The sequence below is a fragment of the Miniopterus schreibersii genome, assembly GCF_964146895.1.
Source record: "Miniopterus schreibersii genome assembly, chromosome: 9".
Classification (NCBI taxonomy): domain Eukaryota; kingdom Metazoa; phylum Chordata; class Mammalia; order Chiroptera; family Miniopteridae; genus Miniopterus; species Miniopterus schreibersii.
The window spans coordinates 25,376,423-25,664,780 of record NC_138118.1 but is presented as its reverse complement, the minus strand read 5'-3'; the positions used below and the strand labels follow the sequence as shown (position 1 = coordinate 25,664,780).

General features: G+C 38.1%; 1 protein-coding gene across 3 annotated transcripts; it reads right to left on the bottom strand.

The window, feature by feature from the left end:
* Positions 1 to 46,682: 46,682 nt before the first annotated feature.
* On the bottom strand, positions 46,683 to 218,383 carry CTTNBP2 (cortactin binding protein 2). 3 transcript variants are annotated; one of them, XM_081147737.1, is made up of 23 exons: positions 214,689 to 218,381; positions 203,622 to 203,729; positions 145,592 to 145,816; positions 132,476 to 134,132; positions 126,290 to 126,493; positions 124,783 to 124,882; positions 122,319 to 122,469; positions 114,385 to 114,636; positions 105,516 to 105,633; positions 101,116 to 101,391; positions 98,936 to 99,031; positions 97,972 to 98,051; positions 82,991 to 83,077; positions 82,809 to 82,908; positions 72,053 to 72,205; positions 71,725 to 71,912; positions 64,212 to 64,390; positions 61,869 to 62,074; positions 61,320 to 61,505; positions 55,554 to 55,617; positions 53,741 to 53,846; positions 52,791 to 52,892; positions 46,683 to 47,818 (listed from the first exon to the last, which is right to left on the bottom strand). In XM_081147737.1, the coding sequence occupies exons 1-23, from the start codon at positions 214,767 to 214,769 to the stop codon at positions 47,699 to 47,701; spliced, it is 4,839 nt and encodes a 1,612-aa protein (XP_081003863.1). In that variant the 5' UTR covers positions 214,770 to 218,381; the 3' UTR covers positions 46,683 to 47,698. The 3 variants fall into 3 exon arrangements, 2 of the variants coding, with proteins under 2 accessions (XP_081003863.1, XP_081003864.1); XR_013999579.1 differs by lacking the exon at positions 64,212 to 64,390 and having other exon boundaries at positions 214,689 to 218,383; XM_081147738.1 differs by lacking the exons at positions 46,683 to 47,818; positions 52,791 to 52,892; positions 53,741 to 53,846 and adding an exon at positions 54,356 to 54,448 and having other exon boundaries at positions 214,689 to 218,382.
* Between the last annotated feature and the right edge of the window lie 69,975 nt (positions 218,384 to 288,358).

Sequence of the window (288,358 nt, the reverse complement as noted above, 5' to 3'; positions counted from 1 at the left end):
CTGCTACTTGCAGCACTTGATATCATCTGAGAATTTGTTAGAAATGCAGAATCTCAGGCTCTACCCCGGAACTATTGAATCAGTATTGGCATTTTATCATTATCCCCAGGTGATCAGTGGGCACTTTAAAGCTTAAGGATGCTTTCAGATTAGGTAATCTAGGATCTGAATGAATATGGAAAAGAAGGCCTGAAAGCCTGAGACTATCTAACATTGGAGGCCATGAAAAAGTGATGGAGACTGAGGTGGTATGGGGGGAGGAATTCAGAGAGAATGGTGTTCAAATCAAGTTCAGAATGGGTTTCAAGAAGAAACACATGGTAACTTAGTCAAATGTTGTAGGTCAATTAAAATGAGGAAGGAGAACTGGCCACTGGACTTAGCATTACAAATGCCATTGGTGACCTCTATAAGAGCACTTTAGTGGGATTTAAGAAATTAGGAAGAAAGAAATCACAGACAGTGAGTACAGACATTTATGAATTTTACTTGAAGGAGATAAATGGGTAGTAACTGGATGGGAAAGTGAAATAGTTTTTAGTTTATTTTTGAGATGAGAGAAATAATATACTATTGGTGTATTGAATGTGGGGATAATTAAGAAACGGGCTGAGTTAGTGAAGCTGAGGGAGAGTAGAGAGATGTCTCAAATACCTTGAGCAGATGAGAGGGAAGGGATCTACCTAAGGCACAGGAGAAGGGATCACTTTTAGTCAGAAGGATGAACAGTATTCATAGAACAGGAGAGAAAAAGTAGGTTGATAAATGTGGGGGTGGAAAATTATTAAAGTTTTTTTTATTGACTCAGCTTTTATTAATTAAATAGGAAGAACATCATAAATTGAGCATGAGAATGGCAAAGGAAATATTGGGTATTTAAAGAGAAGGAATTATAAATTGTCTTCTGAGACATTTTCCCCCAATTTTTTGAAGTCATGGCATACATTAACAAAGAATATTTGAGTGGCACACTTGGGTAATTAGGAAGGTGTTTGGAGCCCTGGACAAATTTGTTGGGGCAGGAGGCTACTGGCCCAAGGGTTCTGGTTGTCATGATTGCTGCCTAGATGCCTAGATAGATAAAGAAAGTTATATCTTCTAGCATTCTGGGCAAAGAAAATTTAAAAATACAACCATGCATCAGAAAAGGATCTATGTGCATTGGAGTTCATGAATTTGAGGAGAGACTAGTCAGGATGGTTGTGTATATTTTAGCCCTCTTCAGCTACACAGGTATAGTCATATAGGTGAGTATAGTAGGTGGAGAACTGGTTTTAGCGAGTACAAGGGAAGATAGAAGGGATAAGGGGGTTGAAGAGAGATACAAAGAAGTGACTTATAATTATGCACCAGATGATATAAACTAGGTGATGAGAGAAATTAAGACACAGGATGGGTGAGGAATATTGAAAAGGTAGGTGATTTAATGGGCTGTGAATATTGTAGGGTCTCGATGTTTTTGGAGTTGGAAGGACATAATCAGACAATAGAATGCTTGAAATTGAGTCATGATGGGATGCAGGTATTGGTAATGACAAAGCCAGGGTACTGCATAGGACTGGTTAGCTGAGGTAAGGTGGAGGAAAAGAGGTTGGTGAATTCAGAGGTCAGGGTATCAGAGGAATTATTTACATTGATATTAAAATCACCAAGAATTATAGGGTAACAGTGAATCTGAAGATAAAATCTTCAATAAATGAGGGATAGTAATCCAAAAGAATATGCATGACTAGAATAAGGGTTAGTGTAGTCAGATGGCAGAGTATAATGTCAGAACTACAAAGAAGAGTATTTGTGAAGGAGAGAGGTGCAACATGTGGATAGGACAATAAGAGTCAAGGAGAACATCATCCACCTCCAAGTCTCGTGGTACAAGATATGAGGGAAAGAAAGCATACTATCTGAGTTGGCCCCAGGAAGAACAGTTACCTCAGAGGAAGCCATGTTTTCATTAGAATAATGTGGTGAAGAAAACAGCCAAGTGTTTAAAGATGCAAGAGATTCTGCCGTGAGGACCATGATTCCAGACGACATCATGGGAGGATATTAGGGCATTTGTGCTATCCGAGCAATGGGATCAGATTGGAGTAATATGTGGAGTCATAGGGAATAAGAGTTTAGGTGATGGCCTGGCTTAAAGCTCTGGACTTCTTGTTACTATTACTGCTGTTTTAATGGTTATTGGTGAGCCAACAACTCCAGGTAGTTCAGAGCTTTGTGCTTAAGCAACTACATGTTATCTAACATCACTTTTCAGAGAACATTTTTTTTAAAGACAAAATATTTTCTCTATAATCTAGTTGAGAAAACTGTTTGGCCTTCCCTTAATCCTTACTTTAAAAATTTCCTCAAAACTATCAAATTCCAGAAATTAGAAATTAGAGAATCTTGTATAATTACTTGCCTTGAGAAATTCATCCCAGAAAAATGTTTATCCATTGTCTTTAAGACTCTTTCCTTAAAGCCTTTTTTTGGATCTTATTTGATCATTGATCCAAATCAAAAGTAGCCCTCATTTCATCTTATTCTTACATATCAGAGTATAAGCCTTTGCTATAGATGTGAGGTGGGTGTATGTCAGTATATGTGAATATCAGTGTGTGAGAGTGGTGGTGTCCTTAATGTTCTTTAGACCTGATCTTTATGTATCTCATGGTATTTCTATTTCCTGTGACCTGTGTGAGTTTGGTTATGACTCATCTTCACTAATATTCTTTCAAAAAACTGCACTGAAGGACAGGTAGAAAATTCTTGGAGTCTGTCCAAGTTTGAATTGAGATACAATTCCCCACCCTCACAGTCTTTTATTGAGCAACCTTTGTTAGCATTTGTTTTCCAAGTTTCCAGATTACTCATTTCAGAGTTCAACTACCCAGAAGCTACTTACTTCCATACCAACAATAAGAGGCAAATAAGAAGTGTCTGCAATAAAGATAATCAGTATCTAGGATGAGAGCTGGTATGTGGGTGGTACCACCTTTGTTGTGAAACTACAGGGAAGAGAAAGGCCAGCCTTCCAGCAGGCAGTTGAGTAACACCAGTGGGACATCCTACCTCACATTTTGGCAGTTGTATTGGTCAGGCTTTACAAAATCACAAGAAGGAGTTCTATACACATCATATTCAGTGATGAAATTTTATTGATTGTCAGAATATGTCAGAACTTGGGGTAGGATGGGAAATTTCCCCATCAGCTGCATAATTCTTCCTGGTCTCAGGGCTTCAGAGCTGAGACAATCAATATCAATCTTCTTACCTAACAATCAAAGCACAGACAGGTAATGTGTCTTCCCTTTGTTCCCTAACCCAATTTAAGTCAGTGAGTCAGTTTTTGGCTTCTCACTATGGGCCTCCCTGACTAGAAATAGTTCCCAGCAATTCACCTCTTTGATGGTCAGCTTCTCTAGCATCAGGAGTTTTTCACCTGAGCCTTTGGGAATCCATGAACCCCCTAGGAATTATTTGCCCAAATTAGGGTCTGTGCACATGTGCATTTTCTGACCCATGTCTCTGTGTAGAGGAAAATGTTTAACTATCCCCAAAAGGATTTTTAATATTTCTAGCATTGACTCAGACGCAATCAACAGCAGTATGAAAGCAAACAAACAACAAATCTAAGAAGAGCATCCAAACGCTGTTACTTAGTTACAAAGATGAGATGGGTGACATAAACTTATGTTGCTTTTTTTAGTCAGTTATCCTAAGTCAAATCCACTTACTTCTTAATGTAATCATTCACTTTCATAGCCAGGGGTCTGCCTGGTCAGTGAGTTAGAGAAAATGGAAGGGAGATTTGGGTGCTGTTGGCTTTAGAGGAATGTAATATGTGCTCCACATATTCAACCTGATGTCATTAATTCTGCATATGGATTAATCAGCAGCACCTGTCAAAGGTAACTGAAGTCAGGAAACAAAATTTATTTCACCAGTCTTTCAGTTCAGTGACATTGAAGGGTTTAGAGAGTTGATAACATGAATATATCTAAGAGCCTCACAATTTTTTAGGACAAATCTGCTGGGAACAGGAATGATCACTGTTCTATTCAACTCCATTTGTATCAAGGATTATTTCTAATTTTTGTCAACCTTTCTAATGAAATTTAATGTAATTTGTAAGAAATACACTTAATTTTCATCTTTTGAGAAAGCTGAACTCTTTTTTTAAAGGGAATGAAAATTAATTTTACTCAAAAGTGCATTTAGGGCTTTCATTTGTATTTTCTGCACTAGTTTGGGGGGATTTTTTAAATGTTTATCAATATCAGGTCTTTTATTATAATAGTCTGTCCATTAAGGTTAAAAAACCAGTATTTCAAATCATGCTCTATATAAATCTTAAAGTTCCCATATAAGTAAGTAATAGATTCTAGCCCTGGCCAGTGTTGTTCAGTGGTTAGAGCATCATCCTGTGCACTGAAGGGCCATGGGTTCCATTCTCGGCCAAAGGCACATACCTGGGCTGCAGGTTTGATCCCCAGCCCGGTCAGTCAGGGTGTGTGCAAGAGTCAACCAATTGATGTGTCTCTCTCACATTGATATTTCTTTCTTTCTCTCTCTCTCCATCCCCTTCCCTCCCTTCCACTCCCTCTAAAAATCAACGGAAAACATATCCTTGGGTGAGGGTTAACAACAACAACAAAAAGTAATGGATACTGGGACAGGCATATAAAGGATGATGATTACATATTACTTTGCTCTTGGAGTTGGAAGGGGCTGATACAATGCTTAAATTGAAACAAGAAGACCCTGTGAAGAAAGATAAGTCAACACAACCAGCTGGCATTATGTTTATCTTTTCAGTATTAAAAAAAATTGTTTTGGGTTCTGCTTTTGACCTTGCCTTTTATATTGTTTTTCATTTGGTCTTTGGTGGGCTTGGTTCATATCATTTTTAAAATATATATATCTTTATTGATTTCAGAGAGAGAAAAGGAGAGAGAGAGACACATCAATGATGAGAGGGTCACTGATCGGCTGCCTCCTGCTCGCCCCCGACTGGCGATCGAGCCCGCAACCCGGGCATGTGCCCTGACAGGGAATGGAACCCTGACTGCCTGGATCCTAGGTTGATGCTCAACTGCTGAGCCACGCCCCGCCAGGCGGTTCATATCATTTTATTTGCATACACATCCTCTTTGTTTGAAGAACTTTCATTAAATTACCTTGTCAGGTCGACCAAACTTTCTTTTCACAGCTCTTGAAGTCTAGGTTGTAAGACCCATGGCAAACTGAGAGGTCCCAAAGAAATGTGTGCTGAATCTTCTAGAAACATGCTTGCCCTGGATCTTGTGAGAACTTTGCTTCCGGGAAAGCATCAGAGAGAAGGTAGATTGGCCTGCATAGAGTCACTTATAATGGACAGATTTTTATTTGGAGCAGTCATGTAAGGTAGTGTTGCCTCAGGGACTGATCCCAAGCTGAGGGGCCAGCAGAATGTTATTAATAAATGTGAAATATGCAACTCTTTTGCAGGTACTTCTTGGATGATACACATCCCTATGATTTCCATCTGGTGCTGTTGAGTACATCCTTTCAGAGCCTCGGAAGTTGCTTCCTTTCAAACGTTTTGCTATGAAGACAAAAACAATAAAAATAGCAATGCCAAGTACACCTTATTTCAGTGACCAGTTTTATTTCCTCCAATGGACATTTATGGCCAGTGTGACTGTGAATCACTGCATTAGTTAGCATGGCTAACAGAGTGTATGAGACAATCGGCTCTCCCTAGGCAAGCTGTCTGTCTTTGAAGTGCAGTCCCAGGTCGACAGATGGTCACACCTCTTCAGGCTTGCTTTAGCTCAAGAAGAGCTTGGAGAGAATAGAAAATCTACTTTCTTGTGTTTTTAAAACTGTGAAAGGGTCATCTTAGTTAAAATAATACAGTAAACTGATAATTGATATTTTAAACAAAGTGATGTACAAGTTAGAGAAAAATGTAAGAAAATACCAACTTCTAGGTTTGACTTCAAGATTCTCATTCCCCAAATTAGGGATTATTGAGTTCTGCTGCTGTGGCATGGAAACGTAAGAGTTAAACAACCAGGCTCTGCATCAGGGGACTTGTTTAACAGTGTTATGCACGTTGGGAAAATGCTTAATTTTGACCCAGTTTGAAAGTTACACCTTCCTTCCACTAAAAGGAGCAGAGAAGGAAGCTACCTTCCCTAAAATATATAGGCAAAATGCACTAGGTTGAACCATATGAAATTGCTGATATTGACCATTTTTGCCTGACAAAAAGAATAATTTCAAAATATGTAGTAGAATCAACAGTCCATAAAAGGGACTGTGGCCTTTTCCACTTTTTCCTTTCTCCCAAGCTTGAGCAGAAATTTCAAGTAGGGAGTAAAACTTGCTCTGTCCCTAGAACAGACAAGGAAATGTTTTCTCTTCTCCCATCCCTCTGTAGTATCACAGAATATTTTGGAGTGTCCAATGAGACCTCAACAGTATACCTGCTGTCTTCTGGGATCCAGCCTTCTTTACTCAAGTTGTTCTCAACTTTCTCTCCTATGCTTACTGGTGCAGAGGGAGGGTGGAGCAGATGAGAGTGTTTTTCTCTAAATGTATAAAATGTTTTTTCTATAAGGTAGGTTTAGTTATTCTCAATTCTTGTTTTCTGATGTCTCACATTTAAAAAAAAACAAACAAAAAAACTCCCTCAGGTGTTCTTAGTATAACTGCAACTGACTAGGATTATGTTACCCCATGAGTGCAGGCTGAATAAGCATCATTCTTAACATAATGCTGCAGTTTAAACTTGTCTAGGTATGTTTTGTGTTATATTTACATTCATTATGTCTTTCCTAGAGGCTGTCTCATATATTTATATGAGTCACTGCTTCTATGTTCTTAGCTTTATGTAAGTAAAGGTGATAGCAATGTGTTATTGCTCACTGTACCTGCTATTAAACTGAGCACTTATTCCCTGGCATGGGGAAGTAACTTCTAATTTCTTCACGCAAATGTCCAACAGGACTGGGCCAGTTCATGGTTAGTTCCACACCCTGAATGATCTTGTCTTTTATAAAATCTCCAACATTCAAAATGAAGGATTCCAGATTACTATGGAACTCATTTCAACATCATTTTTTTCCCTTCTTTTTAAAAATATATACGTCACCTGTATACAGTATTGTAGTGTGTGTTCACAACCACAAGTCATTTTCTTCCATCACCATTTATCCCTCCTTTACCTTCTTGTACCTCTCTCCACCCTCCTTTCCCTTTGGTAATCATGATACTATTGTCTGTGTGTATGATTTGTGGTTTTTGTGCTTTATCCCTTCACTTTTTTCACTTAGCCTCTCAACTCCCCTCCCTTCTGACAGATGTCAGTCTATTCTTGTAGCTATGAGTCTGTTTCTATTTTGTTTGTTAGTTTATTTTGTCCATTAGTTTATTTTGTTCATTAGATTCCACATATAAGTGAAATTATATAGTATTTGTCTTTCTCTGACTGGCTTATTTCATTTAGCATAATACTCTCCAGGTCCATCCATGCTGTAGCAAAGGGTAAGATTTCCTTCTTTTTTTACGGCTGAATAGTATTCCATTGTGTAAATGTACCACTGCTTTTTTATCCACTCATCTACGGATGGGCACTTGGGCTGTTTCCAAATCTTAGCTATTGTAAATAGCACAGCTATGAACATAGGGGTGCATATATTCTTTTGAATTAGTGTTTTGGGTTTCTTTAGATATATTCTCAGAAGTGGAATCACTGGGTCATAAGGCAGTTCCATTTTTTAAATTTTTTGAGGAAACTCCATACTGTTTTCCACAGCAGCTGCACCCATCTGCATTCTCACCTACAGTGCACAAGGGTTCTTTTTGGTCCACATCCTCACCAACACTTGTTGTTTGTTGACTTATTGATGATAGTCATTCTGACAGGTGTGAGGTGATATCTCATTGTGCTTTTAATTTTCATTTCTCTGATGAATAGAGACTTTGAGCATTTTTTTCTTTGTCTATTGGTCATCTGTATGTCCTCTTTGGAGAAGTGTCTATTCAAGTCCTTTCCCATTTTTTTAATTGGGTTGTTTGTTTTTTTGGTGTTGAGTTTTATAAATTCTTTGTAAATCTTGGATATTAACCCTTTATCAGATATGTCATTAGCAAATATATCATTCTCCCATTTAGTGGATTGTCTTTTCATTTTGTTTTCATGATCTTTTTGATATTGACACCATTGTATCTCTTGATTAATAGTATTATTTTTTAAGAAAAGTGGTGTATTATAAATTTTCTAATGATTCTGTAACAAAGTATTACAAACTGGATGGATTCAAACAACAGAAAGTTATTCTTTCACAATTCTGGAAGTTCTGGAAATTCTAGATGTCCAAAATCAAGGTGTTGGCAAGGCCGTGTTCTCTCTGAAGCTTCTAGAGAAGGATCCTCCTACCTTCTTCCTAGGTTCTGATAGTTGCCAGCAATCTTTGGCTTGTAAATATGTCACTCCAGTTTCTCCCTCTGTGTTTCTGTGTGTTGGAATTTCTCTCTTCTTATAAGCATACCAGTCCCTGTATTAAGGCTCACCTTCATCCTTAACTTAATGTGATTACATCTGCAAAGACCCTACTTCCAAATAAGGTTATATTCACAAGTTCAAGTGGACATGAATTTGGGGGAGACATTATTCAATTCAGTATAGATAGTCTTAAAGATATTCTAAATATTCTAAATCCCTTTAAACAAAAGTAAATATAATTTAAACAAATACCTATATATAAATAAATAATCACCACCATGTCCCAAAAAACTCCATCATTGCCATGTTTATATTTACTTAACAAATATTTATTAAGAGTCTTTCATGTGGCCAAGAACAGTGCTGGGCACTAGGGACATGATAATGAATCAGAGAGACAAGGTCCTTGTTTTCAAGGAGCTTACATTCTAGTTGGGAAAAAGATATACAAATATAATTTTATTTGTGCTCTCAAACAATATTTATTGAGAATTGACCATGAGGTCACTGAGGGTAAAGAAAGGGGAAAAAGAGCAAAGTCTAGGCTCTCACAGAACTTACAGTCAGTTGGTAAAGAGGTAATGCATGAGTATGTGAAAAAGTAAACAAATAAAATAACTTTAGCTAGTGATAAGCTCTATGAAGAAATAAAAGGCAGGGCAAAGTGGCACTGTTTAATGAGGTTATGTATCTTTTGATCTGAGCCCTAAAGGAAGCCTGGCATGAGTCTTGAGAATGTCTAGGTTTGGTGTTCTAGTGGGAAGAAATGCAGGCACAAAGACCCCGAGGGGACCCTGGAGTATATTTAGGAATAGAAGGAGGCCAGTGTGGCCTCTGGTAGTGAACCAGGAAAGAATGGAAAGAAAAGAATTGAGCAGTAGGTTGGAACTGGAACAGAGCCTAGTAAACCACATAAGAGCTAATACTGTAAGTGCTCTGGAAATCAGTCTGAGGGTTTTGAGCAGGAGAATACTTGAACTTACTTAGATTTATAGGGGACCATCCCCCACTATTGTGTAAGCGATGGACAGGAGGGAGCAATGGGTGGGAAAGAAGTTAGGGTTGGGGGAGATTTTGCATACAGAGCCAGAGGGATTAAGATAGTGAAAAGTGCTGTGGGTAAACATGGCATAATGGAGAGGATAAGTATGAAGGAAAGTTGAGTAGCTAATAACCCAGCCAGGTGTCCCTGAGGTGACATTTTAGCTAATACACAAATGATCAGAAATGGCCAGTCTTGTAAAGCTCCTGGGGAAGATATTTTCAAGTAGAGAAAATAGAAATAGGAAGGCCCTAAGTCTGGTATGTTGGAAGTAAGAAAGAAGGACAACTGGTGTAACCACACAGAAACTCCATTTCTTTAACATGACCCTTTCTTATTTTCTTTCTTCCTTAATTATTAAGCCCTTAGCACATCAGATATTGGTCATCATCAAACTGTCTTACAAATCCTCAGGCCTGTTGACCACAGACACAGAGTTTTATTCAAGCTAAAGATAACATCTTTACTTCAGTTGTGTTTCAGCACAAGGCCATGAAAACCAACAACCCTATGGATCAAATCCTCATGAAAACAGACAGAACAATGCTATGGCTGAATCAGGACCTGCTATAGTGATCAACTTCTCCCTACCCATGACCCCAACTTTTTTAGCCAACATGATTTTTTTTTCTGAATTGATTTATTGATTTACAGCTTGGCAATAGCATTTTACTATGTTTTTCTCATTAAAGAATCTTATCATCCCCTTCAAAATACCTCTATTTTGCCTGTTGTGACTTTATTTTATGAGGCCATTCTGATTAGTTTAAACAACTGAATTGCTTTCTTTTTTTAATTTTTATTTTCCAATTACAGTTTACTTTCAATATTATTTTGTATTGGTTTCAGGCGTACAGCATAGTGGCTCATGTACTTCACAAAGTGTTTCCCCTGATATTTCCAGTACCAAACAGGCACCATATAGCTATTGCAGTATTATTGACTATATCCCGTATGTTGTATTTTAGATGCCCATAACCATTTTGTAACTACCAATTTGTACTTAATCCATTCACCTCTTTCACCCAGTCCCTCAACTCCCATCCCCTCTGGCAATCACCAGCCTGCTCTCTGTGTCTATGAGTCTGTTTAAATTTTGTTTATTTTGTTCTTTAGATTCCACATATAAGTAAAATCATGTGGTATTTGTTTTTCTCTGACTCACTCACTTCACTGAACATACATAATACCTTTTATGTTGATCCATGTTGTCAACACGGTAAGATTGCATTTGTTATTGCTGAGTAATATTCCATTGTATATATGTACCACAGCTTTTTATCTACTCATCTAAAAATGGGCACTTGGGTTGCTTTCATATTTTGGCTATTGTAAATAACGCTGCAATGAACATAGAGGTACATATATTCTTTCAAATTAGTGTTTTGGGTTTCTTTGGACAAATCCCCAGAAGTGAAATTGCTGGGTCATAAGAGCCACCATGATTAATGATTTTCCCCCTACATAACCCATCTCCTGGAAGCCACTGGGGAGCCAGGTCTTTGAGTACTTGCTTACCTGTGACTCCGGGATTGGCGTGATTTCCTCAATTTATAAGCCTTTATCTTCCTGGCTGCTGCAAATTCTTGTTCACCTTTGATTGGACTTTGATGCATGCAGGCAAATAGATACTTTTAGTCCAGTAACACTGGAACCTAGAAGATTTCAGCTTAGGAAGCCAAAGATGTACTATAGAAAATAAAGGAAAAGAGGCATGCAGGGCTGTACCAGGTGGACCCCTGTAGGGCTTGTCATAGTTTCCTGTACTTCCTCAGAGTACTAGGAGGAGCGAAGTCTCTGTGGTTGCCTACAAGGAGCACAAAGCTCTACCTGTGCCCCTGGAGTGCCTGTTTGTGGCATGTGGGATCCCTTTGAATTGTAAGGTACAACATTCAGTAATGTAAGATGAGAAAGTGACCACTTCCTGAGATACATTCATTTTGTTCAAAAACAAAATTCAAAGATCTGTGTAAAACAAAAATATTTCATGACCAAAACTCTTCTGACTGAAAGGATTTATTGAGCCTAATGCTAGCCAGAAAAGGGCCAGGTGCTGGGGCATGCATGCAGTCTGAACCACCAGCAAAAATGCCAGATAGAGAAGACAAACATAAACATGCTCATCTTCCTGGAGTTGATGGGATTTTTTTATACCTCAAGGAGGGGGAAGAAAGATATAAATTGTTTTGAAAGAATATGCATTGGCTACAGATAAAAGGGGTGGGAGTGGGTTAACTGGGAATAGTTCTGGGATAGGTGTAGAGTCCAAAAAGAAAGTGTTTGTTCCTTTGGATTGGTTGTGGCTAACAGTTTGAAGAGTTCATGCATAAGCAAGAAGCAGAGGTGCCTCATAGTTGGTGGCACCCGGCTATTCTTTCTAGAAAATCGTGGAAATAGCCACCTGGAAGTTAATTCAAAGTTTAACATAGATTCAGGAATATAAACAATCTTTTGTTGGTTTGCCCTGCAGTTGTTAATTGATTAACCTCTTGCTTCTTTTTCCACACTTTGGCCTGGTGTAATTTAATTTATTTCATCTCAGAATTTTCTCCTTATCATCTCATTGGCTTTAGTAACTCCCAAATTGGGCAGCAAATAGAGACTCTCAGAGGTTGCACAAAATGGACAGTGGGGCAAGGAAGCTATTAACAAAAGAAAAAAAGGATTATTTTAGGCCAGGTCTTGGAGCAGGGGTCTTTATCACGCAGATTGCCTCCTCTTCCTCTGGGTGGGAGGGAGAGGAATGGAGAGGGCTCACCTGACAGATTACCTCATCCATGCTTACCAGAAAATTCCATACTGGTCAATTAATTTCTGGGAGGGGTTAAAATGCAGTTAGTTAGATATTACATCTAAGTTTGGTATCTTGGGCTCTAGCACAAGTAATGCCTTTTAGGGCCTGTGATTTTCTCTTGCATAAATTAGAGAATGTCCCATTATAAAGTGCTACACCTCAAAATTTTAAAAATGCCTATGCCTTTTCACACAGCAGAACTATTTCTAGAAATCTATCCTGCAGAAACAAAATTACCAATACTAAAATATAGAATATAAAGATTTTTGTTTGGCATTGTTTTTATTACCAAAAACCACATTAAAAAACAAAAACAATCTGAATAAAGCTCATCAATAGGAAAATGGATAAATAAAATATGGTACATATATAAAATGGATTTTAAAAGAATATATTGTATTTGCATTTGTTGTCAGTTTAAAGCAGCCAGAACTTCCTCCACCATGATTTTCTTGTCGCCAATGAGTTTGCTCTGGTGAAATGATATTCACAGATGTTATGGATTGTAGGAGAATGACTCCCCCAAATGGCCTGTCAGACTTGGTGGTAATGGAGTAGGCTATGATCCAGGAAGACAACACTGGTTTCTTCCAGGTAATAGCAGAGGAGATTAAGTTGCCCCCTAACCCATTTATACAGATTCTGCGCTGTCTGCCTGGTGGTGTTTGAGATTCTCTGAACCCTATACTCAGAGATGAGTGGAGTAAGGAGAGGAAGCTTTCTCTGAAAGATGTCTCTGTGTCCCATTATTGTGGTCTTGCTGGTGGAAATCGTGTTCTTTCGTGGGATAGCAAGGAAAGCATTCCAGGGACCCACCTGAAAGGTTAAAGTCCATGGTGTGTGGGCAGACTAAATAGCAATTGCAGACAGTGAATAAAGAAAAATTGTATTTATTTAAAGGAAAGGAGTGGGAAATGGGGATATCCATAGGGAAGGGCTACGCAGGACCGAGCCAAGGGGTATTGGATCAATGATGGCAGTACCTAGGAGCTGGAGTCTTGTTCTTATATGCAGCCACTGGTGGGAAGCTTTTGTAATCAGTGGGTTTGGGGAGCTTGGTTGGTGGGGTTGGGTCAACAGGAATAGAGATGTGCTATTAGGTGCTTCTTGGCAGTTTTAGTTCCTGATATGGTTTTTCTGGTGTCTGGCATTTCCTGTCCAACAAGCCTTTCCGGTCTTTGTTCTCCTGTGGGGGGAAGCTTACAAAATGGCCATTAAGAATCAAATTGCCTTGTAAGTCCTAACACCACCTACAGGAGATTGTGCATGGTCAGATTTATTTGTGGCACCAGATGCAAAACAAAAGCAGTGAAAATAGAAGACTGTCCCCCAGGAGTGCCCCCGGGTACCCAATGTCTTATCTCCGTCCATTCCGCCATGGAAAAAGTTCAGCCGTGTCTTCAGTAAGCCCAAAACAATGGGCAAGATCCAAAGATTCTGTGCCATTGGTTCTAAAGCTCAGTCCAGTCCAACCTTTATCACCATCTGGCTAGCTTGTTTTTCTGGCTGTGCCTTGGCTGAGTCCCATTTTTGAAGTCTGCATGGCCACTGGGCCACATGTGATTGCTAGTCCCACATGGATGTTATGGAGCGAATACACAAATGAACGAGGTGAGTGTGTGTTACCTGGCAGGTGAGAGAGTTCTTTGTCAGCCAGAATTATATTATCTTGGGCTTGGGAAAGACCAGGTGCTTTTTCAAAATAACCAATCAATTTCTCAAGCTTTCACAGGCTACTAATGGGTCCACCCCCTAACCAATCCATAGGCTAAACTGACAAATCTCTATAGTCACCATTTGGGGTCCTACTACACTTGTGCTCACCTTCCTTATCATTGTTCTATCCTTTCCCCCAGGGATCTGTGGGGAACTGACCGGTGGTTTCCTGGGGAGTGTGTGAAGCTGTAACTTCCTGATAAAGCAAGCAGGCTTCTCTTCCCTAGTTTATTATGCTTAATAATGTCTGCTTCCCTTTTCTCACTTCCTTTATTAATATCTAGCTACCTACACTAACAGTGGAGCAGCCTTTGCTGAAAGACATGACCTTACTTACATTTGCTCTCTGCCACCCTTCAGCCACCATGTTTTAGCCCGAGGTGCATTGCACTAATAAACCAGAATCCTGGGTCTTAGTTTCCCTTTGACAACAGACTTGTTAAGAAGCTCTGAGTTAATTATTCTGGGTCTAAGCTATTCATCTGTAAGTTGAGGATAAGGATACTATTTTCATATCTGTCTAAAGGCAGACAAGTGAACAGGTAATCCTTCCAATTTTATGTTGTATTATGCCCCATTTTATTTTTCTGCTTTTCTCTTGTCAACTTCTTTCTGGTTCTCCTATCTTTTATATAAAAGGCATTCTAGATATCCCATTATTACCTGAAATTGAGATGTACAGAACTGAGCTCAGTATTGCATGCTAGAAACTATTATTCATTCAGTTTCTAACTGGAAAGAAGAAATAAGAATGACTTGCATGTTTTACGTCTCTATGTTCCTGACAAGTAAGATAAGGAACCAGGATAAGATCTCATAAAGGTAAAAGAAAAGGAATAGGTTCAGGTGTGGACATGTCAACTTTAAGGCAATTGTCTGACATCTATTTCACAGTCTATTTGATCTAAGTATTTACAACCTACCATATAGATATGTATTTTGGATAAACATCATTATAGAGGTTGTTAAAACCATGGGAGTAGATGAGATTCTTCAGGAAGAGTACAGTGAGTAAAAGAACAAGTGCAAAGGTAGATTGTACTTGAACTTTAGAGGTGAACAGATATAGAGGGTCCAGTGAAGGAGCCTGAGAAACTTCTATCAGGAAGAAGAAAGAAGACTGAAAAAGCTTGGTGTCCTGGAGGCCAAGAAAGGAGAAAGGCTATGTGGTGGTGGTGGTGGGAAAGGAGGCATGATCAGTAGTGCCACATACAGCATGGAAATACAGCAATTTAAAGCTTAGCAGCCACCCATTAGTTCTAGCAATTAGAAGGTCACTGGTGATTTTAGGAGTAGTAGTTTCACTATAGAGTGAGTACAGAGCACATTTTAGTTGGTTAAAAAATAAAGGAGGGAAGAAAACGACTGCATGAGAAGACATAAAAAGAGATGCCAGTTGCTACAAAGGGGTCCTTTTTATTTTTTAATGGGAGCTTTTTGAACTTACCTACAGGCTTAAGGGAAAGAACTACAATGAAGGAAGATAAAGTGGATGAAGTAACTTTTTGAATGAGAAAGGTACTGGGGGTCATTGTACAGGTGAAAGAAAACCTTATCTCTTGTGATAAAAGGTATCTTAGTTTGGGTTAAGAAGCAGACACCAAGATGTGATTGACAGATAAGAGATTTATTGGGAACATACTTTTGAAGGATAGCTAGGAAGGGGCAGGAGAAAGTGAGGGGACCCTTCACAACTCAATGGAGCTCGGATACCTGTGAAGAAAGGGGAACAAAAGGAGATTAGGCAGGAAGTATTTAGGCTGTAGCACAGTTCCAAAGAAGTTTTCGCCAGGCCTATGGAGTGCCAAAGTCTCTAGAGTCCCATGTCTCACAGGAATGAGCCTGCTAATATCCCCTCAATGCTCAGTCACTGGCTGGGGGTGGCATGTGGGAAGCCTAGCCTCAAAACAAATGCAGGCATGGACTTCTAGGGGCAGCAGCTGTGGTCATTAGAGATTATGCTTGTTGCATCAAGAAATCTGGACAGCGCATTTTCATTGTAAAACACTGATACACTGTGGTTGTATTTGGATGTCAAGAAATGAGAACCAGAAAATAAGGGATTTCCTTGCTGGTGGCCTCCTTTATCGTGTAAGTAAGAAGCATTATGGTTTAGTGGCTAGAATGAAAGAAGAGAGAACAGAATTGAGAAAGGGAATTTTGTGATGAACATTTGGAAGAGCAGAAACTGAAAGAAGAGAAATTATTTTGTGCCACACCATGGAGAATGGAACTGTAATGGACTGCGTGTGCAGTGGTGCTAAGAAGGCATATATGTGTTTTTCCCCATAAGAATGTAGCAAGAATAGAGAAGTTAGATTTTATGACTTACCCCTCGACTTTTTCAGGTTTAGACTTCTTAAGTTATTAGTAAGTTATCCTTCACTTAATTAAATACAAAAAAATATAGATTTATTGAGTATTTGCTATGTCTAAAGTACAAAGATAGATATAAAGATGGGTTTCTGCCCTCCAGGAAAATGTAACAGTGGACCCCTACCTCCCTCTTTGTTTTCTCCCAGCTCTCTAATCTATCACCAATGGATTTCAGATAACCCCTTACACCTCCTCCTTTGACTGTAATGTATAAAATAAGGTGCAAAACTGCCATTCTCTGGAGCATTTTCTCAGTTTGTTGAGATTTTGCTTCCTGGTAATTGTCAGTTTGGCTAAAATAAACTCATAAAAATTCTCTACAGGTTTAAATGTTTCTTACATTGACATAACTTAATAACAGCAATATTTATGGTGCAAGAGAGACTATGATAATGGGTATAAAAGAGGCACAAATAAAGTCTGTGGAACTTCAGAAGAGGTATAGAGCCCCCTGTGTGAGAGATGGGAGGTGGAGGTGTATACATCAAGAAAGCCTTTGTGGAGGTGGCTTTGGGTTGGGATTTCTGAGGAGAATAATTGTGACAGGTTTATCTTCAATGTCTAATATGTGCCAGGCACCAACCCTTCTCCCCCTTTTATTTATTTATAAATATATCTTTATTGATTTCATAGACAGGAAAGGAGAGGGAGAGAGAGAGTTGAAACATCGATGAGAGAGTCATCATTGATTGGCTGTCTCCTGCAGAACCCTGGCTGGGGATCAAACCCACAACTCAGGCATGTGCCCTAATTGGGAATCGAACAGTGAGCTCCTGGATCCTAGGTCAATGCTCAACAACTGAGCCACACCTGGCTGGGCTCCTCACCCTTTTAAATCTTCCTATTCAGGGCCTTGATCTGGACTGAATGGTGACCACCTCATGCCTAGACTGATGATAAACTGCTCATTTACTCTTTAAATCTACTGTCTCATATGCTCAATTCAAACACAGTTGGGTAAATTATGTTGTTCATATACTCCAGAAGATTTGGATGACCTCTTCCTTATATCCAAACCATAACTGGTGTTACTGCATTTTGCATTTTTTTACACATTTGCATAAGGCCTTATTGCTCTAAAGCATTTTTCTCCGTTACATGGTGATAGTTTTGTAAGCAGGAAACTACACATACTTGGTACATAGTAGTGTTGGTGCAGGGTCTTAGTTACTTGCTTCATTTTCTTACTGGCTAATGAGTGTAAATCAGTCAAGGTCTGGGTTTGGAGTGGGAGGGAAGTAGTCCTGCTGTGTTATCTAATCTACCTTAACCAGTAATCCTGAATGTTGATTCTTGTCTTAGCCTGTTTGGGATGCCATAGCAAAAATACCATATACTGGGTGGTTTCTAAACAATAGAAATTTATTTCTTACACTTCTGAAGGCTAGGAAGTCCAAGATCAAGGCATGAGCAGAATCAGTGTTAGGCGAGGGCCTGTTTCCTGGCTCATACATGGCTGTATTTCACATGTCCTCATGTGGCAGAAGGGGCATGGGATCTCTGGAGTCTCATTTATAAAGGCACTAATCTCATTCAGGAGGGTACTATCCTCTGTCCTAATACCTCCCAAAAGCACCACCTCTGTTAAGCAGGAAAGATAGATACTAAGGCAGGAGAGGGCGGTTAGCACACCCAAATAGTCCTGAGACCTGTCGAGACAAGATTATCAACAGTTAAACCACAATGACAAGAGGGAGCTTGAAACCCTGTATGCTAATCCCAATACTATGGGAGAGGGGAACTTTGAAGCTTGCAAATAAGAAGATATATAACCCTTAAAACCCCAGTAGGCAGGACACTCAGACTCACTGAGCTGCTCCCTTGAGCTTTATGTCAAGTGTGTTCTCAATAAATTTGCTTACTTTGCTTCCACACTGCTGTCTGTCACTCATCTGAAATCTTTCTCCAAGCTGACAAGAGCAAGAAGGGGATAGCTGAGCCCTCTTCTACTTGGCCAGCTCTCTGGTAACACCTCCTAATGACATCAAGTTGGGGATTAGGTTTCAGCACAGGAATTTTGAGGGGACACAAATATTCAGTCTATAGAATTTCTTCACTTGGATCCTAATGCTGGTTTCCAAAGGGTTGAGACTACAACTGTTCATAATATGTGGAATTATTTGAATGTAGTTTTCACTCCTTAATAATAAACCTATAGTGAGTTCCTCTTCTGCCTTTCAAGTAACATGGGATAACAACTATTGGAAGATACAAAAAGTGTAACATCATATAGTCAAGGCCTCCATCTTATAAAGAAAAATTGACTTTCCACTTTTTCAGGGAAATGTACTAATTGTACAGTATGGAGGTAGTTCAAGGCTATTGCTAAATTCTTCAAATGAAGCAAAACACAATCCATCAACTAGCTATAACAAACCTCATTATGTTCATTGTTAATGCTGCACAATAAATTCCAGTCAAGAAAACACATTTAAGATCCTTCACACTTGACTGATTCACTCCAGGTTTCATAATGTCATATAGAGGTATAAGTAAATAGCTGTGAACTAAATTAATGTCCCTGAACTCTTGTCTACCATTATAAGCCCCTCCAAGAGATTCTTCTGATGACATTTACTCATGTAACCAGCCCTGAGATATTTCAAAATTAGTGATTTTGCATCCTTTCTGGAGTAAACTTAGAGGTAAACTCTGAGGATAGAGATTTTATCTCTAGTCTCTGCCTGTTTTGCAGATACCATTGGCCAGTTAAGGTTCAGTGTCTTCAGAAGACAAAACAGCTACTTTTAGAAAACTTTGTTAAGGTCAACAGAACCCAGAGTGGATTTATTTTAATAATCCTTTTGTCTTACTTTGATTTTATTCAGGTTTCTCTGATGATTAGTAATGTTGAGCATCTTTCATATGTCTATTGGCCATCTGTATGTCCTCTTTAGAGAAGTGTCTATTCAAGTCCTTTGCCCATTTTTAAATTGGATTGTTTGGTTTTTTGGTGTTGAGTTTTATAAGTTCTTTATAAATTTTGGATATTAACCCCTTATCAGATGTATCATTGGTGAATACGTTCTTTCATTCAATGGGTTGTCTTTTTATTTTGTTGATAATTTCCTTTGCTGTGCAAAAGCGTTTTAGTTTGAGGTAGTCCTGTTTGTTTTTTTGCTTCCCTTGCCTGAGGAGATATATCAGAAAAAATATTGCTACATGAAATGTCCAAGATTTCACTGCTTATGGTTTCTTCTACAAGTTTTATGATTTTGAGTTTAACATTTAAATCTTTAATCCATTTTGAGTTTATTCTTGTGTATGGTGTAAGATGGTGGTCTAGTTTTATTTTTTTGCATATATCTGTCCAATTTCCCAAACACTATTTATTGAATAGACTATCTTTACCCCATTGTATGTTCTTGCCTTCTTTGTCAAATATTAATTGACCATAAAGTCATGGGTTTATTTCTGGGTTCTCTATTCTGTTCAATTGATCTATATCTCTGTTTTGATGCTACTACCATGCTATTTTTATTACTATGGGCTTGTAGTTTAGTTTGATATCAGGTAACATGATCCCTCCAACTTTGTTCTTTTTTCTCAAGATTTCTGAGGCTATTCAAGGTCTTTTGTGGTTCTATATGAATTTTTGGAATACTTCTTCTAGTTCTGTGAAATATTCCATTAGTATCTTGGTAAGAATTGCATTGAGTCTATGGATAGCTTTGAGTAGTATAGACATTTAATGATGTTAATTCTTCCTACCCACAAACATGGTATATGCCTCCATTTATTTGTATCTTCTTCAATTTCTTTCTTCAGTGTCTTATAATTTTCTGAGCACAGGTCTTTTACCTCCTTGGTTAAATTTATTCCTAGCTATTTTTTATGATGCAATTCTAAATAGGATTGTTTTATCAGTTTCCCTTTCTGATAGTTCATTTTTGGTGTATAAAAATGTAACTTATTTCTGCATATTTGTTTTGTATCCTGCTACTTTACTGAATTCATCTATCAATTTTAGTAGTTTTTTTGGTGGAATCTTTAGGGCTCTCTATATACAGTATCATATCATTTGCCAATAATGACAGTGTTACTTCTTCCTTTCCGATTTGGACACCTTTAATTTCTTCTTGTCTGATTGCTATGGCTAGGACTTCCAGTACTCTGTTGAAGAATGGTGAAAGCAGACATCCTTGTCTTGTTCCTGATCTTAAGAGAAGTATTTTTAGTGTTTCCCCACTGAGTATGATGTTGGCTGTGGGCTTGCCATATATGGCCTTTATTATGATGAGGTATGTTCGCTCTATTCCCACTTTGTTGAGTGTTTTTATCATAGGTTGGTGCAGCCACTGTGGAAAACAGTATGGAGTTTCCTCAAAAAATTAAAAATGGAGCTGCCTATGACCCAGCGATTCCACTTCTGGGAATATAACCAAAGAAATCTGAAACACTAATTAGAATGCATATATGTAGCCTTATGTTCACTGTAGATTTATTTACAATAGCCAAGATTTGGAAGCAGCCCAAGTGCCCATTACTATATGAGTGGATAAAAAAGCAGTGATACATTTACACAATGGAATACTACTTGCCCATAAAAAGAATGAAATCTTACATTTTGTGACAGCATGGATGGACCTGAAGAGTATTATGCTAAGTGAAATAAGCCAGTCAGAGAAAGACAAATACCATATCATTTCACTTATATGTGGAATCTAATGAACAAAATAAACAAACAAATTAGAAACAGACTCGTATACACAGAAAACAGACTGATAGCTGTCGGAGGGGAGGGCAATGGAGGAGCTAGGTGAAAAAGATGAAGGAATTAAGCAAAAAAAACAAACAAACCTCATAGACACAGACAATAGTATGGTGATTACTTGAGGGAAAGGGGGTTGGGGGACATAGAGGATAAAGGGGGTAAATGATTATAGAGACTTGACTTTGGGTGGTGCTTGCCCAGAACAATACACAGGTGATGTATTATAGAACTGTACACTTGATACCTATATCATTGATTAACCAATGTCACCCCAGTACATTCAGTAAAAAATAGTAAAAGCATACACAAAGGAAATGAGTAGGGAAAACAAACCAATAATTTTCCTTTTGTATTAACAGTATTTACTTTTATGATTGTAAAAATATATATCCTTATTGATTTCAGAGAGAGGAAGGAAGAGGGAGAGAGAGATAGAAACATCAGTGATGAGAGTCGTCATTGATCGGCTGCCTCCTGCATGCCCCCAACTGGGGATTGAGCCCACAACCCAGGAATGAGCCCTGACCAGGCATCGATCTGCGATCTCCTGGATCCTAGGTCAATGCTCAACCACTGAGCCACGCCCAGCCAGGCAGCTTTTAAGATTATTAAGATGTATTTTTCCTCCCAAGCAGTAAACTGAGTTTTTGCCACTTAAAAAAAAAAAAAAAGTGGAATGTGTTAGTGCTGGAGGAGAGGCTGGAAACTTAATGTCATAAAGAAAAGAATATAAATGCATAATACCTTATAGAAGCTAATGAAAGGTCTCTGAGAGGTTTGCTCTTCTCAGATGTGGTAGAAACTGTCATGTCTTCTCTAACCCATATGAATACTCTTTGTTCATTCTACATAGGTCTAATTCTAAGCTTTTTCTTTGCACTTTATTTTATTCTTTGAAAGCTGGGAAGGTGAACTGCCCCTCTTTTGATTTAAAATTCTTGCTTTTTTTGCTTGTTAATTGCAAAGTGTCTGGCTGGCTGTTTCTGCACACAGAAGCCATTCAGAGATCCATTACAAAAAGCAATCACACCATTGATCCAATAATCCTCTAGAACCAAGATTTGCAATCCTTATCAAAATCTTTTCCAAACAGTGTTTACAACCATCCTTTTCATTAGGTAAGTTCCAGGTAGATAAAGATGACTAAAAGCTTTCCATGCTGCCTTGGTAAGAAAGCATTTAAGACATGGGTAATTGATTGGTCTATGGTTGTAGGAAGTTCACATTATATTCAACCACCTCTCAAGGTTGCTTATGACTGTTATGTTGCTTGTGAGATTGGCTTGACATCCTACCTTTAGGCTTCCTACTTCTCACCTATAAAGTGTGATAAAAGGATGACTTGATCGTTGTATCAAATGACCAGTTTATAGATCTCTGGAGCACATTGGCTGATCATGTCCAAGTTCAGCCCTGAACATCCTCATAGCACAAGCCATAATAGCTGGATCCTCTTTCTCTCTCCTTCCCTCTGACTCACTCTTAGAGACTTTTGTAATTAATTTACATAAATTACCAATTCTCAGGCCTAGGATTAGGAATCTGTGAAAGGAATTTACTATAACACTAAAAACGTTTAATTTCATGGACATTCACTTGTACTGACCTATTCCAAACTTCCAAACATTCTCCTCAGCAGTTGTAGGAGAACATAGTAGCTGTTTCATGTGTTAGGGACATAGGGCACTTCCCCAGAAGCCTTAATCATCCCAGGTCACCCTTATCTTGTAGGCCTTTGAAACTTGATCCTGGCAGAACTCATCCAGGATCAAATTTTATCTTCTGCCCCAGAGAAAAGAATCTGAGTGAGTGAATGATTTGTTCTCTGATCCAGACCACCTAACCCACTCTGCCCACAGCCAGAAGCAACACATTAGCAAGAAATATGGCATTACAAATGAAGCTAAATTTTTTTTCTATATTATTGATCATCAAAATAAATTCTGAACAATTCTGCTAGAGTCGGGACTGAATTATCTTTCTATTTTTTTCTATAGAAAGTTTTACAATACTTTTACCATATGAAAAAGAAAACAATTTGTGTATGGTCCATGAAAGAGTACAATTCTTAGATCATAACCTTTTGTTGTTATTATTATTGTTTTGGTAACAACTTTACTGAAATATAATTCACGTTGACAGAATGTCATATGATTCTTCCATTTAAAACAATTACAATTTAATGGTTTTTAGTTTAGTCACAGAGTTTTACAACCATTACCATAATCAATTTGAGATATTTTTATCACCTCAAAATGAAAACTCCATACCCTTTAGCTATCAACTCCCTCAAACCCTCCATATCCCTCAACCCTAACCAACCACTAATCTACTTTTTATCTCTACATAGTTACTGGTTTTTAAAAAGAAATTTAGAGTGTTCTATGGAAATATTTTAAAAAATGATTTCTTAATACATTCTCTGGCTGGGATTTTCCTGTTTCAATTACTTGGTGTGGATGAACAGACACTGAGGTCTGTTTTCTGCACTCCAATTGGCCTAAGCACCCAGAACTAAACACACTGTTTACTTCAAAATTAAAGCAGAACAAAGTAGGATTTTCTAAGATTTTATATCATTATATTAAAGCATACCATTGAGAAGGAAAAGATATCAGCATTATGATTAGAGAATGTCTTAGGTTTTCAATAGGCTTTCCTTCCTTTTACAAAACTTGATCATTCATGGGTGGTATCATAGAAAGTTATACTATTCAGGACTACCAATCACAAGAGACAGAAGTCTGATTCATACTGGCTCAAAAGCAAAAAGGGAAATTTATTGGCTCATGTGAGCCCAGGGTTCCTAAGGCAATGCCAAACACTGTTACCAAGTTTCAGTCTTGTTCTCTCTGCTTTTCTTTGTGTTGACTTCATTCTAAGGCAAGCTTGCTCTTTGAGGTGGCAATGTAGCTGCCAGCAGTTCCAGGCTTAATACCTATTGACCCAGTAACCTTGGTATTAGGGAGAATGCCTCTATTGAACCTGGAACACAGTTGTAGAATTGAGTGACTTTGACTCTGTTTGGTCTTGATTGTGTCACATGCTAACTCTTGAAGCTGGGGAGGGAGTCAACTCTGCCTGGTTCACTTGACAGAGAAGGGAAGAAATCATTTCCCAAGGAAATTCAGTTGTGGTTAAGGGGATGGATTGGGAGCAGGTAAAAACAAAGGATCATGATTAAAGAGTATAGCAGCATGAGTCATAAAATCTGGGCTTTAGTCTAATTTGTACTAAGTAGTTTTGTTACGTGAAGCAAATCACTTAATCTCCATAGGCTTAAATTCTCAGTTCTTTAAAATTATAAACTTGCATTAAAAGTCATCAAAGTTCTCTGTTAGGTTAAAATTCTAATTCACTGATGAACTGGCTAGATATTTTGGTATCAAAAAGGCATGACTAAATCTGATTTTCTTTGATAAAATCAATACACTAATTTTCTTGGAATAGCAATACATCCTACAGCAAATGTACCTCTGTCTGGAGTCATGGAGTTGTGCGCTGATAGTGAGTGTTGACTAGAAGAGTGAAAGATTTCTAACTCATTTTTAAACTCTCCGGTCTGTTTAGAGAAGTTTAAACCCTTATTTTTTAGAAGCATGATGGATGTATAGTTGCTTTCAGTACTTTCTACATGTTTATATCTATGCTTGGGTGTTACTTAGAGAATCAATGAATTCTTGGAAGTAGCAGGGATCAATTAGGAAAAATGGGAGAGTATCAGGTTGCTAGCATAATTGAACCTTCCGATATGCTGCTAAAAAGAAGGAGGAGGAGCAGGAGGAGGGGAAGGAGGAGAAGAGAAGCGTTATCATCACCAGATAGGAACTACACAATTGAACTGGAGAAAATAGTGAGCACCCCCAAAAAATTCTTAAAATATTTGATTAGTTCCATGACTAGTAGGCAACATAGGCAGCTGGGCTAGCTCGTGGCATGATTGCAAAGAGCTAGGAAAGACATTGGTGGGGAGGGAAAAATATTTGGGTATGGCACATGAATTTTCTCAACTAGAGATTCTTTGGGTGTTAAAATACTTTTATTTTCACAGGTTTTCAATCAAAGTGCAAATACCTAAGTATCCCACAGATTACTGAGACTTAAATATCAATTAAAAATCAAGAATTTTAAGTGTTTTAGAAGTTTCATTAAAACTTGTGTGCTTCGTCTGTTTATGATATTGGCGATGTATATCATGGCTTTTGACTTTGGTATGGATGAGGTCCTTCTCTGTGGTTTCAAACTGCAAGGACTCTGGGCAGGGGGCAATTTTCACTGTACAATGGAGGCACCATTTACATGGAATTCAAAATAAATGCTGTCCCCTGAAGCATAAATCTGTTGATGTCTCTTTAAAGACACTACACTGGCTAGGCTCTATAATATTCAGGTTGGCTATTTCCAAGAGCAAATGGGGCTTGATTTGAAATTAAAAAGTAGCCATTCAATCTCAGGTCTACTCACATAGTCCTGTATGCTGCCATGAACCTGGGCCTCATCTTCTAAATGTTTAAAGTGCTTATGAAGTACAATCAGTCAAAGAGGCATGAGAAAGAACAAAATAATGATCCATCTTGGCAAAGCAAATGTTTCAGTGAATAAGGAAGATGTGAGCTTAACAGGGTGTAGGCTTACCCTGAAATAAACAAACATATAAATACCACAAGATTTCCATGACTGACTTGACTGCCCAATTGTGAACATTGTACAAAGGATTAGTTGATACAGTAATGCTCTTCAAGTACATTGGGTAAATATTAGGTGTAAAGGTAAAGGTACTTAATGTATAGATATTTATAGGATTAAGTAATGTATAAATTAATATTTAGCACCTGAAAGGAAGAAAAAGGAGATGGTGTTGCAGTCACCCTACGGTGACCCACACTTTCTAATGCTAGTTCTTTTTGTTATTTTGCCCTTCTATGATCAATCTATTCCATGCAATGACTCCAGATGTTCTAAAATTTTAAATAAAAGACATGTAGATACTTATTTTGGTGGTGGTGGTGGTGAGGGTTGGAAGCTCTTACAGCTTTTCTTGAAAGCAACTTGGACTGAACTAGAGTTCTTGATTAGGTTAGGACACCACCATCATATCATCATCATATTTTTATCTTTTTTTTCCCAAACATTTATATATCTATTACAGTACTACTGTGTAGTGGTCCTAGATATTGAAGGTAAAAATAAATTAGTAAGCATGAATGACCTTTGGCTTTAAGTAGCTAATAGAATTCCTTCTGTTTGGTTGATACTAAATATTTGGCACAATATGTTTTCTTTTTCCTTCAAAGTTCCTGGACTTAGCTAAGATTAGCTGGATGAAATGTCTCTTCACCAAAACTCCAATCTTCAGCCTGTGTTTCTTTTTTGTCTTATCTACTTTCTAGCTTTTGGCCTGTTCTCCCCTTGGCTTTGTTGCTCCTCACTCACTTCCTCTTCCAGGACGTTGTCTTTCTCTGCTCTCTACCCAAAAACACCGTGCACTTTAGAGTAGCTGATGACTTCCTTCTAACTGAATGTAGGGATTCTGATTCCATCGTTCAGTGGTCAGCTTAAAGGGGGGAAAAAACTAGTCTGAAACTATTTGAAGTAGTTGATAAACTGTAGAAGGAAAGATTTTTGGAGTTAGAAGGTACTTTTGTTCCAAATCAAAAACCTAGGTCCAAGAAAGGGAAGTGCCATAAGGTTAATGATGCAGATCATTTGAATGATCTGTCAAGGGCGGAACAGGAAATTTTATTACTTCAGTTCCTGTGCTCGATTTACCACAGAACAAAATACCACAATATATCACATTTTAACAAGACAGTTCAGAAACAAGGAAAGAGCGGCAGGAACATCTCGTTTCGCCTCTCAATTCTGCCACACAGGTGCTACATATTATCCTGGTTTCTATTTCATTACAAGGACAACCTTGAAAATTCTAGGGTAAAGGTCTAAACAACAGACAGGTTTGACAAAACTGACTTATGCCTCTTTAACTTTTTAAAATTATTTTACTGAAAATATTATATTTGGATTTCAACACTACTTGAAAAATTTGTCAGGAAGAAAATAGAACATTGATTGTTTAAGCCCCTTGTCTCAGAGGCCCAAAAACCAAATTAATTTAATCAGTCTTTTTTTATTTCCATAAGAGAGGTAAATCAATGGGTGGTCATAATAGAAAGAATTCAGCCTTAAGCCAGTGACTTGAATATCTGTGTGTTGTTTATAGTTTTGAGGGCCAAGCAGATACACCAGTAATTCTGGATTGAAAGGGAAATTGTGAATTTAAAAGAGTTTGTTCATTTCTAAGAAACAAAAAACTATCTGTTAGGATTTTTGTTAGGATTGCTTTAAAATGTAGATTTAGGAAACATTGACTCAATATTAATTCTTCCTAGCCACTAACATACTGTATCTTGACATTTATATAGTTCTTGTTTAATTTGTCAGAAATATTTTGTATTATTCAGTGTATAGGATATATAGTTCTTGTTTAATTTGTCAGAAATATTTTGTATTATTCAGTGTATAGGATTTATACTTGTTTTATTTATTCCTAAATATTTGAAGCTATTGTAACTGGCATAGTTTTTCATTTGTTCACTTGTGGAATATAAAAATACAATTTATTTTTGTATACTGACCATATACCCTGGACCTTATTAAATTTACTTATTAGTTCTAGTAAATATGATGTTGGCTATAGGTTTTTCCTAGATATTGTTTATTGGGTTGAGGTAGGTCCCTTCTATTCATAATTTGCTGAGAGTTTTCATCATGAAGTTGTGTTGAATTTTATCAATAGCTTTTCTAAATCTATTGAGATAATCCTGTGATTTTTCTTCTATATTAAATAAATGCATTGAATTGTATTCTTGATTTTCCCCCAATTTTATTTAGATATAATTGATTTACAACATTACATAAGTTTAAAGTACACAGAACAATGATTTGGTATATCTATATATTGAAAAACAATTACCACAATAAGTTAACAGATTCATCACCTCACATAGTTATAATTTGTATGTGTGAGTGATAAGAACTTTTAAGATATACTCTCTTAGCAACTTTCAAATATATGATACAGCATTGTTAACTGTAGTTACCATGCTATACATTGCATCCCCAGAAATTATCTCAACTGGAAGTGTGTGCCTTTTAAACACCTTCACCCATTTCCGGCAACCACAAATCTGGCCTGTTTCTGAGTTTTGCTTTTTTCCCCCAGATTTTACAAATAAGTGAGATCACTGAGTATTTGTCTTTCCCTGTTTGACTTATTGCATTTAGCATAATACCCTCAAGGTTCATCCATGTTGTTGAAAAATGAAGAATTTCTTTCTTTTTATGACCAAGTAATATTTCATTGTGTTTATATAGATAGATGATATAGATATAAATATATATATAGATATATAGATATAGATAGATATAAATAGATATATCTATCTCTATATATATAGTCACAGATATATAGAGATATAATTATAACATTTTTTAATCCATTCATCCATTGATGAGCACTTAGGTTGTTTCCATGTCTTGGTTATTGTGAATAATACAGCAAATGAACATTGGGGTGCAGATATCTCTTTGAGATAGTGATTTTATTTCCTTCAGATATATATCCAGAAGTGGGATTGTTGTATTTTGAATTTTTAATGAACTTTCACACTGTTTTCCGTAGTGGCTGAACCAGTTTATATTCTCACCAACAGTGCACAAGCAATCCCTTTTCTCCCCATCCTCACTAAAATTTTGTATCTCTTAACTTTTGATGATAGCCTTTCTAACAGGTATAAGGTGATAGCTCTTTGTGGTTTTGATTTGAGTTTCCCTGACAATTAGAGGTATTGAGCATCATTTCATGTGTATGTTGGCCATTTGTATGTATTCTTGGAAAAATGTCTATTTTTAATTTACCAGTGAGTTATATGATTTCCTTGTACAGTTTGGATATTAACCCCTTACAGATATGTGTTTTACAAATATTTTCTCCCATTCAGTAGTTGCCTTTTGATTTTGTTTCATTTTTTCTTTTGCTGTGCAGAAGCTTTTAATTTGATTTAGTACCACTTGTTTATCTTTTACCTTGTTGCTTGTGCTTTAGGTGTCATATCCAGAAAATCACTGCCAAAGCCCATGCCAAAGAACCTTTTTCCTATGCTTTCTTCCAGGAGTTTTATGGTTTGGGGTCTTAAAATTTAAGTCTTTAATTCATTTTGAATTAACTTTTGTGAGTGGTCTAATATATGGGTCTAGTTCAATTCTCTTACCCTTTACATGTGAATATGCAGTTTTCCCACACTATTTATTGATGAGACTGTCTTTTCTCCTTTGCATATTTTTGTCTTTCTTGTCATCAAATATTGGTTGACCATATATGCATAGGTTTTTGTCTGGGCTCTCAACTGTGTTCCATTGCTCTATGTGTCTGTTTTTATGCCAGTACCATGCTTTTTTAACAATGAGGTGTAACCGACATATGTTATATTAGTTTGATTATAGACATAATGTTTTGAAATTTGTATATGTTGTGAAATGTTCACCAAAATAAGTCTAGTTATGTCACCATCCATAGTTACAGAATTATTTTTCTTGTCATGATAGCTCTTAAAATTTACTTTCTTAGCAACTTTCAAATATAGTATTATTAACTATAGTTGCCATGGTGTATATTACATCCACAGGACATTTATTTTATAACTGGAAGTTTGTACTTTTTGATTGCCTTCACCCAATTTGCCCACCTACATTTGCCCTCACCTTTGGCAACCACCAATCCACTCTCTGTATCTGTGGATCTTGTTTTTTGTGTGTTTTTTCTTTTTGTTTTTTTCATTTTCCTTTTTAAAAACATTTTGTTTTTCAATTACAGTTTATATTCAATATTTTGTATTAGTTTCAGATGTACAGCATAGTGGTTAGGCAATCATATACTTTACAAAGTGTTCCCCACAATATTTAAAGTACCCTTCTGGCACTGTAAATAGTTATTACAATATTGACCATATTCTCTATGCTATAATTTATATCCTCAAGACTATCAATTTGAACTTCTTAATCTCTTTACTTTTTGCAACCAGTCTCACAATCCCCCTCCCTTTTGGTAACCATCAGTCTGTTCTCTGTATCTCAGAGTCTGTTTCTATTTTGTTTGTTCATTTATTCTACTCTTTAGTTTCCACATATAAATGAAATCAAATGGTATTTGTCTTTCTCTGACTGACTTATTTCTCGTAGCATAGTACCCTCTAGATCCATCCGTGCTGTCAAAAATGGTAAGAGTTCATTCTTTTTATGGTGGAGTAATATTCCGTTGTATATATGTACCACTTCTTTACCCATTCATCTATTGATGGGCACTTGGGTTGCTTCCACATCTTGGCTATTGTAAATAAAATGCAATGAACACAGAGGTGCAAATATTCTTTTGAATTAGTGTTTTGAGTTTCTTCAGATATATATTCAAAAATGGAATCGCTGGGTAATAACACAGTTCTATTTTTAGTTTTTTAAAGAAACTCCATACTGCTTTCCACAGTGACTACACCAATCTGCATTCCCACCAACAGTGCATGAGGCTTCCATTTTCTACACATCCTCGCCAGCACTTGTTGTTTGTTGATTTATTGATAATAGACATTCTGACAGGTTTGAGGTGATATCTCATTGTGGTTTTAATTTAAATATTTCTGATGATTAGTGGCATTGAGCATCTTTTCATATGTCTATTGCCCATCTGTATGTCCTTTATGGAAAATTATCTATTTAGGTCCTCTGCCCATTCTTTAATTGGATACTTTGTTTATTTGGTGTTGAATTATGTGAGGTCTCTATAAATTTTGAATATTAACCTTTTATGGGATGTATCATTGGCAAATATCTTCTTCCATTCACTAGGTTGTCTTTTAGTTTGTTGGTTTCCTTTACTGTGAAAAAATATTTTATTTTGATGTAGTCCAACTTGTTTATTTTTTTCTTTTGTTTCTCTTGCTTAAGGAGATATATCAGAAAAAATATTGCTAAGACATATGTCAGATAATTTATTACCTCTTTTCTCCTAGGAGCTTCATGGTTTCAACTAATACATTTAAGTCTTTAGTTTATTTTGAGTTTATTCTTGTATATGGTGTAAGAAGGTGGTTTAGTTTCATATTTTTGCATATACCTGCCCAATTTTTCCAACAGTCTTTAGCCCATTGTATGTTCTTGCCTCTTTCGTTATATATTAAATAACCAGATAAGCATGGGTTTATTTCTGGGCTCTCTATTTTGTTCCATTGATCAATGTGTCTGTTTTTATGTCAATACCATTGCTGTTTTGAGTACTATATTTTCACAGTATAGTTTGACATCAGGTAACATGATACCTCTGACTGTTCTTTTTCCAGGTCGCTGTGGCTATCCAGAGTCTTTTGTGGTTCCATTTGAATTTTTACATTATTTCTTCTAGTTCTGTGAAATATGCCATTGTTATTTGGATAGGAACTGCATCAAATCTTTAGATTGCTTTGGGTAGTATAAACATTTTAATGATGTTAATTCTTCCTATCTATGAACACTTTATATGCTTCCATTTATTTGTATCTTCATTTTTCTTTTTAATCAGTGTGTTATAATTTTCTGAGTACTGGTCTTTTACCCCTTGGTTAGATTTATTCCTAGGCATTTTTTTTGATGTAACTGTTAAATGGGATTGTTTTCTTAGTTTTGCTTTCTCATAGTTCATTATTGGTATATAAAAGTAAAACTTATATTTGAATATTCATATTGTATCTTGCTACTTTAATGAATTCATTTATCAGTTCTAGTAGTTTTTTGGTAGAATCTTTAGAGTTCTCTACATACAATAAATATCATGTCATCTGCAAATAATAATAGTTTTACTTCTTCCTTTTCAGTTTGGATGCCTTTTATTTCTTCTTCTTGTCTTATCGCTTTGGCTAGGACTTCCAGTTCTATGTTAAATAAGAGTGGTGAAAGTGGGCATCCTGTCTTGTTCCTGATCTTAAGGGAAACACTTTTAGCTTTTCACAGTTAACTATGATGTTAGTTGTGGGTTTGTCATATATCGCCTTTATTATGTTGAAATATGTTTTCTCTATTCTCACTTTGCTGAGAGTTTTTACCATAAATAGGTGCTGGATTCTGTGAAATGATTTTTCTGCATTTATTGATATGATCATGTGATTTCTATCCTTCATTTTGCTTATGTGGTGTATTGGATACTGTACCAACCTTGCATTCCAGGAATAAATAAATTCTACTTGATTATGGTGTATGATTTTTGTTTTTAATCCTCACCCAAGGAGTGAGGATATTTTTTCCATTGATTTTTAGAGAGAGTGGAAGGGAAAGGGGAGGGAGAGGGAGATAGGGAGAGATAGAGGAGAAAGGCACAGCAACATCTATGTGAGAGAGACACATTGATTGGCTGCCTCCCACATGCACCTCTACTGGGGCTGGGGATCAAACCTGCAACCCAGGAAGTGCCCTTGACTGGGAATTAAACCCATAACCCTCCAGTGGACAGGCCAATCCTCTAACTACTGAGCAACACTGGCCAGGGCTATGATATTTTTAATGTATTGCTGGATTCAGTTTGCTAATATTTTGTAGAGGATTTTTGCATCTATGTTCATCAGGGATCTTGGCCTATATATTTCTTTTGTAGTTTTTTTTTTTATCAGGTTTTGGAATTAGCCCAATGCTGGCATTGTAAAATGAACTTGGGAATGTTTTCTCTTGAAGATTTTGGGATAATTTAAGAAAAATAGGCATTAGTTCTTTTATGAATGTTTGGTAAAATTCACCTGTACAGCCATTTGGTCCAGGACTTTCGTTTGTTGGGAATTTTTTTTTATTACTGCTTCAATGTTGTTGGTTATAAATGGTCTGTTCAGATTTTCTGTTACTTCTCAATTCAGTCCTGAATGGTTGTATGTTTCTAGGAACTTATTAGTTTCTTCCCGATTGTCCCATTTTTTGGCATATTTCCTTATAATCCTTAATATTTCTGTGGTGTCAGGTGTTACTTATCCTTTCATTTCTGATTTTATTTATTTTGGTTCTCACTCTTTTTTCTCTTTATGAGTCTGGTTAAAGGTTTAGCAATCTTATTTATCTTTTCAGAAAACCAGATTTTGGTTTCATTGGTCTTTTGTACAGTTGTTTTTTAGATTCTACTTTGTTTATTTCTGCTCTGATCTTTATTTCCTTCTTTCTACTTACTGTGGCCTTTGTCTGTTGTTCTTTTTCTAGTTCTATTAGGTATAAAGTAAGATTGTTTATTTGATATTTTTCTTGTTTCTTGAGTCTGGCCTGTATTACTATACATTTCTCTTTTAGGCCTGCTTTTGCTGCATCCCATAGATTTTGAGTGGTTGTGTTCTCATTTTCATTTGTCTCAAGGTATCTTTTGATTTTCTTCTTTATTTCATCGTTATCCCATTCATTGTTTAGCAACATATTATTTAGTCTCCATGTGTTTGTATGAGGATTTTTTTGTAATTGATTTCTAGCTTTATACCATTATGGTGGGAAAAGATGCTTGATATCATTTCAGTCTTCTTAAATTTTTTGAAACTTGTTTTGTGGTCTAACATGTGGTCTATCCTGGAAAATATTTTATGTGCACAAGAAAAAAATGTATATTCTGCTGCTTTGGGGTGAAATGCTCTAAAAATACCAATGAAATCTATCCGGTATAGTGTGTCACTTAAGGCCATAGTTTCTTTGTTGATTTTCTGTCTGGAAGGTCTGCTTATTGATGTCAGTGGGGTGTTACTGTTTCCTACTATGACTGTATTACTGTCTTTTATGTCCTTCAATATTTGCTTTATATATTTAGGTGATCCTATGTTGAGTGTATAAATGTTTACAAGGGTTATATTCTCATGGATTGATTCCTTTATCATTATATAATATCCTTCTTTGTCTCCTATTAAAATCTTTGTTTTAAAGTCTATTTTATCTGATATAAGTATTGCTACCCCCAGCTTTTTTTCATTTGTATTTGCAAGAAATATCTTTTTCCATCAATTTACTTTCAGTCTGTGTGTTCTTTTGTTCTGAAGTGGGTCACTTATAGATAGCATATATATGGGTCTTGTTTTCTTATCCATTAAGCTACTTTATGTCTCTTGATTGGAGCACTTAATGCATTTACATTTAAAGTAATTATTGATAGGTACATATTTATTGCCATTTTATTATACATATTTATGTTCCTCTTTTTTTTTTTTCTTTCTTCTTCTTATATAAGTTTTTTTTTTTTTTAACTTTTCTGGTAATACTAGTTTGGTGGTGATGAACTCCTTCAGCTTTTTCTTGTTTGGGAAGCCCTTTATTTCTCCTTCAATTTTTTTATCAAAAATATTTAATGTTGGCATTATTGCAGGTGTTCCTCCCCACCACCCCTTTTCCCACCTCCACGCACCTGCACCTCCATCTCCATTCAATTTTGATAGCCTTGCTTGGTAGAGTAGTCTTGGTTGTAGGTCCTTGCTTTTCATCACTTTGTATATTTTGTGCCAATCCCTTCTGGCCTACAAAGTTTCTGTTGAGAAACCAACTGACAGTCTTATGGTAACTCCTTTCTAGGTAACTAACTGCTTTACCTTTGCTGCTTTTAAGATTCTCTCTTTGTCTTTAACCTTTGGCATTTTAATTATGATGTGTCTTGGTGTGGGCCAATTTGGGTTGCTTTTGTTTGGGACTCTGTATTTTCTGGACCTGTGTGTCTCTTTCCTTCACCAGGTTAATAAAATTTTCAGTCATTATTTTTTCAAATAAGTTCTCAATTCCTTGTTCTCTCTCTTCTTTTTCTGGCACATGTATGAATGCAGTTGTTGTTATGCTTGATGTTGTCCCAAAGGTTCCTTATATTATAAGAATTTTTAAAAATTCTTTGTGTGTGTGTGTGCGCTGTGATTGGGTGTTTACTGCTACCTTGCCTTCCGATTTGCTGATTTGATCTGCTTTATCTAATTTGCTGTTGATTCCTTCCAATGCATTCTTCATTTCAGATATTGTGTTTTTTATTTTTGACTGCTCCTTTTTTATGATTTCTATGTTCTTTTTTATTCTTACTATACCATTGTTTAAGTTCTCACTGAGTTTATCCATTCTTTCTTTAAGTTCATTGCACATCCTTATAACCATTGTTTTGAACTCTGTAACTGATAGATTGTTTGCCTCTATTCAATTTATTTCTCTTTGTGGAGATTTTTCCTGCACTTTTATTTAGAACATGTTTCTTTGTGTCCGCATTTTGACTGCCTCTCTCTATTTGTTTTTGTTTATTAGGTAGATCTGCTATGTTTCCCAGTCTTTAAAGGGTGGCCTTATACAATAGGCATCCTATGGGGCTCAGTGGTGCAGTGTCTGATCACTTGAACTGGGAGCTCTAAGAATGTCTTTTGTGTGGGTTATGTGAACCCTCCTGTTTTAGCTGAGTTTTCATTGCAGTTGGCCTATCCATGGGTAGGGTTGACCCTCAGGCTGGCTGACTATGAGGATTGACCCTGACCACACTCCACAAACTGCTGCAGTATGGGGGCTGATCCCATGAAATGCAATTCTTCCCAGCAAGGTCTGGTGCCTGCCTAAATCTTCCTTTGGGTGTGCCACTTGAAGAGCTAATCAGGTCATGCTCTGGCATAGTCTGAAGCCATCCATTAGCTGTGGTGGTTCTGGTGCCTCTTGGCAGGCACTCTGGTGCAGGTCAACATCAAATGCCTCTGACTAGCCCTGGCAACCTGTTAAAAGCCACAAAGTGATTCACAGTTGGTGGCTGTCTGTGCTGGGTTTAGGTGCTCATGGGAGGAGTCCAGACTACACCAGTGTGGAGCCTGGGGAAGGTCAACAAAAGCCCCAAGACTCCCCAATATCTACCTCTAGTTGCAGCTGCCTGTTAGGCTCCACCACTGAAAGAGCCTCTGGTGGTATGCAAGCTGTGTGAGGTAGGTTCTCAATGAGTCTCCAGGTAAGGGCAAGTGGTGTTCACCAAATTGATACAGATTTAATCTTGGCACCATTGCTTATTCTGAGGCTACTTAGCAAATATCTCAGGGTATACGAAAGCCAGCCACCACCCACTGGGGCCTGTGGACCTCTGCTGTGGGGCTGTGTCTCAGAGAGTCCTCAGGGTGAGGCCCATAGAGTTTATTAAGCTTAAACAGATGAAGATTTGACTGTGTGAGGGAGGGCTTTGCAGGGGAATGATGGCACTGGTTGGGCATGCAGGGGAAAATGGCCCTTGTCCTAAAGCCATTCTACTCAGTCTTTCTCTGTGTATCTTTTACAACCCCTGAGTCTGCCTGGACCTTCTCAAGAGCCTTCCAAGAAAGACTGTAGCAGGCCCAGACTGGCGGCAGCTCTCTAATTTCTGTACAGAACATGAACTTTACAGGGTAGGACCACAGTAGTTAAGAGGTTGGGGCTAGTGCATCTCCTAAGGCTAATGCCATATAGAGGGTTATGCTCAACCCAGGAAAGATGGCATCTGTGGACAGAGTGGGAGAAAGACTCAGCACAGTGGCAGCTGTCCCTCAAGCCCTCTCTCCGAAGGCACACAACCCAATCTCTTTCTATATGACTCATTTTTTTTGCAGGTAACTGTAGAATTTTCCCAACACCATTTATTGAAGAAACTGTCTTTACTCCTTTGTATGCTCTTGCCATCTTTGTCAAATGTTAATTGAGCATAATGGCTTGATTTCTGGGTTCTTTGTTCTGTTCTATTGATCTATATGCCTTTTTTTGGGCCAGTGCCAGCCTGTTTTGATAACAATAGCTTTGTAATATAATCTGATATCCAATATTGTGATCCCTCCAACTTTTTTCCTCTTTTTTAAAATTGTTGCTGCCATTCGCAATTGTTTTTGGTTCCACATAAATTTTTGGATTATTTTTTCTAGATCTGTGAAATATACCATTGGTATTTTAATAGGGATTGCATTAAATCTATAGATTGCTTTGGGTAGTATGGACATTTTAATTATGTTAATTGTTGCAATCCATGAACATGGTATATGCTTCCACTTGTTTGTGTCTTCTTCTATTTCTTTTTTCAATGCCCTATAGTTTTCCAAGTATAGGTCTTTTGCTTTCTTGGTTAAGTTTATTCTTAGGTATCTTATTTTTTTGTTGTTGCAATGGAAAATGGGATTGTTTTTTAGTTTCTCTTTCAGAGAGAGCATTATTGGTGTATAAAAATGCCATATATTTCTGGAGGTTAATATTTGACAAATTCACTTATTAACTCTAGTAGTTTTTTGGTGTATTTTGTAGGGTTTTCTATGTACAATATTATGTCATCTGCAAATAATGCCTGTTATTTTTTCTTTTTGTGTGATCGCTGTGGCTAGGACTTCCAGTCCTCTGTTGAATAAGAGTGGTGAAAGCGGCCATCCTGTCTTTTTTCTGTTCTTCAGGGAAATATTTTTAGTTTTGCCTATCGAGTATGATGTTGGCTTAGGTTTGTGATATGTGCCTTTATTATTTTAGGTATGATCCCTGTATTATCACTTTGCTGAGTGTTTTTTATCAAAAATTGGTGCTAGGTAAAATAAGTTTTGAAGTGTTCTCTCCTTTTCTTGTTTTTGGAATTGTTTGAGAAAGATTGGTATTAATTCTTCTTTGAATGTTTGGTAGAATTCACTAGTGAAGTCATTTGGTCCTAGACTTCTGTTTGTAGGGAGCATTTAAATTACTTTTTCAATCTCTTTACTAGTAATCAGTCTGTTCAGATTTTCTATTTCTTTATGATTCATCCTTCTAAGATTGTATGTTTCTAGGAATTCATTCATTTTTATGGGTTGTTCAATTTGTTGGTGTATAATTGTTTGAAGTATTCTCTTATGAGTCATTTATTTCTGTGATATCAGTTGTAACATCTCCTCTTCCATGTTTGATTTTATTTATTTTAGTAAATTTAGCTAAAATTCAATTTTGTTTATTTTTTTCAGAGAACCAGATCTTGATTTTATTGATCTTTTCTATTGCAGGCTATTTGTAGTCTCTATTTCATTTATTTCTGCTCTGATTTTCTTTTTAAAAAAGATTTTTTAATGGCTTTGAGAGATAGAGGAAGGGAGGAAAAGAGAGAGCAAGACATTGATCTGCTGCCTCCTGCAAGCCCCCTACTTGGGATCAAGCCTACAACCTGGGCATGTGCTCTGACTGGGAATCAACTAGTAACCATTCAGCCTATGGGATGACACCCAACCTACTGAGCCACATTGTCCTGCTAACTTTGGGCTTCATTTGTTTTCCTTTGTCTAATCCCTTGAGGTATAAAGTTATGTTGTTTATTTAAGATTTTTCTTGTTTCTTGAGTTTGGCATTATTTACCATGAACTTCCCTCTTAGTAATGCTTTTGTTGCATTCCATAAGTTTTTGTATGCTATATTTCCATCTTTGTTTAGCTCAAGGTATTTTTTTAAATTTTGTTTTTGAGTTTTATTGTCCAATTGTTTTTTTTTAAATCTCCATATGATTTGTGAATCTGCCAGTTTTTTCCCTGTGTGATTTCTAGTTTTATATTATTGTCATTGGAAAAGATGCTTAATATAATTTTATTCTTCTTAAATTTGTTAAGACTTGTTTTGTGGCCTAACATCTGCTCTCTGTGGAAAATAATTTATGTGCACTTGAGAAGAATGTATATTCTGTTGCTTTTGGATGGAATGTTCTATATATTCATTATGTGCACTGGGCCTAGCATGTCACTTAAAGTTAATGTTTTCTTATGATTCCCTGTCTGGATGATCTATCCATTGATATAAGTAGGGTATAAAGTCCCCTGCTATTATTATATTGATGTCTGTTTCTGCCTTTAGACCTGTTAATATTTGCTTTATATATTCAGGTGCTTCTATGTTTGGTGTGTAAATAGTTATAAATATTCTATTCTCTTGTTAGATTGACCCTTTTATCAATATGTAATGCCCTTCTTTGCCTTTTATTACAATCTTTGTTTTAAAGTACACTTTGTCTGATATAAGTAACTGTACCACAGCTTTCTCTAGGTTTTATTCTTTCACTTTCAGTATGTGTATGTCCTTAAATCTGAAGTAAGTCTGTTGTAGGCAGCATATAGATAGGTCTTATATTTTTTATCCATTCAGTCACTATGTCTTTTGATTGGAGAATTTATCCCATTTACATTAAAAATAATTATATATATATATAATTATACATATATATGTGTGTATATATATATACACACACACACACACACACACATACACACACACTCACATACATACATATCAAATCTTTATCCATTCATCTATTGATAGACAACTAGTTTGTTTTTATATCTTGGCTCTTGTCAATAATACTGCAATTAACACAAGAGTACATGTGTCTTTTTAAATTAGTGCTTCTGTTTTCTCCAACTAAATACCCAGAAGTGGAATTGCTGGGTCATACTGTGTGAGTAGCTCTATTTTGTGTGAGTGTGTGTGGAATCTCCATACTGTTTTCTATAGTGGCTGCCCCAATTTGCAATCCTAAGAGTGCACAAGGGTTCTCTTTTCTCCATATTCTCGCCAACACGTTATTTGTTGACTTTTTAATAATAGCCATTCTGACTAGTGTGAGATGGTATCTCACTGACGTTTTGATTTGCATTTCCCTGATGATTAGAGATATTTAATATGCCTATTGGCCATCCGTATGAATTCTTTGGAGAAATGTCTTTTTATGTCCTCTTCCCAGTTTTTAATCAATTTTATTTATTTTTTTGCTATTGAGTTGTATGAGTTCCTTCTATATTTTGGATGTCAACCCCTTATCAGATATATTATTTGTGAATATACTCTCCCATTTGGTAGGTTGTTTTTTTTGTTTTGTTGATAGTTTCTGAATGGATAAAGAAGATGTGTATAAGCAATGGAATATTACATAGCAATAGGAAAGAATGAAATCTTGTAATTTGCAACAGAATTGATGGACCTAGAGGGTATTATGCTAAATAAAACAAGAAAGACAGAGAAAGATAAATATCATATGATTTCACTTATATGTGCAATAAAACAAGAAAGACAGAGAAAGATAAATATCATATGATTTCACTTATATGTGCAATCTAAATAAAACAAAAGAAACAAACAAAACAACAAAAGTAGACTCATAGAAACAGAGACCAGAAGAGAAAGGGTATGTGGATGGGTAAATATGGTGAAGGGGAATATAGTAAATAATATTGTGATGTTTGAATGGTGACAGGTGATTACTAGAATTAGTGAGGTGATCATATTCTAAGATATAAAATGTTGAATCACTATATAGTTTAACTGAAACTATGATAAGTAATATAATATTGTATACCAACTATAAATATAAAAAATAATTTAAAAAAGTAATTATTGATAAGTATGTGCTTATTGCCATTTAGATTTTTCTGGTTGTTTTGTAATTCATTTGTTCCTGTCTTCTCCTGCTCTTTCTTTGTGGCTTAATGATTTTCTTTAGGGTACGGACAGATTATTTTCTCTTTATCTTTTGTGTGTTTACTATAAGTTTCGGTGATTACCATGAGACACCATAACAATTTATTTTTTTAATAGTCTATTTTAAGTTGATAACAATTTATGTTTGAATGCATTCTGAAGGTCTTTATTTGTACTCTTCCCCTACCCATATTTTATGTTGTTCATGTCACATTAAAAATTTTTTATCTTGTTTATACTCAAATAATTATTTATTTATTTTTACCATTTTCCTTTTAACCTTTATATTAGCTTTATAAATGATTAATCCACTACTCTTACTCTATATTTTATTTTACCAGTGAGATTTGTATTTTCATAGGTTTTCTTGTTACTAATTACTTCCTTTTTTAAAGCTAAAGAAAGTCCTTTTTAACATTTCTTATAAGGCTGGTTTAGTGGTAATAAACCCTTTTATATTTTGTTGATCTGGAAAACTCTCTTCTTCACTTCTGAATTATAAATTTGCTGGGTAGAATACACTGAGTTGGAATTTTTTCCAGGACCTTGACTATATTGCAGCACTCCCTTCTTTTTTTTATTTTTAAATTTTTGTCAGTATTACAGGTATCCTTCATTTCCCCCCTTTTAGCATCCCTTCACCCAATCCCCAACCCACCCCACCCCACCCCAGGCCTTCCCCACACTATTGCCTGTGTCCATGGATTATGCATATATGCATATATGATCTTTGGCTAATCTCTTCTTGTCCCCTCTGCTTACCACTGAGATCTGTTATTCTGTTCCATGCATCTGTGCCTCTGGACCTATTTTGTTCCTCGGTTTATTTTGTTCACTGGATTTCACATATAAGTGAGATAATGTGATACTTGTCTTTCTCTGATTGGCTTATTTAATGGAGCACAATAATTTCTAGGTCCATCCATGCTGTTACAAAGGGTAAGAGGTCCTTCTTTTTTACAGCTGCATAGTATTCCACCATGTAAATGTATGACAGCTTTTTTACCTACTCATCTACTGATTGGTACTTGGGCTGTTCCCATATCTTAGCTATTGTAAATAACACTGTTATGAGCATATGGGTACATATATTATTTCTGATTGGTGTTTTAGTATTCTTAGGCTATATTCCCAGAAGTGGGATCACTGGGTCAAACAGCAGTTCCATTTTTAATTGTTTGAGGAACCTCCATACTTTTTTCCATAGTGGCTACATCAGTCTGCCTTCCCATCAGCAGTATACTTGGATTCTCTTTCTTCACTTCCTTGCCAGCACCTGTTGTTTGTTGATTTATTGATAGTAGGCATTCTGACAGGTGTCAGGTGATACCTCCTTGTAGTTTTAATTGCACCTCTCTGATGATTGTGAAGTTTGAGCATTTTTTCATATGTCTATTTGCCATCTACATGTTCTCTTTGGAGAAATGTCTATTTAGGTCCTTGTGGCATTCCCTTCTTGTCTGCAAAGAGTCTGGTGAAAAATCTGTTGATATTCTTATGGGGGTAGCAGCCACAAAAATCAGGGCACCAGAAAATGGTATAAGCTACTTTTCATAAGATACCAGTGAGCTGGAGCAAGGCAGAGGGACAGCATAGAGGATTATCACCAACCTGTTGCCTGAAAGCCCCTTTGTATGTCCCTCCAGGTATGCCAAACCAGGGTTCCCCTCCGCAGGTCAAAGCTCCTCGACAAGTAAATAGGCTTTTTCCTCAAAAAGATGGGATGTTTCAATCTGCTGTCTGTGTAGTCACCTGGAAATTTTCCTTTGCCAAGAAATGTTTCTCCAATTATTACAGTCCCATAGGACCCAGGAGTGCAAGCCCCCTGGCCTCCATAGCTAGGCATTCAGGGGTGTCCCCTGGGTGGCATTCACAAAAACCAGACCGCTAGACATAAAAACTAGGGCACCAGATGTGTGGGTATAGAAGCTCCACTCTGGGAGATACTGGTGCCCGGAGCCTGGCAGAGGAAGAGCGCAAGGACGTCACCCGCTGGATGGGACGAGGCCTATGGTGAGTACAAAGATGGCGCTCATTATAAAAACAAACAAACAAACAAACAAAAAACAGAGGTAGAAAAAATGAAAATACAAGGAGCCTACCTGCTGGCTTTACCAAGGCACAGGGAGATTACGGAAGGTGGTAGCCCCTAGCTGGAGCATCCTGACGGCACTTATGTGAAAGTGGAAAAAATGGTGCCTGCTGGCTTGAGCAGCAGAGGGAGAGCAGGAACATGGCACTACCAGCCTTCCTTTCCAGAAAGGCTTAGAGCAGGCCCCTGCCCCTCAAACCAACGCTTTAAAATTAGGAAATAAGTGCCTTTTACATAAAGTTTGGGTACTTTTAAAGGGGCTGCTTCTGTGCTGGGTCCTGGAGTGGGTGGTTCTGTGTCAAGAGCTATTTCTCATTTTGTCACAGCTTGTGGGTCTCGTGCTTGGAGCGCCCTTCCTCTCAAAGTCAGGTGTTTTGGCAGCTCATCTCTCAGGTTTCAGTCTTAAAAGTTGGAATGCCAGATGTGGGGTACAACCCTTTGCTCTTCAGAGAGCAGCTCTGGATTTTGTGTTCCCTCCTGATTGTGGGTCACTATGCCAGCAGTGGGGTCATAGTGACCGTGTCTCGGCTTTTCTCACTAGCTAATATGTGACTTTCCTCTTTTTTGCCAGATATGAAGGGGTCACTCTGCCATTTTTCAAGATTTTTAAAAATTTAAGTGTACATGGCATTTATATCAGTTATGTTAGTTTCAGGTGGACAATATAGTGATTTGACATTTTTGATACATTACAATGTGATCAACCGACTAATTCGAGTAATCATCTGTCACCATTAAACTTATTATATTATTGTAATAGTCCAAATATTGATCAGGAATCAAGCATTTTATATGAAGAACTTCCTTTGATATTGCTTAAAGATCTGCTGATGAGAGCAGACTTTTGTTTGTCTAAAAATAATGTTTTCATTTTGTTGTAAAATTTAGTCTGATTTTAAAGACAATATGAAACAATTATTTAATATATCTCAATACTTTTTTATATTAATTTGTTTTTGAAATGATATTTTGAATATAGTGGGTTAAATAGCATGTACTATTATTAAAATTAACTTTATCTTTTAAATATATGGTTATTAGAAAATTTAAAATATATATATATGACTCACATTTTTAAAAAAACATGTTTTTACTGATTTCAGAGAGAGGAAGGGAGAGGGCGATAGAAACATCAATGATGAGTCATTGATGAGCTGCCTTCTGCATGCCTCCTACTGGGGATCAAGCCCTCAACCCAAGCCTGTGCCCCGACTGGGAATCGAACCACAACCTCTTGGTTCACAGGTTGATGCTCAACCACTGAGCCACACCAACTGTGCAAGGCATGGCTCACATTTTTGGCTAGTATTATATTTATTTTGGACAGCACTGATCTGTAAACAGTCTTTGAAAAATATAAATGGCCCAGCCGGGCGTGGCTCAGCGGTTGAGCATTGACCTAGGATCCAGGAGATGGGGGTTTGATTCCCGGTCAGGGCACATGCCCGGGTTGGGGGCTAGGCAGCCAATCAATGACTCTCTCATCATTGATGTTTCTCTCTCTCTCTCTCCCCCTCCTTTCCTCTCTCTGAATCAATAAAGATATGTTTAAATATCTTTATGTTTAAATAAAAATGTTTTCCTCATTTTCTTAAAATATAATCCAAATAACTTTAATGATATGGTTAGCAGATACCCTTTATAAGGTATAAGAATGTATAGAAACAACAATCAGGATTTCTGATTTTTTAAAAAATATATCTTTATTGATTTCAGAGAGAGGAAAGGAGAGGGAGAGAGAGAGATAGAAACACCAATGATGAGTCATTGATCGGCTAGCCCGCAACCCGGGCATGTGCCCTGACATGGAATTGAACCACGATCGCCTGGATCCTAGGTCAATGCTCAACCGCTGAGCCACGCCCGGCTGGGCAAGGATTTCTGATTTTCTGTTGCGCCTTTTTCCCCTGGGCACAAGAAAAATTCTCTAATATTTCCACTGAGGATATTGAAGCCCAGAGATATTAAGTAACATCTTAATACAACTTTACAGTGACTTCTCATTGAGGTATACATTCTTAGCAGAGGTTACCAGAGCCTTAGCTCTGTGGTCAGAATTTGAGCTCATGAATCCTGATATTCAAGTGTCTTGACTATTGAAGACAGAATAGACGTGGTAATTCTGCATATCCCTTCTCAATGTGTTTCCATAGTCCTTTATCTCAAACTAACACTCAACAGACAACAGCTTGGTCAACAATTAAACATACTTATTCATAGTATAAAACAAAACAAAAAACAAAACTAACCTATAAGAGTATCTTTTCACTAACTTACTCCTTTGGCACCTGTGGGATTATTTTTTTGATAAAAATGATTTTGCAAAAGGGGTGTGATAGAATTCAGAAAGCATCATGTAACTTCTGTAATGGGTCATAGTTGTTAACAACTGGTGCCTAAATCATGTGATCGCTGGGGCTAGGCAACTGAATTTAATTACCATTAAGTATTAACTGCTGATGCTTATAATATAGCTGCCAGTACTTATTTGTGAATTGCTTATACCCTGAAAAGATGTTGGAATGCCACAAAGAATTCTGAGATAAATTCGTTACTTATCTTATCAATGAGGGAGGTAACTAGGAACATTTTATTGCTCATAGACAACTTGTAAGGATGTCATGATGTTATTCTACTGCTGAGAAAACTGAATCAGAGATTAAATAATTTCATAGACCACAGAGCTAATAAATGGCAGTGCTTGATTCAGCCTCAAGGCTGTTTTTCACCAAAGACCTTTTCACCCCCAAAATCACCCCTATCCCCACCACTAGGTTCCTTTTTATGGTATTGACTTTCAAAGACTTTTGGCCATCACATCACAAGCCAGTACATGTATGCATACATCTACATGATGGGAACAAAAGCTTCACACAGTTCTTACTTTTATTGACTGTGAAACTGTTGTATGCTGGCACCTTGCATTTTCAAAAACCTTCTAGTTGTGACTAAATTCATGACCCATTAGGTCTCACTAATCTTTTGAAAGCCCCTGATCTAAATGCCTTCTCTAGACATCTTACCATCCCATTATAAAAAGTGCATAGTGAATTTTACTGACAAATCAAAGCCGCATGGATCGGCTAATATAGGCGTTCTGAATAATGTATTCAATTTGGTTTTGTTTTCTCTTCTCTGGTGCTTTGTACACTAATACGATCTTTATATTCAGAAAATATGCTAATATAAAACAATGCCTAATTACTAAGAAATCAAAATGGGTATAATCTAAGCAGATGTATGTAAGAAGGAGGAAACACACATTGGTCTATGATTTTGAGAGCAGTTTTGTTCCCAAGATTAGTGTTTTTTATGTGAAAATACTTGAGAGTATCAAATACCACCAAGGCACCAAGAATTTGAGTCCAGCTCAAAGGAATTATTGTGTTCAAGCCTAAGACTATCTCCTCCAGCCTCTTCTACCCACCGACCCTGTCCCTTGCTTTAGCCACCCCTAACCCCACCCATTCCTTATACTTGTGGTCTGAGCTGTACACCCCCAGGATTCTCCTGGCAGAGGTAAAGCCCAGGCAAAATGCTGACACGTGTTAGAATCGAGTTCTTCCCTGATAGATCTTCCTCAGCTTTACTCCCTATGGCATAATCCTGACTACACATTTTGACTTTTTAAGATACTTGCAGACATTCCTATAGAGTCTAAATGGTATCAATGCATATATGTGTACTTCAATGTAAATCATTCTGAACAAGAAAGGGCTTTCAATGCTCTTAGACAGTAAGTGATTCTTGGCATGCAACCATACCTTTTTTGGGGGTATCTAAGGAAAAAAAAGAAGGTGGTTTGCTCAAAGACCACCTAATTTCTAGAGCTCCATTTAAATGTTTATTTTTATTTTAACCAACTATCTAACACAGGTGGGTCTTTCTGTGGACAGCTAGTGAAATAGCAAAATGAAGGACACATTTCATGAATGTCCCTAAATTGAACACAAATATCTGTTGCAGGGATAAACTACTACACGCTATAGATAGAAGCTACAGCAAAATTATTTTACTAATTCAATATTTTATTTGATGTCAAAGCATCTTAACTTTGATTTGTATAAGTAAGAATAATTTCATTAATTTTAGAAGAAACAGTTCTAGAAAGTATCATTTTTGCTACTAGAATTAAATTGAAGAGGGAGTTAGCTCTTGAATTAATTTATTGAAGTACTTCTGCAATTCTTTTTTATATCTACTTAGGTACAAAACTTTTGTAAGAAAGAATAACATTTTATTGCATTATATAATTTTATATTTTACAGTCATAATGCAAACACATAAGCATAAATATACATGATGCAACCAATCAGTAATGTAACTATTAAAAGATTTAAAACATAAAACTAGAATTTAACAGGCAAAATACTTAATATGGCTTTTAATGTAAAGTAACTGTTTAGAAATAATTACTTATTGCCTCATTTTAGTCATCCCTTATCAAGTGAACATAAAGTTATGATCTCCATTTAAAAGGGTACACTTTATCCAAGTCAACATTGTACACATTTTGTAATATGTAGTATGCAATATCATTCATGGACTTTCTTGAATATATACACATGTACATATATAGATATACAGTACAAGGACAGTTTTGTCTTAATACTCCCTGAACATGTTGATTAAAACTATTACAATAATTCTATTATAAAACTACTTGAAAAGTTGACATAACTTATTGATATTGAAGTTCAATCCTACAGAATTGAAAAAAAGCAACAAAATGTTGATTATAAATACATTCTTTACAAAAAAATGAATAGTGGTCCTGCGCTCATATTTCATATTATAGTGAAAATATTTTATTCATTTAAAGGTATTTACATCTTGTTGTCCTTGGTTTCTGTTTGAAATATAGAAGTTAAGAGTGAGAATACTGTAGGCAGGCCTATTTATTAGGTTTTTCTACTTGTTCATTTTTTGTGTAAGTTCCAAATCTCTTCTTTTGAGTTGTTGTTTATTTCTATTTGCCTTGTATTACTGCTGCTGCTGCTGCTTCTGGTGTTCCCAGAACACTGGGAACACTATGTAACTTTACTTCTAGGAACAGGAAGAAAAGATTTAACTCTTAAAACACCCCACTCAGTCTTTGATTTACTGTTGCTGCATTCTGTAGTTTGATGGCTGCTGAGAGGACTGACCTCCTGTAAGAAAAAAGAAACCAAAAAAATTTGTCACATTTGACAATGTTACCAATTTTTATTACCAGTCTGAACACTTCCTCCTCTTTCTGAGCACCCATGTAGGAGTTTCTCCCTAAACAAAGTTCTCATGAAAAAAGGCAAAAGTCAATGGAGAGGAGAAGCTGAATGATTAACTTCCTATAGACCTAGTGATTTTCATTATGCCCTTTGTGGTGTCACAAAAGTACAAGATACAGGAGTCAGTGAATCAGGTGCCAAAGACTCTGGGATCTCCTCACCAAGAGGAGCTTCATAGAAATTATCAAAGTGGACCAATTATTTGTAGGCAATCAACACTATTGCCTACCTTTTCTGAGTGAGTCACCTAACTTTTCTGCTTTCTACTTTCAGAGCTTTCAACTAAAAATTGGGCTATTACTCAATAATTAACAAACATTTTTTGAACATTTAACTGTAAGGTGAGCACTGTACTAGGTGCTTGGCATACAGCAGAGAACACAAAAGAGAAACATCCTTGCTCTATTGGAGATGACATAGTGACTTAAACTTCTACACAGCCATTCTATGATTAGGTGGCTCCAGATCTTCCAGGCTTGCTCTCATTTTTTCAGTGTTTGTTTCAGAACTCTTATGATCATCTGGCCCATGTCTCATTTTGCCCAAGCAGAAACTGAGAGCTGATAGGTAAGGTTATCTGCCCACAGTAACAGACTGATGAAGCTGGGACAAGGCATCAGGCTCCCAATTTTCTTTCAAGGTGTATCCCCGTATACTGTGTTAAATTCTGCCAACCAGCAAACATGAAGTGAGTTACTAAGTGAGCTGCTCCAAATACCTCTGAAGCAGTTGACATTGATTACTTTTCCTCTTTTTAAATTTAAAAGTAATAACACAATCAAACAGCAATGTAATCTTTAGAAGATTTAACATGAATTTAACAGGCAAATACTTAACAATTGGGACTCAGCTGAGAGTTGGAGTCTCCTGGGTGTCTTTTTAAATCTGTAAAATGTGACCTAGTAGTGGGCCTAGTAAGGCCAATCCCAATTTGTAATTTGGTCTAAATCAGCAGCAAATTAAACACACATAGTATTCAGAAGACATGGCATGTTATAATAAGGATAGCTGTTAGTTGTATACCGAACCCTTGAGGAAGAGAGGTGGGTGTTAATTATGAATAATTTTGCCACATTCTTTGGCCTCCCTCTGGAAATCCGCAGAGGTAGTGCTAGGGCTTAGGCAGAGGGAAGGCAATACAGCGTGTAGTCTCTGCTTGACTGCCTCTTCATCTGCCTCACGAAGGTGGGGGTGGGGGTGGGGTAGGGTAGAGTGTGTGTGGGTGGGGGGTAAGGACTGGGGCGAGGGTGAATCTTTATGGTCTGAGGCAGGAAATGCCCATGTGAAATGAAGTACCAAGAAGCACTCACAACAACTAAAAATGTGGCTTGGGCATTGAAGCTGGGCATGGATATGTGGGTCTGAGTCAGTCCTTGGAGGTGTGAGGATAGAAAAGGCGGAGGTGTGAGGAGAGTATGGAGAACCAGTGGCTTAGTGAGGCTAATGAATCAATTCAAGGCTGAGAGTGTAAGAACAGGACAAGTGACTGACACAGAGCGACGGTCCTACCGCTCTGGCAGCCAAGCACAGTTTTTGAGGTGTTTTCCCCAAAGCTAAGAAGTACCAGAGCTCAGGACTAGGAAAGTTAAGGCTGTTTAATGCTTCCTGGGCTAAAACCCAAGAGTTCTTTGTATTAAACATATAAAGTTACTATCAATGTTGTTGTGCACACTAAGCTCAAAGAAAACCTCCGGTTTGTATAGAAAGGCACTGCTGTAAATAGCCTTAAAGGAATATTGTTAAATCAGAACCATTCATTCATTCTTTCATTCACTCAATAGTGAGCATCTGCTGGAAGCCAAAAGGATGCTATAATCTCTGATTTCTAGATGGGAAAGTAGGGGGCAGGAAATAAAGGAAAAGGCTGTAGGGAAGATGGCACTGGGGATGGCACTTCAAGGACTGGACACATGGGCTGTGGCAGGTGAAGAGGAGAGAAAGGGTTCCGTGGGCAGGAGGAAGAGTAAAGACAGATGTGGGGAGGTGTAAGGTATGGGAATAGGAAACGACATGTAAAAGTAAGTTACACAAAGATACATTTGGGAAGAAAGGAATGGGGTGGAAAATAAGCAGGGCACAGACCAGAGCTATGCTTCAGAGCCATGGGTCTAACTAAGCCCCAGCTGCACATTTAAGAATCACCAGGGAGCTTTTAAAAACCCCGATGTCCAGGTTGCACCTCAGATCAGTTACGTCAGAACACTTAGGGAACGTGGGCTGGGCACTGGCTGGGGGATTAAAAAAATATGCTCAAGTGGATTTCATTATGTATCCAAAGAACTTTTGCTTTAGGGGGATTAATTTGCATTTTCATAAGAAGAAAACATTTGTTAGCATCTGCTTTTTCTATTGATGATTTAAATGCTGTTGTTTTTTTAAAAAATTGAGAAGGGTGGCTAATGTGCCACGCAGTTACTAAACCTCACTATGTTCTCTATTTGTTGGAGAAGTAAGGAGTCAGTGTGGCAGAGGAGCAGGAGGGTGATTTACTCATTCTTGTCTTCCAGTGTATAATGGTGGCCACACAGCAGAAATGATTTCAAGTAAGCCAGAGAGTTCTTACTTCTAAAGGGAGTTGCTTCCTGATAACAGAAGAAACTAGGCATCTAACAGAAACCTCAGCTGAGGATACAAAGGGAGTGAGCCTGCCAAGCTGTCAGAAGGCTGCCGAGTGCAACTCTGCCCTCTGCTGGCAGGTTCTGAGAACACATCTAGCCATTGGTGAAGTCCCTCCAAATGGGGTCAGTGGGCAGCTGCCCTAATGCCCACATCAAATCACATTTAAACAACCACATGGTTCTTTTTTTATGAGTCCAGAGAATATAAAAGGATCCTTTTAAAAAAATATCCCTTTTAAAACAGCTGTCCTGAGCTGCCCAGAACTTATCTCACTTTCAATACTATTTCTTACAGATAGTACCTTATAGTAGCAACCAAATATGGTCATGTGACAGAGAAGTAGGGGTACAAAACTGTGTCTCCATTCGACAATCAAAGAAAGACAGCTGGTGACTACCAGTCCACATTTTTATATAGAGAGTGATATGGCCCTGTGGAGAAACCGTGGCTCCTGGTTCCTCTTCCTAGACCTTCGTGGCTCCTTCCACTGACTGTTCCACAAGTAATCCTAAAGAGTGGGCCTGGAGGCCCAAGAAATGTGCTCTGAGCCACAGCTCAGGCACAGCTCCTGAACAAAATATTTTCTAGCCAGAATTCTCAGTGGCGACCCTAGGTCACCTCCTTGGATCGTCCTCCCTCTCGTGCTCTCCAAATAATGCTTTTGCTGTGCTTCCAAACTATTCCCAATTGAAGAAAAAAAAAAGCAGACATATGATGAAGTGAGCCAGAAAGGTCATGTTTGTCTTTACAGATAATCATGTTATGTAATTTTATGTGGGACTCAGCCTTGCCAATACCCCCCGTTTCTTCCCCCAACATACACAGCTCACAGTTTCACATATAACTCAGCAGGACTGAAACTTAATGAAGCACTGCGAGAACAGGGGCCCAGCAGCTGAGGGCTGCCAGGTGATCAGATAAGGATTAATCATTTAATAGTCTCACCACACTCACTTTACAATCCTGCTCTCTGCACTCCCCCCTCCCCCTCACAGGTCTTTGTAAGCCACCATGGGAGTGGATGAGCACAGGATGTGAACCACAACTGACATGGTTTGGTGAGCAAACCACATAGTACTAAATGCCTCTACAAAATCTGCATCCTTACAAAATAACTACTGGGTAAGTAGTAGTTTTGTTTCTTTTCACCCAGGAGTACCATGCTCTTGGCATTTACTAACCAATTGTATAAGTTATTTAGAGAGGTTAATGATGAAATCTTTTGGAATCCTGGCTCTTCTATTTGACATCCTGACTTGTTTTTAAAGGAAAGTCTCTCAATGAAACATAATGCATGTTAGAGCAAGTTAAGAAACTAAAAATAAGATTTTTTTTTAACATATAAAAGATCTTTTTTAAGAAAATGTTTTTATTGATTTTATGATTTTAGAGAGAGAGGAAGGGAGAGGAAGCGAGAGATGGAAACATCGATGCGAAAGAAACATCAACAGCGATTGGCTGCCTCCTGCACACCCCCAGCTGGGGATCAAGCCTGCAACCCAGGTTTTTGCCCTGACCAGGAATCAAACCTGTGACCTCCTGGTGCATGAGTCAATGCTCAACCACTGAGCCACACCAGTGAGGCTAAAAGATCTTTATGTTAATCACTCATCCCTTTGCTGTAATTAACTCCAAAATTCCAAAATGCAGGAAATCATAAACGTTCTCAAATGAAAAACAATACATTTTAAAATGGAACAGCCCATATAAAATGAAAACAAATGAAGACCTTCTCAAAAGATACCAATAAAATTTTAGGTATCAAACAGAAGGTAACAAAAGGTAATGCTGCCCTGGCAGCGTGGCTCATTTGGCTGAAGCATCCTCACATATACCGAAAGATTTCAGGTTTGATTCCCAGTCAGGGCACACGCACAGATGGTTCGATCCCCAGACTGGGCAAGTGCAAGAGGCAACCGATTGATATTTTACTCTCACATCGATGCTTTTCTCTCTCTCCCTTCCTCTCTCTCTAAAGTCAATAATAAAAAAAGCACATCCTCAGATGAGGGTTAAAAAAAAACCCAGTAATGCTTTTCTGGTCATTCTTTCAAGCTATTTTCCAAACAGTAAGTTTTCTAACTTTGTTTAACTAATGAACATACTTACCTCTACCCTATTTCTCACTTCATAGCTGTGGTTTAAAAATAACTGTGGTTTACACTGAAAGAGATATGTGAAATCAATTCCAAAGCAATCCCTGTTTTTCTGATTTTAGGGGCAAATGAACCCTTACCTTTTGTGACACTGGCATTCTCAGATTATTAACAGTTGGTGAAAATATAGGGTTATTTCCTGGAGTATCAAGCCTTCTTAAATCATTCCTGGAATCTGCAATCTGGAAAATATACTATTAAGTCATGTTTTCAGTTACACTGTAACACACTCAAGGCACAATTTAAAGTCACTGTGGAAAACTGGCAGCAGAAGTTTTATCTTTCTCTTTTTCCCGTCTAGGTGCCGGGGCTCTACAGAACGTACCAAGTCCTGTGCTGTAGACTCAAGTCACGTGGCAGACTTGAAGCGTTCATGTGAATTAACAGCAAGGTTAACTAAGAGTCAATTCTACTTTGGCCTAGAGATTATGACTCATCAAGTGTAATAATTGAGTCTTTCAGTGGAAGCTGCACAAGTTATGCTCCCTCTCAAATAAAACGTATTTATCAAGGAAGTTTGGTCCAATCTGCTGCAGATATCGGCATGCCGAAACAAGCTGAACTTTATGCCATTAATGTTCTCTTTGAGATTTTGGGTCATCGATACCCATACCAGGATCTCAGTTTTTACAGCATAAAGACTGACTATAGACATTACACAGGCCAGTTAAGTTGTTGCTGTTGCTCTGTCTATACCATGAGTCTGCTATGATGCCAAAGTGAGGGATATGAAAAGAAAAGAGCCTGAGGGCACACAGAGGCTAATATAATTAACATGTAGTTTTAACTTCAGGTTTTTCAGAGGAGTTTAGAAAAGCAAACTGTGCTTAAATAGAGATTCCTATTGTATAAATAGTATTTTGGAAGAAAGGGCTTTTCTAATCAAGGTGAGGCTGTTCTGGTCTGGAGCATTAACCATGCCGTTCCATAAGGAACTTCTTTCAGGGAATGAGCATTCTGCCGTGGCTCTAAGAAGGCTCTCCACTGTTGGATGGAGTCATTTTATGTCCTCCGTATTTGTACTGCTTACCTTGCTTATATCAGACTCAGATGTGCTGGAGCACATACTCTGAAGTTCCTTGACAAGGTCTGCTTCATCATCCCAATCCAGACAGTCTCTTTGGTCCAAGTAAGACCTAACACAAAGTTCAGAAAAGAGTTTTTAAAGTGAGAACCACAATCCAATTCCTGATATGGAAATCTAGACACTGTACCTATTTTAAGGTTTGGTGTGTGGTAGAAAAATTGCTTTAAAAATCCTTTAAATGTCATGTAATGCAACAGCCCACTTACAAAGGATTTTGATAACTCCTACTCAAGATTCTCCTCAACAGGATCAAATTTTATTCAGAAAGAAGTCTTACAACATTCCAGTCTCCTTACTCTTCCCTTTCCTTCTCTGTCTCCAATGTAGATGAAGCTAAGACACTAAACACTGGTGCAGGAGGCAGTGTGATATAAAGGAACAAATGTGAATTTCAAACTCGGCTTCACCACTTACTAGCAATACGGCCATGGGTCAGATTTCTTTTTTTTTTTTTTGCCTCCTTAACACCTCAGTTTCTGTAATGGATCCCTTACACCTGCATTATGGTTACTGGGAAAATTATGCACATAACAGACCTAGCAGGGGCCTGGCAGAAAGCAGCACATGATGCAGTTCTGTTTATCTCCCTTCACCCTTCACTCTCCTTGCTTCTGTGATTCTGTGAACCAGGGGCAGGGTCCTAAGTGTTACCTGCCAAGTGATAGTGATACCACTGTAATTAACTGGTTATTAATTAACAGAAAAGAACAAAGAGAAGGCCAAATTTTATAGGCATGTCATTTGTGCAGCTGTGCCAGGAAGCTGCAGTTTAACACATGCGCAGTCAAGTCTGGGTGACATAGGGAAGGTACTTTCCTGTCAGTCACACCTGGGAACAGGTCATTGGCGGGAGTAGGCAAGGTCCCTGCAAGCCCCAGAAAACTTAAGATATTTAATCTCCTCAACAAAGGAGTTTGCCCTCTTGCTCTTGATTTGTGTGCTCTTACCTGCTTGCAGGACTCTCGCACTCCTGCTTTCACCCATATAACTTACGGCTATGTGGATCCCACAAAATGGACTAATGGACTGCAACTAGCCTAATGCTAAACTGGACCCAGCTCCACCATGGAACAGGAACTTTGGATGCTGGCTTTGCTTTTAGCCCTGCTGAATCCCCAGCTGGATGTTTTCCAGGACTGGATTAAGGGAAATGGGGCTCTGGAAACCTAAGGATGTAATTCCATGCAAATAAAGATCACTCATCCTTCCCTGCGAGTCTCAGAAAATTCTTTTTCTCCAGATGATGTAAGGAACCCATTCCCACTAGCAATGGAGAAAGCCCATCCACGCATTTCTCTGATAACAATAGGGCACACCATTTACTGGGCAACAATGGGGAGCTATTTGCAAACTGCGCATTTCTAGTCTATGGTTAACCAAATCATTTTTTATCTTAAAATTTGTAAGCTGAAATAATCAACAATTCCCTAAAAGCAACATAAAAAAATAAATATTATCACTTGAAACATTTAATACCTGAAAGCAAATGGCATACTCTGTTTCTGTAAATCTAGCATTAGAAAAAAAAATCAGTCACCTAAAGTCTGTTTAAAATGCAAAAATACAGGATTTTACCATATCTTTATGTCAAATACATTAATAATGATCAATATTGATAAAAAGTGAAGGTAATAACATTTCTAACCTTTTCAACAAATTGCTTTTTAAAAAATTATATTAATAGTATTACTAGTTGCACAACTAATAATGAGAGTGTGTACTGTTTGCTCCGAGTTCATTTGAAAGGGGAACTTACTTTTGTTTTGACAGAGAAGCATTTTTGTTACAATTCAGCTGTGATACAGTCGTATTTTTGATACCTAAAAGGAAAAATGTAATCATTTCAATAAAATGAATCATTGTCCCTATGCACCTTGAACTCTGTATTTAAAAGAAACAGACTATGGGATCTGCTGAACTTTTATATTGTTTTTGAACTGAATCCATCTCTTGAGGGGTTTTCCTCGGGGCAGTGGCTCCAGATGTAGCTTCCTGCAGTCACTGGGGAAAGATCCCACGAATTAAGTCCAACTACCACCACCTGAGGCTCAATTCAGGATCCTGAATTTTCCTTTTATCAATGGTCCCTCTTCTCACTAGTCAAGCCTCTCTGTCTCTACCTTTGCCTTCCAGCACTGACCAAGTGCAGTTTCTGATGTGTGGGCCTCCATAATATATCACAGTGTGTGTGGCATTAGTAGTGTACTTGTAGAAATTTAACCTTTAATTGCTGTGCATTATACAGAAGAGAAATATGAACAGTGTACAAAAAGATACAAAATAGAAAATATCAGAGTGCATTACTTGCAGTAAATATATTGATGGTATCAGTTATATATACACACAATGCACAGGTTTGGGTGTACTGGTCATGATGTAAAACATATTTCTTACTGTGGGTTGTGGTAAAAAAGTTTGAGAAAATACTGTTATAAACCATTTCAGATTCCAAAAAAAGTCTGTTTTTATAATATACTAAATTTTATAAGCTCGATAGTTGCTTCTGATTGAATTCTGAAACTGTATGAATACTGCTAGTACATGTTATTTCTAAAGAATAATTTTGAAAAGTAAATTGAATTTAATATATCCTCATTAAAAGCTGGTAATCAGAGATTATCTCTGTATTAGTTTCTTTACCCATACTTTTGTCCTTGTCAGAAAGCACTGATTAGTGCCTTTCTTTAATTACCAAAAGTGCCCAGGTGTGGGCCCTGCAATAGAGAAGCCTATGACCTGACATCATGCTTTTCTGTTTAAGGTCAGGAAAAAAAGGCTGTGTCTCTACTAAACTTTATGACCTTCCATGGTGATCTGCATGGAATGCAGAGTGGTTCCTATTTTGATATTTTTTTAACAATGGTGTAAAAAAAGAACACTCCAAATTAATTCCAACATTGTTATAATCTTATATCAAATGCAATTATTGGGAAAAAATTTTGTTATAAAAACTACAACATCCAGAAAAATATCTCAATATTTGGTTCATTTGTCTATGATGTGTGGTTAAAATTCATGGCCCATGAATTTTACTTTGTAAAATTAGTTGGTTTTTAAAAAAAAACCTTTATCATTGAGAATGTTACAGATGTCCATCCTCTCCCCTCCGCTGTCCCCCTCCACCCAGATCCCGCCCTGCCCCAGGCCTTCTCCACCCTATTGTTTGTGTACATGGGTAATGCATATATGCATATAAATTCTTTGATTAATCTCGTCCTGTCCCCTCTCCTCCTTTCCTTCTGAGATTCATCAGTCTGTTCCATGCCTCTGGTTCTATTTATTCATCAGTTTATTTTGTTCATTAGATTCCTTGTTCATTTATTTTGATTTTTAGATTCAATTCTTGATAGGTATGTATTTATTGCCATTTTATTGTTCATGTATTTGATTTTTTTTTCTTCTTCTTAAAGAAGACCCTTTAACATTTCATGTAATACTGGTTTGGTGGGTGATGAACTCCTTTAGCTTTATCTTGTCTGTGAAGCTCTTCATCTGACCTTCAGTTCTAAAGGATAGCTTTCCTGAGGAGAGTAATCTTAGTTGTATGTTCTTGCTTTTCATCACTTTGAATATTTCTTACCGCTCCCTTCTGGCCTGCAGAGTTTGTGTTGAGAAATCAGCTGACAGTCGTATGGGTGCTCCCTTGTAGGTAACTAATTGCTTTTCTCTTGCTGCTTTTAAGATTCTCTCTTTGTCTTTAACCTTTGGCATTTTAATTATGATGTGTCTTGCTGTGGGCCTCTTTGGGTTCCTCTTGTTTGGGACTTTCTGTGCTTCCTGGACTTGAAAGTCTATTTCTTTCACCAGGTAGGAGAAGTTTTCTGTCATTACTTTTTCAAGGAGGTTTTCAATTTCTTGCTCCCTCTTCTCCTTCTGGAAGCCCCATGATGAGAATAATTTGAAGTTGTCCCAGAAGCTCTTTACATTATTTTCATATTTTTGGATTCTTTTTACTTTATGCTGTTATGATTGGGTGCTTTTTGCTTCCTCATATTCCAAATCAGTAATTTGATTCTCAACGTCCTCTACTCTATAGGTGATTCCATGTAAATTATTCTTCATTTCATTTCTGGTGGGTCCTTTTTTATGTTACTGATGTTCTAAGTTTCTTGAAATTCATACTAAGTTCCTTAAAGTTCACAGTAAGTTTCTTGAGAATCCTTATAATCACTGTTTTGAACTCTGCATCTGGTAGTTTGCTTGCTTCCATTTCATCTAGTTCTTTTTCTGGAGACTTCTTCTGTTTTTTCATGGGAGACGTTTCGTCATCTCCTCATTTTGGCTGCTTCCCTATGTTTGTTTCTCTGTATTAGGTAGAGCTCCCTATACCTCCTGGAATTGGTAGAGTGGCTTTGTGTAGCAAGTGTCCTGTAGAGCTTAGTGCTCAGCCTCCCCTATCACCTGAGCTGGGCACTCTAGGTGCTCCCCTGTGTGAGCTATGTGCACTGTCCTGTTGTGGTTGAGTCTTGACTGCTGTTGGCATCATTGGGAGGAACTGACCCTCAGCCCAATTGGCTGTGAGGAACAGCTGTGACTACAGTGGAAGAGCTACTGTGTAAGAGATGCGCCTATGGAGCAGGACTTACTTTAGTAGGGCTTTGGTGATGAGTCTGCCCCTTGAGTGTGTTACTTGTGATGTGGTAGGGGTGTAATCTGGTGTGGTCTGAAGCTGACCACTGGGTGCACTGGCTCTGGGGCCTCCGAGGAGGTGCTAAGTCAGCTACTGCCTCTGCCTTGCATGGGCCACCCAGTATGAGCTACAGAGCAATCTGTAGATGGCTGCTATTTGTGCTGGGCTTGGAGGTGCCCAGGAGAGGCCAAGCTGTGAACCAAGGCAGACTGCTGCTAGTGCTGGGCCTGGGACACTCTTATTGAGAGGTATGGGGCACGCTGAGGCCAGCTGCTGCTTGTTTGAGAGATTTTAGAAAAGTCTGAAGCCTGATCCAGAACAGGCCATTCATATGGAAAAGTCACTACAAACAGCTTGGCTGCAAATTGGGTGGGGTGGGATCTCAGGGAAGCACCAGGGCAGGGCAAATAGTGTGGGCCAGGTTGACGAAAACTCAGTTATGGCACCTGCCTGTAGGCTTTGTGGTGGGGGAGGTCTCAGCAAAGGAATAACCACCTCTGTCAGCACTTTTGTCTAGGAGGAAGTTGTCTCCCAGTTCTTGCCCTGTTACCAGTCAATTTAGTTCCCCCTGTATGTCCCTGGATCCTTTCAAGCTGCTGTTCTAGTGCTGGAGCTCAGAGGAGCGAGTCCAAGTAAGTCCATGCACAGGCCCTTTAAGAGGAACTGCCTGGGACTCCAGCAGCTTCTGTGTCACTCAGCCACAATCCCCACTGGGATTATGGGGACTTCTCTTCCTGGCACTGGAACCCTGGGCTGGTGTGGGGCTGGGACTCTTTGCTCCTCACAGGGGACCTTTGTAGCCAAGATATCCTTCCTGATTAAAAAAAAAGCCACACATGGGTGTTGGACTAGCCTGTTCTGTGCCTCTGACCCTCCTACCACTCTTAGCGTGGCTGCTTCTCTAATTCTCCAGTTGTAGGACTTCATTCAGCCATATTTCAGGTGGTTCTGAATGATGGTTTTTCTGTAGTTTAGTTGTAATTTTGATGTGACTGTGGGAGGAGGTACCACATTTACCTATGCTGCCATCTTGACCTTCAGTAAAGTCAGTTTTTAGATTTTATAAATCTTTATGTTGAAATCCATGTAAACAATACATACAATTTTATAAATCTTACAAATAAGGTTTCATGTTTCAAAGAATATCATAATATATCAAATAGTTTAAAACTATAATCATTGAAAATATAAATAAATTAAAAATCATTTATAATTCAATTTTGAGTTAGACTTATTTCCATAATATTAGTTTAAATTTATATTCATTTTATTGATCTTGTTTGTCAACAAGTATATATAGTGACAATGATTATTGTTCAGGTAAAATTATTAGCTCAAGAAAGAAGCTGGTCCTAAACCCTATAGAAATTGTAATAAACTTGGAAATGATAATAAAGAACCTGGATGGGTGTTCACTTATCTGGGTGTTTATGGATTATTACATGTGTCACAGGAATAGAGTGGCTGGGACTGAAGAAAACAATACTGGACTACCAAGAAATAAAAATATGGGTAACAGAACTCTGTCTCCAGGAGAGGGGATTTTGAGCAGATAGCTAAGGGTTTTTGAACTTTTGTTGTTATCTGTAAATGAAGATAATAATCCTCATCTTAGAAGTCTTTTGCATACTATAATGGGATAAACAAGTAAAAGGTATAATCCTTGCTATAGGAAGTCATCTGGGGAAACTCTGTGCTATATTGGGGGACTGGAATGTAATGACGTTATTCCCTGACTCAAACATTCTTTGGGAAGTAACAGTAAGATCTTGGGATCAGAATATATCCTATTATAAATACATTTAAAAAAATGTAAGTAAAGCTCTCATTTTATTCAGTGACTTTCTATTCAATCATTAAAAAAAAGTAGTCACAATTTACTAACACACACTTGGGGTAATTACAAAACTCCAGTATGTATTAATATGGTTAAAAATCATATTAATTTTTTATTAAAAATCAACAAAATATAAGCTAAACTATAAAAATATATTAATGAACAAAACATTTTATGTTTTAAATTTTAGGAATAATAGTCTTCTATTAGCAATGCCACTGTTGTACAGTTCGCATATAGTGACACAAAACAGAATAGTTGGAGGTGGCTCCTCAAGACCTAATATTGATTACATATATCAAAAATCCACCATGCATATGAGGTTGGAACATCTTTTCATTTTTATTCAAATATAGATTTCCTTTAGGGAAGACATTTATAATTTGTATAATTATTGATTATCTTATCATCGAAACCAGAAGAAAGAGGTCTAACACCAGAGATCAATGTGCTATGTCTTGTTAGAATGAAAACTTAAGTATTTTCCTATAAATGACATCCCATTATATATATTCTGTTTAATGATTCATTAGAATGTAAACTCAATGAAGGCAAGGATTATTGCTGTTTTTAGTGGTCTATTCCCATCGCCTAGAATAGAACCTGGCAAATGGTACATATTATATATGAAAAAGAAATACGTAAAACAATTCACTAATAAAGGTCTCGACTGGCATCAAATATCTCTGTACACATACTTTTAAAAATTTAAGGTTGGCTTAAGGATGGCACATGAAAGGAGAGAAATATGCCAAAGTGCAATTTTTGTATTACAAAAATTTAATTGTGGACACCACAAATATCAAATTACTTTTAACACAATAAAGACAAATTTAATATCAGAATTCTAGTATGAAAAATTATTTTCAGGTAGGGGTTCCCCAAATATTTTTGGAAATGCACCTACTACATACTTTTATTCCATGAAAATGTGCTTTGAGATACTCAAATTTTGTTGAATGCATAGTGGAACAAAAGAGTAAAAACACATTTACATTCAGAAATCAGATCCCAAGCATCCTGGTACCACTAGACAGTGTGCCTGCCCCTCCTACCTTTCTCACTCAGGACCGGCTTGTTCCAGGTGGGTGATGAGAAATGGCCAGACTTGTTGTGAGGACTGGTGCTCACCTTTCTCCAGGTACCACTCTCTCCTTTCTTCTTGCTACAACTATTGTAACTTGAAACTATGAATAAAGGGAAACTCCCTCCTTTGAAATCAGCTATATGCTGGTCTAGCTCTGAAACAAAACAAATCACATTTTGCCAAAAGGAAGGCAGTGTTAATGCAGTTCCATAGAGTCAAGCAAAATACACATTTCTAATTCTCAAAGAAAGAGACTCTTCAAAATCATGGGCCTGCTTAATACCCAAGCAGGAATTCTGTGAACCAGCAAACTACTTAGAGGTCTAAAATTTAAACATGAGCTAGTAATTACAAGACAGAAAGACAGTTCTGGAGCAATAATGTGAAATGTTTATTAATGCTGAGATAATTTCTCTCTTCACAAATAGAAAAAACAGAGCTCCCTAATAACAAATTTAAACAAGTTCAAACAAGTAAGAGTGTGAATTTCCTCTCCTCCCAGCACGAACCCACATACCTGCTCTCTGGAGGGGACAACCATGCAGAACAGCTTTATTGAGCAAGATGCTGAGAGCAGCTTTAACCACAGCCTGCTGTCCTTGGCTAGGGTGCTTTTTGGCAGTTGTTTGCACAAGGCCAGGTTGTCTTTTTACAGTGGCTCTTGACAATATTGCTTCTTGAACTCTGGGTGCAATAACAGCATTCCACAGCTTACACATCCACCTTGCAACAAAGGGACGGACCCGTAGTTAGGATCGGGCATATCAGGAATTATACACAAAGGACAGTTTGAAGGTCATAGAAAAAAACATGTGTTTCTAAAGATATGCTACATTTCCCAGGTAGTTCTGGAACAAGTGTAATTATCTAACCCAAAGTAGTTTGACTTTGCCTATAAATACAATGCATTTCAAATGAAAATGACTGTTTACATGTCCCTCTCCTTTTACTTTATAAGATCCTGGAAAGTGGGAATCAATGCTAAGGGAATGTTGGATGAATGCATGAATAAAATACATGGAAAGAGATCTGACTTTGGGTGGTAAACACACAAAGCAATATACATATGATGTATTATAGAATTGTACACTTTAAAGCTATACAATTTTATTAATCAATCTCACCCCAATAAATTTAATAAGAAATTTTTTTACAAAAGAAAAAATACATGGAAGGAAAGGTAAATTTACAGACAGAAGTCTGAGAAAAACACTGCCTGAAAGTCTGTGTTTAAATGCTAAAACTTATTTGCCTTATTTCCTTAATAAGACACACATATATTTTAATATTTCTGGAATTGGGATCCATCTAATAATCACTGGCAAATTATATCTGCCTGCCCCAAGGCAAGGGCTCAGTGTCTGCACTCGGGTGGGCTTAGTCCTGCAGAGCAGGGATGGGTCAACCAGCCTCAGGTAGACCTTTGCATTAACGACTGTAGCAGTGGAACTTTAGCTCAAGTTTGGAGTGCCTAATACCAATTAAAATTCCTTCAAAAAAGATTACATTTTGTTGTAGTCTTAGAAAAACATTAATTGATTAAGGTTATAGAGACAAAGCCACATGTCCCAGAATAGAAAAGTTTTCAAAGCCTTTTAAGACCATCAAAACTTACCAAGTATCAAGCATATATCTACTGTAACCTTCTCTGTTACTGTCTAGTGATATGTAATTCAAGAAAAAAACAAACACCCAACAATAGAGAATATAGAAAAAAAATCTGGTATTCTACCACATGAGTCAAACTTACAGTTACTTCTAAAAGCGCTAAAGGGATAAAGACAATAAGCTTTGTTAAAAAAAAAAAAAAAAAGCAGTTCCTTAATATGGCTATTGGGAGACATTTCTCCATGACATATCTGCATATTGTATGCCAGCTTTTGTTCTGGACTATCTTTTCAAGGATGTTAGTAGAGTACACAGCCTTGGAAGACAGAGCCAGTGTCTCCTTCTAGAGCAGAGGGCATATTTGTGTCCTGACCAGGATAATAAAAGTAATGTCTCTTTTCCAGGGCAAAGGGTGGGCAGATCTGACAGCACCCTCTTTAGAAGCCTGGGGATTCCCAAGCTTGGAGTTCTGCAGCTGTGATTGATGCAAAGCCAGTATCCACTTGGGTCATTGTGCATTACACAGGGGTACTTGGGGAGCTAGGGGAACCAATGAAATGTGAAGCCCAGGCTGGGACTGTGTTACTAGTGATGGAGTCCTTGGCCTCTGACCCAGAACCCTGAACCTGTGGCAGACTAACTTGTTAGCTTGAAAATAGGGTACAAATCTCAGAGCTTTTACAGTTCTTGATAGTGACTGTGCTCCTGATAGGAAAGGCCAAAAGTGGCTCCTAAGAATCTTGAGACTCTGGATGTGAAAGGCTTAAATTTAATTGTAATATTGATGAAAAGGAGCATAATTATATGAATAAATGTATTTCTGCCTTTTTTTAAAATATTTTTTTAAATTGATTTCGGAGAGAGGAAGGGAGAGGGAGATAGAGATAGAAACATTAGTGATGAAAGAGAATCATTGATCAGCCTGCACACCCCCCTACTGGGGATTGAGCCCACAACTCAGACATGTGCCCTGACCAGGAACTGAACCGTGACCTAGTTCATAGGTTGACACTCAACCAATGAGCCACACTGGCCAGGCTAAAGAGTGTTTTATAAAAGAGGGAAATTGCTACCTAGCTCTCAGTAAAAATAGTTTCCTTAGGAGTTAGCCAAAAGACAAGTCATGGTTGTACCTGAGACTCCATGTTGACAACAGGAAGTGGCACAAGGTAGAACCATCAGCATTTTTACTCTCAAACAAATTGGCCACGGCTCTGTGTTAAAAAGGCAAATAAGGTAAAATGACACTTACTTCACTGTCACTTGGGCATGTCCTGGGATGACAGGACAAGACAGGAAATACTTTGGTCCAAGAAATGCTTCAGGTGTGCCCAAGAGGGCCAGGCAGGAGTTGAGCTGGCGCCAGACGGCCAGGGCCCAGTAGACTATTTTGCACACAGGATCACAGGGAGAGGGCACCTGACCTCTGAACTAGAGAGACAGGGAGGGGGCACATAAGGGCTTGATTTAGAACAGTGCTTCTTTTCCTTTTGTTTTTAATAGTCCAAACTTAAAAATATAAATATTTAAAACTACAAAACAAAAATATAGCTGAGTATGATTTTATCTTTACTTGGGGTGGTTGAAGGAAGGATAGTTAATAACACACTATTATGTGTTTTAGCATGAGAAACAGACCTATAGTTTATTATATGAAACAAAAAGGTTCAGACACAATGGAGCAATAAGTAGGCTAAGGAGAAACCTTGGATGAATTCTTAAACATCAATTCTGGAACAAATCATTACTCAGATGTATCTAAAGGACTTCACAGGGCCTTGCAAATAGTACGTCTTCATAAAAAGATTTTGAATTAATGCAATAAAAAATTACATTAAATATTTGAATATTTGGGGCGATAAGATCCACGTGGTACATATGAATCTGTGGCATGTTCATCTTGTATTAATTTAATTTCCCCAGCTAAAATGCTAACTTTCTCAAAATGTACAGAGCTTGGCTGATATAAAGAAATTTGTTCTCAAATTTTAAAATGTGTAAATTTTAAATACTGTGTAACACACATAGTCTGGTAAGAGAAATTCTACCTACTCAGGTCCTTTACCCATTTTTAAGTGGGTTATTTGACTTGGTGCTGAGGTGTGTGAGTTCTTCATATATTTTGGAAATTAAACTCTTATCAGATGAATCACTGGTGAATATGTTTTTCCATACAGTAGGTTCCCTTTTCATTTTGTTGATAGATTATTTTGCTGTGCAAAAGCTTTTTAGTTTGATATAATCCCATTTGTTAATTTTTTCCTTTGTTTCCCTTGCCCTAGGTGACGTATCAGTAAAAATACTATTACATGAGATGTCTGAAATTTTACTGCCTATGTTTTCTTGCAGGATTTTTATGGTTTCGTGACTTACATCTGTCTTTTATCCATTTTGAGTTTATTTTTGTGTATGGTATAAGTTGGTGGTCTGGTTTCATTTTTTTGCATGTATCTGTCCAATTTTCCCAACACCATTTACTGAAGAGACTATCTTTACTCCATTGTATGCTCTTACCATCTTTGTCAAATATTAATTGGCCACATATGATTTCTGGGGGTCTCTGTTCTGTTCCATAGGTCTATATGCCTGTTTCTGTGACAGGACCAGGCTGTTTTCATTACAATGGCTTTAGAGTATAGGTTGATATCTGGTATTGTGATCCCTCCAACTTTGTTCTTTTTTCTCAGTATTGCTGCAGATATTTGGGATCTTTTTTGGTTCCATATAAATTTTTGGAATATCTGATGCAGATCTGTGAAATATGCCATTAGTATTTGAATAGGAATTGCACTGAATCTCCAGGTTGTTCTGGGTATTATGGACATTTTAATGATGTTTATTCTTCCGATCCATAAACACAGTATATGCTTCCAGTTTTTTATATCTTTCTTTTTTCAATGTCCTATAGTTTTCTGCGTACAGGTCTTTTACCTTCTTAGTTAAGTTTATTCCCAGGTATCTTGCAGTGGTAAATGGGATTATTTTTTAGTTTCTCTTTTTGAGGGCTCATTATTGGTATATAAAAATGCCATCGATTTCCAGGTTTTTTTATCCTGAGGTATCACCTCATACCTGCTAGAATGCCTACTATCAATAGATCAACACACAAGTGCTGGGGAGGATGTGGGGAAAGGGGAACCCTAGTGTACTGTTGGTGGGAATGTAGACTGATACAGCCACTGTGGAGAACAGTCTGGAGTTTCCTTAAAAAATTAAAAATGGATTTGCCATTTGGCCCAGTGATCCCACTTCTGGGAATATATCCTAAGAATCCCAAAGCACCAATCAGAAAGAATATATGAAACCCTATGTATATAGCAGTGTTATTTATAATAGCTAAGACCTGGAAATAGGCCAAGTGCCCATCAGTAGATGAGTTGGATAAAAAAGCAGTGGTATATTTACACAATAGAATATTATGCAGCTGTAAAAAAGGAAGATCTCTTACCCTTTGAGACAGCATGGATGGACCTGGAAAGTATTATGCTAAGTGAATTAAGCAAGTTAGAGAAAGACAAATATCCCATGATCTCACTTATAAGTGGAAGACCAAAATAAAGTGATGAGCAAAATAGGGCCTGAGGTATGGAAGCAGGGAACAGAATAACAGACGTCAGTGGCAGGGGGGGAAGTGTTGGAGGGGAGGGGACAGGAAGAGATTAGTCAAGGAACATATATGCATACATGTATAACTCATGGACACAGACAACAGCATGATGAATACCTGGGGTAGGGCAGGGGTTGGATGGGAGAATCTGTAATAATGTTAACAATAAAAAATAAATGCAAAATAAATAAAGACTTTAAGGGAAAAAACCTGGGCCCTGGCTGGTGTGGCTCAGTTGTTTGTGCATTGCCCCTTGCACTCAAAGGTTGCCTGTTCAATTCCTGTTCAGGGCACATGCATGGGTTGTGGCCTAGATCCCCGGTAGGAGGTATGCAGGAGGCAGCTGATAGATGTTTTGCTCTCACATTGATGTTTCTCTCTCTCTCCTTTCCTCTCTCTAAAAATCAATAAAAATATATATTTTTTAAAGCAAAAAGTCTGTTATCTTGTGATTATTTATGTGATTTTTTTGGGGGGAAAGAAATTTAAATATTAATAATGATGAGTTAAGAGAAGTATCAGTAATTTGAAAAGCTAAAGGCTTTTCATGGTCTTTACCTGACCTTCTTTCCTACTGGTTGAAGTCATATAAGGGCTGTGCTTTGGTCAAAAGCATATATTTATGACCAGCCAACTGACTCTAACATAGCTTGGGGTAGAATATTTCTCTGGTTAAATTAGGAATTTCAGATACCAATTCAAATCACTAGTAGCAAGCACTGTTCACTGAATTACCACAGCCATTCCCACCACACACTTTTCCCACCACCCACCTCCCCTGACCCTCCCTCCACCACAATGCATGCTTATTCATATCCTCTATCTAAAACAATAGACACAATTTTGTTCAGAAAAAGATGCTTTCCTCCCTGAGAAGACTAACAAAGCTTTTTATCCTCCACATACTCTGCTTTCTGTCTTTGAACATGTTTATGTATGTGCCTGAAGTCCTGCAGGCAGACATCCTGCACTCTTGAAGGGAGGTCAAGAGCACCCTCCAGACCTGGCACCTGACATTGTGAGGTGCTGAACTGACTCCAGCAAAACCTACCTTATGACATTTGGTTACGGTGAGAGGGAAAAGCCTATTTTTTAAAGCAGCCAGCAGTGAAGTGTTGTGTTATTTACAGCTTAAAATACTGTGCTGATCCAAGTAGTCCCATTGTGCAGGATTAAATGAAAAGATAATGCTAAATCAAACTTTTATTTAAAATCCACCTTGACACTCAGCTACTGACCAAAATGAAGAATATTAAACTAAATGGTAATATATTAGATTTGGTTAGCCTTAAGTTAATTTTGTTTTTTGGGAAAATATAGAATATTTATTTTAATATTCTGAAAAAAAATCACTAAACATTATTACTTTTGAAAATGTGTCAAAAGAGGCCTCTGGTCAAGATGGCAGAGAAGGTAAATGCTGTGCTCACTTCCTCCTATGACCATATCAAAATTACAACTAAATCACAGAACAACCATGCTTCAGAATACTTGAAGACTAGCTAAACAGAAGTTCTATAACTAAGGATATACAGAAGAAGCCACACTGACACTAGTAGAAGGGATGGAGACAGAGAATGAGTTGGTCCCACACCTACATTTGGTGGCAGCAAAAAGTCAGGAGGGATATGTCAACTGCAGGATCCCCCCCAAGGAATAAGGAATTCTAGCCTCACACCAGGCTCCTCAGTCCTGGGTTCTAGTGCGAGGAAGAAAAGTCCTCATAACTTCTGGCTGTGAAAACTAGCAGGGATTGTGGCTGAGACAAAGGGCTCATGGAGTCATAGGTGTTTCCCTTAAAGATCCCGCACTCGAACTTACTTGCTGACGGATTCACTCATTTTGAGATCCGTGCTGGGGTAGAATCTCAAAAGGAGCCAGGGACATATGAGGGGGAACTGAAGTGTCTGGCTTTAGCACAAGGGCTGGAGAGGAAGCTTTTTCCCAGTCAGAAGTGCCGGCAGAGACCATTGTTCCTTTGTGAAGCCCTCCACCTGCATGTGAAGGTGGATGCCATACCTGAGTCTCCATCAGCATGGCTAACACTCTTTGCCTTCCTTGGTGATTCCTTGAGACCACACCCCATCCCACCCAACTTCTGGGCCCACCCAAGCTGTTTCTGGTGACTTTTCCATATAAACAGCCTGTCTTGGCTCATGCTTTGGTCTTTCCTAAAATCACTCAAAGCTTCACAAGCTCCAAACAAGTAGCATCTGGCCTCACATGCCCATACTGCTTACTAAGCAACCCCAAGCCCAGCACTAGTGGTAGCTGGCCTTAGTTCATAGTTTAGCCTCTTCCAGGCACCTCCAAACCCAGAACAAGTGGCAACCGTCTTCAGAGCACCTCGTAGCTCATACCAAGTGGCCCTGGGGAAGGGCACAGGCGGCAGCTAGACATGTACTGTACCAGGGCCACTCTCAAGAAGTTCCAGAACTAATATACCCAGTGGCCAGCTTTGGACCATATCAAAGCACCACCCAACCACCTCCACAAATGATACACCCCAAGGGCAGACTTGGTAGGCACCAGAGCCCTGCTAAAGCAAATCCTGCTCTGTAGGGTCAACCCCTGCACAACAGGTTCCTCCACTGTAGTCATAGCCAGTCCTCACTACCAATCAGCCTGAGGGTCAATCCCTCTCAATTATGGGAATACAGCAATAAAGGCTCAACTACAATAGGAGGACACACACAACCCACACTAGGGACACACCTGGAACACCCAGCTCAAGTGACTAGGGTGACAGCATCACTGGGCCCCATAGGACACCTTATATATAAGGCCACTCTATCAAGACCAAGAGACAGAGAAGCTCTATCTAACTTATAGAAACAAACACAGGGAGGCAGCCAAAATGAGGAGACAAAGAAACATGTCCCAAATGAAAGAACAGAACAAAACTCCAGAAAAAGAACTGAACAAAATGGAGACAAGCAATCTACCAGATAGAGTTCAAAACACTGATTATAAGAATGCTCAGTGATTCAGTGAGAACTTCAGTAAAGAGACAGGAAACAAAAAATGTACATAGAAAACATGAAGAACATAATAATTCAACTGAGAATACATTAGAGGGAATCAACAGCAGATTAGATGAAGCAGAGGATCAAATCAGCAATTTGGAAGATAAAGTAGCAGAAAACACCCAATTAGAACAGCAAAAAGAAAAAAAGAATCTAAAAAAAAGAGGATAGTTTAAGAGGCTCTGGGAAAACATCAAGCTTTCCAACATTCACATCACAGGGTTACTAGAAGGAGAAGAGAGAGAGCAAGGGACTGAAAACCTATCTGAAGAAATACTGAGGGAAAACTTCCCTAACCTGGTAAAGGAAATACAAGCCCAGAAAGCCCACAGTCCCAAAGATCATGAACCCAAAGAGGCCCACACCAAGAGATATTGTAATTAAAATGTCAAAGGTTGAAGACAGAGAGAATCTTAAAAGCAGCAAGAGAAAAGCAATTGGTTACCTACAAGGGAGCTCTCATGAAAGTGTCAGCTGATTTCTCAACAGATACATTTCAGGCCAAAAGGGAATGGTATGAAATATTCAGAGTGATGAAAAGCAAGCACAGATTACTCTACCCAGCAAAGCTATCATTTAGAATTAAGAACAGATAAAGGGCTTCCCAGACAAGAAAAAGCTAAACAAGCTCATTACCACCAAACCAGTATTATAAGAAATATTAAAGGGACTCTTTAAGAAAAAAAAGATAAAAAATATGAATAATAAAATGGCAACTTATCTATCAAAAGTTACTTTAAATGTAAATGGACTAAATGCTCCAATCAAAAGACATATGGCAGCTGAATGGATAACAAAACAATACCCTTATGGGATTAAGCAAAGAAAAAAAAAGGAAGACTCATGGACACAAACAACAGTATGGTGACTGCCAGAGGGCAGGGGGTGGGGTGAAGGTGGGGTAAATGGTGATGGAAGATTCGACTTGGGATGGTAAACACACAATACAGTGTACAGGTGATATGTTGTCTAACTGTATACCTAAAACATATAATTTCTGTAACCAATGTCACCCCCAATAAATTCAATTTAAAAAAGAAAACAATACCCTTACATATGTTGCCTACAAGAGACTCACTTCAGATTGAAAAGACACACAGACTGGAGGTAAAGGGACAGAAAAAGATATTTCATGAAAATTGTAACCACCAACCAAAAAAGCTGCAATAGCAATACTTATACCAGACAAAACAGACTTTAAAACAAGGGCTATAATAAGAGGTAAAGAAGGACCCAGCAATTCCACTATTTAACCAAAGAAACCAAAAATGATAATTTGAAAAGACTTATGCATCCGTATGTTCACTGCAGCATTATTTACAATAGCCAAGAGATGGAAGCAACCTAGGTGTCCATCAGTGAATTTATTGGTGTCTTCACTTTGTAAGTTTTATAATGTCTAATTACTATGCTGTACACCTGAAACTAATATATTGTATGTCAACTGTAATTGAGATATAAAAAAATTATTTTAAAAAAAATGTGTCAAAAGATAGAAAATTCTTTTGACTTTTTAATATAACTGTGGCCAGTTTAACAGTCATAAATTAAAAGTACCTTGAACCCTAGCAGGTTTGGCTCAGTGGTTAGAGCACTGGCCCACAGACTGAAGGGTGTTGGGTTTGATTCCAGTCAAGGGCACGTATCTTGGTTGCAGGCTCGATCCCCAGCCCTGGTCAGGACGCTGCGGGAGGCAACCAATCAACATCTCTCTCACAAGGATGTTTCTCTCTCTCTCTCTACCCCTCCCTCCCTCTTTCCCTCCCTTCCACTCTCTCTGGAAAGCAATGGAAAAAATAAAAGAGTAGCTTGAGTGGATGGATAATGTTCTGAAGGGCCCCATTACTCTTAAGGATTTTCCTTAAGAAGAGTAATTTTCCAATCTAGTCTTCTACAGCATTTAGAACTTTGTGAGACTCCTTGAGAGGAGTTAATAATGGTAAAACCTATTTGCTTTTTTAAAAAACTTAATATAGTCCAGAAACTTTATGGGGTTTATATGCATTATCTTATTTAACCCTTGAATATCCAAATATTGCACTTGCCTGAGGCAAGTAAATGGTAGAACTCAGCCCAGGTCCCTGACAACAAAGCCCCTCTCCCAAAAATAGGCTATAGCTATGGGTTGTTACCTTATGCATGACTTTCTTTCTTAAAAACCTCTGCAGCAGGCCCTGCATGGGCTCACCATCCCACCGCAGCTGCACCCAGCGGAAATGCTGCTGCACCAGCAAATCTGAGCCCTGGAGGCAGGCCTTGGCAATGGTGCCCATCAGAAAGCAGTTCTCATGAAAGTAGTAATATTCCGACATTCTGTTTCCTAAAACAAGCCATATTATGGGACACATGCAAATTACAATAAGTCAAAGAAAGAACATGAAGTATAGCGTGTATACTTGAGTAGAATGATCTCACAGGAGCTTGCTTCTCAGCATGATCTCATCATGTCACAATCGTTACCTTTTTGAAAAGTACAGGGGCTTTCAGTGCTGCGATTTTCCAGAGGTGCCAAGAAGTCTCCCAATAACTCAGACAATGAAGATTTTTCCAAATTCTCTAAGATGATGATGATTTTCTTGTTACCAGGAGATTGTTTCACTGGGATCAAATAAGCTGTGGTCAGAAATGAAATTCAGTGATTCGAACTTTTAAAAAAATCTATGTGGATTGACAAAAATGACCAAGTCTGAAGATATAAAATGTTAGCAAAGGTGTGACATAATGAGAATGCTCTTAAATTGCTGACAGAGTATAAGGACTCTGGCAGACAGCTTGGCACTATTTAGTACAGTTGAAGATACACACACACACAACCATCCAATACTAGTTCCACAACAGATCCCACATAGAATTAAATTGACCATCCACCACCAACAGAATGGATACATAAATAAGAATATGTCATGCAATAGATGTTAAAGTGAGCAAATAACCACAGCAACAACACAAAGGATTATCAACAATAAATTAAGACACAAATTACAAGAGGATACATACAATATGATTTCATCATGTAAAGTTCAAACATGGGCAACACTACATATATAATTTAAAGATTAATACATACATAGCAAAACTATAAAGAAAAGCAAAGAAATGATGATCAAAAAAGACAGATTAATGGTTACCTATACAAGGAAGGGCTTGTGAACATGGACAGGGGCCTGTGGGCACATTCTGGAAGCTATGAATATTCTATTTCTTGGCCTGCTCAGTGGTTACATGATTATTTTATATTCAATTACTCATCGATCTGTAAATATGTAAGTAGTGTGTATTTTATAAATGTATATTTCATAATACAAAAGGTCTAAAGTCCTCATGTGACCTTTAAATTGCACATATATAATATTCATAAAATTATGGAGACAGGACCTCAGAGAGATAAGCAAATACCTCCTTTCACTTTACAGGTTTCAGAGAGGTTACTGTGATGTGACTAAGGTTTCAGAACAGTGGTAACAAAGGACTAAAATCTAGGACTTCGAGTTTTATTTTAGTGGTCCTCTCACTAAAGATGGGGAGACTGAATTGCTTATCTATCCTAAATAAAAGAGGGAAAGTAAATGGAATATTATTATATATAGGGAACAAACAAGTCAGTGGACAAAACATACTAGAAACAGTGCCTCACACCTACTAAGCATTCAAATTTTAATAATATTGTAGTTAAAATGCATATAGGATTTTACTTCCTATACACCAATGAATAAAAAAAAATCATTTTTTAATTGTTTAGAAGATTCTAAGAGCCCCAGTCTTAGCCAATTTAACCTTGAGAAAAAGATTTAAAATATTTGAGTAATTTTCTCAAATTACTCAAATTTTCAAATACTCCTGATAGTATATTATACTCCATTCCTCTTTGTTACTATAAACACAATGCATTTTCACTTTCAAAAGAACTTCTTGAACATTGTAAATGAATCTCTTCTGAGACTGAAGCAGCTTTTCTGTATGCTATGAAGCTTTAAAAATTAGACTAGAAACAGTAATAGCCACCTCTCAATTTATTGTATTTGTGGGGGCCATTACGCTAGTGTCTGGTTGTGCTGGATCCCCTTCAATAAAGTTACTCAGTAAAAAGTGTTAAAATACTATGCATCTCAGTGTTCAAATGTTCTCTCAAGAATACATTTGATTATGGAAGTATGATAAATCTATTTATTTAAAAAATGATGATATACTAACAAATGAGTAATAAAAATAGTCCAGGTTGAATGGTTTATGTATCTGCTTTCCTGTAACTAAGGATTAAAGGGTTTTCCTTGATCGGTGTTAAGTGTCTGGCTAGTTCCAGTGGCCCTAAAGCTTCTGCACCCAGCCAGAATCTATTTGCAGGAACATGTAACTGCATTTCAACAAATGTTTATCCAAGGCTCCCCTCGCTGTATGTTGTGTTAAGTGCTAAGTCTTATCAGAGGTGAATAATTCTAACTGGGAATGGGGCATTTTAAACTAAACTATTATGAGGAATGACATCTTAATAGGTAGATGGGTTAGGAGAAGGCTTTCTAGGTGTAAGAAATGTCACAGGCAGAGAATGGAGGCTGGGTGTTTTTCAGTCCTGGAAGTCAGGACAGCTGCAAGAGTGGCATGACAGTGATCTCAAAGCCGACACCTCCCTCCAGGCAGGACTGGCTGGGCGTGTGGTGTGGCACCACATTGGTAGAATGGGATCAAGCAGCAGCACAGTAGGCTGTGTCCTACCCAGGGCTAGAGCTGCGCGGTACAGTCACCTGGGATCCATTCCCCAGGTGCTCTGATTTAATTGGCTTGTGTTAGGCCTGGGTGCAGCCAGGGGTGAGACCTGCTGCTATGATCACAACCCAACCACAAATAAACAGTGGAAGACTCAGAATGCCATGTTGGAAGGGAGAAACTACTGGCCCTGGGAATCACAGGAACTTTTTTTTTTATATATATATATATCTTTATTGATTTCAGAGAGAGGAAGAGAGAGACAGAAACATCAATGATGAGAGAGTCATTGATTAAGCCCACAACCCAGGCATGTGCCCTGACCGGGAATTGAACCCTGATCGCCAGGATCCCACAACCCAGGCATGTGCCCTGACCGGGAATCGAACCCTGATCGCCTGGATCCTAGGTCGATGTTCAACCTCTGAGCCACGCCCGGCCAGGCCACAGGAACTCTTTAAGGAGGGAGATAACAGGATTTGACTCCTGCTTTAAGATCTCGTTTTGATGTGAAGAACCGACTGGAGAAGAAAGAAACAGGAGAATACACCTACAGGCTTTTATTGTGGCAACAGGCACCTCATCCAGAGCCAAGGCAGAGCATGAAAAGGAGTCTTGAGAGAGGTCAGTAAGGCTCAGTGGTAGCAGTCTTGAGAGAGGGGCAGTGACAACTGGAGTTCTCACCAGAGAAGTGGTTGTGCAGTGAATGGAGGCAGAGAGCACATGAGCAAGTGTGCTCATGTTGGGGTTGGGGGTACTAGTTTATGTTTCGGGCTTGATGTGCTTGATGAGTACAGAGCTCCTCTGAGATGTCCAGCAGGTGGTGGGACGTGAGAATGGGAGCTGCGAGTGAGGATTCAGGCTGCAAATGAAATACATGAGTTTATAGGAAAGAGACAGCAAACTCATTTTCCAGGGTCCACAAGCAAGAACTAAGTTGCACATGACTTAATCCCATGTTTAATAGACAACTTGTGCCCTAGAGAGGGCTGCTGTTCACAACCCCAGTTGGGTTGGATTTTGCCCTCATCTTTGTTTACCTTGATCTCCCATGGGGTACCAACAAGGGTCAAATAGACTGGGTCTCGCCAGTGAAAAGCTTTGTCTTCAACATTGCCAGCCTCATTTCTTCTGTTTTTCAGTAACACCTATTTCTCCATTTGACCATTTTAGTTCAACATCCTCAAGTTAGTCCAAAGGCAAATTTTATTTTAGTTGAGAAATAGCATGTGTCTAATTCAAGTTATCTAGCATAGTTTCAGGTATACTATTTTAACCAACCACAGAAGCAGGAAGTCATTACATTTTCCAGTTTGAAGGGTTAAGCAGCCTCTGATCAGGGTTTATGGAGACAAAAGGAGGTCACCCACCCTGTGCTGGAGATGGAGAGGCCTTCTAGCCTGGGATTTGGAATCCCTTAGCCTTATGCTACTTCAAAGCCCTATTTCTGAAACTTATCTACTCTTTTTTGACTTTTTTTTCTCCCAACTTTATAGGCCATGTCAGCCCTGCTCCTCTCCTACAGGTTGATAATCTTAAAAAGACACACGCTTGGCTAGCTCAGGGCTATACTGCAGAATTGCATTAAAAGTTCTAAAGAGTCAGTATTAGAGCAACACTCATTGATTTAAAAATATTTAACATATCATTTACAGTTAAATTCAAACTCCTTTGTCTCTAAAGTGATCCCAAGTCTACAATCTTCTCCTTGGGAAGAGAAAGCTGCTGTCTTTTACACTGTCTACTTAAAGAAAGACTCTGCAGGGATGAGACTCTGCAAGTCCAGGTGAGGAGCAAGGGGCAATCCTTGGAAGACCCTCCGGCATGTAATGCAGGATTCAAGGAGGTAAACTCAGTCACGTAGATGCCAATGAGCATACTCACCTCCTGCTCTTACAGTCATTTCATCTTCATTACTTTTATTTTTATTTATTTATTTATTTATTTTAAATATATCTTTATTGATTTTAGAGAAAGGAAGGGAGAGGGAGAGAGAGAGATAGAAACATCAATGATGAGAGAGTCATTGATCGGCTGCAGCCCACAATCCGGGCATGTGCCCTGACCGGGAATAGAACCCTGATCGCCTGGATCCTAGGTAGACGCTCAACCACTGAGCCATGCCCGGCCAGGCCCATCTTCATTACTTTTAAAAAGGAGAGTTCGCTCAGGAATTCAAAATATTATTTTAAAATACTAATCTAGAGTTTACTTTTTTTTCTTACTAATTACTGTCATATGTAACTTGAAAAAATATCTCTCTTGCTAACCTAACTCTGCATCTTACACTGAGGCAAATTTTGACCCAATTCTAGTACCTGTTCACAGACTCCTTACCATACAACAGAGGTATGTGGCATGACCGTCTCTCACGAAAGGCAATATGAGAAGGAAGATGTTATTTTAAAATAGACACAGAATAACTCTTGCTAGTATAAGTGCTATGTCATTCTTTCTGAAGTATTCTTTTGTTCTACCTTCTTTTCTTCACTGGTACCATTTTTAATCTCTATATAAACTTTAAATTCTTAAAACTTAATTAAATTACATTTGCTGCTTTTTTTTTTAATATATCTTTATTGATTTCAGAGAGAGGAAGGGAGAGGGAGAGAGAGAGATAGAAGCACCAAAGATGAGAGAGTCATTGATCGAGCCCACAACCCGGGCATGTGCCCTGACCGGGAATCGAACCCTGATCGCCTGGATCCTAGGTCGATGCTCAACCGCTGAGCCACTCCTGGCAGGGCACTACTCTTCCTTCTTATATATTTTTTTGCTTACCCACTTTATTTATTCATTCTGTCCACTGGCTTTCTTTTACAGATTCACAGAGAGGAATAAAGAAGGTAATATATGCGCCGTGCACAGTGGAAGATAAAATTCAGCATTCTAACCTTAGCCCAATCCAAGAAGTTTAAATCTCTTTCATTAGAGAAAATAAGGTAAAAATCCAGGAGTAAGCATAGAATACCTTATGAATCAGTATATGCCTCACTTGTGGTAATGTAATTTGATCAATTTAATTTCTTGTTTAAAAAAACAAGAGAGTAATCGATAGATAATTCCTGTCCCCTCACTATTCTAAAAGCTTGAGCTGAAGAGCCTAGGAATACCTTTTTTTCTCTCTACTCTTTGTTCTTTTCCATCCCTTCTTGACCAAAAGAACATCCCTGACCGGGAATCGAACCCTGATCGATTATTTAAATTACATTTGCTACTTTTTTGCTTTGTGCTTTCTACACTATAAAAGAAATGACACCACATCTGGTTCACAAGGTGCCCTGGCATTCTGCAGAAGCATTTGGTGTCCCCATCTACAGTACTTCAAGTGCATGGTTCCCATGATCCCTTGGTCAACAGAAAATGATGGTGAGGGTGGAGGGAGTTTTAGGAGATGAGAACGGACAGCAGCAAGACAAGGTCAGACAAAAGGACAGACCGTAATGTTCTTGACATCACATTCAGTGCACTTCAGTTTTTATTCTGGAACCACTGGCGTACAATAGAAGGAAACTGTTATGAGCGGTTCTGTAGTCCAGACTGAGCCCCGAGAAGCCCATGGAAAAAGTGATCCAGAGCAAACAAGAAAGGTTAGTGATGAAGCCTCCTTAGTTTCTTGAGCAAGAAATGGGAGTTGGTAGAGGGAATGTAGAGCAGGAGGTAGAAATGAGATAGGAAGCAGATTCAACAGAACTCAGGACTGACTAAATGTGGAAAATAAGGCAAACTGATGAATCGATGATAATGTGTAGGTTGCCAACTTGGGCAACTGCATTCAAGGTCTTAGCAGATGAACTTTGTGCCTTAGTATTATTATTAAAAAGAGAAGGAAGATATTTGATGCTTATAAATTACTGATCTTTTACTTATTTATAATAATTACTTATTATCTCCAAATACAGAACAAAAACACTTTCATATTTGGAGATGACACACCATTTCCTACATAAGAAAGAAGTTAGAGTGGAGAATTTTTGGGCATCAGTCCACTGTTCAAAAACTTCATTTTTCATGTATTGTACAGCATGGTGACTACAGTTAATGTGGTACTGAATATCTGAAAGTTGCTAAGAAAGTAGATCTTAAAAGTTCTCATCACAAGAAAAAAGTTTTTTTAACTATGTATGGTGATGCATGTTAACTAGACTTATTGTTGCCATCATTTTGCAATATATACAAATATTGAATCATTCTGTTGTATACCTGAAATTATGTTATATATCAATTACATCTCAATTAAAAAATAAAATAAATTTTAAAAAATATTTCATTTTTCAAACACTATCTTTATGCCCTATCATCAACTACTCCCTGATCAGCTCCTGTACTCTCTAATCTTACTTCTTTTTGCCTCCACTCTAAGCAAGTTCTAATTGCTGACACCTGAATAAGACTAGAGTTTCCTTGTTCTTTGCCCATGCTATTTCCTGTATTAGGAGATTCACCCATTTATTCAACATACAATCATTGGCAATCTGACTAGCCTTCAAGGAGCTCACAATACAACATGTGTTTAGGCCAAGGCAAAAGCCCAAATAACACCTACACTGCCTTGACCTATAGTTAGGTGGAGCATAGAGGTATAAACAAAGTCTACTGCTTTTCATAAAAGGGACTTGTCATATCCGGATGGATCCGAGAAGTTTTCATTTGAGATGTCCTTAGAGCATTTTAACAGGGACTTTTCCTGTCATTTCCAGAAGGGCAGAGACCATATCTACTTTAATCAGTACCGCATGTATACTACTTTGCATAGTACCTGCCATGTGGTAGCCATAGTGTGCGCTACGGGGTGGTTGTATGTTCACTCTAAAATTCTAGATGAAAACTGCAGCTTGAACAAAGACATGAGAGTGGAAAAACAAAGAACATGTAAGGAATAAACACCATATTTTGCTGGAGCATAGACATCTATTAAAAAGAGTCAGATATTCCAGACTTACGAATGGGCAACAGGTACATGAAAACTCAACATTACTAATCTTCAGAAACAGGCAAATCAAATCACAATGAGATACTGCCTCACGCCTGTCAGCATAGCAGGCTATTATCAAAAAGACAAGAGATAAGTGTTGGCAAGGATGTGGACCAAAGGGAACCCTTGTGCACTGTTGGCAGGAATTCATGTAGCTACTATGGGAAACAGTGTGGAGTGTCTTCAAAAAATTCAAAATAGAACTACCGTATGATCCAGCAATTTTACTTCTGGGTATATAATCAAAAGAAATGAAATCAGGAACTTGAAGAGATATCTGCACCCCCATGTTCACTGCAGCATCATTTACAATAACTAAGACATGAAAACAACCTAATTATTCAACAGAAAATGTCTCACATACACACATGCACGCACACACACACAGAGGAATATTATTTAGCCATAAGAAAGAAGAAAATCCAGTCATTTGCGATGACATGGATGGACCTGGAGGGCATTATGCAAAGTGAGGTAAGTCAGACAGAGAAAGACAAATACTACATGATATCACACATGTGGAATCTAAAAAAGTCAAACTCATAGAAACAGAGAGTAGAATGGTGGTTGGCAGCACCTGGGGGGATGGGGGAAATGAAGAGATGTTGGTCAAAGGGTATAAACTTTCTTATTTATTTATTTTAAATTTTATTTATTTTTTTTTCCCTTTTTTATCCCCATTGATCCCCTCCACCCCACAAACTTTCAATTATAAAATGAATAAGTTTGGAAGATATAATGTATAGCATGGTGACTATGGTTAACAATACATTATTATATACTTGAAAGTTGCTCAAAGAGTAAAACTTATATGTTCTCACCACAAAAAGAAATGGTAATTGTGTGATGTGATAGCAGTATTAGCAAATGCTATGGTAGTAATCATTTTGCAATGTATAAGTGTATCAAATCAATACATTGTACATCATAACCATATACAATGTTATATTCAGATAAAAAATAAATAAGGGTCAAATAAGCAAATCGGGTGGATCAGTGTTCTAGGATGCAAGGTCTTGAATGGCATCAACCTAATTCAGTGGGCAATGGAGAGATATGGGGGCCAGGAACCACAGAGAGCTTTTAATCTTATGGCCTCTGAGGGGTGTTCAGGGAGGAGAAGCAGCAGGCGGAGTAGCCATTTCCAGAAAAGCAGATGAGATATAGGAAAGGGGGGCAGAAAGTAAGATGATGCCAATGGGGATGTGCAAAAATGCACACTGAGGCCAACCTGGAAGGACATAACCATGGCCCGGTTATGGGACAGGGAGGAGGGGTCCACGAATAAAAGGACCTTGGGATTCTCTGTGGTCCTCATGCTGCTTTAAAAATTGAAATAGTTGAAAACACTGAAAGAAAGAAAACCCTAAATTTTTACATGAATACCTAGATTTCTGGCTTCTTTCTAAAAATTACAAGACCTCGGGACATTAAATCTACACTTCTGCCAGCAACAAGCTGCTAGAGCCTTCAGGTAGATGGAGATGTGCCTCCTCTTCTCCCCAGCCCCACCAGCCTGGTTCACTCCTTAATGTGGCTTGTTGGCACTTGTGTTAGGTTTTTTGTTTTTTTAAAAAATATATCTTTATGGATTTCAGAGAGAGGAAAGGAGAGGGGGAGAGAGAGATAGAAACATCAATGATGAGAAAGTCATTGATTGGCTGCCTCCCGCACGCCCCCAACTGGGGATCGAGCCTGGAACCCGGGCATGTGCCCTGACCAGGAATTGAACCCTGATCACCTGGATCCTAGGTCAATGCTCAACCACTGAGCCACGCCCGGCTGGGCTGTTAGGTTTTTGAGCCTGGAAATAAGACCTGAGTTTCAACTGTGAGAGACCAAAAGATTTGTGCCACTAACCAAATTTGGAAATCAGGAAGAGGAGCTCTTTTTAAGAAGATGCTCCCCAGAGATTTAGAAATGCTGAGCTGTCCATCTACCTCAGGTCACCTCACGACCTAATTCACTGTGTCCTCAGCTCTCGAAGCTTAAGCAGAATTCAGTCTGTAGATGCTATCTTTCTAATAGGGAGAGAACAAAATATTTCAGCTTCTTACTTTTAGATGAGACAAGATGAAAATGTAGGGGGCTTTTGTTATATATGAAGGGGGAAACAGAAATTTTGGCACAGGTTGAGTTTTTAAGGAACAGTGGCTAGCAGTGATTAAGGTAAGATTCAGGAGTCAGATGCTTGGGTTTGAGTCCTGCTCCTCCTCTGTGTTCTAGCTATGAGATCTTTGGTCAAAGTGTCTCAAGTGCCTCATGGTTATAAATCAGGATGTTTAGAATAGGGCTTACCAGAGCAAGGGCTTAATAAATGTCAGCTTTTATTAGTAACATCTTCAGAGAAAACAGCTTTCTGTAGCTTTCACTAGTTTCTGACCAAAGGCTAGGCTAGGTATTACAGCAACATTCAAATTCTAGTGGGATTTTCCTGTACCCAAAATGTGCTTCTAGGTTTGGGAATCCTCAGTCAGTTCCCAAACCTGCATCTTAATGTTATTTCTTGGCTTAGGAACTGTTGGCTATTTCCCTCTTCCTAAACCTGGTCAACAGTTGTCCTAGCCACAAGATATCGCCCTTGATCATGGCTCCAAAGATGAGAAGCACCCCTCCTCCAAACGGAAGATCTGAATTTGATTTTCAAACCACCCTTCATAGACCTTGCAACTGCTTCCCTCCTTCACCTGCTCTCCAGGGCTCTCTGTAGCTCTAATCCCATGGAGACTGAAGTCTGGTTCATTTCAACTTTGTATCATAGTTACTAGTCATGATATGCTATGCTGGGCTATGCTAATTCCACCTGTAGTGAAGTTTAGAGCCTTAAGCCCTGAAACCTAAGATACAAATTCATGAAAATGTTACATCAATAAACACATTTAATCCTGGTTCTGCTACTGTGAGGTTGTGGCAAGTTATTGAACTTCTTGGTGCCTGTTTCCCCACCATTGAAATGAAGATAATTATACCCACTTGCACAGTGCTGTCACAGAGACTAAATGTATGCAATGTGTTTAGCAAAGTGCTGGTCAATAGCATACTAAGGGTGACGTGGAGAAAGTAGTTCACCCCTGGTGCAGGTTCACTCCTGGTGCAGCAGTAAAGGATGCTTTGGTTGTAAATAATTTGTGAATAATAAAAATTACCATAACTGATATGGTTTTCATTATCTCTGTGCAATTCTAAACAGCATCAGTGATGCTATACTCAGTCCCAGTAGGGGGGAATGCTCCCACACCTCCTCCCTTGGTATACCTGTGTGCCAGTAGTACAGTATGCTCACAAAAGATGAGTTATAAACAAAAGATTTTTAAAAAAAAGAAAATACAGGATGTACAATAAATGCAATGATATATATATGCACAAAAATAATTTTTGCAAGTGTTCATCTGTGTTCCCAATTTTCATCCCATAGCTGTTGAATAATGGAAAAGTTGACTTAAATTTATCCCCAAGCAACAAAGTTTATTTCCTTTTAATGGCATCATTGAAGAGCATGCCTTTTGGTTATCAGAATTCAGTTTGCTGAAATGGTCTTACCGCTATTGATGAACAGGTCTACTAGATGTTCCTTAGAGAAACCAGCATCTACTTCGGCTGTCACTATTTCACAAGAGAATCCTGCAGCCATTTGTCTGTGCTGCGATAAGGGAACAGACCGGTTAGTTCCTCACACATTCGAGTTTTCAAAGAAAAGGAAAGGGTAGGCAAGTAATTGATACCTTCATGCAGAGTGCAAGCTGATGTGCTATGTAGTCTTGCAAGCTTCCTTCTGGGCCATGGAAAATGACAGTATGATATTGCTCGACCTATTAATAAACCAAGAATAGAACTTAGATAAAAATTCTAAGTTCAGAAAAGAAAAAAAGTGGTACACAAGTGTGAAATTCCCTTTCTGATTGTCCTCAGCCTTTCAAACGATTAAAAATAATTTTCTATTAATTAGCTTTATTTGTTCAGCACGTCATCTTTTTCACTTTAATGTGAAACACTGGCAAATATTATGCTTATACACTTATACAGTATTTTATATAGTGTTTATATATTTAAAGCAAGAGATGGCATCTTATGAAAAAGCATATTCCTTGTTCTATTTTCTACAGCTACAGTTCAGTATGTTAGCTGGGTACAGGGTTCCTAGCATATTTTGTCCCTCACAGGTATTCTATAATTTTTAGATAATCTTTTGAGTTTTCCTAACGCTTATTTTACTTTTCAGTGATTAAAATAGCAATGAATTGCATTATGAGAATTTTGGAAAATACAAAGAAACATGAAGAAGCACAATAGAAATCACTAAAGCAACCACTGCCAATACTCATTTGCTTCTAGCTTTCTTCTTTGCACAGTTGACGTGTATATTTATATGCTTTTAAATAATCCATTAATCTTTTCAAAACCACTGTATATCAGAGTATCTTTGACTTTTTAATGTAAAAGATACCTTGATAAATATAAATTCTTTGATCAACTATCTATATTATTCCATTCTGGAATATGGTGTTTCAAAATTTAGGAAGAGACTGATCACTTTTACTTTGTAAAAAAGACAATCTACCTGGATGCCTACAGGATTAAAAAAATCTTTATCCTTATGTATAAGGATATGTCATCTGCAAACATGTAGAGATATAGCAAATACTGGGATGGAAAGCCAGTGATCTTCTAGGCAAAGGCAGTGATGTTTGGAGCAAGATGTGGAGAGGAGGTCATTCTCCCACCACCATCATCCCAGGGATGAGCTCCCAACTGCCAGCCCAGATGCTTGGGAGAAACTTTATTCTTGGAAAGGTCTTGCAGAAAAGGACCTGGGCAGGTGAAGTGCCAACCACACTGGTACAGTTGGAGGTAGCTCATGTAGGAAGACTGAGCCACTCACACTTACAGAAATGTTAAACATGAAAGGTTCTGTTTTCTTTTTATAATTTGGAATGGAACAATGTAAGGATACACATGTACATGTATCTTTGTGCTGTTGTTGCTCTGTCGTGCTCTGATAAAGTTGTCCCTTTGAGATCATAGAAGGCCACATCTTTGAGGGTGTCTGGGGTGGATTTTGGTGAAGACAGTGAATGTGCCCCTAGCTCATCAGAAATGCAGATTCTGGAATATGAAGGGAAGGTTTGAGGAAAAGCCCTTAGTATGGAAGGAAGAGGGAACTCCTTCCTACCTAGGACCTTTAAGCCTTGAGCTTTGGCCTCCAAGGAGATGAAGACATGCTTAAAGGAACTCCTGGCAAGTGGAGAAAAACGAGGCTTGACTACCGGGTGTCAGACCATGAGCTAAATAGGGAAGTGGTCCTTTAAGGGGCTCCTTATGTTGGACTTCGGACTGGGTTTTGGGTTTGAATACTACCCCACTATTACTAAGCCTTCAATAGAAAAGGGAATGGTTGAATTCGCATTGGGACTAGGGCAACAACAGGGAGAGTAGTGTGTCTAAAAGAAACAAGACAGGGGCTGGAGCTGCCCAAGAAATGTCAGCATCCTAAAGCCTCAGGATGAAGTCAATGAAGTGGCTGGTCTGGGCTGTTTTCTGTGGTAGGAGGTCTGTGAGCCAGGTAATGGTAGACTTGTTGGCAAGGACCAAGACCTGAACAAGGACTCCTGCATAGACATGGAAGAGAGAATATCCCACAAGTTCAGCTGAGGTTCTGCTTCTAGGGAGTGAGGCTATGAAGCCATCAGACTGCAGAAGTAAAATATTATTAATTATTAAAGAATAACTTGTTCTCATTTGTACCTTGAGGATGCCTAGGGGATATATAAATTGTACCTGTAATGAAAAAATGTAACCCAGATTTGTTTAGTTGTGGCGTCTTTCTCCCAATCTTAAATGGAATGGGGTAAATCCTTTAGATATGCATAGTCAGACCTTTTTTGGCTTAGGAAATTTTTCTTCCATTATGTTTTTGGCAATTTCTCCTCTTTTAGTTCTCTTATTTCTAAGGAACACCTATCATCCTATTGTTAGAGTAGGCAGCAAGTTAGATATTAAGAAGGAAAGAGGGAGCGAATGGAACAAAACATCTGGCTAAGCAGATAAATAGCCTTGCAGTCATCCGGGGAGTAACTGACGCAGTTCCACTGGCTCAACAGGCCTGGGAAAAACCGCAGACATCCTGAAATGGGGGAGAAAGGGGCAAAGGGAAATTCCTATTATTAGCGCATGTGCAGACCTGTACACAAGTCACCTTGAGGTGAACGCTCCTCAATTATACCCTGATTATAATAAATTAGCTGTTTTGACCCCCCACTTAGTGGGCAAACCTAGAGAATTGTGGGTAGGAGCCAAAGTGGTAGAACACTGCCCAAAGGAAATCAGAGGATAGGATTGGATAGTTTAAAAAAAGCCCTCTGCTTTCAGGGATTAGATAGTTCAAAATAAACCCACTCTTTTCACAGCCCAAGAGAATAAAGGGAGCACGACCCTGAGGGCTCAGGGCAGTTGCTCTTGGAGCCTGCCTGCTCTCTCTCCCCCTCTGAGAGTGTACTTTCACTTTAATAAATCTTGCCACTGCTGCTTGAACTCCTCCTGTGTGTGTTCCTGAACTGTTTCTTGCGACACCTCAAAAAACCTTCTTTGTCCCTGGCACTATCGTGAATACTCACGTTCCCTTTCTGTGCTGTGAGGATATCTGTCCCTTTACCATCGTCGCCGGCTGTCCTCTTTCACATTCTGGGAGAGCACCGGTTAGTTTTTCATAACATTTACTATTCACTATCTCGCTTCTGCTCTTTATTGTCTAAAGTACAGTTTTAATAGCACTATTGTATTTTTAATTGTTCTTACAGTTCCTTACCTCGTGCACATCCTTTCCAATACTTTTCCTTTTAATCTTGGCCTGGACTCTACCATGGCTTTACTACCCTGCTTTCAGAGTCTATCTCCTTGCATTCTCTAAGAGAATGAACATAATTTTCCACACTTTTTTTTCCTATTTTTTCTAGTAATTTTTAAGGTGTGTTTTTCTTCTGAGTTTTCAAGACAATATCTATTCTGTTCTGCAGTATTCTTCCTAAGTATAATGTTAATTTGTTATTAGTATTTATGTACTTGTGAAACCACAGGAATAATTTTGCATTAAAACAGGATGTATGGACTAACACTGGCTTTATTCACTGACCACTAATTTTTTTGGCTGAATTCCTACCTTAGGTCATTGAGTGGGTTGTGGGCCGGTGTCTCTAGTTTCTAGTTAAACTCCAAGATCCAGCAATGGCTGCAGTGAGCTGAACTCCCGCTGTCCACCAAGGCAGAAAAAAATGCAAGAGATAAACTGCAGCCCCAGGGAGCAGAATGCTCCTGCATCCATCCCACTAAAAATGCTTATATAATATGCTGCCCAGATGTAGCACAGTCTGCCCAAGGCACCAACTCCTTGCCCAGGTATTTCCAGGGGCTTTCATCTTTGAATGAATGTGGAAGTCCTGTATTGGCAGGGGGTGGAGGAGAATATCACAGTGCTGCAAAAATCAAAGAGTACGCAATAAAGGATATATGCTCAATTTTCTAACCAGCGTAAATCTTGCTTTATTTTTTTAATATTAGTAAGATGATAGTAGTGTAGTAGGCAGTTAGACAGGCATGAGCAGAGCAAGGACAACAGGCCAGGTATCCAAGGGTGCCCAGCAATGGACAAATGTAGGGTGGGCCCTCACCCCCAGGGTGACTTTTCCTCCACTAGCATAAAGCTGCCATGCGGTTCAGATCCCTGACCTTTCATATCACTGATCTTGCAGTTTGGACCCTCCCCTGACCTTTCCTCCCCTGGCCTCTTGCTAGTCATGTGGTAAACCTGGCACCTACCAACCAGTAGAGACCATGACCCTGAAAGGACACACTTAGGAAGCTGATGAATATTCTGTTGTCCTCCCCTGAGACCTCCAAGTAAAAGCCCTTGAGACAAAGGACTCAGCGCTTACTCTTTGTCTCTCTTGAGCACCCCGAGAACCTTTCCCCAGGATGCTCTCTGCCTCTCCCTCTTCCTCCCCCTCCCCCTCCATCTTTCTTGCATTTGTCTTGGCTCTGAATTCTTTCTTAGCCAGAACTTGAGTACCGAGGTTGCTGAAGGGAGACCCGATGCTGGTAACATTCTGGTGCCGCTTCACCACTAACATTAGAAGGGTATTAAAAAGTGTTTTCCAACCTAATTTCCAGTTGGCCTCAAATAAGTAGGCCTAATACTCTCTTGCCCCTATAAATGCAGTAAAAAGTTTTTCTAGATTCTTTCCAAAGGGAGACCTCACTTCTATTTTTCTGAAGTTTTGTCACTTTTCAAAAGTACTTTAGCGGGAAACAGCATGTTAGGTACTGCTAGCCAGGCCCAATTTTAAACCATAAGTACTGAGCTTTCCAAATTAATCTCATACTGCCATGACATACTGGGTAGAAATTCTCTCACGAGGAATGAATTATTTCCCATCAGTGAAACCAAATACAAAATTTCAAGATTTATTGAATATGCAACCCCCAAGATTTGTAAGTAGTATTGCTATTTAAATCTTATGTTATTTCTGAAAACAAGGGTGCTCTCTATTCATTACAGCTATCCTGTCAAACCACCTGCACTTTCTTAAGATTGATTTTGGAATCATATAACAGCAAAGGACCCAGCTTCACAGATAAGCAGTCTTCAATTTCAACACCTCATCTGTTTTCAGACTGTAGGAGTCTTACAAATATAGGCAGAAAACATTCAATTTAAAATTTTGGCCATCTACTAGCAGTAAGCACTTTGTGTTCACACAGACTAATATCCTTTCTGGAAAAAGGTAAATTAAAAATAAGTGAACTAAATAAGTAAATAAAGGGAAAAACAAATGTATATACTTCCAGGTCATTAGTACATTCTAATGAATGCATCCATTAGTAGGTTTGTCCTCATTTCAGATATTATCAGTTTTTTATTTATGTTATTTTATTCTATCTTGTCAGGTGATGTAATTGTGTTGTTTACCATTTAAATTCTAAACCAAAAAAATTAATTGCTGGGAGCTTGTGGCTCTACTGAGACTGGTGAAAACATTCAAAGCTATGCCAAGAAAACATATTTATCTATTCCAGCATTACCATTCACATTTCTCTAAATAGAAAGATCTAAGGTATAATAAATGTAAATGCTACATGCTTCCAGCAGAGGGCTCTAAATAGGTAGATGGACAGACAGGCAAGCAGACAGATTTTTTTGCGGGGGGAGCTAAATATTTAAATTGTGTTGAAAGAAGATCTGTTCTTTGAAAAATAAAATCAAAGTTAACTTCTAAAGGGTTATGGACAAAAAGGAGCCACATACTAAACCTGAAAAGCTCAGGGCAGGCCTGCAGGCCTTGCAAACTCAAGAGACTAAAAGTAACCACAAAGGATGGTCTGAAATTAAAATTTTCTAAACATAAGCAATTTATGGTTGGTAGTCATGCACTAAGACAGTATTTTTCCCTAACAAAGGTGAATTTTCACCTTAACTAAGCCTCCTGTCGGTTGTCTTTTGCATCTGAGGTAACATTCCTGATTAACACATGCTTTTTGCAAAACAAAGTAATTTCCCTTTCCTCTCATTGCTATTGATATCTTATTAACTGTTCAATTGAGGCAGGAACCGCCACCATTTTAGGAAGATTCCCCATTTCAGGTATCAGATTACCCGCCTGAATGTATAAGTAACCTTATCTGACCTCTGTAACCCCACCCACTATTTTCATGCCAAAAGCAGGCCGGACCTATGACCCTATAAAGCTGACCCAAGCCCTTTGTTCAGGGCCCAGAATTTGGAGATGCCTCCTCTGGGACCACATGCGTTAAATAAAGGTCTCCTTTCTCCTCCTCCGGTGTACGGCCTGAGTCTTTTTCGTTACACAATGTTAACTATCCTGTACCCACCTATGTAAAAGAAGTATGTGTTTATCATTTTACCTTTTATCCTATCCCACAGGTCCACCTCCCTGCTCACCCCCCCATGTTTTGCTTTCTCCCACCTCCCTAATCTATCACCAATGGATTTCATGTAACCCACTTTCCTCTTCTCCTTTGATAGTAATCCATAAAGCAGGGTGCAAAACTGCCATTCTCTGGAGCATTATCTCAATCCTTTAAGATTCTGGTTCCCGGCAATTGTTGTCAGTTTGGCTCAGATAAATTCACCAAAATTCTTCACAGGTTTGAATGTTTCTTCCGTTATCAAGGTGAATTGTAGTTGTCAGAATTATCACCTAAGTGCATGCTTACAGTGTGACATTTTGGCTCATTAGTAAAGGGGACACCAGCTTTATCAGCACAATTGGTACCAATCCCTTTTATTCTGGTGTCTTCACAGCCTATTCAGGAAGCTCTTATCACATGTCAATTAGTGCTCTGTGAGGCAAATGAATTCTGGATTAAATGGGAACAACGACCTCAACAAAGGCCCATTCATACTTTTATTTTTTCCCTCCAGTGTTTTTCTGCAGAAAGGAATTTACAAGAGCTGTAGTCTCCACTATGGTCAATGTGGCACCTGTAATGTGGTTTCAGACTTGTAGCATTACTTTAAAGCAATAAAGTTAATCTTTTATTTCAAGTTTTGTCAGAGTTTGAGGAAAAGCTTCTACTGTCTTGAGAACAATTTTAGGTCAGGTTGTAGTGAGCCGTTGAACTCAGAAAAGGATGAAAAACAAAAGATCATTCCCAAGCCAGTAAAACTGGGATGGCTATAGCTTAAAGTGTCATGCTTTACAGCTATTGTTATTGATACCATTGTAATAATCTGGTTATTATTTAAGAGAAAAGGAGTAAGGAGAAGACTAGATAATATAGGCATGCCATTTATACAGCTTTGCTGACTTAACACTCTCCAAGTCTCTCCAGGTCAATAGGGGAAGGGACTGGACAACAGACACATGCCCAGTAAGGTCTGAGTGACATGGGAAGGTGCCTACCTGTCTGTCAGTCACACCTGGGAGCCAGAATAGACATGGCCACTGCAAGGGTGCAAAACTTGAATATTTAAACTCCTAGACAAAGAAGCATGCACTCTTGGATCTTGGTTTTTACCCTCTAGCTCTCTTGGGACTTCTGATGTAGGGGACACACTCCCTTGCATTTACCCATGTGGCTCACAGCCATGTGGGGCCCACACAAGGAACTGATGGACTTTAACTAGCCTGAATGCTGAACTATACCTGGCTGCAACATGGAACGGAAGCTCTGGACACTGACCATCGTTTTGGCTCTGCTGGACCCCCAGGTGCCCCTCTCTCAGGACTGGGTTAAGGAACATTGGACACTAGAACCTGAAGAATGTAATTCCATGCAAATAAAGCCTTTTACCACATCTGTCTCTTCCATGGGGGCTTCTGAAAATGCTTATTTCTGTAGTACCCCAAGAAACTCACTCCTACTCATGTCTGGGAAATCTGGCCCACTAATTCCTCCAGCAACATTACCATTGTAATTAGCTAGTTATTGATAATAGGAAAGGAGCAAAAGGGAAGCCCGACATTAGAAGCATAGCCACCTGGGCAGGAATCTGCAATTTCACATTCCCCAGGGAACCACCAGTCCATTCCCTGCAAATCACTGGGGAAAGGGGAAGATGGGCACAGTGGGTTGGGGTGATGTAGGGAAGGTACCTGTCAGTCTAGCCTGGAACAAAACTTATTGGCCAGGGAGGGTGAAGCCATGGCAAGTGTACAAAATCTTAGAAAGTTAAAATCCTGAGACAAAGGAATTTTCTTGCTCTTGGCTTTCTTGTTCTCTGATTTTGCTTCTGCCTGTGGTTCCTAGAAACTGCATGGTAGACCCCATAAACAATGGACTGATGAACTGCAGCTGGAAACACAAATTAATCTAGCCTGATGCCGGACTAGACTATGCAAACATGAACAAAAACTCTGGGCAACAGTTTTAATCCAGGCTCTGCTAAAAGCAAAAGGGGACTTTTTCCTTGGAGGGATGGAAGGAAATAAGACCTTGAAAACTCAGGGGTCTAATCCCATGCAAATGAGTATCATTTATTCTCCTGTGTCAATTCAAAATATTCCTTTTTCCTCCAGCAATATTACCATTGTAATTAGCTAGTTATTAATAATAGGAAAGGAGCCTACATCCCCGGCAACAGATGGGGACACAGAGAGCTCCCCACTGATAATACTAGGACTTTCATTCTGACCTCTTCTGACACTCAATTTTAAAGAAATAATTCATATATGATTTTAGAGCCACAGATAATAGTTATATCAATTTATTCATATAAAATCCCCCAAGCAATATTGGCACATTCAGCATCGGGAATACACAAAACTGAAGTCCTTCTTGTTAGAGTGGGTTTCAATCATTTCCTGAGGTCCCTCTTTATAGGTATATGAGAATAAAATTCAAGAGAAATTACAGTTCACACACGAGACACACATATTTTCTATTTTTAAAAATTATCTCATTGAAACTGTAAAAGCCAAGCTCAGACTTGATTACTAAATTCAAATAAAGCTAGGCCTTCATTTATTAATATAGGAGTAATAATTTGGGTATTTATTATAGCTATTTAAAAGATAAAACTATAGATATCTTGAACATAACCCTCCCTTATCTTCCAGGCTCTAGCACTTATGAACTCTTCCTGCTCCAGACCTCCTCTGGGGTGACACTAGCGCAAGCGGCCAGAATCTTCTTCCACTACAACTAAGGGAACACAAGGATCCATCAGTGTTGGAGCCACCTCTTCCTCATATGAGGGAACCAGCCTCATCCGTCCATCAGAACCTCACCCAGCCTTGCTCCTCCATGCCCTGAAAGAGATCAGGCTGGACCTGGTCATTTGCTAAACAGATTGATGCAGCTATGGTGAGCTGTCTGATACATAACCATCTTTTATGACATTTTTATGGAAACGCAGCAAATTTATCTTGGGATATGTGAAGAATAAGTATAATCTCCTAGAGTAAGGATTGGAGAGGACAGCCAATAGGTCAAAGAATCTCATGAATTATGTCCTGAGGGATTCAGAGTCCTACATTTTAAAATAGGCTTAGATTAGGGTGATCTAGTCAAGTATTTTTCTAATATAAAAATCACTTATAGTCACTGAATTATTAAAATAGAAAAATTAAGAATAAACACCAAAAAAACAAACAATCCAGTTAAAAAAATGGGCAAAGGTATGAATAGACACTTCTCCAAAGAGGACATACAGATGGCCAATAGACATATGAAAAGATGCTCAATGTCACTAATCATCATTGAAATGCAGATTAAAACCACAATGAGATATCACCTCACACCTCTCAAGAATGTCTATCATCAATAAATCAACAAACAACAAATGTTGGCAAGAATGTGGAGAAAAGGGAACCCTCCTGCACTGTTGGTAGGAATGCAGATTGGTGCAGCTACTGTGGAAAGTAATATGGAATTACCACAAAAAATTAAAAATGGAACTGCCTTAGGATCCAGCGATTTCACTGCTGGGAATTTATCCAAAGAAATCCGAAACACTAATTCGAAAGAATATATGCACCCCTATGTTCACCGTAGCATTATTTATAACAGCCAAGATTCGGAAACAGCTGAAGTGCCCATCAGTACATGAGTGGATAAAAAAGCTTTGGTACATTTACACAATGGCATACTACTGGGCCAGAAAAAGGAAGATAATTTTACTCTTTGCAAGAGCATGGACGGACCTGGAGAACATTATGCTAAGTGAAATAAGCCAGTCAGAGAAGGACAAGTACCATATGATTTCACTCATATGTGGAATTTATTAACAAACTGAACTACCAATCAAAACAGAGACAGACTCACAGGTAGAGAGCAGGCAGACAGCTGGGGGTGGGGGGATTGAGGGGAAAAAAACAAGAACTCATGGACATGGATAACAGTGTGTTGATTGCGGGGGGAAGGAGGAGAGTAGTGGGGGCTGGTGGAAGAGGGAATAAAGGGGATAAATGGTGATGGAAAAAACAAAATAAAATAAAATTAAGAATATGCTAATAAAAATTGCAAATTTGCTAAGAGAAAAGTTTGAGTTAATGCAAAAAGTTCAACTATTATAAATTTTTAGTGATTGAAAACTCAAATAAGTTAAATATTTCCTTATTAACTCAATGATAGAGATTTAAAATGTATTTGTATTTATTTAACTATTTAATTAAAGTATTTAAAAACAGCATCATCATTTATTTCAAAAGCCTGATTTAAAGTCTTCACTCCATTTGGTTTTCTGCATAAGAGCTTTAATAGATGCATTTTATATAACACATTTACACATATAGTGAAAACTGGTTACTGCAATTCTTTCTTAGACAACTCTTTCTTAGCCTAGATTCAACTCCTTAGGTTCCACCACTTAATTGCTAAGGATCTTAGGCAAGTTATTTTGAGTCTTAATTTATTCACAGGTAAATGGGAGTAACTGGTATAAGTACCTACCTAATAGAATAATCAAATGAGATCATCTATATACTTAGAACAGAACTTGGCATATAATAAATACTCATTAAAAGTCAGATATTAGTAGGTTTGCATTTTTACTGCAGAGATTTTCAACAATTCAAAGAAACATCAGTGTGTCTACAATTACTGTGGCACTAAATGGATATGTCACTCTGTGGCTCAAATTCTATCAGTGGCTTCCTATTACACCTGGACTAAAATTCAAAGTCCTTGCCATGGTCCTACATGATCTAGCTTCTGGTCCTCTCTCAGACCTCATTGCCAGTCTAGGTATTTTTGTACCTGCTATTCCCTCTGCTTAAACACCCTCCATAAGGCCTTCACTTCATTTGATCTTCTGTTTACATGTCACCACAGAAAGGTTTTTCCTGTTAACTCCATTAAAAGCGCTTTCTGCCATCTTTCTCACTGGCTCTTTATCTCCTTACCTGCTTTATTTTCCTTTATAGTTGTAATTATGGCTGGTCTCACATTATATGTATTTATTCATTTGTTTTTTATACATCTTACCCACTAGAATGTAAGCCCCAAACATTTAGGGAATGCATCTTATTTATACACAGCTATATCCTAAATTCCTAAAACTGCCTGCATTTCGGAAGCTCTCAATAAATAGTTGACAAACAACTGAATTAAATAACTAAACAAGATACAAAAATGTATAACTCATGGTCTATCTCCTTAAGGGGTTCATAATATTATGTGGAAGAAGAAACATTGACAACTATTATATTATTGCCTCACTCACTTTAAATTTTGAAGTGATTGCTAAAATGAGTGATAGTTTTTATCTTCATCCAAGAATTGTTAGATTAAAAAAGCCCTCATTAAATTGAGAATAGAGCTAAGAACAGTGTTTGTTTAGCCTCTGGTTTGTTGGTTATTGGTAGTCAAACTATGTCTTACGCATCAGGAGGTACGTGCATAATTGTAACTGGGATGTGACTAGCAGATATTTAATTTGACAGGTCTACTCAGGCAAGGCTAATATGCAGTTGTAATTCAGTTGCATTGCCTTTATATTCATTTTATCATCTAAACAGGTGAATAAGAAGCTCTGAGCCATAACCTTGTCTGGTAGAGATGCTGAGGGGAGGGGAGAGAAGGAAATGGTTGTAGGAACTGACTCCAGTGAGAGCCTGAGGCTCACATTCCTGAAAAACAGTTGGTGACCCAACTTCAACCTTCACTTAAACAAAGGAATGAGATAAATCTCCTTCCCATTTCTATAAAATCCACAGGCTTACTTTGATGCATTAGAGAAAGGACAACAACTAGCAAAGAAAAAAAAGTGAAAGTGTCAGATTGAGAAGACACCATCTCTCCTAAATTGTAAGGGCTTTAAATGTTTCTGTGCTACTGTAGCTGCTTTTACAAAGGTCAATCCCAACTTTGAGCCTAACTAGATCAATGGAATGGTTTTCAATAGTTCTTTTCATTGAGACTTCTGGCTAGTCTTGATGGTCAAACAACAGGACCTATACCTGCTAATTATGTCAAAATTCTTGGTAAAAAAAGAGGTAGAAAAACACTGGAATCCATTAAAATTTCCAAGCAGCAACAATCTTTGACCAACACAACACTAATTAAAGGAGCCACAGCTGCTGATTCTTTGGATGAACAGGAAGCTGCCTTTGAATCAATTTTTGTTGAAACTAGTAAGGTTCCAGTTGCATCTGATTCCATTGGGAAAAGTGGAGATAAGTAAGATCTTTGATATCTTTCATGTTTTTTGCAGTTGAACTATAGAGTATTTTTAAAAAAATACTTTTTACAAAGATATTATTCTACAAGCCAATGAATACATTTATTAATTGCTATTCCAGGTGTTTTGCTGCCAGAAACTGTTAAATTTGTACACGCGTATGTTGGTCCAGTGACTTGGTTAGATTTTATAAGTTATTGGACCACAAAGATGTTTCACCTAGATTTTAAGATTATGAAAACTGGTATCATTTTCATCTTACTTAAAACCCTATATTTATTGAAGGAGTAAGAGTGATAAACTACAAAATATACTATTTGCTACAGTAGGGATTATTAATGCTTTTTAAAGTTCTACATTAATTATCTAGGAATCCTCAGAAATTGAGTGTTAACATGAAAATAGAAAAAAAGGCTAATTTTTTTACAACTTTAATTATATTGAATAATAAAAAATTTCTGATCTGTATTACAAAAAAAAACCCCTCAACTTCTTTTCATCAGGAGAAACGATACCAATTCATAGTTAATGAAAACAATTTTTATAAAGAGTCATAGTCAAACCCATTCACTTTTTTAAAAAGCTTTCCAAATTAAGGCAGTAAACAAAATGAATGATTGTTTAATGTTTTACACCATCAATATATATTAGTTTTAGATAGATCTCACACAGACAGACACACACCTCTATCAGAGAATGCATAATCCTGGCTTCACCACTCAATAGTTATATGACCTTGTAGCTATTTTACCTCTTTCTGCTTCAGTTTCTTACTCTATACAATGGGTGATGTTGTTATATAGATAGGTAGGCAGGCAAGAGCAGAGCAAGAAGATGGGATGGGTACAGAAACTCACCAGGGCAGAAAGCCCCAGATGCCTAGCAAGTGGCAAAACTGGGAAAACATGAACTTCACCCCCAGGGTAACCTATTCTCCCCCAGCATATTGCTGATCATGCAGTTTGGTCCTCCCGACTTTTTATATAGGTAGTGATGCGGTTTACACACCCTGACCTTATCCTTCCTAAAAATAACATCTAGGCCTCAGTTGTATTTCAGCTCCAGGCACATCAAAACAACAAAACCAGGTAAGTGACACCTTGGCTGCCTCAGGATCAGCTACACTGACTAATGGACCCCTTGCCCTGGCACCGACCAATCAGTGGAGACCACAACCGTGAAAGAGCACCACTGGAAAGTTGATGAATATTCTATTGAGACATTCCCCTGAGACTCCCCTTAAGATTCCCACCTGCAAGAAAGAGATAAATACTCTACACTCAGGACAAAGGACCCAGTGCTCTCCCAGGGGAGCACACCAGCACCATCTCCATCCCCCTTTTTCCCTCCCAGGGAACCCCCCATAAGACTTGTAATCAGGGTTTAGGCTTTTACCCTGAACCTGTCTCCAAGGCCCTTTCTCTCTCTGACCTCTCAGTGAGCCAAAGCAGCCCAGCCTGGGCTCTCCTGTTGCTTCTTCTATGCACCTTCCTTGTTTCACTGTCCTAAGTATATTTTTGCTGCGGCCAATAAATTCCTACTTATTTTGCTATACTTTGTCTCTTGATTGAAATCTTTCCTTCAAGAAGACAAAAATGGAGGTCGTGATGTCTCCCCAGTAACAATATTATTTACCTGGGAGGGGTGTTTTCAGGAATAAATAAATAATACATATTGCCTGGCATGTAATAAGTACTATTGGACAAATGCAAAGCATTACATTTATCCATTTTGTATTGAGAATTTGCTACTTTCTCCTGATAATTATACTCCCTACTTCTGCCTTTTAGTACTAGAACTGCCTAATAGCAGCACTGTCCAGCAAAAAACCATACTTGTCAGTCCCACCCGGAAATGTGTCTAAGTTCTTGTTAGTGGGATGTGGGCAGGAGTGATATGTGCAAACTGCCTGAAAGGAAGAGGCTTCCCCTCCAGGCTCTGCTCCCTCATGCTAGAGCCTGGGGATGCAGTGGTGACTCTCTCTGATGAGCAAACAGGAGCAACACCCCAGGGAACAGGGCAGCACTGAGAGAGAAGGTGTTGCAGAGGTCACCCAGCACTTTCATCCTCTCTGGGTCTCTCACCTGCTAGGACTTCTATATTTGAGAAAAATAAACTTCTGCACTGTGAAAGCTATAATTTTTTGGTTTCTGTTGAAGTGGCCAAATCAATGCACTACCTGATGCTGAGATATGTACTCATTTTTCAATTATAAAAGTTTATAGAACGGCATCCTGATATTTACAGCCATTCTCTTCCATATTGATTAGATATCTGATATCAAGAACTTGTTAGGGACAGATCATCTCCTCTTGCTCAAATTATAATATGCACAACTCACAGGTGGTCTCTGGGTCCAGGCAATGAATACCTAGATGGCAATGACAGAAATCCAGAAAGAAGTTACCAGCAGCCTCCTAGGGCGGGGGGCTGTTGGGAAAGGTAATGGGGTTAGAGCACAGGGAATAGGGTGGGCCGGGGGTCATACTCTTCTAAACATAAAAATGGGCCACCCAATACTCCAGTGTCAAGGATGGGAGCATGAGACTCCACTCAGCAGCATCCACCTACCAGCCTTAGGTAGTTCTGCAGCACCTGAAGAGGGATCATAGATGTGTAAGTCACACTACTGAGGCAGCCTTCCTGAGGACCTGTAAGAAAGAAACATAGAAGGAACACTGGCTCTGATCGCTTGATTCAATATTTTACTGTTTATAAGCAAATGTTATCAGAGCTTAGTTCCAATCCTCAGAAAGTTCTAGGCTTGCCCAGCATTAATGCACAGTTCTGGGGTCTCCCTTTAGGTCTATTCCCTAATTCCTTACCGCCCCCCAACCCCCTTGGGAGTTCTGCTTTTCTCTCAATACACTGCTTGAGCCTAAAGAAATTTTCTTGGAGGGTCTCACACTTTTTTTTTAACTTCAATAAGTATACTTAAAACAATAAAATTAAACTTTATTCATTGAAATTGCATTTTTAAAGACTCCATTCCCAAGTCTGGGAAATACATGATGATATGTGTAGCCTTCAATCTCTCTGAGCTCCAATTTTCTTGTATATAAAAATGAGGATAAACAAGAACATGTATCCCATTGGGTTGTTATAAGACTTAAATGAATTCATACTTTTAATGTGCTGTAAAGAACAGGGCTTAGCACATAACAGGTACTCACTAAACATTAGCTTGTACCATTAAAATAATCATATTAATCATGCACTGCACTTGAAAGTAACAAGTTTCTTTTAACTTTCTGTCACTCTCTTATCAGCACACCAGTTTGGTGCCTGGTTTATTCCTAATGAGATGCAATAGAAATCATAGGAATCAACAATCAAGACATCACCACAGGTGTCAACACATGGTTTTTGATTTTTCCTCTCCTTGTTCCAACAAACACTAATTAGTTAGTAGTGGGAGTCATATGTGCATGGCTAGAGAATGAAGGACAAAAACATGTGGGTTTACAAACTGGTCCTTTGAACAATCATAAAGCAAATGCTCTGTCAACATTATCTCAGTTTAGAATATCTTTACCTGACAAAAGCACAGTGACTTCCTCTGCTTTATTCTTCCTCATAAAGTCCCACGGGGGCTGGGTAAAGCTCTGACCTACTGACCATGGCACATTTCCTAGTTCAAAAAAGTGAAAATGTCAGTAGAAGATTAAAAGTAATTTTTCTTATAAGGGTCGATGGATGATCTCCTCTGTGAGAACCCTAACAAATCCAAAGCTTAAACTATCAAAGGCACGTGGAGAATTTGTGAAGCATCACAGGGAGTTAATTTTTGTTGAAAGTCAACAGGAAGACCTTCAAATTACAGCCTTCTCCAAAGCTGTCCTGAGGAGGGACCGAGAGAAACCTGCAGGGTGGAAATACAACTAAAGATTTCTAGGGTTAAGTTTTCAAGAGCAAAGCTGGTCATAACCGTTTGTGGTTCTTCCAGTGCCTGCTTCATAATGGCCAAATATTCTGAACCAGATCCCTGCCTCCCTTTCCAGCAAATTTTTAGATTCCAGGAAACAACATATAACCTCAGGTGCTCAGGCTAAGACAAGCCTTCTCAGAGTCTGGGCCCTCTGCTCCCACTTCATAGGTGCCTTCTCTAGAAAGGGATTAGTAATAAGAACTTGTTTTCATCTCTTCCCTTCCACAGACCAATTCCTAAATACCTATTCTCAGCATGTCCCAACATACATGCTTATACCACCTGTAACTTTCTGTTATCTGTTGGCCTTGGTCCTTCTTACCTAGCTGAGGTTGTCAACACAGTAAAGTCACTTATATACATATATTAATAACAATTATGCAGTTACCAATTATAAGTGGCTACAGCCAAGCACTAAACTAAGCCCAGTACCCACAAAACTCAATGATTTTAGATCTGGAATTCTACTGGAGTACCCCACCCTCAGTGATGAGCATGAGCACTGAAACCCCATTGCTCATAGACAAATCTATCTGATGGTAGTGAATATCGATTTGCCTTTTCTAATTTCCAGATTAACTGGATGAGGGCTGAAGTAGAGGTCCAGAGGTCCATTTCCTTCAAAGCATGGCTGTGCTGACCATTTATCAGACCCCTAAGGCTAACCCACATGCTGAATAACACTCTATTGTATGGGCAAAATGTGATGCTGAGAATCATTTCTGACTTATTTTCTTAATGTGATTAAATAATTATGGTAATTTTAATGATCACACCAAGGAGCCATAAAATTAAGTTGTGAATAATTTGCTTTAAAATCTAGCAGTAATATATATTTTGAAAGTGAATTAGCATTTATGAGTGAACAGATTAAAAGTCTTTTTACTATAATAAGTCTACACATCATAATAGCATGGTGAAAAGTATCCTTCCCTCAACCTGGACCATGCTTTTGCAACATGGTGCTGTTGAAAGTATACAGGCTTTCCTATCAGACTGGGGTTTGAGTCCTGCTGCTTTGCTCATTAGCTGTGACTTCAGGCAGGTCATCCTGTAACTTGTCTAGCTATCTGTAAAATGAGCCTGTTGTAGGGACCTGCTGAGGTGCTGATATGAAGCACTCAGCACAATTCTGGCATAGTGGCAGCAGGTTCCCACAGATGTTAGTTCTCCTGGTTTAAGAGGAAAGAAACTAACCAGGGATAACTAACATTTACAGAGCACTTACTATACTCGAGAAAGCAAATCTTATCTTTATAAGGCTAAGAGAGGCTGTTTCATGGAGGCTATCAAAGAGAAATAACCAGTTATCACCCCAATTCATCCCAAGTGAGAGCTTTGAATATATCTTCATTAAAATGCTTCTATCAACTCTAGACTTCATTGAGACTCCTGTCCTTGGAGGTAAAGTGTTAATGGATTACAGTATCCCTGGAATACCCCAAGTACAAATTTGGAGCTGTGCTCATAACTTGTGCATTAGCAAACAGGTGCAATGTGGTTAGTTTCTTACATTTATCTAGAATAGCAAGTGCAATCACAAAACCTCATCAAGGGCTTTTGTGTTCTTTACTCTCTGAGTATTATCTGAAGCATACAAGCATTTTTATACTGACAGGCAACATTATGTACTTGCTACATTGTGAATTCTCAAGTTTCAGCACCAGCAGCTGCCACAAGTGAGCTTTGAATGTGTTTAATCAGTAACTAATGCTTGTGTTATGAAGCCCATAAACATAAATAAACCTGGAAATTTAACTTTCTCTTCATTGTAGAACTGTTGATACCTAGCATGATGGACTGCACGCTGCTTGCACTGAGGCCAATGCTTGAGTTAGTGGTGTTATTAAACGTCACATCTTCCAGACTCCGCCATTCATCAGAAGAGATGGCCTTGAAATGATTTGTCAGAGCTTGATTCACTGCTTTTGAAAAATCATCCCATGATGTCTGTTTGCGGATATTTAAAGCACATATTGTGGTTTCACTTTCAAAGTCATCGGAACCATAGTTGCCTGGTTGAATTTCACCCACTGAAATCTTTAAGGGTATTTTAAAAGCATCTGTTGGAAGAACAAGAAAATTAGAAGTTAAAAAAATCCTGATAGAAAAACAACAAAACTATTATATAAAATAAGCAAATATGAACATTTTATAAACAGATCAAAGGGCAGCTTCAGTACTTCTTTAAATAACATTAATTCAATACCAGAGTAAACTCTGGTCTTTCATCTGTATCTTCACGCTTTCTTTGGAACCAGGTTGCTTGAATGGTTTATCTTTCCTTGTATCTTTGGCCTTTTCTATTTCATTGATTTTTTTCCCTTCAGCAAGATTCTCAAATTCTTTAAGAATTCTGAGAAAATGAGGGCCCTCTTTGGACTCTGAATTCTCTGCATTGCCCCTTTTCCTCACCTTCATTAATAGTGGCATGAATGAGGCAGGTTTATAGAAACTTAATGTATATAAAAGAAACTATAGCATGAATCTAGAGGGGCTTAGCAGAGCTGTTGAGGACAGGACACTATAGATATCACTCATTCATAGGGTTGCCAAGAATCAGAGCTAACTCAATGGCTTGTAAGATACACACAGTTCTATAGGTCAGTGTGCTTAGGGTAGTGGCTTTAGTCATACAACCTTGGTCTTAGCCTCAAGGTCGGCCTTCTATTAGCTGTGAGTACTTGGTAAATTGCCTTGATCTCTCTATATCCCAATTTCTTCTAAAAAATGGAAGGAATGTATAAGCAAGGTATTATGAAGAGTAAATGAACTCATTTGGAATGAATTTCACACACAGTTACATGGTAAGTACTAGTAAGAATTTGATAAATGGCAAACAGTGCTTCTAAAATGATCTTTCTAATCTCTCTGTGATACCAAATGACTGAGACCCCACCTAGGTGGGCAGCACCCCCATGCACTTCTATTCTTACAAACTGAATTACATGCTTACCAAGAGTCACATGTGATTATTCTCAAATCCTCTATGTCTGTTAACAAATGTGTTTAAGTCCTCAAACACTTGAAATCATAGATGAAGCATTAAAGGTGTGGTTTATTCAAATAAGAATGGTATGTGGAACTTTAATCTGTAGAAACATACTAAAATGAAGACTTCCACCTAAAAATCAGTGAACAAAATTACTTTATGTGCTTTAAGTTAAAATAAAATGTTTTAAAATGTGTATTTTTATGATCCCCTTTTTAAGCTGGTTTCTTCCATTAACTGGCCAACTACTGGATTATTTTGTTTCCAGGTTGTCAATTCTCAGTCTTCATCTTACTTATCACCAGCATCTGACACAACTGATGTCTCTGTGCTCTCTGATGTATACTCTTACTGGATTTCCTCATGTCATACCTCACTGGTCACTCTTTTTTTTTTTTAATGTATATTTATTGATTTCAGAGAGAGGAAGAGAGAGGAAGAGAGAGAGTTAGAAACATCAATGATGAGAGAGTCATTGATCGGCTGCCTCTTGCATGCCCCCCACCAGTGACCAAGCCAGCAACCTGCCCTGACGGGGAATCAAACTGAGATCTCCTGGATCATAGGTCGATGCTTAACCACTGAGCCATGCTGGCTGGGCCTTGCTGGTCACTCTTTCATGTTGTTCTTTTGTTGCTCCCTTCACTTTTTCCAGGTTTCTTAATTATAAGACTATTGCAAGGCTCATTTCTCTTATTTTTTCTATCTGTGTTGACTTCCTTAGTGATCTCATCCAGTCCCATGACTTTAAATACCTTCTAAAGAATGCTGACTCTCAGATTCATATATCCAGCTCACACTCATCTTTGGAATTCTTGCTGACTTGACATCTCCACATAGTTCTAACAGACATCTCAGATTCCTACACCCCAAACTGAACTTCTGGTCTTCACTAGCAAAATCTGCTTCACCGGCAGCCTTCCTTCCCCTTGACAAGTAACAACAACTTCATCCTGCCAGTTAGTTGCTCAGGCTGAAAACCTGAAGTTATCCACAAATCCCTTCTCTCACACTTTAAAAAAAATTATTTTTCAATTGCAGTTTACATTTAATATCATTTTGTATTAGTTTCAGGTGTACAGCATTCCTCTCTCTCACACTTCAATTTCAACCCAGGAGAAAGTTCTCTTGGCTCTATCTTCAGCTGTATTCAGAGCCAAACCACTTTTCACTACCTCATCAGCTACAATCCTAGATTAAGTCATCATTATTGACTATTACCTAGAATACTACATCAATGACATAAGAGGTCCCCTGATTCTACCTGTGACTTCTTATAGTCTGTTCTCAACAAAGCAGTCAATGAGACTATTAAAATGTACTCAGATCTGTCATTCCTACACTCAAACACTGACATTGCTCCCCCTTAAGTCCCTACAATGCTACAAATTTCAACAAGATCAGGACCCTAGCTCACCACATCCGGAAAATTCCCTGGCCTGTTTCCTTCTTCTCTCTCCTTGCTCATTCTAAACCAGTCACCCTGGCAGTTCCTCAGACATGCAGGTATGACCCTGCCTTAGGGCTTCTGTCCTCCTGATGTTCTGCCTGAGAAGTTCTCACCTGAGATATCTACATAACTGCCTTCCTCACCTCCTTCGAGTGTTTGCTTAGATGCCTTATCAATGAGGCTACCCTGTCTGTCATTTTAAAAACTAAAACTTCGATTAGCATAACATTCTCCAGGTCCATCCATACTGTCCCAAAGGGTACCAGATCCTTCTTCTTTACAGCTGCATAGTATTCTGTGGTGTAAATGTCCCATAACTTTTTTATCCATTCATCTACTGATGAGCACTTGGGCTGTTTCCAGATCTTAGATGTTGTAAATTGTGCTGTTATGAACATAGGGGTACATGTATTCTTTCTGATTAGTGTTTCGGGATTCTTAGGATATATTCCTAGAAGTGGGATCTCTGGGTCAAAAGGCAGCTCCATTTTTTAATTTTTTGAGGAACCTCCATACTGTCTTCCATAGTGGTTGCACCAGTCTGCATTCCCACAAGCAGTGTACTAGGGTTCCCCTTTCTCCACACCCTTGCCAGCACATGTCATTTGTTGATTTGTTGATGGAAGCCATTCTGACAGGTGTGAAGTGTTGCCTCACTAGGGTTTTAATTATTTATGCTAAGCAAAATAAGCCAGGCAGAGAAAGACAAACATCACATGATCTCACTTATATGTGGAATCTGAAGAACTTAATAAACTGATGGACAAAAATGACTCAATGACATGGAAGCAGGGATCAGACTGACAAATCTCAGAGGGATGGGGGGGCGGGTAGGTGGAGAGGGAGAGATTAACCAAATTTATATGCATATATGCATAACCCAAGGACACAGACAATGGTGTGGTGAGGGACTGGGGAGGGGGGTGGAGCGGGGTGGAATGGGTCAAAGGGGAGAAAAAGAGACATCTGTAATATTTTGAACAATAAAAAATAAAAATAAATAAATAAAAACTGAAACTTCAAAACCCATTTTAAAAACTCCCACTCCCAACCTCCCAACCCCTTTAGTCTTTTCCATAGGGCATGTTACCATCTTACAAACCCTAGAATGAATTATTTCTTATGTTTATTCTTCATTTTTTGTTGCTTAACATTAAAATATAAACTAAAGTGGAATTACTAATACAGCTGGCTGACTGAATGGACTGGGTGTTAATCTAAACATAAGAGGTCATACATGCTATTTTGTATGTATGAACCCAGAAGTGAACCTTTCATAAAATGTGCTAGAGCATATATTCTTTGAGCTGGAAGGAACCAAAAAGATCACCAATTAGCTTCATAGGCAGGTAGGCAAACAGATGTGGAGAGACAACCGACTTGCTTAGGCTCATCAACCAGCTAATATCAAAGTATCCTGCCATGATTTCTCATACCCTGTTAGACACATGTCTATAAAGACAACCTAAGTCAGAAGAAAAGAGTAATACCCTAAGTCAGAAAAATGATAAATACAAGGAAGATCCTGCATTATTTGAACAGCAGCTAATTCTGTAAAAAGCCATTCTACACGGAAAAATAATTACCACAGTTGTAATCAATAAAGTGTTTTTGTAACAGCTAGGATTCAAAGAAAGAAAGCTAAGCAGAGAATGAGAGAAATGAATTGTATTAATATTTTTTTCCATTTTCCCAGAGGCCTCATGTGGATGAGGGATGAAAAGTGAGGCTGTGAAGGCACTCACTCAGATTCTCCAGCAGATGCTTGCAGTCATCCGTGGCGACATCGTGTGCAGTCCGATCGCACTTATCTCTCCTTTCTGGCTCAAGCCCGCCATGCCTACACAGAATTTCTAGGCAGTTCTGTAAAAACAAAAGCTCTATTACCTTAAGTTCAAATTAAGAAACTTGAGCTAAAACCCCAAGGGAAAAATCAGTTGCCCACAGCAAACAAATCAGGAATTCTACTTTGGTTTGAAATCTTATTCCAATTCCAGCAACCCAAACTAAACAATATCTCAAAATGAAAAGCAAATAATGCTTCATTTAAGTGTATATCAGGAAAGAAATTAACTTTGGCAGACAGTGTCCCTCTATGTTAATTTGGCAACATAAAGCAAAATGACTTTTGCTACAACTGGGCTGTCTTCTGGACTATGAAATGCTTTCCTGGTCATGTAAGTGCAGGACTCCAATTTTAACAATTCTACCCCAGAGTCCTCATAAGCACATTTATATTTGAGATCTTAGAGTGTCTGGGTTTTTTGGGTTTTTTTTAATTTAAATATATAAAGAACATGTTGATTGAATTTTTTAGATAAACAGTCCCAATAGATACTGAAGTTATGTTCCCTCTCTTTTTCAGCTTTTCTTCTTCTGTGCTGCTGAAGGAAATCTTCACTCAAAAAAAATCAGTATCCTACAAACTGACAAGTCTTATTTTCCAAAAATTTTCAAACCAAAGTAGAAATAAATGAAAACATCTTCTAATCAATAATTGGCTGGCAGGATGTTACATTAGGATATTTACCAAGGAACTCTACTAGCTTAACTTTTACCACTTTATTTTTTCTTTTCTTATTTCCCATAAGAATAAGCACAAAATTGAACAGACCAGTATCTATGGAAAGGAACTAACAACCAAAACAAGCATCATCCTTCTCATCACTTCCTTAAACACACACACACACACACGCACACATGCATGCACATACACATGGCTTTGCTATAAAACTACCCCTTTTCTGTTTGGCAAAACACACTTTTTTCTTTCCATGTGAATATTTTACTGAAGCATAATATTCACATAGAAAGTACACACGTAAGTATGCAGCTTGAAGAATGATCACTAAGTGCAATACTGTGTAAGGAGCACTTTGTAAGCTTCCATCTCAATCTCTGGCCCCTCTCCCCTTCCCCCACCGCCCTGCACCCCCCAGGTATCTACTATTCTGATTTCTAGTATTAGAGATTGGCTAGCCTGTTAATGAACTTTATATAAATGGAATCATACTGCAGGCACACTTTTATATTGGCTTGTTTCAGTCAAGATAATGTCTATAAAATTGATCCATGTGTTGGGAGTAGTAATAGTTTATCTTTTTGTTTTAAAAGATAAACTATTTTACTTTTTAAAATTACTGTGAGGTATTCTATGATATCAATATGTCACAATTTAATTACCTAATATGTTATTGATGGACATTTAGGTCCTACTATGAACATTCTAGTATAAGGCCTTCGGCAGACATGTGCACACATTTCTGTTGAGCATATGAATTAGAGCTAGACTGCTTGGTCACAGGCTGTGCATATGTCCTATGTTAGTATATACTGCAAAGCACTTTCAGAAGTGGCTACACCAATTTCCACTCCCACCAGGAGAACATACGAGTTCCAACTGTTTCATATTGCCCCCAAAATATACTCTAAATGCAACCAGAGTTCACAAGGAAGTACAGGAAATCCCTAAAACCAAGGTGTAAGTTGAAACCACCAATTAAGTGAAATGTGAACAGGAAACTAGTGCTTGTTTAAAATCAAAGCTGATACAGAGACTTCTTTTGGACGCTGTGGGGATGGGAGACTAGGCCTTGGGACACACAAAATGGAGAAGCTGAACCAGAGGACCCCTAGGTAAAGAAAATCTGCCTGCCTGCAAAGGGAATCAGTTAGGACATCTGATTCTCACTGCCCCTGCTCAGGCTGGAGACATTTCCTCTATAGTTGTAATCAAAGTCTGGCTTAGTTGTAATCAAAGTCTGGCTTTTGTGGGTCTGGGGGTTCAAATTTAAGAAATTGTTAAGTCAAGAAATTAAATGAAAACGAAGTCAAATATATAAATAAAAATTCTTATAAAACTCTTTTATTAATTTGCACAAAACCAGTGAGTGCATAAGATAGTTAATGAGGAATTCAGAAATGTTGATTTAGAGATTGACTCTAAAACAAGTATTAAATAGAGTGCAGTCTGATCACTAAACTTTGTGAATTCCCAGGTGATAAAAGAGATAAATAATACATTTATTATGCAAGTTAGTACCTGCAGAAAAAGCAGGTAAGAGCCAAAATAGACCTGGATTATAATCCTGCCAATATAAGTTATTTTATCTACATCTTTGATAAATCACCTAACATTTTTTGCTTCAGTTTTCTTAGCTGTGTTTCAAATATCTATCTTTCATAGACTTGTTATGTGACTTACACGAAAAGATGCATAAAAAGTTCTTATATTCTCAACACTTACTAAACTCTCAATATTTATTAGCTGCTGTTATTATAATCAACATAATCATTACCAATTAGAAAAGAGCCTGAACATCTAGCACATGAACAAATGTCACTGATCTCAATCTCTAACTCTAGGTGATATTACTTTAGATTACAAACAGAAATGATAAACAATGCAACCCAAATCTACAAGATTCTTTTATTTCTGATCCACAAAGACTGTTATATATAATTTGTATTACACTCAGGTAGATCAGTGGACAATATATATAAGCAGCGACTTTCTCTTTAATGAAGCACAAAATGTCAGAAAGATAGCAGGAGATCGAATATCCAAACACTGCTGCAGGTGTGAATTCTACAGCACCATGCTGGGCTCAGTGGGGAAGACAACGATGAACACTTTACCCAACTGAAGCGTAACAACAACAGCTACAGCAACTACCTTCCAAGTATTTGGTGCTCATCCTCCACACAACTGGATGAAAGAGGTACTAAGCACCTCTGTGCCAGGTGCTGTTAGAGGCAAGGGTTGAGATGATGAATAAGGTAACAGTTCTGTTTCTCGGGGGGAACGCAGAGTGCAGCGAAGAGTCAGGCAAGGGGAAAATGTGCACAGGAAAGGGGGCTGCTGAAATGATGAGCAAAGTTTTACTGTGTGGACTGGGGAGAGGAGGGAGAGGTGAAGGAAGGAATCTAAGCTCTCTCTCTGACGAGGTGGCATTGTGTGAAGGATAAATGCTGGGATGCCAGTCACTGCTTCCCGAAATGGATTCCCAGGGGCCTAAATGGGGAAGGGTATTCTATAAAAGAGAGCCAGAGATCTACACGAGTTCAAGCCAAAGTCCAATTAGTTACCATACAGATACATCTGCAATAACAGAGGCTTAAAAAAGCAGTGACTTAGGCTTCAGCTTTCACTTCCACTTACATCCCCTTCACCAGGACTTAGGAAGGTGCCCACAGTTACCTGCAGTGGAGGCTGGAGAATGTAGGTCCTTATTTTGTGTGATCAGGGTCCCCTCTGAAAACTGAAGGATCCATTATTATAGAGGAAAGGTAGAAGAGATGTTCAGGGTCAATGAACCACCTCTACCATGGTCCTTTAAGGAGAGATGAGAAACAAGGTACCGGTGCCAGGGCGACTAAGTAGAAACCCCTAGTCCAAAGAGCTAGAGATAAAATCAGAGTCAAAGCAGAGAGCTGAGAGTGTGAGATTGAACAGAGGGAGCAAAGTGAAAGCAGTTTGCAGATGGAAGTAAGGTCCAGTGCAGGTGCTGGGAACAACCTTGGATGTGGGTGTACCCAGTTTTGCAGGGCAGGGGAGATGAAGGCTGTTAAAATGGGAAATAAAGGCATAAGCAAAATGGTAGCTTTAGGGGTGAGTGGTCAAAAATGAAGATGGCTGGAGTCAGCTGTGAAGGACTGAGTGCTGAGGAGTTTGGATGTTTCTCTACAGGCATGAGGATATGTTCAGGTAACCAAGTGCCACGATTGGCTCAGCTCTGAAAACCAGCTGGCGCATTTGGAAGATATATCGGGACTGAAGACAGTGATAGGAAGGAGAGCTAAAAAGAGTTAAAAAGAATCCACTAATTAAATAAACACTTAGTACTTTTAAAAAATATATGTTTTTATTGATTTTAGAGAGAGAGGAAGGGAGATGGAGAGATAAAAACATCCATCCACTGCCTACTGGATGCCACCTACTGGGGATCAAGCCTGCAATCCGGGCATGTGGCCTGACCACAAGCCTGGGAATCAAACCAGCAACCTCTTGATGCATGGCACGACGCTCAATCCATTGAGCCACACTGGCTGCGCAAATATTTAGTACTTTAGGGTCAGAGACTCTGCTGGGCACAGCATATACAAAGATGGAAAAGTGATTTTGGGGAAGAGGTAGAAAAGGAGAGAGGCATGCAAACAATTACAGGTTTGAAGTTCAAGCTCTCTAAGGGAAATGTCAAGAGGTGCCCTGAGAATATCTAACTCCTGGAAGCCAAGACTTAAGCTGAGATGTTTTCCAGGCAGGGAAGGGTCAGGACAGGAGAGGAGGCCATTTGAGGTAATGGAAACAGCAGATGCAAAGGCAGGGAGAGAAGAGAAAGCACAGGATGCCTGCACTGAAGCCAGTAGTGCATGGTTAGATTACAGAATGCATTAGGAAAGGGGACAGGAAGTGTGCCTGAGGAGGAAGACTGAGGCCAGATTAGGAAGGGGCCTGTCTGTCATGATAAAGGTCTGGCATTTATCCTGGAAGCGACAGAGCCTTGTGAAGACATTAAGCAGGTAAGTGACATGACCATGTCACTTGGATCAAGCCTGCAATCCGGGTCCCTCTCTTGGCAGTGTAAAAGAGCAGGAGTGACTGGATGAAGAGGCCCCGACCCCCCTAGGCGCTGCACAAGTCCACAGAGCAGATAATGAGGGAGCTCCAAGGACAGTGCTCACAGGACAAGGGAGAGGCAACACATTCAAAATTCATCTATAAAGAATAAACAATTGAAATCATTCAGTTAGAAAGATAGGGGAAGTAAACATAAATGGCAGGTGATTTTTTTTAAATTTTATTCAGAGGAAGAACAAAAGATGCAGCAGACTTGCTAAGGATTATGAATATGAGAGCCCAAGGATTCACCCACTTGGAGCTGTTTGGTAGAAGCAAAAACAAATTTGGTCACTAACAAGTTTACCATATAATTTTCTAAACTGGGACACTTAAGAGTAAAAAGGAGGCACTGTTAATACTAACATTGGGATGACAGGCATAAACAAGGACTGTACTGGCCAGACTGGGACATTCCCTGTAACTGTGGCCATCTTGGATAGAACCGTCCCGGATGGGTTCAGGAAACAGTAAGCTGGGCCAGAGGTAAGATTTTGGAATCTCTAATAGATTATATTCTGGGGGTCAATAAGTTCATTTAAGGGAGAAAATACAGAGTGAGGAGAAAAGGGTCAAAATCCAGATCAATGAAAGGTGTTCGTGGAAAACACTGGAAAGTCCATGTCCTGGGTTTATCCTCGGTGATTAGTTCAGCTCTGGAGTAGTCACAGGCTAGCTTTAGTGTGAGGTATTTCTATTACCAAACACAAAACAGTGATTTGCATAAATTGCTTAAACACTAGGAAAAAAACCAAGGACAAAAATGGCAAAAGTACTGATTTGGGAATCTTATCTTCCATGAATTGACCTTGGGTAATTAATTAGTCATGCTATTTTCCAAGACTTAATTTTTCACCTGTAAGACAAGGTGGTTAGACTGGATGAGCTATGTCTCTTTGAACTTTGAAATCCCACAATTCTTTATTGAAAAACAGGGAAAATTAAGGTCATCATCTTGGGTTACAGTACCTTATGTAGCCTGGACACATATATACCACTGCAAAGAGAAAAAATATTTGTTTTTTTTTTAGCTCTACGTATGGTCAGTGCAGAACCTTTTTATTCACATGATTACTTCAGAATAGTTTTTTAAATTTTTTCAGAAAGGGTCTTTACAACTTAGTTGTAAATGGATCACCCCTCTGGAGCAATATCTCAGCCAGAATATAAACTTTGTATTAAGCAAGTAATACAAAAATATTTTCCAATGCCTTTCTTTGACTAGGAAGGAAGGCAGGATGATATAGTGTAAAGAGTAATTAAATCAGGCAATCTGAGCTTCATTCCCAACTTCTATCTATTAATTCCTACAGGGTTTAAATATCCTTATAATCATAAAAATCATAAAATGAATAAGTTAGACTGGAAGAGTAAGTATCCACTCCAGGGTTAAAATAAATCTATTATTTCAATCTATTATTTTACTTAGAGGTGTGTGAATATTGTTAGTCATATTCACTTTTAAAAATCTTTCTTTTCTTATTCACAATTCATCTTATGTTTCTTAAAGTAAGTGAATATAGGGTGAGACATATTCTAAGTGAGAAAGAGGTCACAGTTCCCTTTACTCAACAATGACAGAGCACCCACATTTGCCAGGGGCCTGGGTACATGGATGGTATCATCCTTGATTATCAATATCCTAGGAATCCCAAAACACCAATCAGAAAGAATATATGTACCCCTATGTTCATAGCAGCATAATTTACAATAGCTAAGATCTGGAAACAGCCCAAGTGCCCATCAGTAGATGAATGGATAAAAAAAGCTGTGGGACATTTACTCCATGGAATATTATGCAGCTATAAAAAAAAAAGAAGGATCTCTTACCCTCTGGGACAGCATGGATGGACCTGGAGAATATTCTTTTAACTGAAATAAGCCAGTTAGAAAAAGACAAATACCACATGATTCTCACTTATATGTGGAATCTAAGGAACAAAATAAATTGATGAGCAAGATAGGACCACAGACATGGAAGCATGAAAAACACTGACAGATCTCAGAGCGAAGGCGGGAAGAAGTGTGGGAAGAGGTTAACCAAAGAACTTATATACATATATGCACAGCCATGGACACAGACAATACACAGGGGAATAACTGGGGAAAGGTGGGAGATGGGTGGAGAGGGGCAAAGGGGGAAAATGGGGGACATCTGTAATACTCTCAACAATAAATTTTTTAAAAAGCATCAGGACTAATAAGGAGTCATAATTAAGGAGCTGAGCTGCAACACAAGCACCTTACACTGCAGTGTGACTCACATCGGGGAGTAGATTCCTCTCTCTGCCTAGCAAAGGTTCATTAGCTGAATACCCTAGATCAGTCATGCTCAGGTTTTATTTCGCGCTTTTTGCCTTCAGGTTGAGCACATGTACACCCACTCCTATCAGTAACATATTGCATTATACACAAAGATTTTCTTTAAGGAGTGAAGACAGGTTGCAAACTATCCTTTCCATGCTCCTTTCTGGCATCAAATAAGATTCATAAGAGGAAGTTACCCAACCAGGAGTTCCAAGCACACATTTTTAGCTATTCTCAGATGTCTCCATCTGGGTGGGCATACCATAGCACTTAAATTCAGCATGTCGAAACCCACATTCTATCTTCTTGATCACAATGACACCTCTTTTCTCTTTCTGGGAACATCACTGTTATCCTTCTATTCAGCTTCCTCATTTCCCATATCTAATCTGTCTTCCATTCTTGATATTTTTAGCCTGTAATATCTCTTATTATTTCTACCACTCTCCTCATCTTTAATCTAGTCTCTCTCCCTGACACCCACTTTTTCATAATCCCCGATCTTCTAAATGTTATTGCTAAATTAATCAATTTAAACTAGAAAGCTGATTATTTTGCTCCTTTGTGCAAAACCTTTCAATTGCTTTACCCTGACTAGGAAATAAAGCCTAAACTACTTAATATGTCACTGAAGGTCCATGATATCCTATGAGACTCCCAGTCCAGTCTTATTTCTTCTCACTACTCTTCATTAGCTCAACTGGAGCTGTTACCACCTGCCCTTTCCATTTTCTGTTCCTATTGCTCCCTCCATCTGAAATACTCTTTTCCCCAATAATGATGGCAAATCTAACCCACTCTGCAAGGCTCCAAATAATTTCTATCTCCTCTAGAATGAGTCATTTCTGAATCCAACATCCCTGCAACTCTGCTCTCTGAAATATGTGCATTCTCTCCCTTTTTTCCACAAAAATAAAAATGTGCATTATATTGTTCTAACCATGTCTATTATACTGCTTTTTAAGAACATTTATTTTCAATTATAGTTGACATTCTATTACCTTCCTTTAATTTTTGTACTTCTCTTATCCTACAGTTGTCCTGTACCCCATTGGACCAGGAGTTACCTAATGGTATAAATGATCCCTGGAAATGAGAGCATACACAGTACCCTGCACTCAGGAGCATTCTAATAGCTTATTGCTGCTAGAGCATATTATTTCCAAAGTGGCTTAAATAGAAAAAAGAAGCATAAATAGATGGCCCACGATATTGTTATTTCTTGAATAATCAGAATCTTTTTCAACTCTAACTGATGAGTGAAATTCAGAGCTTCCTCTATTAGTAGGCAAGCACAGATAGAGTGTAAGGAGGCTGTTCACATTACAGGGTATGTATTTGAGACCTGGCTCTCCCTCTAACTAGTATCATGGCCTTGGTACTGAATCAAACAACCCAGCAGACTAAATCAATACCAACCATTTTTTCCTAATTTTATATGAGATAAAACATTACTCCCACATTTCTTGTTAACAAATCCCAAACATGTTTTCTATGAAAAGTCTCATATACTCTTGACCAGAAATATCTGCTGGACAGAAAAAATCAGTTCATCTAGGTAGCTAATCATCTCCTGCAATGGTATCATCCAGTCTTCTATTATTCAACTGTCATACACTCAGTCAACAGACAACTTTGCCACTCATCAAATTCAAATGAGTAACGAGGTCAGCTGCTACCTGACACACCTTAAAACCCTTTGAAGCAGCAATATGGGCAGCAGTCCAGCCTTCTCTGTTGGCGTGGTTAATGAGGTCTACAGAAACAACAGGTTTGCCTGTGCCTTCAGGACTCTCTCCTCGATCCAAGTCAAAGATTTCCAACTTGGTCTCCTCCTCATGCAAGGAATTTCCACAAGTTGGTGCTCTATGGTACATAAGAAGCTTGAGATTTTCCACATTACCAGTGTCTACAGCTGCATGAATTGGTGTCCAGCCATCCTGAAAATAAAGTGACCAGAGGAAACGGTTGATTACAACATTAATATTAAGAACAGAGTTACTTAAAGTTCACTTCTAAATGTTCCTGGGCATGGAGCACTGAGTTGGGAAAAGCAGGAGTTCCAATCCTGAATATCACTGATGAGTTGAGTCAAGTTCTCTGACTTGTCAGTGTATTTCCCATCACTATGACTCATGTTTGCTATTTTGAAAGAATTTACAATGGGGGGGGGGGGAGGGACATCTGTAATAGTTTCAACAATAAAGAAAAATTAAAGAAAAAAAAGAATTTACACTTAATAGTTAATCATTTGGAGTGAGTAGGTACTGCCCAGGCCAGTAATTATTATGTATGGAAAACCGAAATCTCAGTTTAATACTACAAAAGAGAATGAACTTTAGCATAAAAAGATTTTTTGAAATGTATATCTAACTACAATGTTATTAGTAATGTTCTAAATGAATACTATTATAAGCCAATTTACCTATAGGGCAGATCCCTAATTCTAGTGATCGTAAAATTTTATGTCAATGATTCTAGAAGATTCTAGATAACAGGGAAAAGGTAGACACATAGAAAAAACTAGAAAACCCAAATTACTTCATGGGTGCCCATGGGCGTTTTTTGGGTGTTCTGTGATTGTAGTGGGTCACTGATACATTCGAACTTAGAAAATGTTCCAATTTAAATAATTGGGCCTATTCTCTAGAATGTTACTTTGAAGTCTCAATCATCCATTTAGTTGGTTGCTAGAGTAGGCTCAACTCTTTTCTAGGGCAACAGTTCTCAGGTGTGGTCCCAAGACCAGCAGCATAGCATCATCCGGAAACCTGTTAGAAATGCAAATTTTTTTTGTATTGGAAAAATCTTTACTGAGTAAGTCTTAAAGGCTAGGAAATGTACTGCAGTTTCTCATAAATATCTTTTCTCCTAATCCTTCTTTTTTTAAAAAAATTATCTTTATTGTTGAAAGTATTACAAATATCCCCTTCTCCCCCCACTGACACCCTCTACCCTACATCTCCCCACGGGCCTTCACCACATTACTGTTTGTGTCCATGGGTTATGCATATATGCATATAAATTCTTAGGTTATTCTCTTCTTATCCCACCTCACCCCTTTCTTCCCTCTGGGATTCGTCAGTCTGTTCCATGCTTCTATGTCTCTGGATCTATTTTATTCACTGGTTTATTTTGTTCATTAGATCCCACATATCTAAGATCATGTGATACTTGTGATACTTGTCTTTCTCTGACTGGCTTATTTCACTTAGCATAATACTCTCTCTAGGTCCCACCATGCTGTCTCAAAGGGTAAGGAATCCTTCTTTTGTACAGGCGCACAGTATTCCATGGTGTAAAAGATGCTTGATATGATTTCAATGTTCTTGAACTTGTAGAGACTCTAAATGACACACTGGGTCAGATGGATTTAATTGACATTTGCAGAACATTTCACCCCAAAGCTGCAGAATATACATTCTCCTCAAGTGCACACGGGACATTCTCAAAGATAGACCACATGTTAGAACACAAAACAAGAAACGCAAAATTTTGAGCAACACTCAAAACCTACAAAATCAGAAACTCTTGGGGGGGGGGGGCAGCAATCTTCAACAAGCCCTCCAAGTGATCCCAATGCACTACAGTTTGACAAGCACCATTCTAGGGAAAATCTTGGTCCCCTTGTAGAGTCTTACATTTTTTGCATAGAGATAGGTCTGCCTTCTACTCAGGTATTTGTCTTCATTAGATTTTTAAGACTTTCATTAAAAAAAAAATTGAACTTTATTTTGGTGATCTATGTTTTAGCTTTATTTTATTTTCCTACCTTTATTTTCTCTTTGGCATTTTTTAATGTGGTATTTCATATTGCTAAACTAAATATTTTTCAGTGAGCTTCAGCACTTTAAAAAAAATAGGGTAGCTCATGTCAGTCCACAGATTAAAGGGTTCCGGGTTGGGAGGCGTGCAGGAGGGAGACAATCGATGTGTCTCTCTTGCATCAATGTTTCTCTCTCTCTCTCTTCTCTCTCTCTCTCTGAAAAGCAATGGCAAAAATATCCTTGGTGAGGATCAAAAACAAAAAAAAAAGGGTGAAAGACAGGGAGAAAACTACACAATAAATGGTAACAATCCACATTTTGACTGAGTAGTCTGATCATTTGTTAATGCTGTCCCTTGCTAATGTAGCTTTTTCTCTGGTTCTGTACCATGTACCAATGAAGTCAACTTGGCTGAGACAAGACCATGGCTGGGCAGTAACTGAAATACCGTAATAGTCCTCTTGTGGTAGGCAGTTAGAGAGACATGAGCAGAGCAAGGATGATGGGCTAGTTCCAGGAGGTCACCATGGCAGAATGTCTTGCACACCTAGCAATGGGAAAAACTGGTAGAGCAGGCATTGGAGATAAGTATTGTTAATCAGGACCTTGCCCCTAAGGCATCCTCTCCTCTAGAATGTCTCCAGTCATGCTGGTCAGATTCTCCCTCTGACCTTCTACCCCCTGCCATGTGGCTAGTTATGTGGTAGACTCCCACACTTAAAGGAGAACAAGGGGGCTGGAGGAAACTTCCATACAAGGACAGAAGACAACCAGACAGGCCCTGATAGGTTAGCTCAAAGAAGAAAGCATTAATCTCACCCCAGTCAGAGGGGTTAAAAAAAGCCCTAGCCTACACCCTAGGGCAGCTATTTGAGACGCCTGCTTAAAATTTCTCCGGGGTACTTTTTCTTTGTGTACTTAATAAATCTTAACTTGCGAGTTTGAGTCTTGGCTCTGATTTCTTTTCCTAGCCAGAACTCAAGTACTGAGGTCTACTTTCACCCTTTACACTTAAATGGGCTCTAGTGGACTCCAGCCAGGTAAAGCATTTCTTTTTTTTTTTTAACGCTTTATTAAATTGATTAGGGTAACAATGGTTAATCTGAGCATATACTTTCAGGTTTTCGTGAATTTGTTACAAGATCTGTACATTGCTCTGTGTGCCCATGACCCAAAGTCATATCTTCTCCTGTCACCATATATTAAAGTGCTCTTTACTTCCCACCTCCCACCCATTTCTCCGTGGCAACCACCACACTGCTGTTTGTGTCCACAAGTTTGTTTTATATCCCACATATGAGTGAAATCATATGGTTTTTAGCTTTTTCTGACTTATTTCACTTAGCATAATATTCTCAAGGTTGTATCAAAACGCAGTATTTCATCCTTTCTTATGGCTGAGTAACATTCCGTGGTATCTATGTACCACAGCTTCTTCATCCAGTCCTCTATAGAAGGACACTTTGGTTATTTCCATGTCTTGGCCACCATCAGTAGTGCTGCAGTGAACATAGGGGTGCATATATCTTTGTGAATACATGTTTTTGAGTTTTTCAGGAATATACCCAAAAGAGAGATTGCTGAGTCCTATGGTAGCTCTATTCTTAATTTTTTGAGGAATTGCCAGACTGTTTTCCATAGTGGTTATACCAGTCTACATTCCCACCAGCAGTGAAGGAGAGTTCCCTTTTCTCCACAACCTCTCCAACACTTGTTATTGCTTATCTTGTTGGTAACAGCCACTCTAACAGGTGTGAAGTGGTATCTCATTGTAGTTTTGATTTGTATTTCCCTATTAGCTAGTGAGGTTGAACATCTTTTCATATATCTATTGGCTGTGCCTGTGCCTTCTTGGGAGAGGTGTCTGTTCAAGTCCTCTGCCCACTTTTTGATTGGGTTGTTTGGTGTTGAGGTTTTATGAGTTCTTTATATGTTTTGGAAATTAAATCTTTGTCAAAGCTACTGTTTGCAAATATCCTCTCCCATGTGGTTGGCTGATTGTTTGTTTTGTTGTCAGTTTCTTTTGCTGTGCAGAAGATTTTTAGTTTGACATAGTCCCATTCATTTATTTTTACCTTTACTTCCCTTGCCTTTGGGGTCAAGTTCATAAAATGTTCTCTATGACCAAGGTCCATAAGTTTGGTACCTATGTTTTCTTCTATGTAACATTGTTTTGGGTCTCATATTTAGGTATTTGATCCATTTTGAGTTAATTTTTTGTAGATGGGAACAAACTATAATCCAGTCTCATTCTTCTGCATGTGACTTTCCAGTTTTCCAAGCACCATTTATTGAAGAGGCTATCTTTACTCCATTGTGTGTTTCTGGCTCCTCTGTTGAAAATTATCTGCCCATATACATGTGGTTTTATTTCTGGGCTCTCTATTCTATTCCATTGATCTGTGTGTCTGTTTCTGTGTCAATATGATGTTGTTTTGATTATCATAGCTCTGTAGTATAATTTGAAGTCAGGTAGTGTGATACCTCCAGCTTCATTCTTTTTTCCCAGGATTGCTTTGGCTATTTGGGTTTTTTTGTGGTTCCATACAAATCTGAAGATTTCTCATTCTATTTCTTTAAAAAATAACATTGGGATTTTGATGAGGATTGCATTAAATCTGTATATTGCTTTGGGTAATATGGCCATTTTAACTGTTGATTTTTCCAATCCATGAACACAGGATATTTTTCCATTTTGTTGTGTCTTTTTCCATCTCTTTAAATAACAATTTGTAATTTTCAGTATATAGATCTTTCATGTTCTCTGTTAAGTTTATTCCTAGGTATTTTCTTCTTTTGGTTGCAATTGCAGAAGGAATTGTTTTTTACTTTTTTTTTCCTGAAGTTTTGTTGTCAGTTTACAGGAAGGCAATGGATTTTTGTATCCTGAAACTTTACTGTATTTGTTTATTGTTTCTAATAGTTTTTTGGTGGAGTCTGTAGGGCTTTTTATATACAGAATCATCTCATTCACAAAAACTGACAGTTTTACTTCTTACTTTCCTATTTGGATGCCTTTTACTTCTTTCTCTTGCCATACTGCTCTGGCCAGGACTTCCAGAACTATGTTGAATAGGAGTGGTAAGAGTGGACATCCTTGTCTTGTTCCTGATCTTAGAGGAAAAGCTTTCGTTTTTTCACCATTGAGTATGATACTGGCTGAGGGTTTATCATATATGGCCTTTATTGTGTTAAGGTACATTCCTTCTATTCCTATTTTATTGAGTGTTTTAATCATAAATGGATGTTGTGTCTTATCAAATGCTTTCTCTGCATCTATTTATAAGAGCATATGATTTTTATCCTTTCTTTGTTAATGTGGTGATTATGTATGTTGAACAATCCTTGTGGCCCTGGAACGAACCCCACTTGATCGTGATGTATTACTTTTTTGATGTACTGCTGTATTAGATTTGCTAATATTTTGTTTAGGATTTTTGCATCTGTATTAATCAGAGATACTGGTCAGTAGTTTCCTTTTTTGTGTTATCTTTGCCAGGTTTTGGTATCAGGGTTATGTTGGCCTCATAAAATGTGTTAGGAAGTATTACCTCTTCTTCAAATATATGGAAGAGTTTGAGAAGCATAGGTTTTAAATCTTCTTTGACCATTTAGTAGAATTCACTGGTAAAGCCATCTGCTAATGGACTTTTATTTTTTTTGGAAGTTTTTGATACTTATTTCAATTTCCTCACTGCTGATCAGTCTACTTAGATTTTTTAATTCTTCATGATTTAGTCTAGGAAGGTTTATATATTTCTAGGAACTTATCCATTTCTTCTAGGTTACTGAATTTGGTGGCATACAGTCTTTCATAGTATTCTAGTATGATCCTCTGTATATCGGTGATGTCTACGGTGACTTCTCCTCTCTCATTTCTGATTTTGTTTGCATGGGTCTTTTCCCTTTTGTTCTTAGTGAGTGTAGCCAGGGTTTTGCCAATTTTACTAATCATTTCAAAGAACCAGCTCTTTGTTTTATTAATTTTTGTATAGTCTTTTTGTTCTCTATTCCATTCAATTCTGCTATAATTTTTCTGATTTCCTTCTTCTGATTTTGGGTTGCTTTTGTTCTTCTTTTTCTAGTTCTTTAAGATGTGATGTTAGGTTGTTTACTTGGGATTTCTCATACTTCTTGAGATAGGTCTGTAATGATATAAACTTTCCTCTTATTACTGCTTTTGCTGCATCCCAGAAGTTTTTATATATTGCATTGTCATTCTCATTTGCCTCTATATATCTTTTGATCGCATCTTTTATTTCTTCTTTGACCCAGTCATTTCTTAGTAGTATATTGTTTAATCTCCAGCTATTTGTGGGTTCCTTTACTTCCTTTTTGCAGTTGATTTCAAATTTCAAGGCATTGTGGTCAGAGAATATGCCTGGTACAATTTCATTATTCTTGCATTTGTTGATACTACTTCTGTGATCCAACATATGATCTATCCTTGAGAATGTTCCATGTGCACTGAGAAGACTGTATAATATGATGTTATGGGATGAAAGGCTCTATAAATGTCAATTATGTCCATTGGGCCCAACATTTCATTTAAGGCCAGTATTTCTTTACTGATTTTGTTTGGTTGATCTGTCTAGAGCTGTCAATGGAGTATTAAGGTCCCCAACTATGATTGTGTTTTGATCTGTTTCTCCCTTTAGTTCTGTGAGTAGTTGTTTTATATATTTCGGTGATCCCTGGTTGGGTGCATAAATATTAAAAAGTGTTATGTTTTCTTGATGTAGTGTCCCCGTTATTATTACAAAGTGTCCATCTTTGTCTCTTGTTATGTTTGTTGTTTTGAAAGCTATTTTGTTAGATATAAGTATGGCTACACCTGCCTTTTTACTGACAGGACTCCTTGCATTTGTTCTGCCCCCTCCCCCTTATAATTTATTCTTATTCCTGCAGCCAGAGTGATTCTTATAAAAATGAGTTAGTTCATGCCCTGACTGGGTGGCTCAGTTGGTTGGAAGGTCATCCCATACACGAAAAGGTTGTGGGTTTGATTCCCAATGGGGTGCATACAGAAAGCAACCGATCCATGTTTCTCTTTCATAACAATGTTTCTCTCTCTCTCTTTCTCTCAAAAAAATCAATAAAAATATATCCTCAGGTGAGGATTTTTTTAAAAAAAATGAGTTAGGTCATATCCATGTTCTGTTCAAAACCATCCAATCTCACCCAAAGTCCTCATCACAGCCAACACCTCACTGAGGTGCACTGAGGGTGCCACCACTCTCCCATCTGAGGGCTCTACACTTACTGTTCCTCAGACCTGGCACATGACTCTCTTTGTTTCTTCTCTTTGTTTACTTCCTTTAGGTTTTGGCTCAATTGTCACATTTTCACTGAATACTTTTCTGATCAATTCTTATGAAGTAACCCCTGTCCCAGGTACTGCCATCTCCTAAACATCCAACTACTATCTATTCACTTACTTGTTTATTGTTGCACCCCATCCCCCAATAATGGAATATAAGATTGATGAGGGCAGGGACTATTTGGTTGCTGATGTCTCTCTAGTCTCTAGGACAGCTGGTACTCAGGAAATACTTGTTGAAGGAATAAAGACATACACTTTCATTATCTCCCTTAATTCTGAAAAAAATCAGGACACAGGTATTCATTTTCCTGTTTTAAAGATGAATAAACTGAGGTTCAGAGGTAAAGGTCTGGTTAGGTTAACAGACAAGGTTTTGAGAGACTCGGAGAATATACACTGTCCTTATCCAATATCCTAAAAGTAAAACAAAACAAAGCAACCTCTATTTTAACAATTTTTCTATCTATAGAATTTGTAGACACACAGCAAACTATAGAACCACCCCCCTCCTGCAAAAAAAACTGGTACTCACTCTGGTTTTTACACTTCGGTCAGTTCCAGATTCCAACAAGAGTTTAATACATTCTTTATTTCCATTTTTACAGGCCAGGTATAGAGGCGTCTGTCCTCCATCAGCAGCATGATTAATGTTAGCATCATATGCAATTAATAATTCTACACACCTAAACACAAGATTATGATTAATTATACAGAAACTGGGTTTGATTTCTGAAGTGTCACTTGACAAAGATATTAAATACAGATAATAATGGTAAAGTAATTCTGCATCTTTATATACATAATATATAAATATATACCATAAATTATTGTGGGTCTTATTGTATGGGTACGGTTTTTTTAGCAAGGCTGGAAGATGTATTTTAATAACAAACTTAATTACTCCCTTGAAAATCTGAAACAGCAATCCTGGTCAAGTGCTGACACTTGGTTTATGATGCTTCTTTATAACCAACTTGTAAAAGTGAAGTCCTTAGAATAGTTTAACTTATTGGAATTAATGATTTAACTGTGCTTGCCATATATATTATCTGTGGTTCAAAATAGTTTGAACCTTTAAAAAGTCAGGCTGCTGAGTCATTCTGAGATTTTTCACTTGAGAAAATACTTATAAATAGCATAGACAGCAGGGCACCATGTGCCTCCACTATAAAAAGCAGGGAGACTGTGAGAAAAGGGTTGCCTGGGGAAAAAAACCAGCAGAGGCTGTCCTGTTTCCTGAAGGGATGCTAATTTGCAATGAAAAAGACACAGCTAAGCAGAAACTCATTGCCCTGAAAAATCAAAATGGAAAGAAATGAGGTAAATTCAAGACATAGTGGCACTTACTAACAAGCTCAACACTGAAAGCTTGAGTTAATAAAATTAGATGAAAATAAACTTAGAAAAAGAGCAATAAATCATAGTCAAATTAAGAAGTAATTCACATTATCTTTATTTGTTTTACTTCAGTTGCATGTTTTTTCTTTTAAAAATTTTTATTTTTTAAATTGAGTTTATTGGGGGTGACATTGAATCTGTAATACTTTCAACAATAAAGATAAAATTTTAAAAAAACATACAGGTTTCCGTGTACAACTCAATAAAACATCATCTTTATAAGGCATCGTTCGCTCATCACCCAAAGTGAAGTCTCTTCCCACCCCCATTTGTCCCATTTTGCCCACTTCCACCCCCCCCACCTTTCCTCTGGTTATCACTATACTATTGTCTGTGTCTCTGTGTTATATATGTACATTTTTTCTGCTTAATCCCTTCACCTTCTTTCATCCAGAACCCAATCTCCTTCCCCTCTGACCACTATCAGTCTCTTCCATATATCTTGGCTTTCTTTGACAACATTTGGTTTATATATATTTGAAAAATAAGTTACGTATTGATATGTGTGTGTATCTTGTACACATTGAATTTAACCTCCAGCATTCTTCCTTTATGTAAAGCTATCCATGCCTCCATTCCCATGGCTGTTATACTATCCAAGCAACTGGCCTTACATATTACCTGGTGACAGAAAAGGTAAAAGTACAGCCCAGAAGTCCTTTTGGAGGACTCAAGACTTGAAAAAAGTAACAGCAAAATCTATGGTCTTCAATAATAACTCAGTGTGATGACATGCAGAAAAAAATGAATAATGTATACTTTAAGGATGCATTTTGAATTTTGAAAAGTTTCCATTTATAATTAATAACATTAGTGTGAACATTAAAACCCTTATTTCAAGAATTCTGAAATTTGTTCAAGAACATTTCTATCAGGATAGTTATGTAAAAAGTTGAAAATAGCTTGCACCCTCTGCAACCTGTCATTTCAGCACAGAGAAAACAACTTAGCTACATTCTATTTCAGTAAAATGAGTTGATTTTTACAAATCATTACTATGGTCAACTTAGTAGCCTTAGTAGGCTATTGATGGAATCATTGCTAAAGTTGTGTATATTTTAATTGATAGGCTCTTTTGGTTTTTGTGCTCTAATTACTTTCAGTATATAGTTTCTGATTCATTTTTTTTAAAATGATAAAACAAGGTAAATAACTAAGATTTAATAATGAATAAATTGCTACTAGAAAGTTAAGATTATTACCAATAATATAGTTCTATGTTTTACTTTTAATGCCATCGTAAGTAAAAAAGCTTCTTTGTGTTGGGGTTGTGGAAAGCAGGAAAGAACAAGGTCTAACAGTTCATTATATTGTTGATATACTATCAAGAGATTATCTTCTTCAGAATCTAGTTCATTCCTGTGAGGTCTGGACACCACATATTTCTCCTTCACTCCCCTCATGTACAACTCTTTACCAATTATTAAGAAGAGCAAAGTTAGGATCCTACTTTGTGTTTAACTCCTCAAAAATACTTAGTAAATTTATTTGCCAATATATTTTAAGCACTAGTTTACACTTTCAGCCAGAACTAAGATATGTGTGCAAATTATAAAGAGCCTCATGTGATAATAAGAAAAATTAAGAGCATCTCTTACTTGAAATGTCCCTGAGCAGCTGCAGCACACAAGGGTGTGAAGCCATTTTTATCAGCAGCATTGACTTGGGCTTCTGCATTCAGCAGCAATCTCACACAATCTATGGATTTTAATAGAAAGCCACTTTAATTCCCCATTTAGAGTTTTGGTGAGCCAAATTCTATACAAGCTGTAGACAGATACTAAATCCAAAGGACCTTTCCCATGCACAGTTCATCTGACAATTCTGTTATGGCAAATGTGAGACTCCATAGACTATTTATAGGAAAAGCTGCCTCTCTTCCTAAAAATTGTAATACCCCAGAATCACCAACTAAAGTGTGATTTTTATTTTCTTTTGGTGCTTTGAGAAGAGTTGCTGATATGTGAGAGAATTGTCTGTCATGTGCCAGAAAACACTTTGCCAGGTTTTTCTACCAGACTATCCCAGAAAATGTTATTGGATGGAGAACCAAATCCATCTACCAACTTGAAACACCATTCTTTACATTTAGTTAAATTCTCATTTTATGTTTTATTTAATCTTTAAAATGCTTTTGCAAAGTGGTCATACTACATTTAACTCCATGAATGAGGGTAAACGTGAACCCATAGAAAGTCACCTGACTCAGGCATAAACAGCACATAGACGTCATGTTCCTCTTGTAATTTACTAGATTTCTTTATATTAAAAAATTTCCCATAGTGCTTTGAAGTAAAAAAGAATTCCAAAGTACTTTTAAAATAATGAGCTACCTTCTTAGCTCACTAGACTCTTTCATTTAATCCACCTGAACACAGTAAAGTTCTGAAGACTTCCAAGGAAGCCACATTATCTGAGTTATTTTACAATCATATTGCTTCCATAGGCAATGCTATTTGACTTTGCATTTGCAGTCAAATCATCTTTTTCTTCACTACTTTATGTTTTAGTATACTTGACTATAGGATTTATATGTTAAGGAACAAAAATAATTCCTAGGTTTCATCAACATGTAGTTTACAGTCATACAACTTCTTAGTTTTTAAAAAAATCCAAATAACTATAAATTGTTTCAACTTCAAAACAATTACAGACCCATGACCTTTCCTAACTACTAAAACTTTCCCTCTCTGTAGCATGTGCAAAAGTTCAGAAACTCTGATTTTCACACACATCAGATATTCCTAACAGACAAATTAGGGTTATTTTGTTCTGACCAAAGTGATCACAGATGGAGGACTTTATTCTAAAATGTGCTAAACATTTACTAGACCTAAAATATATCTACATACACAACACATTTCATTGTATATAAAACAAAGATTACATTTGCTACCTGTCACCAAATTTTATATTATAGAACTGTACAATTTGGATTTTTTTAAATGTTTACAAAATCTTTAAATCATGTTTAAAAAATTATCCACTACTACTTATAAGGGAAAATTGAAACCAAAGTGAACCTTTTGCTCATGACAGTGGTTACAAGGGCTTTTGACTCTCTATCCTTTTGCAAGTGGGTAGTAAAATTATCACCATCTTTACCTGTATGTCCATTCTTAGCAGCAGAATACAAGGCAGAATGGCCATCTTCACAGGAGTAATTAATGTCCAGTCCTTCTTCATTAAGCAGCAATGATAATAAAGTGACATTTCCCTGGGCAGCAGCTTGCTGAAGAAGGGTGGGCCTGCCAGCCAGGAGGGCAGGACCACCACTCATTAGCAAAGGGGTTAGGGAGGGTGAGCAGCCTGTGGGTTAAAGTGATTCTAGTTAGAGAGCAGAAGCAAGGACAAGTGACAGACATTACCTATTCCTTTCTGAATTACACACACACAGACATATGAACATGTATTACTGGAGGATTATGTGGTTTCTAACATCAATCTGTTCATATTTACTTAGCACAAATCTGTACTGTTATTTCAATTTTGTATCTGCTAACTAAATGAACATACGTGGTGACAAGTTACTTTTAGGCATCAGTCTCGCACAGATAAGGGTTAAGTTGGGGATTGGTTTTAGGAAAGTAAGATGGCTGTCTCATGTTAAAAGTTCAAATTCATCTTCAAGGTTTCGAAACAACTTGAAATTTAAAATTATGTACAGATTTTATCAATTTCAATATTAATCTAAAAACGTTAACTGATATCTTTAAGTATAAGATAGACATAATTGTAAGAAATAGAGATTTTCCTTTTTTGGCAATGTTTCCAAGGTACTTAATTTTACATAAACCATTGAGATGGACCAGATACTGTCAAGGAATCTAATTATACTCCTTGAATTCCCTTATTTGAGAATAAAAATAATGAGGGACCAACTACTGCTCAGTATATCAATAGCTGACAGAAGCACTACATATATAATTGGATCTAAAAAATACCAGCAAAAATAATCAACACAATTTTGAAGACTATATCATCTGGCCATCTTTATAACATGTTCCAGAAATTTTTAATCAGCCAACAAAACGTGACACTGTACATATAGATTTAACAAGAAGTTATCATAGTTAGATATTTTTCATCAGTATTTAGCAGCTTTAGAAGAAAATCTGTTAAGTGTGTGAAGTCGGCTGCATATAGCATGGAAAATTTTCTGAATTCTTCCTTGATCAAAGAGCTGTAAAAACAGTAAAGTAAAAATTTATTTAATGTAATATATAGGTATTTCATGTATTTTAGGCTTAAATACAATTAACTTTCAAAACATATATTTTGTTTTCTTCCTTATGGAGCCTCAAAACCTCTAAGCAGTGTTGGTGTGAGTATAAAGGCAGAGGTACATGTCGTACTCCTCAGGGTACAGTTTCTACATACATCTGGTAACACTCCATGTAGTAATATATAATAGATAAATCTTTTCTATTCTCTGTAATTTAGTATCAGGATAACATTTTAGGTATATGGGTATTACATTACTATGTATGTAATATTCAATTCTTATAATTGAATCTTAAGTTATTTTAATGAATATTAAGAGTACATCTCAAAGGATTTCTCACTATTTTGAAAATTCTTTGTAATAAACAAGCAGTTTATACAAATAAAACTAGAACTGCTTATTAAAAGCTGGGTATTACACCTTCATAATTATTTGGATCCATAAATAAACTATTAGACTACCGTGACATACAGAATTCATATGGTCATAAAATTAAATATTTATCTAAACTCTGTGATATTTTCCCATTGATATTCATTAGCTCTTCTTACAAAAGTAGTATTTTTACTTCATACTTACAAGAAGGCTCCTCTCTGGTACATTTTACCTTTTGTATTTTCTTAAAAACAAACAAAAAACAAGCCCACAAAAATTAAATCAGTACTTATCAGAAATGAATGACAAACAGAAAAACTATAAACACCAAGGTATGAAACCTTGACTGCAAAGCAAACACAAATGCAATGTGAAGGCATTGTACTGCGGTCGTCTGTGGAATAGGAGGGAATGTGGCTCACTCTTTCTCCCTCCCTCTGCCCTCCTTTCTTTCCCTCCCTTTCTCTCTCTCCCTCCCTCGTCCCTCCCTGCTTCTTTCTATTTCCCTCTATCTCATCCAAGGATTCTTGGTTATTGATATCCCTTTAACAATATCAACAGATATATATTAAATGGTTTGCTATTCTTTTGGGATTTGTTTTCATTTTTTCCATACAATTCTAGGCTTTGGGGAACAATTTAAATATAACTATATTTAAACTGCTTTATATGGAAATATTCAACTATGGATATAATTTCCTGGGAAACCCTATTTTTAATGAAAAGCTATCTAAAAAATAAAATATTTTTATTCAAAAATTATCTCAACCTTTAAACTATTGAAGAGTCTTATAGTTCTCTGTTATACAGAACTGCAGAAAAATATATATTAATTTTCTTATTTTCTTAGAGGTTTACAGTACATTTAAAAAATGATTTACAAAGAAAAATGCTCTATAAATACCAGGTATTATTAAAGTTTAAATAAATCTTTTATCCTCACTATCATTTCCAATCTTCTCTAGCACAAACTTAAGTTATTGTAATAAATCCTCCTATAAATATGGGAAAAATAAAACTTTACTATGAGAATTTATGACTCATTTGAAATTCCCAACAATGATAAAAATGATACTTACTTGGCTTTTTAAAGTAATGGTTAAGTAATGATAGAACCAATCTCAGGTCATACAGTTACTTTAATGATGTTAGAAAAAGGTCATTCAGCTTTGCAGTGTCATGTGCAAACAGTAATAAAAGTGAGCATCTGAAAGAACATGCAGTGATGAAGGGAACAGACAGAACATGCCATGGCAGAAGGAAGAGTTGAGACCAGCTTCTGGCATCAGCTTCAGTGTGGAGAAGGTTAATGTCATAGCTCAGATCAATCTCATTTTCTGATTTAGCCTTTAAGCCAATAATGCATGGAGAATAATTTTTAAAATGTATGCTTAAATAAGGGAAAAAAGTCTGAACCAAATTAAATAAAATGTATCAAATTAAAAAAAAAAATTCAGAAAAAATTTCCAAGGGTAGGGAAACTCAGCTGCCTGGGGTGATTTCTGGTTTAGGCTTGTATTCATCTAACAATTAAAATGTGTTCATTTTACAAGTTAGGAGGAGCAAGAAAATCTAATTTATTTAGAATTTAAAATGTTATTTAAAAATTTAACATTTGGCCACAAAAACTGTTAATAGAGTTAGAGTAATTTACAACACAATTCACTGAAATGGTATCTTTTGTCATTGTAATTTTCTCAGTGCTTTATTAGTCATAATTCTTTATCACAGATATAAGCTGACATAGTAACACAGGATTTTAGAGTTTGAAAGATCATGGGATCTAGTGGTTCTCTACGGAGAAAGTAGTAGTGAACTGTTGTTTGAAAATTCAACAGGCAAGTTTAATAAATCTCTGGTTTGTTACTATTATCACTTTTTGGTTCAATGCTTTCATTTTTAGGTGGGAAAACTAATGGCCGAGAGAAAATTTGTTCTTTAGGGTAATACCTAGAAAGGGGCAGAAATGGACTAACCCTGCCTTCTTACACTCAGCATAGTGCTCTTTTCATCACTGAAACTGGAAGAGATATATACCATTTTTTGGCAGATGTGCTCTGTCCCTATGCTCTGCTCTTACCAACCACAAAAGCATTAGTGGCTGCAGAGAAAATGTATACCCTCCAATGAACTTAAGATCTGGAGAGGAACAAACTCACCCAGCAGAGATGGGTTAAGAGCAGGATGGAGGGAGCTCTGGTGCTTCCTAGTTGCAATGAGAAGGGTGGCAAAAATAGGGGCAATCTAAGTGGAAAACAGAGTCAAAATTCTAAAACACATTTAGAAAGTTTAGGATGACCTACACCCATGGTGGAGTCATACGCCCCCATTACATAATAATATTTCCATTCCCTGAATACACTACCTGATCAGTAAACATTTGCTGAAGGACTAACAGCCTTCACTACCTCCATTTCGACTAATAAACCGTATCTTCTAATCAAATTAAATAGAAAGCTGTTATCCCACCAAAGTTAATCCTGTAGTTCTGAAAATATTTTGGGCAAATTACAAAATCAGAGAACAGAAAATAAGGAACCCAGTTTCATGTATTTTCAGTGGCTGCTATTTCTTTGGTTCTCCTATTTTTTCTCTATCTCTCTAGACACAAGCCAAAGGCATTTTTCAGGTGGTTCCTTTATCCAAAATTCCACTGTATGCTAAGAAGGTCATTCTGGTGAATATAGAGGGGTGGGCAAAACCAGGTTTACAGTTGTTTGTATGGAAATACAATAATTAATAAATGATAATACAAAAATAAACTCTGTTTTATGTACTCACAACTATAAACCTACTTTTGCCCACCCCTGTATACTGGACTAGGAATTCTCTGTCTTTAAATGTCAACTTAAAATCCTCCATCATGGATCCTGGTTTTAAAGCTTTTCTACTGAAACTAAGGCCATTTGCAGCTGAACCCTGCAGCACGGAAATGACCAAAGCAACTACCAGCAAAGCATCAAGGTACAAAGTAAAGATATCTTTGTATTTTTTAAAAAACTGACAAAATTTATATATCCCAGGAACTGTTTTCTGTTTTACAGTTTGTGCATTTATGTCAATAACACTCCACTGTCTGAACATTTTTGGAACTTCTGTTTTGTAACTGCCTTACAACCATACAGCACATTCTCTGATTCTCCTGAATGGTAGCAAAAATTCCTCCTTTGAGGGTGGGTTTAACTTTTGAGAAACAGCCAACGTCATTTTAGGCTAGGAAAAGGCTATCCAGCTCAGTAATACCATTTTGAATAAAAAAAATATGTATGGAATGTTGAATGCCTGTAAAGACATCCCAAAGTAATACTGAAGTTAATTCTATAGCAAATTTTTAAAAAATGCTTTTAGCAATGGTATCACTGAAGCAGTAATAGTGTCTCTATTTTTCCATCACTCATGCTACTCTAAGCTCACTACTATGCTCCTCGCACATGTTATATTAAATCTTCCTAATAGCCACCCTCCCCACATTAGTAGCTTAAGTTCCAATGAGAAAAGTTGCTCAGTTCAAGAAGACTCACCCAAAACACACAACTGTAAATGGCAAAGCTCAGATTCCAACACAAATCAGACTTACATCAAAGTCCCTGCTGTTTCCAGTTTTACTCCTGAAAATATGAAGACAGCCTCTGAAGGAACTTAATTTCAAGGAGAGAGATTATACTTGGATAGATAAGTCCTGGTGTACTGTTCTCATTACCTGTTTTACTTATTCCCTAAATTTAAAATTTTTTTAAAACACTGCTCAAATCTTCCTTTAACTCTTGAAGTTCCCTCTCATTAGAACAAATAGTCTCTGCTAACCACTAAGATCTTGAGGTAGGCGAGACCTCTCCAAAGTTGCAACCCAACTATGACAACATAACTGTATCTTAGATACTCATTTACTTGTAAGAAGCTAATCCAGTTATGTCAATGAAAAACAATGCTTCCTCTAGTACTGTAAAACAAAAGGGGAAAATCCAGATCTTTATTTACTTCTTTGTTCAAGAGTCCCAGATTCTGTGACTTCATAAAGCACATCTGCAATGGACACCTATTCTAATAAAGGTGACATGCTAACCATCTGTGCTCAAGTGTTGACAGAAGACAGATCTAAATAAGAGTAAATGACTTTTGAAATAAACTACTCTTAAAACAGAGATTGATAAATATACACACTCAATTTTTGAGGTTAAAAAAGTTAACACCAAATTGATATTAAAACTTAGAACATATCAATTGCTAAACAAATATCATCAATTTGATAATCCACGTTGGACTGTAGTGTTAATAACTACTAGAAAAGATTGCTTTTATGTCATCTCAGAAGTGGTAGAACTGAACACATACTGCCTGGTGATAACCCTAATATTAAAGTCTGTGAGATAAATACTTAATAAGAAAGAATAGTCTTTCTTCCCATGAATATACTTTCATCTCTCTAAATTAGTGGTCTCCTTGTACTCCAAACCACTACTTTCAGGTTACTAAAAAAGAAAGCAAGAAAGCACTTAGCATAACAAAACTGCAATTCATAGAGCAAGATAAATCACCATACCCTGGAGCCTTTAAAAAAAAAAGAGGAAAGAAATATATATTAATAAGTATCAAATTAAAAAAAAACGTTTCAAGGCAACGTGAAAGAAATTAAGGCAAGTGAGAGGACAGGCCACATTCTTAAAAAGCGTATAATATTACAATCCCTTTACCTGATGCTGTTACCAGGAGGCTGTCTGAGGCACCTGTTCTACAGGATGAGGCACTAACAGGGTTTATGGAAGAGCAAAAGGCAATGGTGGTGGGAATGACAAGGAAACGCTCTGAACATGCAGGCTGGTTCAGTCCAGGGGTTTCAGCAGGCCAGGCACCCACCTGAGACGTGGCCAGGGCTGAAACAGCACAGCCTGTCGGTGCCACAGTTAAATCTATGGATGGTTTTGGTGGCAGCTGAGGAGAGGACGATTTAGGGAGATTCTCCTCATTTGTGACCCTGTTCCCTTGGGGTAAACTGGAAGGAGGTGAAGCCACAGTTTTGTTATCCACTTTGGCCCCAGCACTGGAGGCCCTGCTGCTATCCATAATAACCTTGAGTTGGGGGTGGGGTGGAGAAGGAGCTTGGGAGAGCCCTGGCTTTTTTGGAGGGATAGGAGGAGGGTTTCCTCTGTCAACTCGTGCTACACTGGGAGTCTTTAAGCTGGTCCGACCAACAGGAGGGTAGGTGCCAACATCCCCCACTGGGGGCGCTCCAGGCCTTGGGGGTGCTCCTGCTTGAGGGCCTGTGAATCTTGACAGTGCTTGGGTAACAGTATTACGAGCCAGTTGTTTGGCCACTAGGTTTTCACGACTTGTAGGAGAGACATCTCTTGATGGAGGACTTTGGGTAGTATTCCCATTTTGGTCGGGGTCATTAGCATTGCCCTGGAATCTAAATCTAGCTGCTTGGATTCGTGGGTTTGGACTTGGATGCAGAGATGCATTGGCACATGGTGAGTGTAAACTGTGCACAGGTGGAGCTTGCGAGTAGATCTGGGGGGCTGTGCCTGGTGTTTGCACAGTGGGAGGGGCAGCGTTATTGGGAAGTGGGGTTGTGCTACTTGTTAAATCTGGTGTTAAGCCAGTGCTGGGTCCATTTTCCTCAATTCTGCTTGCACTTGGAGGTGAGACAGTGGGCAGAGAGGAGCCAATCAAGTCACCATGGGAAGCCTGCCTATCAATACCTGGTCTCACCAAGGTATCATTAGTGCATACATTCCCTTTTGCATTTGCAGACACTAGGGGGCTCCCTGTGGAAGGCTTTACAGGCACAGTCAAAGGCAACTTCTTCATGTAGTCAGCGCCTTCTATCACTAGGTCTGTCTGGCAAGCAACGGATCTTGTCATAGGTCCTTCTGTTCCCACAGATAGAGAGACCAAATGCCTATCTTTTGCTTTCCGGGGAAGAGAGAGGCTTGGTTTGCTGTCATTTCCCCTTTTCAGTTGCTCAATCATTTTCTTCATCTTGTCTATCTCCTCTTTGAGGTCAGTGGTGTGTGCTTCTTCTCGATGCAGCTTGGCACGAAGCTGTTCCCGTTCGGTGTCAAACTCAGAGAGCTGTTTTTCCATCTGAGCTTCCATTTCTGTGCTTCTTTGTTTCTCAGCGGAGAGCTCCTCTTCTAATGTACTGGTCTTTTTCTTTTCCTCATCCAGTTTGGCCATTACCTCTTCTAGCTTTTGGGCCTCTTCTATGACTTTACCGGAGAGCTGTTTGCACTCCTTGACCAGCATCAGGACCACATGCTTGTTCTTGCCACGCTCTTCCTCCAGGCGGGAGGCCAGCTTCTTGTGCTCTTGCTCAAGGGCTTGTAGCTGAAGCTTTTCCATCTCCAGCTGAAAGAAATTCACAGGACAGCTCTATTAATACGCAGAGAATTTTTCTACCCAAAGAAAAGTTTCTTATGAGATTTTTATTAATTCCGTTACAATTACATGATGCCAGTTAGTTACAATATCACATTTCCAAAGTGCAATAATATGAAAGTAATTATTTTAGACTCATTAAAATGAGGAATTAGATTAAATAATTTTATGAAAACATCTAAGTTACACCAATAAGAAAATTATCTTAAATCTACTAAAGTTAACTATAGAAAAGGAGAATAGCAATCTCATGCTTCAAATCACAGCACATAGTTCAGTAAATTCTAGTTTTGTAAAAACAGAGCTCTCTAAGGGAACCGATTTTTTTAAGGTTTAATGCTTTAAAATTACTAATGAATGTTTGAGGTACGGTATAATGAAAAGTGTCTGTAAACATCATACTTCAGTTAAATACTAAGCTCCTATATTTGCTAATTGTATTACTTAGCATTTTTTTAACTTCAAAGTTCTTGTGATGGGTTGCTGTAGAAATCATATAAAATTACAGATGAAAGTTCTTTGAAAATTATAAAGAATTATAGAAATCTATTATTACAATTATAATTAGTGTCAGTGAGCCCAAAAGACTGACTTCATCTCTTACTTTAGTCTCACTTACTCACTTAGCTCCCACTATATTGGCTTCCTTTGAGTTTCTTGAACACTCTTGAATGTGGTTTTGCCTCAGGGTCTTTGACCTTGCTGTTCTCTCTGCCTAGAATGCCACCTTCACGTAGGGCTCCTGCTAGTGCAGTGACCAAAAGGAGAGAATGGCTCACTGCCCAGTGAGGAGTCTGGCATATTATTTACTTCGGATGTTTCCTGCTTTGAAGAAGTTGTTGAATAGCACTGCAATGGGTCCTATAAATAGGTGATCAGAAATATAGAAAATTCTCCAAGAATAATTAGAGACCATTGTTTATTCACATACACTCTATTCTACTATATAAAATTTGGGGGGGTACTTTATAACTACATTAGGTAAGATTTGGAGAACAATAGTTCAGTCATATACTATATTTATAGGCATATTTTATTCATCACAGAAAACTTAACTTATTTATAGTTAAACCTCATTTAACTTTTCTAAATGCATCAAATAAGTTGCTATCGAAGGCATACACAAAATTAGACCAAGAAAACTTAAAATATATTTTATATTAGCACCCCCCCATTCTTATAGCAATGTAGGAAAAAAAAGAAACTAAGATGTTTCTTGAAAAGCAGTTTTCGGCTTATTTTTAAAAATACCTTTATTGTTGAAAGTATTACAATGAGCCCGCCCCCCTCCAAGCTGATGCCCTCCGCCAAACTCCCACCCCCTCCCTAGACCGCCTCCGCACTATTGTTTGTCCATGAGCTATGCACATATGCATATAAATTCTTTGGTTAATCTCTTCCCCTCCTCCCCTCTGAAATACATAAGTCTGTTGCATGTTTCAATGTCTCTGGATCTGTTTTGTTCACTAGATTCCACATATAACTGAGATCATATGATATGTCTATCTTCAGCTTGTTTTTAAAATATGAATTTCATAATTTGCCTCTGAAGGTAGAAAAATGATGTCTTGCAGAACTCTAAGGGCTACCTTCATTTTACAGAACAACTAACAACAGGCCAAATTAGTGATTTCTCTGATGTCATCCAGTTAATCAGTGTAAGAATCAGGACACTCACTCAGGGTTCCACTTGTCTCAAGCTTTTCTCACATCAAACATCTTGCCCATGGCATTTCTTCACTATGGGTCATCACACTTTATTTCTGAAATGATAACTTTCATCTTACATTTCACAATCAAATTGAAGACAGATTTCCAACAGGAGATCAACAGCTTATCTCAGATATTTATATAGAAAACTATACTACTATAAATCTCCCATAATTCATTTGTATCTTTGTCCTTCCATCACTCATGCCTTATAAATCCTATCTCAGACTAACATGAAACTTTTTATTTATTTTAGATAAGAGGTATTTTATTTTTAATTTTTTAAAATTTATCTTTATTGTTGAAAGTATTACAGATGTCTCCTTGCCCCCCATTGTTCCCCTCCACCCTGCATCCGCCCCACCGGCAGGCCTTCCCCAGACTATTGTCTGTGTCCACAGGTTGTGCATTTATGCATATAAGTTCTTTGATAATCTCTCTCCACCCCCCCACCCCCACCTTCCCTCTAAGATTTCTCAGTCTGTTCCATGCTTCTATGTTTCTGTATCTACTTTGTTCATCAATTTATTTTGTTCATTATATTACACATATGAGTGACATCATGTGATATGTCTTTCTCTGACGGCTTATTTCACTTAGCATAATACTCTCCAGTTGCATCCATGCTGTCCCAAAGTATAAGTGAGCCTTCTTTCTACAGCTGCACAGTATTCCATGGTGTAAATGTACCACAGCTTTTTTACCCACTCATCTACTGATGGGCACTTGGGTTGTTTCCAGATCTTAGCTATTGTAAATTGTGCTGCTATGAACATAGGGGTGCATAAGCTTTTTCTGATCGGTGTTTTGGGTTCCTTAGGATATATTCCTAGAAGTGGGATCACTGGGTCAAATGGCAATTCCATATTTAAATTTTTGAGGAAACTTCATACTGTTTTCCATAGTGGCTGCAGCAGTCTGCATTCCTACCAACAGTGCACTAGGGTTCCCCTTTCTCCACATCCTTGCCAGCCCTTGTCATTTGTTGTTTGTTGATGGTAGCCAGTCTGACAGGTGTGAGGTGATATCTCAGCGTGGTTTTAATTTGCATCTCTCTGATGATTAGTGACTTTGAGCATTTTTTCATGTCTCTTGGCCATCTGTATGTCCTCTTTGGAGAAGTGTCTATTTAGGTCCTTTGCCCATTTTTTAATTGGATTGTTTGTCTCCTTTTTGTTAAGCTGTATGAGTTGCTTATATATTTTCAATATTAACCCTTTATCTGATGTGTCAATGGCAAATATGTTCTCCCATGCAGTGGGCTTCCCTTTAGTTTTGTTGATGGTTTCTTTTGCTGTGCAGAAGCTTTTTATTTGATGTAGTGCCATTTGTTTATACTCTCCTTAGTTTCTCTTGCCCTAGGAGATGTATCGGCAAGCATATTTTTACGAAAGATGTCTGAGATTTTGCTGCCTGTAATGGAAGTCTTTTTGAATCTCATCATAGATAGCAGAACACAGAGGAAACTGCATAACTGAGGTACCTACAAAGACATGTTTCCAAATTATGTGAGCTCTGAGCCCCAATCATCAATCACTTTGTTTTTGTTTAGCTTCCTCTACAGTTTACTTCATGGGATATTTAAACTTCTGCTATTCTCCCTAAAATTTTACACAATGACCATTCAACTGACTCTCAGTCTATCCTAATAGATTCTTATAACAAGAAAATTCAGATTAACTCAATTCTTCTACATCCTATTCTTCTACATCAATTCTTCTACATCCTATTTCCTGCATTAAGCTTTTTTATAGCCATATAAATCCATATGTTCTTCCCTTCACTTTAAGGGAGAAAGGTTCCCATCTGTTGAAGGTCAGACATTCCTCAGCAATTAACTTAATTCTCTCCTGTGACCTCTGAGACTTGCTGCATTACTTATCACACTGCTCTTTATGAGTATTAAACAACCCTCCTCTCTACTAGCTCCTACCAATCAGTATATAAACATACTCCCATACTTCAAAATAATTTTTTACATTAAAAAAATTTCTTCATCACCCTAGCCAGTTTGGCTCAGTGGTTAGAGAGTGGGACCATGGACTGAAGGGTGGCGGGTTCAATTCCGGTCAAGGGCACGTACCTCAGTTGCAGACTCAATCCACATGCAGGAGGCAACTAATCGATGTATCTCTCGCACACTGATATTTCTCTCTCTCTGTGTCTCTCCCCGTCCCTTTCACTCCCTCTAAAAAAATCAATAGAAAAACAAACAAACAAAAAATTTCTTGATCATTCTGGCCTGGACACAAAGTTTCTGTGCTTCAAAATGTAAGAGATATAGTATTAAATTCTGATCCCAAACTTCTTAGTTGTGTGACTTTGGTAAGTTTCTCCCTCTAAACATCAGTTTTGTTTGTTTCCTTTCTCTGCACAACAAAGGAATGATGATGATTACTCTGTAACAGGGGTGGGGAACCTATTTTCTGCTAAGGGACATTTGGATATTTATAACATCATTCGAGGGCCATACAAAATTATCAACTTAAAAATTAGCTATGAAAAAAGCTCCTAGATTTATTGAATGTCGAGTCCTCCCTGTGGTTGCCTTCGCAGGGTCAGACCAAATGATTTCATAGGCAGTATATGGCCCGCAGGCCAAACTGTTTCCACCCCTGCTCTATAAAAAATAAATGAAGCAGCACATGTAAAGCATGCACCATTGTGCCTAGAACTAAAAAATTTTCAATTTATAACATAATAACAATTTGTGCTATTTAAAAATGTGTCACTTGGCACAATGTTTTTCCTTTGAAGACATATTTACAGGCAAACTAGGATCTAGAGAATTGCCCATATTAAACATTAGATGTATGTTTTAAAGTTAGATAGCAGTTGTAATTCAACAATTACAAAGTACATCAGAGAAAGTTCCGCTACCAGAAATAGAGAAATAACTTTATTACACTATCTCTCCTATAAATAATAATTATGAATCTTTGAAAAAAATATAAAAACTAACTATTTGAAGGCTCTGGAGAGCAATAAAAGTAGTAGAAATAAGAGAGGAGTATATTCTCCCATTAGAAAGGAGCCGACAGCATTGCATGAGACTTGCCTGCCCTTGAGTAGTTTTTCAATTGAGGGCAGTTCTCTGTCCTGACAGTACTGGCAGCAGGAGCTCAAGCACAGAGTACCCCTTATATTGGCCTAAGAACACAAAGGATGAAACTGAGGGTGCCACAATTAACCCACCAGCATCTTTGAACCTTGAATTACACATTCATCAGGGAGACTCCACAGTAAATAACAGAGGTGGCTACTGAATGGCTTACAGTACTCAGCAAATATTTTAGCTATTGACAACTGCAAGGAGACAGAGTATGGAGTATGAATCTAACCAGGTTAACCGCTTGCTAGAAAAAATACATTCCTCAGAAGATAACAGAATCTAGGGTCTCTGTACCATGTCACCCATAATGTCTACCATACAATAAAAAATTACTAGATAGGCAAATGCATGTTGAAATGTAACAATGAATCACACCCAAAAGACTCAGGAATGAGCTAAAAACAATTACTCATTTACAAAATGTCCTAAATATGTTTTCTAAAAATGTATTTTAAATGGTTCTCTACCATGCTGTCCTTGAATGAAAGTCTGGGAAGCAATTTAAAATTAAATTATATACCATTTTGTAATGAAGTAGAGAGCACTGAATACAAGTGGCAGAACAGTACAATTAGCTATAATAGGAAGAAAAGGCATATGAAAGAAATTTAACAAAACAACATTATTCTTTTCTGGCTCAACTATCATTTTTTTGGTTGTTAGCACTTGAAACACCTTCCTGTTAGGAGAATTCTCCACCTTATGATTCTCCCCTACAGAAGTGAAATATGTCCAATATGTAAGAGCTTTCCTGGTCTTCCTTGTAGCTGAGGAGAGGGTGTGGGGCCTAAGCTTGACCAGTAAAATGTACCTGTTCTTAGCCTTCAAATGGGAAGTGAGGGATACAAAGAAGCAAGGCCAGGGGAGGCATCACTCAAGACCCAGAGCAGTGATGGCAGTGGTGCTGTCTGGAGTCAGCAAGTTGCAGTATCCAGCTCTCATAAGCAAAAGCATCACCCACTTCAGACTAGATCTATAGTAAGCATTTGTTGGTGATGCTGACTGGTAAGAGGTGGTCCCCTAGCTGTCCCAGCCATGCTCTATCATGCTGTGAAACAACCAAAGTAAATACCTTTCTCTTAACTCAATAAGTACTGGCTTCATTTGCTCACAACTAAAAATCCTGCTTGATACAGCTATTGCTATGCAACTGACCTCATTATGCTGAGTTGCCACCTAGAAGAAGCTATACCCAATACACAGAGCTACTTTTAGTTTTTTCACTGGTGAAAAAAAAAATTGCTCCCTTCTGAATTTCTAGTTATTATCTTGGCTTCTCACTTTTAAAGGCTCTGCTCAAATTAAAAGTTCTCTCTTATTTCAGAGTTAGAAATTATATTTTCTAAGTATGAATAAAATGATTAAAAATAAATTAGGATAGAACTCTATTAACAGATAATGTACAAGATAAGTAATAAGAAAAACAAGTATCGTTCTACCCTACCTAGTATACTGGCTCTAAATGCAGAGTAGACTACCAGAGGCAACGTTCCCCATAATGACTACTCATTAGCTTATTCAAAGTGGATTTAAGGGCTCAGTCCATAATCCAAATTTATTCTTGCCCAACTTTTCCTGGCACACAAATTACCAGTTAACCCTCCTATCAGCAGTCTCAGCAGGAACCAAGGTACAAATGAGCAAGGCCTCTTCTCTTGCCTGGGGAGGACAACCACAGCAGTGTTTAGGCCAAATGTCTTAGAATTACCCAAGAACTGTGCCTGATGTCTTGTAATAAATGCTTGAATTGTAGATAATGGGGCCTTTGCTTTCCCTGACTTTTGCTCTGACAGTAATTCAAAGAACTGGACTTATTGAAAATAATGGATTTTTTTGTCTTACTGATTTTAGAGTTCTAAAGCTGCAATTTATTTTACATGAAAGGGTACTGAAGATGTCTGGTTAAAATACTTTCAGGCGCTGGCTAGGAAGCTCAGTTGGTTAGAGTATCATCCCAATAAGATGACTTTGGCGTTTTCTGGTCTTATCACTTGATATAATATTTTCTTTGTAAAATTCAGGATGAGTACAAACCGTAACTCTTTTTATATGCTACAATCTACCAGAACAGAGTATCCTTTAGGGACACAGGATAGCACTGCCTATCAGAGTGACCCTTCATTGAGATTACACAGCCAATAAATTTGGCCATAAAGGACTACTGTACCCCATTATATGTGAGAGAAGGATCACTGGCTCATTTCATATTAGCCTATCAGGACCCACAGGACAGAAACAATTTCTTTTCACTCCCAGCCAGGTTGGAAATGACTCAGTCATTCAGAAACAAGCAGGATGTAAGCTGATTTAAAAAAAAAAAAAAAAAAATCAGCTAGATAATAAAATCTTTGATTCCACTCAAAATGAGTTTCTTCTTCTTTTTCTACAAGAGAAATGATAGATAAAATATAAAAATGAAGTAAAATTTAGAAAAGCATGTACTTTTGTATATTAAGTGAAAACTACAATGAAAACAAAATTGTCTTGATTTCTGATAACACAGCATAAAACCCAGCAGAAATATTTTATTATGAAATAGCTCATTTGACATATTAAGAACATAACTGAGCCCAGCCGGGTGTGGCTCAGCAGTTGAGCATCGACCTAGGATCCAGCGATAGGGGTTCGATTCCCGGTCAGGGTACATGCCCGGGTTGCAGGCTAGGCAGCCGATCAATGACTCTCTCATCACTGATGTTTCTATCTCTCTCTCTCCTTCTCCTTTCCTCTCTCTAAAATCAATAAAGATATATTTAAAAAAAAAAAAAAGAAAAAGAACATAACTGAAATGTGTCTAATCCAAGAAATACAGATGAGCTTCAGTGACGTCAGCTGAAATGCACTGGCTTTTGCGTATGTGGTTTGTGGGGAATTCTGACAATCTCTAGAGGCATCAGTGGTTGTCTTCTGGGCTTTGTAGAGAGTTTTCAACATCCAAAGTAAAACTGTTTGATTCCACCTCAGATCCATGGAAAGCCTTCAATTCTTTCTTCTTTACTATTTTATCCAATTCTTTAGTTTTCTACCATGTGATATCCTGATGGAAATGTCTGCTTTCAGTCAACACCCATAACAGAATACTGACATACATATGTTAATGAGAAGGTATAACTACAGGGAAAGGACTTATATATCAAATGACATTACCATAAATATTTACAGTATAGTGCATTCAGGTTAATTATCAAGCAGGTGTTACATGGAAGCTAAAACAAGCTCTTTGAAAAGGACAAATATAAACATTTTAATTCATGTTTTAATGATGCTTGGAAGAACATATTGCTCTTAATTCTAATTATACTAGCCATCATTACCTTCTATGATTTCCTCTCTTTTCTAAAGATAATTAGTAGCATTGGCTGCATATTGGTAGGACAAAAATATTTTTTTAATGTGATGCAAATATAAGGTTTTCTCATTGTTGTTTTATGTTTTTACTGATTTCAGAGAGAGGAAGGGAGAGGGAGATCAAGAGACAGAAACATCAATGATGAGAGAGAATCACTGATCAGCTGCCTCCCGCAAGCCCCCCACGGGGGATCTACCCTGCATTCCCGTCCTGAACAGGAATAAAACCGCGACCCCTGGTTAATAGTTCAATGCTCAACCACTGAGCCAGGCCACTGGGCAGAAGGACAAAATTTAAACTTCTATTTCCTCATGGCTGATGATAGTAAGTTTTTATCACTCAGGACTCTGAAGCATCTACTCATGCCCAATAAATAAGTGTCTGGGGGAGAGGAAACAAGATGGCAGTGTAGCTAACAGCTGTACCCGCCGCCTCCCACAACCACACCAAAATTACAAATAAAATACAAATCAACCATCACTCAGAACTACCTGAAATCTCACTGAACAGAAGCCCTATGAGAAGAGGATTGAAGGAGCAAAGAGACAGGGAGTAGGGGTGGAGACACGGGTGGATTTGGGGTGAATCTCAGAGATGCAGGTGCGGGCCCACACCCAGTATGGTGGTTTAAACCCAGGAGGGATATCTCCGTGGTAGAGGTTTCCCGGAGGAGTGAGGGGTCCGAGCACCACATCAGGCCCCCAGCCCAGGGCTCCAGGGCCGGGAAGAGAAGTCCCCACAACTTCAGGCTGTGAAAACCAGAGGGGACTGTCTCTGAGTGAGCAAAGGCTGTGGGAGCCCCAGCAGCTCCTCTTAAAGGGCCCATGCACAGACTCACTCAGACGGGCTCCCTCTGAGCTCCAGCGCCTGGCAGCAGCTTGAAAGGAACCTGGGACACTTGGGGAGGAATTAACCTGCCTAAAATTGGGGCAAGAGGTGGAGGGGCAACTTTCTCCCAGACAGAAGAGCTGGAAGAGGCCATTGCTCCTTTTGGCGAGTCCTCCCCACGCCAGAGCAGGAAAGCAGGCACCATATTTGAATCACCAGCAACTGACACATACTTTTCACCCTGCTTTGGTGATTCCTGGAGGCCCCGCCCCTCCCTACATGCCAGCTCATCCAAGCCATTTCAGTGGCTTTTCTTTGCAAGTGGCTTCTCAAGACTTATGCTTAGAACTTTCCTAAAAATCTCTCAAACAAGCTGCAGTGTACCCCATACAGCTTGATAAGGGGGGCCAGGCCTGGCACTAGTGGCAACCTGCACTGGTTCATAGCTTGGCGTCTCCTGGACAACGCCAAGCCCAGCACAAGTAGCAGCCAACTATGGTTTGCTGTGTAGCTCATGCTGGGTGGCCCTGGGCAAGGCACTGGCTGAAGCTGACTTCGCACCTCCCGGGAGGCCCCAAAGACAGTGAACCTGGTGGTCAGACTCAACCACGCTCAATTACAACCCTATCACATCCACAAGTTACACACTCAAGGGGTGCACTTGGTGAACACCAAAGGTCCACTGAAGTAAATCCTGCTCCATAGGAGTGTCACCAGCACAGTAGCTCTTTGGCTATAGTTGCAGCTGGTCCTCACAGCCTGGGGGTCAATTACTCCCAGTGATGCCAACAGCAACCAGGGCTCAACTACAACAGGTCAGAGCACTCAGCCCACACAGGGGAGCACCTAGAAGGTCCAGCTCAGGTGACTGGAGAGGCTGAGCCACTGGACCCTACAGCACACCTACTACACAAAGCCACTCTACAAATCCAGAAGACACAGCAGCTCTACCTAATACATATAAAGAAACACCTGGAAGCAGCCAAAATGTGGAGGCAAAGAAACATGTCACAAAGGAAAGAACAGAAGAAATCTCTAGAAAAGGAACTAAATGAAATAGAACCAAGCAAACTAACTGATACAGAGTTCAGAATTTTGGTTATAAGGATGCTCAAGCATATTAGGAAGAGTATTATGAAAACCACTGATACCATTAATGACATAATAAAGTATCAATTTGAAATGAAGGCTACACAAACTGAAATGAAGAATAACTTACAGGGAATCAACAATAGAGTAGAGGATGCTGAGAATCAAATTAACAATTTGGAACATGAGGAAACAAAAAACACCCAACCAGAAGAGCAAAAAGAAAAAAGAATCCAGAAATATGAAGATAGTATAAGGATCATTTGGGACAACTTCAAGTGGCCCAACATTTGTATTACTGGGATGCCAGAAGGAGAAGAAAGAGAGCAAGAAAGTGAAAGCCTAGTTGAAAAAATAATTACAGAAAACTTCCCCTTCCTGGGAAAAGAAAAAGACTTACAAGTCCAGGAAGCACAGAGGGGCCCAAACAAGAGGAACCCAAAGACACATCATAATTAAAATGCCAAAGGTTAAAGACAAAGAGAGAATCTTAAAAGCAGCAAGAGAAAAGCAATTAGTTACCTACAAGGGAGCACCCATACGACTGTCAGCTGATTTCTCACCATAAACTTTGCAGGCCAGAATAAAGTGGCAAGAAATATTCAAAGTGATGAAAAACATGGAACTACAACCAAGATTACTCTACCCAGCAAAGCTATCATTTAAAACTGAAGGTCAGATAAAGAGCTTCACAGATAAGAGAAAGCTAAAGGAGTTCATCACCACCAAACCAGCACTACAGGAAATGTTGAAGGGTCTTTAAGAAGAAGCTAATGAACAAAAGAATCTGATGAACTAAATAGATCCAGAGACATTGACACACGTAAGAGACAATCATATTTCAGAGGAAAGAGGGAAGGGGGGGTGGAGGGTGGGAAGAGATTAACCAAAGAAGTTATATGCATATATGTATAACCCATGTACACAGTCAATAATGGGGTGAAGTCCTGGGGAGGGGGTAGGAATGAGGTGGAGGGGATCGACTGTGGGGGGAAATGGAACACCTGTAATACTTTCAACAATAAAGATAAATTAAAAAATAAAAAGTATGTGTTGTTCGGGGAGGCGAGGAGTGGGGAGGAAGTTGGTTTAAATGAAACACATGTGAGTGAGCAGGAGCCTGGAGGTCCGCAGCGTACAAAGCTATCAGACACCAGACGCGAGTTAATTTTGAGTGACAGTTGAAAAAACCACCAGAATCTGTCAGAATTTTGCATTTCTAAGTATTTATCCCAACTCTTCTTGAAAACAGAATATTTAAGAACAAAGGATATCCTCAGAGATATTCTCTGCTTCCTACACTGTATTACAGGAAAAATGAATGTTTGGAAGTCTCAATACCTTCTTTTGTCTGCTCTCCGCAGCAGCCAGCTGTGCAGACATCCTTTCTTGCATTTTTCTGCAGTGGGCCATGACTGCTTCAAGGATGGAGAGGGGGTTGGTACAAACTGGCTTCTTTTCTTTATCGCTAGCACCCGCTTCATAGTCTCTCTGCAGTGCCAAGAATGGGTCATTTAAATTAAATCTTCCATACCGTTCCTGGATAAATACCTCCTTCCTTCGAGCCTAGAACAAATCAGAGGAATTTATTGAAGAAAGAAAGATAGGACATTTATAAGAATGTTTTGTGATTACTTTTCCACATGATATTCACAACTGTTTTGAGTAATGGTTTACAGATGATGTCAGGAGTGAGCAAGACACGAGGGGAATTTGTCCCCAATCCTGACAGCCTAGCATGCCACTGCATCTATAGTACTTTTAAATTTTCTTGCCTTAAGAATATTGTCTTTTAAATTACAAATGATACACATATATTTTTCCCATGATGACCACTCCTCCAAGGAAATGAATTTTTGATGTAGTCTTTTCTAATTTAAAGTAAAATCAGAAAGATCAACAATTAAAATAAGTTTTAGCAGAAGTTCAAAACTAAAATTATCTCTGTATATATATATTATATTTCACATAATACTTATCAAGTCACATAATATAAATCTCCTACAAGTTTTGTATAGCCAGAAAGAATGTATAAGGATATTTGCTAAAGAAGAAACTACTTCATAACACAACATTCACATTTTCAACATTCACAAAATTTACAACATTCACATTTTGTGAAGTTTGAACAATTACAAAAGACCTCCAGAAAATTTAAGAAGATGTAAATATCTTTCCCTACCAAGTACCTCAGCTGGTTAGAGCAGCGTCCCGATAAGCCAAGGTTGCAGGTTTGATCTCCAGTCAGGGCACATACAAGAAGCAACCAATGAATGCATAAATAGTGGAACAGCAAATCACTTTTTCTGTCTGTCTGTCTTGCCCTCTCTTTCTTTCTCTCCCTTCCTCTCTTTCTTTAAAAACAATTTTTAAAAGTATGTATATTTTTTAAAAGATGTAAATATCTCATCATTGAAGGGCATTAAAATATAGTTCATAGAATCCCAGGAAAGAATGCAACCTCATTTTACTCTAAATGTCAGTCCATCAGTGTCAGAGTTAATTGCACATCCACATGGCACTAAATGCAATTTTAGATAATTAGCTTACAACAGTCTTTGCATAAAATGGAAAATAGCAGTAGAAATATATTGAAGACTATCAACATTTTCCTAACTCAGGTCATTTAGGAGAGCCCCTAGAAAAAATTATTCTGTCACTGCTAGTGGAAAAATAAAAATTACTTTATTATAAATCAAGCTTAATTGTCTAAAATGTGAAGCATGTTTTCTAAAGATACATTACATACACTTCCTCACTTTAAAAGCAACCACACTAAAACTAAACTTTTCCATTTTCAGACTACTGTCAGCAAGCCAACAACTAGACAAACACAAGTGCAAATGACATTTTTTTTCCTATTACCAAATTAGATCAATTTGGAGATGTAATTTATAAGAAGTCCAATTTCACTACTAAATTTAAGCTAGCTTTCAAAGCATCATTTGAAACTTAAAAGTTAACATTGTTTATGAATCAAAAAGCATTTGATATTTCTAGATTCACTTTGTCTCTTGATTTTTATTCAATGTAGTAATTCATCCCCCACCCCTGGATAAAAACTTGAAAAAGCCCCATGGTTTTTCTAATTACCTTCTCTAATACAAGCCTATAGTCACTTTAAGACATAAAACAGTCTCCATTTGGCTATTAGAATATCCAGCTTCAGTGGTATAATAGCTTCCCTTCCCTAGCCAGCTAAGATCTGCTGCAAGTTTAACATGCACCACTTAGGAAGGGGGTGTTTATGAAAACATCTTTCTTTTTATCCAAATCTTCTCCCCTTTTCTAAGCTGTTTTAGTCCTCTCTGGGTTGGAAGGGACTGGAGGTAGATGGTAAAGATGTGAGTTAAGAGGTGCAGGAACATTCTACCTGACTGGTTCACTAGCCTTACCAACTGCTGTGGTGAATATTTAAAACCACTAGTTTCCCACAGAGTGCTTGGTGACTTTAGAGGACCAACGTTTCTTCTCTCACTGCTGAGGCCCCTTCATCCATAGTTTCCTCAATGCATGTCATAAATTTAGGACAGAATACATAATCTGTGGGGTCCAGTAAAAATAAAACATAAAGCTGTTTGTTTAAAAAATTAAGAATTTCAAGATGGTGCCAGCACACGATTTAACCAAGCATGGGTCTCTTCTAAGTGCATGGCCCTTTGCCATGATATAAGTTGCGCACCATGAAGCTAGCCTTCCATATACTCCTTATGTAGTGTATCTAGAAAGCAGTTTTTATGGGCTGAGGTTCCATGTTCTCACAACTTCTCTATTAAACAGGGCCTGAATCAATCTCATTCTGACACTTTGATGTCTATGGCCCAATGTAGTCTATAGGAAACACTCATGAATCTTCATCTAAACAAAATCTGGCAGTTCAAGATGACCACTGAAATGACCATTCTGTCATTTCCACAGGATTCCTGCTTTTCATATCCGCCTCCATTCAGCCCACCAAGGCCTTCAGGAGAAACTTGTTAAGTCATTAATTTTTGTCCTTGAAGCCCCTTTCTCTCAACTTGAAATGAAGTGAGAAGCAACTGGATGGGGCAAATACAGCACAATTCTCTCCAGAGAAAAGCTCTTTGATAAAAACCTTTCTCTTTAATCTCCAACAACTAGGTTCTTTTATACCCTCAATATGGGCAAGGAATTTAAAAATCAAAACTGGATTTAAAAATTTCTTCTGAAAATTTTGTACCTTCATCCTCACTTTAGTATCAAATATTTATCATTATGGGCCCCCTGCTAAAACTTACATTTTAACAGCCAGTTATAATTACCTGATGTCTACTCACACATCCAATGTATTTTATGATGTATAATACTTGTATCACACTCAAGCCATTTCTTAACCACACAGGTTATTCTTAAATCAGAGTGAACTTTTGATAAATAGGTTAAAATTAATTTTTATATAATGTAAGAGGTAAATACATGTATCATAGACCTATTTCCAGTTTAAATATATTTTATGATCAGAAAATATTTAATATTTTTTTATAGTGGGAAATAGTTTTGTGTGTGTGTGTTTTATTGTGTTTGGTTTTGTTTTAAAATTACTACTTTAACTGATAGTCCCACTGTGACACTGTCAAATGTGGGGGGAAATTTTTCTGCTGAAAATGTTGTATAATTGTGTCCAGGATCATGAACACAAAACTGCCAATGATTTTCTTTGCAAATATAGATTGACATTTTACTTTTATGACAAAATGCAAGATACACACATTCAGCTCTTTTAAGGGTAGAAGTAGTGACTCCATATTTGCTGCCATTCAGTTCAAATTATTTTCTAAGTTTCTTGTGATTTTGTTTTTGACATATGAACTACAGCAAAATTTTTTCAACAATTTCCAGATATTTAGAGTTTTCATAAATAGCTTATTATTTATTTCTCATTTAATTCTGCTGAGGTCACTGAATACATTATACAAATACAAAGTCAATTAATTAAGATGACTGATAGTGTTAGTCATATTTTCTGCTTTTACTGTCTTTTTCTCTATCAACTACTAGTTGACAGAGATATTAAAATTTATGATTATGAAATTGTTTCTCCCTTCAATTCTGTCAATTTTTGTTTTATATATTTTGAGGTTCTGTTACTACTCACATAAACAATTATAATTATGTCTTTGTGATGAATTATCCCTTTTATTTCTGTAATACCAGGTCTGTTTTTGAATCTTCCATTCTGTTTCCATTATCTTTCTATTCATAATTCACTAGAAAAATACTTTAATTTGTATTATTAAATGCTACCAACCAGTAGGACAAGCCTCCTTCACAATATCAGTTTCTAAAAATTTCTTTGCTATGTTACCAGTTCATTCTTTTAGATAAAATTTCAAATTATGTTATCAACTTCTAAAAAAATGCAATTATAATTATTATTGGAATTATGTATAAATTAGACATACATTGGAAGGAAGAAGGCATTTTCATAAAATTGAGTCCTACCATTGGGAAATAAACTTTTTTACTTATTAAAATTTGCTTTTATATCTCATAAAATTTTGATATTTTCAAATCTATTAGCATAAATTTAAGAATAAAGGGATCCTTTTTCCATATCCTTGGCAATATACCCCACTTTCCTAATTACCTGTGTACAGTACATATTTTATCTTGATTAAAATTGGTAAACCAGTAGTTCTCAACCCTGCCTGCTCATCAGAATCATCTATATAGCTGCACACACTCAGCTTTGTCCAAACACTCAATCAGTAAGTCTATCAAGAGTCTCCTAAGTACTTAGATGCCCCAGCCAAAGTTAAGAACTAACAGCCAATTTCTTGCTCCTCTTTGCATTTTTATACCATTTATTGTTATGTTGATTTCTAACTAGGTAAATCTTTAGGTCATTTATTTTTCAAGCAGGTTTTGGATGGGAATATTTTATATCTTTGTCCATCTGAGGATGATTTTTGTTTCCTTCTTACATGAACACCACCCTGTATCCTTCAACAGGGACACTATTTAATCACCTTCATTCAGCATTCTATATAGAACACAGGAGCAAGCAAGTCTGAGGCCAAGCAGAATTTTTTCCCTTTCAGGTAAGCCTTCTGCTTTTCTGCCTGATTAAATCAATTCCTTTTCTACCCTTAAAATTAATAAATAACATTTAAGGTTATTCCTAGTGTTTGGCTGGTATTGTCCTAGATTCTGCGAAATTTTGTTTGCAGCATCCACCATTCCATTTGTTCTAGTCTCTTTCAAAAACATAAATTTATCTCCCAGTGGATCTCCATTCTCTATTTCCACATACATATATCTTGTTTTCTACTTTATCACTTTATTCCCTTCCTCTAGGTTCTGGGAGATCTTAATTTTGTTATGGATTCAATTTTTTAATAGTGTTGATTTTTCACTGTTACTTTAATATATGCTTCGATTTTTCTTGTTCATTTTAAGTTCTTATAATAACTCTATTAAGTAGGTAGGCTCATATTATAGATAAGAAAACTTAAGCTCTGAGAGGGCAAGGGGCTTGTCCAAGGTTGCAGTGCTAGAAGTGGTGGATCTAAGACTCACTCCAGCACTCTGCCTCCAAGCTCTATGCTCCATTCTCTGCTTTCTTTTCCTCAGCTTTGCAGTCTACTCTCCACAGTACTGCTTACCCAGTACTCAGTCACTTCAAAGTCTATGTTTCCTTAAATTCTAAGACACAAAGCAGATGTATCTAAAAATTACTTTTTAAAATTTACTTTTCTCATAATTTTGTCAGATGTAAGTTGTTCCCTGTAAGTGTTATGTTATCTTTGTCTATGCTGCAAAGGCCTATTTCAGGCCTTTTTTTTAAAAAAAAATTATGTTTACTCCATCTTTGGACCAGTAGGGGTCAACCCATATCTGGTATTCATCCACTCTATCCATAAAGTAGATAGAGTCTCCTCGAATATCTTTACTTTTCAGCTGGTTATCATTAATTTTCTTCTCTAATATGGAGATTCAGTGGGCAGACTGATACAAATTTATATCACTGTGTTCCTTTCAGCTGAGAGTAAGAGGAAGCTAGAGGCACAGCCCCTGCAAAGGATTTGAATATAGACTCTGCCACTTCCAAGTTATGTAAATTTAGGCTGATTGCTTTATTTCTCGGGTCTTTACCAGTTTCATGAAGATAATAGCTTCCTAACCCAAGGTTTTGTTGTTCTTGTTGTTGTTTTGAAGGATTAATGAAATAATGCAGGTAAGGCATTTAGCTGTACCTGGGCAATAATGAGCATGTAATAAATGATAGCTATCATTTCAATAATGATGACACTCTTTCTAGCTTGTTTTTGCCTATTTTTATATCCTTTAGATTATTATCTCACAGAAATGAGAAGTTGGGGATCAGACACCAGTGCCAAAGTCCCCATGTTATTTAGAGCTCTCAGGGGAAGTTTATAAAGTGTGTAGTGTGCTGGATGATTGCTTTCATGTATGCACCCACACCTGTACTACTATTCTGTCTCTTCCATTGCACTGCATACCTTAAGGGAAAAGCCTGTGCTTCTAAGATCCATTATTCTAGAGCCCCCTCAGTGTATGTGGAAGGACAAGCACTGAGGGTGCACTCATGAAAAGTTACACGTTAAAAGAGTCAGCATGCCCACTGTTAGACAGGTATGAGCAGAGCAAGGACTGTGGGCTGGGTACAGAGACTCAAAGGGCAGAAAGCACCAGATGCCTAGCAAGGGGCAAAACTGGGAAAACAAGAACCATGTCCCTAGGTTAACCTATCCTCCCCCAGCATACTGCTGGTCACGCAATTTAGACCCCTTGAGCATTTCCTCCCTAAAGATAACATCTAGGTCTCAGTTGTATTTCAGCTCCAAGCACAGAAAAGCAGCGAAACCAGACAAGTGGCACTGTGGCTGCCTCAGGAACAGCTACATTGACAAATGACCCCCTGCCCTGGAGCCAACCAATCAGTGGACTCTGAAAGAACACAACTGGAAAGCTGATGAATATTCTATTAAGACCCTCCCGAGACCTCCCCTTTTTCCACCTGAAAGAAAGAAATATGCTCAGGCCAAAGGACCCAGTTCTTGCTCCCCACCAGAGGAGCACACCAGTGCCATCTCCCTCCCCTTTCTTCCCTCCAAGGGGAACCCCACAAGATTGCAGCTCCTCCCCCGGGCTTACCCCTGAACCTGGCTCCAGGGCCCCCTTCTCTCTCTGACTTCTCAATGAGGCTCTCCTGTTGCTTCTTCTATGCACCTTCTTTGTTTCATTGTCCTAAGTATACTTTTGCTGCCATCATGGACCCAATACCCTTTGACTTGGTGTTGAGCAGCCCTTCCCTTTGGATATCCCCACCCCTCATCCCTTTTCCTTAAATAAATTCAATTTTTCCTTATTCACTGCCTGAGATGGCTATTTAGCCTGCCCATGCACCACCAACCTTAACCTTTCACCCAAGGATGGAATGAAGTCATCATCATCCAAAAGCTACAGTAACACATGCAAATACGACACTCTGTTCTCAGAGAAAATATAAATAATTCCTTTGAGATATTTTTTTAAAGGATTACAGAGCAAAAAGCAACGACTCAGAACAAAATACTAGAGAATCCTATTTCAATACCACCCTTTAATACATAAAATGAGTTCTAATGTAAATCAAATGATGTGTTCTGGTGTACCACATTTAGGGAAAGGAGGTACTGTTATGCCATTAACTTTAGAAGCTTTGCCATTACTAATGGATATGATTTGGAGCTTTCAGGGTGAATTTAGATATCACATGTAAATATTCTATTTGTGGCCCTTAAATAACAAATATACTTCATTTGCTGAAGTTCTAAGTCATATTCGTCATGCTAAGTTTTTTAAGCTTCTAGATACCGAGTAAATTGATAGAATTTGCCAACAAAATAATCCCATCAAAAACATATCAAATTTTGTGACATTATAGTGAACCAGCAAAATAACAGTTCCTGGTAAAGAGATGATTTAGAACATGTATAAGAAAATATGTTTCCAATGATTAAAAAGAAAATAGGATTTGACTTGATCACTGATTTTTAAAATAAGTGTTTGAAATACAGGCTTTTGTTGAGTGGTCACATATTGTCTAGAGAAGCAATTACCACTTTTGGGGACTGAATAGTCCTATACCAAGCACATTGGCAGGGATTCTGCAGGTACCCGCTTCACATGTGCTGGACCAAATTTGTGTTCTAATAATCCCCAGATAGGTTTTTCCCTCCACCTGCATGTTATTCACAACATCACGGCTGCAAAGAAGTATTCTTATTTGGCTTTAATCATCTAGGACTTTTAACTCACAACAAGAAAAAACAGCATTAAGCATCTTTCCTAAAAATGAACATATAAGCAGTTACCCAAACAACCAAACAAACCTCAAAGAATGCAAGGTAGCTTCCTTGAAATGTTTTAATATTTCAAGAATAATATAGTTAGACGATGTGATAATGTCAGAAATATCTGCTTATTTGCGACTCGAGAAAAGAAATGTGTTAACAGTGTCAACATAATTATTCCCACGCAATTTTTAAAAAGTGAAAAACAAAGAATTAAAGGCAGTGTCTTGTCTAATGGGGATAATATAACAGATAGTTTCTGTGGGCAGAGGTTGTGATTAAAATTTTTAAATATGCTCCCTTTTATAGCTGCAGGAAACAACAGTTCTCTTGATTAAAAATAAAAGTTCCCAGGACACAAAGAGAATGATGGAGACAGTTTTGCTCTGGTGCTATGCCCTCCCCCAACTCCCTAAGAAGCCCCCCTTGGTCACTGAGGAGTTAACACTAATCACAAAAATGCTGAGCATCTAGAAAACATAAACAGAAGGATCTTAACATTCTCACCTTTCACCAACTGAAATGACTTACAATCAAGAAAAAAGCAATGTCAATGGTTTGAAAGCAGTCTTTATTCAAACCCTGCCAGTAATTTTTACCACCATTAAATGTTCCCCAGTTCTTGAATGTATACCTGCTGTTACTCCCCACAGCAAACCAGAAAATGGCTGCAGCCGCTAGGAAAGATTTACTACACAGATCACAGGGCATCCCTGGGACAAAGCAGAATCCCTGGAGGCCAACTTCATCATATGACTGCAATAAAGATGTGTGCCCCTGGGACAGGTTGCAGATGTGCAAACTGTTGGTTGGACACTCCTCTTAAGTCAGAGGCACAGGGACCTAATAGGCAAAAGGTGAGCGGAAGAGCTGATCTTTTTCAAGGGACAGACAGATCTGCAAGACAAGTGGCATATGAAGGAACAGGGTAAGAATCAATTTCAGATCATGCAATTTTACCTTCCTTTAAGGGCAGCTGTAAAAATGCTCTATAAACCACCAACTGTGGTACATAGGTTAGTTGGTATTATTAATATAAAACTGGTCATTTATCACAGGCCAGTTTGTGTTGGTTCATATCAGTAAAATGCTCAACTATTTGTGTTTCTGCCAGACTCTTTTTACATCTCATCATTTATTCAAGCAAGGTCTACGCATGGGCCATTTTTCTTCAGCAATCAGCTGCCTTGTCTTCTTTATTCTGCTGGGCATTTGTGAGAATGGGAAGGGAGTACTTAACTAATCTGTAATAGAGAATTACAGAATACTGTAAACATGTGTTATACATTATGAAATGGTGAAATGTGCTGTATCCTCCAAAGGAGTTTAGGCCAAGATGAATGGGAATCATATCCTGAGTCTCCATCATGAGTCATGACTTATGATTGGCTGTGATCAATTTCTGAAGACTAAACCTGAACTATAAAGTCTATTCTTGTAAGAATCCAATTTCTATTATCCAAGCTATGCCACCCACTTTCTCACTGAAAGACTCCACGGCCTCAGACCAGATAACACCACTCTTCTGTGTAGGTGGCACATGACAGTGCTCACTGGAATTTGCTGCAGGAAGGAGACTGGAACCCTGCCATTCCCACCCCCTCAGTTCTGGAGCAGCCACTGCTGTCATCTGTTTTTGCCCTCTAACATCCTTAGTCTCCTGCTAACATTCCTGGAGAACACAAGGACAGTGAAATAACAATATTAGGATGGGACTAAGGTCATCACCCTTTGCCAAAACCATGTGAGCTCTCAAAACTCTGATCAGTTATAGGGAAGTGTTACATAAAACTAAAGCCTGTGGTCACAGTCCCTCAGCCAGGGTAGACAATGCTACCATTCATATTTCCTTTTCATCCGAATGCCTTTGCTTTGCATACAAGATCAGATGATGCTATGAAATGTCCGAGAGGACATACATCCCTAGGAGCAACAGGCCTAGGAATAGGGTATCCAGAAGCACTTGTCACACATTCCTGAGTGACTCCCCCTATGAGGCTAGCCAACAGGAAAGGACTCAAGTATAATTTTACAGCCTCTGTGCTATAGTAAATGCCCCAAATGGGAATCACATCCAAAGCCCAGGTCACAGCCCCACATTCATGCCAATTGACCTAACTGCACATCAGAATTTCTAAAAGAGGATCTGTCAAAGTACATATGAAGCATAATGAGAGTTGTTTGAGCTGACTCGGTACAGCCATGCATTTAGAAGATCCCTCTAAAATATCGTGCTTGGAAGTGAATTCACAGACTGTTTTGCCTGTATAGTCTATTTTTAAATATTGGGGCCAGGCACATGGATGTTTGCAGCTGTGTTTGAGAAGTAAAGGATAACATAACATGTACTTTCTTGAAATTAAGTCTGGCATCCACAGAAACAATTCCTACTCCATTACATAAGTAACAGTATCAACAGAAGAGTCCAAAAAAGTAGCAAAAAAATCAATTTATTTGAAAAATCATAATAGCCCATTTCCAAAATAATTCTTTCTTTTTCAATTTAAAAAATATATTTTATTTTTTTCCATCACCATTTATCACTCTATGCCCTCTTCCACCTCCACCTACCCAACTCCCCACTGTAATCACCACACCGTTGTCCATTACTTTTCTCTTTTTTTTTTTCTCTTTTGCTCAATTCCTCCAATACTATCCCCAACACCCCACCACTACCACCAACCACCATAGCTGTCTGCCTGCTTTCTATTTATGAGTCTGTCTCTATTTTGCTTGGTGGTTCAGTTTGTTCATTAAATTCCACAAATGAATGAAATCATATGGTACTTATCTTTCTCTGAATGGCTTACTTCACTTAGCATAATGTTCTCCAGGTCCATCTAAGCTGTTGCTAAGGGTAAAATTTTCTTCCTTTTTACAGCTAAGTAGTATTCCATTGTATAAATGACCACAACTTTTTTATCCACTCATCTACTGATGGACACTTGGGCTGCTCCCAAACCTTGGCTATTATAAATAATGCTGCAATGAACATAGGGGTACATATATTTTTTTGAATTATTAGAATTATTAGTGTTTCAGGTTTCTTTGTATAAATTGCCAGAAGTGGAATTGCTTGGTGATGAGTTTTTGAACATCAAAAGAAACCATCAACAAAATGAAAAGGCAATCCACTGAATGGGAGAACATGTTCACCAATGACACGTCTGGTAAGAGTTTAATATCCAAATTTATAAAGAACTTAAAAAATTCAACACCAAAGCACAAACAATCCAATTTAAAAATTGGCAAAAGACCTAAAGAGACACTTCTCCAAACAGGACATACAGATGACCAATAGACATGAAGAGATGTTCAACATCACTAATCATCAGAGATGCAAATTAAAACCACAGTGAGATATTATCTCCCACCTGTCAGAATGGCTGTCACCAATAAATTAACAAACAAGTGTTGGCAAAAATGTGGAGAAAAGGGAACCCTTGTGCACTGTTGGTGGAAAAGCAGATTGATGCAGTCACTGTGGAAAGCAGTATGGAGTTACCTCTAAAGATTAAAAATGGAACTGCCAAAATAATTCTTTCTGAAGCTAATTTAGTATTAGTAACAGTCTTAATTTTATTATTTCCCAATGTTAAAATGCCCCTAAAAAAAGATTTTTTTAAACACACACAACACATATGAGGTATACAAAGAGGCAATCAAATTCTCTTTAAGTCATAAAGGATAACAATAAAATAAATCACTCCTAAAAGACCTGTGTTAGTGTTTTTGCTATGATACCATTAAGCCACAAAGTCACACTAGGAGGCCCCCATCAAGGGTTCCAATGGGTATCTTCTAAGGTCAAGAAATTCATCAGCACCTTGATATACTAAGAATCTACACTAGGATTAATAAGCCCATTAGCCCATGTCTGAGTGAAAGGATCAGAGAGACATCAGAACACACTATGCATGGTATCCCTATTTCTTTTCTCTCACTCTTCAAGTGTGAAGAACTAGGAAATAAAAATTGAAACTGAGACTAAAAAATTAGAAATCCAAACCTACAGCCACTGGGAGGAACATTGTCCCCAATGCTGAAACATTATTTGGAGGGAAAAGAGCTCCAGGAAGGCATGAAAACCACTAAACATCTATGGTTTTGCAACAGCATTGGATTATTTTTCCTTCATTACAAAGAACTCATTGGTAGAATGAATACCACTCTTCCGTGAATACATGGCCCTGGAGACTGCCTGCTTCCCAGGAAATGAACACATTTCAGTCTGAATTAATTGAAAAAGTAATGATTGTTTTTGTTTCACAAGGTCATAACTGGAATTTATATTTGAACTTTCCTTTGGGGATGAATAGTCTAGATTACCAAATGGTCAAAGAAAAAGGCTAATGGTGTTTCCACATGTAAGCTTTTTTTCTCCCCCCAAAGTAATGAAAGTTTAAGTTAAGGTAAGGTATGATTCTAACTATGGATAAAACATTTACTATATTATTGTATTTTCATTTTAAATTCTAACACTTGGGGAAAAGGAAAACAAAAAGAGCTTATCAAAGAGTTTAGTTATCTGGGGGGGGGCCTGAATCACGTGGATAGGGAAAAGGATCAGAGCTCACAATTTTTTTTTTTTTAATTTTACTTTTGTTTAAAATATTACAGATGTCCCTTTTTCTCCCCAATGACCCATTCCACCCCGTCCCATCCCTCTCCCCAGTCCCTCTCCCCACCATTGTCTGTGTCCTTAGGTTGTTCATATATGCATATAAATTCTTTAGTTACTCTCTCCACCTCCACCCACCCACCCTCCTCCAGCCCTCTGACATTCGTCAGTCTCATCTATGCTTCCATGTCATTGAATCTATTCTGTTCATCAGTTTATTAAGTTCTTTAGATTCCATGTATAAGCGAGATCATGTGATGTTTGTCTTTCGCTGCCTGGCTTATTTCACTTAGCATAATTTTCTCTAGGTCCATCCATACTGTCCCAAAGGGTACAAGATTCTTCTTTACAGCTGCGTAGTATTCCATGGTGTAAATGTCCCACAGTTTTTTTTATTCACTCATCTACTGATGGGCACTTGGGCTGTTTCCAGATCTTAGCTATTGTAAACTATGCTGCTATGAACACAATTTCTTAATGTCCTTGGCTCCGACAGCCTTCACGAGAACTCTCCTCAACATCCTCATGTCCTCAGACTCCATCGTGTCTACGCAAAGATCTCAGAAAAGGTGCCTTCCTTTTCCCCCAGGGCATCTCCCCTTCAAACACTTGTTCTCTCCATCCAGTGTAGAGCTCACGTTCCTCCAGATGCTGTTTCTTCAAACCATTACTTCTCAATACCGTATGTTTGGGTCCATCAAGAATCTTTCATCTGTGCTTTCTTAGGAGGCTGAGCAGTGTTAAAGTACACAAGAGTATATTTTAAAGCCAATACACATTTGAAGTCTACAAACTCATCTGTGCTCAAGGAACCAAGACTTCTATAGATCTAGTGAATCATATTGGCTAGAAGGAGTCCTATACTTCCACAGGTACCTGGTTACATAGTAGACATTCCAAAACTTCTCTATGCTCCCCCTAACCCATCCTTGTCCTCCTTATGACATTCAACCTTGCTTTCCTCCTCCTGCTGGTAATCATTTGTTTTTTCAGTACTCTCAAAATTCTGTTCCTCCCCTTTTTATCTTTCTCAAAGGAAACTGTTTCTTTGCTCCTAAGGTTAATTAATTCTATCTATGCTTTCTCTTCCATCCCTACCTCCTTTTATCTTTAAACTGCTACAAATAGTACTCTGAGACCAAAACTACTTCTTCCAGACCCTTAAATTCAACTGCCTGCTAAATAATTTACCTTGGGTGTTTCAACAAGCCCAGAAAACTCAAAAAGTACCAAACAGAACTCTTCATGTTCTCCACCACACACCTTTCACCTCACATATCCCCTGCCTTGGCTGTGGCAACACCACCCTACAGTTCACCTGAAACCTGAGTGTCAATAGAGATACCACTTTCTCCCTTCTCATACCCACATCTAATCAGTCTAGGTTTCACATTTCTACAACCTAAATATTGCTCATATATATCCCCTCCTCTGTATTCCAGCCATCAGCGTCTCACTCTAGCCTTTTGTCATCTTTCCCACTAACACTTGCAAGAATCTCCTTTGTGGTCTCCACATCTCCAGACCTGACACCAGTCCAATCAATCTTCCTCTTTGTTGATAAGAAGGATTACCCTGAAATTCAGGTCTAAGGTATTACCGCATTGCTCAGTCTGTCAAGAGCTCTTTATTACTTCCAATGCTATTGCAAATTCATCAGTTGTTCAGTGGCTCTAATGCCTTTCTGGGGCCCTTCTCCTTCTAAATAATGTATCAGCTATGAAGACAACATTCCTCCCAGTGGCTGTAGGTTTGGATTTCTAATTTTTTACTCTCACTTCCAATTCTTATTTCCTAGTTCTTCACACTTGAAGAGTGAGAGAAAAGAAATAGGGATACCATGAGTAGTGTGTTCTGATGTCTCTCTGATCCTTTCGCTCAGACATGGGCTTATTAGTCCTAGGGTAGACTCTTAGTATATCAAGGTGCTGATGAATTTCCTGACCTCAGAAAATACCCATGGAGCTCATGATGTTGACCACATAGTGTGATTTTGTGTCTCAATAGTATAATAGCAAAAACATCCTCCCAAGGCTAGCTGATGATTAGAGATGGCAAATGACTCTCTGGGGAATGTGACTTTTATATGCAAACCAACTAATCTAGATCCCATGCCCCCATTTATCAAGCTCTCACACATTAAGCCACTATCCCCGGCCTTAATCACCCCAGGGCAAGACCAGGGGCAGTCCCTATATCCTGGAGCCTTCTAAAATTATTCAACCTAGCCAAACTAAGCCTACTTACCTTGACTACCAATTCCCTCACAAGGAAACCACAATAAAGGCTTTGCCTATTTTTTCTCTCACTCCTTCTAGCTCCTGACTGGCCCTGGTGCTTCCCCATGTGGCCCTGTGTGGCAATGCTGTGCTTCTAGGGATCTGAGTATAAAAACCTCTTCCTTCATAACAGTCATTTTCATGTTTTTGTGTCTTACCATATCTGATTAAAAGAAATCCTGCGTACATTTTAAAACATGCTTAAACTACAAAACTATTCACAAGGCCCTGAGTTCACCATGCCGTTGCATACCTCTATGCATAGCTGGTAAATTGTATTCTTCCTATGAGACTCAATCTCTAGTTTGTTTTTCTCTGTAAAGCTTCTTCTGACCACCCCAGTGCTGATCCTCTCCTCTTTCTGCCACCACTGTATTTTGCATACACCTTTGGCTGAACATTTGCTTTTCCACCACAACACAGTTATATGCTTGAAAGTCTATCTCTCCTCTCTTCCAAAACAAGCTAGGCTGTGAACTACAAGAAAGATACTAGGGCACACTTATGTTTATTATGAGCACTGAGCCTAGTACACAATAAAAACTCAATGAATTCTTCATAAATTAAATGTACATAAATAGTGTTAGTATTAAATAGTGCTAATGACTAGCTTTGTTGCTTTGAAATAGTTTTCCAATTAAGAATTTCTGCTAGTGCCCGGCCAGTTGAGCATTGACCTAGGATCAAGGAGATCGCTGTTCAATTTCCCATCAGGGCACAAGCCGGAGTTGCGGGTTTGATCCCCAGTTGGGGTCATGCAGGAGGCAGCCAATCAATGACGACTCTCTCATCATTGATATTTCTATCTCTCTCCCTCTCCCTTCCTCTCTCTTAAATCAATAAAGATATATTTATTTTTTTAAAAAAAAGCTCAACTCAGTAGACTATTTAAAAAAAATTTTTCAGCTGGAAGGAAAAGTTGATCAGTAATAACCTTACTCAGCTTACTTTCAATCATTTAAACTATTGAAAAAATATATATAGGTAAATAGATAGATAGGGTAACATTCTTCATGGTAGCTCAACCAGTCAAATGTAGTGACTTCTGAATCTGTTTTTATACATATACTTGGCTAAGGGTATGAGATATAACCTTAAAATCCACAATACAATACCTTCAAAAATCAGAGAAGATAATCTGATTCTTACCTAACTGGGGACTTAAGTTAATTTCCTTTTGATTTCCCTGTTTAAGATTTTCTTTTGTAATTCACTCCATTTAGGAAATGATATAAAGCACACATCTAAACAAACTGATCTCTCTTTTCTCCCTCATAAAAGGCAATTTAAAATTTCATTTAACTGTTAAGTTGTTAGACTTCAAGGTAAGTACATAGTTTGGGGAAAATAATATATACCTATGTCAATTTATTACAGAACTATAATAAAATTAACACTAAAAAATGAACAAACATTACTTTTTAAAGTGTTGACCATAATTTATCCATCTTAACATTTGGAAAAATCTTATTTAGCCTATTGCTTTAAAAAAGTAATGAGCTTTTATAATTTGTTCTATTTTGTTTTGAACACAGGAAAAGGAGTACACAGACTAATTCTTTGGTCCACATGGAAGGTGGTAGGTTGGGTTTACTTATATTCTCAAAACAAAAGAATTCTGGTCCTTCAAAAGCTACACAGGCCAAAAGGTGCAGGTTTTACTTGTTTATTTAGAGGTGACTCAAAGTTATGCAACAGCGTTCCAATTTTCCTCCTCTCTTTAGATAATTGCTAGCATCAATAAAAGGAAAACAGCTTACGATGCTCAAGTCCTTTGGTAGAGCTCTGAACCCAACTAGGCCAGCTGCCACGTGTGAATGGATGTTCTGACTGCCAATCTTCCCACAGGAGACTGTTAAAGTTGCCTTTGAAAAGTGTTTTCAGGAGCAATCCTCTCTCTGAGCCCCAAAGAGAGCATAATGAGTTATCAGTGTGTCTTGTCCACATGAAAAACAAGTACACTAACACACATGGCTCATCTCACTTAAAGCTAGAGGGTCTGGTTGAGCATCTGGAAAGAGATTGGAGATTCTAGAGATGCAAAACCACATAATTCATTCCAGAATGAAGATCCTGGTTCTAAACTACCAGGATTTGAATTTTCGCTCTAAAATTTCCTAGCTCTGTGACCTTTGCCAAGTTGCTAACCACTCTAAGCCTCAGTTTCTCATGTGTAAAATGGAGATAATAATACCTAAGTCATAGGATAGTTGTAAGGCTGAAAGAGATAATTAATGTACACTGCACAGCATGTTGCTGTTGCCTGACACAGGGACACGTCTTCAGTTCTGTCCCTCTCAGTAAGAGAAGATAACTTATATACTTATAAACTACTCAGGCTAAGTTTGGGCTGGAGAGCAGGCTATAGGAGGCATTATCAAGACTGATGTTCCTACTTCCTCCTGTTACTTCAAGTTTTAAATATAAGCAATGTTCTTGGATTAGCAAACTAAGACCTGCTGCTAAATTTTTTCAAAGCCTATTTTTAGAGAGCAGTTTTAGAGTCACACTAAAATTGAGAGGAAGGTACAGAGATTTCCCATACACTTCCTGCTTCTACACCTGCACAGCTTCCCCCATTATCAACCACCACCACCAGAGTGGTACATTTGTTACAAGTGATGAACCTACATTGGCACATCATAATCACCCAAACTCCACAGTTTACCTTAGGGTTCGCTCTTGGTCTTGTACATTATATGGGTTCAGACAAATGTATGATATATATCCGTTTTATAGCATCATACAGAATAGAACTGCTGCCTAAAAATACTCTTTACAGCATCTGTTTATCCCCCTCTCCCTCTCCACTCCTGTCATGGTCCACTGATCTTTTTGACTGTGTCTGTTTTGCCTATATGAGAATGTCATAGTTGGAATCATGCAGTAGGAAGCCTTTTCAGTTCGGCTTCTTTTACTTACCAACATGCATTTAAGGTTCTTCCATGTCTTTTCATGGCTTGACACCTCATTTCTTTTTAGAACTGATTAATATTCCATTGTCCGGATGTACCACTGTATGTTTATCCAGTCACCTACTGAATGACATGTTGATATTGTCCAAGTTTGGGGAATTATGAAAAAAAAAAAAGCTGCTATAAACATCTGTATACATATTTTTGTGTGGACATAAGTTTTCAACTCCTCTGGGTAAATACCAAGGAGCATGATGGCTGGATTATAGGGTAAGAGTATGGTTAGTTTTGTAAGGGACCTCCAAACTGTCTTCCAAAGTGGCTGTACCATTTTGCATTCTATCAGTAATGAACAAGATTTCCTGTATTCTACATCCTAACCAGCATTTGGTATTGCTAGTGTTTGGATTTTGGCATTCTCATAGGTGTGTAGTGCTGCAAAATATTTTATCATTTTGATATTGTCATAAGTAGCTAGTTATTATTAATAACAGGAAGAGAGCAAAGAGGAGGCCAGACATTATAAGCATGATTATTTGGGCAGCTTCACCAGGAAGCAGCAGCTTCACCAGGAAGCTACAGCTTCACACTCCCCAGGGAACTACTGGTCCATTCCCTGCAGACCACGGTGAGAAGAGGTCAAACAAAGGGGGAGATGGTACATGCACAGTAAAGTCAGGGTGATGTAGTGAAAATGCTTGCCTGTCCGTTTAGCCTGGGAACAATGGATTGGCTAGGGCGTGGACCTTATCAGAAATGCATGAAATCTTGAAAGGTTAAAATCCCCAAAGAGTTCTCTTGCTCTTTCGCTCTTATTCATGCTTGCTCTCTCTTGCTCCGTGACCCACACTAGCATGTGCATTCACCTGTTCTATCTCCATAGTCATGTGGCCTTAAGCGGCTGCATGGCCCATGGTCCTGTGGACCCACACATAATGGACTGCAGCTGGGAATACAAGCTAAGCTAGCCAGATGCTAGATTGCACTATACTTTTATACAGAACAGAAATTCAAGGCAGTGGCCTTAATTCTGGCCCTGCTGAAGACACAGTTGGACTTCTTCTATGGCAATACAAAGATGGGACCTTGGAGGGGAACTCCCTTAATTTTACATCATCAATAAAGCTTTCCATGAAACCCCATCCTCCCATGGGGGCCTCAGGAAATTAGTTTCCTCATGGCACCCCAAGAACTCCACTTGCATCAATAACAGTTCTATGTTTTCTTTCCCCTTATATGTTTCTCTTTAAGAGTGGTATTTTATGAATACTGACTGAGAAGATTAATAAATGTAATAAACGTAAGTATAGAAGATACTGTTAGAAAAGAGAAGGGTCTCAAGGTCTGGGCCATTTTTACTAAATGCTATTCATGCTAAACATTAAAATGTGGCACAGTATTTTGCAAACCAGCTGTAAACAGGATGAGCTTGACAGGAACCCAACCCAGTAAGTGTAGCCAACTGAAATCAACATGCAATTGACTAATAGAGTATATTAAATGTATATAAGCAATGGCTAAGCCCCCTTTCAGGGAAACAGAGCTTTGGATATGAATCCAGTCTCCTTTACTTGCTGCAATAAAATAAAACTATGTTGCAACAACCACTTCTCATTTTTTAAAAGAGCACTCCAGGTGGTGAACCCCTTGAGTTCAGTAACAATACCCTAATGCTCCAATTCTACAAACGTTGTACATTTCAGAGAAACCAAGGCCTGTCTTGGTGAGACTGAGTTCTGACTGACATTGCTTGAGTCCTTGGGTTTAGCCACATACCTAAAAGCTCGACTTATTCCTGTGATTTTTCAGTTAAATGAGCCAATACATTCCTTGAGAGGTATTTGGTCTCTGTCATTTGCAACCAAAAATTTCTCAATAATAGTGGCACTTAATTCCACATATTTATAACAACAATACCACCAATAACAACAAATGTTCACTTGTTAACATCCACCAGCCTAAGACACTTTAACTGCTTTCTCACCTCCATTTACCCTCAATGACAGCATCCTTTTCAGATTCTTTCTGATTTCCACTTCTCCTCTCTTGGTACACCATGGCTACTTTCTTTGCACAATCTCTCCCAGTTAAGGAAATACAAACTACTTATATTAAAGAATGGACAAGTGGCCCCAGAAAGTTGGCACCCACATGAAGCTGTAGCTCACAAGATCACAAGATCCTTCAGCATCTGACCTTTGTCAGCCTTCTCAGCCTTACTTCCTACTACCCTATTCCTCCCGCTAGTCCATTTGTTCTCAGCCAACCCACAAACACCATAACAGGAACAAATCATTGTTTAAAATGAAAAATGTGGGGTACTGCTTATGTGGCAAGATAACTAAAATATCAGCCTAAGGGATATAATCTCCTGAGGGGAGAGATATAGGCTTCACATAGAGGTAAGTACCATGTAACAAGATGCTCAGTAGCCTCACTAGTTAATTATTTCTACAAACCTTCCCAGGCATCAAAGCCCATCCTTGGTGTTAGCAACCACCAGGGTAAAACAGAAAAAAACCTAGACTCTGAGCCCAAAGATCAGAGTTCTGCAACTACGGCCAATGCAGTGTTGACCTGCTGAGTGGCAGTTTCCCACTATAAAAATGGGGCACATACAAAATGCAGGGCACAAAACATCAGCATATTCTCTAATGCACATATTATTAAACAGTTTCACACAGTATATGATACCTTGTTAGGGGGCATAACTTAGAAAAACTTTCTTCTCTTGAGACACTAATCATTATACAAGAAGAAAAAGAAAAAAAATTTAAATTCATTAACAAATACTAACTCTGCAATATTACAGCCCCAATCTTTGCAAACGACCCTAGCTATTAAACAAATTTATAGATCTGAAATTCAGTCTTTTTTTGACAAATGATCAGCTATTTAACAAGTGACGCAACTTGGGAGACTTGGTGCAGAAATTCTCCAAAATCTACTCTTTCATTTATAGGGTCCAATTCTTTTTTTTTTTTTTAATCCTCACTGGAGGATGTTTTTTCCATTGCTTTTCGAAGAGAGTGTGTGTGTGGGGGAGAGAGAGAGAAACATCAATGTGAGAGAGACACATCAATTGGTTGCCTCCTGCATGTGCCCTAACAGGGCGGAGCCTGCAAATGAGGTATACCCCCTTGGTAGGAATCAAACTCAGGACCCTTCAGCCCACGGGTGGATGCTCTAACCACTGAGCCAAACTGGCCTGGGCTACAGTCTTACATATCACCTTTGACTGTGCCTTTACAAAAACGGTAATGAAAACAGTGACATATAAAAAACTGAAAGAAACCTGCATGAAAATAAAGATTTTAGGACTTACTATAGTTTCTCTAGGCTTGTTCCTATAAGTCTTATTTTAAAATTCTCACCCACGGGCATGTCCAGAGAGAGAGAGAGAGAGAGAGAGGGAGAGGGGGGGAGGGAGGGGGGGGAGAGAGAGAGACATTGATGTCACAGAGAAACATCCATCAGTTGTCTTCCTCACATGCCTGGACTGGGGATCAAACCCACAACTCAGGCATGTGCCCAGACTAGCAATCGAACCAGCCACCTTTAGGTGCATAGGACAATGCTCAACCAACTGAGCCACTCCAGCCAGGTGATAAATCTTTTTAATAATAAACATTATATAGCATCTGGGAACCACTGCACCATTTTATTATTTAGAATTTTTTCATTTCTTTAAAGTGTTTTCCACATTTTCTTTAATAATGTATATGGATTTTCCAAATGGGACTTAAAAAAATATCCTCCAAAATGCAATTTCCACAAGTTCATAGTCATTTCCCAGAGAATTATATTAAAATTCACTTTAAGGCCTCTCTACTCTATTTAAAGTAAGAACTGACCTATTTTTTTCTTAGCACAAAATCTTATCACAATTATTAACATTTTTCCACATTTTGTTCCCATCACCCTATCTGACACATCACAAAGGCCAGAAAACTATTAGCTATTACTATTAGAGTTTGCATATGCAGTCTCATTAAATCCTAACAACCAAATTAAGATAGCTATACCCCATTTGTCCAAGTGGTAAACTGAGATTTAAGAAACGGGAATAATTTTTCTAAAAGTCACAGAGCTAATACAGGCAAAGTCTGGACTTATTTACAAAGCCCTGATTAGTATCATAGAACTGCCTTAAAAATGCTTCTAGTAGTTGATGAAATACTTCAGTATGACTAAAGGGATCATAATAAATGAAAAACTCCAACAGACTTATAATGGGACAAATCATTGTATTTATTACACTAAATTATTAATTTTAATAGTATCCAAGCACTGGACTCTTACAAATGTGTTCTTTTGTTCATTGAATTTAAGGGTTGACATTAACAATGCCATACAGGTTTCAAGTATATCACTGAGAACATCATTTGCACACTGCATCATGTACCCATCACCCAAAGCAAAGTCTCTTTCCATCCCTATCTAGCCCCTCTTTGCTAAACTCCACCTACCCCTTCCCCTCTTTCCCTCTGACTCTCATCACACTGTGGCCTGTGTGTCTATGTGCTATAAATATATGGTTTGGGTTTTTTTGCTTAATCCTTTCAACTTCTTTCATCTAGCCCCACACCACTTCCCTCTGATAGCTGTCACTCTGTTCCATGTATCCATGCCTCTGTTTCTATTTTGTTCAACAGTTTAATTTGTTCATTAGATTCAACATATAAGTGAGATCATATGGTATTTGTCTTTCTTTGACTGGCTTATTTCGCTTAGCATAATAATCTCCAGGTCCATCCATGCTGCCACAAAAGGTAAGATTTCCTTCCTTTTTATGGCCAAGTAGTATTCCATTGTGTAAATGTACCACTGCTTTTTTATCCATTCATCTACTGATGGGTACTTGGGCTGGTTCCAGATCTTGGCTATTGTAAGTAACACTGGCAATGAACATAGGGGTGCATATATTCATTCTGATTAGTGTTTTAGGTTTCTTTGGATATATTCCCAGAATTGAGATTGTTGGGTCAAAAGGCTGTCCCATTTTTAATTTTTTGAGAACTTCATACTGCTTTCCACAGTGGCTGCATCAATCTGCATTTCTATCAACAGTGCACAAGAATTCCCTTTTCTCCACATCTTGGCCAACACTTGTTATTTGTTGATTTATTAATGGTAGTCATTCTGACAGGTGTGAGGTGATACCTCATGGTGGTTTTAATTTGCATCTCTAATTATTAGTGACACTGAGCATCTTTTCATGTCTACTGGCCATCTGTATGTCCACTTTGGAAAAGAGTCTATTCAGTTCCTTTGCCTAGCTTTTGATTGGATTGTTTCTGTTTTTGGTGTTGAGTTTTATAAGGTTTATATAAATTTTGGATATTAACCCCCTATCAGATGCATCAGTGAATATGTTCTCCCATTCACTGGGTTGTCTTTTCATTCTGTTGTTTCCTTTGCTATCCAGTAACTTCTTAGTTTGATGCAGTCCCATTTTTTATTGTTTCTTTTGTTTCCCTTGCCTGAGGAGATACATCAGCAAAAAAATATTACTACAATAAATGTCCAAGATATTACTGCCTCAAGTTTTCTCTAGGATTTTTATGGTTTCAGGTCTAACATTTAAGTCTTTAATCCACTTTGAGGTATTCTTGTGTATTGTATATGAAGGTGGCCTAGTTTCATTTTTTTGCACATATCTGTCCAACATTTCCAACACCATTTACTGAATAGACTATCTGTACCCTATTGTATGTTTTTGGTCAAGTATTAATTGACCAAAAAGGTGAGGGTTTATTTCTATTTTCTCTATTCTCTTCCACTGATCTATATGTCTGTTTTTATGCCAGTACAATGCTGTTTTGATTACAATGGGTTAGTTGATAGATTGATATCAGGTAGCTTGATTCCTCCAACTTAGTTCTTCTCAAGATTCCTGTGCCTATTCAGGGTCTTTTGTGGTTCCATACAAATTTTTGCAATATTTGTTTTAGTACTGTGAAATATGCCATTGGTATCTTGATAGGAATTGCATTGAATTTATAGATTGCTTTGGGTAGTATGGATATTTCAATGATGTTAATTCTCCCTATCCATGAAAAAGGTATATGCTTCTACTTATTTATATCTTCTTCAATTTCTTTTTTCCTTCTTCAGTGTCTTATAATTTTCCAAGTGCAGGACTTTTATATCCTTGGTTAAATTTATTCGAGGCATTTTATTCTTTTTGAGGCAGTTGTGAGTTGGATTATTTTCTTAGTTTCCATTTCTGATAGTTCATTATTGGAGTATAAAAATGCAATTGATTTCTGGATATTTATTTTGTATCCTTCTACTTTACTGAGTTAATTTATGAGTTCTAGCAGTTTTTAGTGGAATCTTTAAGGTTTTCTATATAAAGTACCATGCCATCTGCAAATAATGACAGTTTTACTTTATCCTTTCCCAATATAGATGCCTTTTATTTCTTCTTCTTTGTGTCTGATAGCTGTGGCTAGGACTTCCAGTATTATGTTGAATAAGAACGGTGAAAGTGAACATCTCTGTCTTGTTCCTGATCATGAAATATTCAAAGTAATGAAGAGCAATAATATAAAACCAGCAAGGCTATAATTTTAAATTGAAGGAAAAACAGAGTTTTCCAGACAAGAAAAATCTAAAGGCATTTGTTACCACCAACCCAGTATTAGAAGAAATGTTAAGGGCTGAAGAAGAAGGAAGAAGAAAAAACAAAGAAACATAGTCAAAAAAATAAAATGGCAATAAATACATACCTACCAACAATTACTTTAAATGTAAATGGCTTATATGCTAACACATGTTGTCTACAAGAGGCCTGCTCAAAAGAAAAGGTACACAGACTAAAAGTAAAGGGATGGAAAAAGATATTTGTGCAAATGAAAATAAAAAGAAAAGCTGGTGTAGCAATACTTATATGTGACAAAATAAACTCCCTTTGTTGACTGTTTCTTTAGCTGTGCAAAAGCTTTTCAGGTTGATGTAGTTCCCATGTGTTATTATTTCCTTTGTATCCCTTGCCCAAGGTGATATACCAGAAAAATATTGCTACGAGAAATGTCTGCAATTTTACTGCCTATGTTTTCTTCTAGGAGTTTTACAGTTTAGTTTATTCCTGTGTATGGTGTAAGCTGGTGGTCTAGTTTCATTTTTTTATATGTATCTGTCCAATTTCCCCCACACCATTTACTGAAGAAATGGTCTTTACGCAATTGTATGTTCTTGTCTCCCTTGTCAAATATTAATTGACCATAAAGGCATAGGTTTATTTCTGTGCTCTCGATTCTGTTCTTATGCCAACACTATGCTGTTTTGATCAGTATGGCCTTGTAGTATAGTTTGATATCAGGTAGTATAATACCTCCAACTTTTCTTTCTCAAGATTGCTGAGGCTACTTGGCATCTTTTGTGGTTCCATATAAATTTCTGGAATCTCTGAAATCTAGATCTGTGAGGTATGCCATTGGTATTTTAACAGGAATTGAGTTGAATCTTGAGTAAGGCCTTTTACCTCCTTGGTGTAATATATTCCTAGGTACCTTATTTTTCTTTTTGTTGCAATAGCAAATGGGATTGATTGCTTAACTTCTCTTTCTGATAGTTCATCATTGATGTATAAACATGCCATCGATTTCTGAATATTAATTTTGTATCCTGCTACTTTGCTGAATTCATTTACTAGATCTGACAGTTCTTCAGTGGTCTTAAGCATTTTCTACAGAGAATAACATGTTATCTGCAAATAATGAGTTTTACTTCCACCTATCCAATTCAGATGCCTGTTATTTCCTTTTCTTGTCTGATTGCTGTGGCCAGAATGTCCAGTACTATATTGAATAAGATTGGTCAAATGTGAACAGCCTGTCTTGTTCCTGATCTTAAGGGTAACACTTTTAGTTTCTGTCTATTGAGTATGATGTTGGCAGTAAGTTTGCCATATATGGTCTTTATTTTGTTGAGGTATGATTCGTATATTCCCACTTTGCTGTGAGCTTTTATCACAAATGGGTGCTGGATTTTGTCAAGTGCTTTTTCTGCATCTATGGATATGATCATGTGATTTTTATCCCTCATTTCATTTATGTCCTGTATCACATTTATTAATTTGCAAATATTACACCAACCTTGCATCCCTGGAATAAAGCCCACTTGATGATGGTGAACAATCTTTTTAATGTATTGCTGCATCTGGTTTGCTAATCTTTTGTTGAGGATTTTAGCATCTATGTTCATCAGGGATATTGACCTATAATTTTCTTTCTTTGTAGTGTCTTTATCTGGTTTTGGAATTAGGATAATGCTGTCCTCGTAAAATAAGCTTGGAGTCTTCCTGCCTCTTGAATTTTATGGAATAGTTTGAGAAGGATAGGTGTTAGGTCTTTGAATGTTTGGTAAAATTTGTCTGTTAAGCCTTCTGATCCAGGACTTTTGTTTGCTGGGAGCTTTTAGATTACTGCTTCCATTTCATTAGTTGTGATTGGTCTATTAAGACTTTCTGATTCTTCCTGATTCAGTTTTGGAAGATTGCATGTTTCTAGGAATTTAACCATTTCTTCGAGATTGTCCAATTTTTTGGCATCTAGCTGTTCATAATATTTTCTTATAATCCTTTGTATTTCTGTGGTGTCAGTTATTTCTTCTTTGTCATTTTTTATTTTATTTATTTGGGTCCTCTCTCTTCCTATGTCATTTATTTCTACCCTAATCTTTATTATTTCCTTCCATTTAGCTCTGAATTTTGTTGTTCTTTATCTAATTCTTTTAGGTGTAGGGTTAGATTGTTTGAGATTTTTCTTGCTTCTTGAGGTAGGCCTCTAATGCTACAAACTTACCTCTCAGGACTGCTTTCACTGTGTCCCATAGGTTTTGGGTTGTTGTGTATTCCTTTCTATTTGTCTCCAGGTAACTTTTGATTTCTTCCTCAATCTTGTTGTTAAGCCATTCATTTTTATTTTTATTTTTTAATATATCTTTATTGATTTCAGAGAGAAAAAAGGAGAGGGAGAGATAGAAACATCAGTGATGAGAGAGTCATTGATTGGCTGCCTCCTGCATGCCCCCATCTGGGGATCTAGCCCGCAACCCGGGCATGTGCCCTGACCAGGAATCGAACCCTGATCACCTGGATCCTAGGTCAATGCTCAACCGCTAAGCCACACCTGGCCGGGCAAGCCATTCATTTTTAAATGTCATGTTATTTAGCCTCCATGTGTTTGAATATTTTTCAGGGTTGTTTTTTTTTTATTGTCACTGATTTTCTAGTTTCATACCATTGTGGTCAGGGAGGATCCTTGATATAATTTCAATCATCTTGAATTTATTAAGACTTATTTTGTGTTCTAACATGTGGTCTATCCTTAAGAATGCTCCATGTGCACTTGAGAAGAATGTATATTCTGCTGCTCTGGGATGAAATGTTCTGTAAATATCAATTAAACCTTTCCAATTCAGTGTGTCATTTAAAATTGCTGTTGCCTTGTTCATTTTTTCTCTGGGAGATCTATCCATTGATATCAGTGGTGTGTTAAAATACCCTACTATGACTGTACTGCTGATGATCTCTCCTTTAATGTCCACCAAAATTTTCTTTATGTATTTGGGTGTTCCTATATTGGGTGGATATATGTTTACCAGGGTTATACCTCTTGTTACATCGACCCCTTATAGTATTATGCAGTGACCTTTATTGTCTCTTGTTATGGCTTTCATTTTGAAGTCTATTTTATGTCAGATATGAGTATTGCTACCCCAGCCTTTTAAAATTTCCATTTGCATGGAAATTTTTTCCCATCCCTTCACTCTCATCCTTGTGAGTCTTTTGTTCTGAGGTGTGTCTCTTATACACAGCATATATTTTGATCATGCTTTCTTATCCACTCAGCAACCCCTATGCCTTTTGATTGAAGCATTTAATCCGTTTACATATAAGGTTATTATTGCCATTTTATTCTTCATACCTATGTTCCCCTATTTCTTTTTTTTTTTCTTCTTCTTAAAGCAGGTCCTTTTAACATTTCTTGCAATACTGACTTAGTGGTAATGACCTCCTTTAGCTTCTTTTTTTGCCAGGAAAGCTCTTTATTTCGCCTTATAGTCTTGTTGGATAGAGTAGTCTTGGTAGCAGTTCTTGCTTTTCATCCTTTGAATATTTCATGTCAATATCTTCTGGCCAGCCTGAGGTGATTCTGTTGAGAAATCAGCTGACAGCCTTATGAGAGCTCCCTTGTAGGTAACTGTCTCTCTCTTGCTGATTTTAATATTCTGTCTTTGTCTTTAACCTTTGCCATTTTAATCATGATGTGTTTTGGTGTGGCTCCCTTTGGGTTCATCTTGATTGGGACTCTCTGCTTCCTGAAATTGTATGGCATCTTCCTTCTCCAGGTTAGAGAAGTTTCTGCCATTATTTCTTCAAACAGGTTCTCGATCCCTTCCTCACTCTATTCTCCTTCTGGTATGCCTATAATGCAGATGTTGTTAAGCTCTATTTTGCCCCAGAGGTCCCTTAGACTGTTCTCATTTTTTTTAAATTCTCTTTTCTTTCTGATGCTCTGCTTGGATACTTACTATTATCTTGTCCTCTAAGTTGCTGATTCGATCCTCTGCTTCATTTAACCTGCTTTCGATTCCTTCTAGTGCATTTTTCAGATATTGTAAATATTTCTAATTCATTCATTTTTATGCTTTCTATGTCCATTTATTTATCTATTCATTTACTTTTATTGTTGAGAGTGCTTACTACCTCTTTACGTTCTCACTGAGACTATCTATTCCCTCAATGTTTGGGGGTTTCTTTTAATATATCTTTATTGATTTCAGAGAGAGGAAGGGAGAAGGAGAGAGATAGAAATATCAATGATGAGAAAATCATTGATTGGGTGCCTCTTGCATGCCCCCAACTGGGGATCAAGCCTGCAACCCGAACATGTGCCCTAACCAGGAATCAACCAGTCTCCTGCATCATAGGTTGATGCTCAACAGCTGAGCCACACCCGGCTGGAGTCTTCTTGAGAGTCCTTATAACCACTGTTTTAAACTCTGCTTCCATTTCAATTCTTTTCCTAAGGATTTCTCATTCTTTCATTTGGGGCATATTTGTCTCCCCGTTGTTTTTCTGCCTTTCTGTGCTTGTCTCTGTGTATCAGGTAGATTTGTTATGACTCCCAAACTTGTAATGATAGCTTTATGATGTAGGTGAATTGTTGGGCTCAGTAGTGTAATCTTCCAGATCACCTGAGCTTGGTACTTCAGGAATGTTTCTTGTGGATTATGTGTGTCATCCTGTTGGAGTTGAGTTCTGAATGCTGTTGATCCTTTCATGAGTGGAGTTAACCCCTCAGGCTGGCTGACTAAAAGGATAAATCTTGACCACCCTGGATGAGTCACTGTGCAGGGATACCCCCAAAGGTGGAATTGTTCCCCGCAGGGTCTGTTTCGTGCCAAGATCCCTCTTTGGGTTGTGCCACTTGTGTGGCTAGTTGGGTAAATTCTGGTGTGGTCTGCAGCCCACCACTGTGTTGGTTCTGAGTCCACTTACGCAAGGTTCTGGTACAGTTCAATACCAGATGTTGTGTATAGCCAGCCTTGGGCTACTGGTAAGGAGTTACTAGGCTATTCACTGTTTGTGGCTACATCTACTGGGCCTGGATGTGTGTGGGAGGGCAGAGCTGTGTACAAGGGCAGAGCTGTGTACAAGTGTCAGCTTCCAAAGTTTACAGCTGGGGGCAGATCTATAAAAGGTGTGAGGCTCCCTGAGGTCCACCTCTACCTGTCAGCTCCTCTGCCTGGGGTTGCCTGGTCTTCCTCCAGAGTCTTTCAAAGGAATACTATGGCTACCACCCATAGACCCTTTCACAGAGCATGAGTTCAGTAGCGTCAGGTGACTGAGGTCAGGAGGACTGGGCTAGTGGGTCTACTACTTAAGGGCTTTGAGATCATGCACTAAATGAGGGTAAAGTGGCCCCTACTCCAGAGCTTTAACACTCAGTTTCTGTCAGAGTCCCCAACTCTAGTTCCCTTAGGAGGAACACACAGTAGGTTCAGGTTGGATGCAGCCAGCTGTCCCTTCTGCAGGTGTAAGCTCAGGGGATCAGGAGGACAGATCAAAAGAGTCTCTGTTGGGGGTGCAGCCAGGAGAGTCCACAGGAGTGGGGCAAGCACTTTGCATCCACCCTGCTCCACAGCCAGCCACACAACTCAGCTTGCCTGTTGGATACAAGTGCCTCCAAAGGAGACACTCTCTGGAAGTTCCAGCTCCCAGTAATACTCCCTTTCCCCCATGAAGCTGATCTCAGCAGGGTGGGATTTGCAGAGGAGTCTGCTGGAGGGCAGATCCAGGCAGTCTCCCATTAGGAGAGGGGTACTCGCAACTCTTCCTGGGCAAGAGTCTCCAAGGGAGATGAGCTCCAAAGGTCCCTGTCCCAAGCAGCTCTCCACTCCTCCCATGGGACTGAGCTCAGAAGGGCAGCTCCCCAGCTGTCAAAAAGGTAGGTCAAATGAGTCTTCCATTAGGAGAATAGACTGAGCTGAGCTTGCAGGGGAGATAACAGTGGTCCCCCTGTGATGTAACCACACAACCTAGCACTTGCCCATCTGATTCTCTGACAAAAGCCTCCTAGGGAAGTACACTCTTTAGGTCACTGCTCTGCACGGAGCTTGGATTGTGGGATGACTGAACTCAGCAGGGTGGGGCCACAGAGAATGGAAGGGCAGGCTTAGTGTTACAACAGGTGGGAAGGGGGCAGCCCCAGCTGTGCACTCAAGGTGGGGAAAAATGGTCCCTTTTCCAAAGTACAGAGTTCACTGACTTTCTGAGCCTCCACTAAAAGCCTCTCCCGAAAAAGAGCACCCCAAAGGTCCCTTCTGGGTACAGTAAGCAGACCTATTTGCAAGATTTGAGCATGACAGGGTGGTGTTGCCAGAAGTTGGAGGAATGGGCAGTACACTGCCTAGGCTTGTGCTGTAATAAGAGAGGTGCTTGACCCTGACCCTGGAAAGATGGCAACTAGGTCTCTAGCAGACTTCCTTCTCTCCCAGGCGGACTGAATCCCCACTGATTTTCACCACCAGATGCTGTCTGGGCTTTTCTTCCCCATCTTTGTTGCTCAGGGTTGGGGATCCCTGCATGGGGTTGAGCCCCCATGCTCCAGCCTCTCAGTCATTGCATGTGGGTGCAGCAGTCAGCCCTTTCCATGTTTTTACCCTTCCTACCAGTTTCTATGTGGCTTCTTCTCTAAATCCTTGTTTACTAATACTTCAGTTCAGCTGGCCTTCAGTTGGTTATTCAGTTGATTGCTGAATATAATTTAGCTGTAAATCCAGTCTGGCACCTGGAAGAGGTGAGTGTAGCTTCCACCTACTCTGCAGCCATCTTCACTAAGGTTTGTGTTCTTATGAGCATTTTGGCAACATGGTTAATTTAAGACAAATGCTACTTCTATTTAAAGAAGAAACAAGGTCAAACCTCTGACTTCAGGAGCGGCATGGTAGAGTGGCAAAACCTGGAGTCGTGTCCCAGTTCTGCTCCTTGCTCCAGTTCTGGCCAACTGAAAGACTCTGACCTGCAGTCCTGGATCCCTACCCACAGCTTTATCATCTACAGCACAATTACCTCAGGGTCCCATGGAATAACACATTTTACATCTATCAAATTCTCCAAAAGTGGTTTTTAAAACAGGCTTTATCTATTAAATTTTTTTATAACCATCAACTACTCTGTATAATAATAAAGAAATTACCAAATATTCAAATCTGATTAACCTAAACGTCTAAAGTTATGACTCAAACTATTTTCCTGACTGATTCACTAATTTATGTGGGGTGTAGAAAGTAATAAAAAAACACAATTGCATATTTATATTTGTAAACGTGTATACACACAATACACACACACACACACACACACACACACACATAAACAGCTGCTCAAACATTCCATAAATATTTAGGGTATACTTTATTTTATTTTATTTTTATTTTTTAAACTTAATTTAATTAATCTCTCCCCACCCACACACCCCTCTCTGCCTTCCCTCTGAGATACCTCAGTTTGTTCGAAGTTTCTATGTCTCTGGATCCACTTTGCTCATCAGTTTATTTTGTTTATTATATTCCACATGTAAGTGAGATCATTTGGTACTTGTCCTTCTCTGAATGGCTCATTTCACTTAGCATAATACTCTTTAGTTACCTCCATGCTGTGCCAAAGGCCAAAAGGTCCTTCCTCTTCACAGCCACATAGTACTCCATGGTGTAAATGTGCCACAGCTTTTTTATCCACTCATCTACTGATGGGCACTTGGGCTGGGTATACTTTAAATAACTAAATATCACAGCTTTATCAAACCCATTGGCTTTTAAAATGTTTCTAGTCCCAGAAATAAACTAGAAGGGGGAAAAACAATCTTTTGAGCAAAGCAGGACACTCAACAACAACTAGCCCCTCTGTCAGACTCAGCGGGGCATATTTCCAATTCTTGTCAGCATCCCCAGCATCAAATTGAAGTCAGGCACATCACAGGATCAAAAAACTCCACACACAAATGAATGCATTTTCCCTGTCCCTCTCAACATCCTCCTCACACATGTAAAATATTATCGCACAGGTGTATCATTTATAAGCACATGCCAGGGATGCTGTGCAGTCATTTTATAGAGTTAGTTTTTGGCAGCTGCAAGGAGTATAGTTCCATCTCTTTGGAAAGGAGTCTGGGCTTCTCCTACAGGTAATTATTTCTAGTATCACTGGGAAAAGCTATGTTTTCTAGCAGAAATTTAAATTGTGAGGGCAAACCCCACATAGTCAAGAGACTATTTAGCATGGGCTCCAGAGGAGGATAGAGTTGAACATGAGTAAAGTATATTTCAAAAGCCAAATTACCTGATTAGTGGTTCTCCAACTTTTTGGTCTCATTATCCTTTATAATCTAAAAAACTATTAAAGACCCAAAGAGCTCTTATCTATGTAGTAAGTTATAGCTATTGCTATTTATCTTACTAGAATTGAAATAGAAATTTAAATCTACTCATTATTTTAAAACTATAATAAATCTATTGCATGTTAACATAAACATGTTTTTATCACTATATTTTCCAAACCAAACAAAATTAAGTGACAAGAATGGCACTGTTTTATATTTCTGCAAACTTCTTTAACGTCTGGCTTAACAGAAAACAGATGCTTACATCTGCTTCTTCATTTGATGTGCTGTAAAGTCATACATCATGTAGACTCTGGAAAACTCAAATGAATACTCATGACAGAAAGGGAGTGAAAAAAGAAAATAATGCCTACTATTAAGAATACTGTTTTGATCTCCTGACTACTTAGAAGGCTCTTGGTGATTGTGAGGATGCCGGACACCTCAAGAGCTACTGGTCTAGACTCTACCACTGTCTTTATTTTCCTTTTAACCTTACCCTTTCTTAAGTCTTCTGGAACTGTTCAGGCATGTATCAGTTCTGCTACAAAGGATGAAGAGTCCTCTGTACACACTTGTGCTAGAAAGTTAGTGAGAGAACAGCACCCCCCCCAAACATCAAATGTCAATGTGGTGGTAGCCTCAGGACCCTAAAAGAACCTGCCCCATACCTCTCCCAGAATAAAGTCTCAAATACAAAGCTATGGCCTTTTGGTGGAAACCCTCCTTCCTACCAGAAGTCACATGCATAATAATGCTTAAAAAAGGGGTAGGCCTTGATGAATACATAATTATATGCCACATGCAGAAAGCTAGAGACACTAATTAGTGTGGTCAGATAAAAGATCACTTTCCCCCCCTCTGATGGTTGAAAAATAATGGGGGTACTAAGAGAGTATAGAAAGTCAAAGCATAAAAAAACAGATCAGGAACCACTACAAGTGTTGCTGTTGGAAAACAGGCTCTTCCACAGGATCTAGAGAAAAGCACTTCACAGGCACAGGCACAGGAGATTGCGGCATGGGAAGGTTTATTTGTGATGCAAAAGCAAAGGAGTGTTCCTCCTGGCTTCCTAATGTCCCATCTCTGTCTGCCCTGCCATGGAGAATCAGGATAAATAGAGTCGATGTCCAGAGATCTTGTGCCATATTAAAGCTTAGTCCAGCCCAGCCTTTGGAGAGCTTAGCTTGTGTTCCTGGCTGCAATCTGTTGCTTTGCTGCTACACCCAAGCTCCTGCCCAGAGCCTGCATGTGAAGTCCGTGTAGCCATCAGCCACACAGCTGCCAGGACCACATGGCTACTAATAAAATAATATGTGGAAGGGGCAAGCCCAAGTCACCAACGAGAGAGAGAGAGAGAGAGAGAGAGAGAATGAATGAGAATCTTTGTTTCCCTTGGGTTTTAACCAGGAGCTTTTTCAAAATAACCAATCAACTTCTCAAGCTTTCATGGGCTTGCATTGGGTCCACCCCCTAGCCAATGATCTTTTCCCCAGGTTAGACTGACAGGCCGCTATGGTCAAGCACCTCTCTCTGTGCCATTAGACTTCTATTGTGCATGTCCTATCTTCTCCTGCTTCCCCAGGCAATCCAGCCCCTGAGGGGAGAAGGAAGGAGTGTTAATCCTTGAGGGGGACAAGGCTGGGATCCCCTGGAGTGTATATGAAGCTGTAGCTTCGTGGTGAACAGGTTCATGCTCCCCAGTTGACCATGCTTAACAATGTCTGACTTCCCTTGCTCTCTTCCTATTAATAACTAGCTAACTATGGTAAAAGAAGTAGTTGCCATTAGAATCTACAACCAGGAGAGCAAATGTCAGGAATGCTACTAGTGGAGAAACAACAAAATAAACAACAGTTGCCCTGTACTGGGAGAGAGCACAGGGAAAAGGGGACACTTGGCTGGACCTCAGTTTCTCAAGAGCTCAAGGCTTCACGGCACCACAGCAACCACTAAATAATCTCCGTAAACCGTAGAGTGGAGAAAAATAAGTCACAATAAAGTACAGAAAAGTACTTCAGGTTCCCTAGAATGCAGACCTAAGTAAAACAACAGAACAAAGCAGTACGTAAAAACTGTCTGCTCCAATGACTCTATTATCATCTATGGAAAAAATCATTAGAGATAGAAAAAAATGCAACCACCTCAAATCAGAAAATGGACATTTTTGTATAATATGAAAAAGGTGAAAGCATAATATAGTATGTCAATGTTTATGCAATATTCATTAATCTAAACTCCTTTATATAAAGATACATCTGTATTTAACAGAAGAAATCTAAATCCATTCAACCTAAGACAATATACTCAAAAAATATTTATCAAACCAAGTGCAATAAAGCAGTGAACAAAACAAAACCCCTGCCCTCATGGAGCTTATATTCTAGTGGGAAAGTGAAAACAAGCATGTAAATATTGTGGAGGAAAAAGGGGCCACATACTAAACCTAATAAGCTCAGGAGAGGACAGCATGGAAGCCCTACAAACTCAAGAAATCTAAAGTAACCACATAGGATGGTCTGAAATGAAAACTCTAACTAAAAGAAAATCATGGCAGGTATGTCCTAAGTCAGTATCTTCCTTGACAATGGCCAATCTTTACCTTAACTAAGTCTGTCTATTGCCTTTTTGCATCTACAATAACAAAGCTTTGGAATGTCAGGGTAATTTCATTTTTCCAGAACCCTCAGGGCATAATCTCCCACCACAGCAGGAGACCACAGGGCCTCTCATTCTTATTATTATCATGTCAACTGTTAATGGTTACTTATCTAATACCCACCTATGTAAAAGTATATGCCTGTTCCTTTTAAATTTTATCCAATACCAGAGATTTCCCCACTTTGCTGTCTCTCACCTCCCTAATATATCACCAATGGATTCATGTACCCCGTTTCGCCTCCTTTGATTCTAATGTATAAAATAAGGTGAAAAACTGTCATTCTCTGGAGCATTTTCTTAGTCCATTGAGATCTTGCCTCCCAGCAACTGTCGTCAATTTGGCTCAAATAAAGTCATGAAAATTCCTTCAGGTTTGGACGTTACTTACACAGACAATATGTTAAACATGAAAATATATACAGCACAGCAAATAAGTGTAATGGAGCTAAATAAAGCAAGAAAGGAGGATGAGGGCTGCATACGGTGTGAACAGGGGCAGCGATTTAAAACGGGATGGTCAGGGAAAGCCTCACTAGGATGACATTTTAGCAAAGACCTACAAAGGTGAGGGAAGAAGCCAAAGGTCCATTCAGAGGGGCTTTCCAGGCAGAGAAAACAAATGCAAAATCCCCTACGCTGGAAAAGGCAAGGGGCCAGCAGGACTGGAGAGGAGCAAGAAGGGACTTCAGGGGATACCAGGGACAGAATGAATGGAGGCAAGAGAAGCGGTCATACAGCCTGGGGGCCACTGAAAGGCCTTTGCCTTTTACTCAGAGAAAGGGCCACGAAAAGGTTGTAAAATGAAGGATGAGATGATCTAACTCTTGCATAAATAGGAGCACTCTGGCTGCTCTGAAGAATATAGACTATAGTGGGGTAACTGCAAAAATGGGACTAGTTAGGAGGCAAGAGGGTTTCCATAGGAAGAATAATTGCCCCCAAAGAAATCCATGTCTTAATCTCTGCAACCTGTGAATACATTATTTTACTTGGCAAAAGAGACTTTGTAGATGTGATTAAGTTAAGGACCTTGAGATGCAAAGATTATCTCAGATTATGTAGGTAAACTGAATATAACTGCATGGGTCCTTTTAAAAGAAAAACAGGTGTCAGAAGAGATGTGACTAACAGAAGGAGAGAAAAGAGAGGTAGGGGGAAGGGAAGAAGGGTAATAATTCACGAATGGCTTTGAAGATGAAGAAACAATAAGCAAAGAAATGAAGGCAGCCTCTAAAAGCTAGAAAAGCCCCTTCAGAAGCAACAGAGTCCTGACAATCCATTTTAGGCTTCTGGCCTCCAGAACCGAAGAGGAATAAATTTGTATTGTTTTTAAGACTCTAAATTTGTGATAACTTGTTATAGCAGTGCTACAGACTGAATGTTTGTGTTCCTCTAAAATTCATATGTTGAAATCTAATTCCAAATGTGATGATGGCATTAGGAGGCGGGGCCTTTGGGAGGTAATTAGATCATGAAGGTGGAGACTTCATAAATGTGATTAGTGCTCTTTAAAAGAGACCCCAGAGGTTTCCTTGCCCCTTCCACCATGTGAGGACATGAACCAGAAAGTGGGCTCTCACCAGATAGTGAGTCTTGATCTAATCTTGGACTTCCCAGCCTCCAGAACAATAATAAATAAATGTCTGTTGTTAAAGTCACTCAGGCTATGGCATTTTTGTATAGCAGCCGAAGTGTACTAAGACAGAGAGCAACAAGAAACTAATACAGAGAAATGACAGTGGAGGTGGTGTGGACTCAGACTGTGCATTTTTCTTACAGTCAGAGCCACCAAGATTTAGAGGGATTGTGGGCGGAGCGCAGGAGAAGAAGCAAAACCAAGGTTTACTCCAAAGTGTTTTGTTTTGTTTTTTCCCCTTCACAACTATCAAAAATGGATGGACTTTTGGTTGGGATAGTGTTAGAAAAAGCCTGATTAGAGTTGGTCCAAGGGAGAATGGAAGTAAAGGAATGGCATTAGCTAGTGGTCAACTACTTCAAAGAGTTTTGCTATAACAGGGCAAAAGGAAATTTGTAGCAACAGAGAGAGCCAAGAGCCAATTTGAAGAAAAATTTAATGACACAAAAGGTGTGGATAATTGCTAAAGAGGTGTCCCCACAATGTGAGAGGGCACAGAACCAGGTGCACAATGGCCACGTAATTAGGTCATGAAGCTGAACGTGAGCCAGAAACGAGAAGAGTGTGCCACAGTGAGAGGAGGAAAGGTCCGTATGTGAGTACAGATGCCAGTCAGTCAGTTGGCTGATGTGATGTTGAGGGTGTAGTGAAGTCCCTTCTGATTGCTTCTGTGACCTCAGTGAAACTGAAAACAGCTAAGAGTGAAGCAAATGAAGGAAGATCTCAAAAGAGAAAAAGAAAATGGTGAAAAATCTAGAGGGAACAGGTGAACTAAGCACTAGAAATGTGACACAACTGTCAACCAGCACAAAGGACCAACAAGAGGATATGGTCATGAATTTAAAGTGAGACCAGTCGGCAAGGTTGGATGGTTTTTCTTTAGACTGTACAGTCTTATGGGCGTGGGCATGATGTAGGCAGAGAGTCGAATATAATGAGCATGGGGTACTGTCAAGTGAACAAAGACAAACTGAGAGCACCAAGGAAATCAGGGGTACCTGCAAAGGAGAACTGCAGCAATAGCTACGTGATCTAAGATGGGTAAGGAGATTTCCAGTGAAACAATTGAGGTTTCATTAAATAAATGATATGCAGTGATAAAAAATCATAATGTTGAAGAATATCAAATGACATATTCACAATATATTGGAAAAAAAACGGGCTGCACAAATTACCATACAGAGCATGATCCCACTTTCAGAGAGATATATTATGTATATTCATTAAGGCAGAGAAAAATGGTTACTTCTGAATGGTAGGAAATCTCATTTTTTTGTGCCCTTTTAAGATATTCTACAAAGAACATTTACTACTTTAATAATTAGGAAAATATTATGCATGCTATTTTAAATAGCATAGCTGTTAATATTCCTTATAAATTATGCCGTTTAAATCTGTACCCATGTAGCCCTGGGTGGTGTAGCTCAGTTGGTTGGACACTGTCCTGTGCACTGAAAGGTTGCTGCTTCAATTCCCGGTCAGGGAACTTGCCAGGATTGTGGACTCGATCCCCAGTAGAGGGAGTGCAGGAAGCATCTGATCAATGTTTCGCTCTTACACTGATGGATGTCTCTCTCTCTCTCTCTCTCTCCCTCTCCCTGCCTCTCTCTCCAAAAATCAATTTAAAAATCTTAAAAACAAAACAAACCTGTACCCACTCAAATTACAGGTTTAATCTATATGAATAGCTTATCCTAAAATCATTAACAGGTGCTACCAATGGGCATTAAGATGACAGAGAATTTGCGCTGCCCAGTGTTGTTTAGTAGAGTGTTGGCCGCAAACCAAATGGCCGGGAGTTTGATTCCAGTCAAGGGCACATACCTGGGTTGGAGTTCATTCCCTGCTTTGGTAGGGCTGGGCATAGGAGGCAACCAATCAATGTGTCTCACATCAATGTTTCTCTCTCTCTGTCTCTCCCTTCACCTCCCTCCTTCCTTTCCACTCTCTCTAAAAATCAATGGAAATAATATTCTTGGGTGAAGATTAACAACAATAAAAAGATGACAGAATTTTACAAGCAAATGCATTTGACTGGACTATGCATCTCCGTGGAAGGCTTTCCAAGCTGAAACATTTCTAATAGATACAGTTCAGCCAGTATGCATCATGATGGTGTAATGGATGTCATCTGTCCTAGTTAGTCAGGCATCCTTTTTGATTCACTGGTATCTGTGTAGTTTCTGCTGTGAAATATTTTGAACATGATTCCTGCCCATAGCTAGCAGAAAAACAGCAGGTGAGAGAATACAGAGGAATAATTAGGTTTTAGTTCTTCAACCATATGAAATATATCATAGTCAAGAACCATATGAAATATATCATAGTCAAGAAATCTATAATTTATGAACACTAGAAAGAGAAAGAGGAACAGAAAATATTTAAAATTCTTGATAAAAAATGGAGAACTGTGTTGATTAACCTGGTTACAGCTATATTATGGTGGTAAGATTATGAGTAAATTTTTAAGTCAGTAATTTAACAATCAAACAATGTGTTTCCATTACAAAAAGTATTATAACTTTCTGGTACATGAAGGATTAAAACTTGGTTATTAGTAAGAAAAACAGAGCCATGGATAAAGAAACATGGCTCCTGCAGATAAAGTACAAAATTTAAAAAAAAAAGTGAGCTGTGACTTTAAAATATGCCACAATGCTATCTATACAGTTAACACAAAAATTAATGAAAAGAAATTTAAAGAGCCTGGAGAGGAAATTGTTCCATTTTACAAAGCTGATATAAACTTTTAATTCTCACACATAATTATCTTTACTAATAAAAATGTTAAAACGCTGCTCCATTATTATTGTTATAATATTCACTCCTTTGTTAAATGTATCAAGATTTAAATGTTAGCCTCTTGAACAGTGACTTTTTTAAAACAGATACATATATAATTCAATAATGTCTCATAACTAAAAATACTCTCATTTTAAAGAAGCTTAAATGGCATGAGATAAAGCAAAAATAGCAGTGAATGTTTACCAAAAAGTTATACTTGGTTAGTTATGATTTAAAAACAAACTCTTTACTTAGAGACACACAGAAAGTAGCAACAAAGCCCTATCAAAATCAATATACACTTCACTGGCAGGAAGTGAATAACATTTTGGATTATACAGTTACCAAGGTGCCTGTAACATTTTAAACCATTTAGTGTGTGCCAGTAAAAAAAAAAAAAAAAAAGAGTGGCACTATCTTGTTTTCAAAACATGAAAAGTAGAATAAAGGAAGTTGAAAAGTCCAAAACCAAGCATGGAAAACTGGTAAGCTTTCAAACTGATGAACTTCCAAATTGAACTAAGTTGATTAGAGAACATATTTAACAAAATTATTACAGTGCTGTAGAAAAACACTGGTTAATGTCAACTAACAGTACTTCAATTATAAAGTATATTCATAAACTCGTAACATAAAAATACTTGTGCTATAGGCAGTCATCATACATTTTCAGAAAAAGTGTTATAAACCAAATTATTTGACATCAACTCTCATTTTCTTTTGAAAACACTGATAAAACTTTCCATGCTTTTGTTCAATGTTCAAATTTTTATAGCGACTGCTTTGTCTAACCACTTTTGAATATAAGTGAAATACTGTTCAGTCTGAAAAACATATACATAAAGTGATTAAACAAGGAACATTAGCAAATGATATGAGATTATACTGGCAAATGGTTTGAAGGTGACACGGCCCATTTATTTATTTAGAGGATCTACCTGAATGCCTAGTTCTCAGCAGGGTATCAGAAAGCTGTGCATTTAAATCCCCTACTGAGTTGCCCACCCCTCACCACCCCTCCCCTTCGCTTCTACCTCAGCTACTTCAGCTAAGCATCTGCTTTTCACTTATACCCACAGATGGTGTGCAAACACACCCATTTACACCCAGATAGCCCATTTTATGTGGACACTGTTGAAAACAAGGCTGGGCTACATTACCTCCCACCTCTGATATGAAGAGGCACGAGAGAAATTTTAGATCTCTACCAGGAGTCTGCCTCCCCTGAGGAAGTAATTGCCATGGCTCTTTCCCCTGGATTACACAGGAGAGTGGTTAAGAAGATGCATTTGGAGTCAAAAAAGGCTGGGTCCCAGTTTTGGGTCCACCCTTGTCAGCTGTGACACAGAACACATTACTTAACCATGAGCCCTAAAGTGAGAAATGAGAGAGAGATAGTATCACCTTCAAGGGAGACCAGTGAGGATTAAACAAGACGATCCACTGGGTGCTCAGCAGCACTCCTCGCAGGCGGGGCGCAGCAAACAGCAGCAGCAGTTTTCTAGAGTTTTAAACACGTTATCCCCAAATTCTCTGACACTCCTTGCAGGGGATCAGGCCCTGTACTGCTTTATAGATGGAATATAATGGAAAGACTTTGTGACCCAGACTTTTAAGGAACTGGCAGATTCTATTTCCTCAGTCTTAGGATGCTCACTGATGGATCCCAGTAATTTTTTGACAAGGAAGTCCAAGCAGTCCATGGAGAAGACCCCAAGACCCCGGCCCACAGTCCCCGCTGACCACCTAGGGAACAGCCAGCGAGGGAGCCAGTCATTAGGAAGTCGATCCTCCCACACCCTCACCACTCCCACGGTCACACTCGGTGCAGATCATGAGCTGGCCCCACCATGCCCAGCCTAAATTGCAGATTTGTGGGCAAAATGAATGACTTTAAAATCATTATGTCTTCGGGTGGCCTGTGGCACAGCTATTAATAGGTGACAAGCAGGAATGTGCCATTATCTCTGCATCCTTTCTTCTCTCTAGCAGAGAGGATCAGAGGTTAGGATCTTAAAGACTGTTCATAATAAGATTCAAACATTTCCAGAGGGAAAATCCTCCCAGGGGATTTCTTTCTGTGAGTAAACACAGAATTCCCTAGGAAATAATTCATTTTAACCCAAGAAAAACACAATTTTACTCCTCCTCTTACCTAATCCCCACCAGAGTTGTGGTGGAACCCTAAGTAATTGAGGCTTCAAGCTTTTACAAAATCTCTATAAAGTCAGTGGTATAAATAGCAGTTCTGCTTTGTAATAATCTCAGAGAACCCAATGAATGCTACATAGAGGAGACTAACATCCACTTTGAAAAGTGAGGAATCAGGAGGCTGCCATCTGCATCGCAAAGCAGCTGATACACACACACAAGTAACTACAGGGTTGTTGCACAAAATCTAGGGACGCATGGGAAATAGAGACCAAAACAGAGGAACATGGTCATTTTCCTTTTATTAAATGTATTTAAAATGTTAATATTTTGCTAAGTTACTAGCATTCTTCCTCACATATTTTTACACAGCCCTCCACAGTGGGTCTTAGAAACCTATCAGTTATGGTACTTAATGAGCACCATTGATCTTTTAATTACGGTACATGTCCTAATGCCCGGTACTTCTCTGCTGCCCTTATCACAAATGGGACTTGCTAATCACGGTTAGTCTCCTTCCGCAGACAGTAAATCCCATGACTATGATGGGGGAAGGGCACAAAACAAGAACAGGACCACAGTTGTTTAATGATTATTCACCTAACTAGAGATAAGAGGTTTTCTTACAGACCCTGGGGAAATGGAGGATATGCTGCAAGGAGAAAAACAGGGCTGTAAAAAGATAAGAGATGCCTCCACGCCTGGATGGGTCCAATTACTCAGAAAAGAAAATACATTTTGAGGACAAACCAAGTACAGGACTCACTTTGATTTCGTTGCTGTGCCTGGACGCTGACACCATCTGGGAGTTTGCCCAAGAATGCTGACCATTCACTGGTCCCAGAAATGGGCAGAGCTGTTTTTAACACCATAGAAAACTACTTTGTTATCGGACTTCAAGATCCTGGAAGGAGACACACAGACCAGGAATCCTGCAGCCCTTATCCTGCCTCCCTTTCCCCTTGCATCTAGCCTTTCTTCCGCATCCATATATAATCAGCAAGCTAGTAGGGGAGGTTAGAGCAGAATTTTCAGGATGGCCAGCTGCTCTCCCCATACTGCCAGCATTATTGGAATAAATGCTCATATATGATTCAACCTTGTCTCTGCTTAATTTGGCTCAAGTAGTGACAGGTGGCCCAGAGACCCGTTTTGTATCCAGTTTCAACTACAGGAAATGTCTAGTTTAAGGGCCCAGCACCTGGCATGACAGAATACACTCAATAAATATTTTTGTTGGGTAAATCACTAGCACTAAAAAGGCTATTGAAAGAACTGAAGTTTATGAAACCTGGATTAAGTATGAATTCACATGGAGCAGAAACACAGCATCCTTAAAAAAAAATGTTTATACCCCAACACTGAAATTGCTTTAGGAATAACTGGTTGCTGTCACAAGTTAGAAAATAATGCACTCTTGTGCTGGAGGAGCTATTTTTATTCACAATCTCCTCTCCATCTATTCAAGTCCGTTTAATACTCCCCAACAGGATGCCACCTACATTTAGAATTATCACCCACAATTCAGAGTTTTATAGAACCCATACATTAATAAATGTCAATTGTAATTGCTTCCCCAGATCCATTCTCTTCTTTTTTCTGTCAATCTACTTCCAAAACTGGTTAACATAATATTCCTTAAACACTGTTTTTATCATATACTTTCCCACCTGAGAGCCTACAGTGAATCTCAACTGTCAACTGTTTGAAATTTAAATTCTTAAGAGTTTGATATATTAACAATTCCCATTAAGTGTTTCTAAAGCTCTTCGATTAATTCTCCTACCATCCCTCCAAGCCAAACTCATATCTTCTTCCCACCCCCCAAATGGGCACAAAAATGCATAGAAGCTCTGGTATAGCCAAGCAGAGTGATGGAAGTATCTTCTCAATTATACCAGTGAAGGCTCACTAATTTGTCAAGACATTCCAGAAGGCAGCCCCATGTACTTCTCAGAGTGTCTATGAAAGGTTTACCTCCAATCATTTATGGAAAGATACTCAAAAGAAAATCATTATCAACTCTAAGTTAACTTCTAGGGATTACTTAGGGGTTTATCTAAGACTATTAGATTCTGTCGATTAGTCTTTGTAAAGGAAACCTGAACTTTCTAACAAGACGAATGACATATCTGCATCTTACTACACTAATTATTAGGAATATTAAATTATTATTGGTAGTGAATCTACCATTAGCCTAACTATATAACCTGCCCTCCTAAATTTTCTGCAACTTCTAGTGATTGGAAGAATCAAAGGGTTATATTATAACTCAAGAAAATCATTACAGCAGCCTTTCATGGACACCAAACTAAATTCCTATTTGATGACTCAATTTACCACCTGCCATTTTTTAGATGCAAGTGAAAACAGAAAAACAAGTTGATCAAATGCCAAAAAAAAAACCACAAAAATCAAAATAGGAAATATCACTATCAGAGATAGATCTAATAATGACTGAAATGTGGGAAGAGTATCAGGATAGAAAAAAGCAGCTCCTTAACTACTGCATCCCTGTCCATTTCAAAAACCTCCTTCATTTCCGTAAACTTGGGTCCTGCAGCTTTCACACATGCTCCAACATGTTTGCACCCGGAAGACAGAATATCCTAATTACAAAAAAGTAAAAACTTTTCAGTACTTTGTGTGATAATTAGTGAGAAGAAAACATTAAAAGATCAATGACGATCTTCTTTTCCACATTATCACAATAATTTTTCAATAAGATTTTAGAAGCCTTTCAGGATTTACTTCTGTTTATAATTACCTGCAGTCAATGGGAGGGAACAGCAAATGAATTATTAAACACAGAAGACTAAGAAACAATTGCTGTGTTGCTTCAATTTCTGTGCATCTTTTGATATTTACAACTGATTACAGGTGTGTGGGAAATGTTCTGGGAATAAACAGCATTTAAAGTAAAATAGAGAATCTATGAATGACAACCTCCAGCTCAGGGAAAGTGCTTAATTTCATTACTATTACCTTTGAAGCAGAGGCATGGTAAGAGCCCAGGTTAGGAGTCAGAGAGAAAATGGCTTATTATTCTGAGCCTGTTTCTCCATTCCTAAAGTGAGGTACTATCACCGATCTCAAGGGATTTCACTAAGATTCCAAGAGAGAATGCGTATAAAGTGCTTGGCACATAATAAAAACCCAGCCATGTTAAGTCCCATGCCATCTCCATGTCCTGCTCCAACATCAGCCTACTGGAAAGAACAGAAAAAGGACTTCTGAGCACATGAGCAAAATGGAATCACAGCTTTTCTTGATTTTGGTTTGTCTACTGCCTAACCCATAATCACGGGGCAGAGGAAGGAAGTTGAAGGAAAAAAAATGTTTTAATTTGAAAGGATTGAATCACCTCCCTCTTCCTCACTTTTATATGGCTATGAACAGAGATTGTTGTTAACAGAATTATTCATGCAAAATTTAAAATGATGCCACTGAAAATCAAAGATTGAACAGAATAAACAATATGTTGCCTAAGTATGGAGATGCAGGGAATGGACTGGCATGCTGAGGATAAATGTTTATAGTAATTCGTGAGTATAATTTTTTTTTTTAATCTTTACCCAAGGACATTTTTTCCATTGATTTTTAGAAAGAGTGGAAGGTAGGGAGGTAGTGGGAAAGAGAGAGACAGAGAGTGAAATATCAATGTGAGAGAGACACATCGATTGTTTGCCTCCTACATGCACCCCGGCCAGGGCTGGGGATCGAACCTGCAACCAAGGTATGTGCCCTTGACCAGGAATGGAACCCTCGACCTTTTGGTCTGTGGGTCAATGCTCTAACCACTGAAACAAACTGGCCAGGGCCATAGGTCTAACTTTTTTTTATTATTTAAATATATCTTTATTGATTTCGGAGAGAGAGAGATAGAAACATCAATGATGAGAGAGTCATTGATCAAGCCCACAACCTGGGCATGTGCCCTGACCGGGAATCAAACCGCGATCTCCTGGATCCTAGGTTGATGCTCAACCACTTAGCCCCGCCCCACCGGGCAAGGTCTAATTTTATCATGCCATTCCTACACACATAAAGTCACTTTTAAAAATAACTAATACCACCCGGCCAGGTATGGCTCAGCGGTTGAGCGTCAACCTAGGATCCAGGCGATCAGGGTTCGATTCCTGGTCAGGGCACATGCCCAGGTTGTGGGCTTGATCAATGACTCTCTCATCATTGATGTTTCTCTCTCTCTCCCTCTCCTTTCCTCTCTCTGAAATCAATAAAGATATATTTAAAAAACAAACAAAAAAAAACTAATACCTATTATATTCCCAATACACTTCAGAAATTTCCAAAATTCCTAAGCCCTCCTTGGGAGGGACAGGTAGTTTTGCTTTGGAGAATGTTATCTGGATACCTGACAAGTCACTTCTCTCTCTCCAAGGCACTCACACAACTAACCATTCAGAACCCAAAGTGGCGACTTGAGCCCACAAAAATAATGCTGACCCTGGCTCTTTCCAGCCTACAGTCTTATCATTCAAAATGTCCATTTGATTTCAAGTTATTGCTTATTTTCCCACTTGCCGTAGGCTTGCTGTGAGGATAAATTAATAAAGGAACTTAGTCTTAGCTTCCATCTGGCACCCTCTGACTTGAGGAGTATGATTTCTACCCTGGGGAAAAAGAGGTAATGCTCAATTCATGAGACAGGAAGCAGGCAATCAAGATCTGTCTCTATAATTTTCAAAGTGTGAGAAAGTGAAAGTTCAAGGGGAAATCTTTCTAAGACAGACTGGGATTCAACTACAAATATTTTTTCAAACACCTAGTTGTACCAGATCCTGGGCTAGGTACTGTGTAGCACATTATCTCGTTTGATCCTCACAATTCTAACAAAACTATGGCTGTGTATTAAGCCCAGAGAGAAGAAATAATAAAGCATCTACAGAATCTCATTTATCTAGGGATTTAAAGGTCACCTGAAAGGCAGAATGGCTGTAATGCCAGACATCAACAAATGGATGGGTAATTTCCCCCTAACTTGTGGAGTCTCAGCTTCTATTGAACATAATAATTATTACCTGAATATACAAAACCATGTTTGAAGTACTTTATGGATAAGTTCAGAGCTTAACATCTGCAGTGTCTTAACCATTAAAACCTAATGCCCATAGGAGCTGCAATTCCACTTTGATACAAGGTTCCTAGCATAGCACCTGACACCAACAGAGGACTGTCCACTGTCTATTTTCCACAGAAGAATTTCATGAGAAGAGTTCAGAACTGTTGAAGAGATTGTCAGCTCTAGCATTTTTTAATTTTGTAGGGGGTAATTATATGAATATACCCCTGCAATTGTCCACTTAAAATAGGCCAACATGCCTGTATTTGAGTATACCAAAGTCAGACACTATTGAAATATATTTTACATTCTTGTCAGGTCATTTTTAGCATGATGTGAAGCAATGTTCTGCTACTTTACCCAACCATATGTGAAAAAACTTTTAAAAATTTGATTTTATAGCAGATAAGCCTTCAGTAATCTTAAGATCTGAAAGAAGAGGGCTTTTAACAATAAAACTTATTTAACTTAAAAATCTAAACTAAAATGAGGTGAACTGGACTGGAAAAATAAAACTAAGATAGAATTTTGCCTTTTTAATAAAGTTCAAGGGGAGAACTTAACCTTATCTATCTTATTTTAGGTGCACAACACCTTAACTAAAAACCATAGTCAGCTCATCTTAACAGTCTGAAGAAAAACACTGTTCATAGCTACATGACAAAAGTGATGAAGAAGCACATTTTCCATGCCCTCTGAATAATAATCATAAGCATTTGAGATCTCACATTTCTTAAACCACTATGATATTCTGCCTTCACTCTGGCTCTCCTGCAAATTTTGTCTACCTAGTAGTTAGGGCTATCTTTGTAATTTTTCCCTTGAAAATGGTGGTAACTTTTAAATATTTACACTTAATAAATTGAAACTCTTTTTTTAATATGTCTTTATTGATTTCAGAGAGAGGAAGGGAGAGAGAGAGAAACATCAATGATGAGAGAGTCATAGATTGGCTGCCTCCTGTACGCCCCCTACTTGGGATTGAGCCCACAATCTGGGCATGTGCCCTGAGCAGGAATCGAACTGCAATCTCCTGGATTATAGGTCGATGCTCAACCACTGAGTAACACCGTACGGGCAATAAATTAAAACTTTTAGTGCAAAAAATACAATACAATATAACTGTGCTATGAGAGTGACCTTTTAGAAAGCGCATGTCAAATCACTGGCATTCTCGAGCTGAAACACGTCAGTGGCTACCCACCTGATACAGGATAAAATCCAACCTTACTAAGGCTTTTACTCTCCAGCACAGTCTGGTCTCAGCCTAGCTGTGCACCTGATCTTGTGCTGTTCTCTCTCTAACTCTGACTTCTCACAGTTCCTATACATTGCCAAACTCCTTCCTCTCTCAGGGTCTTTGCATGTGTACTCCCTTTGCCTGAACACTCTTTCCAACTGGGTTCACAATATCCCTCCTTCAAGTCTCAGGGGTGTCAATTCCTCAGAGAAGCATTTCTTAACCCAGTCTAGAGTACCACCGCCCTTAATCCCTCTCATAGCATTCTTTCCTTCTCTTCCATAAACGTAATTTGTACTTAGATGGTTTATTCGTTTAATGTCAGTCTCTCCCACTAAGATTCTAAGATACATGAGAAAGAAAGAAATGCCCTATGTTCACCATCCTTGAAGTCCAGGACATGCCTAAAGACAATACACATCAGCTGAATAAATGAATGCATGGATCCTCACCCTGTTCAAATACCATTTGAAATATGGGATATAGCTTTTCCTTTATTTCATTTGTGCAACAATTATTTACATTTTGACTCAGAAAATTAGAAAGGAAGAATATGAATGCTCTTAATTTTTCTTTCCAAAACAACAACCAAAGACAAAAAAGGTAGACTTTTGAGAGTACTGATTCAGATCCTTCTTTCCTCTTATAATCAAGACACACAATCAGCAATGTGGCAAAGGAAATTCTGACAAGGTGGTTAAAATGTTATCAGAATGTCTCAAAGGAACACCCTGTTTTTGAGATCAGAAAGAGCTAATTCTAAAAAGGAACAGTTAATTAAACTGACAGCCCCTCCAATTATGGTAATCTTCAAAGGTTACAAAAATACATTCCTGGTTTCATCCCATTTGTAACCCTGAATCTATCGTGCACCCAGGTGGATCAAATGGACATCACTGAGCTGGGAAAGCCTCATCTTTAGTTTGTTCTCACAGGTATCATGATGATTAATAAAAATCAGCACAAAAATGTTGCTCAAGTGACTTCAGTTGCTTATTAAATGGTAGTGATAAACACTTTGCTCTCATGGCATCATCAATTTCATTTCTTAATATATGAAAAAGAATTATTTTGTCTGATGTTCTATTTTTTTTCCTTCACTAATAGTAAATGTTCATCAGAAAAAAGAAAATTTCTTAGAAGAATCAAAATTGATACTTCCTGTGTTTTCCCTACTGGACAACACTATTTAAAAATCATCAGCTATTTATATTTTATGAAAACAAATTTGCTTGCAGGAACAAGACCATGTCTGGTTAACTCTCCTCTTCCTCTCTCTAGTCATGGAACAAAGGGGTATCAGGCAGGGATAGAAACAATTTATGTTTTCATGAATTCAGCTCTGCTCAAAAAATTCACTCATTAATTAAACTGAACAACACAAAAAGAGTCTGTTTTGGCACTGGCCGGTGTCCTCAGTGGTTGGAGCGTCAGCCCCAGCACAGGTTGCAGGTTTGATCCTACGGCCCCGGTTGGGGCATGTGCAGGAGGCAACCAACTGCGTCTCTCTCACATCGATGTTTCTCTCTTTTTCTCTCTATGTTTCTTTTTCTTTCTCTCCCTCCCTCTCTCCCCCCCTCCCCATCCCTCCCTTGTCCCCCTCTAAAAAGCATCCGGTGAGGATAAAAAAATAATAAATAATAAAGGGTATGTTTTGGTCAATCAATTGCCTGCAATCATAGGAGAATTTTGAAATGTGTTTTACTTAGCTGATACCAGAGTATTATTTTTTATCATTATTTAGCAGGCACGTCATATGAGGAATACTCTCACAGTACTCTATAGTATACCAGACACTGCTTTCAAAACTAGAGTGGAAACATTATTGTATTTAATGCTTTTATTTTAGTTAAAGAAATTTCCTTTGTTTTATGTAAAAAGCCCAGCAATACACCATAAAGGTTTTTTAATTTGAAAAATAAAGTGTTTAAGTTCTGCTTAAAAAACTAATGCAATTTAAATATGCGGAATGTTTTGAAAAAGTTCAAGAAATTTGTTAAAATGGACATTTTCAGATTAATTTAACTTTGAGGAAAAATATTTCACAAAAAATTATTGTGTCATAATAATATGTATTTGAATAAAATTCTTACACTTATGTTAGCAAATATAGCTTTAAAAGTGGTATTTTCTTGACCACTATTAGCTTACATCAGTGTTTCCCAAGTGGGGGCTATTGTGTTCCCCATGGAGACACCTTTTTGGCTGTCACAAATTGGGAGGTGCTATTGGCATGTAGTGAGTAGGTAGTGGCCAGGGCTGCTGCTAAGTATCCTACAATGAAGCTCCTCTCCCCACAACAACAACAAAAAATATCCGGTCCCAAATGTCAATAGTCCAAACTTGCTTTAAAACGGCACTGTTAAAAACATTTTTTTAAAAAACATGAGCTTTGAACCCAATGAACAGATAAGATTTTCAAAAAGGAAAATAAATTTAGGCAAAATCTGAACATACTGAGTTATAGTCTGAGAAAAGTAAATATAAAGTCGAGAAATACAATCTTCTATATGGACACACTTATGGCACAATAATAAACTCCACATAGACTCACTTCAAACTTTTTTGCATGCCTGATACATAGTAGGTACTCATCAAACATTTGAGGGAAGGAGGCAGGGAAGGATCTATCTTCTTATACCGTATCTGGAACATTTTACCAGAGAACCTGAAACCAAGGTAATGGACTGCACTAGATTGTTAGAGGTCTTCCAAAGTCCTCCCTTCCTCCACAGTACTAGCATGTACCCAGCCAGCCAGAGCCAACTGAGAATACTGTTAATTCTCAATTATCCCGTCTAAAAGAAAAAAACAATACAAGAAATCTAGAGCAAACTGTGCAAACAATTCATTGTTTTGATTATATAATATTTCCATAAACTCATGATAATAATAGCAGGCCGGACTGTGTAAAATGTAGGGTAAACCACAATTGACTCAAAATTTTATGATTATAGCATTTTCATATCCTTGCTCTTTTCTCTCTTGACTAAGATGCTAATAAAATAAAAAAATACTAGTAGAAGAGAGAAAAAGAAGTGAAGGCCAGAAGGTTCCACAAACTAAACAATTAGCATTGAATAAATGATTTCTGGATAAACTGTATATTCAAATTTTGAATATTCTATTAAATTTAATTCAGAATGCTTTGTCTATCTTGGATTACAGAAAATGGAGCTGCTTCTCCAAAGTACTTTCCTCTAGACCCCATATATATTATTCAAAGACTTATTCCTACTTTTTGTCAATGAGGGGAATCATAGAGAAACATAGTATTTCTTATGCAATCAAATTAAAATACATTTAAGTTAAGCAGCTTTATGCAATTCACATGTCCATCAATATTGTCCTTTTTAAAATATAATTCCCCCCATAAAAATTAATGTCTTGACTATTACATCTGTTATAAAGCCATAGACTTGTTTTATTGGAAATTTTTTTTATTGATTTTATAGAGAGAAAGTGGGGCAGAGAAAGAAACATCGATCAGTTGTTTACCACACCCACCCCAACCAGGAGTAAGCCCAAAACCTGGGTGTGTGCCTTGAGAGGGAATCGAACCTGCCACTTTTTGGTATATGTGACAATGCTCCAACCAACTAAGCCACATGGGCCAGAGCTTATTGGGAAATATTTTTATAAAAATTATAAAAGTACCAAGATATATATTGCAATTTTATAACACTCTCCTCCAAAAATCACATTTATGGATTATATTAAAAATTATATGGCGATTAATTCAATGATCTATACAATTTTTTATGATAATTTGAAAATCAAAAGCATCAAGATAACACGATTTAAAAAGTAAAATAGCTTGGTATGAAATATCTTTTAAAAGTTTCTAAAATTCTAGCCCTGGGAAGGTGGCTCAGTTAGTTGGAGTGTTGTCCCATACACCAAAACATTGCATGTTTGATTCCTAGTCCGGGCACATATCTAGGTTTCGGGTTCAATCCCCGGTTGGGGTGGGAATGTGAGGAAACTGCTCAATATTTCCCTCACATCAATATTTCTGTTTCTCTCTCTCTCCCCCCCTTTCCCTTTCTCCCTCTCCCCTCCTCCCTTCCCTCCCTTCTCCCCTCCCCCTCTCTCTAAAAATGAATGGAAAAAACATCCTCAGGTGAGGATTAACAAAAAAAAAAGTACAGGGTACAAATTAGGTATCTTTATATTAAAAAACAACAACCCACAATTTATATATTAAGTTCAAAAACATTTATTATATTTAGAAAAATATTACTTTTGCCTTCTTTTAAGAAAATAGAACATACTGAATAGCAGCACACTTATTACTGATAGAGCAGATTTTGACTTAATTTAGGAATAAGTTTAGCTCAGAATATGAAATAAAAATAAGTTTCCCATTCTCTCTCCTGCCCAATTTCTTTCTGGAGCATTGATGAGACACTAACTAATATTGTACTATTAGGCAACTTAATCATACATCTGGACCCAAATATTTCATTAGTTTCATCAGCTCCAGTGAATGCCCAACAGGAATAATAGTCAATCAGTAAATCACCACAGTGAGACTATGATAGCTATGACTGGTATATAAAAATGACATTATTACCTACTCCTAACAATACAATCATCTAAATAAATAAATCACAATTCTCAATTTCAAAAATGACAATAAGCCTTCAGAATCTCCAACCACACCCAGTTTGTGCATGCCACATTTTGACCTGAGTTAAGTCATAATCTTTGGAGGCTTTTTTGTTTGTTTGATTTCAATCTATAAACAAAGGAGACTGGTATTACCCACCGGTACTTCACAGGGGCAATACATAGGCGGTATTTTTGAAACAGGTGAGAGCATTTAGTTTTCACAGTGATTGGCACTAGGGGGCAGAGCTAGGGGTCTGCCACACATCCAGGAACAGTCCTTTGTCCCCAACAACTTTCAAATGTCCTGTTCATTCCTTTCATTTGAACTTTCAGTATGAGTGTCTGAGCCTAGGGAATAACTCCTTTCACATACTTCAGTTTTAACAAACACTGAATTTTCCAGGGATTCAACTCTTGTGATAATAATACGCACTTCTGTTGGAACTTTACCAAGAATCATCACCATTTCAGAAAAATCACCTTACCTACCACAAATCCACTCACTTTATCTGAGTCAACAATATGGCATGCCTGAATCAGGATTGTTTAACAAAAACTGAATTCATGGAAATGCTATTAATAGGTGCAAATAGCCATCTACTCTATCATGTCTTCCAGTAGACAGCAGAGTCATGCCTGAGTACTTATATACTGAAATGCACAATGTTTTGTTATAAATTTCTTTCCTGTTACTTCTTATCACAATTAGGGCAATATGTTGGTTATTTTTAACATAACATACTTACACATGCAATTATCCATAAATTTCATTGCAGGATAGCAAGAGTAATATAAAGTATTTTATGAAAAGGAAACACTAGATCTAATAGGGATGCAAAACATTGACCTAGAATGCCATGTAAGGCTCCTTGCATCTCCAACATTCCTTGATTCCGTGAAAAACTTTCAGTTTGGCATGCTCTGATCATTAGTAACCCTTTACCTCTACTTTTACATTTGAAAGTATTGCAATTAAGTTAAAAAGAGAAATACATGTGGTTGCTAAGGTGATACATAAAAACACAGACTCCACTAAACTCTTAAACATTTGTGTGAGCAGTGGGAAATGCCATAGCAATGATGCCTTTTACAGGTTAATAGAGAAGAACAGAAAAATTCCTAAGGTAGCCCTGGCCAGTGTGGCTTAGTTGGTTGAGCTCTGTCTTGTGCACCGAAAGGTTGCCAGTTTGATCAATGTGATCAGTGTTTCTTTCTCACATCAATGTTTCTCTCTCTCTCCCTCCCTCTCCCTTCCGCTCTCTAAAAGCAATTTTTAAAAAACCACATATTTAAAAAGAAAAGAAAAAAATACCTAAGGCTGAGGAAACAAGATGGCGGCGTAGGTAGCAGCTGCACCCGCCGCCTCCCACAACCACATCAAAATTACAACTAAAATACAGAACAATCATCACTCAGAACCTCCTGAAATCTAGCTGAACAGAAGTCCTACAACCAGGGACCTGAAGAAGCATCGAGACCAGTAGGAGACGCAGAGACACGGATGGATCGGGGCTGAATCACAGAGACGTGGACGCGGGCCCACACCCAGTGCCACGGGATTAAACCCAGGAGGGACATCTTGGCAGTGGAGGTTTCCCAGGGTAGTGAGGGGTCCCAGCCCAATATTAGGCCCCCAGCCCAAGGCTCCAGGGCCGGGAAGAGAAGTCTCCACAACTTCAGGCTGTGAAAACCAGCGGGGACTGTCTCTGAGGGTCACGAAGGGTGCGGGAGCCCCAGCAGCTCCTCTTAAAGGGCCCATGCACAGACTCACTCAGACGCGCTCCCTCTGAGCTCCAGCACCAGGCTGCAGCTTAAAAGCAACCTGGGACATGTGAGGAGGAACTAACCTGCCTGAGGTTGGAGAGAGAGGTGGAGGGGCAGCTTTCTCCCACACAGAAGAGCTGGCAGAGACCTTTGTTCCTTTAGTGAGCCTCCCCATCCCCCCAAGCCGGCAGGCAGGTGCTATTTTTGAATCTTCAGCACCTGACTCACACTTTTCACCCTGCCTCGGTAATTCCCAGAGGCTCCACCCCTCCCTACCTGCAAGCTCATCCAAGCCATTTCAGTGGCTTTTCTGTGGCCTCTCGAGTCTTATGCTTAGGACTTTCCTAAAATCTCTCAAACAAGGAGCAGCGTGCTCCATACATCTTGATAAGTGGCCCTAGGCCTAGCACTAGTGGCAACCTGCATTGGCTCATAGCTTGGCCTCTCCTGGACAATGCCAAGCCCAGCACAAGTAGCAGCCAACTACGGTTTGCTGTGTAGCTCATGCTGGGTGGCCCTGGGCAAGGCACTGGCAGAGGCTGACTTAGCACCTCCCGGGAGGCCCCAGAGACAGTGCATCTGGTGGTCAGACTCAACCACGCTCAATTACAACCCAACCACATCCACGACTGACACACTCAAGGGGCGCACTTGGTGAACACCAAAGGTCCACTGAAGTAAATCCTGCTCCACAGGAGTGTCTCCAGCACAGTAGCTCTTTGGCTGTAGTTGCAACTGGTCCTCACAGCCAATTGGCCTGGTGGTCAATTACTCCCAGTGATGCCAACAGCAACCAAGGCTCAACTACAACAGGTCAGAGCACACAGCCCGCACACGGGAGCACCTAGAAGGTCCAGCTCAGGTGACTGGAGAGGCTGAGCCACTGGACCCTACAGCACACCTACTACACAAAGCCACTCTACCAATTCCAGAAGACATAGCAGCTCTACCTAGTACACAGAAACAAACACCTGAAAGCAGCCAAAATGTGGAGGCAAAGAAACATGTCACAAAGGAAAGAACAGAAGGAATCTCTGGAAAAGGAACTAAGTGAAATAGAACCAAGCAAACTAACAGATACAGAGTTCAGAATTTTGGTTATAAGGATGCTCAAGCATATTAGGAAGAGTATTATGAAAACAACTGATACCATCAATGACATAATAAAGAACCAATTTGAAATGAAGGCTACACAAACTGAAATGAAGGATAACTTACAGGGAATCAACAGTAGAGTAGAGGATGCTGAGAATCAAATCAGCAATTTGGAACATGAGGAAACAAAAAACACCCAACCAGAAGAGCAAAAAGAATCCAGAAATATGAAGATAGTATAAGGAGCCTCTGGGACAATTTCAAGAGGCCCAACATTCATACTATTGGGATACCGGAAGGAGAAGAAAGAGACCAAGAAAGTGAAAACCTATTTGAAAAAATAATTACAGAAAAATTCCCCTTCCTGGGGAAAGAAATAGACTTACAAGTTCAGGAAGCACAGCGGGTCCAAAACAAGAGAAACCAAAAGAGGCCCAAAGCAAGACACATCATAATTAAAATGCCAAAGGTTAAAGACAAAGAGAGAATCTTAAAAGCAGCAAGAGAAAAGCAGTTAGTTACCTATAAGGGAGCTCCCATACGACTGTCAGCTGATTTCTCAACAGAAACTTTGCAGGCCAGAAGAGAGTGGCAAGAAATATTCAAAGTGATGAAAAACAAGGAACTACAACCAAGATTGCTCTACCCAGCAAAGCCATTATTTAGAACTAAAAGTCAGATAAAGAGCTTCACAGATAAGAAAAAGCTAAAGGACTTCATCACCACCAGACGAGGAAATGTTGAAGGGTCTTTTAGAAGAAGCTAATGAACAAAAGAATCTGATGAACTAAACGGGTCCAGAGACATTGATGCATGTAACAGACAATCATATTTCAGAGGAAAGAGGGAAGGGAGGTGGAGAGTGAGAAGAGATTAACCAAAGAAGTTATATGCATATATGCATAACCCAAGGACACAGTCAATAATGGGATGAAGACCTGAGGAGGGGGTGGGAGCAAGGTGGAGGGGGTCAATTGGAGGGAGAAAATGGGACACCTGTAATAGTTTCAACAATAAAGGTAAATAAATAAATAAAATACCTAAGGTTGAACTGGAGCCTTCACATTGGTTTGGTCTCAAGAGATTATACAATTGGCCCCACAGGTGATGGTGCCCTGTTCTCTCCTTGGACTGAGGGGGTCACACATTTTAGTGATACACTGTCTTAGCATTTCTCCCACAAAGTTCAATCAAGAAAGTACAAATTGGCAAGCAATGCAAATGCTCCATATGTGGAGTAGGATGAAAACTTCTCATAACCAATTACAGAAGTCTGCTTAGCAAAGCTTGTCATTCAAAAATCAACACCTTCAACTGAAGTACCAGCTTGCAGATGATATAACTATTCTCCCATTTTTCTGAGCAATCATTCTCTGTCATCAGACTGAGGAATAATCAATATCCTTACTGTATTAATTTTCAGTTTGTGAAAATGTACTGAAGTCATAATTTCAGGAACTATATCACCCCATCCCCACACAACTGGATTCTCAGCACATCCACCCTCTCCATTATGTGTGACTACCCACCATTATTACCTCTTCCTCCCACCATATTAATACCCATTGGAGGCAACAATTTTTTTATATTCCACAGATTTTTACATGTTAAAATTAATTCCTTAACACAAAGTTTGAGGAAATACTCCCTGGTGAAAAAAGATATCCATACTTCATGTATAATAAATGTATCTGTCATGGCAAAATGTCCCAGAGCCAAGAAATAGCTGATTACATACAAAGTACTAAGTACAACATTACTTAATAAAAGACAACAAACTGTATTGAGGTATTTAAGTAATATATTAGAAGATAATGCTTCACAAGTTATTAAAAAATTTCAAAATTACTATAAGATCAGATGAAAAATAAAACTATTTGAAGATATATAAACTTTTAGTTTTTAACTCTTCTGAGTTTCTGAAAATAAGAAATAATTTATAGAGGAAGGAAAAAACTCTATTATCAGCAATATCCTTTATAAATGATTCTCTTAATTTTTCTTTACTGACCTCATAATACATGTAGGATACCAAATTACCAATTTTCTGAAAACGTATGTCTCTAACCAAATAAACACATGAAACATAAAAGGACTGGGGAACCAAAAGCACTTAATTCTCAAGTTTCCCATAACTTTAGTTTGTGGGTTTACAAAGATTATGGGTTAATGTCTGGGGTGAGGGGCATATTTTAACACAATGAAACATTTCAAATCTACATGACTGAAAAATTAAGAAAAAGAAGCTTCACCAATGGCCCTCTGAAAAAAGAAAATTACATGGCAATGAGACTCAGCTCTGGAAATTTCTTACCCGTAGGGCCTCAATGACGAGGTCTCTGGCCTCAAGCTCCCCTTCCATCACGCTGAGGAGCATACGAAGTTCTGATTTACTGAGGGTGTCCACATCAAACTCTTTTTTCTGTAACACAAATTTTTAAAAAGCAATTAAAAAAATTACTTCTAGGAACAACACATGTCCATGTATGCAACCCCTTTAGAAGGAACATGCTCTTTACTTTGCTACCCCTGCACCCCCCACACACAGACATACAGACATACACATGGGGCAGGTATGCAATAGATCATCTTTATCCCAGTGGCTCAGTAAATTCAAGAAGCACTGGGGCCCTGTTTGGCAGCAGACAATCTATGTCCTGACCTTCCAAAAGGAGAGGTAAAAACCATAACACCAACATCATAAACCTCTCCATTAGGGAGACCTATTTTCCCAGCCTGCCTGCACATCTAGATTCAGAATGTCTTCAAATTGCAGCACAAATTGAAAATCCCTGGAGTTTGTATCAAAACAGGCCCAGAGTATGTTGGGGAGACATTGCAAGGGTAGCCAAGAAAGTACAAAATATATTCCTAGAAGGGCCCTAATGTAAAGGCTCCTGGAAAGTTACCATAAATTCCAGAACATTCAATAATAACAGGTCTTGTTTATAGAACACTGCAGTGGAGGCCACCAGCTGGCAGCCTACAGCCAAATCTGGCCCACAGATGTGTGTTAGCTGGGCCACAAAGTGTTTTATTTTTTTATTCAGCCAACGTTAAAAAATCCTGAAGGCTTTGGCTGGTGTGACTCAGTGGTTAGAGCACCAAAGGGTCAGGGGTTCAATTTCTGGTCAAGGGCATGCACCTGGGTTGCAGGTTTGATCTCTGGCCCCAGTTGGGGGGCATGCCAGAGGCAACCAATCAATATGTGTCTCCACATCGATGTTTCTCTCTCTGTCTCTCCCCCCCCCCCCCTTCCACTTTCTCTAAAAATCAATGGAGGAAATATCCTTGGGTGAGGATTAACAAACAAAAAAAATCCTGAAGATGTTACCAAAAAATCTAGATCTCTGGCTTCTCTTCAAATTTTAGATGACTGGGTCACCCCAGATTCACATTCCCACAGGGTAATAATCTGCGGAGCCAAGTAGCAGCAGCCCCTTTAGAAGGAACATGCCCTTTACTTTGAGACACACACACACACACACACACACACACACACACACACACACACATGCAGCAGGCAATATGCACTTTTGTGAGACTTGACCCACCACCCACATTTCGTTACCTAGGCCTACAGTCAGGTGAGTCTGGAATCCCTGCTATATGGTTATCAAATGCTTTCTGATACAATACCTCTGTATCTTCTTGCCATTCCAGGCTGAGGCTGGAATAAATGAGCCTTCCAGAGACCCAGCTACACCACGAGACACTAGCACCAGGACCCTGTGCATCATAATCCTCACCCATCACTCTTCCAGCTCTGCTGTCCTCTCTGCATTCCTTCTCTGATGACTGCATCAAATGTCACTGCTTTAAATCCCATTGATCTATCACTGATTCCCAATTCTTTTGTCTCCAACTCTGCCCGTTATCCTCACAGCAAGTTTTATGAGCTGGTCCTCAGACAGTCATGTTCCAGATGAAACAGAGAGGAAAGTTCACAGCTCCGGCTGGGTGAGTTTTCCACAGCCTAAGCTCCCTCCATAACACATGTTCTGCTCAGCCCTTCTGTGGACAGACTCATTTGATAATCCCAGTCACCATCAGAGGGAAGGAACACATGTTCATCCCCAAATGTCTCAGGATACTCAATCTCAGAAGCCATACTTCAGGACATTCCAGAATATCTCCACATGTGCATGGTTTCCAAAGCATTCTCAAAGAACCAAATCTAATCGGTAAGATATCCTGTCTGTGTGTCAGTTAAGAAAACCACAATTCAGAGAAGTTGGATAATGTGCTGAGATCATGCAACCAGGAAATGGCAGAACTACAACTAAGTGCTTGACTTGTCTATACACTTTACCAGCACAGTGCAAACATTCTAGAGATGAAAAATACTGCCATTCTATCAATCAGCTAATAAGAATCACCTTAGCACCTATGTGCCTGACCCTTACACTATCCCTTTGACACAGAAGTATACATGAAAAACCCATATATGATTCAAGGGGCTTTCAAACAAGCATGACCAGAAACTAGTCACTTCTCAATTTCAAAGGAATCTTCTGGAAGGTTATAATAGTTTAAGGGGAAAGAGACCAGAAGTAGCTGGTTCTTCAAAGGAAGATTTTAGGATTTTCCTCTTAAAATGGTTTCCTTTTGCATGCATTAGACAGAGCAGTTGTTTGGAAAGGCTGGGGCTAAGGATAAAAAAAAAAAAAGAAAAGAAAAAGCTGTAGAAAGCCTAAAGCATGGGTAGTTCTGGGAGGCTTTGAAGATTAACTTAGAGATTTCCTTGTGAATAGTAACATTCAATACAGTAGGACTCAAATTTGGCTTCCGCTATATAGTGGTGTCGCATAGGTCTTACAAGCCAATAGTTCTCAAATTCAGAAACAGGGAAAAATCACCTGGAGACGTTGTTAACAGACTGCTTGTGCTCCACCCCTGGAGTTTCTGGCTGTTATGTCTGAGGTGGGAACCTGAATTTGCCTTTCTAACAAGCTCCTGTTGCTGCTGCTGCTGGTCCAAGGACTATGCTTGGAGAACCATTCAGCAACTAATCCTAGTCTCTGTTTTCTTATCTTTATAATAGAAAACCTAACATCTACCCTGTAAAGTTCCTGTGAGGATTAAACAAAAACATAAGTAAGTGCTAAATAAAGGTGGGGTGATTGTTATTAATAAAGGCAGGTGCTTTATGTAGGGAGGAGAAACTCCTATTCTGTCAAAACAGAGTAAAAGAAAGCATATGAATACATATTTCAGGTCGCAAGAATCTGAGTATTTTACAAATAAATTGAAAGCATTTGGGGCCTGGCTGGAGTCGCTCAGCAGTTGAGCATCAACCTATGATCCAGGAGATCACAGTTCAATTCTCGGTTGGGGCACATGCCCAGCGGGGGGGATGCAGGAGGCAGCCGATCAATGACTCTCTCATCATTGATGTTTCTTTCTCTTTTTCCCTCTCCCTTTCTCTCTCTGAAATCAATAAAGATATATCTTTAAAAATAATCAACATTGTGATATTTTTTGAAAAATAATGCCCAAAAGCAAAAATCCCAATATAAAACATTATTATTGTTTCATAAGAAGTGGAATTTATCTGATCTGACACACATACGGCACAAAACTACTTAGATATAGAAAAAGTAATTAAGTTTTCTTGGTTTATGAGCAAAATAATTGTTCTAAATCTTATAATATTTTTAAACCACCTTATTGAGGTATGAATGACATACAAAATACTTCACAGGTTTAATGTATACAACTTGATGAGTTTGGAGATAAGGACACAGCCATGACACCATCACCATAATATATGCCATAAACAAATTCATCACCTCTGAAAGTTTCTTCCCATCCTCTTTTTTGATAAATTTTATATTAAAAAAACTAACTTGATAACCTAATTTGCAAAAGCAAGATACAAGACGAGATAGATCCAAATGCCAGATCCTAAAAAATTAGGATCTGCATCAGGGCACCCATGAAAACATGATACCTCTCCCTCTTTAAAAACGACAGGTATGTTCAAAGACTAAGCTTTATTATTACTGCACTTGCTTGTCCTGATTAACAAAGGATATTCCAGATTACACATTTCAGTGATGGCACAGCACTAAAAACCAAAACAAACAAACAAACAAAAAACCCTGCTAGATTTCAACTCTGCAGGCCACTCCTCTGCCTATCATGTTTGATGTTTGCCAAGAAAAGCACTTCTTAACACTGAATTCTAAAAATCTGGCATGGGAAGCTTAAATTAATTGACAGTCTAGTCATCATATAGAGAGAAAGCCTTCTTTGGGACATAAACAAATTATATATAAAAGTAGAGACACAATACTAAACCCTTACTGTTCGACACAGCAGTTTTCAACAGCTCTGAATTACTTCAGGTGGGTGTGGGAGGACATTCTTCTCTAGTTTCTCACATAGGGAGAGAGAAAGAAAAGACAAAATAGAACCTGGCTGAATTGTCATCATAAAGTGTCAGAACTGAACAGAGACCAATATCAAGTTTCCTCCATGACTACTCCCCACTCCGCTGCCAAATTTAAAAATGTTGGGTTTATGTATGCAATTCGATAGTCACAGCCAAATAGGGCCAGAAGACCTTTACCCATATTCCTTAAGAATTAATGGAGTCAGCGCATTGATGGTTGCCAAAAAGCCTTTAGAAAATATTATGAGCTGCAGTTGCAGAAGTGTTCCTCAGGTCTTTGCCCAAACATATCAGTTATGGTGAAAATCTAGTAACCAAACACAAAGCCAGACACGTCTTCTGGCTCTTTCCAGAAATACCAAGAGCACCTCCTCCAGTTTCAAATCTAGTGAGTTGTGCCTACTTCTCATCAATGAATGTACCACATGGGAGGGAGATGGACCCTGAGAGGCAGATGGACCTGAAAAATGTTACTTTCTCTTTGGATCTCAGGTCTGTTAGCACTAAAATGAGAATGTACTAAGTGATCTCTAAATCTCCTCCAGCCCCTAAATGTCCTGACTTCACATACCAGCAGGGTAACTGGATTACTGGACTGAGGAAATTTAGGTCATTCCCTCAAACCTTTCAAAAATATCTGAAGAAAACTGATTTTGCCTCTTTGCTCAGGAGTTACAGAAATGTATTTCCTTCCCAGTTTAATAGTGCATATTAATAAGTAATAATGCATTTAGAACTTTCTGTGTACCCAAAATTTATGCTTTGGGGATGAATAAGAAAGGCTGTAAAGGAGGGAAAAGCAAGAAAACTCATCCTGAGATTTGAAAACTGCATCATAAACATTAAAAAATTAAATCCAACTTTCCAGGTATAGAGAACATTTACAATATTAATAAAACATGAATTTAGACAATTATAAAGATTTTCATGAAGTACATGTATTCACAGTCTAAAACTATTTCAAATCTCTGAAGCTACATCTTGCTTTGAGATTATTCCTCCTGATTTCTCTCTACACAGAGGAAAGTGTGCTCCTGACCGGGTTTGCATATTCCTGATTTCATTCTTCCTAACTCTTCTCCTTTCCCCTCTAATTCATCTTCAGGATGTAGGTCAAATCCCACTTTCATATGTCTTTCCAGACTCCAGGAATCTCTCATTCTCTCAATTCAGACTTAGAGTCTGTTCCATTACTTCATTTGGCAATTAACCATGTCCTGCCTTGTGTATTTTATTACATTAAACTTATCTGTATTAACTTTCTATTTTCTCACCTCTTCTAGACATGTCAGGACAACAAGAGTATTATATCCTTACATGATTTTACTTAACATGTATGCCCCTCTCTTTTGGTATAAAATGCCTACTATTTCACTCAGTGTAAAAATACAAAGCATGTAAATGATAGAAGCAACTAAATAACTGATAATTCAATAATTTCCATTCATTGCTTCAAAAACCATTCAGAATTATATAAACAGGGCAACTTGGTGTTGCCTTTAAAGCAACATACTGAAAACTTGGGGTCAGCTCTCTGTGATCATAAGCCTCAAATAAACCATACTACCTGAGGTCTTTGGTACAAGAGAAGTAACTTAGTATATTGGAAGGAGGTAAAACTAACAAGTAAATAGAATTATCAGGAAGAAAACCTGGCAAGGGATTAACTAATTTTAAGTACTACAAGAAAACTGGAGTGAAAAGCAGAAAGGTGGCTTGGAAAGGGATGACAGCCTCTGATTATTAAGGACAACTACCACCCTTTTTCTTTCAGAACTCCATCTCCATTTTCTGTTTGGACTAAAAGGAACATAGCTCAGATAAAACAAATGTCTATTTCCATCCTAACTCAGTTTCTCAATGTTATATCAGTCCTATATGAGATATGGATCATCTCCACATGCAAGCTGGCATCCAGATCCAATAATAGTCCCTTAAGAAGCTTATAATGCACTGAAGAAGATAATCTAGATTATCTGCAGGTGGCAAATGTCAGCATGCTGACTTTCAAATGAAGAGGCTGAGACATGGATGGCTAAAGGATATTCTTACAGTTTATAAAGCCCTTCTTTGGAAGACCTCAGGCCTTTGGAATCATCTTATTGCCTTTTCAATGAAATATAAAAAGGTCAAAACCAAACGATTTACAAAAAAGTATCCACTCCACAGAGCAAAGTCACCTTGACTACACTGCACTTACAATAACAACCTTTTAATCATCCTCAACCTGTTTGGTTATTTTTATTCCCAGACAGCATTTTTCCCTTAAAATCAGGATTTCTACATGGATGGCATCAATACATCTCATTTTTTATAAGTTATTTATAACTAAACTAAACATTTAAAAATCCTTTGCTATCAATGTCATAATCACCATCTCTCTTGTAAGAGGTCTCCATTTCATTACATAATTGCCAAAGATGAAAGACAAGTTTCTTTTTCCATGTTATATAAGTCTTACAAAGGAACTCCAATAGAGAATACAATTAAGTACATTCAAATAAAGTCTTCTAAAGCAATACTCAGATGTGCTTAGTGCTTAGGTGGCAAAGTATGTGAGGGTGAAAGGGAGAGACACTGCTCCATCCTTCCCAGGTACATTCAAAGTGGAATTCTAGTCCCATATTTCTGGGCATTTGCAATTGCTCAATTTTTTCTTTTATTCCCTTTTCCTGTTTCCAAATTCCCTGTATTTCTGTCTTGACACCTTGTGGGCGATCGGGCCTTGATTCTATTACAATAAGAATTCAGGATGGGAAGATTGCAGTTACCATCCCACCACCACATTCCCAGCCTCAATCAGTATTTGAAAAGAAAAAATATATAAATGGAAAACTAATAGTGCTGGATATTAAGTTAATTTTTTTCTAAAATCTCTAAAGTATATTAAAATGTTATTGACAAAAGCAGCCCCGAAAGGGACCACATACAAATGAAAATCAAAAAAGAATCAGGGTCATCCTTCTGAAACAAGAAAAGATCTGTGATACCTATAATGTTAATTATTACAAATCACAGGCCAATAGTTTCATTACAATCTGGTAACACATAAAGTAAATTGTCCAATTAGCCAATCAACAATAACTGTTATGACACAGATTCTCTGTGCATGTTCATTTTCTTCATTCAATAAATACACCTACCATGTTCCTGACACTGTGCTAAGTAACCTTTGCTTTCTTTTAAAAACAAAACCCACACAGCTCTTCTTGAAGAAGGAAGCTGTTCCCTCCCAGCCAGACTTGCTCTCCATATGATAAACAGCAGATATTTGTAAATGGCTAAGTACAGAGTCTGTGAAACATCTTCTCACCTCACAAAGTTACCTGAAATACAAGAGAATAGAATCAACTGCAATCTAGGTTAGGCATGAATTCAAGCACAGAGAGGATAAATTAAATGCTTTTCTCTAAACAAAACTGCTCCTGTGAGAAATACAATAATAATGAAACAAACAACAATAATAAAGTCTAAACAACAGGTGCAAACAGAAATGTACAACCTATTATGTAAGAATAAAAAACATGCAGTGAAAAGCATCACACTGAAAGCAGTTCTAGTCTAATCTTGGGGGAGTATTTTAGTCTACTTCCTCAACTTCTAGGTTCTTTTTCTAAAACACATAATTGAATCTGAAATTAAAACGTACATGATCACCTTTCAAAGCCCCTCACATGTGGCCCGAGTTTACCTTTCAAGGAATCCTAAAAGAAATCCCAACCAAACTTGCACACAGCTTCCTGTGGTCTCCCTGTCCAAGTCCTCCTTACATCTCAAGGCCCAGCTCAAATGCCATCCTGCTGTGGAACGTTTCCAGATCCTTCAACAAGTAATTCTCTCCATAATTCTTCCTCCCCAAACTCCTAATGCAAATTATTTGTGCCTCTCATGACACCATCATCTCTGATTTGATTCCTTGGTTTATGTCAGTTTCTATCACTGGAATGTGCTGCTTTAGGACAGCAATGTTACTCATGATGCCTCCATCTCAGTAAATGTTCAGTAATATGTATTAAAACTAGATTTTCTACTAAAAATTATGCTGTGAAATTTTCAAAATTCTATAGCTACCATATTACTACAATTGAGTTTGCTTAAAGAAAGCTTAGCCAAATTGGCTAAGGTTCTTTTCATTGCACTTACATTCAGTACTGTGTCTGGAAACAAAAATTTGAAGGTGCTGCCTGTGTATTTGTTTAACATCACTGTTGTACATTTTTAACAAAATCATTGCTGAAATTTTTTTCTTGTCACTATCACCATGACAACATTTATATCTACTTTTTGCATAGTAGCTGCTCCAGAAAAGCCCAGAATGAATGACAGCTAAGAATGTTGTTCAGCTTCCTAAACATAGCCCTAAAGAGAACCCCCTTTTTCTTTCACTCTTAAATTCTCTGGTGACAATAAAATGCAAAAGATTTCTGTTTTCCATACTGCCTTACCCATTAGGAGTTATTTTCAGAGGACAGCCTATAAAAGTCATCACATTTGGCTAAGGCACTGAAAATAACCCAGGTCTCTCGGCATGGTTCACAGCAAAAAAAAAAACAATTATCATGATCCTACTGAATAATGTAGCTGTTACACAGCTTTATACTTGGGATGCTTTCAGGATTTAAACAGCTAAGAACAAGAATCACAAACTAAATTTGAAGCACTCCACTGAAAATCATATTAAGCTGAAAACCTGTCTCTAAGCAACAATCTAAATAGTCAAAACTTAGTGAAAACACTTATTTTCAAAAATAGCCTACTGCTTTGGAGTCTCCATTGGCTTATTACTGTCAAATGCACATATAAAAACCCATTGTATGTAAATTGAAATAAACTTGAAGTGAAATAAATCTCTAAAATGCGAAAAAATATTATTCATTAAAAACAAAACAAAAAAAGTAAGTCCTCAGTTGCCACAAACCCAAAATTCATAAAAAATGTCTTTGATCTTTAATCATTAGATAAGGAACAGTTATAATGACAAATACCATTCCTCAACCTAGATTTTTTTTAAGAATCAGTCTATGGGACAAGTGGCTGACATGGGAGGACCATACCTTGTTAAGTGAAAAATAAAATGCCCAGTTTATGGCATAGAAGGCATCATCAAAATTTTACTGTAAAGTCAAAAGTTATTAAAAATAAACGACTATTAGATTAAGAATCCTACTGCATCTCTTCAGAAACCTAAAGAATTCTATGGGAAAAACAAAGGGCTTTGACTTTCACAGATTCCCCATGGCTATTCCCATTAACCAGGGTGAAATTACCAAATCCCCACCTATACACAGTCTGAAAATCAGACTCCTGGAAATTTTCAGCATCAGAAAGGGAACACTGACCTTGTTAACACAAAAATCTGCCTGCCTTCCAAGGTTCTGTTTACAATATAACCAAATAAAACCACAAGATCGGCTACAGACCATAAGTCAGATGTTTTTGTTTGGTTTAATTGTCAAGTGATTAATATACTGAGGGTAGTAAAAAGAAGCCTGTTCTAAGTCTATTAAACAAATTCAACCTTCCTGGAAAACAAGAAACACATACACACTTCTTTTTCCTCCTACTCCCTCCCCTTACCATCCCTTGGGGATGAAGGTACCCAATCATTTCAGCTTCCCAGAGGGGCTTGTATTAATAGCAAGCTCCCTTATTGTACTTCACAGGAGGGCCTGACTCACTGCTTCATAAGTAGGCAGATTTCATTTGAAACCTTAAGAAAGTTCGCATTTTTCAAACAAAAAAATGAAATATCAATTTTCCTTAAAGTTTCAAATCAAAACTTGCCAGGTTCACAAATGGAAACCAGCCGCCCTCCTCCTTTTTTCCTTCTCTCCCTCCCTCTGTTTCTGTTTTCCTTCCCAGGATCAGCTCCTCTCACGTCCAAGTAGCTTCCTCCACACCTCTCCTCTCCCGCTCCAAAAAGCCTTACCTCCAAGCTAGGAGGCAGGGAGGCAAAGCAGCCCTTTCAGTACACAACTGCCCCTGCCCTCTGCTGCCTGTGGACCGACTATGCTCAGGTCACCAGAAGAACTGAGGACGTCCACGCTCCTCTCCATCCCACCCGGAATCTGGCGGGTGGGATCGCGCCATGGGTGGGAGGCGCTCCCAGAGCCGCCTTTCTTTGCAGATGCCTGCGGCGGCGCCTGCGAAGCTCCTTCCCAAATCCCGCGAACGTTGTTTTCCTGGGGAATGTGGGTCCAGCCCTCCCTCAAAGTAGGGCTGGAAACCCCCCCTGAGCCTGTGCACGCGGACATTCCGGGGGTGAAAGTGGGGACCAGCGATGAATGGAAGCTCATTCGGTTTCTAGATCCCAAAGGAAAACACTGCTGGTACCAGGTGCTGAACCTCCAGCTCCCCCCGCGCCTTCCCGGGCAGAACGAGGACCCTCCCCCCACCGCCGCCGCCAGCGACGGGGCGGCGTACGGCGAGGACCCAGGCGCTGGCGCGCGGCCGCAGCGCTGCCCAGACCTGGCCACCGGGCCTCTACCCAGGGGCCTCACCCGCGAACACACACACAATGGGCATCCCCACACCTCCTCATGATGACCCGCCTCCCCTCGCTGCTTTCCGGGGTTCGCTGAGAGGTGCCAAACGCCCTCGAGACACGCGCCCCCGGCCACACGAGAGGTGAGCGGAGAACAATGGTGGGGTCAAGTTTGCCAGGAAACACGCCAACTCTCATCCCTGGCCAAAGCCGACCCAGCGGCCCGAGTGGGCGAAGGGGTCGCAAGACGCACGTAGCAAGTCCCGAGAGCCCGGCGGACCTGGCTGCTTCCCGCGAGGCTGGGAAGGCGCTGGAGGGACCCCCAGCGCGGGCAGCCGCCTCGCCCCGCCGGATCCGGCTGCCAGCCATGAGGACACCCCAAGGCAGGGGCACCCCGGGGAGCCCGGGCTTAAGGAGAGCCGCGGGTAGCAAGCCGGCTCCAACCGGGACCCTGACCCGCGTCTACACTCTCCCGGCGCCCACCCCGGGACCTTGGTTACCGTCGCCTCCGCCGTGGCCCCCGCCGCATCCTCCGGGGCGCGTAAGAAGTCGGACTCGCAGCTCGCGCCGTCTGTCGCCATCTTCCAGCTTTCGTGGATCCAAGTGCAAGCTCGGAGCCGCGGCTCCAGGTTCAGCCCGCTCGGCGCGGGCGGCGCTTAACCCGCTGCGGTCCCGGGGCGCCGGCTCTCGCAGCCCGGCCGCCGCGGGTGCCGCGCTCTCTCCGCCCCTCGCCGCCGCCCCCGCCGCCTTAACCCGCTGAGCACCAGAGCGCCGCCCGCGCCGCCGGCTCCCGCGCCGCCGTCGGGCTGCTGGCAGTCAGCCGGCTGGTTCTTGAAGGTACAAGGAACGGGCTCGCGCCCGAGGCCCCGCTATGGCCCTGCGCGCAGAGGCGGAATCACAGCCCCCGGGCGCGGTGGAGGAAAGAAAGCCAAGAGGCGATTCGCCCGGCGCCGTCCGCACCGAGACCCAGGTACCCGGACAGGCCGGTGAAGCGTCAGGCCCCGATCCGAATTCCCTGTAAGACAAGGAAACCTCTTCATTTCAGCCCCTCTAGCCCACCGCTAAGAACCACATAAGGCGCGCTCTTCTTTTCAAAGTTTTTGTTTATTTTTTTCAAGACTGCCCAGGGAGTTATTTACCTTCTTAGTATATCTATCTAGCTTTGTTTTATTGTACTGCTGCCTCTTATTCTCCAAAAACCGTCAATTCCCAAATCAAAATGTGCCCTGCTACACTTTATTTCGTTGCACCTGGCCCCTCGGCCCATGCCTTTCTATACAATCTCTTTTTCAAGAAACATGAAGCAGGGCCCCCTTTGGCTTCAAGTCTGAGGTGTTTTATGAAGGGCTAACCAAGAAATGCTGAATGCCATTGCTTATAAATGAAGGATCTCTACTTTTAAGACACACCCAAAATAAAAACAAAAACTTTTCTAAAAATTGGTTTTATGAGAATTATAGGTCTTGAAAGACATTTCATGAGATTAATGAGTTAGGCCCAAATTCTCAATTTTTCCCCCTCACATCTGATTCAGTTCCTACCCTTTCCTGCCAATTCCCAGGATATGAAAATCTATCATCTTATCGAGACCATATGGTACAGGCCTTCCCAATCACCAGATCGCAAAAATGTGTTGAAAGCACAAAATCAAATGGAGACATTCAAGCTGTGTCTCAAAGAAGTAAAATCAAACTACAACCAACTCCTGGACTTGAAATTCTGGATGATGAATGCCTGGAATGTTTGTTCCAAGGGTTACAGATCAAAGCTCAGTTTTGAAAATGGCAGACTCCTATTGAAAGGTTTGGTCACTTTTATTTCTTCACTTCCCAAATTGGATCTAAATATGACACAAACCAGGGCAGACAAGATATTTCCTGCAAAGGCTCTGAAAGGTTTGATCAATAAATTGTAAAATGTTCCCTCCCAGAAGAGGTCTACATCAGAAAGGAAGTTTCACCTGGAGCCCTGGAGTTAAGGGACACAGGTTTAGAAATCACCTCAGGGGTATCCTCTAAGCAGAGGTGCTCAGTGAGAAATTTTCTTTGACTTTATAACTACTTCCTCTCTTACAGTTTTCATCCCTGTTCATTATACCATTTTGTTTTATCCAACACTTTCTCTGAAATTGCTCAATATTGGAATAACTAGATTCCTTATTAGATGAAAGAAAAGCACTTAGGTGTTGAACTGACAGTAAAAATTTAAAGTTGGAGCCAAAAGCATTCCTTGTTCTTTTCAAAAGGTATATTCACACATCACAAGGCAATGAATTTTTTTGATACTGATACTTGATACTGGTTTGATTGCTACCCAAGAAGTTAACTGACTGACTTCTGGGGGAAAAAAGAATAATAAATTTCACTTGGAGGTTAAGAACTAAGAATATAATATGACAATATTTTGGGGAAGCAAATCCCAATTATACATGCAGCTCAATTTTTAAAAAATCGTTATCAGGAAGAAATAGCTTCTATTAGTCCAAATAAAACTAAAGCAGAATCACAACACAAAGGAATCAATCAGTCCCTGAGTGGTTGGTTTCTTCCCCCTCATCTCTTTTTAAAATTTTATTTATGTATTTATTTATTGTAAAATGGAAAATAAAACAGGTGGGGGGAAATGACAGGATGGCACATTTTTTAACTGCCAAAATCTAGGACCTTGGAAGGAAGATGAAGTGTTTTGTCTCTACCTTAAACCTGCCACTGCCCATTGGCCAGAATTGAAGGAATGTCCCACCCTACTGCAAGAAGTAGCACACTAGGAGTTAACTCTAAAGGGAGGACACTTGCTGCTAGTTTAAATTCTCTCCTGAGTATTAGCCTCTGTTGAGGCTGAGATTGCAAATTAACTCTTTCTGAAAGACTTTCTTTGCACGAAGACAGGGCTCTATTAGAGTCAAACCAAATAGATCTGGAAGGGTAGTGACTTGATGGTTCTAGAAATTGAATCTTTTAAAGTTTCATTAAACAGCTTAAAAAAAATGAAAAGGCATCCCAGGACTAGAGTGAAAATTTCTGAAAGGCACGGGAAAAGAAGAGGAAATGAAAGTATAGCAGAAAGAAAAGAAATCCCTGTAACAAAAATGAAAAATGCCTTTTAATCAGTAAATTACTTTCAGCATTAAAATGGAAGGAGAGATGCCGAATATATTGCAAGCAGAGAAAACTAGTTACATGTTTTTCACCTTTAAGCATATTGAAGTAGATGACCTGACAAATTTATACAAATTATTTTCTGACCTCTGGAATGGAAGTGTTTGTGCTCAGCCATACCACACTCTTCAAAATTCTCTTTTAAGGCCAATGAAATAGGTTGCTGCAGCTAGGAATGCAGACTGGGCAACAGCATGCCCTCAAATCCATTAAACTCCAAACCAGAGAGTTAGGCATAATGATTCAATGAGATGCTTCCTCCTATATGAAAAGATAAAGGAACATAAACATATCCTAAAACAGTTTACCTTATGGAATAAGAGAATTCTTTATTTCAGTCAAATAACATTTACATTAACTCCAAAGAACAAACCAATATGTTATCATGTCTTAGTATTGCCAAATGACAAAATTATGGAGTAGCAAATCATTTCTGACTGTATCCACAAGGCTGTAGTTATTTAAATGTTCCAGACTGCACTTATCCCTGTCTATACCACTGTGACCAATTTAAGAAGCCCCACATCTTAACATTGGGAACTCTAACAAAGATCACAGATGAGCTTGAGTGCTCTGTATCTATCACATGTTTTTGGAACCAAGACAGAAATGAGCTTTCATATGACCTAACTACATTCCCTCATGGTCAACTTGTCGTTATCTATATGTGCTTAGCTCTTTGTGAATTTTACTCAGTAAATTTAATCCTAATTTAGTTAGCCACTCTTGTCAACAACCTATAGTTTGGAAGGCCTCCTCCACCAATTGTAGTTGGTTTGTACCAAGAGAATGCAAGCTAATTTTACCTGAGCTGAAGCAAAACATAATTAGGAAATTAAATCTGCTAGGTAGGAAGCAAGCCAAAGCTTAACATAATATATCTTTATAATAACCCCCAGCCCCTTTTAATACCACCTCTAGCTGGGAACTGCATTTGGTCACTCAATGCTAAAGTGATGTCCAAATATAAGATTTTATGGAAGAGTTAAAATACAGTAATAACATTATTATCCAATCTAGTCACTCTAAGAACAGAAACTGGGACTAATGCAGAACAATAAAGCAGTGCTGGTTCTGCTCTATTAAATGTTTTTAAAACCATTACTTGTTGGCTTGGACTCTTATCTGCAGAAGTCATTTACAAAAGTACGTTTTAGTGCAGAAGGATGTTTTAGTGAAAAACCATTATGGAAAACCAATTTTAATAAAGGAATCTGGCCCACTGCTGCCCCTCATCCACCTGAATTGGAAAGGGATCTAAATATTTCTGTGTATTCAGCCTCTTTAGCAACCCCAGGAGCCTGCTGTATGTAGTTACTAGGCAACCACTAATGCAGGGGTGTTTATGCCATTAGGCATTAATTATAGAAAGCTTTATTTTTCTTAGAAAGTTTTAAAACTATATAAATAGGTTGTGAGATCAGAACCTTTTCTCCTCTGATTAAGAGTATAGAGGTAGCTATAAAACCAAAGCTGAGATTTTCTTTTCACCATGGGTATGTATTGTTCGGTTCCAAAGGAAATGTATTTGAAGCATTGATAAGGAAACTAAAGATTATGCCTTTCAATTTTAATAAATATGCAGATGACATTTATGATTGAGTCAGTGATTTACTTATGATACAAAAGCAGGAAAAAAAACCATAAATGTATAGCTCTCCCATAAAAAATTATGAAATAAACCAAAACATCAACATTTCCCAGACAATCATAGTCATTAACCATATACCAAGTTAATGCAGTTTTAAATATCTTTGGAATTTTTGAGACATAAATTCCACCTTACATTGCCCAAAAACTCATTTGATGACCATAGTATTTTGTCCACCAAGACATATTTTGATTGATTCAAATCAGTTGGGTTCATTTAAAATTACCTGGATTATTAATCTCTTCCCGCCCTCCCCCCTTCCCTCTGAGATACATCTGTCTGTTGCATGTTTCAATGTCTCTGGATCTGTTTTGTTCATCAGTTTATTGTGTTCATTAGATTCCGCATATAAGTGAGATCATGTGATACTTATGGGACATCTGTAATACTTTCAACAATGAAGATTAAACCTATTTTTTAAAAATCACCTGGAAATGTGATGTCTTTATTTGAAAAGAAATAATATAAATATACATAGCAGAAGTTATTCAGTTAATCAACAAATAAAAACAAAATTTAATTCACATTGATTAAAAAACAATGTCATGGCTGGACTTGAAGTCTTAATTATATTTGTGATTCAAGAATTGAAAGGGGAAAAATCATTTGTGGTGTTATTTTCATTCTAGGGAAGATGGAGTCATTTTTAAAGAATAATAAAGATAACTTTGACAAATCAACATTAAGGTTTAATGGAATGGAATGTTTTATTCTGGCAATTACAGAAACATTTAACCACTGGAGTAGTTTTATGCTAACAATACAATATATTTTCCTTATGGAAAAACAGAAATAGCCACATACTAGCCATTACTGTCAGTCAGCATCCCTTTATCATTACATTATCACTTAATGCTCATAATTTATCACTTTAGTATTAACAAATTCTTTGTTAAGAATCAATTCAGTTGAGGTGTATTTTACCACTACTTTTTCTTCTCTTCAGTATCTGCAAAGGACATCACTTCGTCAGCTTTCAGTCTTCACCTCCTGGCCATTGTACATTCAAAAGGCATAATGCAATCTGGATCACAAGACACCTTTGCTTGACATTTTCTGCTTGAATAGCCCTCCACCTCTACCCAATGTGGCCATATATACCCATTGGAATGGTAGTGGGAATCCCGTTTTCAGAATTTAAAATCTGAGGTGGTTTCAGGAGAAGAGATGAGCTGAATCTGCTCAAGACACCCTGAGCCTGAGCAATGGGTAAAGGCACCCCGTTTACAAATACCACATTGTATAGTTCTGTTTCCTGTAAGAAGTCAGTTTTAGAGATATAGAAATAAAACAGAATCATAGATTCATGTGTAAATGATAAAGCAACAACTCTTCTAAAAAGAAAATGTTTTCACTAACCTGTAAATCAGGGCATAAGTTCTCACTTACAATGCAATCTAACATACCCATCTTTTTCTTGTATGGTTAGTGTTTTGTGTTTTGTTTGTGAAATCTTTTCTCAGCTCCTTACTTTCTTAGATGCTGTTTTCTGTTGGTTTTCTTGAAGTCACATCCTGCACATGTTTGGCTTAGAATTCAGCCTAAAATTTGAGAGGAAATTGTATACAGAGTTTTTGGACTCTTTCATTTTTTATTTTTTATTTTTTTTAATTTTTTTTTTATATCTTTATTGATTTTAGAGAGAGGAAAGGAGAGGGAGAGAGAGAGAGACAGAAACATCAATGATGAGAGAGTCACTGATCAAGCCCACAACCGGGCATGTGCCCTGACCCGGAATCGAACCCTGATCGCCTGGATCCCAGGTCAATGCTCAACCATTGAGCTACGCCTGGCCGGGCTGTACTCTTTCTTTTAAATTTCTTCCTCTATGACACTTTGTCCTTCATTTCCCAGGCACTTTGGTAACCCTGACATCCTGACCTCTATCTCCTCAGCTCAGTAAATTCATCTGTATTCCCCAACTGTCCCCTACCCCCATCCTAGCTCTTCTCTCCAGAATCATAGCTACTCAAGTCCTGCCTTCATGGCTTGCCAATGCCTTCTAACAGTTGTTTTTTATATATTGTTTCACTTTTTTTTTTCTTTCAGTAGGAGGATTGGCCTCATATGACTAGAACTACAGTTGAAAAACCACATGTATTTACTTTTAGATAGAATGTGTATAACTAACAAAACTTCCTAATGTTCCCTTGTCTAATTTGATTGTATCCAGGGTACTTAATTTTTCAGAGTGGGGGTGGGGGTAAACTCACCTAGACTCTCCAGTTACCACTGGCAAACAAAATCCAGTCACTACTGATCTGCTAGCTCATCTATAGTCAGACATGAAAAACCATATTGGCAATAAAAGATGTCATTGCAGCAGTAGAATATAATGCCATGATGGACAAACTATTACCAGTCTTAAAAATGTAGTAATATTCCTCTTATTTCTAGGCAGTAGCATGCCTGTATAGTTTTCAGAAATTGAGAGAATAGTTAGAGATTGAAAAGCGGGGGAGAGGAAACAGTGTGAAGGTGGCCTTGGTTTTCCCTCAGTGAAGAAACTGATGATTAAATGGATGACTTTCAAAGAACAAAGGTATCTCAATTGTGAAGATTCTGGCACATTTTGGAAAACTTTGGCAGATTTTCTGGACTTAAAGGTCAATTGAAGTTTGGTAGGTCTATAAGAACATTATCTCCAACCAAATTGGCAGTCAATAAATATTTAATCAACTTAATTCAATGGAACCGATCAGTGTATAGTAGGAAAAATAGATGAATAAATGAATGAAGTAAACATTATTACTTACTTTTTTATGTCATTGGCCCCTTTGGCGTTATAGCGAGACTTATGGATTCCTTCTCAGAAAAGAAATTTAAATGCATAAAACAAAACATAGGATCATAAAAACAATTATATTCAAATTCAATGATGAAAATTCTGCATATAAAAAATTTCTAATGTGGCAATTAGGTGTGCTTTTTTATTATCACAATAAGTAACATGATATAATGGTGGGCTGCCTAATTAATGTAATTTTGAACTTCACATGACTGTAAATGATATTTTGAGATCTCTACAACAATTACATTGAGATTTAAAAATACTGTGATTTATATTGTGACAAAGTCACATGTGCTGCCAGGTCTATTGTAATCTGTTGCCTAAATTCATTACTGAAGTAAAATCTAACTGTTGAAGGTTAATGAACCTGGAAATATAATTTATGCATTTTTTTATTGTTGTGGAGTTCCTATGAAGTTCTATCCATGAATCCCATTGCTTAAAAACCTTATACTATAGATATTAGGGAGAGTTCATACTTGTTAAAATGAAGATTTTAGATATTTACTGATATATAAATTATGTATGTTATATATAATGTATATTTATATAAAAAGTATATATATATGTATATAAATATATTTTATTTTTAGTGGGAAGATTAAAATTTAGATGTGATAGGCAAAGTATTGTATGCAGAGGAGAGAAGTTCTTGAGTGCCATCCCTCCACCCCAAACAAAACAACTCACGTCCCTTAAGGTAGAGTAATAGCTAAGGACAGGGTTACAGGATTAAGATCCTATTTCTAGCTGTGTGACCTTGGGCAAGTGCTTTTCTCAGTTAACACTTAAGTGGTCATCATAATGGCTCTTGTCTCTACAGGATTGTTGAGAGGATTAAATCAATAAATTCATTTAAAGCACTTACAACAGTGTCTGTCCCCTTGTAAAGTTTCAAGTCATCACTATTTTCATGTTCTGCACTCACCTATTAAAAATGAACAGTTGCCCTAATAGACATTGAATTTCAAAAATAATTTATTGAATTTAAAATAATTCTATAATTGCACAACAGTCCTAACAAGGCTATTTGTATTAATTTCTTATTTTAAACCAAATATTCCAAGATTTTAGAGTAAGTAGCAAAAACTCTCTATAAGTCCTTGCAAAAGTCATAATAGAGAAGTACGGGATAGGTCGTAGAAATCAGTTTCAGTCTAATTGATTGTTGCTACATTTAGGGGATGTGTCTTTTTATCAAGTGAGAAAATAAATAAATGTTAATTAAATAATACATAGTATTTGTTCTAAAATATAGAACAAAATATAGGTTTTATGTAGAGCTAGGATCAAAAATTCTGATCTAGTTTAGGCCATTAGATTCAAATATAGCTAGCATAATTCAAGCCAACAGGTAAATCATGTAAGCAGACATGTTTTGTTTGACTTATATGATGTTTTTCTTAAAAAAAAAAAAAATACTAAATTGTCAACACTTGAAAAATGAAGGATTTCACATAGAATTTTAACTTTCCAACCTCTCAAAAATTCAGAGGATGATATACCACTGGGCTCATACTGAATCCTTTTGAGACTGAGCCACGCCCTCTCCAGCTGGCTAGAATTTACATCTGACCTGTTTTATTTTACTTTACTTTAGTGTTTCCCATTATACATTACTTGTTTGTCTATCATAGGGTTTCCATTTATAATCTCTAATGCAAAACATTGTAGTTTATGTGATTACTAAGATTTAATACACCTTATTCATTTCAATATGAAAAGGTAGAAGAAACTTGGACTTAAAAACATGTTTAAGTGCTGTTAAACATGCGAGTATCTTGCCACTTAAAATCAAAATGCATGCCAACAATTTGTAAATCCTCTGAAAAAGGTCAATATATGCTTCTGTTATGGACTGAATTATGTCCCCCTCAAAAGTCATGTATTGAAATCCTAACCCCCAATACCTCAGAATGTGATTGTATTTGGAGACAGAAACATTACAGAGGTAATTATGGTACACTGAGGTCTTTAAGGTGGGCCTTAATCTGGTATGACTGGTGTCCTTATTAAAAGAGATTAGGACACAGATACACAGAGAGAAAACCACCTGTGAGAGGAGAATATAACCATATACAGAGTAGAGAGGCCTCAGGAGAAATCAACCTGCCAACACCTTGATTTTGGACTTCTAGACTCCAAAACTATGAGAAAATATTATTTTCTGTTGTTTGAGCCACCCAGTCTGTGGTACTTTGTTATGGCAGGCTGAGCAAACTAATACAGCATCTGTTCTGAATGAACTCATTTCTCCCTGCTCTCCCATAAGAGACTTTTATATCAACCAACTAGGTTAAGAAGTTATGGATAGATATAAGGAAGTATGGGGTGCCTTGGTGCTTCTCAGTGCAAGTGTTCTGTCCTACAGGCTTGTAATGTGCAATCTCAAAGTTTGGCACAAGCAATTTGTCCTTAATAATAGGCATACTGAAGTTTGCTCATTTCTATATCATCTCATTCACTTGATTTTGAATATGCTTTAATGAGTCTGAGAAAAACAGGATTTACAGCCAGCCCACCATGAATTGCATAAAGCTTGTCACATGTCTTATTTATACCTGCAGTGTACCCCACATACATTTTCTATCAATGTGCCAGGATTCAGAACCACCCACATTGCATAACTCCACTTGTCTGGTGGTCTATGTAGATGGCAACCCATCCATAATCCTCAGAGGACTGTGAAGGCTGAATAACATTGGAAAACACGGGTTGTAGTTTAAAGTGTAGGGATTTGATGTTAGAAGACCTCTTTGACCTGAACCAAGTGACTGATCTTCAGTGGATATCTCTTCATCTCTCTCTATAAAATGGGAATGATGACTTCAATACTTACTTCACAGGGTTGTTGTGAGAATTAAATAAGATTTACATGCAGAAGTGACTCAAATACTGAAAACAGCTACACAAGGAGTATTAATTACCTTGAGTTACCTTCCAGCCCTCAGATTCAAGGGTTCCTTCAGCTGGATGTCTATAGCCTCATCATTAAGAAACAGCACCAGCCCTTGGTTAGGTCAGACCGTGGTGGAACTTTGGTCCTAAATAAAAACACATTCTGAGTTCTTCATTAAGAAAATACTCTGGCGTTAAAGCCAAATTTCCTCTTTCAGAATACATCAAGATACCATGGTGACAATTGCTATAGAAATGCTAGATTTAGAAAGAAAATGAGGTGATTTCAATTGTTTCCTCCTATCCACATTCAACAGCATAAACCAAAGCAATGTTAGCCAGATGACTGAAAGTGATGACCTGCCCCAAATATCTTGACCACTCTCTGCTCTGGAACCTAAAACTCCCACTTCTCAAGATCATTCAGAGGTTGTGCATATAATTTAGTCCCAGCTTAATGTTACCTGGAACACAGGTAAACCGGGATAACATTAACAGAGCTGATTCTTTAAAAATGTGTAATTATCCACTTGAATCTAAATCACAGGTTATTAAATCAAGTGATTACAAGGTAGTAGGATATCTGAATAATGGTGTCCAAGTATGTAGGACAATAGAGAATGATAGGGTCTTGAGCCGTCAGGAAAGCACAGTCCAAACAAAGTTGAATAATTCCTTGAATTGAGTCAAGAGATGAAATCCAGTGGTATGAGAGCTTCTAATTTTCAAGAGAAGGAAGAAATAAAATGTTTATGTGAAATTTCCCATTTTTAAAAGCAATCTGCAAGTAAAATCTGACCAAGGCTGCCAGTGTTCTGATCGATGGACACTTTGGATCCACTCATCTCCCACTGGCGTTAAAGCACAGGAGAAGGCAGCATGCTAAAAATGTGGGTTCCAAGGCGTCCCCAGATACCCCTAGTGAGGAAGCCCCTTTTGCAGCCTAAGCAGTGGGGTATTTTAATAAACAGCCCAGCAGATGCAGCTGGAGATCACCAAGGAACCATCTTTTGGGACACACCTGCTGAAGATCGCAAGACACTGAAACGCTCATATTTATCTTTGTGTCCCCTGGGTTCAGCATTACCAAGCATAGGAAGTTTTAGGGGTGAATAAATTCTTCCATATCCTAGGGCTGTACCCTAACCCTAAAAGAGGTTTACTAAAAGTCATATTAACTCATTTTCATCTAATTGTCTTCAAGGAGCTATAACAAAGTCCCCAAAATACAAGATACTGAGCAAGTACAATGAAAATGAATTTGAATTGGGGCAGGAGAGAAGAGCAAAGAAAATTCTGGAACAGGCCATTGTCTGGGGAGGACAGGCCTGGATGAGTGGCCTTTAGTGTGGCCCCACAGCATTTAAAGGCTTCAGGCACTGAGAAATGTTTAGCGGCATCAAAATAAACTTAACTGTTTTCCCACAGTAGCAGCTTGACACAGTGGAAAATAATTAGGCCCTGAAGCTGTAGTAATTACCATTTATCTTCAGATATTTTTCTTGGTCAAACTTATGATAGTTAATAAAATAGATCTGTAAATTAAGGACAGACAGTATTAGAAATCTCACTCAAAACACAATAAATATTGATATTTTACCTCAAACTACAGATTTTTTTATCTTAATTTCCCTTGACACTTATTTATATATTCCTCTAACTTTAGAGTGAATCACAAATTTTCAATTATTAAAAGTATCTAAGCAGCAATATTTCTTGTTTCTCAGGCAAGGGGTGGTGAATTTTTAATTAGTGTTGATTTTGGAACAGCATTGTGAAGAATATTTTAAAGGATTAGATTTTTCCAAATTATTTTGAGTGCTAGCATAGTAAAGTAAGAAAAGGATATCATAAAAACAATATGCAGTTATATCAGCATTTTCCTTTTAATATAAGAATCCCCTGTTTCCACCTTTTTTCTATAAAAAATACCTGGAGTCTCCCTGCTCTCCTCTCTGACTCAAGGATCTGGCTGCCTTGACTCTTTCAGAGGCTAGACCTCATATCTCTTTTCAAATAGCTCTGTCTTTTCTGTTAGTTACTTGGAATCAATCCTATTTTGCCTTGTGACATTATTTGATTATCCTACTATAAATATTTGCAAGTTTTTTCTATAAAGTACCAGGTAGTAAATATTGAGGCTTGTGGGCCATATAATCTTTGTCACGGTGACTTAACTCTGCCGTATGCAATGTGAGAACAGGTATAGGTATTGGGCCAGATTTGTCTCCAAGCCATATTTTGCTTGCCCCTGTTCTAATAGAAAACTATGCATGTTTTGCTTTATTTACAATTAGATCTGTGTTCCCAAATAGATTGTAAATTTCTTGTAGATAGGAAAAGTATATGTTCTGTTTTGCAGTACCTATAAGACTCGGGCCTACAAAGTTTTGATCATTATATGGGTTTGATGAATGCTTGTTCGTTGACTATTGGCTAATTGTTTGATTTTGTGTGTGTTGGTGGGGGGAAGGTGGGGGGGTTTCTCAGAAAATGACAGAACCTTTGAATGGAAGAGACATTGGCTATCATTCATAATCTAACTTTATAGATGAAACTAAGACCCAGATAGGCTTGTGATTTTGGCCATACAAGAGGTCACCTTTTATGCTTCAAACATAAGTGCAGTTCTGGTGATCACAACTTTATCAGCCTTGTTTTAACATCCAAATGAAATAATGTGAGCTCTCATCCCACACCACCTGGGTATGTCTAGTGCCCTCCTTTTTATTTCTAAGGATTTCCTAGAGGTATTTTTAGTCCCCTGATGTTAGTCCCTTCCCTGCTGCTCAAAATCCTTACCTTTGACCTACTTGCCCCCAGATTTCCCAATCATGTCATGGTTTTCTTTTTTCCGCACAGCAGAGGATCTATTCTTATCTTAACTTTTTCCACCATAAAAGACTTCTCCACATTTTAAACCCAATGCACCTTTTAATAAATATAAAACTCCAATTCCCTACTGATTCAGAAACACATCTTCCCAAACCTGCTGAAAGTCGCCAACATTTGTGTATTTCCAGCAGCCAAGAAGATGGTTAAATTTTGCTACCAGGACTTTGAATCCTAAAAATAGTTGTTTTTCAAAGCACAAAATTGCCGTGTTATGCTAAATATGCTTTGTCTTACTACACACACCTCAAGAGATTCTAATTCCCACCTCAAAACCCAGATATTCATGCCTCCCTGGTGAGAATCATTGTGCCTAAAAGAACTGAATATAGCTCTAACTCTGGTAGAAAACCTAGGGTACAGAGTAACAAGGCTCAGATTTAGAGAACAGATAGATATGGTAACATTCTGTCACTTCTGGAGTCATACACAAAGCAGAGAGCCAATTTCACATAGTTCACTAGAGGGAAGTAAGGCAGTGGCCCCCCCTACTAAAAAAAGATTTTATGCTTAAAAGTGACCTCAGAGTATGTGCATAATCAAAGACTTAAGATATCCAGAAAATAGAAATACGGTGCTCTCATCTAAAGAAATAGTACTAGAATGCAGATTAGTGATAACAATAATGGTGTGAGACTCCCAATTGGATTAATGGAGTTGAGGGGTAAAACAAAAAGGTGGCCCAGAACAAAGGGTATTCTCTTAACTATGCCTGGCTAAGGATGATCATTAAATCCATATAGGAAATGAACTGGAATAAATATTAGTGCCCTACCACATATCATTTGTTGTCGTCAAGTAACATGACATCTGAATAGAAACCTCATTCTACAGTATAATTCTCAGCTAATCCTTCTGATGATTCAAGGCATTATATTTAAACTGGGAAACAAAAGTGGGTAATAACCTTTGACTTTTTACAGGGTTTAGAGTATGTCTTCATGTGCTATTCTATGTTATGTTGGATATTTAGCCTAAATTTTAAACCATAACCAAATCACTATAAATTAGGGTTTTTTTATGGCCTTTTATACAATAGAATAAAAATGTGGCAGAGGCAATTCTACGTGTTTGCTAATGCAGTTCGATTTCACAGGAAGATGACATTTCTCAGCTTTCCAGTACTTGGCTTGGAGTCAACTGACTAGTTCTGGCAATCTGGTTGTAAACAGAAGTGATACATATAACTTCCAGGCCAAAGCATAGAGAATGGCTGTGATCTCTTTTCCCTTGCTCTGGGATCTAAAAGTCAACAATTCCACATGGCACAGCTACAAGGTGTATCCTTGAGTCACCAGCTGGATGACACAGGCCTCAGAAGTCTCCTGGGTGTGAGAGACAATGCTAATTGTGTGACACCACTGAGATGTGGGCCATAATTATTACCACAGTGTCATCTACTCTATCCTGACAAATAAGGAAATTTAAAAAAAGAAAATAATTATTTTGATGTTTAAATTACTTGGGAAAATTATAAAAATGAAATTAAATTAAAAGTTTGAATTAGAAAATAATGGAAAAGAAATATAATTTTGTGGAATTCTATGCTATTCATTACCTGGAGATAATGAACTATGTTAATGAGAACAATCAGTACCTTAGATTGCATAAAAAATTATACAAACAATAAATTTTTAAAAGTTGGATACAGATTTGCCTAATCTAAGATGTAAGAACTTTTGGTCTAAAAAGTTACTGATCCTAGATAAAATTTATTTTATTCATCGGTAAGACCCTAAAATTTACAGAAAATACATAAAACTATTTACTGCATTGTAAAAAGTAGAGTTGATTTTCATGTACATTTATATTATGCAAATTAAACTATATAGCCTCCACCCTAATTTATTCATGGCCCTTCTCCACTTTAAAGGAGGCCAGTTCCCAATGTTCTAGGTCAGGTGTTGTCAAACTATGACTTGCAGCCTAAATAAACCTTTACTGCATCACAGCCACAATTGCTGATTTATATACTATCTATGACTGCTTTTTCTCTTCGATAGCTCAATTGAGTAGTTGCAGTGGAGGCTGTACGGTCTGCAAAGCCTAAAATCTTTACTCTCTGGGCCCATTTTAGAAAAAGTTTGCTGAACACTACACTAGGGAAAGGAAGACCACAGAAAAAAATGTAAAAACAAACACAAAAAGTGTTGTCCTTTGACTCTTAAGGGATTTTCCATGGTGTTTTTAGGTATATGCATTTTTCATTTTAACACACTGACTTTAGAACTTATACGACACTGTGATGGGCTGACTGTGTCCTCTCCCTTCCCCCAAATTCATAGTTGAGACCCTTATCCCAATGTGATGGTATTTGGAGATGAGGCCTTTGGAAGGTAATTAGGTCATGAGGGTGGAGCCCTCATGCATAGTATTAGTGCTCTTATGAGAAGAGGCCACAAAGCCTGCTAGCTCCTTTTCTGGTGTGTGAGAACACAGAGAGAAGACAGCCATCTATAAGTCAGAAAGAGGGCACTCACCGAGCACCTGACATGCCAGTTCCCTGATCTCAAGCTTCCAGCTTCTAGAACTGAGAGACATAAATTTCTGTTGTTTATAAGTCACCCAGTCTTTGGTACTTTGTTCTAGCCACCTAAACTGACTAAGCCACATGCATAGGATGTAAAAACCACAACTTGTCTGGTTATCTCAAATTCTGAATGAGAGGAGTAAAACATAGTTTAAATTTACAATATATGGGGTTCGTTTTCAATATATGGCTGTGTTACTTTTAATTCTTTTTCCAAATTATCTTGTACATTATTGTCAGAATAATCTATTTATTGGTAAGATTTCCAAGAAGTGACTCTCCTATATTCTCTCTTCCCTTTAATAATATTCAATGGCTTCCTAGTGCCCATGGTATCAAATAGACTCTTCTGCATTCCATAGCCTACCCCGCCCCTTCAAGACAATCCTGTTTTCTATTACTCCATAACATTCTTTTTGTGTCATTCAGATAATTTTTTTTACTCCTCTCATATGCTATATCAGGGAGAATAGCATTTGCTTATAAGTGATATCGACTATATGACTTAAGCAAAGAAGGATTAATTGTTTCCTCCCTTACAGTAAGAAATTGGGAGGTGAGTGTCTATTGGTGTTGACAGCGATTCAACAATTCAGGGCTTGTATCTCTTGAATTCTGTAGGCTTTTCCCTCATGGTCACAAGATGGCTACTGCAGAAGCAGCCATCATATTCATATTTAAGGCAGAAAGAAAAGAAAAAAGGGAAAGGTTAATGTAAATCATAGCTGTTCCTCTTATCAAGAAAGCAAAATCTTTGCCAGGAACTCCAAGCAGAATTTTATTCATGACTTATCATCCAGAACTAAGTCTCATGGTTGCATGGCCACCCCTAGCTGTAAAGGCTGGGACAGTATTTAGCTTTTCTGGATCCTAAGTAGAAGCAGACAAAGCCAAAGGGGCTAGAAAAGGGTGTTGGGGAAGCAATCCAACAGCTGCCATATACACATTAAGCTCATTTCTGCCTCCCTGTTCTTTCGCTGTGTAAAATGTTCCCTCCATCTCAGCTTCTTCCAAACCTTACTCCGTTTTTACAATCTCCAGCTTTACATTTCATCTCCTTCGTTAGGCATACTCTGAAACTTCCAACCACCAAGATCTTTTCTTTTACTGAACACGTTTATCACACACAAAACACATAAAAAATTTCAGTTTTTAAAAAAACAAATTATGCTTTACATATATCACATATGTTCCGTATTATCCTCCTAGTAGGATACTTAAGTTCTTGATAGCAAGACTGTCTTCAGTATCCTCTCTACACTGTCTTCTACAAGAGACAATCTCTTTTAGGTAAGAGTAGATAATCTACAAAAGATACATTCTTTTTATTTAACTATTAAGTGATTATGTTTCAAAGACCTCATAGAGTTTATTAGATTGTTTTTTAAAACTATTCATGAATTATGACTTTACAATAATGAGACTGAGCCCTTAAGTCAAATAAAAGTATAACTTTAAAGTTATATCTTTTACATATTGATACCTTTAGCACTGTTAATAAGATAAAGATACTAACTTTAAAATGGAATGTATTTTTACATAATAAAAATTATTTGGGGTTATTTGGAGGCAGATTCCTTTGCTTGTTGGGCTGTGAATAAGAACTCTAATTCACAGATATTGCCTGGGAGGTCACCTTACTGGTACTTTCTAAAAAGAGATTAGCCAGACATTTAAGCAGGAGTTCTTAAGTAACTCAAGAGGTTGGAACACTTTTTTAAAACTTTTTCACGTTCCTTAAGTGACTTTTTAAAAGCTCTGGTCTTTTTCTTAGCACCTAATTCCTCACAAGTTAAACCTCACTTTTTCTCCCACTCTTTTTAGGGCTTTGTGTTTTCCTTTCTGAACTATTTGTAGGTTTGCTACTTCATGTGAAATACATGCCTTTTCCTCACAGTGGAATAATTATTTCTCCAAACAAACTGCCAAATTATCTGGAAATTGTTTTAATTCTTGGCTGGAGATTTAAATGACTGCATATAATTTATAATAACTCATGTGATTGCAAATATGGGGACACTTTTGAAACGAAAGTAAAGTAAGTACCACTGGAAGGAATTCCCAGCTGATTTAAAGTGAATCTAAGTACAGGCATACCTCATTTTGTTGTGCTTCGCTTTATTGCACTTCACATATGTTGTGTTTTTTACAAATTGAAGGCAACACCCTCCACCAGCAACAAGACTGTGATTCTCTTTATTGTGGAGGTCTGGAACTGAACCTGCAGTTTAGTCCAGGAATGCCAGTAGTGGGTTCCAATTTCATCTTAGAACATGCTGGCCCAACAACACAAACATGCTCTAAAAGGGACACTGAGAATCTGAAGTAGGAGAAGCTATAGGGCAATAAAGGTACAGATGATTTGACATTAAAAGAATGGGGCAGGCCCTAGAAGAGATGAGAGAATGTGATCTTCACAGAGCTCCGCACTGGGCCTGCTTCTCAAGGAGTAGGCTTTTACATTGAGAAATAAACCATGTACCTTTTGATGTTATGCCACATCAATCACATGTCTTTATATACTGATTAACTGCCTCTCTCAGCAAGAAGGATGAGCCAGCAAGCTTTCTCAGTACAAAAGAAACCAGTTTTGCAGCTCTTGGATTACCTTTCTATTTCCAGATAAACTATTTTTCAGGATAATGAAAACAAAGAAATAGCAAGTTTTAAATGACTGAATGGCACAAATAAACAGTGATTATCTTCTGGCTAAATTTGCGCTGGAAACAGTAAGATCATTACCTAGTAATCTAGAATGGCTGCTAAAAACCCAAAGGTGACCAAGGATACAAGAATGAGCAAAGTGAGAGCATTCATAAGCATGCATTTGGCAGCAGCCTGAACTGGGGATTTTTTAGAGTAATGCTTCTATAACCATAGTGTATCTACAAATCACCAGGGGTGCTTATGAAAATATAGATATTGATTCAATACATCTGGATTGAAACTCTGCATTTAACAATCTCCCAGTTGCTGTGGCTGCCACTGGTCTATAGACCACACTAGAAAGTAACATGGTACTAGAGGACTCTTAGCATTAACTCATCAGTCTCAACCCATGCTCCAAAGCAATGATGTAAACTTCATTTTCCTTAAATATGTGGGGGTCTCTGTATGTTTACAGCCTCCCTGTTCTAAGCCCCTCTCTTGTCGGACTAGACAAGATTAGTAGTAGCCTTTTCAACAGTGGTCTGTCACTACATGTAGGTTGATAGCTGGTGGACTGCAGGTCTAACTGTATTATTTTCAAACATCATAGGGTTTGCTTTATTAAAACCTTATATAAATTCAAACATGAAATAAGACAAGTATAGAGAGGGGGAGAAGACTGTTCAATACATAAAATAATTCACCTAAGCACATGAGTTTTCTGACTTCTTTGGCATATGTAAACATATTTTAGGCACAAATATAAGAATAAATTTACATTAAAGAATGTATTTGTGGTATTTAGCAAGTAACTTACTCACTTCTGCCATGGGATCAATGCCCAAATAGGGAGAAGTAATGATACCTTACTTCTGTATATTTACTTACGGGGCACTTCCATTTGCATTATCTCTTTAATCCTTATAATAACATTTTGATGTAGGTGTTATTATTATTTTACAGGTAAAGAAACAGAAACTGAAAGGCTCTGAGCCTAATTTCCCAGCAAAAAGGTGACAAACCTCAGACTTAAAACCAGGTTCCTGGGTCTTCTTCTCTTTCTAGCATTCTATATACTCTGCAATGCTTTTCAAACTTGGTTGCGTACTGAGATCCCTGGAAGAGCTAAAAAAATGCTGATGTTGGGGCCCACATTCAGACATTCAGAGGTAACTGGTCTAGGGAGTGGCCTGAGTATCTGAATTTTTAAAGCTTCCAAGTAGGCTTTCAGTGCTTCTCAACCACAACACTATTTAAATTTGGGGACAGACAATTCTTTGTTGAGCAGGGCTGTCCTGTGCATTATAGGATGTTCAGTGGCATCCCTGGCCTCTACCCTCCAGTTGTGACAGCCAAATGTCTCCAAACATTGCCAGATATTCCATGGTGGACAAGATGACCCAGTTACAAAGCACTGCTTAATGTACAAAGTATGCATGAATGACTGATAGATAAATAGCTACATTATCAGCAGCAACTATCAGTTTATTTGTTCATTTCCCTTATTATTTATTTATTTATTTATTTATTTATTTATTTTCTTATTTATATTATTACAGATGTCCCTTATTTCTCCTCCCCTTTGCCCCTTCCATCCAGCCCACACGCCACCCCACCCCAGGCATTCACCACACTATAGACTGTGTCCATGGGCTATGCATATATGCATAAAAATACTTACTTTAATCTCTTCCCGTTCCCCTCACCCCCTCCCTTCTGAAATCTGTCAGTCTGTTCTATGCATTCATGCCTCTGGACCTATTTTGCTTGTCAGTTTATTTTGTTCATTAGATTCCACATATAAGTGAGATCATGTGATATTTGTCTTTCTCTGAATAGCTTATTTTGCTTAGCATAATAATCTCCAGATTCATTCCTGCTGTTGCAAAGGCTAAGAGATCCTTCTTTTTTACAGCTGCATAGTATTCCATTGCATAAATGTAACAGTGCTTTTTTATCTACTCATCCACTAATGGGTACTTGGGCTATTTCCAGATCTTAGCTATTGTAAACAATTGTGCTATAAATATAGGGGAGCATATATTCTTTCTGAGTGGTGTTTTGGGATTATTGGGATATATTCCCAGAAGTGGGATCCCTCGGTCAAATGGCAGTTGAATTTTTTGGAGGAAAGTCCATATTGCTTTCCAAAGTGGCTGCACCAGTCTGTATTCCCACCAGGAGTGAACTAGGGTTTCCTTTTCTACACATGCTCACCAGCACTTGTGGTTTTTTGATTTATTAATGGTAGCCATTCTGGCAGGTGTGAGGTGACACCTCATTGTAGTTTTAATTTGCATCTCTATGACGATTAGTGACATTAAGCATTTTTTCATGTGTCTATTCACCACCTGTATGTGCTCTTTGAAAAAGTATCTATTCAGGTCCTTTGCCCATTTTTTTAAAATTTTATTTTTGTTTAAAATATTACAGATGTCCCTTTTTCTCCCCAATGACCCATTCCACCCCGTCCCTTCCTCCTCCCCAGTCCCTCTCCCCACCATTGTGCCTGTCCTTGGGTTGTGCATATATGCATATAAATTCTTTGGTTACTCTCTCCCCCTCCACCCACCCGCCCTCCTCCATCCCTCTGACAATCATCAGACTCATCTATGTTTCCATATCATTGAGTCTATTCTGTTCATCATTTTATTAAGTTCTTTAGATTCCATGTATAAGCGAGATCATGTAATATTTGTCTTTCGCTGCCTGGCTTATTTCACTTAGCATAATATTCTCCAGGTCCATCCATACTGTCCCAAAGGGTACAAGATTCTTCTTCTTTACAGCTGCGTAGTATTCCATGGTGTAAATGTCCCACAGCTTTTTCATTCACTCATCTACTGATGGGCACTTGGTCTGTTTCCAGATCTTAGCTATTGTAAACTGTGCTGCTATGAACATCGGGGTACATATATTCTTTCTGATGAATGTTTCAGGATCCTTAGGATACATTCCTAGGAGTGGAATCACTGGGTCAAACGGCAGCTCCATTTCAAATTTTTTGAGGAACCTCCATACTGTTTTCCACAGTGGTTGCACCAGTCTGCATTCCCACCAGCAATGTACTAGGGTTCCCCTTTCTCCACACCCTCCCCAGCACATGTTGTTTGTTGATATGTTGGTGGCAGCCATTCTGGCAGGTGTGAAGTGATACCTCATTGTGGTTTTAATTTGCATCTCTCTGATGATTAGCGATATTGAGCATTTTCTCATGTGTCTCTTGGCCATCCATATGTCCTCTTTGGAGAAGTGTCTATTTAAAGTCCTTTGCCCATTTCTTAATTGGGTTGCCTGTCTTCCTCTTGCTGAGTGCTATGAGTTCTTTGTACACTTTGGAAATTAGCCCCTTATCAGATACATCCTTGGCAAATATGTTTTCCCAGACCGTGGGTCTCCTTTGTATTTTGAGGCTGTTTTCTATTGCTGTGCAGAAGCTTTTCAGTTTGATGTAGTCCCATATGTTTATTTTTTCCTTTGTTTCTCTTGCCCTAGGAGATGTATCAGTGAAAAGTCCACTACGTGGGATGTCTGTGACATTACTGCCTATGTTTTCTTCCAGGATTTTTATGGTTTTGTGACTTACATTTAAGTCTTTTATCCATTTTGAGTTTATTTTTGTGTATGGTGAAAGTTGGTGGTCTAGTTTCATTCTTTTGCATGTATCTGTCCAATTTTCCCAGCACCACTTATTGAAGAGACTGTCCTTACTCCATTGGGTACTCTTGCCTCCTTTGTCAAATATTAACTGACCATAATGGTGTGGGTCTATTTCTGGGGTCTCTGTTCTGTTCCATTGATCTATATGCCTGTTGTTGTACCAATACCAGGCCGTTTTGATTACAGTGGTTTTGTAATATAGTTTGAAGTCTGGTAATGTGATCCCTCCCACTCTGTTCCTTTTTCTCAAGATGGCTGCAGCTATTCGGGGTCCTTTTTGGTTCCATATAAATTTTTGAAATGTTTGTTCTAGGTCTGTGAAATATGCTGTTGGTATTTTAATAGGAATTGCATTAAATTTATAAATTGCTTTGGGTAGTATAGACATTTTAATGATATTAATTCTTCCAATCCATGAGCATGGTATCTTCTTCCACTTGTTCAAATCTGCCTCTATTTCTTTTTTCAGTGTCACATACTTTTCCTAGTACAGGTCTTTTACATTCTTGGTTAAGTTTATTCCTAGGTATCTTATTTTTTTAGTTGCAATGGTAAATGGTATTGCTTTTTTAGTTTCTCTCTCTGAAAGTTCATTGTTGGTGTATAAGAATGCCATTGATTTCCAGATGTTGATTTTGTACCCAGCTACCTTGCCAAATTCGTTTATCAAATCTAATAGTACTTTGATGGAGTCTTTAGGCTTTTCTATGTACAATATCATGTAATCTGCAAATAATGACAGTTTTACTTCCTCCTTTCCAATTTGGATACCTTTTATGTTTTCTTTCTGTCTGATGGCTATGGCGAGGACTTCCAGTACTATGTTGAATAAGAGTGGTGAAAGTGGACATCCCTGTCTTGTTCTGGTTTTTAATGGAAATGGTTTTAGTTTTTGCCCACTGAGTATGATGGTGGCTGTAGGTCTGTCGTATTTGGCCTTTATTATATTGAGGTATGACCCCTCTATTCCCACTTTGCTGAGAGTTTTTATCAGAAATGGGTGCTGGATTTTGTCGAATGCTTTTTCTGCGTCTATTCATATGATCATATGATTTTTGTCCTTCATTTTGTTTATGTGATGTATCACATTTATTCATTTGCGGATGTTGTACCAGCCTTGCATCCCTGGAATAAATCCCACTTGTTCACGATGCATGATCTTTTTAATGTATTGCTGTATCTGGTTTGCTAGTGTTTTAGCGAGGATTTTAGTATCTATGTTCATCAGGGATATTGGCCTGTAATTTTCCTTCTTTGTGGTATCTTTATCTGGTTTTGGGATTAGGATGATGCTGGCCTCATAAAAAGAATTTGGGAGTTTTCCCTCCTCTTGAGTTTTCTGGAATAGTTTGAATAGAATTGGTGTTAATTCTTCTTTGAATGGTTGGTAAAAGTCACCTGTAAATCCATCTGGTCCAGGACTTTTGTTTGCTGGGAGTTTTTTGATTACTGCTTCAATTTCATTAGTTGTTATCGGCCTATTCAGGTTTTCTGTCTCTTCTTGATTCAGCTTTGGAAGGTTGTATGCTTCTAGGAATTTGTCCATTTCCCCCATGTTGTCCAATTTGTTCGCATGTAGTTGCTCATAATATTTTCTTACAATCCTTTGTATTTCTGTTGGGTCAGTTGTTATATCTCCTCTTTCATTTCTGATTTTATTTATTTGGATCCTCTCTGTTTCTTAGTGAGTCTGGCTAAAGATGCATCAATCTTATTTACCTTTTCAAAGAACCAGCTCTTGGTTTCATTGATTTTTGGTATTGTTTTTTTAGTCTCTATGTCATTAATCTCTGCTCTGATTTTTATTATTTCCTTCCTTCTACTTCCTCAGGGCTTTTCTTGCTGTTCCTGTTCTAGTTCTTTTAGTTGTTGTGTTAGATGGTTCATTAGATCTTTTTCTTGTTTCTTGAGATAGCCCTGTAATGCTATGAATTTTCCTCTCAGGACTGCTTTCGTTGGGTCCCATAGGTTTTGGGTCGTTGTCTGTCCATTTTCGTTGTTTTCCATGAAGTGTTTTATTTCTTCCTTGATCTGCTTGGTAACCCATTCATTGTTTAATAACATGCTATTTAGCCTTCATGTGTTTTAATATTTTTGAGTTTTTTTTACAGTGGTTGATTTCTAGTTTCATGGCATTGTGATCCGAGAAGATGCTTGATATGATTTCAATCTTCTTATATTTGTAGAGACTTGCCTTGTGCCCTAACATGTGGTCTATTTTTGAGAATGTTCCATGTGCACTTGAGAAGAATGTGCATTCTGCTGCTTTGGGATGAAATGTTCTGTAAATGTCAATTAAATCCATTAGGCCTAGTGATTCACTTAAGGTCTGCTTTTCCCTGTTGATTTTTTGTCTTGATGATCTGTCCAATGCTGTAAGTGGGGTGTTAAAGTCCCCTAGTATGATTATGTTGCTGTCAATCTCCCCTTTAAAGTCCCCCAAGAAATTTTTTATATATTTAAGTGCTCCTGTATTGGATGCATAAATGTTTATAAGGGTTATTTCCTCCTGTTGGATTGATCCCTTTAGTAATATTTAGTGACCATCTTTGTCTCTTGTTATGGTCTTTATGTTGAAGTCTGTTTTGTCAGAAATAAGAATTGCTACTCCAGCTTTTCTTTCCTTTCCATTTGCATGGAATATTTTATTCCATATCTTCACTTTTAGCCTGTGTGAGTCTTTTGCTCTCAGATGGGTCTCTTATTGAAAGCATACATTTGGGTCCTGTTTTCTTATCCATTCAGCTACACTTTGTCTTTTGATTGGATCAGTTATTCCGTTGACATTTAAGGTTACTATTGATATCAACATATTTAATGCCATTTTTCCCCTTTATGCTGATGTACCTTTCTCTCATTATTCTTTCTTTTTCTTAAAGCAGTCCTTTTAGCATTTCTTGCAATACTGGTTTAGTGGTACTGAACTCCTTTAGCCTTTTTTGGTCTGGGAAGCTTTTTATTTCACCTTCAATTTTAAATGATAGCCTTGCTGGATAAAGCAATCTTGGTTGCATGTTCTTGCTTTTCATTACTTGGAGAACTTCATGCCACTCCCTTCTGGCCTGAAGAGTCTCTGTTGAGAAATCAGCTGTCAGCTTTATGGGGGCTCTCTTGTAGGTCACTGCTTGTCTCTCTCTTGCAGCCCTTAATATTTTCTCTTTGTCCTTGCCATTTGCCATTTTAATTATGATGTGTCTTAGAGTGGGTCTCTTTGGGTCCCTCTTGTTTGGAACCCTCTGTGCTTCCTGAACTTGTGTGGCTTTCTCCTTTGCCAGCCTAGGGAAGTTTTCTATCATTATTTCCTCCACCAAGTTCTCTATCCCTTGCTCTCTTTCCTCCCCCTCTGGCACTTCTCTAATGCAAATGTTGTTTCGCTTCATGTTGTCCCAAAGCTCCCTTAGGCTGTCCTCATGCTTTTTAAGTGTTTTTTCTTTTTGCTGCTCTGATTGTGTGATTTTTTTCTACCTTGTCTTCTAAGTCACTTATTCTATCCTCTGCTTCATTGAGCCTGCTTTTAATTCCTTCCATTGCATTCTTGATATCAGATACAACATTCTTTATCTTTGTCTGAGTTTTATTTATGGTATGTATCTCTTTTTTTATATTTTCCCTAAGGTCCTTGATCTTATCATCTAGAGTCTTCTTAATTTCCGTGAACATTTTCATCATCCATACTCTGAACTCCATTTCTGATAACTTGCTTAACTCCATCTCATCAAAGTCTTTTTCTGGAGATGTTTCATTTTCTTTAATTTGGGGGTCGTTTCTTTGTCTCCCCATTTTGGTAGGTCTTAGTGTTGTATCTATATATTAAATATATTTGCTGATCCCCAGGCTTGTGGGATGGGATTTTGTCTTGTGGGTCCAGTGGAGCCCAGAGGTGTGTTATCCTTATACCTCTGAGCTCTTTGCTCTAGGCTTGTCCCTCTTGTGGGCGCCCCTTTTGAGGTTTCTTTATGTTCTCTTGTTGTGGTTGGGTCTAGATAGTTGTTGATCAGTCCTTGGGAGGACCCTTCTCTCAGTGTGGCTAACTGTTTCTCAGCCCCAACCTTGTCGTGTAAGCTGTTGTACAGGTGCTGGCAAGGCAGGCCAATATACAACTAAAATTCCTGGAAACAAGAGGTATTTTACAAAATATCTTGACAGTAACAATCAAAACAACCCACGTGAAAATAGAACTGGGAGAGTGAAGGGAGAACACACACACATGCACATGCACACACACACGCACACAAAGATGCTTAAAAAAAAGAAAGAAAAGTAACGCTTAGAGAGAGAGAGATGTATATTGTTGTTAATACTGGTGAAAATTTAGAAACTAATAATAAACTAAAATGTATAAAATAGAGAAGCTACTGGGAGATAACAGAAGCAAAGAAAAGATTCTGAAAGAAGGGCCAGCAAAAAATTAAGGGAGAGAATAGGAATAGGATAATAGTTGAAAATGAGATAACAAAAATACAATAAAGAGAATAAGAGAAACTAACAATCTGACAGGAAGACAGAAGGGAGCATAATGAAAGAATAAAAGAAAAGTAGAAAAAGAAAAAGAAGTAAAATGTTATGCCAATGGATTGAGCGGAGCAAGAGAGATATAACCCAGGCAGGGAGGGAGTCTGGTAAGAGATTTGGGGGAAACTATAAGGAAAGCAGTAAACTTGCTTATAATGATAAAGTCCCAGTTGTTGAGCAGGGATATCAAGAAAGTCTTGATATTAGAAGCAAGGATAAAACAAAATAAAGCAAATATCCAAAACAAAACTAAAAACAAGCAAAGCAAGACAAAATTCTTTTATAAAAAGAAGAAACAGAAAAAAAAATTTAGTTAAAAAAATGTTTAAAAAATTATTATATACTCTAAAAAAGAAGAAAAAACAAATTTTCTCCCCTTTCTCTTCTTCCTAAGGAAAAAAGAGAAAAAATAAACAAGCCCACAAACAAAAAACAAACAAAAAAACCCCAAAACCAAAAAAACCCAAAACCAAACAAAACAAAAACACAGCAGAAAAAAACATAGTCAATCAGGTGAGTTTTTTCTGGGCAACTTATGTTGTCTGAGGGTCACTGTTTTGTGTGCTGATTTCAGTTCTGGGAGGTGCTTGTGTATCAGCCAATGTGAGGAGCCATCTAGGTTTGGCTCTGGTGTCCTTAGGTAGATGGTTGATCTGAGGCTCTTTGTGGACCACCTCCTCTTGTCGGCTATTTTGCAACCTTGTAGTTGCCTGGTACTACTCCAGAGTCTTCTGTAGAGTCTTTAGGGTGCAGGGTGGCTAGTCTAGCTCAGGGTATCACTCCCCTTAGCGGTGTTGCTATCAGGAGCTCACTCTGCGGGAGTTTTTCTCTGCTCCACAGCCAGCTCCTCATTCCCTACCCTGTCCTCTGATTCTAGTTTCCCCGGCTTTAGCCTGCTGTAGTTTCAGATTGATTTCAGCCTGTTGGCTTTTCTGCATGGCCGTTTCAGCTGCCTAGGCTCAGTGGGTTCGATTAAGAACACATTCTGGTGAGCCCTTTGCCTGCCCAGCCCCCTGCAGGGATTTTCAGCAATTTCCTCTAGTTCTCAAACAAAAGTCCTTGTGAGCTGCTCTCCCTTCCCCCTCAGGACTGTGCCCTGTGGGTGTGTCTGGGTCTTCAGTGAGTGGGCCGGGCCCTTTCCTCTTGGGGGGGGGATGCACCCGGCTGCAGGAGAGGCTGCCAGGCTCCACCCCTCCCTGCTCAGCTCTGGTTGGCTGGTCGCACCAGGCCCGCCCCTCAGACCATCTACTGTGCAGACCCCAATCCCAGCCTCAACTGGTCTGTCCACGCTGTGCCCACCGGAAAGGTGAAAACCAGTTCCGCAATCAAACTTGCAAACGCACAAAGCAACACATAGGCAGAGTCCGTCCTGCAAGGTCTCGTCGCCCTCGCTCCGAAGCACCGGACTTCGTGCTGTGTCTCAGTGCTCCCGACTTGCACTCCATCCACTCAGGTGTGTTTCTCTGGTATTTTCAAGCTGGTTATGTAGGAATTTAGGAGTAAATCAAGTCCATGGCTGGGAGCAGGGGCGCTCTACTGCTTCTCACAGTGCCGCCATTTTCAGGCCCTGAATTGTACAGTGCCTGAAATCGGGGCGAGAGGTGGAGGGGCGGCTTCCTCCCAGGCAGAAGAGCTGGTGGAGGCCATTGTTCCTTTAGCGAGTCCGCCCCACACACAGCCAGCTTTGCCCATTTTTTAATTGGATTGTTTATCTACTTTTTTTTAAAGTTCTATGAGTTCTTTATATATTTTGAAAATTAACCCCTTATCAGATGTATCATTGGCAAATATGGTCTCCCATACAGTGGGCTCCCTTTTCATTTTGTGGATGGTTCCTTTAACTGTGCAGAAGGTTTTTAATTTGAAGCAGTCCCATTTGTTTATTTTTTTCTTTGTTTCTCTTGCCCTGGAAATGTATTGGTGAAAATTCTGCTATACAAGATGTCTGAGGTTTTACTGCCTATATTTTCTTCTAGCGGACTTATGGTTTTGCAACTTACATTTAACTATTATATCCATTTTGGATTTATTCTTGTGTACGGTGTAAGTTGATGGCCTAGTTTCATTTTTTTGCATGTACCTGTCCAATCTTCCCAACACCATTTATTGAAGAGACTAGGCTCTCTTTACTCCATTGTATGCTCCTGCCTCCCATGTCAAATATTAACTGAATGTAATGACTTGGATCAGTTTCTGTATTCGCTGTTTTGTTATATTGGTCTATATGCCTGTTCCTAGGCCAGTAACAGGCCGTTTTGATTGCAATGGTTTTGTAGTATAGTTTGATAGCTGGTATTGCGATCCCTCCAACTTTGTTCTTCTTTCTCAAGATTGCTGTGGCTATTCTGGGTCTTTTTTGGTTCTGTATGAATTTTTGAAATATTTGTTCTAGATCTGTGAAATATGCCATTGATATTTTAATAGGGATTGTGTTGAATCTATAGATGGCTTTGGGTACTATGGGCATCTTAATGATGTTAATTTTTTCAATCCATGTACATGGTATATTCTTCCACTTGTTTATAGCTTCCTCTAGTTCTCTTTTCAATATCCTATACTTTTTTGAGTAAAGGTATTTTACCTCCTTTGTTAGGTTTATTACTAGGTATCTTTTTTGTTGTTGCAATCATAAATGGGATTGTTTTTCTAGTTTCTCTTTCTTAGAGATCACTATTGATGTAAAAAAATGACATCTATTTCTGGAGGTTAATTTTGTATCCTGCTACTTTGCCGAATCCATTTATTAAATAGGGTAGTTTTTTTGGTGGAGTTTTTAGGGATTTCTGTGTAAAATATCATATCATCTGTGAATAATGACAGTTTTTCTCCCTTCTTTCCAACTTGGATATGTTTTATTTTTTCTTCTTGTCTGATCTCTGTGGCTAGGACTTCCATTACTGTGTTGAATAAAAGTGGTGAAAATGGACACTCCTGTCTTGTTCCTGTTCTTAGGGGAAATGGTTTAAGTTTTTGCTCATTGAGCATGATGTTGGCTGTAGGTTTGTCATATATAGCCTTCATTATGTTGAGGTATGACCCTTCTATTTCCACTTTGATGAGAGTTTTTATCAAAAATTTGTGCTGGAGCTCTGGCCTGTGTCATCATTCTGTGCACCAAAAGGTCATCAGTTTGATTCCCGGTCAAGGCACAAACCAGGTTTCGGGCATAACCAAGGCACAACCTGGTTGGGGTGTGTAAGAGAGTGAACCAAGCAATGTTTCTTTCTCACATTGATGTTTCTCCTTCACATCTATGCCTCTCTCTATCTCCCTCTCCCTCTCCCTTCCTTTCTCTCTAAAATTTAATAAAAATATTTTTTAAAATGGGTGCTGTATTTGTCTAATGCTTTATCTGCATCTGTTTATATGATTATGTGATTTTTATTCCTCATTATGTTTATGTGATGTTCCACATTTATTTATTTGTGCATATTGTACCAGTCTTGCATCCCCAAAGTAAATCCTGCTCAATCATGGTACTGTATATGATCTTTTTAATGTATTGCTGGATTTGAATTGGCAATATTTTGTTGAGGAGTTTAGCATGTATATTCATCAGAGATATTGGCCTGTAATTTTATTTGCAGTGTCTTTATCTGGTTTTGGAATTAGGATAATGCTGACCTCATAATAAGAGGTGGGTGTCTTCCTTCCTGTTGAATTTTTTGGGATAGTTTGAAAAGGATAGGTATTAGTTCTTTGAATGTTTGGTAAAACTTGCCTGTGGAGGCATTTGGTCCAGGATTTTTGTTTACATGGAGTTTTTTTAATTACTCCTTCAATTTCATTAGTTTGTATCAGTCTATTCAGGTTTTCTGATTCTTCCTGATTGAGTTTTGGAAGACTATATGTTTCTAGGAATTTGTCCATTTAACCCAGGTTGTCAAATTTGTTGGCTTAGTTTTTCATAGCATTTTTTACAATCCTTTGGATTTCTCTGATGTCAGTTGTTACTTCACCTCTTTTATGTCTGATTTTATTTATTTAGTTCCTCTCTCTTGTTTCTTGATGAATCTGGCTAAAGGTTCATCAATCTTGTTTGTCTTTTCAAAGAACAAGCTCTTGGTTTTATTAATTTTTTGTGTCATTTTTTAAAGTCTCTATGTCATTTATTTTTGCTCTGATATTTATTATTTCCTTCCTCCTACTTTTCTGGGCTTTTCTTGTTTTTCTCTTTCTAGTTCTTTTAATTGTAGTGTTATATCGATTATTTGAGATTTTTCCTGTTTGTTGAGGTAGACCTAAAATGCTATTAATCTCCCTCTCAGTACTGCTTTCACTGAGTCACATAGATTATTGGTGAAAGTTTTTTATTTCTTCCTTGATCTCATTGGTAACCCATTCATTGCTGAATAACGTGCTATTTAGCCTCCATGTGTTTGAATGTTTTCGAGTGTTTTTATTTTAGTCGATTTCTAGTTTCATGCCGTTGTGACCTGGTATAGTTTCAATCTTCTTGAACTTGTAAGTACTTATTTTGTGTCCTAACATGTGGTCTATCTTTGAGGATGTTCCATGTGCACTTGAGGAGAATGCATATTCTACAGCTTTGGAATGAAATGTTCTATAAATATCAATTAAATCTATCTGCTCTACTGTGTCATTTAAGGTCACTGTTTCCTTGTTGATTTTTTGTCTGGAAGACCTATCCAGTAATATCAGTCAGGTGTTACAGTCCCTACTATGACTGTATTGCTGTCAATTTCTCCCTTAAAGTTCTCCAAGTTTTTTTAAAAATATACTTTGGTGCTCCTATATTTGGTGCATATTTATTTACCAGGGTGATATTCTCGGATTGGATCGATCCCTTTAGTATTATAAAGTTACTTTATTTGTTTCTTGTTATGGCCTTCATTTTGAAGTCTATTTTGTCAGATATGAGTATTACTACCCCAGGTATTTTTTTTTAATTTCCATTTATATGGAACACTTTTTCCAATTTCCATTTACATGGAACATTATCCCCCCATCCCTTCTATTTCATTCCATGTGAGTGTTTTGTTCTGAGGTGGATTTCATGTAGACAGCATATATTTGGGTCAAGTTCTCTTATCCATTCAGCTACCCTATGTCTTTTGATTGGTGTATTTAATTTATTTACATTTAAGTTGATTATTGATGGTTACTCATTTATTGCCATTTTTATTCTTTATGCCTATGTTCCTGTTTCTCTCTTTGTCTCTCCCTCTCAATTTCTTCTTCTTATAATCATTCCTTTAGCATTTCTTGCAATGCTCGTTTGGTAATTAACTCCTTTTGCCTTTTTTTTTTGGTCTGCAAGACTCTTTATTTCACCTTCAATTTTGAATGATAGCCTCACTGGATAGAACAGTTTGGTTTCAGATCCTTGCTTTTCATTCCTTTGAATACTTCATTCCATGCCCTTCTGCCTTGTAGTGCTTTTGTTGAGGAATCAACTGACAGCCTTATGGGAGCTCCTTTGTGGGTAACTGACTGCCTCTTGCTACCCTAAAGTTTCTCTCTTTGTCTTTAACGTTTTCCATTTTAATTGTTATGTGTCTTGGTTTGAGACTGTTTGGGTTCCACTTGTTTGGGACTCTCTGTGCTTCCTGAAATTATTTGACTTTTTCCTTCACCTGGTTAGGGAATTTTTCTGTCATTATTTCTTCCAGTTGGTTCTCTATCTCTCACTCACTTTCTTCTCCCTCTGGTATCCCTATGATTCAGATGCTGTTCTGTTTCATATTATTCCAAAAGTCCCTTAAATTACCCTCAGGATTTTTAAGTATTTTTTCTTTTTACTGTTCTAAGTGAGTGATTTTTTTTTTTCTACCTTGTCTTCTAATTTGCTGATTTGATTCTCTACTTCTTTTAATATACTTTAATTTCTTCCAGGATATTCTTTATTTCAGCTATGTCATTCTTCATTTCTGACTGGTTGTTTTTCATGGTTTCTGTATCTCCTTTCATGCTGTTGAGAGATCTAAAAACCATTACTTTATATTCAGTTTCTGATAAATTGCTTGCCTCCATTTCATTTAATTCTTTTTCTGGAGATTTCTCCTGTTTTTCATTTGGGTCTTGTTTCTTTGTTTCCCAGTTTTTGCTTTTTCTTTGTGTTTGTTTCTGTCTCAGTCTTGGTGGGTTATTTATCTGTTTATTTGTTGTTTTCTTTCCTCTATTAGATTGTAAATTCCATCAGGTTACAGATTTTGCTAGTCTCATTCACTGTAGAATCCCAAACACCTAAAAAATGTTCGTCATACATAATAGCTGTAGATTAAAGAACTGTTGAATACTGAATAGGTTTGTGTTGATCTAGAATCCTGGTTTTGTCCTGTGTAGATTCAACATGTTTGTCATTAGTTGTCAAAGTCGATCTCTTTATGTGGACTATAACATTCATTATGGCAGGGATAGTGTCTATTTTGTTCTCTATTAACCTCCTGGGCCCAGCATATAGTAGAAGCTTAATAACTATATATTAAATTAATAGATCAATGAATGATAAGAGAAACAAAATAGAAGGCCAGCACTATGGCTTTAATCTCATGAGCCCCATTTCTCCAACAGCACACTCACCACCAGCATAGATGTGGTTCAGCAAATTCCAGGAATGAGCAGCCCTGATTATTAGAACAGTCAGTTCATCCTGTGACAGTAGTAAGACTGGAACAAATGAAATGGCTAATAAGCAATAATCCTGCAACGTTCAGGTAATAAGAAAAAAGTCAAAGAAGAAAATTTCATATATCAGTGAAAGGGAAGCTATTTAGAAATAGTTGGTCAGTATAGTTGGTAAAATGAAGGACCATGCAACCAAGAAAGGTTGGTGACCATGAAGAAGGTAGAGGTATGGGAGTCAAGTGTGATGGTTCATAGCGATCCCTGAAAGCTCAGTGGAAGCCATGGATCAGGTCCTATCTCCTGAGTTCATGTTTACTATCAGTAGTAGGCTTTCTATTCTAGGAAGTCACTTACAACCTAAAAATAGATTACATATTAAAAGTGGGCTATCTATTGATATCACCTTCAAATAAAACCTGCTTCATGTTCAGTATACAGTTGTGTTCTGGAATTCTTGGCTCTTGAAAAGGAGGCCCTGGTTTTTGCAGGGCAATCATTGTTGATGCTCTCAAACATGCCTTACAAAATCTTTTTCTACTATGCCACACATAGAACACAATGTTATTTGAATGGCACACTTGGATAAATAGACAAGGCTACTCCACCTGCCAGAGAGACAAGAAGAGCAGTATGTCAGGCACACCTGGAACTCCTTTGAGAGGTAGCAATTAGCCTGCAGCTCACTGTTTAACAGTTCTTCACTGGCAATTTCTAAATTTCTAAAATTTAGAAATTTCTAAAAACCATGGAGAGATTATTTCATGCTAGGTTCTTTATTCATCAAAAAAATGTTTATGTTCCAGGAACTTCTCAAATTAAGGGACAAAAGAATGAATAAAGCAAAGACTGCTCTTTCATTAAGGTCACATTCTAGTAAGGTGAGACAGAAAACAGAAAAATAAACCTTTGTCAAGTGGTGACCAAGTGCTATGAAAGTAAAGCCAACAGGGAAAACAGACTAGAAAATACTGGGTGTAGGCGCAGAGATGTGAAAATTTTTATGTATGGAATGAGAGAATGTCTATGTTTTCTATTGCTACTCTAACAAGAAACCACAAATTTGGGGTTGTAAAATACCACAAGTTTATTATCTTTCAATTGTGGAGGTCAGAAGTCTTAAATGAGTCAGCAGGCTATGTTCTTTCTAGATGCTCTAGGGGAGAATCCATTCCCTTGCATTTTTTTCAGCTTCTAGAGGATGCCTGCATTCTTTGGCTCATGGTCCAATCCTCCATATTCAAAGCCAGGAGTGTAACATCTCCAAGTTTCCCTCCTCTTGCTTTCACTGTTTCTTCTTTTAAAGCACCAGTGATTATATTGGGCCAAGCTAGATAGTCCAGGGTAATCTTGCCAACACAACATTCTTAACTTAATCACAGCTGCAAAGTCAATTTTTCCATGTAAGGTAATATACTCACAGGTTTCAAGGAATAGGACATCAACATCTTTGGTAGTGGTGGTAGGGGGCATTATTCTACCTACCACAGTAGGATTCTCTGATAAGATGACATTCGAGCAATGTGCCTTGAGAGAGGTGCAGTAGAGCCATGTAGACATCAGAAGATGAGGGTTTTCAGGCACTGGGAGCAGCAAATGCAAAGACCCTTTGGGGAGTGGACTTGGCATGATTAAGGACTAGTAAGAAGCTGAGGGGAAAGAGAGACTGAAATGAGAGAGGGGAATTAGCCTGAGAGAACATATTAGAAGGGTAGCAGTAGAATAAGTTAGATATGCAAGGCTTAGTGGGCTATGTCATGACCACATGGATAACCTCATTCAATCTTCACTACAACCAGATAAAGTAGCACTATTTTTTATTTTTATTTTTAAGGTTAAGAAACCAAGGCTTAGAAAAGTTAAGTACACAGCTTCCAAGTGTTTCATTTTTTTTCCTGGACTGCCTGATTCCAGAGCTTTCACTTATGACCCCTCTACCATGCTGCCTCATCACCTTGTGAAATTTGAGGAGCTTGCAACTGGAGCTGACAATCCTGGTTTAGAGGAGTGAGAAGATTCACCAATTTGGAGAAAATATCCATGTCTTCTGAGTCACTACTTCAACTGTGACTTAGAAGCCTTATCAGGGGGATGGAAAACACAGGAACAAGGCCCAAATAGCTGGCCTCCTACCAATTCCCCATGTGACAACAAAATTATTGACTGAGGTTACTGGTATGTAATTAAAATTTAACCAGGTAACCTTTTTGTCTTCAGGTTTTCTATCTGTAAAATGATAATGCAGAACTGCATCTGTACCTTGCTACTAGAAAATAAAAGAGATTCAGACTAATATGAACTTTTAAAACAGAAAAATGGGGCTTTGTGCCATCAGAAGACACTGCATTAACAAAAGATTGTCTAAAGCTTTTCTTCTCCTAGTAAGTTATTCTAGTGCATGAATACTCTCTCTCTCTGATATTTGATTGACAACTTTTTTTTTTTTTTTTGAAAAGCACTGATTACCAGAAGTGCCTTTATTTTACATTGCATATATTAGTTCTTTTCCTCTAACTCAAAGTTTTGCCATACTCTCTGGTAAAAGATGAAGGATCTTGAGGTGATTTTTCAGGTTGTGTCTTTGAGGGGCTCATGGAAAGGATAAAAGGCTTCTGGAAGTTTTTCAGTCACAGAAAAGTGTTTCTCCCTCCTCTGCCGCATTCTGTGCCCAGTGAGTACAGTGTATTTAGAAGAGAGAGTCCGGCCCGGTGTGGTTGTCATTGTTGCTAGAACAGTCCAGTCATGTGGATGATTAATAAAATTATATGTTTATAAAAAATTAGGCACTTTGAAAGCAGAGCTATGTGTTCCTTTTCAAACGCCTTCTTGGTTGTTTAGAATAAAATTATTAAGCATGTCATTTGATTCTTTAATTTCTTCTATTCATAGCTTCCACTCACGACTTTGAAATTTCTTTATGGCATCTACTTACAGCAGTCCAATTGCAAAAATTAAATGATATACATTAAAACAAAGTGGACCCCCATGGCTGTTTGTGCTTTTGTCATCCTGTCAGGAGTCAGGGATCCTAGAGGGACCTGCATTATTCACGTAGCCCTGAGCTTGCAGAAACAACACATGATCCAGAGTGTTAGGAATCATAAAGCATCTCCCTTGATGTGATTCATATTGCAGCTCCCTGCTCCATCACACGGTGCTTCCCACAGGCTCCTGCCACCTGCACTTTCCCCATGTTCCATTACCTCTGGTAGCTCTGGAGAAGGAGTTCCAAGTCACTGTATTGTGTTCCACCTCCCACATCTTTCTCCCCCCACCTCATTCTGCCCCAGGTGAGCATTTTCTGAACTAAAAATATGCTAACAAAAAACAACAGATATGAACAATCTGGGCAAGTACAGGTGAAGTCTGAGATGTGTCCCAAAGTGAAAATTTTGCCTCATATTCTGTGGTGAACTTGTACAACGGGGCAGGAAAGCACCACAACGGGGGACCTAGAGAAAAATGGCCTTTTGTGCAAATGAAAATACAAGGTAGGGCAAAAGTAGGTTTACTGTTGTTTGTGTGGAAAATAATGCAATAATTATTAAATAATAATACAAGAATAAACTGTGTTTTGCTTACTCGCAACTGTAAACTTACTTTTGCCCCACCCTGTATATTCAGGTGTGGACTTTCCACATTTAAAGATATTCAATGATGCAATTATTATAAATATAGTGTCTCTATTTTTAGACACAGTAGGTCCCTAAAGTGAGCAGGACATGCTCCTGTGACTTCAGGGACTTATCTGACCCATGCCAAGTCTCATCTAGTTATCTGACTTCAGCATTCAATGCAACCAGCTCTGCTGGGAGGGAGAAAGGACTGGGAACAGAATTGGGAAGAAATATATTTGAGCTTAGTTTTTTCCACTTACTAATTCTGTAAACTTGGGCAGCTTGCATACCTTTTTGAACCTCAGTGTCCACATAAGAAAAATGGGCATAATGTTTCCCTTACTGAGTTGTTGTGAGGCACAAATGAGATCATGCATGGGGGTTACCTTGTAGGCTGTGAAATGCTACAAAAATGTAATTTATAAATGTCATTAATAGGAAAACTAAAATTGATTCATTGGCCTTGTATTCATTCAATTTCTTTGTTCTGTTTAAATATGGTAGTAACTTTTTTTCAAAAGAGGTATAAATATCTAGTCAATAACTGATATTAGAAACCAACTTATTGTTAACATTATTTTCAACTGACTGGCAATAATGTAATAAGGCAGAATTACATTAGGTATAATGAAAAAAATGAGCCTATTTGAAGTAGTTGTGAAATATGTAATGTTTTAGAATTATGGGGCTATTCAGGACAGCTGACCAAGGAGGAAGGCTGGTTGAAGCTGAGCTGGGGTCTTCCTGTCATAATCAGAGTTAGGCATTTCTAGTTAGGCAACCCTTCATACAAAAGGGTTGGTTTCCTCACATGGAAGCCAATTTCTCTTAGATCATGACAACTGTTTAGTTTTCCACTAGTGATGATTTACATACAGCACAAAATATGGCACACAGCATGAGTAATATGCTAACTCAAAATGTCTGATGTCCATGATACTTGCAGGCATGCATGCTATAAAGTCAATTTCAATATTTTTAGGCATTGTCACTCTGTGAACATGGCCTTCCTCTGGTCTTTATTCTTTCTCTCATTCACATCTTTTCTTTTTTCAGCTTGCTGTTCTTTCCACTTTCCCTTTAAAAAAAATCCAGCTCTTTGTCTTTTTAAGACCATTGAATGTGACCATTGCATCAGATAGATGGCTACAGTCAGTGTATCAGATCAAACCAATATTTTTTGGTTGAACGCCTTGCTCTTGAAATGCTGATGTCCAATAAGAGAGATTCTCTAATGATGAACCTGGAATATACTATTATGTGCTTTAGAGGGAGAGGTACACACATCAGGCATGTTTGGGAAAAGAGCAAACATCTGTGTTAAGAAAACATGAGGCAAATGTAGTTAGTTATTCTTTCAATACACTCTGAGTTGCATAAGAAAGGACAGCAAGACTGTTTGGCATACTAGAAATACACACAGGTAATCTAGCAAACAAGACGTGCTGGCATTGTAAATTGGTTGAGTGACTTTTGAGGAGAATTAAAATGCTACACATAGCTCTAATTGAATATTTTTCATTTTGTCTTAGTCTGATAAATCTTTGAGAAGACAGAAGCATATATGTGTAATCTACACCTTTATCCTTAATATTATTGTGACTTTCTGAGTTTTCCCATTAATCACAGCGATTTCCTCCACATGCTCAAGTTGTCAGAGTATGAGTAGGCAAAATGTCTTAATGATATGATTTATTGCAGCAGCACATAATGGTCAGAAGTAGATAGCAAAGACTTTATGTTTTTATGCTTTTTTGACCAAGATTTCAGAAAAATAGATGTGAATGATTCAAACTAGTTTTCTTAGGACCAGGAAACCTCAGTTGCCATTGTAGTTGTTTCTGCATTTCTAGTTCCTGAATAGCACATGCTATCTGCCCTCCAAAAATACAGAACTGATGTATAAATTTGATTCTTTTATTGCTTGGGACTCAGAGTTAACATCAAAGAATTTTTTATATTCTCATCATATCCTTAAATTCAATTTAAAAAAATGGAATTATTTCAGCCTTAAAAAGAAATATAGTAGAATCTTTGCTTTAGTTGATATTTTACTTTTATGCTCCTGCCATGGAGTAGATTACCAAGTGGTTTGCAATTTGAGAATCCTTAATCTTTTCTGAATTTCTCATAAATAACATACATATAAAGGGATTTTAATAGAAACTATTTATTCACCTTGATTTAAAATAAAAGCAGATTCCATTATTTATGGTGGATTGTTTTTGAAATGACTAATGGAAGTCATCAAGTAATGTAAACAAACGTTAAGAGAAATATTAAGTGCATAAAGAATATTTTTTAAATGCATATCATCCTTTAATATGAAAATCTATGCTTTTGTTGGGTTGGTCATATATCATATATTGAGCAAATAAATGGAATGTTATTTAAAATTTTAGATATACTTTCTTGGTGTAGATTGTTTATATCCTATAAGGTAGGAACTATGTCTTAGGCATTTGTATTTACTTAGTACCAGACAAAACACCTGGCTCAGTTAGTTTCTAATAACTGATGAATAAGCTCTGCTTGATCTCTTATCCTTGCAATTTCTGCTATAGCCTCTGTCCTCCCTCCCTCTATCTCCAGAAGTCCCAGGCTTGTTCCTTTCTGTTGATGTCCTTGTCTTCTTTTAGCATCTGCTACAGCCCATTCAGTGCTCATGCAAACTTGTCTGAGGGTCTTGTAACTCCCAAGCCCTGGCACAGGGGAACTGCTGGCCATGGCTCTGCACCATCAGCATCTCTGCTCCAGGACTGAGACCAGTGCTGAGCTACTTGGGGCAGTAAGAACAGCAGCAGCATATCTGAGAAACCAGGTTCCCGAGAACATTTTAGTGCTGTGGGCTTATACAGCTGTTCATTAAAGACCTTGCCTCCAGTGTTAGCTGAGCAGCTCCACACATTGAGCAACACACTTCATCAAAGGCAACCCATTACTCAAAGCAGGTTCTTCAAGCATTGACAAGGTTATGATGGATCTTATGTTACATAAAAGGTGTTTATGAGCTCCACAAAAAACACATTTGCTTCCTTCTCAACTCAAAGAGACTCTACCATTCATATGCTTCTCATGTTTGGCAAATCCACTCTTCACATAAAAATTAACTTTAAAATACTACTTATATGAGGTGAAAATTCCAGTTAAAAAATGAGAATATACTCAATATAATTAATATCAGGTAGAATCACCCATCATTTTTTCCATGAAATTGTTTATTTTAAAACTGAATTCATCTATTTAAAAAAAAAGTTAAATAAAATGCATGGGATTTGAGCTAATAAATACTATTTACTTTTCCCAAACCTTCTTTCCACCTCTCCCTGTTCACATTGGCCTTTTCTCTCCCATCCAAAACAACCTTTTCACATTCTTTGTCCTCTTAGATCTTCTCTTCACAGTCAAGCTTCTTGCTCTCGTCTCCATCCTGCAACCATTCCCCACATCCCACATTCTGACTATCTCCCATTAAACCTTTTTTCTGGAAAGCCATTAGTGGTCTCCCAGTTGCCATCATTCAGAAAATTTTTTTAATATCATTGTTGTTTTCTGAAGCACTTTAGGATTCCATTTTAGTTCCTCTTCTCTCCTTATGCTATATTTCCCTCGCTTGCCTTAATTCATATCCACAACATCTGTATTAGCCAGGGTTCTGCACAGGAACAGAACCAATAGAATATTATGAGGAGATTTATTATAGGACTTGGCTCATATGGTTATGCAAGTCTAGAAGCTCCATCTGCCCGATGCAAGCTGTAGTGCCAAGAGAGACAGTGGTGTAATTCAGTCTGAGTCTGAAAGCCCCAGAACCAGGAGTGCCATTGTCCAAGGGGAGGAGAAGATGGGTGTCTCAGCTCAGTCAGAGAGAGCAAGGTCACCCTTTTTCCACCTTTTTATTTTTTTTCAGGCCCCCAACTGATGAGATTGTGCTCACTTGCATTGGTGAAAATGATCTTCTTTACTCTAGTCAACCAATTCAAATGCTAATCTCTTACAGAAACACCCTCACGAGCACACCCAGAAATAATGTTTTACCAGCTATCTGGCATCCCTTAGTCCAGTCAAGCTGGCACAAAATTAACAATCACAATATAAAATATAACCTAAAGGTCCATGACTCCCAGACTTATAGCTTTGATTCAGACCTCTTTCCCGAGCCCCAGACTTTATTTCTCTTTGCCATTTAGGCATCTCTGCTTAGATATTCTACAGTGATGATGTCCTGAATAGAATTCACCATCTTCTATAATGACCTTACAACCCATCCCCATGAATCTTTTCCTGAATTTCTTATATGGGTAAATAACAGTTTCTTAACCTACCTGCCCAAACCAAAGATGAGGGGATAATTTCAGATGACTAATTCTCCTTTAAAGTCCACATCTTGTCAATACCTGTGTCCCATTGATCCCACCCCCTAAATAATTCTCATTTTGGCCCCCCATCTCTATTACCATGGTCAACCTTAGAGTTCATGACCTTGACATCACTTGCCCATTTATTGGAATAGACTACCTGTGTGAAAATCTAATCCCTGCCTCTACAGTTAAAATTCTGCAGTGGCTTCTGGTTGCCTTCAGATAAAATCTGGAGTGTTTTGCTTTACAAAGTCTTCCATGATCAGGACTCTTTCCAACCTCCACTCCTACTTGCCTTATACCTTCAGCCCCTTTCCCCCACTTAATACTTTACATCCTGGGAATATCAAGCCACTTCTATTTTCCCCAAACACTCCATTGTCTACACACTGCTATATTTGGGGCATGCTATTTTGCCTGGCATGCTTTCCACATTTATTTGCTCATTTTTCCAGACACAGTTAGGCACTACCTTTATGTGAAGCTCACCTTTTCTTTCCTGTACATGCATGCTTCCAATGTACTTAGGCCTTATTTCATCATAATCTGAAGGATCATATTTTTGACCTGTCTCTCTATTAGATTGTAACCTTCTGGGAGGCTAAGTTATGGGTTTCCATCTATGTATTTGTGTCACATACACATAGTGTCTAACACATAGTAGGAATCTAATAAACACAGGGATGGGCAAAAGTAGGTTAATAATAATAAATAATTAATAAATAAATAATAATACAAGAACAAACTGTTTTGTGTACTCACAACGGTAAACCTACTTTTGCCCACCTCATCTTTGTTAAAGCAATGAATAACCGAGTGAATAAATGAGGGAAATTACTAAAACAGCTAAAAGCTTCAAAGCTATGTGCTTTTTATCTTGATTTTGTGCAGACACATCATTAATTAAATTCTGGGTGCATGACAAGCCTTATAGAGCACAATTATATTTCTATCTAAGATGATGATAAAAATATTTGCATCAAAATGAGACAATATTCAGTTTCAGAGAAACACTATCTCTTAATACTCTAAATAAACTCCATTACTGGTTGGGATATAAATGAAAATGAATCCACTGCAGTAATGGATTTTCAGACCAATTTTCCAAACAAGAGCTCATTTCTTGCTGAAAGTAAATATGCTCCCTAAGCTTAGGAAATCAGCTATTGCTTATGTGTACACATGCACTGAGGATGAGCTTTGAAATGAGCCCTGTGTATGAGCAAGACATCTGCAGGTTCCACAAATTCCATTTGCTCAAATTAACAAGCAAACCCTTAAGTTTCTAAATAATTTGAATTATGAAGGCACCTCATATTTGAGACATTTGCTTTTGTCTATAAATAGAGAACTATTCCTTAATTCTAGAAATCAAAGTGTAAGGCAGTAAATCAGAAAAGTGCCCCAATCTTTTGATGGTTTTAATGCTGTCTTTCTTTCCTTTTTCATTCATTCCCTTAAATCTCTTTAATGTCCTTCTTAAGTCACCTGGACGGATGTGGTAATTTACTATGTGCCAGCACTAGGCTAAACACTGTCATTTTAATAGATTTTAATCCTCTAAACAGCCCAATGAGATGGATACTATTATTATCATCTCCATGTAACAGAGGAGGAACCTGATGCAGGCAGAGGACAAGTCATACAGCTCACAATTGGTAAAGCTCTGTCTCAAATACAGATCTGATTCCAGAACTTTGCCTGTCACCCCTTGTGGCCCACCTCACCCAAAGCATGGTTAAAATTTGTGAGATGGAAAATTACTCCACCTTCTTTTAAACCATCTCACACTCTACTTAACAAGAATTGCATGTATCCCATTATTATTTCATTATCTTTTATGTGTACTTTATAAAGCAGGTAGATTTACAGTTAGTGGTGCTGATTCTAGTTTGTTAGATGTAATAACTGGCTCAGAGGGGCTAAACGCTCCAAAGAAAATGGAGGGAATAGGGAGGAAACTTAACTTCTTTCTGATCATGTTATTGAGAAAAGACAAAACTAAACAAAATCTAAGAAAATGGAGAAATTTCAGGTAAAGCAGCAGTGGCAAATTTTTATTAAGGGATGAAATGATAATTTGGATGTTGCAGAAGCTTTGCAGTCTGTCACAACTATTCAACTCTGCTCTTGTAACATGAAAGCAGCCATAGGTAATATGTAAATGAATGAGTGTGGCTTTGTTCCAATAAAACTTTATTTACAAAAATAGGTAGTGGGCCAGATTTAGCCCATGGGCCATAATTTGTTGATTCTTGCTCTAAAGTGTCCAAATATATTCCTTACATTGTGTTATCAACACAGGTATTCGGAAATACCTAGATAATTAGAAGAATGATAAATGATAGGAGACTGATAGCATTTTAGTTCCATCAAGATTATTTTAGTGCTACAGAGCTGTAGCCTCACTGTTTTATTGGATGTTATAAGAGTTCAAATGGAGGTGATCTATTTAAACTGTAGAAGCAGGCTGTCTGGCAATTTGTGGAATCAAACTGTGAAGGCTTAAAAAAGCTTTTGACAGCTATGGAACTGTGTTCATACAGTTTAGCTGGGAGGATTTAGATTTAGACTCAAATATAGATAATGCAAAGAAAGGTGCTATAAATCTTTGCAGTAAAACCAACAAGAGAAGCTGGGTATAGAGGTGTTATTGTCCAAACTGACATTACAATTTTTTTTTCCCTACAAAAAAAACATTAGAAACAAAAAGAATGAGAGCAGTGTATGCAAATTTCAATTTCGTGGCACTTTATTAAACTGCTGCTTTATTTAAAAACGGCAAGCCTATTTTAAGATTATTGTTATTGTTATTTTCAGATGGATTTGAATTGCAGAGAAGTCTATGGAAATGGAGTTTTTGAGTTAAGAGCTCCACTCTGCCACTTACTGAGTCAACAAGTTCTCAATTATCTCTCAGCCTGCACAAAGGCCTGGCACATGCTAACTTCTCAGCAAATGTTTGCAAAAATGTCTCTCTTCTTGATTTCCTTCTTCTGCCTCAAGGTGTAGATCTCTGCTTTACTAAAAATAAAAAGGAAACTGCATCAGAAGGTTGAATTCTAACACTGGCTGGAATACTAAGGTGAAAGGCTTATAGCTATTCCAAGTAATTGATCCAAGTCTACAAACAGCTTCCTCATCTTTATGATCGTTCATTACAGTTAGTCTTTAGCCCCAGTCTTTCAGGGATAGAAAAGAAAATGAAAATGAAATTCTCTTCTTATGGCTTTTTGGTACCATTAAAAAATAATTTGCATATAAACCTATTGTATATATTTGATACTTTATTTAAAGAAAAGATGTTGCCCTTCTCTGTATTTGTGTGTGCCTGAGAGAGGGGGAGAGAGAGAGAGAGAGAGAGAGAGAGTGCTAATGTGCCTCTTCCTTTGGGTAACATATACAATGCAGAAGCAGGCATAGGGAGAATTGCTAACATTTCTTCCTAATTGATCATTTTACTGATATTTCAAGAGAGGGAAATATCGATGTATAGCAGAAACCTGTGCACATCTTATTCACTTTATCTCTGCCCTAGGATTGGGGCAGAAATTTCCAAACCTTTACAACCCAACTCTGAATTCTATAGGTTTGAGGGAAAGATGAATAATCCAAAAATAGACAACTAAATTAAAAGTCAGTTACAGGTAGTGAAAGCCAGTTTAGGAAATAGAGTGATGTGACCAGGACTATGCTTGTAATTATCTTTGCCACTCCCACCCCAATCCAATCACTGCCTTTTCCTTTTGGTCTTGTTTCAGGTTGAGTTCAGCCAGTGGGAGGCATTAACAGAAGATCAAAAGGTAGGAGGAGACAGGTATTTATTCCCCAATCCTCTGCTTTGGTCCTTAAACTGTGGCAGGAGCCACATCCCTCTGTGACTGCAGCTCCTGGCAACAGCCTTCCCTCCCTATTTCCCTCACCCAGTGGTGGGAAGGGGACTTTGAGTGCTTCACCAAATTGTATATTTTTCTCTTAATCTTGCTCATACCTCTGTAAGGAGTCCCTTTCTTAAAGTCTTTTTATTTGAAATATTTGGAAGCAAATCTGTTTTCTGCTATGTCCTTGATTGGTATAAGGAATAATTTGAAGGAGGCTTAATTTGAGCAAAGTATTTGGAATATCATTCTACATCCCCAAACCTTCTAGAATACTTCAGCTATATTTAATTTTTCAAATCTTCCTCGCCACCAAATCTACTATTGTCATTTTTATTTCATGTTCTAAAAAGCTAAAGTCTACACATACCTGCTCCCCTCGGAGAGTAATTAGTTTGCACTTCCACATCATCAACCAATCTAAACAGTTCTCTGTATAAACTACTTCTGATGTGAATAATGCTCTAGGAATTAACTTCTTCATACAATAGTATCAGAAAGAGAAGCTGCAGTTTTCATTTTGTCCAATGCAATCATTCCCATTCAAATGTGGGTCCCAGAATTTATATATACTTATATATATGCATATGTTTTTCATGGATGGAGACTTGGTGACTCTTCAGGGGGCACCACCCATCCCCCTAAGCCTTATTCTAGTGCATCTCGTTTTGAACTCTGTCTCTGCATGATGGATGCAGTGATGAGGCAGAGCTCAGTGTCCCTCTGCCCCAGGTGCTCCCAATATCCTTTGTAACATGGGGAAGGAGAATGACTTTGTAAGTTAGCATTGCTTTGTGGCCATTTAGGGGATCTGGCTTCTTCATTCTGGTTGCACACTGGCTGGATTTTGGTGCAGTGGGCTGCCTTTGAAACCTGGAGCATGCCCAGTGGCACAATGGCCTCTCTTTAGACAACTATGCCAGGCTGCTACTCCTGCTCCACTCTCAGACAGTTCTGTTTGGATCACATATTCCCGCCTTTTGCAGTACCTTCCTTATTAAAGGTTGCAAGAAGCCAACACCTCCATAATCCTGATTTTTTTCTACCAAGTCCTGTAAAGTTCTAAGTTCAGTGAGGATAGGCCCATTATCTGAATAACAATAAATAACCTATACAGATTAACTAACTGCTTTGCTAATGAGTCTCCTAACTCAGGATGGAGAAAACCTCTCTGCCCCCTCTGCACCTGAACATAGCCACTTCCATATTTTGAGTCAGTCCCTCTCAATGTCTCTGTTCTGGCTACCAATTTCAGCATCAGATAATTTCAAAATCTTGTGTATTTAAACTAATATATACAACATATTATAATTTCACTTTTATTCATTATAAAAAATCATAAATGAGTTATTTTACATTCCTTTTTTATTCAGCTTCACCATCAGAGAGAATAGAACTTTTTTTTCACCTCCCTATCAATCATTATTCTCCTAAGTACCCTAGCTCCAGTTCAAAAAATATTTGGAAAAAACTCTGACTGTGCCCATATCCAGGCCAATCAGGTGGCTCCTTGATGAGGTGAGGTCATGATTGGTCTTGCTTGGGATGGGGGTAAAGTTTTGTGATTGACAGCTCCCAAGTGAAACCTTATGTCTAAAGTAGGGAAGGAAGGACTCTCCAAAAGAAGAGGTGTTGCTATAACCAGAAGAAGAGGAAAAGAGGTGCAATAAATATATACTTCCATACCTAAGGAAGAATAAAAATGGCTATTTTGCAAATACTATGAGTCTTTATTCTCAGGTGAACTGAACACTTGAGGATAAATAGTATATGTGCTTGCTAGGTAAATATTCTATAACAGGCTTGGAATATCAGGAAAATGAAAATGGCAGCTTTGTTTAACAACTGACTCTTTAATTAAACTATTATTCACACTTATTTTTGTTCCTTGATTAAACAATAACTGAGAAGTATAATAAATTGATTTGGTAGTTTAATATTAAATCATAAAATGTTGTGCTCTTCAGTAAGAATGAATGTGTGGAATGTCTGAATCAAAAAAACAAAATTTCAAGAATTAATAGCATTTTTCCGAATACAGTCATGGTAATAGATTTACCAAAAAGAGAATATGTCAGGATCCTATAAAACTCTAATAAACAACAGACCCTACTGATTCCAGAACCTTTCCAATTACTGTCATTTTTCAAAATCCTTCCTGGAAAGATTGACTGATGTACAAGTGAAACCTTGGGTCTCTTTAGATCAAAGACACAGAAGAGAAACTACTCTGGCTGCTATGGCAGGTGATAATTTACCATGATGACTGTTTATTTTAATCCACTGGGACACATCAGTAGCTTTCAATGCTGTGAGTAGAAGATGCTAACGTTCTTCTAAAATGTTCTGGCTAAAGGAGTCAGTTTTCTCCAGGGTAAATGCTGTCCTGTCTAATACGTTGTAGCTGAAGATGCTCCTATGCTGAGTTTAAATTAGTACTGACTGCAGAAAATGCCTTGAGAATTGGCAGTTGAAAAAAAATTTCTTCTTGAGTACTGTCTCTTCTAGGCTTTTCTGGAAAGTCAAAAGCAAACAATGCCCATCAAAATACCCACTTCACTATTAGGTCAGCTGTTCTCTAAGCAAAGTGGTCATCACAGTCAGGTAGGTGCTGGTTAAAATGTCTCTCACCTGGTCCTACCACTAGAGACCTGAGTATATCTGGATGGGACTTAGAATATGGATGTTTTATAAGCCCTGCAGGTGATTCTAATATAGATCACACTTTAAGAAAACCTACTTTAGTTCATAAGTTGTATCAATCTAATTCTCCATTATGATCATGTATGGAGGAAGAAACTAATATAGTATGAAATGGAAATTCCCTTTGTGTAAGGCTCCTTGAAACTTCTTAAATCCAGAGGTTCCCAGGGAAGAGGCCCTGGAGGAGTGCCAGATGTCTGTGGAAATTCTGAGATAATATGCAACATTTTGTGCACATGTGCACTTTTCTGGAGAAATGCATCCATAGCTTTCACTAGACACTCAAAATTCTCAAGCATGCATTCTCAAACACAGCTCCCCACCGACCATGGAATGAAGTATAAATCCCCCAATTTGGCATTTAGGACATGCATGAAACTATCTTAAATTCCCTTTCTAGTTTTTCTCCCACTCCTCTTCATGTACACCAGTTCTAGCCAAAGACTATTGACTGTTATCTTGAGTTTGTTCCTATTTCTACATTGTTTTAGTTCAGGCTGTGGTAGCATTTGCCATAGACTGGGTGGCTTAAACAACAAACATCCATTTCTCACAGTTCTTGAGGCTGGGAAGTCCAAGATAAAGGTGCACGTAGATCCAGTGTCTGGTGAGATAACTCTTTCTGGTTTGCAGACATTGCTTTTCTCATTGAGTCCTCACATGGTGGAGAGCAAAATGTGAGATCCGCTGTCTCCTCCTCTTTTTTATAAGAGCAATGAACCCATTCACAAGGCTCCACCCTCAAGACCTAATTACCTTCCAAAGGCCTCAACTCCTAATCTTATCACATTGAGGATTGACTTCAATATATGCATTTGGGGTGGACACAAACATTCAGTCCATTGCATGTGCTTTTGCCCATGTTTCTTCCACCTAGGAGTCCCCTTTTTGTTGAAATCCACAATCATCCATTTTCTATTTTCAATTTCATCTCATCTGTTTCAGAGAGATCCTCCCACTTGGGTATGGTTGCTTCTTTTTCTAAAACCCCGTCTTCTAAGCATTTCGTTTGAATCTGTTTTGTATTAGAGTCACTTGCTTCTTATTTTATACTTCTAACTATAGAACAATTGTTTTGTAATCATCTCTGTAGCCATGCCTAGTACCAGCCCTGTATGTAGCATAGTATCTTCCACATAAGATATTAATACTAAATAAATATTTGTTTAGTTAAACTAAACAAAAAGTTCACTTTGGGATGTTACACACTTATCTGAATAAGCAAAACACCTTTTCAACTCTTCTTTAGAAACTAAAGGCAGAATATTTCGTCTTTTTTCTTTTTTTTTAAGAGGGGTTTTATATATATATATATATATATATATATATATATATATATATATATATATATATATATATATATTTTAAATATATCTTTATTGATTTCAGAGAGAGGAAAGGAGAAGGAGAGAGAGAGATAGAAACATCAATGATGAGTCATTGATGGGCTGCCTCCTGCATGCCCCCGACTGGGGATCAAGCCCGCAACCTGGGCATGAGCCCTGACCGGGAATCGAACCCTGATCGTCTGGATCCTAGGTCGATGATCAACCGCAGAGCCATGCCTGGCCGGGAGAGAGGGGTTATATTTTCAATAGTGGAAAAGTCATCGCCTTTGAGACTGATTGGATCTCAGAAAACAGTAAAAAAAAGTCATGTAAAACCAAGTCAGTTGCATGTGTAAATAAATATCATTCTAAGACTGACACACACGGCTCCAAAAAACTTCCACTAAACATTTTAAAGCAAGACTTTACATAAACTTATAACACTGTAAGGTAGAACTTTTAAAAGTCAAGTTTGTTAAGGTATACTTTACATACAATAAAATGAAGCCTTTTTAGGTGTAGAATTCAACTTCTGACAAATGTTTATACTGTGTAACTATCACGATAATCTAGATATTGATTACATCCATCATCCTCAATAGTTGCCCTGTGCCTCATTAGGGAATACTCCCTCCTCACCCCAAGCCCCTGAACAACCACAGATCTATCTTCTGGCTTATAGTTTTGCCACTTTTTCCAGGGTAAATGGAATTATGCAGTATGCCACGCATGTGCCTTGCTTCTTTTACTTAGCATAATGTTTTTGAGATTGAAAGTGACTTTTAAAAAGTGGACATCACTATTTTGTGCATTCTCTCACACATTATTGAAAAATTTCATCAGGGAACCCTCATACACATTGTCTACTACTTGGTGACTCTATTAAGTTTCTAAGGCTACAGATTACAGACTTGGTGGCTTAAGACAACAACAAAAAATTTTCTCTCATAATTATAGAGGCAAGAATTCCAAAATCAAAGTGACAGCAGGACTATGATCCCTCCAGAGGACTCTAGAGAAGAGTGTATTCCTTGCCTCTTTAAGCTTCTGGTTGCTCTTGGCATTCCTGGACTTGTGACTGTATCATTCAACTCTGTCCCCATCTTCACATGACCTTTCTCTTTTCTGTGTGCTTCTCTTTTGTGTATCTTTTATAAGAATGTTTGTCAATGAATTTTCACGACCCACATGGATAATCCAGGATGATCTCATCTAAAAATTCTTAACTTAATTATATCTGCAAAGATCTTTTCCAAATAAGGTCACACTTACAGATTCCAGGTATTAGAATGTAAAAGCATATATTTTGAAAGGGGACACCATTAAACCACTACAAAGCACTCTCTGGTCCTCCAAAATACACACCTGTCCTATGTGCAAAATACACTCGCCCCATCCCAACACCCCAAAATATCTCAACCAATTACAAGCATCAAGTCTAGGTTCAAAATCTCATCTAATTATCATCAGCTTAAAAATTCAAAATCTCATGATCTGAATTAAATCACCCCAATCAGGTATAGGTGAGAGTCTGGGTTTTATTGATCCTGAGGTAAAATTCCTCTCCATCTATAGACCTATGAAATTAGAACACAAGTTATCTGCTTCCAAAATACAATGGTGGGATAGGCATAGAATAGATATTTCCATTCCAAAGGGCAAAAAGAGAAGGAATAAAGGAGTAACAAGCCTCAAATCCAGTGGAGCAAATTCCATTGAGTTTCTGTGGCTCCAGGCTCTGCTCTGTATGCCCTGTGCCTGCAGCTCCAGCCTCTGCCTCTGCACCATGCTACTGTTATAGAGTCATTTTCCTTTTTTTCTTGAAGGGTAGCACATGCTTGCAGCTGAATAGCTCTATCAGCTCATTTCCTAAGTATGGAATTTTGTAGTCCAACAACTCCCTTTCATTTTGTCCCCTCTCTGCTGCCTTCTGTCCAAGCTAGAAGTGTTTCTGTTTATACATGGTTTCATAAACCTTGTAGGTTTTTGTAAATGTGATTAACATGTATAATCAGTTTGTTATCATAGGGAAGCATGCCTCATCTCCCCAGGTTGCTGCTGCTGGGGGTGGAGTTCTTGCAATATCCTGAGAAAAGGAATTTTCTTAGATTTGCATGGGAGGGTGCACTATAGCAGAAAGCTTTATTTCTGTGGAATTACACCCCTCAGTTTCCAAAGTCCCATTTTCCTCAGTCCAGTCTTAGAAGAAGTGTAGCTGGGGTTTCAGTAGAGCTAAAATCAGAGCCAGTGTCCAGAGTTTCCATTCCATATTTGCATAGCCCAATATAGTATTGAGCTAGCTGCAGTCCATTAGTCCATTGTGTGTGGGATCCACATGGCCATGGGCCATATGCAAAAATATCAGGAAGCCAAGAGTGAGCCAGGAGCACATGAGCAACAACAGTCCTAAAAGCCCATGAAAGCAAACTCCTTTGTTTAGGGGATTATGTATTCCCAAATGTTCTGGTGCTTGCAATGGCCACACCCATCTCTGTCCTCAGGTTTAATTGATAGACAAGTAGCTTCCCTAGTCTCCCTAGTACTTTACTGGGCATGCATATATCTTCTCTAGGTGGTTCCCTGGGGAGTGCAAAGTTGCCGTTTCCTGGTGAAGCTGCTCAAATGACATACCTATAATGTCTGCCCTCCCTTTTGTTTCTTTCCTATTATTAATAACTAGCTAATTACAATGGTATCAAGTTGGCTGTAAATAAAGACTATTGTCGCCGGGCTGAGTGTGGCTCAGTGGCTGAGTGTTGACCTAGGATCCAGGCGATTGGGGTTCGATTCCCAGTCAGGGCACATGCCCGGGTTGCGGGCTCGATCCCCAGGTCGCGGGCTTGCAGGAGGCAGCCGATCAATGACTCTCATCATTGATGTTTCTATTTCTCTCTCTCTCTCCTTTCCTCTCTCTGAAATGAATAAAGATATATTTTTTTAAAAAGACTATTGTCCCCAATAATATAGGTAAGCCTGATCCAATCAATTGCCTTAGGAGTAGAACTGAGGCTTCCCCAAGGAAGAAGAAATCCTGCTTGTGGAAGCAGCATCAGCCCCTGCTTAAGAGTTTCCCATCTGCCTTCCTGATAGCCTGCTGGACAGATTTTGTCTTCTGTTCCTTCCTCACCATCATTGTAGCTTCCACACATGCTCTCTCTTTGAGGTTCTTCTATAGCCTTCTACTTTCCCACCTAATTTTAAGGGTTTTATTACAACTCAAAATAAAAAACAAACAGGGGATAACAAATGTAACCAACATAGAGATTTTAGAAACATTCCCAGAAAGCTGCAAAATCTTAACAATCATGGTTCAGTTCCTACCTCTTTCTGAAGCAAGAAATAGGATTCTTCAGTGCTTTTATTTATTTGAAGGGGAGGGGCTCACTAAACACACCTATTAATCTTTCCTTTCCCTAGAGCCTATTTTATTAATTTGAAGGTTGACCAGAGGTAGAGCAATGGATTCTTCTTTGTCTAGTATGGCCAGCCCTCTTCCCTGCTGAGACATGGCTGAGTTCCTGATTATTATCTCTCAAATCTTTATCTAACAGGTAAAATTATATGGATTTTAAATGATAACCAGTTTAATACTGCTACTCAGCATCGTTTTCTAGTCCAATAATATGAATATTTAAAAAAATATCAGGATAGCCCGACCGGGCATAGCTCAGCAGTTGAGCATCGACCTAGGACCCAGGCAATCGGGGTTCAATTCCCGGTCAAGGCACATGCCCGGGTTGTGGGCCAGGCAGCTGATCAATGACTCTCTCATCATTGATGCTTCTATCTCTCTCTCTCCCTCTCCTTTCCTCTCTCTGAAATCAATAAAGATATATTTAAAAATATATATATCAGGATAAAAATCATGGCTCTTTATTATATCCAAACATCATCACTGATTGGATTTCTAATGATTCTTTTATTTAGGGTGACTGACAGGAACTTTTCAAAATGAATTCTGTTGATGTCATGAATGCTAAGGCAATAGGCTGATTAAAATGACCATAGAGAGAATGGTTAAAAATCTGCTTTATTTCCTATTTCCGTATCAAGAAAGATAATTTTATTGCAAATAAATGAATACCAGGAAGACTTTGTTAGACAGGAATGCAGCAGTGTTCTACCTTTTCATGATATCTTTCCTATAAGGGACTCAAAACTTTTACTGACAAATTTAGGATCATAGTATTTCAGACAAATTTAGTATCATAGTATCAATAGGCATTAACATGTTCATATTCTGTCTTTCCTCATTCAAGCAGAAGAGTACACAATAAGCTGTAAATTCTGAGATTTTGTAACACAGATACGTTGGATAAGTTCAACTGTGAATATTTTTGATCAAACTTTTCGGTTAACTACAAAAATGAGCTACTGTGTCCATGATGATTTCCCAAGATCCAATGAGTGCTAGCTATGTGGTCACAGATGTGGAATATTGCGCTATGGAAGGAAAGGAGACACTGCATGATGAAAAACATTGCAACTTTCCATTTTTCATGAGACTGCCCTTAAATCCCTTGCCTCTGAAACTGTCTGAAATTGGAGAAAATATGTGTCCAAGAGAAAATAAAGGCCAAGGCTTTCAAATGTTCCTCTAGAAATCGTATGCATCAGAATTCCTTCATGTAGATTACTTATTCTTTAGTTTAAAGTCATTTACCTCATTCAGGTCTAAAGAACTTGATATATAACTGGATTTTGCTGCTATGATGATGATAATGATCAGTATCTCTAAAATGTAAAAAAAAAAAATTGAGCCCAGCCAGTGTTGCCCAGTGGTTGAGTGTGGACCCAGGTACCAAGAGGTTGCCAGTTCAATTCCTAGTCAGCGCACATGCTCCGGTTGCAGGCTCAATCCCCAGTAAGGGGTGTGCAGGAGGCAGCCGATCAATGTTTCTATCTCTCTCTCCCTCTTCCTTCCTTTCTCTAAAAATCAATAAAAACATTTAAAAAATGTTTTGAGCAGATCGTTATGCCTTATGAATATCTAATTTTTAAGGATGAGTTCATGGGCACAGAGTTCTTTATAAAATAGAAAATATTCATTGATCAGATATTTTTCCCCTACTAGCTTTCTGACTTTGGGTGAATCATATAACTTCTATGGGTCTCAGTTTTCTCATTTATAAAATGGAGATAATAATAAAATATATAAAACTCAAAGGATTGTTTGGAATTTACTTAGCAGAATACCTGGCACATTGTTGGCACTTTAAGCTTGTTTCATTGTTATCATTGTGGTTGACAATGTTATTACAGTTCAGCTCCATGTACATGCAGGTGATCTCCTAGGCACCTGGAAGGGTGTGGAAGGAATAAGCCATGGTTTCTTCTCTTGAGAAGCTCCTTGTTTAGTGGGGGAAAAGGCATATAAACATTTAATTACACTTCAGTGTTACACCTGCAGAACTGAGCCCCAGTGCATAGAATGTTATGGCAATCCAGAGGAGAGAATGTTAACATTTTCTGGGAATAGCAGGAAAAGTTTGAAAGGAGAGCTGATTCTTGAACTGAGCCTTTGGGCGGGGGGGGGGGGGGGAGAAACCTTGTAAATCAAACCATAAAGTAGAGGAAATTTTTGTAAGTAAGGAAACAACATCTGAGAGATAGAATGAAAATGGCTCATATATAGAACAGCTGATGGTTCAGGAAGGATGCAACATGGAAAAATAAGGGTGGATTAGAAAGTAAGGTATATGATGACATTACTCCCTTGTTTTTTATTTATTTCTCCTATTAAAATTTAAATATCACCGGGGCAAGGACTTACTTTGTGCTGTTTTTTCCCCCCTGTATCTCAAGCAACTACCAAAGTTTCTGAAATATGGAATAAATATATATTGTTTGGACAAAGAAATTAATCATTTATCTATTACTTACACAATTCACTTGCCTCTAACATATTTTTTATCCATTTCCTTTGTGCCCGTGTGCTACTCTGTTAGTAACTTAGAAACTCTACTTTTCTGTGTAGGTCTCTTATCTCTCTTATAGATTAGAAGCTCTTTATGAAATGTGGTCATTATTACGGCTCCTGGCACTTAATAGGTTTGTATAAATATTTGCTTCTATCAGATTATTTCCTGCTTCAATGTAGGACATGAATATGGAAGATGCTGGAAATAGGGCAGAGAAAAAGATGCAGAAGGCAAGCTAGCCCTCCCTCACAATTGTGCCTCTAGAGGCAGTTTGCTGTCATTGTTACAGAGAAATGAAAGCTGTGCGGCATATGCAGGCAGTTTATACCATGTATGGCCATAGTGCAGCATATCAGTATCTTTAGGTAGCTGTCGCCAGATAGCTCTGTCTTTCCCTACATAAAATGAGTAACTCACATGTTTTGTTTAAGCAATTTTGATGGACCCAAACACATTTTGAATGCTCAACTCCCCAATATCTTTGTGTGTGGACCTTTTTACATAAAGAAAACATAAGACTCCAGTAGAGCCTGGTGGAGTGATTTAGGGAGGTCAAAACTAACATTGCAGCCAGTGGCCATCAACTCCCTTTACAAAGAGCTATCACTGGAATTTTTCACACATTGTCCTCCCTTCCCCTCCATTGAGTTGTGACATGGTGATTATAAAAATGTGTGATCTTTGCTCTCTAGGATTTATAACCAGCTAGAGAAGATAATTTTAATGAGCAACCATGAGCCTAAACCTTAGCTGCTAAAATGATCAACTGTCCTTATTCTTAATGGTTGGATTAGCTCCAGGAGGGCCAGGACCCTATCAAGGCTGTGTACTGTTGTACCCCACTGCCTAGTCCAGCGCCTAGCACACAGTAGGCAATATTTGTGGGGTGAAGGAAGAGACTTGTTGTCTTACCAATCCATTATGATGCTTTTGTAGCTCCTTATAAATGCCTTCTTTGCATAAGGGCTAGTTCAGCACTCACCAGTCTCTCGTGTGTGTGTGTGTGTGTGTGTGTGTGCGTGTGTGTGTGTCTGTGGGAGAGGCATGAGGAAGAGTGGGGATGTGGTACAAAGAGGGCTAGATTTATAATCAGTTTGAGTCCCTTCTCTAGCATTCTTAGGCAAAACAACTTCTCAGACTTGCTTTTATATTTTTATTTTTTAAAGTCTTCGATACTTCTTGTACATACTGTTTAACAAGAAGGCCTCAGGAACTGACTTTCAGCTCTTCTCTGCTGAGGAATAACCTGCAAACGTACACCCATCTCTGAGGTAAACATAGACAGGGCTACTCTATGGGCTGCCTTACATACTGGCTGCGAGTGGTGTGAGCAACTTTAGAAGGGATGTAAATCTAGATGGGACAAGAAAGGCAAAGGCAGGCTCTCATATCAATCCATCCTTAGGCTTAAAGTTGCAATGTAAAGACTGTCAAAGGGTTAATAATTAAGCATTATCAATCACATATGTATGTATGAATACACCTGCTCCTCTCCTGATGTAGGACTAATGTAGTGAAGGACAGAAGATGCATTGAGTGCTGCAAAGGGAAGGAGGGTGAGTGGACCAGGGGAGCCCCTGGAGGGAGTAAGAGCACAGAAAGACCATCATAGAGAAAATAGGAGATAAAGTCTGTGAAAAGCTTAAATTATGTTAATTCCAATTATTGTGCAAACTATACATATTAACTCATGATCAATTACAAACTTAGTAAAAGCATTCTGGAAAACCTGCATGTTCAAGACATCATGTTCTATCTCTAAAAAATAGAGGAAAAATTTAAGTGGTATTTCATACTTGAGCAGCTAATTTTTTTAACAGTTTTTTGGTTGGGCAAAATTTTTTCCTGTTATGCAGTGAGGACTCCAGATTGATTGCATTATAAATTATTCTCCTGTTTTTGTGAAGTGTACATTGTAGAAATGACAGTGGCTGCCTAGAAGAGCAAAAAATTCAATTTTCTTCTAGGTACCTTTGGCGGAATCTTCATGTTGAAGTATCAGGATTTTGACCAGGCATCCTGAGTGTACAAGAGAATAATTTCCACCATAGTTTCTCTTTCCATTAAGGAAAAGAAGCAGAACTACCTATTCTTAACAATATTCCTTTTGTTCAACGTTTCCCTAGTGCCCCTTGAAAAATATTCAATCTTTGTCAAGTTGAGGTCTTGTGGGATCACAAGGCCCTCTGGAACTGTGTCAGGAATACACTAGGAAAAGCATTTTATCCATCATATGAGCATGCAAAGTTAAAATTCTGAAAATTTAGCACTTTGGAAAATGAGAGAGTGTTGGAATTTTTGGGATGGTACATTGGGATTACAAAAACCAGGATGTAATAGGGAACATATCAGATGGGATTGTTAGGTGAAAACAACAGAACCCTACACAGTAAAGAAATTATTAAAGGATATTAAAGGCAGATCACACACTCTCTGGGAGTTCAGCGAATGGGCCTTGGAAGCTATGAAACTGAGCACAATGCCCAAACTATACACTGAGGTTAATATAGCAGATTAAACATCTGGTACTGTTACCAGAGTCACTGAGTCAGAAGGGACTCTCCTCTCCTCCACTTTTGTCATGCTTGTGAGAAAGAATTCAGACAAGTGACAGAAAGCAGTGTTGAGGCAAAAGCAAGAGGATTTATAAAGGAAACAAAGCAAGTGAATTTATTAAGAATACATGTGGCATAAAGCACAAGTGGGCAACTCAGCTGGTCTGAGTGACCCACTCGGTGGGGGTTCAAGGGTTTTATATCCATGCCCCCATAGGTTTCAAGGTTCCCCTGCTGGATATCTTGGGCAACAGACTAGATTTCATGGTCCCCTTTTACACTATTGTGGCTTTCCCCAGAACTTTTGAGAACATCTGGTGATTTTATTTGGGCAAGTCCCAAGACTGCTGGCTTCTTTGTTCAGTGGGTGAGATGAACTCCCCTTTTTTCTTCCCCCCTTCCCCTTCTCCAGTCCTAGTAGCTATCTATCCTGCCTAACAATACTACTCAGCACTGATACATAGCTTGCCTCACTGCTACTTGGCACTTGATTCTAGAATTTCCATCACCACTTCTCTGTAAGCCAGATGTCTCTGTGGTTATTCTTCTTGAAAATTGATTCCCATTAGTACCTGTTGCCACATGTTGACTTCTTTCTATATAGTAATCTCCCGTAGTTTACATTAGCTTCGAGAAAGACTGAGTTTTTGACTTCTACCCTAGGGACATGGGACATGGGACACAATAAGGGAAATATTCCAAACAATAGAAGTGAGATTAAAAAGATACTGATAATATCCGTGAAAAAGTCCATAACAAATAAAGTGTTTTTACTTGCTCTGCCCCCTCAGCTAATGCAGGATTTCATCCCCCAGCAAAGACATCTTTAATATTATGTGGGACTTCCATACGAGCTTCGTCTATGCTCATAAACAAATCTAAACCATTACCAATTAGGGCAAATTTGGCCATAATGTTACTCAACATTTCTCATGTTATATTCTGTTAAAAGAGTGTCAACATGGTCTCAATTACTCCCCCAAGTCTCATAGAACTTTTAGAAAAACAGTTTTTAATTACAGTCAGGTCTGTGTCTTTATCACTGGTCTCAGATATGAATCCCATGGGTGCTGGGCCCTGTGCAAACTCTAAGTGATTGATCACTGCACACAGCACTTACAGCAGGACTGTTCCAGCACTCAGTATCACTGGACTTTACTGCTGGGTCAATCTTCCTCCATTTTTCTAAAAGATGTTTTTCTACCAAAAGATGCCTCAGTCCCTCCTGCTAATAGACTTTTGGATGACTTGCCCTGAAATTTGCCAAACTTACCAGGACATTTAGGAATCCTCCTTAGACACTAGCATGTTTTCTCAGCTTTTGTACATCTGAAGTCTTTATTTCACGTCATTTTTTTGAAAGAAATTTTGGCTAGATATACAAGTTTAGATTGTTTTTTTTTTCTTTCAGTAACTTAAAGATGGCTTCTGGCTTGCCATATTTGATGAGAAATCTACTCTCATTCTTATATTTGGTCCTCTGTACACAATGTGTCTTTTTTTCTTTGGAAGCTCTTAAGATTTTCTTTTATCACTAGTTTTTAGTTACCTAAATACAATGCACAGTGATGTTATTTTGTTTATATTTTTGGGGTCATGAGGTTCTTTCAAAAAATTAAAATGTAACAAAAACATTTTCAGACATATAAAAGCTGAGAGAGTTTATTGCCAACCAGGCCTGCACACAAGTTGTTTGATGACAAATGTTTAATAGATAGCTTGCCAGCAAAACGGCACTAGATCTGTTGCATTTTCCAATTTTTATAGTGACCTTACTATGACCAATTTCAAGATATCAACCAGTCATCTCTGAACACAGAATAAAGAAGGGAGGCACGTAAGTGACTCTTGCAGACCTATGTGAATTGGCTCCAGCACACTGTTGCCTACACTATAAGAAATATTAAAGGAAGTCCTTCAGATAGAAGAAAAATGATACCAGATGGAAACTGGGATCTACATAACAGAATTAAAAGCACTAGAAATTAAAAATATATGAGTAAATACAAAATATTTTTTTCTAATTAAGTGTATTGCTATAAAAGATAATTGACTGCCTGAAGCAAAAAAATAACAATGTGGACTGTAAATCTTAGAGTAACTACTAAAAAGCAACAACATCAAGAGACACAGCTAATAAAATAATAATAAAATATAGAATTATACACAAATTAATTAATAAAAAGGGCAGAAAGAGAAAAAAAAGAAACAAAATAGATAGTGCAAATTGAACATCTAAGCCCAATTCTATTGATTATTACATGAAATTTAAATAGTCTAATTACTCCAATTTTAATGTAGAGTTTGTCAGATTAAATTAAAAGGAAGATCTAACTACATGCGATTTTTAAGAAACCCACTAATATATATGTAACCCTCTCATAATAAGTTGAAAGAGATACTTGTACAAATCTCACTGAGGGAAGCCATTGGTGATCAGTGCATTTAAAGTTTTAATATTTGAAGAAGTTTATAATCCATGTTTTCAAATTAATAGTCAATTCATACCACCTGTAAATGAAATTAGGCACAGAGGTGAAGGGATACAAAGGATTATGTCATGTGAACTCTAAATTTAACAACAGGTTAATCATATTCTAAGAAGAATGAAGTAAATTTATAGTGTTCTGAATTTGGAATTGGAACATCTGGGTGGGTCATCCATGTCCTACATTTTATTAGCTGTATGACTTTTGCTAAAGCCTACCTCTCTAGGACTCAATTTCTTTTTCTGTAAAACAATGCATTCTCTAGGGTGGTGGGGATTCATTCATCAGAGCTTTAAAATATTTGGGAGACCACCTCACAACCTCTCAGACTCTAATACAAAATCAGGTTGAGTTGAGAGGTTCTGCCTAGCCTGAGTATATATTTTGAGAAAGCTCCCCCATAATTCCAATGAACAGCCCCTCCCTAACCCCATAGCCTACTCACCAGTTGAAGATCACTGAACTAGATCATTTTTCTGGCCCCTTTCATCTATGACATTTAATAATTCTTTATTTTGTGCAAAATTAATATTTGGATGTCCTTCAGATTACCTCACATTTGTAGCGACCTATTAGGCAAGCACTGACAAGCCCCAGGCTTGGCTCCTTGGGATCATGCCATTTCATTTCAATTGATGGATTGGAAATGTCAGTCTGTAACTCTGTTGATTTATCTATAGATATTTTATTTCAGGGTGAATGCATAGATCCAATAAAGAATACACTGTAGATGCTCATATTTAGTTGCCTATGCAGCTCAGTTCTGCTTAGTGACTGTTCAATGCTGCTTTGGTCTAGTGTGGCTGGCATTGATCTGTTGAAAAATCAATGAAGTCTGTGCTTTGTAAGAGAGAGCACTAAATTAGTTTTACTGATTCACAAACTGGAAAGTAGGTTATTGCCCGACATTCCAGTAATTGCTGCAGGCTCTTTGGCAGGCTCAGTGGCAGATACTGAGGGCAGGATAACCACCCAGATCCCTGGGGTCAGAGGGAACTTGGCTCTGCAAGTCTAAGAGGGTCTAGCCAAAGCATAGTTTTCAGAAAGGAGAGGAGGAAGTCCTCATTCAACTTTCATCCAGGGTTACAGGAAATAGTTTTCTGACCCAGCATATGGTTTGTTTTACTTTTAATATGTCAGGGATGTTTTTTTAAATTATTTTCCCATTATATTCGCTTTTCAAAAAACAACTTTTACCCATCCCTCCCCTGAGAGTGCTTGAGGATTCTGCGTTATTTCATTTCTATCATGTTACATTTCAGAAGACTTGCAGAGTTAAATCTTTGCAGAAAAGATGGGGCTAATTAAGTAAGAGTGGGTCATGTTCTAATTTCCCATTCTTAGTCATAATGAAAATTGTTTTAATTATAAGAATTAGGCTAAGGGACTAAAATTTTATTCTAATAGTTATGAACATCACCTTCACATACATAGGTCAAAAGAGAAACCTGTACAAATCCCACTCAAGGAAGCCATCGATGATTTCAGAGGAAACGAGATGGAAGAGGTCATAGGCAGGAGTGATACAGCTCGCATGTTAGCTATCCTACAGCATACAGTGTGTTACTCTTGTGGCCCTGGGTAGAGATTTAGACTATATTTTTAACCAGTGCTAATCCTTATTGAAATCAAGAAGTAGAACTATTTTCCAGCTGACTTCACCTTTCAATTACTCTTTTGATTGCCCTGACTCCCAAAGTCTCCCCTTCCATTCTTCTTTCTTGCCACAGAGAAGGTGCCTGTCTTGTTTTCAGGTACCTATCAACAAGGCCATGACATGGCACAGCTGCAGGAGGCCCCATTTAGAGATTCAACTGGCAATAGTGCCTGGACTTGGGCAATACCCTGTAGCTTTCACTGAAGAATCAAAAGAGATTTAAGAAAAACTTCACTCTCCAGTGGTGGAGTACCAGGAATTTGGCAGGGGACAAGAGAAACATTTGAACTGGTAGCTTCCTAGTGTTCTAGTGTCACTGTAGTCATAATGGATTGTATACCACATGGCCCTGGCATTGATTCTTGAAAGATGGTATCATTTCTTCATTGATCAGTATGTTTTTAAGGAATGTAATGCGGAAGATACAAATTTGTTCCTAGAGATCTTGTGATATCTGCAAAGTGCTCTGACATACATTATATTCTTTTAGACTCTTGACATCATTAGGGGGATGGAGAAATAAGACATTATTATGTCTACTCTATCAAATTGGAAACAAAATATGAGAGACCAAGTTATATTCCTAATATTCACAAGTGAATAGTTCAGCTCCTCTAGAAATCAAATTTCCTGCCTCTAGAAGTCAAATGTCCTGCCCTTTAATCTACCTTTTTCTAAGCCTTTTTTTGGGTGTGTGTTATTAGTTATATACACCCTTTTTATAGTAGGAAGTTCCATTTGGGGGCAGGCCCACTTAGCGCTGTAAAATAGAAGCCAAAACAAACAAACATATATAGCTTTTTGGTTTTTCAGCCCATGTTCTCTAGAAAGCTGAGGCAAAAGCTTACCTGCTAATACTTTACTAGAGGTGCATATCAGGAAATTAAGAGTAAAAGGAAGAAGGAAATGAGGCAGGGAAGGAAGAAAAGTTTAGTGGGAGCTGTGATACCCTCAGATCTCAGTTCAAGAATGATGGGATTATTTCCCCAGCTTCAGAAACTGCTGCTGGGAGACAGTCATAGCTGCCAGCCCTCTTCAGGTATTGCCTTAGCTGAAGAGAGAGAGGCCTCATCCTAGCAGCACCCTCTTCCCAGAGCAGGCCACAACCAATGATTGCTCAATGCAGCAGCAAAAGGCCTGGCCCTCTTGTATCAATTCAAGCAACTTTGAAGGGCCACCTCAGTTTCAGAGTTTTCCATGAATTCAGATGAGGCCTTTGCTGTGACTTATAATGCAGCTTTTCCCTTTGCCCACCTCGGTTTCCATTCCTTTCCAAGACTACTCCCTAATAAACTTCCTACATGTCAATCTCTGTCTCATCCTGTTTCCCACAGATTCCCAACTTGCAAAAATACACGTTATGTTTTGTATTAGGGCTCTGAGACTTCCCTGTCTCCTTATAATCTTTCTCCTTCAGGAGGCATGTGGATGAATATGTTCAAGTGGGTACAATGTGTGAAGAGTTTTGTGTTACATGCAATATCCACTGGAGAATACTTACCACAGAAGAGACACTAAACACCCACGCACACAAAAAAACTCAGGCAGTTGACATTAGCTACCTTCTGTCACTGGCTATTTAATGCTTAAGAATTTAATGGCTGGGATAAAATGGATTTTCCTAAGCCAAAGGAAAGCTGGGAAGAAGCCACAGAAGCCCAGATATTGAAGGACATTGAGGTGAAACATAATCCTACCACCTCCTTTTACAAACGAGGAAGCATATCTAGAGAGGGAAAATGAGTTCTGTGTCAGCTTTTAATTTAGGAGGAAATGATTAGGAAAGAAGTTATTGTATTCATGTTAAAATTAAATGGTGTCCTCATTAAAACTCCATCTCTTAGGAAAGGACAAGCATTGGTGGAGACTTGTGTTTACTAAATCCTTATTATCTTCCATGGATTTCATATTTATTGTTTCCTCTAATTAACTGCTTAATATTCACAAAATCCTAGGAGGTATATATTATCACACTTATTAAGAAATTTAGTAGCCTGTGCAGGACCAGACTAAAAATTAGTGGCTCATTGAATCAAACCCTGATATTTAGACCCTAAATATCATGTTTATACAATAGCACTGCACTAACTCCAGAAGTGAAGTAACTATAGATTATTGAAGCCAAGAACAATAAAATCATATTTTCATTTTAACACCCTGTTTCTATTTCCTTTTTATTTTGAGTTAAAACATCAAAGATTATAAGGCAATGGGTTGCTCTAAGTTAATAAACACTTAAATTTATGTTTGAAACAATAAAACACTAACATAAATATGAGCAAAAACATTCAGGAAAATGCTTTTGCAAATCTGGTAACCACAGCCTTCAGTGTATTAGTCAGACTAAAGTCTTCCCACCCTACTATCTCCTTGTCTAAAATGAGGGCATTCTGCTCCTGGGTCTTCATTCTGCTCCTTCTAGCTCTCAAATAAACAAAACAAACACAACTACTACAGGCCTGCATACTTCTTTTCTTTTGTTTTGTTGTAATGAAAATCTTTACAAGAATAGGCCCTGGCTGTGTGGCTCAGTTGATTGGAGAGTCCTCTTGTAAACCAAAAGGTTTCAGGTTTGATTCCCAGTTAGGGCACATACCTAGGTTGTGGGTTGACTTGGGAGGCAACCAATTGATGTTTTTCTCTCACATTGATGTATCTCTTTCTCTCTCTCCCTTCCTCTCTCTTAAAATCAATAAACATATCCTTGGGTGAGGAAGAAAAAAATATTCCAAAAATAGGAACACCAATGAGGAGGAGTCAAAGTCACTGAAATACTGACCCCTTGCAGACACAGGAAGTGCAGTTGCTTCAGGAGATTGGAGCTCCACAGTGAGCATTCTGACCTCTGCCTTTGGTGGTTTAGACTAATTGGCTTATACTGTCTGGTTGCACAGGCCATGGGGAGCCTGGATGCTCTCTTTACAGCACAGTCATAACTCAGGTATTACTTGGAAAAAGAAAAAAATGCTTTATTTAGACTCAACTATCTGATCATTCACAAGGAATATTTAGTCATTTAGTCTTTGGCTTAGTCTTAACACAGTCTTTGGCTTTTCTCTCCCTCTCTCCCTCTGTTCCTCTCTCTTCCCCTTTCATGTTTACTATGTACCAGGCACAGTTCTAAGTACTTTATATATATTATCTTATTTAATCCTCATAACAACCCTGAGAAAGGTATGTGTGCTATTATTATTTTATAGATGAATAGATGGATATACAAAAAAGTTACTTAAATATCTTTGATCACACAGTAAGTACATTTGGGGGCCAGGACTTGAACCCAGGCAGCCTGTCTTAGGTGTCTACTCCCAGAACCACAATGCTATTCAGGTATCAGTTGAAGTAATAAACAGCACATGCTTCCTACTTCTGTCTTGACATGCTTCCTACTTCTGTGGGCCACTGAAAATCCTTTTTATTAAAATATCTTTTTATTGATTTTAGAGAGAGAAGAAGGGAGAGGGAGAGAGAAACATCCATCATCTGCCTCCTGCACGCCACCTACTGTGGAGCCCACAAGCTGGGCATGTGCCCTGACTGGGAATCGAACCTGTGACCTCTTGGTGCACTGGAGGACACTCAGTCAACTGAGCCACACCGGCCAGGGCTCACTGAAATTCTTGGCTCAACCCAAAGCACCTTAATCAGCTTTTAGCTAATTTACAACTCCAGAAAGATGGTTGCAGTGAAATTGCTAGTTCTTAACAACATTACTTTACTTGGACTGCTTGGGGTTATACTTGTCACCTATTTTATTCACTCTTCTATTCTTCACCTCCAGCTTCAAGATCATCTGCAGCCTTCCAACACTCCATGTTTGAGCCACACCTGATGTCCTTCTGCACTTTTCTGCCTCTGTGCTTTGCCTGTGCTCTTCCTACTGCCTGTAATGCCCTTCTTTCCCTTCCATACCTGGATAAAGTATTCCATCCTTGCAGCCTTACCATTCTAGTTCTTAAGTAGAAACATCAGAATGACCTACTTATGTGTCCTTTGTCCTCTCTAGATTGACTATCCCCTGAGGAATATAACAATATTTTATTCTTCTATGTGTCATTTTCTGTAAGATGTAATACAATAAAGACATGAAGTTAACATAAATATTTTACCATGAAAAATTTAAATGTGGGGAAAACCCTTTTAAATGTATCTGGTATTTAAAATGTTCATAACTCTCTTTAGGGGAGAGTTGTTTTGAGCAAAGTTCATAAATCTTTTACTTTTTCTCTAAGACCTTCAACCAGCAAAGCAAAATATATGTATAAAGGTAGTATAATTTAAAAATGCACAATAAAAACAAACTTATGCTATTGTGTGTATCCCAATGTGATTTGTCACAAAATCCCCAGTACCTAAGGGTCATTCCCCTCCATTTGCATGATGTCTGTCTGCCCAAGATGCCCATTTCCTGCTTTAAGAGTTCGAGAATTTAAGGATGCTCTCTGTACAAGATAATTTGCATTTATCTAGGACCTAAGGAGTATCACAGAGAGATTACTCAAAACTTATACCCAGTGAGAAGGACCCATTTGATCCTTTGCTCTTCTTGGAGAGAGAACCTTTGGAGTTCCTTCCACTGCAGGGAGGACTGGACTGAGGATGGTCTGGCTGGGTACTCTCACTACCATATACCCAGGAGCTGCAACTGTGTTTGTCTGACACTTTGCTGTGCCCAAGAAACACGTGATGAGGATCTAGTGGAATCTGGCTAGGATAGGAAGCTCCTTGATATTCTCCCTTTCATTGAGTAGAGAGAAACCAACACAGGGAGCTGACCTGAAAAGCACACACCAAATAATGTGGACAACTAAATTTATAGCTTAGTGGAAGAGGTAGGTTGATACCAACATTTAATTTAATTTTGTTCATTAGAAATCAGTAAGAATAAAACTAATGTGATTCATGGCTAGATAATAATAATAAAGTAGACAAAAATAGCATCATTCAACTATTGAGTGACTTTTAGGCTTCCACTAAAGCTTCCTGAGAATACATTTAGAGCCTATTTTAGGAAAAGAAGAGAATTAATATTTTATGATAGGAAATTCAATGACTAATTTTGCTCAAAATGAACAATTTAAGAACTCTAATAAGCTCTCTGTTTTCTTGAAGGTAATACTGATGCACAAAGCTTTATTCACTATTTTGAAAACCAAAAGTTTTTCATTTGGTGGCAATATCTGATCTGAACTCAGCAGTAAACCAGACCTGTTTATAGTCTTTACTTATTCCACTCAGTGTGAATCATTTATATATTTTTTAGCAGAAATAGGAATGTATTTAATTTAAGGGTGCTGACCCAGATTTGGAAGAAGGTTTCTGCTATCTGCCCATTTTGCCTTTCTAATATTGACAAACTCTAAATTTCATAACACCTCTGATTCCAAGGGCTACAAGTGTAAGACTGTGAGCTTGTAAACAGATAACATCCCTCTCTGAATGCCAGTCTTTTTGTCATCCCAGAGACCAAAATGCATTTTGAGTGGCAACCAACCATCAGCTTAATGCTTTATACCCTGTTGTCTGCAGATGAATAACTAATGCTGAATTTATTGTTGAATTCCAAAATGAATCAGGGGAGATTATCATTGTGCTTTCTGCCACCCCACATAAATATTTGATTTTTCATTTTTTAATTGCTAAAATCATACTGGTTTACAAAAAAAGTTATTCTCTTTTATACCTGAGATGATGTGCATTCTATCCAATGAAGGTTAAAGAACAGCTCTGTTTATTTTATATTTTCTAAGTCAACCAATCAATTTTAAGGATAGAGCACGTGGTTCTGAGAGATAGACAGTGTTGGCTCTAGTGAAACATAACTCTCTTTGACAGACAATTCAAGACAAAAGAATAGATTTTCCTTCCTAGAATTTGGTGGTGATCGAGTCACACTGAAGAGGATCCAAGTTTTATTTTGTTTTATGTGGAATGTCAGTTATAAATCACAAGTTGGTTAATTTACTTTTGGTGGGAGTGAGGGTGGAAAAGCAAGAAGCCATTTGGAACAAAGTAAGGTTAGAAGAAGAGCACAGTAATAGTTCTTTAGGAAACAAACAAGTTTCAGAAAGAGTCAGTAATGTTCTGGAATTTCCACATAAGCCTATTTTGATAGGCTTTTTCCTTTTCCTAGAACAACTTTATCTCCTCAAGTCTGCATTCTGCTTTTCTATATGATTCAACAGTAGGTTCAAATATTACCAACTTCAGGAAGCTTGTGTACATGTACAGTGCACAACTTCCATACAGAATTTATTATTTGCAATTTATGCAAATAAATTATTATAACTGATTTTGCATCTAGAAATAATTTTAATAGAAGTTTGGTGATTATTCCATATATATCCTGACTGAATAATTTCTGTTTTATGTTAGGAGACAACTCATTTAATAAATATTTAAAACATAATGCCATCCTGTAAACCTGGAAAATTCAGAAGAAAATTGAATAATGACATATTCTGTGTGTGTACCTCAACAGATAACCCACTTTCTGTGGAAAAGGATTACTATTTTCTAAAGAAAAACATAAAGGCACTTTTAGAAATAAGTGTACAAAAAGTTTCTTCTTTAAATCAAGTATTTAGAAGTTATGTGAGAGTAATGTGAGATACTGCCTTGTTTCATAAAATATCCTAAAGTTAGTAACAACTTGTAGCCTTTATCAAAGACTTCTAGAGTCCTTTAAAACTGTCTTCTCACAACTTCTATGAGGGTAACCTAGAATTCTGGTTCAGGGGCCATTTTCACCCTTCAGAAATAATTACTGTCTATAAATATTGTAAATTTTCTAGGCAACACTTATTTGAATTTATGTCTTTAAACAATTTCTTGTCCACAGTTACTTTTTCCTTCCTCCCTCCCTTCCTCCCTTCCTCTCTTCCTTCCTTCCTCCCTCCCTTCCTTCCTACTCACCCAAGATAACAGAAAAGGAGGAGGAAGAGAGAGGGAGAAAGAGAGAGAGAAAGAGAGAGAGAAATCCGTTGCCTTCCCCAACTGGGGACTGAACCCAAAACTGCACCTTCTTTATGAATTCATTATTTTCTGTGTGTGTTTTAATGTCTTTATTGACTTCAGAGAGAGGAAAAGAGAGGGAGAGAGATAGAAACATCGACGATGAGAGAGAGTCATTGATCAGCTACCCCCTGCATGCCCTCCACTGGGGATCAAACCCGAAACCCGAGCATGTATCCTGACTGGAAATCAAAACTCGATCTCCTGGATTATAGGAGGATCCTCCACTGCTGAGCCATGCTGGTGGGGCATTTTGTTGTTGTTGTTACTTTTGTTACTAATTCTTTCATTGAGAGGTCTTTCTATGCCTGCGAATGTATTTATTTTGCTACTTGTCTTGAATAAGTGTCTTCCTTAGCACTTTTAATGCATTATTTCATTATCTTTAGGCATTTATTATTTCTGCAAATAAGATGCCTGTGTTCACCTTAATGTAACTGCATTGTAGGTAACCTATAATTTCTCTTCAATGGTTTTTCATGTTTATATTTTATCGTATATAATCTGAAATTTCACTACGGTAGATCTAGCAGTATATTTTTAAAATTTTATTTACCCTATTCAACATTTGATAAGATTTATGTCTTTCTTCAATTCTTGTAAAAATTTCAAATATTATTTTTGCAAATATTTTCTCACTCCAGTATTTTTACTCTTGTATTCTTATTTATATTTTGGAACTTGTCAATCTAGCTTCCATTTTCCTTAATGTCTCTTTCACAGTTTTCATCTCCTTCTCTTCCTGTGTTGGATTCTGAGTGACTTTCTGTTCGAACTTTCTGCTACTTTTATTTTTCTATGTCTACTTTATTCTTTAGTTCATCTAAGATCTTTTTTTACTTTTAATAACTGTTTTTTCATTTCTATCACTTACAGTTGGTCTTTTAAAAATGTATTCCTGCTCTTGTTTGATAACTTTGTGTGTTTTCTAGGATGCTATGCACTCTTATATCTCTGAGAAAATTAAACATACATATTTTATTTACTTATTTTTATTTTTTTAATCCTTACCTGAGGATATTTTTTCCATTGCATTTCAGAGAGGGGGGGAGAGAGAAATATCGATGTGAGAGAGACACGTCTATTGGTTGCCTCCCACACTCTCCTAGGATCAAGCCTGCAACCAAGGTACGTACCCTTGACTGGAATTGAACCTGAGACCCTTCAGTCTGAGGGCTGATGCACTAACCACTGAGCCAAAGCAGTTAGGGCTGAAACATACATATTTTAAATGTAGAATGCTATCTTATTTATTATTTTTACTATGTCACATGAAAGGGATTTTCTTATGTGCTTTATAATTTTCAGTTGTGAGTTTATTTTCCAAGGGACCTTATTTTTATTGACAACTCTCTCAATCCAGTGGCTTCATGGTTGCCTTGTTCAACTCACTGTGTTATTTAGTCCAATTAAGTTATTAGTTAGGGTATGTTCTTAAACTATTTTTTGTTGTTGTTGTTGCTGTTTTTGTTAAATGACCTCATTGAAAACTTGATGATATTCCTGTTTACTTTCCTTGAGAAATACATAGGCAGGTATACACGTACTATTGTATTTATAACTTCAGGAAATTTATAGGCCTCTCAAAGGACAGTCATTGATCCTGTAGGGGAATTTAGATTTACGGTTAAGAAATCTGGCCTAGAAGTTTAGAGTTTTTGTCTTATTTGGGTAGAAAAATTCTAGATATGTAGCCTTCTTGCAGTACAGCACCAGTTGCAATGATCTTTACAGGTTTTGCTTAGGCCATAGATAAATAACATACAGTAAGCCCTCAATTTCACTAACCTTGATTTAACAGACTTTGGATTTAAGGAACAAAATTTCCTGTCCATATGTGAAAAGTAACACTCTGTTGATCTTAAAATGCTTTAAACCAAGATTTGCTTATAATTAAACTGACAGATTATTTTTGTTATTAATTCAGTTATTTTTAACAAATTTTAGCAAATACACCAATTGTTGGGAAAAACACTGTAGTAATTTCACCAACATAAATAAATATTACATACAACTATAGTCTACATATTTAAATCCAAGAGTCACCGCTTGTAAACAATGTTCAGCGAATGATTAGGACATGATCACACTGCATCCAGTGTGGTAATCGGTTTTGTTGTCTTGTAGTGTGACTTTCTGCAGCAGTTTTAATGCATACCAGTCGATGTTCCCACGTGCGCTAAGCTGTACCCCAGCCGTGAGCATTTGTTTACTCAAGGTGACTGGTGAATGCACACATTTACTAGACCTATTCAGTATAAATTTAAAATTACAGTAATACATATAGAAAACTTTTCTGTGAAATTTAACTTTTCATACATATTTAAGTTTAATTACACATATGTGTCTACATAGTAAAAACAGGTAAACTAACTTGTCAATCGTATTTTTTTTAAATATATCTTTATTGATTTCAGAGAGAGGAAGGGAGAGGGAGAGAGAGATATAGAAACATCAATGATGGCTGCCTCCTACATGCCCCCTGCTGGAGATTGAGCCCACACCCCAGGCATGTGCCCTGACTGGGAATTAAACCTCGATCTCCTGGATCATAGGTTGATGTTCAACCACTGAGCCACGCCGGCTGGGCTGTTTGTCAATCTTTTAATGTAAGCATTTGGAAAACTTTATTATATACTGGACTTTTGGCTTTAAAGAACACTCCTTCATGTGATTTAGTTGGTGTTATATCAAGATTTTACTGAACTTAAATTTTTTAGCAATCCTTCCTTATAGGTGTATAGTAGTAGCTGACTGTGTTTTTAATTTTCATTGACTAAAGACTAATGATGTTGAGCATCTTTTCATGTGCTCATTTGCATTCTGTATAATTTTTTTTTTGGTCAAGTGTCTGTTCAAATCTTTTGCTCATTATTTAAAAACTTGGTTATTTGTTTTGTTATTATTGGGATCTTAGAGTTCTTTAAACATTCTAGATCTAGTCCATTACCAATTCTATGATTTGCAAATATTTTCTCCCAATCTGTGGTTTGACTTTTTTTTTTAACCCCTCCACCCCTTTACGCAGCCACCCACCCCACCCAATAGCTGCCAGCTGACTCTCTATCAATGAGCCTGTCTCTATTTTCCTTGGTATTCATTTTGTTCATTAGATTCCACATATGAGTAAAATCGTATGGTACTTGTCTTTCTCTGACTGGCTTATTTCACGTAACACAATACTCTCCAGGTTCATCCATGCTATCACAAAGGGTAAGATTTATCTCTTTTTTTATAGCTGAGTAGTAATTCATTGTGTAAATGTACCACTGATGGGCACTTCAGCTGCTTCCAAATCTTGGCTATTGTAAATAATGCTGCAATGAAAATAAGGGTGCATATATTCTTTCAAATTAGTGTTTTGGTTTCTTCAGAAAAATTCCCAGAAGTAGGATTGCTGGGTCATAAGGCAGTTCCATTTTTCATATTTTGAGGTAACTCTATACTATTTTCCACAGTGGCTGCATCAATCTGCATTTCCAACAAACAGTGCACAAGGGTTCCCTTTTCTCCACATTCTTGCCAACACTTGTTGTTTATTGATTTATTGATGGTAGCCATTCTGACAGGTGTAAGGTGATATCTAATTGTTGAATTAACTTGCATCTGCCAGATGACTAGTGATGAGTATTTTTTCATATGCCTACGGCCCTCTGTATGTACCCTTTGGAGAAGAGTCTATGTAGGTCCTTTGCCCATTTTTTAAATTGGATTGCTTTTTGTTTTTTGGTGTTGAATTTTATAAGGTCTTTATAAATTTTGGATATTAACCCCTTATCAGACGGTGTATTGGTGAATATGTTCTTCCATTCAATGGATTTTTGTTTCATTTTGTTGATTTCCTTTGCATGAAAAAAAATTTAGTTTGATGTAGTCCCATTGGTTTATTGTTTCTTTTGTTTCCCTTGCCTGAGGAGATATATCAGAAAAAAATATTGCTACAAGAAATGTCTGAAATTTTACTGTTTTTGTTTTCTTCTAGGATTTTTTATGGTTTTGAATCTAAAATATGTCTTTGATCTATTTTCAGTTTATTCTTGTGAATGGCATAAGAAATTCATCTAGTTTCATTTTTGTTTTTTGTATACAGCCATCTGTCCAATATTCCCAACGATATTTATTGAACAGACTGTCTTTACCCTATTGTATATTTTTGCCTCCTTTTTTCAAATATATTAATTGACTATAAAGGTGTGGATTTATTTCTGGCCTCTCTATTCTGTTCCATTGATCTGTATGTCTGCTTTTATGCCAGTACATTGCTGTTTTAATTATTATGGCTTTGTACTATAGTTTTATATTAGGTAGTGTGATTCCTCCAACTTTGTCTTCTTTCTCAAGATTGTTGAGGCTATTTGGTGTCTTTTGTGGTGACACATAAATTTTTGGAATATTTGTTCCAGTTCTGTGAAATACACCATTGGTATCGTGATAGGAATTACATTAAATCCGTAGCTTGCTTTGGGTAGTATGGGCATTTTAATGATATTAATTATTCCTATTCATGAACACAATAAATGCTTCCACTTACTTGTATCTTCTTCAATTTCTTTCTTCAGTGTCTTATACTTTTCTGAGTACAGGTCTTTTACATCCACAGTTAAATTTATTCCTAAGAATTTTATACTTTTGAAGCAATTGTGAATGGGATTGTTTCCTTAGTTTCCCTTTCTGATAGATCATATTGGTGTTTAAAAATACAACTGATTTCTGGATTTTTTCTGGATTTTGCTATTTTACTGAATTTATTTATCAGTTCTGGTAGATTTTTGCTGGAATCTTTAGGGTTCTTTATATACATTATCTTGCCATCTGCAAATAATAACAGTTTTACATCTTCCTTTCCAATTTGGATGACTTTTATTACTTCTTCTTTTCTGATAGCTGTGGCTAGGACTTCTAGTACTATGTTAAATAAGAGTAGTAAAAGCAGACATCCCTGCCTTTTCCTCATGTTAAGAAAAACGCTTGTAGTTTTTTGCCCATTGGGTATGATGTTGGTTGTGAATTTGTCATATACGGCCTTCGTTACGTTGAGGTATGTTCCCTCTATTCCTACTTTCCTGAGAACTTTTTTCTTAAATGGGTGCTGAATTTTATCAATTGCTTTTTTGCATCTACTAATATGATAATGTGATTTTTATGCTTCATTTTGTTTGTGTGATGTATCATATTATTGATTTGTGAATATTGTATCAACCTTACATCCCCAAAATAAATCCCACTTGATCAATGGTGTATGACCTTTTTAATGTATTGCTGGATCTGATTTGCTTGTATTTTTTTTGAGTATTTTAGCATCTATATTCATCAGAGATATT

What these genes read in the sequence shown, in the direction of transcription:
- CTTNBP2 (XM_081147737.1), bottom strand. Translation starts at nt 214,769, where the DNA reads ATGGCGACAGACGGCGCGAGCTGCGAGTCCGACTTCTTACGCGCCCCG. An exon ending in TCGTCATTGAGGCCCTACGG is followed by an intron (nt 145,817 to 203,621) that starts GTAAGAAATTTC and finishes GATTTGTTCTAG; the next exon opens with GCTCGAAGGAAGGAGGTATT. An exon ending in CATGCCCAAGTGACAGTGAA is followed by an intron (nt 62,075 to 64,211) that starts GTAAGTGTCATT and finishes CTTTGTTGCAAG; the next exon opens with GTGGATGTGTAAGCTGTGGA.